This window comes from Vulpes vulpes, chromosome 6 (genome assembly GCF_048418805.1).
Source record: "Vulpes vulpes isolate BD-2025 chromosome 6, VulVul3, whole genome shotgun sequence".
Classification (NCBI taxonomy): Eukaryota; Metazoa; Chordata; class Mammalia; order Carnivora; family Canidae; genus Vulpes; species Vulpes vulpes.
The window spans coordinates 87,623,072-87,866,864 of NC_132785.1; the positions used below are offsets into that span (position 1 = coordinate 87,623,072).

The following is a 243,793-nucleotide window of genomic DNA, read 5'->3' on the forward strand; positions in this document are numbered from 1 at the left end:
CCAACCCACTGAACTACCAGGTGCCCCAAGATTTTTCAGATTTCTTTGAAAAGTTGAGAAAAGTAAACTTATGTGAATATTTTAATTTCTTCTGTATCCGTGACAATTTTCCCTATGTTTCATTTATTTTGTATATTCAATATTTCTTTTCTCCCCCTTGATTTATTAGATAAGATTTTATGCCTTTTTGGTTTTTAAAGCTTCAGCTCTTGGGATTTATTTCTATTTTTTCTCTGGTTTTTAATTAATTAATGTCTACTTTTATCTTTATTACTTTATTTTTTTCCTTACAAAAGAAACAAACCAAGATAAACCTAACATACTGAGTTGTCAGAGCATAAAGTTTTCATTTTTTATTTTCTTCTTAGGGAAACATAACTATTATCCAAGACTATGAGACTCTGTGGGGCCACTGTTTTAGTTGTATCCCTACAATCTAATTTGGAGTGTTTCATTGCTGTAATAATTCAGATATTTTTTGATTCAAGAATTATCTTTTAAGGATGGTTGATACAGGGCACCTGGTTGGCTCAGTCAGAGGAGTATGCACTCTCTCGATCTTGTTAGGGTCCTGAGATTGAGCCTTGTGCTGGGAATAGAGATTACTTAAATAAACTTTTTAACAGAGTTTTTTTTTTTTTAAGATTTTATTTATTCATGGGAGACACACAGAGAGAGGCAGAGACACAGGCAGAGGGAGAAGCAGGCTCCATGCAGGGAGCCTGATACCAAACTTGATCCCAGGACCGTGGGATCAGGCCCTGAACCTAAGGTAGACACTCAACCGCTGAGCTAACCAAGTGTCCCTTTAAAAAATATTTTATTTATTTATTTGAGATGTAGAGAGTGAACGTGTACACAAGTAGGAAGGAGGAGGGGCACAGGGAGAGGGAGAAGTAGGCTCTCCACTGATCAGGGAACGCTATATGGGGCTCCATCCCAGGCCCCTGAGGTCATGACCAGAGCCAAAGGCAGATGTTTAACTAACTGAGCCACTCAGGTGCCCCTTAAATAAACTTTAAAAAAGGATCGTTGGTATTATTCCGAATCCTCTATTTTCTTTAGCTGATGTTTATGGTCTACTAGGAACAATGATGAGATTTTTTGTTTCCTCTTTATCTCTCTTCCTTTTCTTTTACCACATAATTTTAGCTATATTATCTATTATCCATCGTCATGTTATTATAAAAAAGATTGTGTTAATTATGCCTATATTCTCATTAATTAATTTCTCAGTTTACAGAAAACTTTTGGCCACAGGTATAAAAAAATAGAGAAATTAGTATTCTTTAACTTCCTACCTTTTCACCATTCCCCTCTCAGCTTCCTTATGCAAATTGTTTTCACTTTGTCAGAGTTCACAGCATTTGCATTTGGTTCTGTAATCGTAACTCCCATTTTTGTTTTAGTTTAAGTCCAACAATTAAATAGATTCAGTGCTCACAGGCAGCTCTCTGCTGTAGGTTTTCCATTTGTCTTGGTTGACTGAAATTTGTCCTCTGATAGTCTCCTCAGAAAGAGCTCTGGGAACACTATTCCCTGAGTGTTTGCACGTTCAAAATCGTTGATTGCCTTTAGAAGTGAATGACAGTTTGGGGTACGTATTTTCTTTCTGGGAGACATTGCTATCCTCTCTAACAGTGAATGTCATTGTGGAGAAATCTGAAGCTAATCTGGTTTTTCACCTTCATAAATGACTCGATTCCTCCCCCCTCCCCCCTTCCCCCTTGTCTACCCAAAGCATCTTTATTTTATTTTATTTTTTATTTTTTTTATTTTTAACATCTTTATTTTAAAGTAATCTTTTATCCTCAATGTCCAGTAAACTCTCTATGACTATAGTGAGTTGAGATTTTTGAGGGATAGGGTATGCCATTTCAATCTGTAGTTTCAAGTCTCCCTATATATCCAAGAGAGGTTTTTTGAGGTATATCTTTAAACGTTCTCTTCCTTTATTCATGCTGTCTTCTTTAGGTCCTCTTATTTTTTTGTGCGCTGAATTGCCTACTCCTGCTTTTATATTTATAAATTTCTCCCTGGGTACCTTTGCTTGTACTTAAATTTTGTTTTGTACCTTTTTTCTCACTTCTGAGCCCTAATATTCCATAGTATGTATTTTTTTTTTTATTTTATTTTTCAGCAATCTCTACACTCATTGTGGGGCTTGAACTCCCATCCCCGAGATCAAGAGTCACACTCTCAATGGACTGAGCCAGCCAGGAGCCCCCCATACTGTATTTTTACCCTTGCCCTGCTGTCAGTTTTGCATACATCTCTCAATGGTTTTCTTTTTTCTTTTTCTTTCACTTCTTTCCTCTGTCAGCTTATATTTTATCTCCCTTAGTCATATCACCCCCACTTCTCTGAGTTGTTGTTTCTTTGTTTTGTCTTTTCTCTGGGAACAATGGCTTTGTTATATTAAAATTTTTTTTTTAAGATTTTATTTATTCATGAGAGACACTGCGAGAGAGGCAGAGACACAGACAGAGGGAGAAGCAGGCTCCCTGTGGGGAGCTTGATGTGGGACTTGATCCCAGGACCCCAGGATCACACCTTGAGCCGAAGGCAGATGCTCAACCACTAAGCCACCCAGGTGCCCACACTTTTAAAAATTTTAAGACAAAATGTATGTTCAACATTTTCATCTGCTCTGAGGTAACATTTTCATGGTGACTTTTCATCTGCATTTGTTTTTCATTTTTGTCTTTATGCCTTTGTTGGTTCCCTTTTTTATTGCTCATCTCTGAATAAGGAGAGTTTTTCCTAGATTCACTATTTACAGGACGTTTGTTAGTCCCACTGCCTCTGCTACTAATAACCAAACCTGGTCCAGGGAAACTCATGCTACCAGCTTACACATTTGTATTACATAGCTAGGGCTGACATAACAAAGTACCACTGACTAGGTGGCTTCAAACAAATATTTTCTCTCACAGTTCTGGAGGCTAGAAGTTCAAAGGCAAAGTGTTGGCAGGTTGGTTCCTTCTAAAAACTCTGAGTGAGAATCTGTTCCATGCCTCCATCCTAGCTCCTCGTGGCTGCTGACAACCTTGGAGTTTCTTGTCTGGTAAATGTATTACTCCAACCTCTGTCTCCATCTTCATATGGTCTTTTCCTCTCTGTATCTTCCATGTGCAGATTTCTGTCTTTTTTATGAAGACACGAGTCATTCCATTCGGCCCCACACTAATCCAGTATGACCTCATTTTATCTTGATTCCATCTGCATACTCTATTTCCAAATGAGGTCAGAGGTACCAGGGGTTAGGACTTCAACACATCCTTTCAGGGGACACAATTCAACTGATAATACCACCGGACACAATTCAACTGATAATACCACCTCATTCTCATTGTTGTACAAACAGAACTATTGATTTTTCATCTCAGTATATGCATCTCCTGAGATATGTAGCCTTGGGTGCCCTCTCTCAGCAACCATCCATGTCTTTGCTCAAACTCCACTGCTTTTGGTATTCCTTCTACCTGTTCTATGGTTAAGAGCCTCACTTGTTCTAAACTTTTTGTTGAAGATGAGGTTTTTATTCCTGTCCCTGTTTCCTTTGTTTTTTGTTAGGTGGTTTCTGAGAGATGACGGAAATGCCAATTTTATGTGACATCTTCAAACTGGAAATGCCTTGGGTGTCCCTCATTCTTTAGGGGTCAGCGACACATTGAGTTGAACAAGAAAAGAATGTACGCTATTTTTAGTACTCGTTTAATCAAAATAACCTTTTAGTCTCAGTCTAGCATGCCAATTCTACCAACATTGCCTCATAGATAGGAATTAATAATATTTACTTATGTCAAGACTTACAAGTATTTCATAAGGATCATATGGAGCAGATATACAATTGTAATTATTTTTTACTTTTATGTAACAGTGTTACACACTTCTTTAATTATATGATAGCCAGTTAGGAAGTTAATATTTATTTTTCTCAGTGTATAAAAACTCTGTGTTGTATCTTTAGAACTATATAGTGTTGAAAGGTTTTTTTTTTAAAGTTTAGATTATTTTTACTCTAGTTGAACCTTTCTAAAAATAAACATTTTAAGAAATCTAAAACTATTCTGTCAACTTAAGGGATTCATTTCCAGGAATAGCCACTTACTTATATATAGAATACTTTAAAGATTCTAAGCTCCAAAATATTGCTGGAATCTGCTGATTTATTGAGATTTATTCTTGTAATACTTTCTACTAAGTCTACTAAATATTTGATTCCATTAAATGCTAATAACAGGCCTGACTTTTCAAGTCTCTCCAAGCTTGTCAATTTTGAATTATTACTACTTCAGCTTCGTGTGATTCTTCTGAATGGCGATGTCAGCAGTTACATTCTGCTAGGTAATGGAGGCACTCAACATACAGAACTGCTCAGAATTACAGAACACAAAGCAGCTCATTTTAACCATTTGTCTGCTCACGACTAGGAGAGGTATAATGTAGTTACACAAGTGATTTTTACCAGAGTTGGCATTTGGTGAAAACGTTTGCTTTTTGACTAACAACACTCTTGGCCTACCATTAACCTAATCATGTGAGAGCTAAATTTAGCACAGTATTTAAGGATGTAGACTTGGAGCCCCACTAGCAGGGTTCAGATATTGGCCCTCAAAGCTGTGTTAACTTGGGCAAGTTTCTTAACCTCTCTGTGCCTCAGTTTCTTTGCCTGTAAAATGAGGACTGGTGTTGCATTAAATGGATTAACATATGGTTATGTATAACATATATACATACATACATACATGTATATATATACATATGTGTATATATATGTATAACATATATATATATGTATAACATAATATATATATTACAGCACTTTGAACTGTGCCTGGCCCACCTTGGGCGCTGTATGTTAGCTATCGAGACAAACATTAGTTACTGTCTTCATTTTCTCCCCGGAGCTGCAGCCAAACCAGGAGTGTAACAGCTACTGACGAACTACACTGACAATCATTAGCCTAGTTATTAGTAGGTGTTCAGAAACCATAGTTGAAACAAGTCGCTGACTGGAGGAGTTGTGTGTGAAAGAGGGATAACAAGCTTGAACTCTCACCTCAGTATCTGCCAAACAGGGAGTTGCATTCAAGAAGTAAAGTGCCTCAAATCCCCAAGAACAGTGTGTGGTACCTGGGTGCTCTGTAGCTGTCAGGGGATCTGAAGAGTTAATGATTCTATTTCAAACTGGGAATGTTTAAGCCCCTCATTCCAACTACAGGGAAGGAAGGGTAAGGTGCTGAACACCCAGGAATGGATAATTTCTAGAGGAAAGAAAGAAACTCGTGACTCTGCAAGCATAGAAAAATTGTTAGTCCAGGAAATAAGCAACCAGATAAGATGAAAGATTAGGTAATAAGATTAAATTGCCCTATCTGCTCTGTTCTGTATTTTAACTCTTGTGGGTAAAACTTTTTCCTTTTAATTCTACAAACTTAAGACTTTTTAGCAATTAAAGTTCTGGGCAAGGTGTTTGGCTTCCATTTCCATCTGTGTAGAGAAAGCTAACATATGGCAGTTGTGACTGTCTATCTCCTCTATATCCCCAATCCCTCCCACAGACCTCACCTCATTGCTCCTTGTGAGATATTTCAGTTTTCTTGGGAGAGGACAAAGATCTGTAAAGCTTTGTTGGTACAAGTAATAGGAGGTCTGGGGATCAGATGGAAAATAAAAGCCCAGGTCTTATAGGTCCTTTAATAGGTCAGGTGGTATTATAAGAACAAAGGTTTTGGAGTTATAGATTGAGCTTCCAATCCAGGCTCCAGGATTTACAAACTGGTGATTTCAGGCAAGTTATTTAACCCTTTTTAAAAAGAAATTAATTAGTTAATTACTTTTATTTATTTATTTATTTATTTATTTATTTATTTATTTATTTTAAGTAAGCTCTACACCCAATGTGGGGCTTGAACTCATAACTCTGAGATGAAGAATCACATGCTCTACTGACTGATCCAGCCAGGCACCCCTCAAGTTGCTCCATCCTTTTGAACCACATTTTTCCTATCTGAAAAATGGGGTTAGTATTATCTTCTGAGGCTGTGTTAAGGATGAAAGATAATCTCTGTAAAATGGTAGGTACAAAATAGGCCCTCAGCTAATAGTAGTTTTCTCATTATTAACTGAAGACAGAAGCATCTGACCTGATCATATTTAAGCCAGCTTGGTATTTTCTGTCTCCTGCAGTGAGGTGAAAACTAGAAATAAGTTTTTTTAATATACATATTCTATCCACGATCTCTATGCATTATAGAATGATGGAGGAGCTATATTTTTAGAATATTATTCATTATAGCAAAGGATTAGCAATATTAGCATCCACAGTTGCTCACAATGAAACAAATGAGTTTTGATGTTAGCTTCTTAGTGGTATGAAGTAAGATTTAGGTTCTGTGGGCGGAAACTATCTTCTTCAGGATTCCCGGAAACAGCTGCTCTCGTGTGGGGTACACAGGAAGTGCTGAAAAATGCTTGTTAAGTATTTTATTAAAGTGTACTTTATACATATTTATACACACATACATTTTTATAACTCATTTCTGTACCTTTGAGAATGAATCTTAAAAGAAAAAATGTCAAGCAAAGCTTTTGCACAGATTGCCAAGACTAGGCTTGAACATCAATTCATCCTTTCTCATTGTCAAGAATTCCTAGTGCTTACAAAACAAGCTAGCCTGGGTAGCAAAAAGATGGGAAGGAGGTAAACAATGTGAACTGCCTGGACTTCAAGTAAGTTTTTTTTACCTATGTTTTGATTTTAATAAACATATTACTTTTACAGTTTTAAAACTCTGATTTTTCTCCTCCAATCATGGACATATAAACACGGGTGTGTTCCTACCTCTCCAAAATACATACTCTCTTTTTACAGCTACATTCTTGGCTAGGCTGAAGCTAAACTAAACTAAACTAAACATTAAATATAGAACTAAGGACTAAATGCAAGGGTCCTTGTTCTCTTGAGATTTAAGTACTGATGTGCTAGGGCTAAAGCAATTTGGTTCTTATATATACAATTTGGTTCTTGTATATCCTTTATATGTGTTACACACATCTTATATAAAGGATGGATTTAGAACCTGTCCTTTCGTCCATAATCTTAAATTTTTATGTTGGTTGAGGAGTCCAGAAAATATCATCTTTCAATAGATTAGGATTTTTAAAATCAAAGTTGTATGAGTATATAGTATAGTGTGAAATCATTTTTGATGCCATTATCTATGGCTGCATAACAAATTACCCTAAAATTCAATGGCTTAAAACCATGATAAACATGTATTATCTCACTATCTGTGGGCCAAGAATTTGAGACAAGCTTATTTCTGGCAGTTCTGGGGTCTTTCAGGATCCTTCATGAGGTTGTAGTCAAGGTATTGACCATGGCCACAGACATCTGAAAGCTTGTCTGAAGCAGGAGGATCTACTTCCAAAGTGGCTCATTCTCATGGTTGGCAAGTTGGTGCTGGATATTGGCAGGAAGTCTCAGTTACTCCCCTGTGGACTTCTCCATAGGGCTGCTGGTGTATCTTCACACATGATGATTGGCCTCTCTCAGATCAACTGAGCAGGGCGGAAGCTGCAATGTCCATTATGACTGAGCCTCAGAAGTCACATTTCACACAATGTTCTAATGATTACACAAGTCAGGCCTATTCATTGTGGAAGGGGATGACACCAGACAAGAATTTTCAGGATCACCTTGGAGGCTGGCTACCAGAGTTCTACAAAGTTTGATACATGCCCATACAAATCTCTCACATCTGTGGAGTGGAGGTGGGGTTGAGGGAGTGTGTGTTGGGGGAGGGCAGATTTCTTCCTCTCCTGAGATAATTTTTTAAAAAACACTTTATTCATTTTTATTTGAGAGATTGAGAGAGAGAGAAAATGAGTGAGTAGGGGGAGAGGTAGAGAGAGAGAGGGAAAGAAAGCTAAGCAGATTCCACGCTGCATTTGGAGCCCACTTTGGGGCTCAATCCCATGACCCTGAGATCACAACCTGAGCCGAAACCAAGAGTTGGATGCTCAACCAACAGAGCCACCCAGGCGCCCTTGAGATAATAATTTTTTATTTTTAGCTGATTTTTTTGGTATGCTTACTTTTGGTATAGATTTTTCTCTCCAATTTTTTCACCACCCCACTCTATGTATCTATTTCTAAGATGCTCTCTCAACTCTTCTCATTCATATTCTAATCTACTTGGATTTGCAAGCAAATAAAAGGTATGGGGTGCTGATAAAGGGACTGAGGTGCTCTTCTCTGAGTGAAACATTTAAATTTCAGGGAAAGATTTCTCTGCAATGATATTTAAAACAAAACACAAATTGGACTGGTGCTTAAAATGAGGATGTACAACTCGTTCACCACAGAAAGAAGTAAAATTCATTCTCTGTATAATAAAGACGTTTGGTATCAAAGACATCATGAAGTTAGATTTATTAGTTGTGATTCCTGGCCTCCACACCACTGACTACGGAAGAGCCAAGAGGAATTTAGATATTTGTGAAGACAGTTTGATGATTGCATATTCATTAAAAGTATGTATCTACTTAGTTCCCATGTAAGCTTTTTGGTAGATTTACATTTGCCAACTCTACGGGGCCATGTGCCATCTCTAGTGCCCTGGAAGACCCACTTCATGTGAAGATATCATCCTGCAGAGTTCACAGAAGGAGAGCTCCTTACTCTGAGGGATGTCTGTGAATCGGTCAGTGAAGAGCCAAGGGAAGGGTGGACTCTGGACACCTAGGGAGTTCCCATGTCTTCCATTAACTGTTTCCAGGCTCCTTCTAACTCTACCAATTATCTCTCACCACTTCCTGGGGTCAGCTTTCACCTCACAGTTGCTTCCAAGTTTTTATTCCTTCAGAATTACTGTGGACCAGGAAGCAAAATAAGCAGTATTTGATTTGAGTCTAAAAATTAGTATTAATACAATTAATAAAAGGAGACATTTAATGCTGCTCAGTCAGGGACCACCCGGGATCCAGCTGTAGGTTGGAGGGAATCCAGTGCTGGGTAGGTCAGAGTAGCCAAACTGTGAGCTAAACCAGGGAAAATTCTGACCTCCTAGTTTGGGTTACTGGTGCAGAGCAGCTGCAAAGGCAGCCTCACTGGGGCATTTCCAAGAGGGCAAATGTCTGGTCCCTAGTGTGTGGGTGGGGGAAGGGGTAATAAGAAGGGCCTTTGAACCTAGTCAGTGCAGTTGCTTCAGCTTACTAGCTGTGTGACCTTGAGCAGATGATTGATTGTACCTCTTGAAGTCTTAACATCATTTCTTAAAAATGGGAGATAAAAAGTACCTAGCATATAAGGATATTGTCAGAATCAATGAAAAATGTGTAAGGTGCTTAACACACAGCCTGTCATATGATTAGCATTCAAATATTAGCGTTTGTTAAAAAACGCATATATGCACCTTGGATCCTCACTGTATTTTCCCCTTGGGAGCCCGTTTTTAATAGGTAGGACATTTTAAAATGAGGATCCTCTTTTTTTTTTCAACATTTGAAACTTTTTGGTTATGGGGCGCTTGGGTGGTTCAGTTGGTTAAACATCTGCCTTCAGCTCAGGTCATGATCCCGGGTTCCTGGGATGGAGTCCCGTATTGGGCTCCCTGCTCAATGGGGAGTCTGCTTTCCTCTCTCCCCTCTGCTCATGCTCTCCCTCTTGCTCTCTCTCTCAAATAAATAAAATCTTTTAAAAAAATACTTCTTGGTTAAAGAGCAATGTTAGAGCAAAAATAGGTCTTATGGAATAGCACTTGGGTTGTGATTATGGGATGGAAGGCATCCACATATGCATACATTGAAGATGCTAGGTCTTTGGAAGGCATGGGTTACTATAGGAAGGGTCTCTTTAAGAGTTAGATTTTGACCTGAGTTTAAAGGGCTGGTGGGGAGAGTATGGAAAATTTTATACGAAGACCAAAAAAGGGCAGCCCAGGTGGCCAGTGGTTTAGCGCTGCCTTCAGCCCAGGGTGTGATCCTGGAGACCCAGGATCGAGTCCCACGTCGGGCTCCCTGCATGGAGCCTGCTTCTCCCTCTGCCTGTGTCTCTGCCTCTCTCTCTCTCTCTCTGTCTCTCATGAATAAATAAATAAAAATCTTAAAAAAAAAAAAGACCACCAAAAAGAAGGAAGATAATCATCTAAGTAAGTTAAGCAGAAGCTGAGAAGGGGATGAGGTTAGGTGTTCATTAGTAGGGAAGCTTTCAGGGAAAGAACCACATCCTATGTAGCTTAAGCCCAAGCAGGACTTGATTAGATTAGCTCACGGAAGTGAAATCCAGGTTAATCTTGCTTGGCTCCAGCCAGGGCTGGATCCAGGGCTCAAATGGTGTGGCATGGGAGGGCCCCTACGTCTACCTGTTGGACAGATTCTCTGTAAGTGGTGAGCAAGACTCATATTCTTTAAACTCAGTGACTCAGGAGAAAGTCTTTTCTGAGAACCCAGATTTCAAAGAGGTCTCTGGCTCGACATGGGTCGCTGATCCAACTCTCTCCGAGTGGCTGTGGTTACAGAGCAATTGGGGTACAGTGGGGAGGGTCAGCTGACTGAACCACATGGATGGGTTCACCACCACCAGAAGAGTTTTGCTCCCAGAAGACAGGGCAAAGGATGCTGGGTAGGCAAGAGGAACACAGCCAGCCACAGCAGGTAGTGCCATGCCTAGCCTCCCACACCATCTGCCCTTGCCTCATGGGCATACATACTTTCTGTTTCAGCTTGACACCAGCCCCCTGAGCCAATAGGACCCCCTGAGATGATTGTGGAGTCATGTGATCACATGGGTTCCTGGAAATCCCATCTTATAGCCATTAGTTGTCAAGAGGACTGGGTGTAGAAGGTTCTTTTGTTCCAAGGGATTTGGAGCTATGACAGGATTCACTGCATACAAAGTCAGCAGAGTGAAGAGTGCACTGACACTATTTCTCAGGAGGTTTTAAGTGAATGCAGCCACCAGGACATTTGGGATCTGGCTGTAGGTTGGATGGAGTCTAATGCTGAGAGGGTCATAGTGGAAGAGTTGTGACTTAACCCAGGTAACCTGTGACCTACTAGTATTGAGTTACTTTGTACAGCTTCATTTCCAGTGTCCTTTCAATGTGCCATATGTGATTTTAAGTTCAGTAGAATATTATTCTTTCTCCCTAGTAGAGAAATCTCATGAACAGTTTTAGAGAATTGTTTATTTACAGTAGGAATCAGCGCACATCCTGTGCTTGATATGCATGCTTCAAAGACTTTTGGGTGAGGAGGTACATGGGGCCAGGGCATACATCAATGGCAAGAACAAGCACAGATTACTAGAATGCTTTAGAAAGCCTTTTCTGCTTCAGATAAGTGGCTAATTAAATTTGGGGTTGGCTATTGGAAAAGTGCCAATTATGGAAACGAGCATCTGTTGATCACACTTTGCCTCAAACGTTTGGCTCCTTACTAGAGCACTGTTGGAGAGAGAGCAGGGAACCGCTGCTAGCACCACGAGAGGAAAACATGGTAGGAGGAGTGATTCATCATATTTACTTTCAGGCATTCGTCTTGTAACAAGATTAATTCAGTAGAATTCAACTTCCAGAGAAAAATGGACCGTTTATTGTTTTAGATTCAGGCTTAGGCATAGCAGGTGGATTTTCCAAATTGCCTCATCTGACATTTCCTAGAAATATAAGCTAACATTATTCCATTTTTTGGCAACTGTAAAGTTATATTTGAACATGCTACAAGTCAGTTGGCAGGACTGGGAATTTCGAGCACTTAACTATCACTCTTGAGCTTGAGCTTGATTTTTGTCAAGTGATTTTCAACCGTGAGACAGGCCTTTTTTAAATCTGGAAATCATCTCAGAAAATTCAAGTCATTTGCCAAAGGTCACTGAATAATACACAGATTAGAGCTGGGAACTGATGAATATTGATTGTAATCCAGTTCTCTTATGTCTCAGAGTCACTTGCAGCAAGTGACTGTAACTCATGATGTGTATAATTTTGTTTGCCATATGGAATCAGTGAAGATTTCTGACATCCATCTTCTTCTGGCTTTTCCCCCTGGTACTTTGAGGGCTTGCTTATTGTGATGTCTGCTCTTATCACAAGTGAGAATGGAAAGCTGTATATCATGTTTATTCTTCTTCTGGAAGCAAACTTTCCTGCTGTGTTGGGCAGACCCAACAGGCAAATCCACTTTGCTAGCAGTGATACCATAGTCCAGGTAATGATGTCTTTTGATCTCTTTAATTGCAAATGGCAGGCCTAAGCAAATTGAATCCAAGCAAGTATGATCAGTTAATGAATTCTTAATTGTTAGACATGTCTGATCTTCGTCAGTTGTCTCATCACTTTAATTCACTATTTTAATATATTCTTCTACTCCTTTGGTGTTTCTCTATTCAATAATCCTTTAGGTTATTCTTCATCATTTTTGCTTGTTTGTTTTATGGGTGTCACAGATTCCACCCATATTAATCTGCATTTTTGTGGTTATTTACGATAACTGTAGTCTTTTCTTGCTTATAGATTTCCGATATTTGAAAATAACTCTTAGCTTAATAAGATGCAGGCGTTTGCCAGAGGTGGGGTTTGGGGTATAAGATGGAGTTGATGAGTTTGGATTTAGAAGTGTTGATATAGGTGCTTCCAGTACACCGGGCCAGATGTTGCCACTATGCTCTTATAAATGGTTTGGAATTCAGAAGAGAGCTCAGGGCTAAAGATCTTTGGAATAATGGGTTTATAAGTAACATGCGAAGCTGTGAGAACAGATGTAAATATCCAGAGGGAAAAAAGCTAGTGTTAAGAGCAGCCAGGTGAGGTGTGAATGGTGAAGAGAGAGAGGCCAGGGGAGTGTTCAGTACGGGGAGTGTTGTCAGTGTTTCTTAGAGAGAAGAGGAATAGGGAGAGCTTATGGCAAGGGAGAAACTGAAGAACGAAGAGAATAGGGCCTGTTGACGACTTGAGGTTTCAGGATGGTAGGGTCAGGATCAGGAAGACCGTGGTGGGCCTTGCAGAGGGGCACGTGTTCCTGTAGCTGAAAGGCTGGAGGTGAGTGAGACTCTAAGTTAGGAAGTTGCAAGTAGAGAAGTTGAAAGAGTGATTAGTCCTGGTGCCCTTCCCCTTCTCAACAAGGTGGGAGGGGAGTCTGCTGAGTGCGAAAGAAGCATTGGTGGAGTTTGGGAGCATCTTTATAAATAAAAATATGATATGCCTAGATTTGGCAAAACTCATAGATTACATTTCCATATTGGAATCTGAGTCATTTTTCACTTCTTCTGAGAGCTAAAACATCATGATCAGAAGTCAATAACATACCAAAAGCCATGGAAGTATGAGGGTCTCCATCATGGCTTGTAAAACTCATCCTGGGAATTTCTGACCAGCCCAAGGCTTGCCTTCAGATGCAGCCTGGTGTAATATGGCAAGTCTGTGCAGAGCTATGCAGATCTGAGATGTAGAGATGGATGGCTGAGTAATTTACTCCTTAACTAACTCGATAAATTGACTTACTCTTTGAGAATGTTATATCTTCTTTGCAGATAGAGTAAAAACTCCTGGGGGTAGGGAGGTTCTCTGAGAAATGTTAGTGTTCCTGAAGTAATAATAGGCTGGAAGGCCTTTTATTATGGATGAGTGTGACAGCTAAGAAACGGAAAGAAATAAATGTGAGTCATAGAAAAGCCTTATTTTGTGACCTTCAACCCTTGTCAATCATATTTAGGAAGATATTGTAAAGAATATTAATATTTTATATTTTACCTAATACTTATAAATGCTGTATACTTAAGCTTCACCTCTGATGAAGAATGAGACAATTATGTAGTTTTACTTTCTTCCTCTGTTTTAACATTCTTGCTGCAGTGTGAGGTAGAAGCTTCTTTTTTTTTTTTAGGTAGAAGCTTCTTTAGAAGACTGATCAACCATGAGGAAAGGAACCCGGAGGAGACGGAGGCTCTTGCGGCTTATTGGAGCCCTTAGAATTTTAAAATTTGCTTATTTCTCTTTGGGACTTCTTACTTTGGCCTCAGGTTTCTCATTTCGGAGCCTAAGCTGGAGTATACCCAGAGCAGGCTCACCCCACACATCCACAGAACTCAGTAGCAGCATGCCTGTTCTTGTCCAGGCTTTACACAGTACCTCAGGGCTGAGTACAAAGTAGCTTTCAAAACCTCCTCAGGTACAGCCGCCAGAACCTGTTTATTCTTGGCCAGTGGCCAATGTTGAGGCCACTGGTGCTGTGTCTCTCAAGGTCCTGCTAACTGGCACAGTCAGTTACACACTGGCTGGGGACAGGGCAGGGAGGCCCAGCCTAGGGGGGCTTTGTTCTTCCTTTGGCCAAGCTAACAGCACGAGACCCTTGAATATAGAGTGAACAAAGTGACAAAGTTAAGGAAAATTAATACAAGAAGCATTGGAAAGATTTTATCTTTAATTAAAATTTCCAAACTTTTTCTTTCTTCTTTATTTTTTTAATATTATTTATTTATTTGTTTATTTGACAGAGAGAGAGAGAGAGAGAGAGCGAGAGCAAAAGAGCATAAGTGGGGGAGCAGGGGGGATGGGGATTGGAGGGGTAGAGAGAGAATCTCAAGTAGGCTCCATGCTGGGCATGGAACCCAATGTAGGGCTTGATCTCACAACCCTGATATCATGACCTGAGCCAAAACCAAGTCAGGTGCTTAACTGACTGAGCCACCCAGATGCCCCCAAACTTCCTCTTTTTTAAAGAAAATTAGTTAATAAGCATTGATTGTACACTGATCATTTATGGCTTGTAAATACTTTCTAAGACTTTGTAACACTCAAAACTTACTAAGACTTTGTAAACTACAGCACAGCTGTAAGCTTTAATGTGCCCTTAGACCTCATCTATTTTTTCCCTTTCAGAACATTTGTCTCCTCTGTCCTGTCCTAGATCCTGATGAACCTCTAGGTAAAAAGCAGGTTCTTTTGTGAGACACAGATGCTGAGGCTTTTCCTTCACTGCTGTCAGATATAAGAGAGGACTCCTTTCTTGTCTCCACCTATAGCGCCGGCTCTGTCCACTCCCTGTGTCCATTGCCCAAAGCTGGAGAAGCAGCAAGGAGCCATCACAGATATCAGAATGATATCTTGGCCATTGTCATGATACCTTGAATATCTTCCTCCTGGGCCCATGAATAGATTTGGAAACAGTTTGTGAAACATCATTTGTCTTGTTTTTATAAAGAGTTATTAGCAGTCCGGGTGGCTCAGCGGTTTAGCACCGCCTTCAGCCCAGGGCGTGATCCTGGAGACCTGGGATTGAGTCCCCCATCAGGCTCTGTGCATGGAGCCTGCCTCTCTGTGTGTGTGTCTCTCATGAATAAATAAATAAAATCTTAAAAAAAAAAAAAAAGAGATCCCTGTTTTCTTCTGACTCTTCAAACACATCTTGTGTCTTACTTTGATGTATCAAGGATATCGTTTTCCTGCTTCTGAAGAGCTTAAAAAACAGACCATATTTCTATTTTTCTGAGAATTTACTTCTTCTAAATGTAAGGAGATGAAAATACTTCCTAGGTCTATAGTCCTTCAGTTTATCTTCCCTCCTCAGCTTTCCCAGGAAGCCAACAAGACTCATGTGCCTCAGGGTGGAGGTAAGAGGTGAAAGGTAAAGTGAAAAGATTATTCTGAACTTAGGTGTCTGCCAAGCATTTCGGTCCCTGAGCCTGGAGGATTGCTACAGTAATCTAAAATCAACAGAAGAAGGAATCCAGGGCCAATGAGCAAGGCCAAGTGCATGGCAGGAATCAGGGTCATGAGTGACAAATTGATCTAGGAGTGAAATTATGAGCCTGCATAAAGCTTTTACAGGGCTTGATTCCAGGAAATAAAGGGAATACATTTCTAAGGTAGTTAACTTAAGGCTGGAGCTTTCAGAACTCTAACATCCTTTCGTTTTCCCTGTTTGGGAATGTGGTGGGCACTCATCCATATTATTTTCTGCTCTGGAGGGAGGTCCCCATTGCATGTAGTATTGGAGAGGTGCAATGCTCTACACTGTATTAAGGGTGATCCCCCTCTCCCTAGCTCAGACATCCAGGGTAATGGCACAGGATCTAGGCTCAGCCAGTCAGACCCTCCTCTCTGGAATTTTGAATATCAAGGGAATGAAGCAAAGATTCAAAGATTCAAGAATAGTTCAGAAGCCACTTGTGACAGTGTCATCCTGTGGACAGGAGTGGGCGTGCACACTGTCCTGTGGCATGACCTTGGCTGTGGTCCTTACTGCTCATTCTCTCTTGACTTCCAGCCCATTTCCTGAACCTTGTTCTCCAGCCCTCCTATCCATCCTGTGAACTATTCAACATCCTTCCACTACGTTCCAGCTTAGATAAATTTCACTAGGGTTTGCTTCTGTTGCCTGCAACCAAGAGTTAGATTGGGCCATCTGCTGTTCTTGCCTTCAAATCCAAAGGATGCTTCCTCTGTTCCTAGTTGGTCTCTGTTTGGAATGGTCTGGAAGTAAGCCTGCTATCCCCCTTTACATAAGAGTAGCTGTATGTAGAGATTTTAAGACAAACCTAGAGTCAAGGGTTTGGGGTATGTTCCCAGAGTGGATACAGGTAACTTAGTGTAGAGAGAAATTTTGTCAAGAATGGACACTAAAAAAAAAAAAAGAAAGAAAAGAGAAAAAAAAAAACCAGAATGGGCTCTAAATACTCAGTGTTTGCAGGTGTGAATCCCAGGTCACAAATCTAGGAGGCAAGAGATACTGAGTGTTTTTCATATATTTAAATCAACTTCATTTCAACTTCACATTTTCCTAAGCAGCAAGAAGGAAATGTACTCCCAGGCACAGTTGACTTTCTCTAGCACCCCTTCACTCCAAGGGTGGTTTAGAAGCCCAGCGTCTCAGATAGACAAGATATGGGGGGAGGCCTTCTGGCAATCAGTCATTGACCTCTATGGGTGACTGCTGAGACACCCATTGTCTTGGCCAGTGCAGTCCCTTCGATCGTGCTGTTTCTGTTTTCTCCCTGAGACACTTGAAGCATGGGGATCTTTGGCATGGCTGCTATCTAGGGTCCTGTCTCCTCAGGTGTGCCACAAAGGTAATCCATTGAATATTTGGTCACCTCCTTGGGGCACTGGTATGGAGATGGCTCTGGTCCCTGATGCTTGAGGAATGCATAGAACTCTGTCCCTCTCCCTTACCTTCCAGAATGTTTTAGTGTGATGAACATTCCATTCTCTTCATGTTTCCCTTATAGGACCCCCCAACCCCAATACCCGAATCAAAGGCTTCAACTTTTGAAAACAAAAGGCAAGAAGGGAACCATCTGACCAAAAACTTATGCTTTCTGCCCTGCCACAAACCTCCTCTGAGATAAGGAAGTACGGAACCTGTTCTTTGCTCAAATAAGAGAAGGGACAGGGGTCACCACATGGTATGGGAGGAGAATAAAAACCAAATTCATAGATTAAGAAAAAGTCTTGTCAATAACATTTAAAATTAATAAGGGGAAAAATAAAATAGAAGAGCTATAATGCTATCTGCTGCCAAAGAGAAGGGTTAATTGTATTTGTGCTTGGTGTCACTATCTTCTATGATTTCTTAAAGTTTCATAGAAGATGCTATCTCATCTCTGAGCTATTCTGGTATGAATAATATCACTCCTTCCTTTCCCATTCCAATTTTTTAGAGTCAGGAATGAGGAGTGTTTCTTGTCTATATTCTGTAAACCACATCAGCAATTCCAGCTCTAATTAATATGGGACTTCCACTCCAGCTGGAAGCAAATATTTGTGTTACAAGTGAAGCAGTGTGTAATCCATAACCAAGTTTCTTACCAAGTCCCATGTCCCTGCTTCTTTGAATAGAATCCACTTACTATAGGCTTTCCAACCTTGGATAATAAAGTGGCATAGGTGAAGTATTTCTGGTGGTATGTGAACCTAGCAATTCACCAATATATTTAAAATAAGCATATGCTAAATATTAATAAAAGAAATATCATATGATCTAATAATTCTACTACTGGATATTTACCCAAAGAAAATGAAAATGCTAATTTGAAAAGATATGTGCATCCTTGTGTTTATTGCAGCATTATTTATAACAGCCAAGATATGGAAGCAACCCAAGTGTCCATCCATAGATGAATGGATAAAGAAAATGTAGATGTGATGAAATTTACACAGCCATTAAAAAGATGAGATCTTGCCATTTGGGACAACATGGTTGGACCTAGAGGGTATTATGCTACGTGAAATAAGTCAGATTGAGACAGATACCATATGATTTCATTCATATGTGGAATCCTAAAAAACAAAACAAAATGGATAAATAAACAAAAAGCAGAATCAAACCTATAAGCACAGAGAACAAACTGATGGCTTCCAGAGGGGAGGCAGGTGGGAGGATGGGCAAAATGGCTAAAAGGGAGATACAGGCTTCCAGCTATAGAATGAATAAGTCATAGAAAAGTGCACAAAAAAAAAAAAAAAGAAAAGAAAAGAAATAAAGAAAGAAACTAAGTGCACAGCATGGGGAATATGGTCAATGATAATGCAATAGCATCGTATGGTGACAGACCGTGGCTACGCTTGTGGTGATAGCATAGCATATAGACAAGCTGAATCACCCTGTGGTACATCTAAAGATAATGTAACATCGTGTATTGACTATACCCCCAAAATCATAAAAAATAAAATAGTGTATGTTAATTAAAAAATTCATTATACATGCTGATTCCAAGAAGCAAAGAATCCACATTTGGGGGAATTTGCAGGTCTAGTTCGCTCTCTACATATGAAGGCTGGATTCTGGTAAAATTGGTAAATCACTGGAAAAGGGAAGGTCAGATCTTCATAAGCCCATCACCACTTCCTGATTATCATTTATCCAATAAAACAATATGTCTTCAGTGCCTGCTCTGGGCCTGAGCTGCTATAGTCCAGGCTGTAGAGTGGTGAACAAGCAGCCGAGTCCTAGCTCCCAGGGAGCCTGCGTTCCTGTGAGAGTGCTGTATCAGATAGGAGGGAGGAGTCCTCTCAGCTGGAGCTGATTGCCTGTGTCTGCTCTTCTAGAACTTACATTGCCTACATAATGAAGATACAGCATTTGCTACAGGCAGAGCATTGTTCTACATGCTTAACACATAATAACTCATTTACTCTTCACAACACCTCTCTGTGAGGTTAGGAAACTTACCAGGGGTTACAAAGCTAGTAAGTGATGAGTCTGCTTCCTTGAAAGCCAGGAAAGTAAAATTTTTAACACATTCTGTTTGGGACAAACATAAAATATTTAAACTTAAAATAATGTGAGTTCTATTACATCTATTTTTCAATGTTCAATATTTTCTCAACTACATTAATGTCCTGGGGAAAAATTGACCTTTAAAAAATACGCTGAAACATGTATATGGGGATGCACATTTTTTTCTTTTGCCTCAGGCTCCAATATGACTTGGCATAGCATTTTTGGAGTCTGTCTGTATTTAAACTTCTGCTATTTTGTGCATCATGAATTTTTAAAATATTGCATTTAAATACTATTTATCTTGATTACAGAGGGGATTATTTTTGGGCATCCTTTTAAATTCTGTGCCCCAGGTGAGTGCTTCACTCTAATCCTGGCCTGAGTGGCAGAGCTGGGATTCCAACCAAGGCAATCTGGCTTCAGGATTGTATTCTTGACCATTACAGTACTCAAGTCCTAGAATTATTGATTTTTTTTTTCTTTTAGAGAAGTGGGGTGGAGGACCAGAGGGAGAGGGAGACAGAGAATCTTAAGCAGGCTTCACATCCATCACGGAAGCTGACATCAGGCTTCATCTCACCATCCTGAGATCCTGACCTGAACTGAAATCAAGAGTTGGATGCTTAACTGACTGAGCCACCCAGGCACCCTGGAATTGTTGATATTTATATCTACATCTATACATCATTGCTTTTTCTAATTAAACTAAAATATCCCTTGAGGGCACAGACCATTTATTATGCTGCCTTCTTGTATCCACAAAGTATCCAGCATGGTGTCTGTTTGGCCCATTAGGGTGCTTGGCTAAAAGAAATCAAAAGAGACTTTTCTAGTGTGCTGAAATTTACCATCATCACCAGCTACTTTTACCACAATTTATAGTTTTGCTTTAATTTCCCTCTTATATGTTGCATTTTAATTTTATGAAAATCATTAACTGAATAACTCATCTCACATAAAAATGATGAATGAACACATATAAATAAAAACATTATGAAAACAAAATGCTTTCTTCAACCCAGTGCTCTCTTTTTAAGTGAAACTCTACATTTTTTTGGAAATCTGTGGCCTCTGGGGAGAAATCCTAGAAGTTTTAGTTTTGTAAGTGAACAGACCAGTGTAATAAAAAGAAGGTGGCATGTACATTGACATAATTATCAACTCTTTGGTTATAGCCTGGGAGTTTCTGAAGTACAACAGTTATGTGACTTAGGCTTCCCTTCAAGCTGGGAGCTCTGCTCCTCACTCCCACACCCGGCTGTGAAATCCTCCTCACCTGTGGGTGCACCCATCTCAGTTTAGTAATGTCATGCCTGGTTGGTTCTATTTTCTCCTAGCACTACTTCTGAGAATGACAGGAGGGGGTGAGCATTTTCTCTCCTGCCACTGAACTACTAGAAATGTGGCTTTTTTTAGGAGATAGGATCAATGCGGAATGCCAAGATTGCTTCAAGATGCATTATACAAAACCCTTTGAGAGCTCTTCTCAGGGTGGGAGTCTTGAAGACAAAATAAAGGAAATGAGTAGCACTAGGGAACATTTATAGCAGGTGACTTCTCGAGGGCTCCTCCTGCAGAGCAATGTCATTGTCAAAGTTTCCTAAGGAGCCTGCGTGGCTCAGTTGGTTAAGCATCTGACTCATGATTTAGGCTCAGGTCATGATCTCTGGGGTTGTGAGATCAAGCCCCAGCCTCAGGCTTTGCACTGGGCATGGAGCTTCCTTAAGATTCTCTCTCTCCCTCTCCTTCTGCCCCTCCCCCCACTCTAAAAAAAAAAAAAAAAGGTTTTCTAAGTCAAAGATTCCTACGCCCTTCTTGCCAATCCAGTCCTGGGCTGGGTTGAAAAATATACAAATCACTTTGATTCGTTTGTCTGCATGTTAAAATCCTCTGAGCAGGTTTTTGCTCCTCTTGAGTTTTATTTTTAAGTATTCTATACTTACTAGTTTATTTACTCATTTTACAAATGAGAATAGAGCCAGGCAAACTGTCACTTGCTTGAAATTTGGGAATCATATGGATGCTCCCTTATGCTCTTAGGTTCTGCAGGGAACAAAATACCACACTCAGTCTAATTCCAAAATCATATTATTATAGGATATAGTGTGAAGCACTGTGTACAGGTTATAGTGTGAAGCATTGTGTAAGCATGCAAACTGCAGCTATTAAAACTTGTGTAAGGTGTGTTTCGCTATGAAGACATGGGGTGTAAGGGACACTGGTTAGAATTGTTAGTTTGCTCAAAAGATAGCTTTCTGAACATCACCCCATCAGATTTGTACCCTGAAAGCCCTGCTCCAACCCTGATGCAAACACAACTTCATGTATTTGGGGGGAAGAAGAAATGCTCCTGGAGAGCATATTATTTTCTTGGTGCTGTCATTAGCTACTGTGGGGACACCTCTGTATTCATCACCTGGACCACTGTAGATTGTCATGGGGTGGCAAAAAGCTTAAGCTTAACCAAGATTCCACTCCACTGTAATTTCTGTTTTAATAATCTGAGAAGAGAAAATGGTCAATTAGGTCCATCCAAGTGAGGGTAAACTGGTGAGACTCTCCAAATACATGAAGGAGAGTAACAAAAAAAAGTTGATACAAAGTGAGGAAAAAAGTTGCAAAGGGTGAACAGTGGCAGGGCCCAGGGCCAAGTGTTGGTACTGCCTGTCACCTCTCTGAGTTCTCAGGGAAGGCAAGAACAGTTTGAAAATAAGGCAGCCAGAACTCCATCTGTGGTAAGCCACACATAGACAGGGACACAGCAGAAGTCAATAAGCATCTACTCATCTACCAGAGTCAAGGCTGGTTCTAAGCACAGTAGCAGAGTGCTTGACATTTAAAGACACGGGTCTTAAAAAAAAAAAAAAAAATATATATATATATATATATATAAAGACACAGGTCTTAAAGGTGATAGCTAATTTTATATTTAGATGTCAAAAGATGAAGAAAATCACAAATGGGAACGTCTGGAAGGCTGTGATTCAAGGAGTGTGAGTTGAGAGCCAGTCCTGGGACCAGGGCTGGAGACACAGACTCTTAGTTAGACATAATGCTGCCCTTACAGAGCTATGCTGTATCCAGAGTCATGTGTCTCATACTCCAGCCCACAACAGGTTTCTGAGATTGAATGGTGTTAGATAAATTGCAAGTACGCTTTCAGAATCATATACTAATACGTATGGAAATTATTAGTAGAAAGATCTGCAATGATAGGATTCCCTTCGCTTCCCTCACTTTAGTGGTATTGCCCACACTTCCAAATATTTTTGTATTAAAGATCTCCCATGCAGTGTTTCTCCAATACCTGCCTTAACTTTTCTCCTGCTGAGTTCTGCTCTACCATACATTTGCCTCCCCAGAGAGTTAATTATAAGCCTGTATTTTACTTACAACAAAAGCTTGTGTCAAAAAGCAGCACATACCTATATAGAAATTTCAAAAAGTGTAATTCCAGAACAGTGATGAAGCAATGCTCTTGAATATGTTTGCCATCCAAGTGGTGGTTCAAAGAAGTTGAAATAGGTCTGGTCAGGTCTGTGCTGGCCACGTGGCTGCCTAATAAGTATTTATTGAGAATAACCATCGTGATGATGCAATGACCCGTTACAAGCCTGTTTGGGACATTTTCTATTTATATGAAGAGGGAGAGAATCTCTGCATTCATCAAGAACAGAGCTTGGGTTGTAGCAGCCTTGTAGGTAAGTTCACACCTTTACACCAGCCCTTCTCTATCTTAAGAAGTATTGTTTCTGATATAGCCGTGGCTTAGAATATTTGAACGTTGGGCATTACAATTTGGATTTTTAATCATAGCCTTTCTTGCTAATGTTACGATATCTTTTAGGTCTTCTGAGCCAATTCTGATTTTCTGGGATGCTATTCTCACTACCTCTTCTCCATTTCACAGGGTAGAAGGTGGAAGGGGTGGGGTGAGTAGACATAGGAACAGTATAAGTGTTTATTTACCTACATCTTGGATTTTGAAGAGGAAACTCAGACCTTCTAAAGTGTCTTTTATCATCTATTCCTGGTCTAGATTTCTGAAGAGATGCGCCTCCCCTTAATTCAAAACAAACAAAATCTCTTTTTGGAGCTTGCATGCACTTTCACATTTATAGATGGAAATATTCGTAGAACTAAAAATCTTCAAAATATCTGCCTTATTGCAGATCCTTAGTTTCTGTGGGATTATGTAAAACCTTGTGACGCTAAAAACCCTCCTTCTGTCTTCCTTCCATCTTGAAGCAGTGTTGAGCAGTTTATGAAATTGACAGCAGAGGAATGTTTTACCTGCTTGACTTGTTCTTCCAATCTTATTCGAGTTTCAGTCAAATGTTTCTACGCTGTGCTGGGCGTGGGAGGCCATGACTCACCAGGAGAGGACACGGTTTTCGAGCACGTCCAGGGTGCTGCAGAATGATTGAGGGACTTTGCATTTGGGCTTCATGCCATTCTGTTCCTTCCCTTGTTCTCTCTTGGATATTTGCTTGCTACTTGTTCCCAAGGAGAACCAGTCAGTTGAGTATTCAAATATTAAATTAATTCCTCTTTCTGCACAAGTGGCCAAGCAAGTTTTTACTGGAAATGAATACCAGTGCCTGAGGAAAAACGGGGGTCGGGAGGGGAGAGATTGAGTATAAAAGGCAAAGGGACCTACAGAAAATTGCTTTTCTGTCTAATTACAAGTTTTATGACGCTTTTCCATTGTCTGTGATTTTTGTGCACGAGTAGACAAAAAAAAAAAAAATGTTTCAGTGAGAGCAACCTTACATTAATCAGCTTGTGTCAAGAGGCTTCCTCTTTCCTGTTGGCACCATCTGCTTCGCACATTAGAGCTCCAAGAGGGACCTGACCCCTGGCCATTTGATCCCATGAGTCACATTTTGTACATAATGCCTCCTCCTTTCACCCTTTTTCAGACTAAGGACTTGCCCGGAATTCTAGTGGCTACATACTTGGTGCCACTGTGGGGAGTAGCTGGCTGAGTTGAAGCAGCCTCAGTCAGGGAAGGCTAGAAGCTGCACATCAGGGTACCCTGGTTCCTCCCCAGGCTGTGATGGAGAACCAGGAACCCTGGTTCCTCCCCAGGCTTGCTCACCCTGAGTCCCATTTCCCTACCTCTCTCCCATTTCCAAAGTGGGCACTTCTGGTGCTAGGTAGCATTGTCATGTTTCTTGGTTATGTTTCTCCTTTTGAAAGCCTCATGTTGCTAGTTTGTCAAGAGTTAATATCCAAAAGGTATTCCAATTAGGTATTTTGGGTTACTAGTTCCAAACACAACTGTATATCATAGGAAGCAGGGAGAGGGGAGAGAAGCTGCCTTAGAAACACACAATTCTAGGGCCAGATGGCTTTCGTGGTGCATTCTACCAAAAATTTAAAGAATAATTAACAAGAATTCTTCTCAAGTTCTTCCCAAAAATTCAAGAGGAGAGGACATTTCCTAATTAATTCTATAGGCCAACTTTACTCTAAAACCAAAGCCATAAAAAGACGCCACAAGGAAAGACAACTACTGAACAGGGTCTGTTATGAATACAAATTCAAAATCCTCAACAAAATATTGGCAAATCAAAATATTGGCAAATCAAACTCAGCAGCATATTAAAAGGATTATATACAATTACCAAAGGGATTTATTCCCAGAATGCAAAGGTGGATCAACATATGAAAATCAATCAATGAGGGATGCCTGGGTGGTTCAGGGGTTGAGTGTCTGCCTTTGGCTCAGGTTGTGATCCCAGGGTCTTGGGATTGGGTCCTGCAGTGGGCTGCCCACAGGGAACCTGCGTCTCCCTCTGCCTATATCTCTGCCTCTCTCTGTGTCTCTCATGAATAAATAAATGAAATCTTAAAAGAAACCAATGTAATACATCACATAATAGAATGAAAGGGGAAGAAAAACCCCACAAGATCATCTCAACTAATGCAGAAAAAGCATTTGATAAAATTCAACACTCAGTGAACTTGTTCAGGTTGAAGGAAATTCCCTCAACCTAATAAAGGGCATATAAAAAACCCTCACAGCTAAAAGTTGTGAAGGTCTGAAAGCTTTTCTCTCTCTCTCTTTTTTTAAATTTTTATTTATTTATGATAGTCACACACAGAGAGAGGCAGAGACATAGGCAGAGGGAGAAGCAGGCTCCATGCACCAGGAGCCTGACGTGGGATTTGATCCCAGGTCTCCAGGATCACGCCCTGGGCCAAAGGCAGGCGCTAAACCGCTGCACCACCCAGGGTTCCCTGAAAGCTTTTCTCTTGGGCAGTCCCGATGGCACAGCGGTTTAGCGCCTGCCTTCAGCCCCGGGGTGTGATCCTGGAGACAAGTCCCACGTCAGGCTCCCTGCATGGAGCCTGCTTCCCCTCTGCCTGTGTCTCTGCCTCTCTCTCTCTCTCTCTCTCTCTCTCTCTCTCTCTGTCTCTCATGAATAAATAAAATCTTAAAAAAAAATGAAAGCTTTTCTCTTAAGATCAGGAATAAGATGAGGATGTCCACTTCTATTAAACCTAACATTGGAAGTTCCAGCCAGCACAGCGAAGCAATAGAAAGAAATAAAAGGCATTCAAATTGGAAAAGAAGGAATAAAATGATCTCTGGTCACAGATGATGTGATCTTATATGTAGAAAATCCTAAGGATTACACACAGAGAGACACAAAAACAGCTCAAGGTAATAAACAAATACAAAGGTTGCAGGATACAAGATGGCACACCCAAATCAGTTGCATCTCTATACAGTAGCAATGAAAACTCTGCAGTGGGGGCTCCTGGTTGGCTCAGTCGGTAGATCAGGGATGAGACTCTTCGTCTTGGGGTTGGCGGTTTGTGCCCTAGTTTGGGTGTAGAGGCTATTTTTAAAAATAAATTTTTTAAAAAATAAAATCTTTAAAAAAAGGAAAGAAAAGAAAACTCTGAAGAGGAAATTAAGAAAATAATTCCATTTACTATGATATCAAAAAGAATAAAATACTTAGGAATAAATTTTTAACCCAGGAGGCTAAAGACTCATACACTGAAAATTATAAATCATTGCTGAAATGAATTAAAGAAGATATAAATAAATGAAAAGCGATCCTGTGCTCATGTATTGGAGGACCTAACATTGTTAAGATGAAAATACTACCCAGATTGCTCTACATAGTCAATGCAAACTCTATCAGAATCCCACTTTTTTGTAGAATAGAAAAACTCATTCTAAAATTCATATGGAATCTCAAAGGATTCTCAATAGTTAAAACAATCTTGGGGCAGCCCCGGTGGCCTAGCGGTTTAGCCTTCTGCCCGGGGTGTGATCCTTGGGACCTGGGATCGAGTCCCGTGTCCGGCTCCCTGCATGGAGCCTGCTTCTCCCTCTGCCTGTGTCTCTGCCTCTTTCTCACTCTCTCTGTCTGTCATGAATAAATAACTAAATAATCTAAAAAAAAAAAATCTTGTAAAAAAACAAAATTGGAGGTCTCATACTTCCTGATTCCAAAGCTTACTATGAAACTACAGTAATCAAAGCAGCGCGGTACTGGCATGAAGACAGACAATATAGACTGATGGAATAGAGTAGAGAGCCTAGAAGCAAATCCTTGCATATAGGGTCAAATGATTTTTGACAAAGTTGCCAAGAGCATTCAATGGGGGAAAGGACAATCTTTCTGACAAATGATGTTAGAAAACCTGGACATCCACATGCAAAGGAATGAAATTGGGCCCTTACCTTATAACTTTATATAAAAATTAACTCAAAATGGACCGAAGGGCTAAACTTAGGAGTTAAACTATAAAACTCAAAGAAGAAAACACAGAAAATCTTTATGACATTGGATTCGATAATTTCTTATACATGACACCAGAAGTACAAGAAAGAAAAAAATAAAACAACTGGGTCAACAAAATTAAAAACTTTAGGGAACTGAAAGATACTACCAAGAGAGTGAGAAGGCAACCCACAGAGTAGAAGAAAATATTTGCGAATCATATATCTGGTAAGGGATAAATATCTAGAATACATTAAAAACTTTTATATCTCAACAACCAAAACCCAAAACAACCTAATTAAAGAGTGGACAGAAGAGGGACACCTGGGTTGAGCGTCTGTCTTTGGCTCAGGTTGTGATTCTGGGGTTCTGGGATTGAGTCCCACATCAGGCTCCCTGCATGGAGCCTGCTTCTCCCTCTGCCTATGTCTCTGCCTCTCTTGCTGTGTCTCATGAATAAATAAATAAATAAATAAATAAATAAATAAATAAATAAATAAATACAATCTTTTTAAAAAAGTGGACAAAGGACTTGGATAGACATTTCTCCAAAGAAGATATACATTTGCCAATAAGCAACATGAATAGATGCTCAAGATTGTTGATTGTTAGGGAAATACAATTCAAAACCACAATGAGATATCTCTTCACACTCCTTAGGATGACTATTCCAAAAACCAAAATCCACCCAAACAACCCCCCAACCCTGTTGGTTTGCCAACCCTGTGCCAAACAGAAAATGACAAATATTCGTGGAGAGATTGGAACTCTTGTGAATTGCTGGTGGAAAAGTAAAATGGTATAGCTGTTGTGAAACAGTTTGGTGTTCCCTCAAAAGATTAAATATAGAATTACTATTTGATCCAGTAATTTTGCCCCAAAGAATTGAAAGCAGGTACTGAAACTGGTATTTGTACACCAGTGTTCATAGCAGCCTATTCACAAAAAACAAAGGTAGAAACAACCCAACTGTCCACCAATAGATGAATGGATAAACAAATTGTGATACATACATACAATGGAATATTACTCAGCTATAAGAGGAATAAAATCCATTACATTTTATGACATATATGAACCTTAAAAACTTATGCTAAGTGAAATAAGCCAAACACAAAAGGGCAAATACTGGTCATTCTATTTTATGAGGTACTTAGAAAGTAGCACAGAGGTTACTAGGAGCTTTGGGGAAGGAAGGTGGGGAATTATTTAATGGGTACAGAACTCCTATTTGGGATGATGAAAAAGTTCTAGAAATGGATAGGGATGATGATGGCTCCTCATTGTGAATGTACTTAATGCTACCAGATTGTAGACTTCAAAACGGTTGAAATCACAAATTTTATACTGTGTATATTTTACCACAGCAAGAAAAAATATGCTTAATACACACCTCGGGTCCTATTAATGAGGCCAAGAGGCTTATATAGTAAATACGAGTTGGGAACCTGGAATCTGAATTTTTTTTTAAAGATTTTATTTATATATTCATCAGAGAGAGAGAGAGAGAGGCAGAGACACAGGCAGAGGGAGAAGCAGGCTCCATGCAGGGAGCCCGATGTGGGACTCGATCCCAGGTCTCCAGGATCACATCCTGGGCTGAAGGCGGCACTAAACCGCTGAGCCACCAGGGCTGCCCTGGAATCTGAATTTTTAAAAAAGATTTTATTTATTTATTTGAGAGTGAGTGAGTGAGCAGAGGGAGAGGAAGAGAGAATCTGAGGCAGACTCCCCACTGAGTGCAAGACTGATATGGGCCTCGATCCCACAACCAGGAGATCATGACCTGAGCCAAAACCAAAGTCTGTCGCCCAACCAACTGAGCCACCCAGGCTCCTCTAGATTCTTTTTTTTAATGCCTTCCTGTCTTTGACAGGCATAGCCAGGCTTAGAAATTTATGATTTAGTATCTGCCTGTTCTTTCCTAGGGGACTGGTGCCAGTCTCTGAGGAAATGTTCACCAGTCCATGTGAAATATGTGTGTATTATTTGTAAATCTGAGTGTATTAAATTTAAAGTGCTGTTTTGGAATCTGAGATCACCATAACCACATTGTTTTGGTGTTCAGACGTCTACTCATTTATGAAGTGATGGTGATAATCGTTCAGGTTGTTTTTTAAATGCTTATACTTGGCAAAGTATAAAGATGAATAATCCAGGGGTGCCTGGCTGGCTCAGTCAGTAGAGCATGAGACTCTTGAGCTCAGGGTCCTGAGTTCAAGCCCCAGGGTTGGCTCTGGAGCCTACTTAAAAAAAAAAAAAAAGGAATCCTGTGTTAGTCGTCTCAAAATTTTTGAAATTTTAAGGGCTTGTTAAAATTCCAAAGTCTGGGAACCTTTGTAACCACTTGAAAATAGTGTAGCAGAGACTGTTCCTGATATTAACTCATTTGTACAATAAGAAATGGAAAGGATCTATGCATTTTCCTATTGTTCATAGGATCCTTGGACAAAAGATGGCAGAATTGAAATTGACAGTATTAAGATGTTATTTCTCCTGCTGCCTGTTGCACGGTTCTTCCTCAGAAGAGGGAGGAGGCTGGTCGAGGTGAGGCCAGGACAGTAAAGAATGGTAGAACTCTTCTGGAGAACATACTGTCCAGAGGAAGTTGTTGGCCTGTCCTAGGTGGTGCGTTGAAGGCCCTCCCCACCTTGCAGAGTTTGGGGGCTGAGGTAGGACAGGGGCTGAGGAACACCCATTTCTAGAGGATGCCTTTGCATTCCAGAGGAGGGCAGCTGGCAGCAGGGAGTGCCCAGTCTGTGGGAGCAACGACTGCCCCGCCCTTTAGGCGGATTAGTTAGTTATTGAAAAGTGCTTTGGAAGCACAAAGGTCTGGAGAGACTCCATGTGCTGTTGCTCAGGCCTGTGTGGGAGCTGGCATTTCTGAGATGCTGAGGCTCTTCTAGAAGGCTGTGGGACAAGAAATGGTTCTTTCCTGTTGTGGTGCAGTCCTCAGGATGCAGAGACAGTTCTAGAAACTTCTTATGCAGTGCATTCTGTCTCAAGAGAGAAGTTCACTTTGTGGTGGGATTTGTAAGACATTTAGATAAATGAACCACATCAGATTTCAATTCTGTTTTCATGTTTAAATCTTTTTGTTTATATTCAGTCATTTATATATATAAACAAGATCATTTAACATGTTATATTCTGTGACATACTTTTTTTTTTTTTTTTTGCTTAACGATATTCCCTGGAGATCTTTCTGTGATAGTGCATTTAGGCTTCCCCATTTTCTTTTCTTTTCTTTCTTTTTTTTTTCAATTTTATTTATTTATTCATGAGAGACACAGAAAGAGACAAAGACATAGGCAGAGGGAGAAGCAGGCTCCCTCTGGGGACCCTGATGCGGGATTTGATCCTAGGACTCCTGGATCATGACCTGAGCCAAAGGTAGTCGCTCAACCACTGAGCTATCCAGGGGCCCAGCCCCCCGCCATTTTTTAAAATGGGTATATTGCTTCCAAAGTGTATGGCCCATATTATAGTTTCTTTACCTGCTGTAGGACACGTAGGTGGTCTGCTGTTCTTCCCCATTACAAACAGTACTACAGCAAACATTCTTGTACAAAAATTTGTGTGCTTATGTATAAATATTTTTGAAAGATGTATTTCTAGAAGTGGAATTTCTGGACCAAAGGGTATGCAAATTTCAGTTTTTGGTAAATAATACAGAGGTTGTCTCTGAAAATTCTGGTCTGATTTATGTAGCTACTGTGATGATCATCAACACTGGACATAATAAATTTTTTAAATGATTGTCAGCATCATGTGTGGAAAAAGTAGTGCCATTTAAAATTGCATTTCTCTGGTTTACAAGTTAGGTTATGTATCTTTTCACCTAGTGACCATTTGGGGTTTTTTGAACTTTTCTCTTGAAGTACAAAATTACAAAAAAGGTACACAAGTCATAAGTGCACTGCCGAATGAATTAACACAAGGTGAACTCCTCTTATATCCACCCCCCATGTCAAGAAATGGAATGTTATCAGACCTTTTCCCAACACCTCAAAATTAATCACTATCCTGATGTCTAACCCCTATAGATTAGTTGTGCCTGTTTTTGGATTTCATACAAATGGAATCATAAAATATGCACTTTTACATCTAACTTCCTTCAGTCAGCATTATGTTTCTGAGTCATTCATGTACTTGCTTGTAGCTATAATATACTCATTTACATTACTTATTATATTTCATTATATGAATACACAATTTGTTTATCAATGGACATTTGGGTTATTTTTAACTTTTAGCCATTTGCAAATAATGATGCTGTGAACACTGCTTATGCATGTCTTTTAGAATACATGTGCATACATTTTTGTTGGGTATATATCTAGGGATGAAATTTTGGGGTCACAAGCCATGTTCTATAGCTTCACCAATTATATTTGTGAATTTCCTATGAATATTCTTTGCCCATTAATTATTGCATGGTTTGTGTTTTATTATTGATTTGTATGTGTTCTATTTATCCTGGATGTTTATTCTGTGTTATTCTATTAGAAATATTTTCTCTTGGTTTTTATTTATATTGCTTTTTATTTCACAAAGTTTAAAATTCTTACACAGTTGAATCTGTAAATCTTTTTACAGCGTTTTGTTTTTTAAAAATATGTATTTTATTTATTTATTCATGAGAGACGCACACACAGAGAGGCAGAGACACAGGCAGAGGGAGAAACAGGTTCCATGCGGGGAGCCTGATGTGGGACCCGATCCCGGGTCTCCAGGACCATGTCCTGGGCTGAAAGCAAGCACCAAACCACTGAACCACCCAGGCGTCCCATCTTTCGGGTATTTTATCTTGCTTAGAAAGTCCTCCCCTATCTCAAGATTATAAATATTCTCTTATGTTTCCTTCTAAAACTCATTTTGATTTTTACACAGGCTTTATAATTGGTCTGAAACTTAATTTATTTAATTTATTTTTATTTTTTTAAGTAGTCTCCCCACCCAGCATGGAGCCCAAGGCGCAGCTTGAACTCATGACTCTGAGATCAAGACCAGAGCTGAGATCAAGAGTCAGACGCTCAACCAACTAAGCCTCCCAGGTGCCCCAATCAGTCTGAAATTTTAATCAGTCTGAACTCACCCTTTGTAAGGGCAAGAGACAGAGGCTAATTCATTATCTAACACTTAGGGAGATGAATAAAGTTATACCATTTGCTGCCTTGATTTTTTAAAAAATATTTTATTTATTCATTCATAAGAGACATAGAGAGAGAGGCAGAGACACAAACAGAGGGAGAAACAGACTCCCTGCGGGGAGCCCCATGTGGAACTGGATCCCAGGACCCTGGGATCACGCCCTGAGCTGAAAGCAGATGCTCAACTGCTGAGCCACCCAGGCATCCCTGTTGCCTTGATTTTTTAATATTTATTTTCAAAATAGGCAATAACATTAAAGAACTAAGAAAAGGTCAAAAAGAAATGTATTTATTTTACTTTGGAATAGTCTCCTTTAAGTTAAGCCTGAGTTAGATTCTAAATGGAGCTAATGTTCTAAGTCTATGGTTGCCATCCCAAATGCCAGGCATATAAATGGTCAATGACTATTTATTCATTTCCTGTGTATTTATGGGATTTTAAAGTGGTATTCTTATGGACTTATGGTCCAATGAGGAGGAAGAAAGACCCCATTCTGACATCCTCAAGATAGCCTGACTGCACACTGGATACAGAATCTTGGGTCAGGAAATCCATGGCAGCTTTTTTCCTTTAAAGGCCTCCCTCCGAATCTCTGTAGATGCCCCACAGTGGATTATGTGCTCTGAGCCCATCCCCAGTATAAACAGAGGCCCAGCTCCAACTTTATTGCAACTCTCCAAGGTCAGCTTCTGCTTACAGACATGACTTCCCCAGTCAAGCTGGCCACTTGATGAAAACCACTTTCTTGACTGGCCAGGTGATTGGTATAGGATCACATAATAGGAGAAGGGGGTTTGAACCTGTGGGACTAGCAGTGTTCAGTGCTCAGCATGGAATTTTTTGGTTGTGGGCTGCCTCTCTGGTTGCTCAGTGAGAAGTAGTTTTATTCTGCTTGTTCCTCTTCTTTCCTTCTTCCTCACACATTGTTGGGAAGGCCAATAACTTGTGATTTAGTTAACATGTTATAGGACTGGAGCTTGAGCAAGGGTAAAGAGAAGCAACATCCCCCTTAGCTTGACAGGGAGCTTGGTTTTAGGCTGGTGAGCTGAGCATGCAGCTGTGAACTGTCTGAGCTGGTTTGCTTGGAAATTGCTCTGCTGGCCAAGCTCCAGAAATGCAATCAAAAGTGGCCTAAAATCACAAGGGGTTTTTTTTGCTTGCATTCTGGGTTTCACAATTTAGGGAGTTGGCAGGTGCCTGTCCTAAAAGCATGGAATTTTCTACCATTTGTAACAGATGATTTGTGTGTGCATGTGTGTGTGTATGCATGTGCAGTGAACATGGGCTTGTCTGCACAAGGCATGTTTTACAGCTAAACTGTTTATACCTACAGGCAGGGAGTGATTAAAGAACACAATGTATGGCAGATTTTCTTTGATTTCAAGCATCAAATATCTGGATTGCAGGCTAGTGTCTTTGAAGAAATGCCATGGAGAATCTTGTGTATAAGTACAACTGATACATTAGGTACAGGACCTTACCTCAGAAATACCCGAGGATAATTTACTTAGGAGAATTCAGTGTGCCATTTTTGGAGGAACAGGTGTATTTGGCCACACATGGGGGGAAGTGAAGACCTGAGCTTTGAGGAAGTCAAGTTTGAGGCCATCGGAGGCTGTTATTTATATCAGAGTGATGTGTATTGAAAGCCGAAGACTTTCATTCCACCACTGTCACGGAACTAGTTTAGAGAAGAGGAAGGGCATGCATTTTTGCCTTGTTAAATATCTACTACACTAAGAGCTTCTGGTGTGGTTCAGAGTTTTGGTAACTTGTACTCAGGCTCTGCTATGGACAAAAGGTGCTTACACTCTCTTCCTCCAGTCTACTTTGTGGATAAAATGGCTCATTTATGATTGGTTGATAGATGTGTGACTTGATTCCTGCCCCCTTTCCCAAGATGCGAGGAGCCTGGTTTGTGTGTTTTGGGGGAGTGGAGGAACCTTGCATCTCTAAGCTCAGGATGAAGACATCGGACTCTAATAACCAATGAAAACAGTACATTAGGGACTTTTGTGTTTGCTATTATAATACGTGAAGTCTCACATAACTCGCTTCTATTTTTAGATCTTTTGAGTTCTAAAGACTCCCCCCACTCCTCAGCACACCACAAGGCTCTTTGGTTATGGGAAATGAGTGTGTTTTGGGACAAACATGTCAGAATTATGAGGCAGAAACTTGGCAGTGGAGCAAACCATGTGATATGCTTGACAAGAATTGAGAAACAATACATCTCAGATTTTCTCTGTCTGTCTTTAATTTTTGGTTCAGAAATATGACCAAAAAACCACAGAAAGGGAAGCCCCATTGCAGCCCCATTAAAGCAGTTAGTTTTTCCTAAGGAGCCAACAGAGGGTATTTCTTCACAGAAAGATCAGGCATCTATCTGTAGGAGAACTTAGTCCAAGGGTAGGTGGAAATTGAAAAGAAAAAAAAAAGACTTACAGGCTCTTGCTCTAAATAAAATCGGGAGATATATTTCCAAAAAGCAGAATATCCAGAGTGGCCCCAATAAGGAAGTGGTAGGTAGTGGGAAACAAGAGCACATTTTCATAATGGTTGAGATTTTTCTGGGCTTGCCTAATCCCAGTCCTTTGGAGTTGGCCTTTTACGAGGGTAAACATGGTTTAATAGTAAGCAAATATTAGTTCACATAATTAAAACCTGTTGAGTGGAACAGGAAACATTCAAGGGGAATCTGCAGGTGCCTGCAAGCAAGGGTGACACTAGAAAGATCTTGGTATGTCAGCTCCTTCTCCCCCAAGGGGAGTGGCCCTGGAATGAAGCCACCAACGACAGGAGAGGAAACATACGGCTTGCAAAAAATAGGAGCAGCGTGGCAAGATTCTGAACTTATTAATAATCTGCTAGCCCCGGGGAGAGTGTAAAAGGCATCTGGGGTATTTGCATTTTTGTTTATTGAAGGCGGAGAGGCACTTCACAACTCTCTCTCTCTAATTTATCCAGGAAGGAAATTTCTGAGTTGACTGCCATCTTAGGGTTGAGTTGTTTTGAGCTCATTCCGGGTTCCAGTGTGACTTAAAAAAGAAAAGCCAGCCTGACTCTCACAATCCGGTTTTTGCATCGTGGATATGTTTTCCTCCTTTCCTGCCATGTGATCTCTCCCCTTCTCACCATCCTGCATTCTTTTCATTCTGAGGCCTGGTCACATCAGGACAGAAGCCCTCATCCTCAAGCTCTCGGTGGTGAATGGGAGGCGTGTCCCACTCTGGCTCTGCCTTAAGAGTGGAGACAAACGAGTGTGTAACTCAACATAATCTGTGGCAAGATATGAGCCCGACCACGAGAGAAGAGTAAACAATGTGCTGATGGAAAATGAATCTTATTAGGGGAGATTTATTTGTGGTGACATCTGAAATGAGCCTGGAAAACTAGTAGGATTTTGATAGGTGGTAAAGAAGGTCACTAGTATTATTATGGCATTCATGTCCAATAATAGCTCCAATAATAGCTCAATGATAGCTGAATGAATCTGTGTCTGTTTAGGACATTTGGAGCTTTTGTGAGCCCTGGCCTCTGCACAGTGTTCTGCTGGCAGGAATACCCCAGCTATCCTTTGGAGGATCACCTTTCTCTCCCTCTCAACCTAAGTGATTGAATGGGGCTGACCCCACCCCCTGGGTCCCTTAGGCATGTGACCCAGACTAGCTAACATGAAAACCATATTCCCTTTACCACAGTGATGGGTTCCAGGGTGGGTGTGTGACCCAAGTTGGACCAGTTCTGGAGCTTTTTCTGGAACCACAGCCTAAGAAGCATTTTCTTTCTGCTGGTAGGTAGTAATTTAGGAGCTGCAAGGGTCCTGTTTTGTTACTGCAGAGAAGAACTGGAGAGACAAAGAGATTCCTGAGCACCTAGATCCAGCCATTCCTGAAACTCTACTGTTGGAGCTTTTAGTCAGTCAAGCCAATAAATTCACTTTTTTTGCATTTATTGAATTTAAAGCCATTTTGTGCTTTTCTCTTGCAAACAAAAGAAGTCCTAACTGATCCAGAAGTTTTAAGTAATCGCTTAAGCAAACACAACCCATGGGGGTAGGAGGTTTGCAGATTCACAGAAAAGTTTCTAGCAAAAAGAAATCTTTCTGTTTCTAACACTTTCCAGGTCAGCTCTCTAGATTCTGGTAACTAAGACATTGGAAACTTTATTCTTAAACCTCCTGGTCTGAGGCTTCTCACCAATCTAGCTGACTCCTGTGTGCTGGATATTTTTCCATGAATCAGAAGTGAAATATGCAGTGCTGTTGCCACAAAGGAATGAAAACAGTTCATTTGCCTTTTGTATCTCTCCAAGCTTTGTTTTTTCTGGTCACACGTTGTAAGTGAAGAGTCATAATGATAATGCTGTTTGGATTTATGAACAGTTGAACAGACTATTGAGAAAAGACTCGTTAATCAGCAGAAGCAAATTCCCTGTGGAAAAATTGCAGACAGTGGGACAACTACCTTGAGCCAACTAATTTTCTGCTCCTTTAGGGAAAACTGTTGGATGTTTAAGTGCCACATCTGCAAATCTGAGAAAGAGAATTATTTTTATTGTGTTCTTACTATGTCCTTGGTACTAAGAACAGTATTTTGCCTACATTTCTCTCTTAATTTCATCAAGGTGAGGTTGTTCCCTGTTTTGGGACATGAGGGAATTAGGCAGACCCTACCAGTTGCTACCCAACATCCATCCTTTCCATGTCTCCTATGGGACAACTCTAAGCAGTTACTGTTTCTTGTTCAAAGTTCAGACTCTCTGGGCAATTACTGCAGATATTTATCATTTTGCAAACATTTTTTCATTTCTGCCCTGCAGCCATGGATAGCCATGTGATAGTGTTCTGGCCAGTGAGTTTTGAATAGATGTCTTCTGAGGATTTCTGTAAAAGTGTTGCTCTCCTGATTTGGGCATTGCCACTTCCTCCTTGTTCATTCATTCATTCTTTCTTTCTTAAATATTTTATTTATTTATTCATGAGAGATACACAGAGAGAGAGGCAGAGACACAGGCAGAGGGAGAAGCAGGCTCCCTGGGAGCCTGATGTGGGACTCAATCCCAGGACCCCGGGATCATGACCTGGGCCAAAGGCAGATGCTCAACCACTCAGCCACCCAGGTGTCCCCTGTTGTTCTTTCGTTCTCCCTGCTTGGAATGTGGGTGCAAGGCAGGTGGTAAAGTAGCCATATTGTGACCTCAAGGCAACCATGGGGAGGACAGCCATATTCTGAGGGTAATAGAGCAAGAAGATAAAAGGAAACTAAAATATCCTGGTGTTGCAAAACCAATGTTTCTGTCCTGGAAGTCCTACTTTCAGATTTGTTATATGAAAAAAGACAAAAAGCAAAAAACCACAACCATTATATAGTTAACTCAGTGATGTTGTCTTTCTATTACAACTGAATGTACTCCCTAAATGACACAGGGAAACTGAACTAAAGGAGTTTAAGGACTTACTTGCATTTCCATATAAAGTGATGCCTCAAAGCTGAATAAGACAGAATCACCCTTAAATAGTTTAAGCCTAGTTTGGGAGGCAGAGCATAAAGAAACAGTTACCATGTAATGTTGTTAACTCAATGATAGTGATTTGTCTAAAGTATCATCGTGCTTAGGAAAAAAAGAAAATGAGACAAAAGTGGAACAAAAGTTAGCCAGGCAGAGGAGATAGGTGGGAAAAGAGATTATGGCTTGAATAAAGGCATGGAAGTGAGACACAGCATAGTAGGTGCAGAAAGCCACAGGCTGGTCTGACTTGTTCAGCATAAAGTATAAGGCAGGTGGTGGTGAGCCATGCAGCAGGAGAGGTGTTTCATTTAGCTTGTGCTGCAACGGCCAGCCCCAAAACTTAGTGGGTAAAAACTATAATATTTTATCCCTTCTCATAACTGTACAATATGAGTTTAGCTGGGTGATTCTTCTGTTCATAGAGTATCTGTTGGGGTTGAAATATCCAAGAAAACTTCCTAACTCCTATGTTTGGTGCTTGAGCTAGGATAAATTGAACAGCTGGAGCTGGCTGGGCATTTCTCTCTCTCTCTCTTTTTCTTCACCCTCCCTCTCTCTTCTTTTCTTTCCATTCGAGTAGCTAGGATTTCCTTGTAGTGTGATAATCTCAGAGTAGTTGGACCCTCTTACATAGTTGATGGTTTCTAATTAAGAAGAAGAGGAAGCTGCCAGCGCCTTTAAGATGTAGGCTCAAAAGTACCTGAACATCATCACTTCTACTGCACTTGGTTGATCAAAGCAAGTCACAAGGCCCATCCTGAGTCAGGGAGACAAAGTAGCTTCTACCTCTTGATGGGAGAAGCAGTATGCACATACAGGAAGAGATGAATTAATAGTGATAATCTTTGGAGACTGCCTACCACAAAGATAAGAAGGGTGCAGATGAAGGACAAACTTGTCTGCTTGTCAGGTAGGTTGATGTGAACACCTGGGGGATATGCCCTGCTTCATATCTGGGATTGGAAAAGAGAATGCCTCTCAGACTGACCTGACCCATCTCAGTAAAACAGACCAAGAAGACTGATTAGGCAGAGAAAGGGCTGGCATTTGGCTTCTCTGAACCTTCTTCTGTTTCCATTTGGCATGGACAGGACTCAGAGGTTCCCATAGGTCATGGGAGATTGTTGAGTTGAGAGTCAGAGGGTTTACTCTGGAATCTGCAATGGTGAAGGACCAGGTGAGCCCATAGCAAAGGCTGGGTGGACCACTTAGGCCACATGCTGGAGGGGAGACAGGCAGAGAGCCCCTGGGGTTAGAATGGTAGAGGAAGCTGAGTAGGGTGACTGAGCCCTGGCTAGGCCGAGAGACCAGAGGAGGAGTTCCCAGCCACCTTGTAGCAGAAACCAGTGAGGATCTGGAAGACATGTTATGGTTTTGAACGCCTTGTCTTCTACCCTCTCAGCCTCTAGTCATAAGGTTGTAAAGGACAGCACCTCTCCCACCCAGTGAATTACCCGGACACCATGTTAGAGAGCAACAAGGGGGAAGAAGAGACAACAAGGAATGTGCCCAAAGAGACTCCGTATTTCAATGAGATCATCACAGTGTTTCCTGGACTGTACCAAAACCAAAATTTACCCAGCAGAAGACATTCACAAGGAAGAATAAGTTATAAAGAAATAAAGAAGCCATGTTAAATAAAATTACAAAGAAATAATAGGAATAATGACAATGCAGGATAGCAGTCACTCCTGTGGGAGAGGAGGGGCATGTGGGAGTCACCCGAAGCTTTGGCTGTTCTAGTAAGGTTTTGTCTCTAAAGTGAGGGGATGGGTACATGTGTGTTGCTATATTCCTTCTTCCTTTTTGTGGGCTTTAAACAGTTTGTAATATAACTTTGTAAAAAGTTGCACTTCTGAATAGAATTGTGAGCTCCCAACACCAGGTTTAGGTCTTGAACGTGTTATATGGGGATGGGGGGATAGAGAAAGAGGCTTAAAATAAGTCAGATTTATGTGTTAGGAAAATTACCTTGGCTGGATTTGAGGAAGACAAAAGTAGAGAAAGGGAGGAGGCTGCCATACTAATCCCATGAGAGGTGATAGTAACCTGGCAGTGGTTGGTGTTGCTTAGGAGTTAAGTTGGCAGGACTTGGTAATTGGCAAAATGGGGTTGGGAGGGTGGGCAAGGTCACCCATTTGAGTGAGCTGGTGCATGTGAACCCCTCCATTGACTGAGATGAGAGAACTCAAATGGAGGGTGTATTTCATTATATATTTATTTATTTTTAATTATTTTTTTAGATTTTTAAAAAATTTATTCATGAGAGACAGAGGCAGAGACACAGGCTGAGTGAAAAGCAGACTCCCTGTGAGGAGCCTGATGCAGGACTTGATCCCAGGACCCCAGGATCATGCCCTGAGCCAAAGGCAGATTCTCAACCACTGAACCACAAAATGGGGAGTGTATTTAGTTGGAATGGCAAAGGGTTCAGTTAGGACAGGTTGGGTTTGAAGGGCCTGTAGGATGTCCTTGTGGGGATGACTGGCTAGAGGGTGTGAGTCTGAGCCCCAGAGAAGAGATCTGGGAAACCTCAACATTGATGCAAATTGGAGCTGTAGAAGTAGGTGAGATGCCCTGAGGAAAACTGAGTAGGAGAGGAAAAAAGGGGACCCAGGACAGACCAGATGCAGCATCCCCTCAGCCACAGAAAGGGAAGCTCTAGCTGTCCCTGGCTCTGTAGACACCCACTTGCCATCTCTTCTGGTAAGTGGAAAGAAACACCATCCACCACTCACTACCACACTCACCACCACCCCTGCCATGAGTGCCCTCCTCTGGCCTCTCCTGTGGTGGTCCTTCCCTGCCCCTGCCAAAGTACTGTCTGGGTTTGCCTGCCTTCCTGGGGGGCCTGCTTTCCTTTCTCTCCAGAATTATTAAAAGACACAGAGAGGAAGGCTTCCCTCCACAACCCCATGAGGTCCTTACCCAGGAAACAGAAGACCCAACAACCCCACAGAGTCCAGTGAGACCCCAGATATGGGAGGCTTCTCTGAAGTATGGTCCTTAGTCTCCCAGATTAGATGGCAGTTTTCTCCTGGAGGGTCTGTTCTGTAGAAAATGACAGAAAATGAGAGGATGAGGGCTGCTGAGTCCAGCTTGGAGACCCTTGGGTGCCTTGGTTTCTGTCAGCTTCCTTGGCCACTGGGAGTGCCCACTGTTCTGTGTGTGCCAGGAATTTCCAAGCTGATGGCCTCTCCAACTCCTTCATCTCCAGACAGGCCTTTAGGGATTCCTCTTGCACTGCCACAGTGCCTTCAATTTAAACTAACTAACTTTCTTTCTTTCTTTCTTTCTTTCTTTCTTTCTTTCTTTCTTTCTTTCTTCTTTCTTTCTTTCTTTCTTTCTTTCTTTTTTCTTTCTTTCTTTCTTTCTTTCTTTCTTTCTTTCTTTCTTTCTTTCTTTCTTTCTTCTTTCTTTCTCTCTTTCTCTCTTTTCTTTCTTCTTTCGATTTTATTTATTTATTCATGACAGAGAGAGAGAGAGAGAGAGGCATAGGCACAGGCAGAGGGAGAAGCAGGCTCCCTGGGGGGAGCCCGATGTGGAACTCGATCCCAGGACTCCAGGATCACACCCAGAACCAAAGGCAGATGCTCAACCATTGAGCCACCCTTCAAATCAAGGGTGATTTGAGTTTCTGAATGCAGGTCTCTGTGGAAATCTCATAGGCCCAAGTAGCCAACACTTGGTGGGATTTTCTCCTCTTGACCCCTTCCTCTTTCTAAGAAGAGATAGAACATTTCCTTTATGATGGATTCATTGGCAGTAATAGAACATGCGGAAGTTGGTCAGAGCAGTTTTGGTTGATGGAAGTGGATATAACAAAGACTTACAGCCTGGCCAGGCCCTTCCCATCAGCCTCCCATCCCTCTTTAGTTTTTGTTATCCTAAATGCAAGACAGTGTGTGTCAGCCTTTGTTTGTCCTTGTTGACAACCTGGGTGTCTTCTTTTCCAGCCTATCCTTGCAAATCTCTTTGCTTTTTAAAATTTGGGGTCTGATGTGAAGTTTACATTCTGGGTTAGATAGGGAACTGCTCTAAGCTCTAGAGAAAAAGTGCTTCTGCCCCAAATTAGATGAAGAAAATTTGGAAAAAGCCAAAACAACAAAGTTGACTTCAGAAATACCAATCTCTCAAAGCATTTATCTAAATGTCTATTTCAATGTATTTGTAGGAAAGTTAGAGGGTTTTGGGTTCCTAAAACCAACACTATAGGCAATATAGCTACGGAATAAGATAGTTGAGAAAGGAAAGCTTTCATATAGAAAACATGTTAATGCATCATTCCAAACCCTTGTGGTGCGTCTACTCTTAGAATGGCTTTCAGAGTGATTTGTGTGCCAGCACTTTAGAACTTACCTGTACAAACTGTAAACTTCTGGTATAAAACATATGCCAAGAAGAAGAGGCATGTGCAAATAAGCAATATCCATTCTCAAGATCTTCATTTTCACCCTACCATTGGACTTTGATTGAACTATGTAGGATAGCCAAAGAAAGGTCCTTGGGTTCGTTCCTCTGCCTTGGACTGACTCTAAGCCACTTCACATAGCAGGCAGCCACTCCCTTTCAACGACTCCTCTGGAAACCTACCCACTGCTTGGGATTTTGTTTTCCTTATCTTGAGCATCTGGTGATTTTTGACAAGCGTTCTAGCTCTCAGGACACTCATTGGCACCACTCTTATTCTGGGCTTGCCCTTCTGGGATGGTAGCCCTGCCCCAGACCTTCCATCTGTCCTTATTCTGGACCAGACATTAACAGCAAGCTGATTGGAACATGCTAGTGGGTTCAGTGTGGTACTTTTCCCAGGTAATATATTTGTATTTTAATAGGAATCCCCTGGATAGGGGGGTAAGTTGGGTGGAGTGTGTTAATTTAAAGAGATTTAATTTAATTTAAAGAGATTTCCAGGCTTTGGAACCAACTGGGGCCTATGTGTGTGTATGTGTGTGTATTATGAGAGGAAGAGACAAGAGAAGGAGGAAGTGGAGGAGGAGGAGAAAGACAGTGGCTGCCATTTATCAATGTAGCAAAAACAACACAGAGAACCTTCTTTGTCCCTCCCATCCAGAGATGACTACTGCTAATATCTTGGTATATATCCTCTCAAGCACCTAGTGTTGTAAACGTGAATGAACATCCTTATCTCTAGCAGTCAAATTGAGACACTTTTCAGAAACTCCAAAGTTGCACACATGGTTTCTATGTATACCTTTTAATAATACTCCCACTTCTAGGAATACCATTTCTAGGAATTTATCCTAAAGAAAAATCTAGAATAAAAAGACTAGCATTAGCTATCGTGTATTGAATTTTAATTGTGTACCAAGAGTTTTACATTAATTGGTTCATTTAAGTCTTGTGCTGAGCCTGGAAAGCAGATGATACCATCCCTTACCTGAGGCTGGAGAAGTGAAGGACCTTGTCCAGGGCTCTGTGCTAGCCAGCTGGTTTGGACCTGGGGCTCAGTGTCAGGGAGGGTACTCCAGGAAAAGGCATCATTCCACCTGGATACTCTCAGAGGTGAGGGTTTCCTCTTGTCCCAGAGTCTCCCATCCTCCCCAAATGTTCCAAAGGCCCTGGGTGGGAGGAATGTGGTCCAATATCTTGCCCTCACCTTCACGGGTGGGTGGCAGCAGGTAACAATGCCTGCTGTGCCTCCCACCTGTCTCGTTTCAGCTCTTCTTTGAAAGCTCCTCTTCTGTTAAAGCTTTCCCTTGCCTTCTCTGACCAATTCTGTCTCTCCTTTCTCTGTCCTACGTCAAAATAGCCTGGAAGATATTCTACTGCCTTCCAGCTCATCACAGTGTTTCTCAAGATGTGCTCCTAAGATCCCTATCAGAATCATCTGGGGAGCTGTGAAAAGTGCAGACCAATTAAATCAGGGTCTCTAGTGGGGGATTGGGGATGGGGGGGGTGGGGGGCGTGGGGGTCCAGGAATCTGCATTTCACAAGCATTTAGTGGCGCTGGTATCACGCTGGAGCAGGAGAGAAATTGCGCTGGCATTTATGTCTTTTCAGAGCTGGGACTGACGCATCGCTCTTATGTTTTCTGTGGCTTTAGCACAGTGATGTACAGCACATGTAAGTGGTGGATTCCATGCAGAGGTGCATTTCTTAGTAAGTAAACAAGAGTAGAGGAAGTGGAAAAGGTGGGATAATGGGTGCAGAATAAACGAAGAGGGTGTAACATGAAAGCTTTTACAGAAGAGTCAATGAGATAGGAAAACTCAGGGCTGATTTGGGAGGCCCACTCTTGGGGTCCTTTGAGGACTACCAACAGATACGCAGTCAACATCTTTTCCCCTCCTTTTTTTTTTTTCTTTTTAATTCTCACAGATGCGTACTTTAGTCTCAGGAATTTTTTTGAAACCTGAACTTTCAATGCCAGCATGAGTAACTGTATAAAGTGGGTCACAAGGAAGTGATAACTAATGCACAGACTATTTTAACTGCTGAATCAGAAATCTCTATGCTATATTATGAAATATGCAGGAAGGAAAATAAGCAGATGATAGGAGTGGAAGGAATCCTAAAATAATATTTTCACAAACAAATTCTGGCCTACCATACGCCCCGGGGTGGTGGTGGTGGTGGAGCGGAGCTCTGATGATACACACTCCTGAGAGTTAAAGAATTGGAATAAAATCGCAGAGCTGGAAATCTTTCCAAATGACATAGGACCTCTTGAGGCACATGACCACACAAACACACAGCTTGAAAGGCTTTGGCAATGTTGTGAGGGCATCTTACCCTGCTTCATAGCATAGGCAGGTGGGGCTTAGAGAAAGCAAAGACAAACAAAACAAAACCCACAAAATTGTAAAATCTGTTCTATTTGCTTTTCCTAAAACACACAAACAAAACCCACCATTTCTGATTTAATCTGTTTCATCAATTTTTTTTTCATTTGGTAAAATATACACAATAAAAATTACCATTATAACCATGTTTAAAGGTACAATTCAGTGGCATTAATTGCAATCACAATGTTGTGCAACCATCACCACTATCTATTTCCAGAACTTTTTCATCATCCCCAACAGAAACTCTGTCCACAGTAAACAGTAACTTCCCATTCCCCCATCCCCCCATCCATGGTAACCATCATTCTACTTCCTGTCTCTATGAATTTGCCTGTTCTAGATACCTCGTATGAATGCAATATTTATTTTTTTACACAAAAATATTGCAATATTTGCTGTATTTTACTTAGCACAATGTTTTCAAAGTTCATCCATATTGTGGCATGTATCCGAATTTCCCTCCTCTATGGCTGAATAATATTCTATCTTAAGTACAACATTTTGCTTATCCCTTCATATACTGATTGACAGTTGGGTTGTTTCCACCTTTGGCTACTGTGAATAACGCTGCCATGTACAGGCATCTGGTTGAGTCCTTATTTTCAATTTTTGAGTACCTGCCTGGGAGTGGAATTGCTGAATCCTATGGTAATTCTGTGTCTATCTTCTGAGGATCCACAGGCTGCTTTACACAGTGGCTGCACCATTTAACTGTCCCATTAGCAGCGTACGGCAATTCTAGTTTCTTTCCATCCTCAACACTTGCTATTCTCCTTAAAAAAAAAAAAAAAAAAAAAAAGATCCTATTGGACATAAGATGGTATCTCATTGTAGTTTTGATAGATTTTTATTTTATTTATTTATTTATTGGATAGATTTTTAAATGACACATAATATAGTTAATTTCACATAGTTTAGGTTTTAAAAGCAAACTGGAGTCATAAAAACTACAGAAAATAATACTAAAGAATTACAGGGTTTTTTTGTTTTTTAAACAAGTTTTTTCTAAGATTTTATTAATTAATTTATTTATTTGAAAAAGAACGAGAGGGGGGGGGTGGGGTGGGGGCAGAGAGAGAAGCAGACTCCCGGCTGAGCAGGGAGCCCAGTGCAGGACTTAATCCCAAGACTCCAGGATCATGTCCTAAGCCAAAGGCAGACACTTGACTGACTGAGCCACTCAAGTATCCCAAGAATTACTGTTTTTAATTCATCTTGTTGTACATCGTATCTTTGTGTTTGTCCTATTTTGGTAAATTTCTAAATTGCCCTCCTATATTCTCATCTTGTATATTTTTCTCTTGATAAAAATTTCACATTTTGTCTAATCTTCCAAACATAATTTTTATAGATGACATTAAAGATATTTTAATCTCTGGTGACAATCGTTATTACTTCTGGTATCATATTGAACCAGCCTTTGAGCTCGAGCTGATTCTTTTAATTCCATTGTTATGTTATGCAGCATTTTGTAGTAATTAGGGACAAAGATAAGAAATTGTTTCTTTGAAGATGAGCTGTGATCTTTTCTCAAAACACTTACTGTAGTCAAATGATTGATCCAGTGTGTTGAAATACTTGTTAAATCTTAATTTTGGGGGGGTCAACACATTTGAAACACACTTGACAAAGAGAAAGAATTTGTGAACACTTGGTCAATAGATACTCAAGGCCAGGTACTTGAGGGCCTACTATGAGCCAGCTCCAGTGCTGGGTGGGGTACACACAAGTGACAAGAGACCTTCTGGCATGTGGTAGAAGTTTGAAGAAAGAGTCCTATTGCTTTTATTGCCTTCTTGACTAATAACTGAAGGGATAACTTGTAGAAGTTCAGGAATAAATCTGGCCCAGGACTAAATTGTATTTATTGGATTGATTTTACATGTCTTTCCCAAAAGGATTTGAGTTAGCTTATTAGATAATGTTAATACACAGAGAGGTAGAATCAAGACCAAGAAAAAAGAAAGGTAGTAACATATTAGAGCCCTAGGATGCTCATGTTTGACACAATTGCCATCATGTAATTATTATGTTACTATGTTTGATGCAAGCTCTAGGCAAGTGTTTGCTTGCGGGGGGGGGGGCGGGGGAGAGGGAATTTAACATCAACTTGAACAAGTAGAGCTCATTTACCTTATATATCAAAAAGCCTGAAATTTTGCAACCCAGGGCTAGCACAGTAACTATCTATCAGGCACCCAGTTTCTTCATCTTTCTGTTCTGCCATCTTTAGATGTACACCTTTGTCTTCATGCATCCTGACTATATGATCCCCAAATGGTTGCTGTATCTCAAGGCAAGAAGAAAGGAGAAGGGAAGGGGCAATAGCTTTTTCCCCATTTTCCTCTGACAATCCAGATGGACCCCAGAAATGCTTGTATACCCCGTGAGTTGCCTTACAGAAGAGGATCCCGGCACTTAGGGACCCCAAACCTTATATAATAGGCAGTAGGCAGGCCCTCTTTGCTCTGGGGTGAAACATTGCTCTGTCTTCCCAGGTTCCAAGCAAGCCTTCCCTTTGCTCTGGAGAGACAGTTTGTCTGTTTTCCAAGGTTATATGCCTTTAAAACATGCTTGAGAAGATAATCTGAAACAAAAGATGGTCAGTGCCTCCAATCACAAGATATACAGAAATGTGAGACCACAGAAAACTGCTTCCCAACAATACCCTCCTCGGGGACTTTTGCTGTATGTCACTGGCTGGAACTGTATCATATGGCCACCTCTACCTGTAAGGGAGGCTATGAACTTGAGTATTTGGGGTTGGGCACATTGTTGCTCTAAATAAAATTGTGGTTCTGTTAGTAAGAAAAGGCCAGAAGGGATGGAGCTTCACAAGAGCGAGGAAAAAACTGTGCCCAGCTATTTTTGTGTGGCCAATGTCTTTTCCCCATTGCTTAACAAATTTTATGACACCGTATTTTTTGATCCTGCCAGAAATAATTTGTATGACTGAGACAAAAAAAAATTCTCAGTCAACCACCATTTTACAAATCTCAATACTATTGGTAGTTTAGTGCAGAATTTTAATGTCACAATTGTGTAATATCCAAGTGAACAAGCCCATAATTCTTAGAATTCTTCCCATTTAAGAAAAAAAATCTGTATTAGTTGTTTTGACAAGCCATTTTTGGGGGGGTAAGAGTTAAAATTCCTTTAAGAAAATGTCGAGGTCATGACACTTCTCCCAATCTTTGAATATCTATTGCTTAAAGAACACATTCTACTTTGTGAACAGATAGGTGTTTGGTAAGAGGTTTATAAATATACCTTTTCTGGTTTCATTTATTTTAAGAGGATTTTTTCACCTCATGACAGTCATTTGGGGCTGACAATGTTACCATGGTAACCATGTTCCAAAATGCTGGTTGCCAGTGAATATTGATCCTTAGCACCTCAGCACCTTTCACTACAGTGCTCACTCCCTTACGCAAAGGAAGCTTTGCTCAGAGCACATTTAGGCCAAGGAGTCTGCACTCGGTGATATTTAGGTACTGTCACAGGAATCTACTGGATTTTTCTTCCAGGAACCAATCTAAGGATTCTAGTGAGAATCCAGGCCCACCCCACATCATTTTGGTTTGTGTTTTTACTGCAACAGGTAGAGATGGAGGTAGAGGCAAAACTTCTTTGTTTCCCCAGTTAGTTTAGAAGCTCAGTCAATACAACACAGGAGGCCTTGGGGGGAAATTTTGCACGCGAATGGACACGCCTTCCCCAGAGGCAAAGAAGTTTGGAAACTACTTTTCAAAGCCCATACTATGTGATTTTGAAATAAAAAAATGCGTCTCCTGAAAGAGAGGGCGATATTTTAATCTGGGCAGTGTACTAGGGACTTAAAGGTTGAGCCAAATTGGAGTCCAAGAGTGTCATGGAGGTGACGGTTCTCAGGGCTGTGGCAGGAAAATTGCAGATGGACTTTGCCTTCTTCCCCATAAATGGGGGACAGCAAGTTTTCAGCAAGGTTTCGTGCCTGAGAAAGGGGAGGCTTGTTAGAAAGAGCAGCTTTGAAACTTCGTTCTCTTTGCCAAGAACTAATGGACTGTCTTCAACGTGCATGAAAATATGTTCAGCACGGTGACCAGAGAAGCCAAAATGAGGCCTCCGCAGACCTAATTTGGCATCAATTTATCTCCACGTGAGAAGATCTGGATGCACTTATTTTACTCTCTGCTGTAACTAAGAAAAAAACAAACAAACTCTGCAAAGATTCACTGAGACAGCAGTCAGTCACTAAAAAGGAATTTGAACCAAGATAACGCGAGTTACATTTTATCCACATGTTCCTGAAGCCCCAGCACTACCAGTTGAACAAACATGATTTAGCCTTAAAACTTTACCAAATCAGCATAGACTTTGTGTAATTCTAAGAATCTCCATACACAAACACATGTGCACACGCGGACATCTTTTAATACCTCAAGGATTCTGACACCAAAGACAAGGTGAGGTGTTTCACTTTCTTACCATCCATCTTTGTCCTGTGTTTGGAGAGGCCAAAGTGTGTTTTCTTGAAGTGGAAATCCAGGGAGAAAAGGTAATGGAAGAAATTGCTCACCTATTTCTCGAAGCGAAAGCAAACCTTAATGGAGCTCTGACTATGAGGCCGAGCTTGCTCTTTGAGAGGATTTCGTTGTCTGCTCATCAACAGTCCCCTCAGGTAAATGTGACTGTAATAACCATTTCACAGTCATGGCGGCTGAGGCACGGAGAACTGCCGCGATTTACTCAACATCACACAACTCGCGCAGGACCCATACATCTTGCCTCAGATTATAGACACTCACCCTGGCCTCCCCCCAGCTTCATGGCTCAGGGTCCTCTAAGCAAAATGCTCCAGCAGGAAGGGGAGAGGAGATCAGGCTGTGCTATATGGGGAGGGGATGGGATGGGGTGGACAAAGAGCAGCTCGTAAAGTCAAGGCCAGCACAGCGTCTCCAAGGACAGTGCAATTTCTCCTCCGTGAAGTAGCGGTCAAGTTCCCCAGCCTCAGAGGCCTGTCCAGGGTTTCTCTGCTGCCAGGGTCACATTGCTCAACCGCCTGTAGGGGTTCTACAGCCCTGGAAAGAAGCCCAGGCTGTAGGGCTGCCAGGCCCTGCTGGTCTTCCACTCAAAGACACAGGAGAATGTCATTCCTGGGTAAATTCTCCTTCAAATGACCTTTCTGAAATACTTCTTGTCTGCTTCAGTGTCTGCCCTCCTTAGCGTATCTCCTCCAACTCCAAAATGACATCCTCTGATACCCAACCACTTCCCCTGATGTGCTTGGGTACTGGTTGACCATGCGCTCCTGGGAGTTGGGGGTAGGGAGTTGGGGGTGGTAGAGTCCTTCCCACTCTTGTTTTTCTGCAGTGATCCTGTCCTACTGATAGTGCTGTGACGCCTGGTACCAACTGGCTTATCAGCAAAATGTACCTTTTCTTAATTTATGCTGCTGGTTTTCCCTGAAGAATAAAGCTCCATCTCATCCAAACAATATATGGGGATTGTTTGTAACTGTGATGTCACTGTCTGTTGTTGGAAATTAAAAAGCAGAGAGGACATATGCCAACACCTTCCCCTGAGATTTCTTTACCTGTCTCTCAATATAGCAGCAAAGCCTCTTAGATCTCAGACCATTCACCACTTACCATTGGTCATTAAAAAGATGAACACTCTAGCCCTAAAACATGCACTATCACAATCATTTGGTTTAAAAATATAGTTTCAATAAAAGGGATGATTAAATTAATAACTTTTTTTTTTAATACTTATCTGAGTGAGAGAGTGAAGGTGTGTGAGCATGGGGAGGAATAAAGAGGAGGGGGACTCCCTGCTGAGTGCAGAGCCTGATGCAGGGATCAACCCCAGAGTGGGGGGGCTCAACTAGGGGGAGCTCAACACCATGACCCTGAGACGGTGAGATCATGACCAGAGCAGAAATCAAGAGTTGGACCCTGAACTGACTGAGCCACCCAGGTGCTCCAATCAACAAACTTTCTGAATCCAAAGTCAAGCCTTCTTGGTTAAACCTATAATATAATAGACTTATAAGGTCTCTTAGGTTTGCTTGTTTTTGTTTTCAACAGAAAGATTCCTTCATAAGGGTGAATCTGGAAACACAGAGTGCTGGAGTACAGCCTCAGTCACGGTCCCACAGGAGGCAAGAAGGGAGCAGTGAGAAGAACCAGCACATTCCAGGGCTCATGTCACACTGACAGCCAAGCTAGGGATGACTGCCACGTACTTCCCTGAAGCTCCGCCCACCTGCTACTGCAGTCAAGAACTGCATTGCTTTTAATTTGTCATTTTTGCTCATGGAAGATAAAATATACCATGATGACAGGATTTGAGCCCAACAGTCTCTTTCCAGTCATGCTAGATATAGACATCCAGCTCTTGGTGAGAAACAAAAGTTCAGTTGAGTTCTCTTGCAAGGACCAGTGAGAGAGAATTTTTTCTAAATGATCTGTCGAAATATTTGTATATACTTGGAAAAAACACAAACCCACCAAGACAACTAACAGTCCACCCTGTGCTCTCTATCCCCAGAAAAACTAAGAATTAACACACTTCAAAATATGCAATAAAAATTGTAGTGTAATACTCAGAAGCAGATGGTGGACTTGCCAGGGTGGGCAGGGGGAGAGAAGCAGATGCTCTGCTTAGGAGCAGGGGGTGGCCTTTGGGAAAACTGAGTGGACACACAGACAGAAGCATCAACAAGAGGACACACTGCCAGGGAAGGCCTGTTCCCTTCCTGTGCTCTCTCCTCCAGGTAGGAGGCATCTCATCACCTGCATGTTGACTTCTCAGGACTGAGGAGCCTATCCCTCCCTCTCCATCCACTCTAGTGATCTGCACAGTAAATTTTGTGGCCTCTGACTAAAACAGGCTTAGGCCAAGAACTGAGGTCTAACTCTGGAGGACCCAAGTAGGCTTCCTTCAGGTTTTCCCAAGCAGGAAGTGCATGGGAGGCTCACTTCCCCAGGCATCTGTGAGGCATGAAGGGAGAAGGCAAAGAAAGAAGAGGGCTGATGGCAGAAGTGACTAGAACCACAGTGACTCTGGACCTGGCTCAGTTTTGTGGGTAAGACCTGCTGCCCCTGCCACCTTATCCTTGTGCTGAGGACAGACTGTGATAAGTCTTCACAGCTAGAAGTGACCTAAACTATAGTCCATGCTGCTTCCATATGTGTATACCAATATACATATTATTTTTACCTGGAATAAATGCAACAGATTCAGGTTCTTTGCTGTAAATGTCGGCTTTCCTGCCCTGAGGACTCTGCCCTCAGGCCCATCACCAGGCGCATGCTAGCTTGTCATCTGCCCTGCCCACCCTCCCACCCACCATGAGAAAGTGGCCCCATGATGGGCAGAGAGGATGACACACAGCACAAGAGGTGACTGGAAGGAAGGGCAACCTCACGAGACCCCTAACTCTGAGAACCCAAGGAATTGTGAAGGACTCAAAGAGGGAGCTGAGAATCAAGGTCACTGGGTTTTAACTGCAATTGAATCACTCAGACAGGATGACCTTAGTCTCCAGAAGGGACAACCTAGAAATCAAGAGAGCACTCATCACAGGAGCCCTGTCTGCAGGTCTAGTGGCGGTGCCTCAAAAGCTTGCCCCTGAACTCCTTCGGGCCACTGTGGCAGTGTAAGATCTCATAATCAGTTCCTAGCCATGCCAGGCTGGCTGCATCCTCCAACCAAACCTAGTAGTACATCAGTGGCTGTCACCATGGCTCCCATGGTATTCCATTCTGCACACCCTCGCCCATCTTCCAAGAATCCTGCCATCACTGTCCACCTCTGTCCCAGTAGCATCTAACTGGTTTCGTAGCAGTCATCCCACACCCACTTGGGCAGTGACTGGGTCTTGGATGAACCACTGTCACAGAAGCCTCCCTATGGGCCCGGCAGTGGTGCTTGGTGTCATTATCTTTAAAGAATGTAGCTCACTCATTGCAGCTCTAGCAGGCAGGGGTGATCTGGTCCATCAGCCAGAAATCACAGCACTGATGGGCCCGTGGCTGAGCTCAGACACCAACAGAGCCACAAAGTTCAACCCATCCAAGAGGCGCCAAGCAACACAGCGGTTGTCTTTCAGAAACCCATCCATTGCAGGCCCCACAGGCACAGTCTCGGTCTGCACTCAAGTATCCACAGGATCTTGGTTTCCAAACTACTATTTGGCAATGACAGACCACATCACACTTCGGACATTCGAACGCATACCCAGACCAGGCACAATTTTTGAGACCCATCCAGGGGAAGCTGGTGGAAGCAGATGTCCTGGGCACTATGCTGGCTTCCTTGCCGTTCTCACAGCAGGCCTTGTGGGTATAAACTCAGTTGGGAGTACCTGCAGTGGCCCCTGACTTCATGAAGTACTCCTTTCCTATGATTCCTGTGGTCCTTACATCCAGCCCCACAGCTGAGGCCCCAGGAGGAGCAGGAGGAGTACTCATCTGGAAAGTAGGAGTTGTGTGCCATCTGGGCATGGGTCTCACTGCTGAAGCGATTGGTCGCTCAGTGCCTTCGGGGCTTTGAAGATGGTTCCAGGGTGCCAGGGAGAATGAGTAGCGGTGCAAAGCCTGCTGAAGCCCAGAGAAGTCTGTGAGAGGCTTGTAAGTCCGTTCCCTTCTAGTGAATGGAATGGAAGGCTTCAGAGAAGCAACTCAGCTTCCAGAACTGGTCTTGGCAAGCTTCTCTGGCACCTCGAAGGCTGATCAGAGCCCAGCAGATGAGTATGCTCAGTGTCATGGAAAGTGACAATAGCAGTGCCCGAGGAGGACAAGGGGACATCCAGGACACAGCAGGCAGGAGTAGCCATGAACTCCTGGGTGAAGGGCTTCCAATAAGCTTCAGAGGTGTCCCCAAGGCACCCGAAGAGGTCATTATGCATCCCATCTGCCTGAGTTCGAAGGATGGTGAGGTCTGGGGTGGCCAGGACCCTCGGCAGCAGCTGTGTTGCTTGGTGGGCTGCACCGGAGCCCCAAGGAGCCTGTTCCCTCCTGCTTTGTGGCCTGTGTCCGCACTGCCCATACTCGCACGGTGCAGGGGTCCCAGGCAGGGGAGGTTTTTAGGGCTTCACGGCCATGAAAGAAAGTATGGTTGAGGTGTGAGACTTTCCATCACCAGTATTTCAGAAAATGGAAACCACCTTCCAGTACTGACCAGGTGTGCAGTCCAATTTCCTAGTTGTCCTCTTCACCAGTGACTGGAATGTGTCTTCTTCTTTTTCCACTTGGAGGAAACTCACAACTTTCCCAGTCGTCTTTTCCTCCTTGTCTCATTCTGCTCTTCTTCCTTCAGGAATCCCTGGACCTTGGTGACATGGTACACAGTAAGGGGGTGTCTCCCTTTGGTACCCCTCACCCCACCATGGTGAGTCCTCTCTTGCGCCCTGAGGCTCAAGGTGATCTTACAGGTCTGGCACCTCCCTGCACCCTCTGCTTCACTCCTGGCCCTGGTGAATGCCCCTTGGGGCCCTTGCTGGGGTCACTAAGGGGTGTGGCCTGCTTCGAGTCCTATCAGCTCAGGGTTCCTCAGGTGCTCCCGCCAATGGTGCTCCTTTTCATACAGGAGACACTGCTGCCACTGTACTCACCACACCAAAGCCAGCTTGGTCAGCCCTGCCACAGGCCTAACTTTCCTGCTACATCAGCTGGGAGTTCAGGCGTTCTCTGCTGGAGGAGTCTGAGCACTCAGACTCAGATCAGTAAGGAAACCATTCACCGTACAACCATCCCTGGGCTTTCCCCATGAGTGAAGACAATGGCTTTGAGTCTGAAGCCTGCATGGAATTTCCACAGGGTTCTGAACACCTTAAAACAAAACAAAACAAAACAAAACAGAACAAAACCCTTTGTTATTCTATTAGAATACTCACAAATGTTCAAATTTAAAATTTTCTGCTTCCAAAATTCTTGTATCAGCAGCAACATTGATTTGGTTTGATCCTCTGTAAGGTGTAGGCAAATAGGTGGTCACAATGAACTTGAAAGGGTCTTTTATGTTTTGGGGAGATCTGATGGGTACACTAAGGTGGGCTTATCAGTTGGGTCTCAGCCACAAGGTTTTGGTAATGAAAGAAAGGCATCAGGAGCTTTTCAATATAATCCAATCTCAAGCCAACATTTTGAGGGGACCCAGAGCACCTGGGCAAGGGCCAGGTGGGGTTCGGCAACAGTGGGGCACTGGTGGGGGCAGGGGCTGTTCCTGGGGGCACCGGTGGACCCATCCTCATCCCCATCTCTGTCTCCCTCCTCCTTCACTGCCTCCTGGGTTCCTCCTCCCTTGTTGTCAGTTGGAATCTGCTCATAGGTTTAGTTTTAAACCAGTGATTCAAAGCACAATTTAGCTGTTCCTCTGCAGACTTTAACTTAAAAAAAAAAAAATCCACTGGGGGATAATTGTTCACATCCGCCTAATGATGTTTCTATGTGAAAAGACATAATAGAATGTACAATTTTGAGTTACAATGGCTTTCAGTTTATAATTAAAATCAAAAGGGTAAAATTCAAGAATGAAAGAACTAGATACTTCAGAAAGGTATTCTTCATATGAGGACTCAAGGCAACATGTTTTGTTAGCAGTATCAGACTTTGATTTTTTTTTTCCTGATTTTTTTCTACTTTTGTGCAGGTAAGGTATGGTATGAAGGAGTAGATGTTTTGTGTCCAGCAGGACAATAATTCACTTCCTTATGACTATTTGGCTTCCCCTTGTTTGTGCTGTTCATTGCTAACAGAGGCCCATGATGCTGTCAGTGGGGCCTGAATATATGATTTGGAGCCAGAAAGCCTTGGGAGAACTGCCAAAGAAATCATTGCCCTGGGCTCACTCAGGCACCTGTCATCCATGAGGATTCAGAGAAACTCAGCTTTGACTGAACTGCTGTTACTGGCCACAGCCCTTGTTGCCCTGGACCCACAAGGATCTCAGCCATAGGACTGAGAATGCTAATGCCAAGCAGACACCAATGACTGAAGGTCAGGCTTGTGTTGGAAAGAACATAGCTCTAGGGCAAGGCTGGTGAAGGGTAGGGGTGGATAGGCTCTGACTGGGGCATGATGGAGAAGTCCAAATGTGCTGACTCCAGTGAAAGACTAACATGGTCTAATCATAGACAGTAGGTGCTCAATGAATGCTTCTTAACTGGATAAATCGGAAGACGTTGGTCAGATGGTCCTGGGTGGGGTGGGCTAGGGAACCATCTGGGGTTGTTAAGGGTCTTTGCAAAGATATATTGCAGCTTGAACCAGGGGGCTTCCTTGGAGGAGCAGGCACCAAGCTACAGTGGTTTTTTTAATACAAAAGCTGGGCTTGTTTAAGTAAGGTTGGGGTAGAAACTCCTAGTTGCCAACCCAGCATCTACTCTCACCTTTTTCCTTAATAACACAACCCATATTTTAATTCAGGTGGCAATGTGCCCAGTTGAACGATACATTCATCTGCCACATTTACAACTGGGATGGCCATTGAGGTTTAAGCTTAAGCTGTTGGGTGGGTCTTCTGTGAAGATTCTCTAAGAGATGCTAGTCTACTGACATATTCATTTTTTCCTCTTCCCCCTTCCTCTTGTGCCTTCCTGGAATAGGAAGGTCAGTGTGATGGCTGGTGCTCTAGCTGCCACATTGGACCATGAATTGAATGTGAATATGGAAGCTATATGCCAAGAATGGTGAAACAAAAAAATAGAGAGAAACTGGAACCCTGATGACACTATAGTTCCCATACCAGCCAGACTCTAGCCTTCTTTTATGTGAGAGAGAACTAATTTTCTCTCTTGTTGAAACATGTGTTGTTCTTCATTCACCTGGGACATCACAAGCCTAGCAATCCTGAGAAGACTTTTAAGAGGGAAGAATTAGGGTTTTTATTCATTTGGGAGGTTTTTTGTTTTTTGTGTTTTTTTTTTTTTTTTGGTGTATTTACTTATGTTTAGTAAGCTGTAAGATAAAGGTGATTTAAAATGACAAAATACAGTCTGCTTCTCTAAGCTCAGTCACAAAAAGTAACCAAGGGGTTGTGTATTATCGTGTTACATAATTTTTTGGCTTAAATAAAAATAGGTTTTCTTCTCTCATGTAATTGAGATGTCCAGAGGTCAGGTAGACTTGGGATGAGGTCCAATACTGTAGCTGGACAAAGGAATGAAGTCTCAGTATCTTTGCATGTCAGTGAAGACATTAGTCTCACCTGACCACAAAATCCCTGAAGCTTTTGGCAAAGTCTTCTTGTATCCAGACTGGGTCCCCAAGCCAATCACTGGGGCTAGGATGGCTAGGACAATGGAGCCCACTAGATGGTCCACTCAGGGGATTGTAACAAGGTTTTTCCTCCTAACAGAATGGTTGGGGAAGTTTGGGACCTTGCTGGGAGGAAGGCAAAAAAGGGAATGTGGGTGAGGAGGCCACCATGTGTCCTCTACTTCTTCCGGCCATCCTCACCAGCCAGTATTATTTAAAGGAGGTCCAGTTTTTAAAAAGACAAAGGTCTTTTGCTCTCAAATGTGTTTTTGCTAGCCTGGAAGCCAGCAATAGGCTTATTGGTTTGAGGTAAGCATAGATTTTCCAGACTACCTTTGCTACTCTTACTTTCATTCATTGATTCAATAGTAAATATTTCTTGGGTGCTAGTTATATGTCGTACACAGCTGGCAGGTTGTGCCCAAGAGGATAGGCACATATTAAGCCATTAGGATTGATGGCACTAGCAGACGTGGATGCTCAGACTCCTTAGGAATGTCAGAAAGCAGGCATGAGGGCATGGGAAATAGGACAGGTAAGTCTTTCTAGTGATAAGGGGAAAGGACTAGCAGTTAGGCATAGGGCGGTGCCCAGAAGGAGCGCACCTGGGCAGCCTGAGTGGCTCAGTGGCTTAGCGCAGCCTTCAGCCCAGCACCTGATCCTGGAGACCTGAGATCGAGTCCCACGTCAGGCACCCTGCATGGAGCCTGCTTCTCCTTCTGCCTGTGTCTCTGCCTCTCTCTCTCTCTCTCTCTCTCTCTGTGTGTGATAAATAAATAAAGCTTAAAAAAAAAAAAGAGCTCACCTATATAGAGCCATCAGCAAGTTCCCTGGGTAGGTTGAGTTTCGTGAACCTGAGAAAGGGAAGGTTGGGGGGGTTGTGCATATGGAGACTTCAATCTATGCTTGTTTTGCAGTCTGATCAGGGCTGGCTTGGTGATTAGGGTTCTGGATCTCCCTGGTTTGAAAATCTCTGGGGGGAGAATGGGTCGATAGTGGTTGGGCTTTGGAGGTAAAATGTTAGAAAGTTAGAGTAAATCCCTGGCACTCCCAGGAAGCATTTTTCCCAATCTAGCTAATTTGCTGCTCTTCTGACCCTGGAACATCTTGGGGGTTTTCAGTTTATCATGACACAATTCTTTTTTCCTGCAAGAGTCAGAGAATAGGGCTTCGTAACCCAAATAGTTCGCAGTATGGTATTTGTCTCTATTTAAAATCATCTCCCATGGGGTTCAATTAACAATGTACATGTCAAATTATGTCACACCTATTACTTGCTCTAATTTGGTCAGGCTGGGTCAGGCAGTCCCTGAACTGACGAGAGCTGCTGGGCTCCCAGCAGACAGCTGGAGCGGCAGTGTCCGAGCTGTCCTTGGCCCAAGCTGTGTCAGGGTGTAACATCCCACTAGGAACTGCCAGGCAGCACTACATGAAAGGTCAAGCTCATGACAACAGTGCTCGGTGATAAAGCCCCCTTTATCAGAGCTTTGTCCCTGGAGACTGTCGTATGTGGGTCTGAATCCTGGCTCCATCATTCAGTATGTGATCCTGGGCAAGTTCTTTAACCTTTCTGAATCTCATTTGCCACACCTGTAAAGTGGGAATACTCAGAACACCTCATTTATAGGGCTGCAGCTGAGGATTAAATGAGATAATGCATGTAAAATGTTTGGCAGAATGCCTGGCACTTAGTATAAGAACTCCGTGCTAGCTACCAGTAGTAGTAGTTAATTTTTTATCTTCTTCAGTCCCTCAAAACTGGGGCTCCTCCCAAGATGACCCACAGGAAATATTTCATCAGCCCTCCAGAAACTAAGAGTAGACAGGCAGTCCTTTCTCGAGGTTGTGCAGGGTAGCCAGAGAAGCCACAATGGTATTTTGACATCAGAATTATTAAAAATGTGGCAAGAGCAGCCTTGACCTCTGTGCGGGTACAGAAAGCTTTTATCTCTGTCATGTGTGGCTATTCGACTGTTCTGCAGAGTTCCAAAGAAGCAGACGTAAGGGGGCCAAGTCAGTCATTCTCTCCATTTTAAATAGAGGTAAACTGAGTCAGGGAGCAGTTCACATACCCAAGTACAGTTCTTTGCCCCACTTCTCAAAGGACAAGTGAAACTGTGGTAATTATAGAGCTAGAAACAGAAGCTCCTGCTCAAATGACTTGGGACTGAGGCATCTGGGTCATCTACCACAAAGGAAGCCAATGTAGGGGAAATTATCTGGGGTTACATACACAAAAGCTATGCTTCTTACTCTCTTCCACATTCCAAATCTCTAGAGTAGTGTGGTGGCCTCTTTGTGCGTATATCCAGGAGGTGGGAGACCGCAGAAAAAGCCCTGGATTATATTCAAGAGACCTGTACTCTGACCCGAGTCCTGCCAAACCAGCTGTACGACCTTGGAAAGATTATTTTACCTCAGATTCTCCATCAGAAATGGAAGTGAAGGGTTTGGATGGCATCAGTGTTTCCCAAGCCTGAAAGCTCATGACTGTGCACTGTGTGTGTCCGGGGAAGGGTGGTGGTTGGAGATCTGAAGCCTGGAAATCTGTATTTTGCAAGTGTTCTAGGTGATTCTAAAGAGCAGTCGCCATTGGGAACTCTGGACCGATGCTATCTGAAGTGCCCCCAGCTCCAATATTTTCTGACTCCAAACCCCTATTAGCACATTCCACACAATTCCACACAGTTCAGGCCACAGGTGGCCGCTCTCATAGTGAAATTCCATGAGAAAGTCAGTGTGTAAGCCCGGGGAACGGCCAACTCGGCCGAGCATCTGGCTAGGATGGTGTACGGACAAGGTGGCCGCATGTGCTGGGACTTAAGATCTCTGCCTGTTTCTTGGCCTGTTGAGTGTTGGAGGCTTCAACCTGGGCTTGCCAGGGGCCAGCAGTCCTTTGACCCTGACTGTGACCATTCATTGCCCTACTCCAAGGGCCTGGGGCCTTCCCACCATGAGGATGTGGTCTGGAACCCCAAATACACCTGTCCTGAGACTGAAAAATACATCAAGAATCCCAACAAGCCGGCCTTGCATCCTTGAGGCTGGCATCCTTCACATAAGCTTTTGAAATCAGTCATGTGTCTCCAGCTGTCCCAGAGTTACAAAAAGTCCCTGTTTTAATGAGGAGCTGTGGAATGCTAAGGCTAAAGCTGCCTTTAGTTCTTTCAAAAGTTTCAATTATGGGTTAATCCTGACATTCTTTGGCTTTACTAAATGGGCAGGAGGCTTTCGTTGGCGGGTAGTGGTGGGAGGAGGGGAGGGCACATCACTGCCATGCAACAATGAGAGCCTGGCGTTGCAGACGCTTCTGATTCTTGAAAAAAATTCAGAAATCTCGATTTTACCTGAATTCTACTAATTTTAAAATGCCGAAACATTTAGTCTAGAAAATTCTTCAGACCAAGTGAATCATACCATTAGCCACAGACTGAGACTCTGAGTGGAGAGCCTGGCCTCAGGAACTGATCTAGGTGTTGCTCTAACATTCAGCTTCCAAATAAGCAGAACCCTCAAAGGAGATTCTCAAGTCTTAAGACCTAAATCCACCTCCTACTTGGCAATTTCTATTGTTGGCGGGAAAGAAGGGCCTAGCTATCTGAAGTTCTAGATATTCCCTTTCTCTGCTGCAGTGTAACACCCTACTGCAGTGCCATGGATCTATAGCCTGTACCTTCCCTCTCCCTCTGTCTGCCCTTCCTCCCAGAAACCCCCCAGTAACAGAGAACCCACTCCCTGGACCACGTCAGGTGGGTGGGACACCCAGTATACAGGCTATATCACTGTCTCCATTCCCATGCCAGGAAAAATTCAAACCCAATGAACAGAGGAGTACCTTATGGACAACCTTGAGCTATGAACTTATTTTTTAGAGGCAAAGCGCCTGTGTACTTTGGTACTCTATCAGAAACAACTTACTCATGACACATGTTATAGAGGATGAGTAGTGGCTCTAGAATTTCTATAGAGGAAAGTCTTGAAGGTAGCTTTTGTTTGGAAGCAAGGAATAGCCCAAAGGACTTTTCCTAAAACTACATTCTATATTAAACTCTCTTTGTACTTAAATTGCACATTTATTTAAAGAAACAAAGAAAACCTCTCCAGAAGCCCTGTCACCGTCATTGGTCAGGACACACACAAAGGTGACAAGATAGGGAGAGACATATCCCTGCTTCTACATGGGGAGGGGAATGGGCAGGACGAGGTCCCAGAACAATCCAGGTACAACATAAGCCCCACAGCTCAAGAAAATATACAAATTGGAGGTTGAACATTTGAGCCTAGTTCCTGAAAATGTCCTGGATGAAAAGGATGCATTCTTACCAACAGGCTGAGCCATTCTGGACGAAACCAAACTTGCTCCTTGGCAAAGGTCAGTGGTAATGCCAGAATGTCCCAGACACCTGCTCCAATGGGCTTCTTCCGCCAGGCAGCCAGATGGCTCATTATGACCAACATGCAGCCCTCCAGGCCTGGTGCCCTGGCTTGTTGGCAACAGATGGCCTGGGGGACAGGGACTTAACCCCATCGCTCAGACTGTATCCCAGGGGATCCTGTCCACGGTCCCCTTCTTAGGATCAGCCAACTCAAGGACACCAGGGAAAATTTTCTTAGCATTTACTTCAGAATAACTTCCAAACTCTAGAAAAGTAACATAAAATGTAATACTCCTGACTTGCCAGGAAGTGGTCAAATTCTCTCTGTCACCATAATGCCACTATTTGATATTATTTCAAGTAAGTGATCCATGTATAACGCAGAGGGTTTCAATATTTAAAAATAAACAGGCCATTGACTCTTCACTAAATTGGTGGCTGTCATCACACTTAATGACTGCCTCAGGAGCACATCATTCCCTTCTGGAAAATCAGTCATCAGTGACTGGCAAGAAATCACACTGTTCTTGTTTAAAATTTATCTATTAATGGAAGGATTGACTTTACTTTTTTCCTTCGACTTTTTAAACAGTAGTAATTCAACACGGAAAGAAATGTGATGTTTGTAGCTTATGTTTCTCCCCGGGGAATGAAGAGATCTCATAGGACATACACACGGGTGTGACCTGCCTTCACAGTTATGCACTATTAGTATTTTTCAGTTGGAGCATGTCTGGGGGATCAGGGGTCAAGAAAGCCATTTCAGCAGGGTGGTCCCCAACTGCGGCTTCCTCTGTCCTCAGCCATCGCCTTGCAGTCACCCGTGGGTGTGTTGCTGCCATCTGCCTCACTCAGCTCCCCACAGCACTTCCTCTACCACCACCGCCGCCCCCACCCTCAGGGCAGGGAGGCCAGGAAACCCGGCCCCAGCAGAGGCTCCCAGTTGAGCATCCTCAAGGCCCCTGAGCAGGGCAGAGGCAGCCAGTGACATCAAGGACAGGAGGAGGGCTCTGGGAGGGGCTTGTGGCCACTTGGCTGGACGATCATCTATCTTTTAACTTTTCATCTTGGTTTAGAACGCTGTTGGATTTCTTGGTCTCAAGGGCCTTCATCAGTCTGCAGGTCTCCTGGTTTGCTCTGTGTGAGTCTGCTAAACACAGATGAGAAGATGACAGATGAGACATGAGTTTTGGTAACATCAGTTCCTGGTGATACGAGACGTAGATGATATGTGGGTACTCTTTCGACATGCATTTAGCCTGTTTAAGAATCAAAACTCACCTAAGTAAATTTCAAGATCTAATTGGCTTTATTCAACAATTTGTGAATCAGGCAGTGTCCCATCTAACAAATAGGAGGGTGCTCTGAGGAGCTGTACGAAATGGAAGGTTTTTATAGGCAGGAAAGGGACAGGACAAAGAAGTTATTAGTGAAAGAGAAGAAAGGATTGATTCAGACAAGGTCATCTTCCCTTAGGGGTAAGGGCAGGGGTCTTGGCAGATGCCCTCACTAGTGCTGATCAGGAAAAAACAGGCTGATTGGTTTAAAATCCACTCCTGGGAAAAAAGACTGAAACTGTAATAAGGTTAGGTGCTAAGTCTAGAGTTGGACTTAACATAAGTGACTCCATTTTGGATCTGTAGTTTCTTTTTTTTTTTTTTTTTTTTTTAAGATTTACTTATTTATTTTAGAGAGAGTGAGAGAGCATGGGGAGGAGCAGAGAGAAAGAGAGAATCTTAAGCAGACAGACTCCCTGCTCAGCTTGGAGCCCGCCAGCGAGGGGCTCGATCTCATGACCCTGAGATCGTGATCTGAGCCAAAATCAAGAGTCAGGCACTTAACCAACTGAGCCACCCAGGCACCCCTCTGTCGTTTCTTTTTCTTTTTCCCTTTGTTTCTTTTTTTAACAAGCCTAAACACTTGTACAAACAGCATATTGAGAGCAGAAACTGACTTGAATTTCTTCTCTTAGGTAATGATGATAGTAAGTGTTCTCAGGCAATTTGTGTTTTTTGCATTCCTATTTTCCAGCCACTACTGCAAGACCATGAAATTCAATATCAGAAAGGGACCTGAACTGAATGTGAAAGACATTCTGGCAAGCAAGTACAAACCAAATTAGTCTTCTTCTCATGGGTAGGGTCCCTATAAGCAGGGGAAAGAAACAGCCTCCCAAGGCAGGGCAAGCAGCATGGAGCCATGGGCTACACATGGTCTATATTTTCTTGGAATCAAAGGTCCTTCAAAAACCGGCTGGGAACATTAAGATGTTTTTAATTAAAATAACCACAAACCCCTACTGTGGAATAGCATGCAAAAATCAGAGGGCCCACCCCACCCCCCACTTGGAATCCCTCCTCCACCTGTGTCTCCTAGTGGAAAGGGGGCTGCTGCTCCGGACCAGGGATGGGGTGGGGGGGATACAGTGGTGGGGAGGCAGGAGGGAGCAGGGACAGTCCTAGCTGCAGGTGGGAGGAAGGGCAGAGGCACTAGAGAAGCTAAGCCCCTGTCAGGCAGAGGTATTACTGTGGAGGTCTGGAGGGCCCTAGGTTAGAGGGGGAAGCACAGAAATACTTTGGGGAACACTGAACTTCAGCAGGGCTTCACGTTTCAGTAGTGGGGGAGAGGCAATTGCTTGGAACTGCAGATTTGGAGAAGACCTGTCTTTGAAGCAAACCCAGGGTCCTCTCAGTGGGGGCTTGTCTGCTGTGAAGTTCTCCTCCCCTCTCCTAGGGAAGTGGGGAGGCTTGCAAGTGACTGAAGCAGAGAAGTTGCGTAGAAGAGAAAGAGCCCAAGGAGGTACCTTCTGTCCCCCAGTACGTCACCGCCAGCCGCCCAGCAGGAAGCTCTGCTGAGTAACTTTGGTTTTAGTTGGAAATCTTTGGTCATGTTCCCGTTCACTCAACAGTGTGGGGGAGTGTGGTTAGATTTCCTCCTTCCTTGGGGCCGGACAGGGACGGTGGGGTGGGGGCATGAAGCAATGGGTAAGTGGTGTTTGCCTGCAGAACATGACACTGGAGATTTTAGAGAAGGGATCCACCCAGTCCTCCTGACTTGTGGCTTTAATTATCCAGTTAGTCATTGGTTTACTGTCATCCAAGTTTAATAAGCTTGACTGTGATGTGTGAGCAAAAAAGGTTGGACAGGTGTGTGTGTGTGGGGGGGGGGGCTAGAAAAGCCATTCTGGGCTGTCCTGAACGAAGGCTGAGGCTGGATTCACAGAGCCCACCAGCCCTGGGGGAGTGGGACTGCCTTCCTTTTCTTTTCTTTCTTTGCAGCAGTGATCTCGAACATGGGGTCCCAGGCACCAACCAGGCCAGCTAAACAGGAAAAATTTAAGAACCAACAGTTTCTAACTAATTGCTCAGAGGGAAGTTTCACGGGTACAGAGCACCTTAGGAAAGCAGAACCTGATTTACAGGCCAGGGAGGGTGTGGGTGAGGTGCTGGGATCCTGACTGCTCACCTAGTTTTTCACAGGAAGCAGCAGATCCCCTTGGCCCTGGCCCCTTGCCCGGGGCCCTGGAGGAGAGTGTGTTTGAGTGGCATCCTCCTGGAGGGGGATAAATAGGGTTTTGTCCCCCTGACCTTGGAGCAAGGCCTGAAGTTCAGAATGCACAGGGCCTGCTTCCATTTTGAGAAACCTGATCCTTTCGACCTGAATACACTGCTCTTTGTGTTTTGCACAACAGGACAGTCCTGCTCCTAGTTCAGCTCAGCCAATGTTCTGGCTTCCAACTTCCCTCTTGAGCACCTGGTGGCTGTCGGTTTACTGTGCCTCACTGCCGTGGTATCTGCCTAGGCTTCCATTTCCAGCATCTCACCAGAGCTTTCTACACAGAAGCTGCCAGGCCAGCAGGAGAGGAGACCTCCAATCCATCTGTCAGCATTTGAATAATTTCATCCACACATACTTCTCTTCCAACCACCGGGACTATTTTAGTTTCCCTGAACCATGCAAGCCAAAGGCGCCTGTCAGCCTGCTCCCTCTCAGAAGCAGGACACATCCCCTGTGAGCGCTCCAGGAGCCCCACCACACTGGTTTCTTTGTGAGGTCATCTTTGCAGTGGTTTCCGGCTACTCTGGCCTCCTTCCTGGTAGCTTCACACATTCTGGTTTGCCAGAGTTCAATTCAGTAAGAACATAAAGGCCTTCAGAGGGCTCAACCCTCTGCTGCACATGGTGGAAGATATAAAAGTCACCACAGGGCCTTTTGGGGGATATAGTGTAGTCAAGAGTCATCCAAGGTGTGTCCCAAAGAGAAAGAATTCCATTGTCAGATTGGGGAATTTTGATAATTCAAAACACACACTTATATATTAAAGGTTCTAAGAAGTCCTGTCATAAAGAAATCTTGTTCCCCAGTTTTAATCTGCCATTTCTCCAACCCTGCATAATATTGACCATGAAACTCTTCGTATCACAACTGCTACATTTCAAGGAACTAATTCATGTTTTTTGTAATATATTTTAGGAAATGATCGAGCAATAGTTTGCAACCTAAGGAGGCACCTCAATCTCAAGAGTATATGATACAGGTGGGGGCATTTTGGGCTGTCACAAAGATGGGGAGGTGCTCTGGGCATTTACTGCACTGGGGCTAGCAAGGCCAAACCCCTCGCGGGGCAGCCCAGCCTGTCCTCAGTAGGCCTGGGAGATTGTCCTGCCCCAAATACCACAGCACTCCTCTCCCCCACTGAGAAGCAGTGGTTGGACAAATGCTCAGCATCTTCTTTAAAAGCCTCTCCGCAGGTCCAAACACCTCCTTGCTATCTTCCTGGCCTCCAGATTCCTAGGTTCCTTGGTTGCCTGCGTGGCTCACTCCTGGTCTTCGGTGAGTCTGGTCTGAGTTGGCGTCCACAGAGGCTCCCAGAGGGCAGGGCTCCCTGGTTAGGGATGTGCTCAGGTGGCCCTTGGGCGGGTAGGAGAAGGTGCGCCCACCTGCAAGTCCTCTCTCCTCACCCGGCAGAGAAAAGGGTGCCTCGGGGCTGCAGCCTAAGTGAACACACCTGGCGCTCAGCCCAGGTCAGGGGACCTGAGAGAGACCCAGAGAATGGCCCCACGGCACCCCCCACCCACATCCCGCCCCATCCTTCTGGAGTGAAGCAGCGAGGAGACGCGGACGTCCACCGCCTGCAGCTCCAAATCCAGGGATTGGTGGTGCCCCCGCTTCTGTCAAAACAGAAAACGCCCATGGCAACCGGCAAGTGTGGCCTGAAACTGCAGAGTGTGTGTTTACCAAAACAGGGGTGGCTCATTGACAGAGTCGCCCAGCGGGAGCTGGCCCGGCGCCCGCGAGGGGGGGGGGGCACAGGGGGAAGGGAGCAGGGGGGGCAGGGGAGGTAGAAGGGGGGGAGAACGGGGGGAGGGAGCAGGGGGGAGCAGGGAAGGGGGGCGCGGTGGGGTGGGGGTGGGGGTGGGGGAGAACAGGGGGGAGGGAGCGGGGGGCAGGGGAGGGGGTAGAAGGGGGCGCGGTGGGGTGGGGGTGGGGGAGAACAGGGGGGAGGGAGCAGGGAGGGCAGGGGAGGTAGAGGGGCGGGCGGGGGTGGGGGGAGAACGGGGGAGGGAGCGGGGGGGAGCAGGGAAGGGGGTAGAAGGGGGCGCGGTGGGGTGGGGGTGGGGGAGAGCAGGGGGAGGGAGCAGGGAGGTAGAAGGGGCCGGGGGTGGGGGTGGGGTGGGGGGAGGAGCCCGCGCGGGCCGCGCCCAGAGCCGCGCCCCTGGGGCCGGGCGGGACCCGCGGCCCTTGGAGCAGAGGTGCGATGGCCTCGGGTCAGCCGCGTGTCCCTCCGTCGCCGCAACCAAGCCGTTTCCGTCCTCACCGCCCGCCGACCCGCGACGTTGGGCGGGGTTTTCGGGAGCAGTTCAAACGGTCCTCTCCCGGGTCGGAAGGTTTGCACGGGAGCCGCTTCTGTGCTGTTTCCCCTTCCTCTTTCTCTCTCAGGATTAGTGTGGTGAAGGGGGTCGGCGCAGTTTTTTATTTTGAAAGTGACTTGGGGCGACCGTCGTGCCAAGAGTGCAGTCGAATAGCCCCATTTTATAGATGAGGACACTGAGGTCGGGGAGATCAGATTTGAAGTCAGGCTGCTGGTGAGCGGCCACCCCAGGTGGAGAACCCTGGTGCCCGGGCTCCCTGGGCGTTGGCCCCCCACATTCACTATTGGTTTCCCTTCTTTAACACCCACTGAAGCAAAATGTCGTTGATTTTTCTCTCTTAAGAAATATTTTCAAAACTTGGCAGAGGGTGGGAGGGTGAGCAAAAAGTCCTTTCAATATTAGAGCAATGTCTTAAGCTCACCTGGGAGCCTTCTGGCTCTCTAAGGGGAGGTAACTTTGACTTCATAGTTACTGTTAATTGGAGTCCAGGCATGCATAGCTCTGTAAAATTAGATGACACTGTGTAGAAACTGTTAAAATGTAAATGACTTCTCTGTTCAGTAGAGATGCAAATGATTTCTATCTGGTAGAAAAAAATAACCCTGAAGGTTATAGTTTTGTTGTCCTGTAGGACTTTGACCAGTTTTGTATGGGACTTTGCAGCCTTTAACATTCCTTCTTGTGCTTTGAGTACACAAAATCTTTGTTCTCATATCCTATTTTAAACCGGTGTTAAAACCCTGCAGGTTTTCTCATTAATGGAGTAATTAAATCACTGGCACATATTCATCATCTCTTGCCAAGGGCTCACGTTCCCCTTCCTCCCCACTTCCTAGGCCCTCCAACCCACTATCAGCTGGAATACACACTGAACACCCACTGCTGATTTTCTGGCCCAAGTGGAACATACACATGACATCAGGGGGACCTGGGATATGCGCTCATCAACTCTGCAGAGTAAAAGAAATCTCTACATTGTCAAACACACTAGGACTGCCAGAAGTGTACAAACTCAACATATTATTTCAAATAATCTGTTCCCCTCCTCCTGTCTCATCTTTTTAATCATGGCATGTCTATGACTAGGGGCTGCGGGCTCTGGCCTGCAAGACACCTGCTCTGGTCTCAGTCCCACAAAAAAAAATCTCTGCCCACACACAGAGCTATACCTATGACCTCACCACACTGGGCTGGGCACCTGGTCCAAGCAGCAGCCCACTTACTGATTGGTTGGCCAGTGAAGGCTCAGCCTAACTATGCTAATGAGATCTCTCTTGGCAAACTTGACAAGGACATCCTTGAGTGAACACTTGGTGGTAAAGGAACCAGAGAAGGCAGGCATTTGGGGTCCTGAAGCAGCTGCATAAATAAGCAGCAAGAAGAGCATTGGCAGAGCATGAAGGCCAAGGATGGATGGAACCTGCTGCTGGGCTGGCCAGGAGCTGGAGTGTCTGTGCTTTAAAGCTGTTTGATCTTGAAAGACCTCTTGGTTCCTGACCTACATCTAGGACTCTGTCAGGCTCCATACAGGTTCTGTTGCTCCTGTTCCTCCCAATAAGTGAGCTGTGTGGCTTGTCCTGGGTTGCCATTAGGTCTGTCATTTGGTCTGTGGCCTTTGCCTTCTTATTTGTGGGTGGCCTTAAAAATAAACCCCACAACACTGGAGGGAAGCTAGGCGGTCTCTGCTCCTTCTAATCAACAGACCTTGATTCATCCTCTTACCTTTTCTAATAACTTAATAAATAATAGCACACGAGTCTTTATTACCTTTTGTTCAGCCAACTCTGCCCAAGGACATCAAGAATTTTCTAGGAAAGACAAAGGTTTTCTTGGGTAGAGCTGTCCTTCCCCTTCTGCCTCCCTCCACTGATGTTTGATCATTCATTCATTCTCTCCACAAGCACATCATTGATTCTAAAATAAATGAGGCAACATTCATGCTTTGAAAATGGATGCAACAATCTTGTAAGGACAGGGTTAAGGGACTGGGGTCAGTGCAGGAGTGAAGTGAGAGGATGGGTGCTACATGCACCCCCAAGGTGGGGGTGGGGAGGGACACCCCCTGCATTAGCAGCTTTTCCTCTTGGCTCTCCCACAAACTCTGGCTTTTATGCCTCTGGCCTGGAACCACATGTAACCAAAGCCATATGTTCAACTTGGATTAATTAAATGGAGGCTTCAGCAAATTTCTGGTGCTGCTTCTGGTGCTTTTGCACTATAATATTTTTGACATTTGTTACTATATGTTGTTTGTTATGTTTAACCCTGCGGCCCAGATTCTATTAGTCTGTAAAGTTTAAATGGTGAGAGACTTCTGGTCTTGAATTTTAAAAATTAGGAGTACTTTTTGTTTATTCCATGAGAACATGTTGTGTCTACTCCGGGTTTGACAGGAGAAATTCACAGTCCTCATTTTTCTGGGAGATGACTGTAATCTTCGTGGATTTTAGGAAATGCTGTAAGAAAAAGCTGTGCTATAAACTTAAAGTCCTGATCCTCAATTCTTAGCCCCAAAGTGCAGAAAAAATTCCCAATCTAGTTTCTAACCATGGGTGTCCAAGCACCCAAGATGTCAGGCAGAAAGGAAAAGGAGGTGCTTTTTCTGGGAATAGGCATCTGAGGCTTGCCTCAGCCCTGGGCAGGCAGCGGAGGCCGGCAGTACTTGCTCCCTGGCCTGCAGATCTTTGCAGAGGCAATGGTGCTGCTTTCTCTGGCCATTTCCCACTCTCCTACAAGGACCAATACCAGTGCTGGTGATGTGATGGCAGATTTGGTCATTTTTTATTTGGGGAAGAGTTGTCACAGTGATGAAGAGTCCCTTTGCCTTGTGCAAGTCCCTGAAACTGCAGGTCAAAGTCTCAGCTTCCTCTTCTGCAGTATGAGCAAGAACGCCTGCTCTATCAGGTGACAGTGACAGGGAATGGGGGGCGTGCAAAGAGCCCATGGTGCTCACTAGTAGTATCTTTGGGAATAACTATGTGGATAAGGGGCGTTTCTGATCCTCATATCTGTAAATGTGACCTGGGGCAACTTTCAGACACAGACAGGGCACTCTTGGGTGTGAGGCCTGGTATCTTCCTTGAGATGGGACATCTAGGCATTTCCCTGAGGCTTCTTGTCCTTTTTTTTGGCTGGGGGTGGGGTGAAGGAGGGGGTTGACAGCCCTGCTTCCCACTTTGCTGTGTGCGCCATGGGATCTAACTGCGAGTCTTACTGGGCTGGATCTACAGGAGCTGGGGTTCCCCTTGGGCCTACCCACAGCAGGCTCCTCATCCCCTCCCCCAGCTCTTCACATCCAGCTCTTGTGTCCAGGGAGTTTCAGCAGCGATTTCAAATAAGCAATTGCGATTTCAGAAGACATACTTAGGTGTAGTTAGCACCCAGGCCCCTGCTCCACAGTACTAGTGGCTACTCCCTTAGCATCTCTCTTGATTAACCCTTTGCAGCTCTCAGCTTGGAAAACAAGGAATTCTTATCTGTATGGGCTCCATCTTTCCCTCCTTCTTCTGTTTCCCTTCTGTGTGTCTACCGAAGAACACTGAAATTAGTAAGTCAGGTCTGTCTCCTGGGCAGGATTTATGAAAGCCAGGTGCCCCTGGATGTAACAGACTTAAGCGCTTTGGTTTGGCTGCTCTGCACTGTCCTGATTTTTCTTGGACAGGAGGGACTGGTGACAGGTCCCCGCCCAGGCTCAGGGCTGACACATGACCTCATCCTGGCTGGTCAATATCCATCCATGTGCCCATCAGCAGTGCATTCAGACACAGGCCCCGGCTTCAGTCAGTCACCGAAGAGGCAGTTTCAGGATTTTTGCTAAGAACTGAGAAGGAGGTCCTGGCTTTGTGCGGGGCTTGCTGAGCCCAAAGAAGATGATCCTAAGGCCCCTAGTGGCTGTCTTGCCACTGCTTGGGTGGGGAGAGCTGAGAGATAACCCAGTGGCCCTGTGTAAGCCCCTGAACCCTGCTAAATGTGAAGCTCCTGGACTTCCCAGCTATATGAACTGATAAATTATTTTGCCTTAAGTCTGTTGATTTGGAATTTATATCGCTTTCAATTTAAAAAGACTTGACTGCTAGCTGGCCAAAGTATAAGCTGATTTCTAGCAATCAAAGATGTGATTCCCAGGTAAAGGAGAGAAAAGAGAGGCAGAAAGAATAACAGAGAAATCTCAATGGAGAGGCTTGAGTCTGGAAAATTCTGCCTTCTGTTTTCTCATTACATACTAAACCCCGCCCCGCCCCCCCCCCCCCCCCCCCATAACCATGTAATCTGTCTCTGCTGTGCTTCTTGGAACATATCCTTGAAAAGGAGGCTGAGAGACTTGCTCTGGTCCTGCAGAATTTATAGACCATAGTGAGGTTTTCTCCCCAAGGATTCTTTCTTCGAGAATCCCCTCTGGAGACTATTCTGAACTCCCACGCTCACCCCAAGCAGATCTGCATCAGCCCTTTGACTTGGATCCCCCTGCAAGGACTTGGAAACCAATTCTTGGAGTAAAGTGTTCCACTTATAGAAGTCTTCAAACCACCGGTGGAACAGCAGCCCCATGCCCTAGCCAGGTGCCAGAGAATGAGATTCAGTTTTTTTTTGTTTTTTTTTTTGTTTGTTTTTTTTTGAGATTCAGTTTTTGACAACCCCACTATCCACCCCTAACTGGCTTAAACAAGACAAAATCTGTTTTTTTCTCATGTGAATGAAATCTAGATGTAGGCTTCATGAAGTTGTCCGAACCCAGTATCTCCCTATCCTACTTTCTCACCGTCCCCAGCAGTGGGCATCTGCTTTCCACCACTCCCTACCCCCTCCAACTGCCTCTCCTACCCCCCATACCACTTTCACTTTCATCATTGGGCAGGTGTAGAGATGCAACCAGCCAGGAAGACTGGAAAGGCACCCTTTACTCTGTATGCAGCTAAATATTGGAGGGGTCCACTCCTAAGGAAGAAAGGTAAAATGAAAACTGAAGGACACTAGGAGTCTCTACCATATGGGTTACCCCATGACGTGCCACAGTGAAACCCCTAACAGAAACAGCGCCACTGCTGGTGGTGCCCATGAGGGCCATGGGGGGAAAATCATTAATTCCAGATACATCAGTACGGATACCTTCCTGTTCTAAATGCTAAGAGAATGGCCTGGGACCACCTGGGGAAACCTTCCCTATCATTATCTGTCTTTGACATTCAGGGGTCACCCTGCCTTAGGGAAGAAGGTTTCCAATCCCATCTCAACTCCTCAAGGACGGCTGGACTAGCAATGGCGTTAGAGCCCCAGAGACATCTTAGGAAACTTCCAGGGAGCCAGAGAGCAGACAGAGGAGCCCTGTCCCTACGTGACCCCATCTCAGCTGAGATTAGACAGTAGCAGCTTTCTTAGGGAAAAAATAAAGTGGGGTGTGCTTCTTGATATATCCTACCATTTGATGTGAAGGGTCCGGTTTTGAATAAGGGAACTGTGGGATTCTGTACAAGGATGTTTGATCCCAGGGCTCCTTTTGCAGCTCAGGAGAACTGGAGCCACATTGGCAGGTCACCCACAACCATGTGACGAACTATCTTTAGGGAAGGATCCCAACCTCCCCCACTCACTGCTTAACATTTGCAAAGCTCTGAGAATGCTGGTTGGTACTTGGTAGGAGCTCAGTAAATATTAGTGGAATACGGGTCTGAGTGTTCTGGGTGAGGAAAGCACTTATTAGTTTATGGGGTATTTATGACATGCCTACTATAGATGAGGGATTGGTCAAAGTGCCATGGTGGGTCACAGCAATGAAAAAGACACCATCCTTGCCCACAAGGAGTTGACCGTTCTAACAAAAGTTGTTTCTTTTTTTTTTTTTTTTTCCTAGTTGTTTCAAAAGGCTGTTTATTTCATGTCAATTATCAAGACAAAGCAAAAAATAATCCACTGAAGCTGGGGGTCCCATTTCCTGCATTTGTCATTGTGTCTTTGAAGAGAGGGGTTTCTAAATCCCCATGTCTGCTCTTGGAAGAAATGATAAGGAGTTAGTGTCATTCACAGAGACAGGGGTTTGAGGAGTCGAAGACAGAATACTGGCCTTGGAAACAGCCACCTTTTGTTTATTTCTGTCACCTCCCACGTCCTAGCTGAGCCTCTGTCTCAGTTGACCCCTCTCCAAGGTGAGAGCAGCCACATTTGTTTCTTCCCAGCTCCCCCATTCCCTTGCACTCTGAGCTGATGGAAGCAGTGATGTTTGTGAATCACATGGATCCCAAGAACAGGTTTTACATTAAATCTTTCTTGGGAGTGGGGGTGGGGGTGAAAGAGCTGTCTTTTCAGACTGGCTGGTTTGTTTTGAATTCATCTTTACACGAGCTCCTCCCAGGAGATGACAGAGTGGGGGACAGAGGAAAGGATTAAATACCCAGGGGAGAGTAAAACAAGATAGCAGAAGACCTGGGAGAAGGTCAGCCCGACATGGGATTCGATCCCGGGTCTCCAGGATCGCGCGCTGGGCCAAAGGCAGGCGCCAAACCGCTGCGCCACCCAGGGATCCCTAATGGGGGCTTCAAAATCATCCATGTTCATGTTACATTCACTTGGTGACTCCTTTATTCATTCTATCTCCTCATTCAATGTATATTGCGCACGGGTCGGTGCCATCTGGAAATATTACCCCCATTTGCTATCAGGAAGGGTATGTATTTGCATCAACCTTCTACACAATTAGTTTCATTTCCCAAGAGTGGTTTTGGACTTGAAAGTAGATGTTGCTCAGAACCTTTTCTGAAAGTTGGGTCTCGAGTTCTCCGAGAGGGGCCCACTTCTCCAAAGGAGCCTTCCACATCCTTGGCCCCGGGGGAGCACCCATCTTCCTGCACATCCTCACAGGGATTCAATCCCCGGAGCCTCTCTGCGAAGTCCTGACAGAGCTGTAACCAACAAAGACTCTTTGTGCAAATGGGGCAGTGTCACCTGACAGGTTTGAAATGTGACTTCCTCCTCTGAGCCAGGGGAACTGAATCTGAAAGACTAGAAGGATGGGTCAAAATGAAGATAAAATTTAAAGCACCAGAAGGAGAGTTTTGTGCTTTGTGATGAAAAGAAATATCTAAAGCAAGAAGAAGGAATCCCGTCTAGTCGGAGTTGTATGTGAAATTGACGTAGAGATTTCGGTTGGCTGCAAGCTCCGTGTGAATCAAGGCTGAACTGGCAGCTGGAAACCCAAACAACCTTTGCCTGTGTTGGCAGAGTCACAGGTGTCTAGAGAGGGAGGCGGGAGCCCCCCGGGCTTGTCACAGGGCAGGCTATATCTGAAATGTTTAGGCTTAGCTCTGGGTGCACGTTTTAACACTTGAATATCCTGGCAGGATCCCCTTGGAGGATGGTATTTCATGCAGAAACCACACCACATGAGAAACCAGTGATGCTCAGTCTATATAAACAATGTATGGTCAGAATAACTTTCTTCAAATACTTCATTGGTTAGATGGAAGAGGGAGCCTGGAGAGCTGAAGGGTTGAGAAGGGCTATGTCATTCTCAGATGATTGTAGACACCTGGTGCGGACCTCCACAGCTTTGAGCCCCTTCACCTCCAGATGTGATTTGCATCTTCATCCATCCTTTCATTTCCTCCTGCCCCAGAAGAAGAATAGTCCCTCCTCCCTTAGGAGGTTCCCCTCATCCTCTCCTATCTCCCATCTCTAGGACACACCCTGCCAATTACCAGCCTTCCAAAATCTTTAATTTTCCCTTCTCCACTGGCTTCTTCCCACAAGCCTGCAACTATGAAGAAGATAATGACTTGGGTGCTTATTATGTGCCAGGTGCAAAGAGATTTATGTGCTTTGACTAATCCTCACACCAATCCAATGAAACAGGTGAGGTCTTCTCCATTTAGAGATGGGGGAACGGAGACTTCGAGTTGTTAAGTGACATTCCCAAGCTCACAGGGGCTAGGTACATCTCTCTCTAATACTCTGAACTGCACTTGCATCCAGGTTGTTATGCAGTCCCCTCCCTCTCCAGTGGAATTCCCTTGCAGGAGTCTCTTCTTGTGTCTACTGCTTCATCTCCCACCTGTCCCTCTGCTGATGGCTGTTCTCTGCCTTTTCTCTCTGCAGAGGCAGCTCCCCCAATGGTCATCAGTGACCTGATGGTTAATCCAATAGCTTTTCCTCAGTGGTCACTCTACCGGGCATTGCTGGCCACACTCCCCTTTCTCCCCACCTCCTCCCACATGTAGCTGAGCTTACTCACTCCCACTACTTCACTTCTCATCTTTTCATCCCCATCCAGGTCCCTCCTTCCAAGTGTCACTAGTCATCTTAAAGGATCTGAGGACTCAGAGGAAGTTGGAAACCAGGGACCTGTGAGTGAAGTTTCCCTGGTATGTGTAAGGGTATGAGATGGGGTGCATGGAACTGAGCACTCTGGAGGGCACAGTTCCAATGACCTCACTCACATTGGGTGGAGTTATAGGGGAGAAACAAAGGGACCAGGAATCAGCATTGGTATAATCTCAAAAAGCAGAGAAAGCTGGGAGAGCAGAAGGCAGTGCTTAGGGAATAAGATGGAGAAGTTCAAGGAGAAAGCAAGCTGAGACCTTGGGGAGGGATGACTGTCAAGATTCCAGATTGTTGGTTGGCTCATCAAACACCCTAAAATCATGGCAGGAGATGGGTTTAACTTTCTCGACTTGGGCCTGCGTCCCATGTGAAGCTGTGTCCTCAGCAACAACAAGATTTTGTATCCCTCGGACTTGTCTTCAGTTTTCTAGTTTGCCAGCATTTGGCATTCCCGTTCTGGTTAAACAGGGCCACGAATCCAGTGCTGTGCTGAGTGGCATAACTCCAGGAGGGCCCTCTACAAGAAAACCACTCCAATAGCACAGTGCCTGGGCACTGAAGCACTTATTAAATGAACAGAGGTTGAATAAATTCATTTCCAATTCAGTTCAGCAACATTCTTTGAGCACCCACTGATGTCAGGCTCTCTACGAGGGCCCGAGACCAATCAGGATGGGAAAAGTGAACAGGGACACAGCCTGCTGCCCAAGTGCTACTAGACTCACTGATTCTAAATTAGCGTGAAACCTTAGAGGCTTCCAGACAAAGCCTTAAGCTCCCTCTCCTGGGCTCAGCATTTGCAAATTTCCTTTAGAACCCCAGAAACTCTTTAGCTTGATAAAAAAAAAAAGTCCAAGAATAGTTGGCCTGTCTCAGGGAAATAGAATCAGAATGTGTGTGCCTGGGACAGAGCTGCTGCTGGATTCTTAAGGGAAGACCCTTCAGGCTCTACCCAGGAAAGCCCCTCTGGGTTCCCTCTTCCTGGTCCCCAAACTGGGAGGGGGGGCATTTACTGCTGATCCCCTCTGCTTCATCTCTTACTCATTTTATTCAGAAAGGAGTCCGAAGATTTCTTTTCATTTTCACATAGAAACAACCCCTGTTTCCCAAACTCCTGCAGTGTTTCTTAGAGACCTATCTAGGGGCTGGGAACAAGACCTATCTCTTGTTTCTAACAAGAGCTAGTGCATACAAGAGTCTTCTCCTTCTGTTTCCCAGAAGGAGAGTTCAGGAAAAGAGCCTTCCAAGGAGACCCCCTAGATCCCTTCTTGCTGCTCCCACGTTCAAGTAGCTGGTTCCCCTTGCTCTGTGAAGCAGTAAGGCTTCAGTAGAGCAGGGCTGGGGATTTAGCTAGACTAGGACAGCTGCCAGCACGGTTCTGCCCTTGGAGACTTCCAAAAAAGCTTCCCACTCTGTTATTTGCCTGGGTGGTCATTAATGTTCCTGCTGCAGGCCCTGGGTGCCCAGGCTCTAGTCACATGAGCTATAAAATCCCAAGTGAAACTGGAGCATGCAACTTCTGTATGTTCAGTTTGGGCTCCAGGCCTCCTTTGTCAGCACTCCACCCCTCCCTGCCTCAAACAGAAAGACAAATACAGCCTGCAGGGAAGAAGCGAGAGAAATACAGGCACTTAGGACACTCGTGAGGAGGGGCCTGGTCTACAAGACATTGGGGAATCCCTCTACACTGAGGCCAACTTTGATATGGAGATGGAGCAAAGGAATCCAGAAACCCTCTGTCTGAGTCCCAGGACTCTGGTTCCATTTAGACTTCTAGGGTTGTCCACTCCAGAGGGAAACCCTGGAACTGGACCAGCTAGGGTAATAACTGGCAACCCTCGGGACACATTCATCTACAGATTCATCACACAGTATCATCAGAAATTTGATCCAATCTGTAATCTATAGATTGGAAGAGTTATAGATTTATGACTTCTTTTGCAGGAAAAAAACAATCAGAAGATACTGCTCACCTGGACTCTCATGGCAAAACGTGCTATTTAGAGTGCACGTCTGACAGCTCTCTGCACCCCCCTACTCTCCGTGACAGCCCTCACACGGGGACAGGGGCTGTTGACTTTGCACTTGCAATGCCATATTTCTTTAGTAGAACAGATTTCTCTATACATCCTTAGCCATCAAAAGTGATTTTTCTGCACTTGACCTAGTGATTCCTATTGGCATTTGAATTTGCAAACCCTGATGCCAGGCACCTAGAATAGCCAAGAGTGTTGCAATTGGACAGAAAATTAATCCAAATAACTTAAACAAAAACGAAAAGAGGGGTTGGCTGTCTTGTGCAGCTGGAAGAGTATCTGGGCAGCGACAGAAGTGATGAAGGGACTGTGGCAATCAGAGAGAAGGGCCATGCACCCCTGCCAGGATTCTCTTTCTAGCTCTTCCATCTGCTGGTCCCTGCTTGTCTTTGCATGTTGCCCTCATTCTCTTTCAGCAGAGGTGCCTTGGTCATGTGGTGAGGATCATGGCCATTAGAAGCCCCAATTTAGAAATTCCTGTAGAAAAAAGAGCTTCCTTTCTCCACTTCTGAAAAATCAATCCCAGGAAAGGATGCCAGCCTCACTTGGGTCATACACCTTAGAGCGGCAGGATGTTTTCTTTTTAAATCCAATATGTAAGTAGCTTGTCACTGTTCTCAGTAGGTCACAAATATTAACTTACTTAATCCCTGCTTTTTTAAAAAAAGTTTATGAGTTAGTCCAATTACTATCTCTATTGCAAATGAAGAAACTGAGACACAGATAAGTGGCCTTCCCAAGGCCACAGAGCTATTACTTGGTAGAACTGGGATTTGAACCCTGGTGCTCTGGCTCCAGAGTCTATATTTGTATCTTATGGTTGTATGGTTGTCCCCCTGCACTATAGTTGTGCAGATTTGCATGGCATAACTCTAGGGGAACAAACCCTGGACCAAAACAGAGCATGACCTCATAGGCAACATGGAGGACAGGGGCAATCACTGGTTGTCAGGGTTAGTGGGAGACCAATGGTGGCTCATATCTGGTGGGTGTGGGGGGTGGGTGCTGTGACAGCCCCATTGGTCCACATTTACTAGGGGCAGAGGAGTTCCCCAGTGAAAGAAGCCCAGGCAGACAGTGATAACATATGACCATCTCATGAGCATCCAGGGTCAGTCATGACTATAGCATCTGCCTATCTTCCTGCTCCGTAAAGACGTCTAGGTAGCAAATAGCTTCTGGGAAGGACATTCTGGCCCATGGTCTCTTCTTTAAGGAAAAAAAAAAATAGAAGAAAATATTTAATCAACCAAACAATAAAAGGCAAACAGAAATAGTTCAATGTCAACAACACAAAAAAGGCTTAAAACTCTCATAATCACCGTTCACATGCTGAGCCTTTTATAACTCCACTTTTTAATTGACAGACACCCCCCCCCCCAAAAAAAATTACCTAACCTTTCTGAATCTCAATTTTTTCTTTCCTTTTTTTTTTTTTAAAAAAAAAAAGATTTTATTTATTTGAGAGAGAAAGAAAGAGAGAGCCCAAGTCGGGGTGGGGTGGGGAGAGGGCAGAGGGACAAGCAGACTCCCCACTGAGCAGGAAGCCCAGTGCAGGGCCCAATCCCAGGACCCCAGGATCATGACCTGAGCTGAAGGCAGACACTTAACAGACTGAACCAGGTACCCCTGAATCTCAATTTTTTTCATCTGTAAAGTGTGAGATAAAGCCTATCCAGGTTGTTAGGATTTGGTGAGATAAGCCGTCACAGCTCATGGCACATAGAAAGCTCTAGAAAATGGTAGCCATTAAAGAACCAATTTTCACCTTGGCTCTCATGGGCAAGTGTCATTCAGAACCCTCTCACTTACAATCATATCTAGGGTATCCCTCTGATAATTGCACAGACTGCCACCTCTCCTAGTTTAGCCTCAGTTTCTCAGGATGAAACACAAGATATCCCCTAAGGAGCCTTGCAAAGGGCAGTGAGAGAGTCATGTGCTGGAGATGGAGTGGGAGGGAGGTGTCAGGAGAGGGTCAGGGGGGACTTGGTACAAGAGACTGAAGGAATACCAAGAGCTCTCATGATGAAATGTCGTGGCCATAAATAAGGTGATACAAGAAGGAAAGGGAACAGGAAAGGGGTGGGGGATGCAACTTTGAAATAGATAATTGTGATTACTGCATTTTAGGATTAAAGGAAACTTAGGATCCAGTTGAGTGGTTAGTCTTTTTTAAAAAAATAAAATCTTGCACAGAATCAAAATCTGCAAAATAGATAAAGGCGAGCCGCCCTGGATAAAATGAGAGCTCGGGGAGCAGTTGGTTTGGTTTCCATGCAGGGCTGCTAGGAACAAAGTTTGAAAACCAGATCTGGGTCAATGCAGGAATCCAACAACACCACAAATATCCACTCAGCTTGCACTTCCCAAATGAATTACCTCTTGCATTGTCCACCCCAAACTTAGTGTCTTAAAACAATGATTTTATTTGCTCCTGAGTCAGTTGGGCTGAGCACAGCAGGGAGTCTCTGGGGGTTACCTCTGCAGCTGCATCATCTGGAGGCAAAAAGGGGGCTGGATGGGCTAAGATGGACTTACTCACACATCTGGTAGTTGGCGCTGGCTCCCTGCTGGGCTTCTCTTCCAGGAGAACCACTCTGAGACTGTACATAGCACTGAGTTCTAAGGGGACAGGCTTAGAAGCTGAAAGTTCTTTAGAGATATGAGGTAGGAAGTCCCATAATATCACTTTTGCCACATCCTACTGGTCAAAGCAAGTCACAAGAGCAGATCAGATTCAAATTGAAGGTATAGAGAAATAGACTCTTGAGGGGAGGAATGTCAGAGTCACACTGAAAAGAGTTGCTTGCACAGGAATAGGAGGAATTTGGGGCTATTTTTTTTTTTTTTTTTTTTGCAAAATACCACATCTCATTTTCTGCAACCTTTTTTTCAATAAGCTTGGCATATATCTGGTATATGAAGATGATAACTTGTAGTATACGTGGGTGAATGTGGCAAACCCTGCTATTATATAAACCCTCTCATTATTCGTTCTCCATTTTTTTCTTATTTACTGAACCTCAGTTCTTTTTTTTCCAGACTGGCCATGTGCCCAGTTACAAATATTCACCCTCCCAGATTTCCTAATAGCTGGAGTCAACACATGACCCAATTCTGGCCAATGAATGTAATCAGTAGTCTCCTGGGTAGGGTCTCCAGAAGAGCTGTTGTTTTCTTGATCAAAGGGAGCAAGCTCTCTGGCACTTGCCTTTTGCATTTTTCCCTTCTCCCTTCCTGTCCCCCTCCTGCCTGGAACCCATGTGGAACATTTACAGGTGGAGCAGCCATTTTGAAACCATGAGACTAGATGAATAGAAACACAGAAGAAGCCTGATCTCCAATGGCATCATGGGACATCTTCTCTAGTCACGGACTCCCTATTTCTGAGCTTCTCATTCTCTGAAAAAAATAAACCCTACTTAGTTAAGTCTGTTAGAGCTGTGGTTTCTCCTATTGAAACAGGGAGTGACAGTGAGATGAGACTGGGAAGGAGAGCAGAAGGCTGACTGACCATCAAGGCCCATGACTGGAAGACACCATCATTGCTATGCACACTGAAATGAATTTCTGCCTTTTGCTGTGCTCATGTGTGTTTGTGTGTATTTGGAGGTGCCCGAGTCTAGAGATAGATGGTTTCAGTATAGGGATGATCATTTGTATATAAGGAAATGCTGCTGTTTTTGCAAAATTTAAAATCAAATTGGAGTCCAGAGTTTGCAAGGCTGAAATAAATTGAAAGTGAAAAAATAAGTTCAGTAGTAATGACTATAAATGCTTGTACTTAGATTTTTAAAAAAGATGTCAGCATGGGAGAGCTTAGTTTCACAGCCTGAGGGTTGGAGTTGACTGCAAAGGCTTAGAATGAGCTCACAGAATGAGCTGTGAGTGCCAAAAGCTCTGGCTCACCCTCTATGATGATTATCTAGGCTCCAGAATGCAGAGAGCAGACGTCCCCCTCAGCCTCTACATGGTCAGAGCATTGGGGGTGAGCATATGTCCATCCTAGGACTGACAAATGGAGCCCAGCCAGAGAAAGACCAGGATGCCATCCAGGACCTGGGAAAGTTTAGCTTTGACAAGAGAAGACATGGAGGAGCCTGAAATGAAAATAGCTGTAATAAGTCATCTATCACTGTATACAAACCATACCTAAAACTAAGTGGCTTAAACCAACAACAACCATTCATTTGCTCAGGATTCTGCAGTCTGGGCTGGAGAGATTTTTTTCTCTGCCCCATGTAGTGTAATGGGAGTTGGGCTCACTGACACACTTGCAGCCAGCTGGCAGGTTGACTGGTGCTGGAGGAGCCATGATTGCTTCACTGGCATGTCTGTCACCTCGGCTGGGATGACTGGACTGGCTGCACCCCTCTGCTTCTTGGGCCCTTTCAAACCAGTTCTCCACATGGCTGTCATCTGCAAGGAGGCAAGCCCAGGCTTCATGGCTTCTCAGAACAGTAAGAGTGAAAGTGGATGCTACAAGGTTCTTGATGCCCAAGACTAGAATTTTTGTAACATTATATTGGACCAAGCAAGTCATAAGACCAGTCCAGATACAATTTGGAAAGGGACCACACAAAAGTGTGAATTTAGGAGTGTGATTCACTGGGGGCTATTTTTTTAGCAGTCTTTCAAAATAACTAATATTCAGTTTTTCTAGAGTCTGTATAATTCACAAAGGACATTTTCTTGTCCTATTTGATCATTGCAACTTCATTGAGATTATGGTAAGGGTATGGTGGTAAAAAAAAATAATAAATTAATAAAAGCTCTGACTTATGGCATTTGTCACTCACTTTCCTTGGTGTAAATACTCCCACCATGGCTCATTTTAAATGACCAACACAAGATCACTGAAAGCAGAAGTGAGAGGAGGGCCACTTGGCAGCTGGCTCTCACACACCACTGTATACAGTGGGGATTAGCTCTACTTGCAGATGAGGTGATGAGACTTTCTCAAAATCACACACAACCAGTAGTAGCAGATCTGGAACCCAACCCAGATCCAAACTGTATGCTTTGGTTATAACATCACCCTATCTCATAGCAATTTTCTTAAACATCTGAAGGGCTGCTATAGAGAAGGAGTAGCAATAGTCTAGGTTGCCTCAGAAGGCAAAATAAGTGTCAATGTGAGTAAATTTCAAAGAGACAGATTTCAGTGTAAGAAAGTCAGTATGAAAATGGATTCTGTAATCATTAGCCATTCAAAGAGAATGAATTACTTTGTGCCGTAGCGTTGTCCCTATCTTAAAGGGTCTGTCAGAAGCCGGATCTTTGAAGATTTCTGAATCAGAGGAGGGTTGAAGGTTGGACTAGAGAGCTTCTAAGACCCCATAAGTCTTAGATTCTGATTGTAAGAATGTTCTTAATTCCCAAATCTAGAACAGCTCAATATCCTATTGAGACCAAAGAGTGTGAGAGAAGGGGAGAGAAGAGAAGGTGAGTGTTAAATCCTGGGAGGAGCTTGGCCAGAAGAAACATAGCAGTCCTGAGGATATAGGTCTCCTGAATACGTTCAGGTGGGAAAATGGGTCTTAGGAGGGTAGCTCTGGTCCAAGTGACAGAACCATAGGACTCATAACACAGAAGCACAACTTTTATTTTAAAGTCAACTCAAACGACAGCCCCCAGAACTTGAGTCTGAAATGTCAGGATGTTCTCAGGGTAGCAGAATGCAGCTATTGATATCGCCTAGCTCTGTGGATAAGGCTGGCTTTCTAACTGGGCTTCTTTAATTTTTGCTGAGGATTTGACATTTAGTCTCCTGCTCAGCCAGAACCTGCTGCTCCTGCCTGGCTGTGCTGCCCCACTTTTGCTTGGGGGTCTGGCAGTCATGGGCACTTCCCCCTCAGCCCTGGGGGCTTCCTGAAGCAGTTAAAGATTCTAGTTTTATAATGAGAACCACAAAACTGGAAGCTTTCCCAAAGGAACAACTCAAAACTTGAGGAATAAATCTCAGCCATTTGAGAATACACACCTGGGATGCTTTCTGGGATGACTCAGGCATCACTGGCCATGCCAAGAAATTACTCAGGTAATCATAAATCCCAGGAGCTTCCAGGGAATTCCCAAGACCGTTACTGAAGTAGATAACTCATCTCTAAGAGCAAGTCCTTTGACTCAAAAACGTACAAGTCCATGCATCTCTGATTTTGAAGAGCTGCTATTTTCCTGTGCTAAACCCAGAGGAAGGAAGGCAAGTTGACCAAGCCAAGCCTGGTCTTGCTCCTTCAGCTGGCAGCTCCCCCAAGTGAGACTAGCCCCATCAGAGACTTTCAAAGATGCTTTCACATCAAGGTTCCCAGATTTACTGAGTGACATGCTCTCCGAAGTCCAATACATCCATCACTCATGTGTAGAAGGGTCTGGAACGGCTAGGCAGGATGTGAAATAAGAAGAAACAATGGGGGACTAGTGGTAGGGAAAGCAATGATGGTCTCCAAAGCCACTTCCCTGGAGACACTCTCCTTTAGACCGTAGGAACCATCATCAAAGTACACACAAACCACTGCCAGCTCTAAAAACCAGGGGAACCCTCTCCCCAGGCTCAGAGTGCCTTCAGTTATCTTTGGTTTGCTCCTGCACAGAAATAGGTCTGAAAATGTCAGCAAAACAGGGTATCAGCAATTAAATTAGAGCTTCCTGGGATGCCTGGGTGGCTCAGTGGTTGATCCTGGGGTCCTGAATCAAGTCCCAAATCAGGTCCTGGCAGGGAGTTTTTCCCTCTGTCTATGTCTCTGCCTCTCTCTGTGTCTCTCTCATGAATAAATAAATAAATACAATCTTAAAAAAAAAAAAGAGCTTTCCATTTCCTCACTCAGCAAATGGCTGGATTTGGGCATCCATCCCCATCATGGAACTGTGGGACGCCTGGGCCTGGGGCTGAAGCCAGCTAAGGGCTCTGGTGTTGGGGCTGCTTCATGAGATCCAAGTTCCTTTCTGGGTCTACTTCTTCTATTTTCCACTCTTCCCCTCACCAACCTCAATCACAGACCACAGTAAACTTAAAGATCATGCTAGTTTGAGTACCTAACTTTACAGAAAAGAAAGTCCTAGGGAGGAGGAGCAGAGATGCTGACTTTTGAAGGACACTCAACTAGTTAATAAAAAAGTCTGTAATCAGATGGTTCATACCACTAAACTTTTCAGTGCATGACCCTCTGCCCCACTTCTCTCTTTCCCAAATGAGGCATGGGTGCCAGCCTTCCACATGGCAGTCACACCCTCACGTAGCTCTTCTCTCATGAGAGTGGTCTGTTTAACCAATAGAACATAGCAGATGGGATGGGATGTCACTCTGAGATTAGGTTATAAAACTATGGCTTTTGCCTTGGGCTCTCTCTTTTTCTTAGATCACTTACTCTGGGGAAAGCCAAGTGCCACAGGCAGGCAGGCTATGACAGGCTCACAGGGTGAGGGAATGAAGTCTCTGGCACAACCAGTGAGGAGCTAAGGCCTGCTGACAATCACGTGGCTAAGCTCCCAAGCAGACCCTACCCCAGCTGAGCCTTCAGATGGCTGCAGCCCTGGCCAACAGCTTCACCACAACCTCATGAGAAACCATGAGTCGAAAACACCATCTGAGCCTCTCCTGGATTCCTAATTCACAGAAACTGTGAGATGATCAATGTCTATGGTTTTAAGCTGCTAAGTTTAGGAGTAATTGGTTATATGGAGTAGATTAAAAACACTGGGGTTTTTTTCTTGGCTGTTTTTTCCCCCTTGGAAAGAGAGAGAGAGAATGAGAGAGAGCTATGAAGGCAAATCCCAGTTTACCAGTCAACAAGACCCTGCACTACACTATTTTAAGAGATGAAACTGTGGCAAATCAGGAAAATAAAAAGGAAGCTTCCCTGGAGGCTTGGGGCAAGAACCTCATTAGTGCAGGATTAAGTGTCTTCCCAGGCCTCAGTGACAGAGGCTGGGCTGCTAGAATGCACCAGCTCCCTTTATAGAAGTTGTGAGCCTGTGGCACATGCAAGTGCTAACTACATTAGATGCATAATGTATAAACCTTACAGAGCTTTTGAGACGGAGTTACTCTTTGGTGGCTATTTTGTGACTTAAGGGTGCTCCCTTAAGTTAAAGATGATTTCCTGTGATTCTGGTTTCCCATCTGGGGGATGGGGTTGGGATGGAGTTTCTGTGTGGTTTTCAGAGGCTTCAATGAAGGCAGAGCCGGCACTCGTCCTCCTCACCCTATTCATTCCCAAGTGGACCAGTCCAGCCCTGTCTGCCCAATAGACACATCCAAGAGAAGCTCTTTGAAAGGTGCCTCAGCAAAAAGCATCCTACAAATGCATACATTCCACAGAATGTTGTCTCAGGGGTGCTTTCTGACAGACTTTCTTGTTGGAAACTCCAAAATCTAGGGTCCTTATGCAATAGTCTCTATCCTACACTCTACCCTATATGCTCAAAAGTGAGCTCCGTCTTGTTTTCTATCCAGAAAACCTATAGCTGGAAGCATAACGGGCTTTCCTGTGCCCAGAATGTGTTTCCTAAAATATAGCTAAACTAGGTTAATGCCTTTTTTCTTTTCTCTCTTTTTTTCCTTCTCCCCCCTCCCCCCTTGAAGTGTAGATTTAGAGCCCCTGGGAAATTTCCTAGCTTTTTATTTTAAAGATACAACAAGAACATAGCTGTACCTTCACTTACCGGAGGAATATCAAGCAGACAGGCCAGAAAGGTGGGCCCTGACCAGCTCTCCCAGGTCAGCCATAAAGAGTAAAAGCTGGCCAGGACCCACCCCCCAAAGCCATGGGGTCTCACTATATGCAGTGATACCTAATTCATTTGGTGCAGGCGGGGGGCGGGGGTGTTCTGGAGGCACTTCCAGAGCTATTGTTTGCAAGCCAACAACCTTGTCTCTCCAGCTGTTCCTTAGTCTCTTCAAGAGACCAGGAAGTAGAAGAAAATGAAGAACTTGGAGCCAGAAGTCAGTGCCAACAGGAACAATGGGTGCAATTGTGCTTTTCACAAAGCAGCAACTGCTCTCAAGGAGGATGAAATGAAAGCATGTGTGTGCTATTGCAATCATGAGGATCTCAGCATGGGGACTTCCGGATGGACAATTCCAGAATCTTAGGGTGCTGGGAAGATTATCCTTCCAGAGAGATTCTATAGCAAAAGTCAGAGAGTGGCTAGTTGTTGGGTGAGCTCTCCAAGCAAGAGAAAATGCAAGCATGTGCTTTCTTCAAAACCAAGGTAGGGGAATGATGCTGCTGGACGGTCTTCATTTTAGTTCCTCCTCTTTCTTCTGTCTGTCTGGTCTTGCTTTCTCTCTTCAACATGGTGTTTGTGTTCTGTTTCTCACAACCTGCTATATTTACAGATCAAAAGACAAATTTCTAAAAACTCACTGACCCAACTCTCTCACCTCTGCTGATGACTCTCAAGAGTCTGTTTCTAGCCCTGACCCCATTCCCAAGTGCCTGATGAAAATCTCTAGCTAGATGTCCACCCTAAGTTCCATTTTTTTTAAAAGGCCATCCTTCTCTCAAAATGGTTCCAACTTCCAACTATGATAAGCTAGTAAATAAGGAATATGTTTTTTATTTTTAAAAAATATTTTTTTTACTCTTCACTTTCTTTCATTCCCCATTCCAACCTGATCCCAAAACCTGGTACATCTTCCTTTAAAATGATTCTTGAAGTTCTCTCATTCCTTTCCAGGTCTTCTCTTGCGATCCTGCTTCAAGTCTTCCTTCTCAGACATTTGGTTCCTATCCCTACTTCTCATTACCTCTTTACCTCCACCACTCTCTCTCCCATTTATTTGAACACAATGTGATCTTCCTATCAGTCAGACAAGTCTAGACTATGCTGTGATAACAAATCACTCCATGGGCAGCTCCGGTGGCTCAGCAGTTTAGCACCGCCTTCAGCCCAGGGCCTGATCCTGGAGACCTGGGATCGAGGCCCACGTCGGGCTCCCTGCACGGAGCCTGCTTCTCCCTCTGCCTGTGTCTCTGCCTCTCTCTGTCTCTCATAAATGAATATCTTAAATTAAAAAAAAGTTTAAAAAAAAACCAAAAAAACAAATGACTCCAAAATCTCAAGCTTAACACAATAAAGGCTAACTTCTTATTTGCATTATATATTCATCATGTACTTGCTGTAGCTCTGCTCCAAGTTGTCATTCTGGGACCTAAATGAATGGGACCTTCCCTGTTTGGGACCATGTCGTTCTCAGTGCAAAAGGAAAAGAGAACATGTGAACCATGCTACAATCATCAACACTTTTGCCTAGAAATGGCACATATCCCTTTTACCTTTCATGGACAAAAGTGTCACATGCACAAGTCTGATGTTATCTAGGCAGAGATGTGTAAGCCTTTCATAGGAAAAGGAAATAAATGATTGTCACTATAGTTGGCCCCAGTACTTGTTCCTACATTTCAGTTTTCCTCTTTTCCCTAGGACTTAAATGCCATGTGTTGAAACCCCAGCCATCTCACGTCCTGTTTATTCTCTTTGGCTCAGAGTGATTTCTCTTTTCCATGACTTTATAATCAGTAGTCCCCTTACTGGATTTGTTTTAGGTGCCTACCTGCCCATGGCCCTTCAGGTGGTCTTGTGATCTGCTACTCCTGGCCACAGCTCACTGGATCTTCAGGTATGACAAGTGACCCAAGGATAGCCAAAACACAGGCTCATTGAAGCCAGTGATGATGATGGCTAGGCTTCAATGATGAAGCCATCATCATTGAAGCCTAGGGCCTGGGCCAATCAAATATAGAAAGAACTACCAAACAATTACCCAAACAGAAGGAATGCAATACCACTTGGAGTGGTTGTTAAGGCTGAAAGGATGCTTAGAGGTAGAGTCAGAGCAGGTGGGAGATCTGATTCAGTAAGCTGAGGTTAGGAGAGAACAGCAGTTACAGGAACAGAGGATGTGGCATTAAAGGGAGGAGCAGAGACACCACGAGAGGGTGCAGGGCCTTCTGTGAGAGTGGCAGGGGTACTCGCCAGTCCTCCATCCTTCTCCCTTCCAGTGCCAAGCACATGGGCACTTACAATAAATCCTTTTTGAGACAATTTGAGGGGGTCTCTATTTTTATTAACAGCAAATAAAACCACCTTGCATTTAAAGAAACATTATCAATTTGTTTCATTTGAGTTTAGTTTGACCTGCCCATTTAGACTTCAGGCCCTCAAAGCAAGGTGCACGTTTGTGTCCTCTGTGAGCCTGCTCTAGTGTGGCATAGGCTTCCACACACATTCTATGAGTGGCTTGCCATCCATGTCCACAGATCTTTGCCTCATTGTCATCATCATCATCTTCTTCTTTGTAGCCAACTCTAGAAAATCAACCCAAAGCATTACTGCTGAATAAATAGGAAAGGAAATACACATTTCCTTACCCAGGAAACTGTCTCTAGGTCCACTGAGCACAAATTTCTGGGACCTTCATAGTTGACGTGCTGTGGACAGTGGGCCCAGAGTGGACACTTCAGAGCTGCTGTAGCCGCGTCTCCAAGCCTCTTTCAGCGCCACGCCCCCCTTGGTAAGTTGCCGGATCTCAAATTAAGCCTCTTAAAAATGGGGTTACATCTGGTTATGGTGAGAGGAAAATATTAAAAGTGAACTATTAGCTGAACAAGAAATGACACAGACGCTCTCTGCTCCTCACTCTGCTTAATAAAATGCCCTGTGTGCTCAAATCAGCCTGATAAAGTGAGTGGAGCTGGGAGCCAGCTCCTGGCCACTTGGACCACCCATCTGCTTCCATGGAGCCTTTGGATAGCTTTTGTTCCTCTTCCCCTATCATTTCTGCCTTCCAAGCTCCCAAGTGGAAGGCAAAGTTGGGGGAACAGGGGCAGGAGAGTCCACATACAGCTTTTTCATGTGTATGTTCATGCACACACAAGAATTATTCAATCTAGAAAGCCTTTAGTTAGAGTCTGAAAAGACCATGCACCACTTTCCCCTTCCCCTAAACATTGATTTGGGGTGAAAAGGAAAAAAAAAATAGATGATAGAGATAAGTAGATGACTGATGATAGAGGGATAGATCGATCCACAACCAGCCCTCTCCAGTTAACATCAGCCCTTCACTCCTGGGAAGTGTACTTGTATGATTCCCAGGAGGTGAGCAGAAGAGGCCCTCCTGAAGGATTTGGCCCCACTCAATAAGCGGCTGGTTGTCTGCAAGTGGAGAGAGGACCACTTGGGTTTCTCTGTTAAATGGAATGATGAAGAGAGACTCCAGTTGATCTCACGGTCTTCAGAGCCTATGTGAGGCAGCAGGGAAATCAGCTGAGACCAGTGGCTGTCCCCAAGCTCCTCTGTTAGTTGACACTTAAGGGACCTTGTACTAGTTTGCTTGGGCTGTCCTAACAATGACCCACAGACTGGGTTAATTGATTGTTAAACAGCAGAAATTTATTGTCTCATGGTTCTGGAAGCTACAGGTCAGATAAAGGGTTGTCAATAGGGTTGGTTCCTTCTGAGGGCTGTGAGGCATAATCTCTCCCTAGCTTCTGGTGGTTTGCTGATATCTTTGGCATCCTTGGCTTGTAGAAACATCACCCTGTCTCTACCTTCACGTTCACTTGGTGTTCTCCCTGTGTGCTTGTCTGTTTCCAAATTTCCCCTTTTTATAAGGACACAAAACATGTTGGATTAGGATTTACCTTAATGACTTCATTTTAACTTGATTCCCTCTGTAAAGACCCTATCTCCAAATAAGGCCATATTCTGAGAGTGGGGGTTAGGACTTCAATGTGTGTGTGTGTCTGTGGGTCTGTGATGGGTTCACCATTTAACTCATACCTCATCTGACCCAGTATGTGAGGTCTGCATTCCTCTCCCCCCACCCGCCCCCCAGCGGCCCTAGTTTTATAATCAGACACACTGGCCTTCTCCCTTTGAGTCTTGACCTCTTGGACTCAATTAGCCAGAGGCTGCGGAAACAGGCTGATGAAGGCTGACACTGCTTAAACAGCTCAGTGCAGGGAGGTTCCATTAAAGCACTTCCAATAATTTTTGCGGGTTTTTCAAATTGGTGCATGTGATCAACTTTGCCTGCTTTTTCTAAATCTTTAAGCTTCTTTGGAAAGGATGAGAGGGAGCCTGGAAGGCTGACTACCTCCCTGAATTTTGTGTGACTCTGTAGCAGGACTCTCATCAGGTAGCCACTGAGGGAAGATAGCAAGAGCTCAAGAATCTTTGGGCTGAGAACTTGTCATTCATGGAGGTGGAAACACTGAGGTCAGGCCTAGCTCTGGTGTGGGAGTTAGGAAAGAGAGGAGGTACAGAGGCGAGGGGAGGACAGGTGACCAGGGTGGGGGTGCAGGGGGTCAGGAAAAGAGATTTGTTATTTTTACAGGCTTTTCTATAAACTAGGTAATTGTGGGTTGTGCCCTCAAAAGAGATAAACGTTCTCTTCATTGGGCTGAAGGGAAGTTGAGTGTAGTCGCTGGGATTATATTTGGCTTTGTGTAATAGAAAATCTGAAAATAATAGAGGCTTTATAAAGATTAACCTTTATTTTTTTTACATGAAAGAAGCCTGGAGATAGGCAATCCAGGGCCAGTATGCCAGTCTTATGATCTTCAGGGAACAAAGCTCCACTTAATATACTGTTCCCCCAACCTTAGCATGTCTCCTCATGATCCCTGATGGCTGCTCAGCCACCAGCCATCACATCCAGATACCAGGTAGCAGCAAAAGGGCTTCTCAGAGACTCCACACAGTTCTGCCTACATCTCATTGGCCAGGTGGTCATGTAATCTTTTCTCTGGGTAGCAATGTACCTAGCAAAATCTGGGGATTTGTTATTAGGAACAGAAGAAAGAATGTTGAGGGGCAAACAGTGGTTTCCACCACCACACTACATATGAAGAGGACCCAGTTACTACCTAAATTTCCAAGTTCATCCCCCCAAAAAGGGTGTTTCTGAAGCACAAATTCTTTGTCCTGGAGAATCTCATATCCCACTGAATGTGAATGATCCCTCGGGCCTCAGCGTCAGACTCAGTTTCACCAGGAATCTTCTGGGTCCCTGAGCCTACATTAGCCTCTTTGTCATATGCTCTCACCACACCTCGTGGTGCCCATGTCATTATTGAATTATTGCAAGTTATCTGTGTGAGGACCGCTTTCCTTGTATACTGGACAGTAAGCCTGGGAGGGCAGGCGCTCTTGCTTGCTCACCATTATCTCCATAGTTGATGTAGGAGAGGAAACACTTGCCTCTCCCCTTCTAGGTTCTGTAGCTGGACCTAAGAATTAAACTGACATAGTAAGGCAGATTAACAGGAGAAAAAACACACATGTATAGTTTATGTTTTTACATGTACCCAGGAGTTTTCAGAAGGAATATGAGGAGCTGAAAAAGCTGTTAGGCCCAAATATACTGTGGGGAGAAGATAAAGAGGTTTGGACTAGAGGTAGTAAATTGTGGGCCAGTGACTAAGAAATGTATGGGGGAAACCAATAAAAGATACTGATATTAGTATTGTTTGTACAGGACCTTTTTGGCATCTTCTTCCAGTCTCTGGTGAGAGACACCTGTCTCTTCTCAGGGGAAATTTTATGATCTGCTTTTAGGTAAAAAAAAAAAAAAAAGAGGGGGGGCAGGTCAGAGAACCCTTCCTGGTTCTACTGTTTCTCAAATGACTTCAGGTCAACATAATCATTAACAGTGGCATATTTTGGGGTAGCATGTTCTGAACCCCTACATAGACCTTCAATAAATATTCATTAGCTGACTGACTTTGAGTGATTAGAACAATAAAGAAGCCTCAGGTTCAAGGCCATTTCCCATGAGACTTTTCTTTAACAGATTTGCCAAGCTGAGACCGGGGCAAACCTGGATTCTCCTGTGCTGCACACCTGTCAGGTTTCGGGCAGCTTCAGCACCCACACCGATGTCTGGGAGGGATGTGGGCTGAGGCTGTCAGACGAGCCTTTTTGAGGACTCCCATGGTAAATCTCACTTTACAAAACCAGCTCCTGGGGCACCTGGGTGGCTCAGTGATTGAGGTCTGCCTTTGGCCCAGGTCGTGATCCTGGGGTTCTGGGGTCGAGTCCCGCATCGGGCTCCCAGCAGGGAGCCTGCTTCTCCCTCTGCCTATGTCTCTGCCTCTCTCTGTGTGTCTCTCATGAATAAATAAATTAAAAATCTTAGAAACAAAACAAACCTCAAAACAAGCTCTAGCCAGAAGCATGCCCAGGAGGGCAGCAGAACAGAGACTATAGTGGTGTGGGTGAGTTTTAGATCAGAAAATGCAACTGGCTGCTCAATGTTTTGGGAAGAAAAGTAGGTCACCTTCCTATACTCAGCTCAATGGCAACCCCAGGCCCTAAAGGGGAAGGAAGAGTTGCGTGATCTCTGATGTCACAGGAGGCAGACAAATTTGGTCATGCTCAGCTTTATGAGAACTACCTGCCCCACCCCCTGGCCATTCTCAAGACTCCCTAAAAATCAAGAAAAAAATCTGTCCAGGCTTTTAGGTCTTGGATACAGAATCTTTCCGGGGCCAAGTTTTTAAAGAAAGAGTTCATTTCAGCACCACCCAAACCAAAAGGCAGAACCCAGAATCCAGAATGGCTCCCAAGCCCTCCATTTTAAGCTTGTCCAATTAAAGAAGGAGCATTCTGCATTCTGGCTTAGGATCATGGGGTTTTAAAGGAGAGAGCAAGTTTGTGGGAGCCCTGGCAGGGAGCCTGAAGAGGCCTCAGGGTGAAGCGCTGCCATGAGGCAGGCAGAGGAGAGGCTCTGTGGACAGGCCCCCCTCCCGTCCCCCAGCCCATGGAGAGAGGAGAGTGAGATTGAAAAATGAAGACTGGGCTCCAGTTTGGCCAACAAAACCCCCTGCGTCCTGTCCTTCCACATGCAGCGCTGTGATATGAGTCATAATGATCCGGTCATACTTCAACCACTTCTCCTTCTGACGGAGAAGCTGAAAGTGATGTTCCCCCTCAGTGTGATTTGGGGATCCTCTGGGGCAGGACGGATGAGGGGGTGCTGGCATCATCACCCTGCGGTTTGCAAGAGCCAATTACAAAATGATCAGACCTTTTTGAGCCTCTTGTGAAACCACTGGTAACCTGAAATCTGCCACGGTGGGAGTGTTTACACTGGGGAAATTGGCAGATACCACAAATTAGGCTTTTTTATTCCCCTTTTTTTCTCCAGAGAGCAGCTTTAGCGGCACACACTGCATTAGTCATGAGGCAGGAGGCGCCCTGAGTGGGCCTGAGGAGACGGCGGGATAGGACCGGAGTGAGCAGTGCTGAGCTCCCCTGACATCCTGGTGACACCATCCCTCTCCATTCCATGTGCATTTCCTTGGGGTCAGTGTTTTCTCCGTGGAAACACCAAGGGCTTCCACTCCTGCTTTATCAGGGTACGGGAAGAAGTTTACTCTCACTGGCCCCTCTGCTCAAGGGCTCCAAGAGGATCATTTTCTTGCAGAAGGAGGAGAGAAGGAAAAGCTAGAGAGATGCCTCTACTGACAACAAGTCAACAGAAAAGCAGATATGGGCAGCATGACAGTCAAAGGTGGGCTTCCTTCATTCACATCCTCTGACAAAATCGGCAAGCCAAGGGTGCCATGAAGGCCACAGGTGACATTTCTTGTATGTGAGGATCCCTCTGCTTCAGACTCTGTTTTCAGAAGTCACAAAAGGTTGAAAAGGAAACAAATTATTTTCCTGAAAAGGATAATAAATGCGAACAGGAGGGGTATAGAAAAGGATTGTTAAATTTTATTGCACTGGCCAGCCTGGGGTAGAGGGGGGTGCTTGTGGAAAAAGATTTCCAGGACTTTTCTCTGAGAAGTTTAGACTCTAGAGATCTAGAGAGGAGACCAGAAATCAGCTTTTTGTTAAGATTTATTTATTTATTTATTTATTTATTTATTTATTTATTTGGGGGGAGAGAGAGAGAGTATGCACAAGCCAGGGGAGGGGCAGAGGGAGAGAATCTCAGGCAGGCTCTCCACTGAAGGCGATCCCAGAACCCTGAGATCATGACCTGAGACAAAATAAAAAGTCAAATGCTTAACTGACTGAGCCACCCCAGTGCCCCTGAAAATCACCTTTGTTTTAGAGCCCTACTCCTCCTCTTTGGTCAGCTGCTGGCGGCCTCAGGACTGCACTCTGAGAAGCTGGTTAGAGATGGTCCCCAGGGGGATATATCAATGGTAGACTGATCGCTGGGCAGGACCCTCCCCAGTGCCCAGGCTCTGCATTGCCTCACATCTTCAAGAGTCATCCACTGATACGTGGGCCCAGCAGCGTGCTGGGAATTACTGGAACAGCATAAAAACATAAAAACACGACAGGCTCTTCTCACCACTGTGAGTGGGGAATGGGGTAGAGCCTGGGAAAAGTAGTCCTTAGGCTCTGAGAGGAACATCTGGGTTGCCGTGGTGGAACCAGTGACCTGTAAGAGAAGTAGGGACTTCTAAGAGGAATTTAATCATCCTGATTAATTAATTAATTAATTAAATCATCCTGAAGGATTATTCTGCTGAAACTCTGAGTAGTAAGGACAAAGCACTGGTCAAAGTCAATGTGCCAGGCCTCAGTCTCTAAGCCCTGCCATTAGCTGCTCTCCAGCCCAGGAAGAGGCAGAGAGGGGAGTGTAGGGAAGCTCTGGGCTGTGCCCTTCACCTATAGGAGGTCAGCCCTCCAAACTCCTCTCCACCCATATTGACCACCCTGCCTGCAGCCACAATGCCCCAGGGCCATGCAGAGTGTGGGACAGCACCCCCCCCCCCCATGCAGCCCCCTTCCCCCCAGTGATCTAGGGATGACAGTGAATTTTCATATCTCAGCATAAGTGCAAGGAAGTCCTTCCCCCATGGGCTCAGGCAACCTTCTGGGAACTATTAAAAGCTGCCAGAAATCAGTTTTTCTTTTGGAAGCACCTCTTTATAAATGTAAATGAGAGTTTACATTTATAAAGCTTGGCAAAACTCATTCTAAGAACCAATTCATTTGCTAAGATGAGGTGAAAAGGGGCCATGGCTTCTCACAGATGGGCTCACTCTGAAGAGAAGCTCCTGATCCACAGTGGTCCCCCCCTCTGCTGTTCCCCCAGGAAGACACCCCACTCCCCATTCACATGGCCCAGTCCAGCCAGAGGATGTCACTGAAACAAAGAAAGAAAGAAAGACACCAATCTTCACCTTTGCCTATTGTACACCACACCACCTGAGAACTCTACTGCAGCCCTTCCTTGACTGTGCGCTTTATATTTATTTGTAAACCACTTCCTGTTTCCATTTCTAGGTCAGAAACCAAGCCTACAGATGCACTCAGCCAGGTGGCCCAGCTATTATCACCTGTCAGAGACCATGGCAGTCTCTCAGGGACAGATCAGAGGATACAACTTGGAAGGACAAGATATTGGTTGATTCTTAGGAACACATATGAACATTCCTAGGCTTTTTGGAATGCTTCATGCCTAGGACCAGAAGGTTGGCATGCCTGGAAAATCTGTGACTTGCTTGGTTTGCATCTCTCTTCTGTGCCAATGTGCAACTCCTCAGCCCCCTGGAGGTACTAAACAAAGGCACTTTGGGAAGGCTTTTTGTAAAGACCTGGCTGGAAACCTTGTTCTCCAAGGGGCCAGGCCTGCCAGACCATCATCAGGCAATAGCTGGTAGTCCCTGAGGAAGACATGAACAAGAAGTCGTTTGAAAGCATTATCTTCTAGAAAATAAATTTCAAAACAAGGAAGAAACCACAGCTCAGACAGACGTGAGCGGATGTTCAGTAACCTGGGTTCATGGGAAGACCATCAAGAAGAGGTTTTGCACAATTCTTGCACCTTCCCTTCATGATTGCTGAGTTTACTCAACCTGATTTCACCCGGATTATTCTGATGCGACACTGAGTGCGAAGGACAAGGCACTAGATGGATTGGTTAAAGTCAATATGCCAAGTCAGTATGAGTCGCTATTTTGGCTTCTCAATTCCACTCTCTGAACCTTTTTTCTGTGGAAATGTATTGTAAGCTGGAACCCACCTGAGATGACCCAGAAAACGCTGAGCGCCAATCTTCTCCCTATGCCTCTGAATGAATCAGGCATTCAGGGCTGTGTGGGGCCAGGGCCTTGGGGCAGAGTCCCTGTAAAGGTTGCACATGTTGCAGACTCCTGCATTACATTTTCTTCCACAGCAGGGAAGAGGGAAGAACAGGCCCAGAAAGGCCCAGAAGCTCAGGCCAGCCTAGGAGATAGGTATGAGGGCTGCTATCCTGAAAGCAGTCAGGAATGCAGAGACTGGCTCTCCAGAGAGTACCGTCCTGAGTTCAGGGAGGTAGCTCCCAAGAGAGAAACATATATTCTGAGTCTAGTCATGCAGAAAAGCAACAATGCCATATGCAGCTCTACAGAAAACAGAACACAAAAAATGTCTTCCTTTTAATTACTGAGGGTGTAGGGAAATAGGAACTCACATACTCTGCTGGTGGGAATACAAACTTGGAAAAATTTGGTTGGTTGGCAACTTAGTAATGTATGTTGGAGGCAGAGACAATGCTTTGCATTCACCAAACTCTGTGTTTTCTTCCTGGACACATAGGAAAACTGCATTTCCCACCCACGGTTGCAGTTAGGAGCAGTCATGTGATCGAGTTCCAGACAACTGGAAACTGGGCAGAAGAAATGTTATGAGTCAATTTCAAGTCTAGCCCTAAAACCACCCGTGCAGTTCTCCATTCTCTCTTTTCCTTCTCCTTCTCTCTCTCTCTCCTGCCCTCTCTCCTGCTCCCTTCATTTTCTCCTTCCCCTTTCACCTATCAGCTGAAATCAGAGGATCCATTGAAGAACTCTAAATCTCTGGAAAATGGAAAGCCATCATATGAACAAATCCTGGATCCAGCAAACTGTATAGAGCTCCTTCTACCCCACAAACAGATGACCTACACTGAACTGTAAAATAAGAGAGAAATACATTTCTTTATTGTGCTAAGCCAATGAGATGTGGAAGGGGGGCGGTGTTACAACATTTAGCATATCTTGACTGATGTGATATCAAAATCCTTTAAAATGTCCAGAAGCTTTGACCTGGCAGTTACATGCTTTGGAACATAGCCAAAGGAAATAATTAAGAATAGTCACTATAGTATTGATCTAAAAAAAAGAAAAGAAAAAAAAGTTGTAAATAACATTAATTTCCAACAATGAGAGTCATTAAAGAATAATACAACTCTGCAAAGAAATTTTATGCACTGAATATGATTGAAATGCATTTGTTGACATGAAAAATTTTCATGATATGTACATGAGAAAGAACAAGTAACAAAAACATGGCAAGCATGAACCTATAACCATTTATACACAGATATGCACAGGAAAATGTCTGGAAATATACCACAATAACAGTGATTATTTCTGGTAATAGGATTACAGATGGCTTTAAAAAAAGATTTTATTTATTTACTTGAGAGAGAGAATGAGAGTGAGAACAAGAGCGAGAGAGAATAAAGGAGAGAGAGAAAGAGAGAGCATGAGTGGGGTGGGGAGGGGCAGGAGGAGAGAGAGAAGTAGGTTGCTCTTCCAGCAGGGAGCCTGATGTAGAGCTCAATCCCAGGACCCTGGGATCATGACCTGAGCCAAAGGCAGACACTTAACCAACTGAGCCACCCAGGCACCCACACTTAACCAACTGAGCCACCCAGGCACCCCTATAGATGGCTTTAAAAAAAGATTGCCTCTTTTTTTTTTTTTTTTTGCAGTTTTATGCTTTCGACAATGAGCATATATTTCTTGAGTTAAAAAAATTTTTTTTTAAAGTAGCCTGCTGGAAATGGATAGATCTCCTTCAAGCTTGAAACCTGGCCTTGCTCTGAGTATAAGTGTACTGTGTGCAAGGGGAATCCAGGTTCCTTGATGCAAGACTGGTCAGGGACTAAAGCCCCACCATTTATGGGGTTAAACATCCATTTCATCTCCATCCATGGGAGCAACTCTCAGGCCCTTTGCCCAACCCTAGGGTCAGTCCAACTGACAAACTGCCCTGACTTTACGGAAGGAAACCTTTTTCCATCACAAGGTTTTCCAAAATTTCCTCAGAGAGTTGATAGGGCTCCAAACTCTCTTCTTTTTGGATCTGAGTTTGGATGATTTGGGAAAACTGTGGCCACAGATTTCCCGCCCCCACAGTGAGCTGGGTGACGCAGCCTGTGCCCCTGCTGTGGGGGCCAGGGCAGGAAATTACACTCTAACTATAGGTCTTTATTCAGAAACCCAGCAGCTTCACCACAAAATCAATTTGAGAGCCCTGAAGCCTTGACGCCCTGACCTACAAGATCAAAGAGTCTCATGCAATCTCTCCAAGTGAACTTTGAACAAAAAGCAATGTGGCAGGGTTTTGTTTTGACCTTCCCACCACCTGATCATGCCAGAATGAAGTTGTGACTGCAACTTTTTTTCTCCTGCCGAATTATCCCCTGTCCTTTTCAGCAGACCCTCAGACAGAAAGAATAAGCCACTGAGGTTTCCTGTTGAGGAAGGTTCATTGTGTTCTGTGAGGGGACCAGACATTAACACAACCCATGCATAAGTTTTTGGTGTAGGAAGAGCTATTTTAGTTGAACTTAATGACTTTTTGACAAACCGCATGTCCCCAAAATGAAGACATATGAGGAAGAGAAGACTTATTTCTGACATGAGATCTTGACGCATTGCATCAGGAAAGGGGCTTCCCCTAGAGCCAATGAAGAGTGAAGCCTGAGGGCCTGAGAACACCTACAAGAAAGCCTTAGCAATTATTTTCCATCCCTCTCCATGACTCAGATTCCACCTGCCCGTTGAGGCCCAGCTGAAGAGACGGCTCGCAAAGGCCTCTGAAGGCAAGTTAGGCCCCACCACTCACGCTGCCTTTCCTGTCTCCAATCCCTTTCCAGCGCAAAGGTTGTCCCAAGCCTGAGTGCCATGGGCTCCACGTGAACACTTTCTGGCCCAGCACAGTCTGATTCACCTCAGTGTCCAGTTTAGGATCACTCAGGATTCCTACCCACTCCGGGTCTCAGTCCCTTGAAGATTCCTCTTTTCCTTGGGTGTTGGGAACCCACAGTGATAGCTAAGCACGTAGGCGTTAGAGCTGGAGTGCTGTGTGAGCTTGAGCAAGTCACTAGCTTTCTCTGAATTTTTGTTTCCCCTGGCTCTCTGTGAAATGCTTTAATAGTTGTGAAAATTAAATGAGAGAATTCATGTACATCACACTCAAAGAAACATAGTGTTTGTTTTTAAAAGCGGCCCCCAAATTCTCTGACACACCTCCTTGAATCTGGTCTCTGAAACTGCCTGACCAGTAGAATATAGGGAAGAGATGCCACACCAGTGTCTGGCCTCAAGCTTCAGAAACTGGCAGCCTCCGTGTCCTGCCTCCCTCTTGGTACCCAGATGCCACTGTGAGGAGTCTGGCCACACCGAGAGGCATGTTCTGGCAGGAAGTCCCAGCTGAGGTATAAACCAACAGCCAGCATAAAAGTGAAGAAGCTTTTAAGATGACTCCAGCTGCAGCCACCATCTGACTGTAACCATGGAAATTGAAGAGCACAAGCCCTGAGCAAGAACCGCCTCGCTAATCCCAATCAACCCCCAGAAGCACGAGCCATGAGAATAAAATGACTGTTGTTGTTTTAAGTTCCACTGATTTTATACTCAGCCACAGATCTCAGAAGACTCACATTGGTCCAAGCCATCCTGGCCCTCGCTGGCCGTCCTCCTTGGCAGCTGGATGCCAGTCATGCTGTTTCTTCCTCTCCAGCTTTGCCCTTCCCTGCCGACACAATTGCAGGTATCTGAAGCCAACTGTGGACCGATTCAAGTTTTCTCCCCAGAGGAAATGTCTTAGCTCCTATATAAATCAGTGCATTCAAAGAATTGCTTGGAAGAAAGGGTACTGCCCAACTCTGTGACAAATCAGCCTCCTAAAATCATGTGCTGCCTTGGTCTGTTCACTGTATTTTCCATGGATATTAGGTCTCATTTTTCCAAAAAGAATGTTAGTTTCTTTTTAAAAAAAAAAAAAGATTTTATTTATTTATTCATGAGAGACAGAGAGAGAGAGAGAGAGACAGGCAGAGGGAGAAGCAGGCTCCCTGTGGGGTGTCTGATGTGGGGCTCTATCCCAGGACCCTGGGATCAAGACCTAAGCCAAAGGCGGACAGACGCTCAACCACTGAGCCACCCAGGTGTCCAAGAATGTAAGTTTCTTAAGGGCAGGGACCCTGTTTAAATTTTATTTTTTTAGCAAATTGTAATTTTTGAGAAAACAGTGGTCACAGCAAATTGGAACCAGTTGAATCTATGAAAAAAAGCCTAAGTCCATGATGATGCTCAAAGGGGACAAATGGTCAAAAGTGGGCTACAGAAAAGTCACACTGCCAATATGAGTCTACTGGTGCCCAAACTCAATAAAAGAAAAAAAATGGGGATAAATTACTCTTTCATTAAGACAGGATGAAGATGGTTCATATAAATGAAAAGTCCAGGGATTGGAGAGTTTCAATTGTTTCAGACTGTTTCAATAATGTCCCCTTACTAGGTCATTCAAGTGGTTATTGTAGCCTGTCCAAGATGTTAGAACTATTTTACCTGCTGAGGTGATAATTGCAAAAACCTTGACACTTAGGTCTGGGGCTGGATTGCATGAATAGTCAGGCCTGAATGATATTCAGTGGCCACGCTGGAGGCTTGGGGGATGAAGGTGCTGCTGGGGAGTGTCATGTACTCCACATGATGGCTTATGTACAAGCCACTATCTGGAAGGATCTGACATGATGTCTCTTGCTCTGTTGGAACCATCTCTGTATCTTCCCCTATCGACTGCCAACCAAGAAGCTTAACCTGCTCTGTCCCTATTCACTTCCACTGGTCAATCAATGCCTCTCCCAATGGGACAACGCTGCACTGTACCCACCTCCAGGCTGGGTGGCGGCAGCTTTTCTCTGACCCAATGGCTTTCCCTCCTTAATTTTATCCCAATCATTACTCTGCTGTGCTGTGTCTGCATGTATACCTCTCTCTCCAACAGACTACGAGCTACTTGACGGTCCTGACAGTCTGTTTTCTCTTTTGGTTCCCAGGAAGTAGCAGGACCATTCCCTGACACTAAATAAAGTTTTTTTTCCCCACGATTTATTTATTTAAGAAGGAGGTGGGAGGGGTGGGAGAGGGAAAGGCAAAGGGAGCAGGAGAAGAGAGAGACTCCCAAGCCGACCCTCACTGAGGGGGGGGGGGGAGGGGGGGGCAATGTGGAACTCGATCCCACAACCCGAGATCATGACCTGGGCCAAAATCAAGAGTCAGACGCTTAACTGACTGAGCCACCCAGGCACCCCTAATAAAGTTTTAAATAACTAAGTGAATGAATTAAGTTCCCATTATTTCCTTAAAATGTCAACCAACACAGGCTACCTGCTTTTTTCCTCATGTGCTCTGTTTCCTTATCTCTGAGAGAACTGTGTTTTCTGTTTCGTGAAGCTTTCCCAGCAGTACACACAACAGGGTAGCAGCAAGATCAGCTGCAAAATTTGTCAGATCCAGTGAAAAACGAAAATGCCTAGTCACAGTGTCTGTGGGAATCCTACTTCAAAAACTATTAAGAATTTCAAACATGTGACAGCAGAGCACTAAATCAAGCACAGTGTCCTAAGTACTGGGTTCCCTGTGGCTGCGGAGGTCGCATATCCATAGATGTGAGGAAACCACCTTTCCCTTTCCATGTGTCTTAGACGGGACTGATGCCAACACTGCGACCCCAGGGGCGGGTGATCCTGGTCTGGTGAACAAGGGCATCACACCACCCAGGTCACGATTGGTTCAGGGATGGGCATGTGACTCCAGTTGAACCAATGAGAGCCATACCTCAGAATTTTGCTGCCCGAAGAAAGGTACTTTTTGCTGGTGAAACCAAGTTGGCAGGAAGTAAGCCTAGAGCCCCCTGGGAGTCACCCACTGGGGAAATTCTGCCTGAGATGAAGCTAATCCTGAAAATCAGAGCTGAGAAGATGGAGCAGGTAGGGGAGAGATTCTTGCCAGCATCATTTAAGCCCACTCTCTGGATTTTTCATTTTTAAAAAATCTGTATAAACCAATACATTTCCTTAGCTTAAGCTACCTGGCCTTGCATTTTAGTCACTTGTAATCAAAACAGACCTCCAACCAAAGGGTTGGAGCTTAATAAATACCTTTCAGTTTGAATAGACCAGCAGGGCTTGAAGGAATTCATTGTTTCCTTCTAACGCTTGTCCTTTGCTTGGTTCCATTTGACTTGAGAATCAGGACAAGACACAGAATAGTCCAGAGAGACTTTAACTGTGTTATTACAATGAGAATTTAATAATATGTTAAGGACTTATCTCTTATTCGTGCTCATTGTTTTGTGTGTAGTGGGGGACAGGGTTAGGAGCACGGATTTGAAGGCTTTTTTTGCTTTGAAAACATTACATGCTTTACTTTTACAGTATGGAAGAATGTAGTTTATTATTTAAAGGATTTGAGAAGATGTAATTCAAGCCAGTTTACCTTTCCACAGCCTGGAAGGGCACCAGTCCCGTACAGGTCATGCTGACTAGACATGCTAACCTTTCATCTAAAGCCAAGTTTGTGGAGCACGAGTCCAGGCAAGCTCTGCTCTCCCTCACCCCCAGGACTCAACCCACTACTTCTTCCACTTTCTGCTCAGAAGGGCTGTGCCAGGCCAGCAGGCCTGCTGGATATGTACCAGCTTGGGCCTAACCATGCCCCACCTGCATCCTTTCACATTTCTTTTGGAATCCTGAGCAAAGGTCTCAGATTGCTGACCCTACTGCCAACAGCAAACATGATCTATCCTTTGGATATTTTGGCAGGAAAATAAAATTTTTTATTTTCAGGCTGGCCAAAATCTGAAGGCCAGTCACCTTCCCTCATGATTTCATCCAAGCCATCCTTCTCTTCTGCCCAGAGTGAGAGCCTCATCTGTGCTCTGCTTGATTCTCAGAAAGCCCAGCATTGCTCTCTGATGCCCCTACACTTGTCTTTCCTGCTGCAGCCTATTGGACAACTGCTTCCTTTGGGTCACCCTACCTTCTCCGTTCCACCGCCAACCATCTCTCCATCCTACCCCTGCAGACTCCTCACTGAATCCTTTTTGCCTTGGTTGAAACTAGATTTTTACAAGGACATCACCTTCCCCCATGGGCCCCTCATAATTCTCAGGTGGAAACTTCCAGTGCCTCTTCCCAGTGCTGGTCCTGTCATCATCCTGGGAAAGTTTAATTTTCCTATGGGTGTCTCAGCCAGTATCCTACCTCAAGTTTGTTTACTTTCTCAATTTCAGTGATCTTTGTCCTCTACCCACCTCAGCCACATCCATATCCCGCATGTTCTCCAACTCAGAACTGAAGTGTTAAACTCCGACATCCCTAAACTTGTTAAGACAAACAACAAACAAATAAAAACCTCTGATATCCCACTTTCTCACTTCTGTTCCTTGGTAACCTGCATTCACAATGTCAAACATCGCCTTCATTGCTTTATTGAGATTTCTGGTCAATGGTCAACTCCATCATCCCCAAATTCTTATACCCAGCAAGTATCTACTGGGTCTATGGGTACTGCCAGGCAAAGCTCAAGAAGCTTCACTCTAGTGGGAGGGGGTTTCAATTACCTCGTGCTGCCTAACATCCAAGACTTAGTGACTTCCAGCAATAAAATTTATTATGTCTCACAATTCTCTGGCCAGGAGTTGGGTCAGGGTTTGGTTAGACAATTCCTGCTGCTCTGAGTGTCAGCAAGGCTCACTAACTCATCTACATTCAGGCATCACGACCTGTGTGTCACTGCAGTGCTCCTCCACATGGAAGCTTAAGCTTCCTTGAGGCATGGTGGTCTCAGGGTACTCAAACTCATTACATGGCAGCTGGCTTCCAAGAGTAGAAGTGGAAGCAGACAGGGCACCTGGATGGCTCAGTGGTTGAGCATCTGCCTTTGGTTCAGGTCGTGATCCCGGGGTCCTGAGATTGAGTCCCACATGGGGCTCCTCTCAGGGAGCCGGAGTCTCCCTCTATGTCTCTCTCTCTCTGTGTGTGTGTCTCTCATGAATAAATACATAAAATCTTAAAAAAAAAAAAAGCGGAAGCAGACAACTCTCCTGAAAGTTAAGCCCAGAATTGAGACTGCATTCTTTCTGCCACATTCTGTCAGTCAAAGCAAGTAATAAGAAATCAAAAGGCCAGATTCAATAGACAAAGAATTGGTGAGTGGAGTAACGTGCATACAATGAGGGAAGGAATTGGTAGCCACTGTTTTTTGAGACTATGGACTACAGAGGAGGAATAAAACAGATATATATGCAAATAAACAGGAAAACACCACATAGTAATAAGAGCTGCTAAGAGATTTGAAACAGGGTGTTTGTTAGAGAACCACTGCGTAGCTCCTGTATATTGAGGGGATCGTCAGGGAAAGTCTGAGAAAATGGTGTTTCAATTATGGCTTGAAAGGCAACAATTGCCAGCTGTGTGAGGACCCAGGCAGGAGGAAGAGCCAGCACAAAAGGACCATGTGTTAGGAGTATAGACAAGGATAGAGAGTGCAAGTGGAAATGAGGTCAGGTAAGTGGGAATGGCTGGATCAGGTGCACCTGGGAGAGGAGATTGGCTTGTATTCCAAGAGCAGTCAGTGGAAAGCCACTGAAGGGCTTTAGCAGAGAGGGGACATAATACAAGTTACATTATTAAAAGGTCCTCTGGCTGCCCTGTGGGGAACAGGCTGTGAAGTACAAACAGGAATCAGCAAGACCAGTGAGGGGCTCCTGTGGGAGTCCACAGCAGGGTAAATAGTAGCTTGTTTGGCAGCTGACTGTGGGGAGAAGAATGATGTCATGGTGTGATACTTTGTCTGTGGTTCCTAGTCACAGAAGACAGAGAATAAGCTAAGTTAGAGTAAGACAAGATGGAGTCACAGGGGCCAAAGTGAACTCCCATATTAGTTGCTTGTTAACGACCAATGTAGGACTTCGAGTGTGCCCCTATAGATAAGCTGTGTGAGGGATAGTTAAATAACATTTGTTTGGAAACATCTGTGGAAAGACAAGTAGGACCAAGACCATGCTGATATATGGCAAAGACCATTAGGCATAACCATTGGACCCAACTAAGCAGACCCTTAAAAGAAGCAGTGGCTTCGAGGCCAGTGCACCACCTGGACTGAACCTGTTCTGAGTTGCCTGCACAGAAGGTGACCTGAACGCAGCCCAGGCCAATGCGTGTCACCAGTCCCTCAGACCAGACCAGGCCCTTGCTGTTTGCCTCCTCCACAGGTCCTCTTTGGGGTGGCTCATTAATCCTTCTAACTTTCTTGTGTGATAAAGTTGTGCAATAAACCAAGTGATTCTTGAATGGGATGTTGGTGCTAGGTGGTTCCTTGAGACGTGCCTCAGTCCCAGAACCTTACCTGGTCTGGCCATTCTTCAGGCTTCAGGAGACGTGCTAGAGGGTTGGGCCATGCAAAGTGCTTGGGGCTGGAGCCTGTTCCCTCTTGGTTCAAGTCCCCTTCATGCCTGCGTCATCCCTGGAAAAGCCTCCTGCCTGGTCCTCACCAATGCACCCTGCACCCAGCCATCGCAGTCCACGCCTCCTTCACCAGGCTCCTTAGAGTTTTCCAGAGTGTTTTAAAATTCCTTCTCTTTGCCTCCAGTGTGATTCTTCTTGATAGGCTCTGCTCCCCTCCCCACGCGGGCTCCTTTCCAGTCCCTGTCTGCTGTCTGTTGGTTTGATCTGATTTCCAATCCACTTGTTTATGACAAAAATGAAATGAAATTGTCTTTTACGAGGAAAGTTGTTTTGATTAAGAGTGAAGTCAGCTGTGACAGGATGTCATCCTCTCCTCTCAGTAGCATCGCAGCCCAGCCCCCCACCCCCACCCCCCGCCCCAGCCTCTCAATACACACGCACTGAAGCCGCTTCTGGGGCGGGGGGCACTGGGCTATAAATACCCAGAGCTCGCGAGCGCGACCTGAGAGCGTTCAGCCTGGCCGTGGAGACTTTGCTCATTTAAATAGCTCTCTGAAGGCCTTGGGGCAATTAGCTCCTGCCGGTAAAAGTGGTTCTTTTACCGTCACGGGTAAAAACCGGTGCAGCAACTCCCGAAAAGCAGATCCTCTCTGAACCGTGCCCGCGTTGCCTAGCAACGTGCCCTGGCAACGGGGGACTCTTACTGCTGCGCGGGCCGCCGGGGGCCGCGGGGGGTTGGCCCGAGCTTCTGGTCGCCCGAGCTGCAACCGCGTGCGAGGTACGCACCTCCGCGAAACGTGGACCTTCTTCCTGTCGTCTCCCTTGCTTGGCCCAGCAGCGTGCTTAGGCTACCACTGGTTGGGAGTGTGTTATTGTTTTATTGGCCCATTAAGAGACACTATCCCGTCTGCTATTGGCCTGTGGAATTCTCCCAGGGAACCTGTGTTAAAGACCAGCTGGGTCTCCGGGCATTAATTTACCTCCCGGAACAAAACACTGTTCCGCAGGTGCCCTGTGCTCCAGCCCAATTATTCAGTGTTCCCCGACAGCCTCCTGGTTTGTGAACCTGTGCCTGGCACGTACTGTGTCTTCCTAGGATGTTCCTCCTCCACCTCCATTCATCATCACCCACCAACTTCTAGTCCTCCTCCTAGATGGAACAGGTGGATCATCTCTTCCACAGAGTCCTTCCCGGAACCCCAGTTTTATTTACATGCACCCAACAGCACCACAGATGTCCAACTGCTTGCCTGTCTCCTCCAACTGACTGTGGGTTCCTTGAGGACTAGGACCTAGCGCCGGGCTTTGTAAGCGGAGAAAGCGAGAAATTTAAGATGCTATCATGTTTACTGATTTACCCTTTGAGCCTGAAAACAGGGTCCAGTCACCACAGAACGAGGATTTGCTAGATCCCTTCATCAAGTTCCTCCCGCCTCCCAGACTGATTCTGAGCAGCAAAATTCATTACTTAAAAGACCATAAGGCCTCCAAGGCATAGAACTTTCTTTCCTTTCTGCTCAAGATTCTCCAGGAAGGGTCTCTGCGCAAAGTATCAACATCATTGCTAATCAGCATACTGGAGAATTAGTACCCAAATGCCTTTTCCGCCTGCAAGACGGGGTCTTTGGGAAAATCTGAAAAGCCTAATACTTGCCAATATGAAATTCATGGTGACTTTTAATGGTTAATACATCATAAGCTGCTGAGTTTCAAATCTATACTTAGGTCTGGTCCTTGCAGTGAGCTTCAGACTCTCAAATCTGGTTGCCCGCTGGACTTCCCTATCCAATGTCCCTCAAACTTGGGAGACTTAAAATCAAACTCCTCGTTTCTCTTGCTGGGAGTCTACCAGAAACTCACCAGTGAGTCATCAATGAATATTTCTTGAGTTCTCTCTCTTCATTTCTATTGCCAGGATCCTGACCCAAGTGCTCAGCTTCTCTGGCCTGCACAACCACATCAGCCCCTTCCTCGGGGGGCCCAGCTCCTAGCTTGGCCTTCCCAGTTCCCAGGGAATCTATGTGAAATGCAAATCTGATCTTGTCTCTCCCTTGTGTGAAACCCACAAATTGCCCAACACAGGTTGTCAAACCAGTTTGTGTCTGAATCACCCTGAGAGCTTCTTAACTTTGCAGATTCCCTAGCCCTTTTCCAGAACCAATTAATCTAGGATATGCTGGGTGGGGCCTGAAGGATTCTGATAGAGCTGAGACGGGTCCAACCTGAGAAACACTGAAAGCCATGGACGGAATATAAGCTGTCATTCATTTACCAGACCTTTCTCAGGTGTCCCTTGCCCTCTTAGGAGAGGTCCTCCTCGCCTCTCCACCCTCATCCACCTCACCCCACACACCCTGATCTCCATGGTACTTTTCATCTTTGACCTTTGCTTGCTACTGCCAAGAATATCCTCTCTGAAAACCTCTTTCAACGGGGATAATTCTTATTCCTCTTTCGTAACTTTGCTACTCAAAGCATCTGCATCACCTGGGAGCAGAATCTGGGCACCTGGGTGGCTCAGTGGTTGAATGTCTGCTTTTGGCTCAGGTCATGATCCCGGGGTCCTGGGATGGAGCCTGCTTCTCCCTTTGCCTAGGTCTCTCATGAATAGATTTTTTAAAAATCTTTTAAAAAAGAAAGAAAGACGGGATGCCTGGGTGGCTCAGTGGTTTAGCGCCTGCCTTCAGTCCAGGGCCTGATCCTGGAGTCCCAGAATCAAGTCCCACGTCGGACTCCCTGCACGGAGCCTGCTCCTCCCTCTGCCTGTGTCTCTGCCTCTCTCTCTCTGTCTCTGAAGAATAAATAAAATCTTTTGAAAGAAAGAAGAAAGAAAGAAAGAAAGAAAGAAAGAAAGAAAGAAAGAAAGAAAGAAAGAAAAAGCAAAGCAGAATCACAGGCATCACTCCAGCTCTACAGAATCAGAACCCAGGGGATTCCTATACATGTCAGAGAATAGGAAGCACAACTTTATAATTCAGCTCAAAAACCACATCTTCCAGGAAATCTGACACATACCCACCAAGTGTTCTTCCAAACTAATACTGGGCAGCACGACTACTTCACTTATAACCTTTCACAATTTAGGGCTCCTGAACCCAGCCCTGGGCTGCAGCAGAAATGCCTCTTTCTATTCTTGCCCCCACCTCCCCAAGTCCTCAAACAGCAAGTGTCCAGTTCACTGCTTAATATCCAATGTGTCCTTCACAAGGTAGGAAGAGCAATGGCCTGGGAGCCAGAGGCTAGTTCTCACAAGTGGCTGTGCCACTAACTGCTAATGTCAACTTGGGCTGTGCTAATGTCACCTTTTGCCTCTTTGAACCTTGAATTCTTGGCCTATAAAGAACGAATAGTAAAACTTGCCTAGTCTACTTCACTCCTTCCATAAGGTATTTCTACTGAGTCACAACTATGCCTGGGTGTGATGTGCACATGCACAAACACACATGTGCTCACACACACACATTCACATTCACAGCCACTTGCTCTCTGTGCTGTTCATCAGACCAAATAAAACCTAGCAAAGCCCCTGTCTTTCCATGCCACCCTAATGGTGCTCATGCACATCCAAGCAGATGCTCTCAAGGGCACCAAAACCAACCAAAAGAAAGGCAAACACTAGGTTCTTTTTAGGTCATGTTTCATAGTCATGGTCCAGTTTCTAACCATGGTGATGAAGCATGATTACATTGGTGAATTTGAAATCCTTGTTGGTAACAGCTGGGAAAATATTTGTGAGCCTCACAGGAGGTGAAGCAGTGTGGAGCTCCAGTTGTGATGTGCAACTCAAAGATCTAGAAGGATGGTAGGACAATCTGCTCCTGTCCCTTCAGTTTGGTTTTATTATACTGATGATCTCAGCTGGCATTATGGATTAAAACACACAGAAGGAAAAATCCTGGGATTATTTTTCTAGGGGTGTAATACATACAAATAAAAGGTCTCAGTGGACAAGAGAGATTGAGAGAGAGCGAGAGCTAGAGAGAGCGCAAAGCCCTTGGTCAGCTGTCTGCCAGCTGCTGCTGAGTCCCAGCCAGAACGCTGGGTGAGGAGGAACTCAATCCCTTGGCATCCACAAGAGTGTCTAGACTGGAGATTGTCCTGGGGCAGGCCAGGCCTCCGGTACATGTGGAATTCTCACTGAGGAGCATCCTGGAGCCATTATCATACACAGAGAGACACTGGCCATCCAGGGAGCCCAACCCAGCAGAACCCCAGGCTTGCTTCAGCAGAAGAGAAAGGGACTATGGGCCCTTGATTCAGGGTGCTCACATAGGACATCTCTGGTGTCTTTATCTCTTACCAGCCGAGTGGAGAGCTAGAGGATGCTATAAACTGATACAGAGCCAGAGAACACAGGTTTTACTTTTGGAATGGTTAGAATTCTAAGGCAGTGGGGCGCCTGGGTAGCACAGTTGGTTAAGTGACTCTTGATTTTGGTATAGGTCATGATCGTGAAGTAGAGAGATTAAGGCCCCTCCCCTCTGTGCTCAGCCATGGCATCTGCTTGAGATTCTCTCCCTCTGCCTCTTTCCCTCCCTCTACTCCAACTCTCTCAAAATGAAGAAATAAAATCTTTAAAAAAAAAAAAAAAAAAGAACACTTAGGCAGAGATGAGATTTGAAACTGGTCTATTCTCTCCTCTCCCCCCCCAGGCCCCCATTTTGTTAGCAACAATGATTTATAACACATCTACTATGTGCCATGCATAGCATCAGGCATTTATGTTATTTTAGTTTACACACTCTTCTAACAAAGTTAGAAATGAGGCCCAGGAGCGCACGTGAGTTTTAGAACCTAAAACAGAACTTGGAGTTTCCAATTTCCAACTCCATATCACTCACGCCTTGGCTTTTCCCAAAGAGTTCTCAGTAGGATGCCAGTCAGGAAGGAGCTTCTGCAGTCAAGTGAATTTGGGACTGTTTGCATTTTGTGTCCCTTTCGGTTTCAAGATGCTTTAGCTGAACAACACAGAACAGCCCCTGGCCTCAACAATGAAGAAAGAGACTCAAGGGTTAATCCCACAGTTTAACAGCATCAGGGATTGAGACCAGCTTCTCTGAGGTGTTCTCAGCTTTTCACGCATCCAATATGACTGCAGCAGTTCCAAGCTCCTGTCTGTACACAATGGTGTCCAAAGACAGGAAGAGGCAAGTGCCCGTATTGTCTTTGTTTTAAAAGTGAGGAAAACCTTCCTAGAAATTCCCAAGTCTGATTTGCCTTACATCCCATGGGCAGGGCTGCATCTCATGCCCACACCTAGAGTGATCACTGTCAAGGGTGGTGGGTCAGATTAACTACCATGCCTCCCAGCACAGGGAGGAGCCCGTGAAACACAGGTATGTAATCAAATAAAATCCAAGTTATCAGGCAGCCCGGGTGGCTCAGAGGTTTAGCGCCACCTTCAGCCCTGGAGACCCAGGATAGAGTCCCATGTTGGGCTCCCTGCGTGGAGCCTGCTTCTCCCTCTGCCTGTGTCTCTGCGTGTCTCTCTCTCTCTCTGTGTGTGTGTGTGTCTCATGAATAAATAAAATCTTAAAAAAATATATCCAGGTTATCTGAGCAAAAAAGTGGAGCAGAGAATGGTATTGAGGAGGAAACCCACAGGGTTTTCTGCACGCCTCTTAAAGATCGACATTGTTCATTAGTACGCTGAAGGCTCTGCATAGTAAAGAGACCCATTTTACTTCTTTGAACGCCATTGTTTCCCAAAGTATGTTTTCCTTCGAGTTCTTATTAACTTCCTGCAGACACACTGAGAAAAACTAGATCCCCCCAGGCTGCTTGTCCCCAAGACAGGACTGTCCTGAGAGCTTTTGAGCACAGCCCGGGAGCTGCACAGAGCTCTATACAAACACAGAACAATGAGAATAGCTCAGTAATTTGAAGGAGAGTTTTCTTTGGCTCAATTAACAGGAAATAAAAGGAGTTTTCTTTTTTTTCTGCAGACTCATTTTCTTTTTGGCCATTCGAAATTAATAGGTCTGAGACATTACTTTTAGTTGAATTTCTTTCCACTAACCTTGCCACCAGGGAGGGAGAAAATGATGGCTTTTAATAACGATGACGAGAGAGGGCTTGATGGTTAGGTCAAACCAGGACTGCGTTTCCTCCGGTTCTGCATGTGCATCAGCATTAGCAAAGCCTGCAAGAATGCTCTCCTGACTCACGGCTTCCCGTGGCTGCTTCTCCAAAGCCGAGGGCTGACCAGAAGCCTGGATGGCAGGCAAGCTGCTCTCACATCACCCTCAGCTCGGCAAACCCCTCCCTTTCCCTCCTCCTGCCTAATCCTCCTGCCTTCCCCTCCTCCTTTGTGCTCCTTCCCTTGTTGGATGTTTCTTACTGGTTTACAAAAAGGAAACCATGAGGTCTCTTTGACATTGGTATTTGAATGAAAATAGAATCCCAGCTGTAGTCCTTTGCTTAGGAGGACAGCCAGGCAGGAAGGTCACTCTTTGCATTCAAGATAACTAAGGTTCAGGTTGATTTCACAGGTAAAACCATTGTTCTTTCTCCTCTTCATCCCTGGGTCCTCCTATGCTCTGGCCTGAGTTCCCATTCTCATATGTGTGTTTTGAGAGGCCAAACCATGCAGGCGGGCATGGCAGGGAAGGACAGGCACCGTCAGCCTTCCTAAGCAGTCCTGCAAGGTGACAAGCGGAGCCCTCTAGGCTAGCATCTGGAGGAGAGACTGGGCAGGTAAGGTACAACTCCCTAGGATGTGGAGAGGAGCTCGGCTCACTCAACCTGGCTTATCCAGACACAGATCCATGCAATCAGATGCCATTTGCAAAGCTGAGGTTCCCAGACCTTGGGCTATAGGCGAGTCTGTGATGGACCCTGCATGGGCTTTTGCTCTTCATCTTGTGGTCTTCCTCTCCACTCTGCTGTACACATCTTCCTACTCTCTGACTTCAACCTCTGCCCAGTTGAACCTTCCCACTCCCTGGGCTCTTCCTTCCTTGATCTCTTTATCAACCATTTCTTTTACCCTATGCTCCTAAAACGTCTCTCATCCATCTGCTTCTCTCCCAGGACCTCTACTAGACTTGAAGTCACTATCACCTCCCACTGGCACTGGTCAGCCACATTTTCACTCCTTCACAGCCCAATCTACTCTCCACGCTGTAGCCAGTGAGACCTAAAATGTTACTCATCTGCTTGAAACCCTTTGGTAGTCTCTGACTGGATGAAGAATAAAATGCAAAGAATAAAATCTTTGCAGGGACGCACAGATCATCTGGCATTATCTGGCCCGTGCCCCTCCTCTGCTTCCCACCACTCACTGTGATCAGTCATGAGGCTGGCCTCCTCTCAGTTCTGAACAGGGTCAGCTTCATAGGCCTGAGACCAGTGCAGCCCCTTTGGGCCTTACACTCAGAAGTGGAGGAAGGAGGGTAATAGTTGGATTTTAATACCCTATGGTCACCATCTTGAATTTTTTTTTTTAAAGATCTTATTTATTTGAGAAAGAGAGAGAGCGAGCACCAGCCAGGGTTGGGGGGGGGGCACAGAGGGAGAGGGAGAAACAGGGAGCCTGACGTGAGGCTCAATCCCAGTATCCTGAGATCATGACCTGAGCCAAAGGCAGACGCTTAACCAACTGAGCCAACCAGGCTGCCATCTTGAATTTCTTAATAATTATCTTTGAATTTTTGTTTTGCAAGTGAAGCCTGATGGGTCAATGGAGCAGGCCATTTGCATTAGGCTTAGAGTCTCAACTCATCTGTCATTGTGTTTCCTGCCACCTTCTGCTGCCTGGGGCCCCAGGTCCTCCTGGCCTACCTTTACCTTTTCTCTCCATGTCCTCCCTATGACCACTGCCACCCTCTGCCAGACACATTGCCAGGGGGAGGCCCACATTCTGCTGTCATCCTTTAGCCCTGGCAACAGGCTGGGCAGGGTCGTAGGGAGGGTCAGAGTCGGTACCTGATGTGACACCTTAGGACAGGGCACAGCAGCAACCATCTCCACTGGGGCTGACAGTCCCATGGCACATCTAATCTCTCACCTAATCTAGATCCAGGCAGGTATCATGCATGTCCTAGGACAGAGGCTGCAATCCTTTGAGGATCCCCCCATCTGCTGTAGGTTGAAGCATTAAGCCCCTGGGAGGGGGATATTGACTTTCCCACCACTGGCTGGAGGCCTGCATTTTCCTTTGTACTGGCTGAAGCTAATTATACAGTCATCCCTGATTCTGAGATTCTCTGGGCCTCTGCCCAGTTTGTTCTTCCCATGGTTGGTTCTTTCTCATCCTTCAGGTGTCAGCTCACAGCTCACCTCCTCAGATCCCTCAGCCCTGCTCCTCCTACTCGAGGTAGGTCACACCTGTTATCCCTGCTTTTCCTTCATGTCACTCATTATGATCCATAATAACGTATTTGCTCTACTGCTTGTTTTCTGTTGACCCAGGAAGTTAAACTCCATGAGGGCAGATTGCTTGTCTGTCTTGTTCACAATGACACCAATATCACCTAGCACCATCTTTAGTACAACGTCTGGCAAATAGTATATGCTCAACATATATTTATCTAGATGCAGCATGGTGAACATGGTTCTTATTTAAAGCAAATGTGGCCAAAAAAAAAAAAAAAAAAAAAACTACATGGTGGGTCTATAAGTAAACGTTTGTTATTTTATTCTCCAAACTGTCCCGCATGTTTAAGATGATAACATTTTCAGGAAGTTTTAAAAGAAAAACTAAAGTATTTGGGGGTGTTTATATACAAATCCTATAGGTATTATTTTCAACTCATGAATTTCCTCTCAATAAGTCTATGGAGGTCTTTCCATATCAGTTCACATAGACCCATTCATCATTTTTAAATTGTTAAATACTTTCCCAATGTGCTTAGCAGTGGCGCTCCTTATTTAGCTATTTCCTTGTGCCTAGACAACAAGACTATTTAAATTGGCTTTCTGCTGTTGTGAGCAATGCATCCCTGCATGTGTATGAACATTTCTCTAAGCTAGAGAGCAGAAAGGGGACCTGCTTGGTTCCGAGGGCTTGCACATGCTTTAATGTATTAGATCCATGCCTTTAAACCACTTGTCTCCTTGGCATGGAGGGACATCGTGGAAGACAAGGTAAGTGAGAAGATGTGTGTGGCTCTGAGCCCGTTGGCTGGTGACCTTCGGTTCCCTTTCCAGACTCACACTTGCTGTTGCCTTTCCCTCTCTAATTCCTTATGGTCAATATGGGGCAGGTCCTGGTAGTAACTTATCTCTAGAAAAAAGAATGACTCTCCCTCACTCCCCCAGTCTTTGTTTCTGCTCAGAGTCATTTCCTCTTCTCTGTGGGGTAGGATGGGAACAGGAAAGACTTGAGAAAAGTCCTTTGTTTAAAAATAGTAGAGAATTGGGGTGCCTGGGTGGCTCAGGGTGTGATTCTGGGATGCTGATCGAGTCCCACATCGGGCTCCTTGCAGGAAGCCTGCCTGTGTCTCTGCCTCTCTCTGTGTGTCTCTCATGAATAAATAAATAAAAATCCTAAAAAAAAAAAACAATAGTAGAGAATTGCTGCTTGGCATTTTTCCTGATTTTTATATACTGAAAAATCTGACTCTAGCTCCACTTGAGTTCAAGATTGATGGTGGAAAGGTGTGGAGCCATGCCAGAATCCAGTATGCATTTATCCAAAAAGTCTGCACTGAGCACCTCAGGGGCACAGAATGGGCAATTAGGAGGTCACTGGCCCTAATGCAGAAGTGGGATTCCAGAAGCCCCTCTACTGTATGAATCAATGCCAGGATGGTTAGTGTTATGGATTGAACATTTGTGTTCCCCACCCCCCCCCCCCCCGCCCCAATTCATATGTTGAAGCTCTAATCCCCAGTGTGATGGTATTAGGGATGGGGGTCTCTGGGAGGTAAGTAGGGTTAGATGAGGTGATGGGGTTGAGACCTTGGTCCAATGAGATTAGTGCCCTTAGAAGAAGGGACACCAGAGAGTTATCTCTTTCTCTCTCCCTTTCTCTGTGAATGTGTGTGTGTGTGTGTGTGTGTGTGTGTGTGTGTGTGTGTTTGTACACAAGAAGGCAGCCATCTGCATTCCAGGAAGAGAGGCTTTGCCAGGAATCTCTCCAGGAATTGAATTGGCCAGCCCCTTGATATTAGAATACGAGCTTCCAGAGCTGTGAGAAAATACAGTTCTGGGGTATCTGAGGGTTCAGCCAGTTAAGCACCTGCCTTCGGCTCAGGCTCAGGTCATGATCTCAGGGTCCTGGGATCAAGCCCTGTGTCAGGCTCCCTGCTCAGTGGGGAGTCTGCGTCTCCTCCTGCCTCTGCCCCTCCTCCCACTTGTTCTCTTTCTCTCTCTCAAGTAAATAAAATATTTTTAAAAAGAGAAAAGTATCATGATATCAATGATTTATTTTCAAGTGGTTCAGGAAAAGAATGTGTACATGCATACAGAGAGAGCACCAATGTAGCTAACTTGCTAACAGTTGGTAAACTGGAATTTATATATGGATGAATGTATGGGTGCTCATTGAATAATTCTGTAAACTTCCCTGTAGTTTGATTTTTTTTTTTTTCAAGACAACAGGTTAGAAACAACAGTAGAGAATCCTGGTGACCCTGCAGAGGGTGAGTTGGAGAGAGGCCACAGCTTGGACTTGGGGAGGCTGAATAAGGAACTCCATCTGTTCAGGAGTTCTCTTGCCATCATTCATCAGCATGGTCTCCCATCCTGCTGTGGATGGACTTTTTCCAGGCAGCAGAGCACATGACCACAGGCCTCCCAGCTGGTAACCAGAAAGGAAAGGGGATGGGGTGGTCCAACTCCCTGCTGCCACTTGAAAAATCCTGGGAAAGGGCTTTGATGGGCTTGGCTTGGGTCAAGCACACACCCTGGTCAGAAAAGGGCAGGGTGGCCAGGACCCAGTACCTGCTTGTACTCCAGGTGGTGGGGGAAACTGGGGCCCTCATGAAGGCCGTGAGGATCAGTTACACAGGGAAAGCGGGAGGAGGAGTGGAGCCAAGGAAATAAAGATGATTCAGCATTTGCTAACTACAGTGACTAGGTGAAAGTGAGGCCATTAACTGAAAGGGAGAATACAGGAAGAAAAGTCTGGAGTGTTCTATTATGAACTTGAAATCAGAAGACTTGGGAGCATCTAAGAGGAAAAATTTCATAGATTATTGGAAATATAGTTCTGGAGCTCGGAACAGTGTTGGCAGTCCCAGCCACCTGATGAAGTCATGGGCATGCCAGCTCCATACCAGAAAGGTGGAAGGTGCCACCTTGTCTGGCAGCTTAGAAGCAGAGGCCTCTCCTTGTAAGGAGGCCCCTTGGTGAGGGAGACATTGGCTCATTACAAGGAAGGAGAGGTTGGAAGTCATTAGAGGCGTGCTATCACGTTTCTGTTTAATGCCTCAGCATCCAGTGACTCAGCAGGGCCACTCCTGCCACTTATTCCAAAGCACTGGGAGTTGTTGGGCAAATATTTGAATAGCATTTAGGTCCTAAACCTGCAATGCCCTGACTTCTCCCCCACCCTCTCTGTTGCAGAACCTCCTACCTCTGTGTAGACACCCTCTCAGATTCTTTAAACCCAGCTACAGCAGGGGCCATTGAACCACTCAAAACTCAAGTCTGGTTTTCCACAAACAGCCCCCTACCAAGGAAGATGTCACTGAGGGAAAGAAGGAAAAAGCAGTATCACCAGAGGGTCAGGGTACTGGCACCCTTCTCCCATCCTTGTCTCCTGAAAACAGGGGCTCTCCTTTACTATCATCCCTATCATCCTTCTGCCTTCTTATTCTATGCTTAGGAGAGGCTGGGTCTGCGGTTCAGCCTTGAGATCCAGGATTAGTCAGATGTGGGTTTGGATTCCAGTTTCTTTATCTACCAAATAGGAATAATGACACACCTTCCTCCGGGGAGTAAGTGAGAGTCAGTGAGACAAGGCAGACGAGGAGCTCTGCGGGCTGGGCGCGGGGAGCGTGAGGCCAGTGTTCGCTCCTCTCTCCCACGGTGGCGTCTGAACAAGGTCCGAGGTGGACACCTCCATCCCCTGTGCTTCTCAGCCCTCCCCCGAGATGCGCCTGCAATCAAGCCCCTGAGGAGGCTGTAGGGAGGGAGGCTGGGACTTCACTTGTGTGAACTGCACACCCAAAATAAGGCCAGGCAGCAGACTCTGGGAATTTCCTATACTCTTCGCTACGAATGTCCTATTTATAAAGCTGAGTCACTGCAAGCCGCCGTTGTTCCGCAGCCGCTCGGGTGTGGAGATGGGCTGCAACAGGAAACGAGGAGCACACCCCAGGACGGCCTCACCCGGGCTTTCGGGGATGCCCTGGGTCCAGCCAGGCCTGGCTCTTCAGTGCATCGAAGCATCTTCACAGGCTCAGGCATTTGTCACTCCACCAGGCTTCTATCCACCCCTCTTTCCATTGACACTCTCTCTGGCTTCTTTGCTCCAGAATAGCTTCCTCTGTTTTGAGGTGATATGTCGACAAAGCAAGCCTGCCTTCTTTATGACTTGCTTCCAAGCAGAGCCAGGCCTGTCTCCCCACCGAGACCCTAAGGGGTCTGGCATCTGAGTGGGATTTGAAGGCATCTGTCTGCTTCCCGCATGAACAGACCTGCCAGGATGGCTCTGCTCCTCCCAATCTGTTAAAAGAAGCAGATTCTCTGAGGGGAGTATTCACACACTCAGGGCTTCGGGTACCAGGGGTCGGAATTCGTGAAAGTAAAGGGGCAAAAGGGGGAGCACAGGTGGGCAGAGAAGAGCTGCATTTAATGCACTCATTAGTCAGTCCTGGGCGAGCCCTTGAAGGAGGGACAGGGAGGGAATGGCCTCCTCACTTCCTGCTTTAAAGTCACTCAGCCGGTGACTAAAATCAAGGTCACCAATCACAGCTGTTAACCAAGGCCTCTCCACTCTGCCTCCAGCAGCCCCATCAGATACTGCGCAGGGCAGGAGGCAGCCCCATTGCACTGTCTCTCAAGCGTGCAGAGATGTTTCCAAATCAAAGAAACCTTAACATTCGGTATGGTTACTCGTTAAACAAGGCAGACAAGCTGCCCGGTTAGAACATTCTCGACTCCTGGACTTTCCTCAGTCAACTTCTCTTCAGGATCCATTATAGGGTCCTCAACTTGGCTGCGCCTTATAGATCCAGCTCTGACTTGTGGGAGCTGTGGGGATGTAGGGAGATGAGACTTGGGAAAATCCCAGGCCCTCTGGCTTGGGGCTGTCGGGCCCTGTGGCTTGGCTGCAAGGGGGCAGCAATCATGGGGCAGGGCCTCTATCTGTGGGTCAGCATGGCTGGAGGTAGGCGGGTGGTGATTGGAGGTACTTCCTCACCCCTACATTAGGTGACCAACACCTCCCACGGCTTTTTGGTGAAACTGTGGGATGGTGGGTCTCTGGTCCAGCTACTCTTCTGGAACCAGAGATTCTTTTACCATTTACTGATTCTGCTATTTCCCAGGCCCCAGACAGATCACCGATCCTGTCAAAATGCCCCTCAAAAGAGTCCCTTTCCTTTGGCTTCTCCCTTCTTTCTAAATCCCTCCCTCTCTCTTTTGGGTGACATTCCCTCCTCTTTCCTGTTATCAGAGAACTTTTAGTAATCTTTTCTCCCACCACAGTAGTGGAGGGTAAGACTCCGAAGCTGTCAGAGTCACAGAGGACCCAGCCCTCCTATAGTGGGGGAAGAAGGAAACATTTTCCACTCCTCCCCAGTGAGTCATCCCCTTCGAAAATTATCACCACTACCTGCCACAGAAATTAAAGGCGGGGGTGGGGTGGGGTGGTGGTGCATGTGTGTTTCTTCCTGTAGCAAAGCAGAGTGTCACCTTAGAAAAAAACAAAGATGCAAACAAATCAGAACTAGTAAGGTTCAGTTAAGTCTCCCAGATATAAAATCAACCTGCACAAAGCAGCGGCATCTCTCCTTGCTCACAATAGCTACTAGAAAATATTACTAAAAAGATACCATTCACAATAGCAACAAGAACTACAAAACATCTAGGTATTAGCCAAGAATACACAAAACTTCCATACAGATTTTAGAAATTCTAATAAAGGAAACAGAAAATGATCTGAATAAATAGAGCACATTCCATGCTTTTGGACTGGATGACCTAATATAGGATGACCTATCTTGGACGACTCTATAAAGACCTAATTAAATCAATGATTAAGTTAAAAATTCAGTGCAATCTCACTCAAAATGCCAGCTGGATTTCTTTTTTGAGGAACTCAATAAATAAATAATTAAGTTAGTTTTTTTAAACAGGAAGAATAAAGAAGGAAGACTTGCTCAATCCAATACACTACAAACCATGGTAGTATCAGCGTGGTGCTGGCTCACGAACAGCCAGCTAGACCAGCATAATGGAACAGAAAGTTCTGTGACACACCCATGTGCTATATGTGTACAGAAACTGTACATAAAAACATACCTTCTCTATGGGTTAGGCTACAAGTTAAGGTTTTGCTGAGACATTCTGGTATACCAATATAATTGTAACAAGCATACCTGAGGAATAATGAACTATGTTTGTTGAGGTCCCTGTGTGGCTCAAGATGAGCTACCTAAAACTGTATGTGGTGGGAACAGCACTCAATGCTCTACAGGCCTAACTTTCTGGAGCTCTCTCCTGAAGTTGTAGTCAGCAGTGCATCCCTGCGGCATGAGATATAAGAAGCCAAGGCACAGAAGGCTGATGGAGGTTGGTGCACAAAGCATGGGGCACTCGGCTCCCTACCTGAAAACTGATGTGTGGCAAGGGACAGGATGAGCTCCAATGGCCAGAAGGGTGGGGGCGTGGTGGGGTGAGTCCAAGAAGGTGGATCTAGGTTGAGAAAAAAGACAAGGATTCCACAAAGCAGTTCCATTCTGAGTGCTCAGCAACTTCTATATCTGCTAATTCATACAGATGTTCAGCTCTCCTGAATTCCTAAAAAGCATAAAAAACTTTAAGAAAAATATGACAGGAAAACCAAATCTCCTGAATTTCATTTCCATGCACTTCACGTATCTGTCACTCCATGGCTTAATACAATTTGCTCATACTACGTGTCCACCCTGTGTCAGCCAGGTTTATATTGCCATTTTGTCCTCATGGAGAGACACAGGCTTGTGAGAGCTTCCACTACCTGGAACATTGCTGGTTATGTGGGATGGCAGGGGGAAGAACCACAGGGGAGCCTTGTGATGGCTTATAAGGCTTTTGCCTGGAAGTAAAACATACTGTGCCGTTCATCTTTCATTGACAAAGCAAGTCACACAGCCATGCTCAACTTCAGTGGCTCAGAAAAATATAACCTACTATGTGGTCAGTAGAAGGAGAACAGAAATATTTGGTGACAAGCACTAATGATTTCCACAGCCCCCAAAAGGATATGCATTTGGAAATTAATTAAAGGCAGAAAGGTTTTCTGATATACACCCTAGTTTGTCCTAGTGGATTTTACCCCCAAACAAAAAATGCTCAGCTTTCTCACCTGTGATAAAACACTCAAAATTATACCAAGATTGGGAGTTCCACAATGACAGGGACAGTTTACCTGCCTTTACATTTCCAATACAGAGCACCCGGTCGTGTCTGTACCAGGTGCAAAATCAAGATTTGCTGACCTGGGGGCTCCTGGGTGGCTCAGTCGGTTAAGTGTCCGACTCTTGGGCTCAGGTAATGGTCTTGCAGTGTGAGATCGAGCCCTGCATCAGGCTCTGTGCTCAGCATGGACTCTGCTCGAGATTCTCCCTCCCCCTCCTGCTCACTCTTTCTCTCAAATAAAAAAAAATTCTTAAAACAAAGAAGATTTACTGAACTGAAGAGGCATTGGAGGCAAGCCGGGTGAATTAGCAGGCATTCTCCTACAGAACTCATTGCTTAGCTTTGTTCTTCCTTCTGCCAAATTCTGTCTTATGACATTTCCGGGCAGTGCAGGGGAATGGGCCAACGCTTTCCTAGCACCCTGGGTTATTACGGCTGTCCTAGGTGCCTAGTCTTCCTTAGCTGAGAGCTTGAGTTTGAACTTGCCCATGTCAGAAGCTCCAGAAGGGAGCCTCGGGATCATCCAATCCTGAAACATGCATCTTACAGGTGAGTAAACTGAACCTGAGAGAGAGAGCAATGACTTCTATTTGCTTGAAGAGTCTGCCTTGGCCTTAGCATTCTCCAAAATGCTTGTGGCTGAACGGACTTTGCAGTCTCTCATCCCGGCCCCCAGGGAGTGTTCCGTCTGCCATATTGTACTGAGCCATGCTACACGTGTGTTCGGCAAAACTAAAGAGGGAGAGAGGGAGAAAGAGAGAGAGAGAGAGAGAGGAGGTTGGGGGCTGGGGGAAGAGAGCACTATTTAAATAATACAGGTAATTCTGCCTACATTTCCACGCAGTGAATGGATATGAATCTGCTGTTCCCAGGGGGTCTTGGTTTCTGCCTTCTTCTCATTGTGTAAGAACTAGCCAGGCCTGGTGTAGCACAGCCCCGGACACAGGCCAATCCTTCACTGGGGGCTCCACTGAAAAGACCATATTCTGTTCCAACACTGGAGGGATAGCTGGACCCACTGGACTTACCGGGAAATGGTTTCATGATCTCCAACATGGCAACTTCTGAGCAGATTTCCAAAGGTCATTTGGACCATCCTAACTGCCTTTAGAACCTAAGCCTGAGTAAGATGAGCCTCTGCTAGAAAGAGCAGATGATAAGCCTCTGCTAGGGTGACTGCCAGTGCAGGGGACAGGCTGCCAAGAAAGGACCCAGTCAGAACAGGGCCGTGTGTTCAATAAGCCTTTGGTGAGCTCTTGCTGGAGCATCTTGTGGGCAAGGGAGCAGGAGGAAGGTGCAAACTTGAACAAACCTACACAGCGTTGGACTATAAAAATCATTAAAATATTAAAGAATTTAAAGGTTTAATGACCCAGCAAAGCTGGAAAGTACTTTCAAATGCAGATCTGAGTCATTAAAAATGCATTTACATGCCACATTTACCTCCTGTGAAAACAGGGGCAAAACACATTTCAAGCAAGATCGCTGCAGCTCCCCAAGAGGGTGGGCTAGAAAAGCTGAGAGTGACAGTGCTCAGGGAATGCCGAATAAGGTGCAAGTTCTCAGGTGCCCAGCCTGTCTCTCTGTAGGGGCTGGCGCCTCTGCCACCAATGAAAGCCACAGACAATTCACCACTCCAGAGACTTCCGAATTGTGCAAGATGCAGAAAGCATCTTTCTGAGTGAGATCCCGTCATAGAGAAAGATGCCAAAAAGAGTCTGGCTTGGCAGAAGCTTCGAGAGGTAAGGTGGTAGGACAAACGTGTAGGGCAAAAATCACTGAGGGAAGCAACTCATCACAGAGACCGAATAAGTCTCCTACCAATGCATGGTTTTGTTTTTGTTTTTTCTTACCAGACCTTAGTTTCTATATTAATTTGCTAGGGCCACTGTAACAAAGTGCCAGAGAGTGGGTGGCTCAGACAACAGAAATACACTTCCTCACAGTTTTGGGAGCTGGAAGTCTGAGATGAAGGTGCTGGCAGGCTTGGTTTCAAGGCCTCTGTCCTTGGCTTACAGGGGGCCACCTTCTCTGTGTCATCACATCACCCCCCACCCCTCTCTGGCCTGTCTGTATCCAAATTTCCTCTCCCCCCCCACCTTTTTTTTTTTTCAAATTTCCTCTTCCTATGAGACACCTATCATAATGGATTAGAGCCCACCCTAATGACTTCATTTTAACTTAATGACCCTTTAAAGACCCTCTCTCCAAATTGGTCACACTGAGGTGCTGAGGGATTAGGATTTCAACATATGGATTTGAGGGGGGACATAACAGTTACTAACTTATAATACACCCAAATGAGACTGTGAGAGTTTTTGTTTTGTTTTAGAAAATGAAAAGTTCTTGTTGTATGGAGTGGCTTCTCAGATGTTTGACTTAATGAAACTCCAACTCACAAGCACCCCTACTGGCATGGAACTGAGGGGGCAAATGCCAAGGCTGTTAGCCACAAACCAGTTATGGGATCCTGATCGTGATTGTAGGCACTTATGGACCTCGCACATACCTAGCCCTCCCAGCCTCAATCTCCTCATTTGTAAAACAAAGGAATTGAGCTGGAGAGTGTGACAAGCACTCCAATGGCCTTGTGGAGCTTTTCAGTGTGGCAGAGACAGGAAACCCAAAAACTACACTTCCCAGATTTCTTTACAGCTAGAGTTCTGTTGATGAGTTAGGTCACTCCAATAAGATGCACAGGTATGAAAGTGGGGAGACAGAAATGAAGTAGAGACTGCCTTTCTGTTGTTTCTCCTGTCAAGGCCTGCCCCATCACAAGAAAAGGAAGCAGGTGGTGGAGTTAGCATTCCAGTGTCTGTAACCAGGCCTAGGGCAGCAACAGGAGAGCGCCTAGGAATCTTCCCCAAGATACACTGGCAAAACATGAAAACCAGGCATTAGCATGTCTATCACTGCACTGCTATAGTATGGAACTGGCAACAACCCCAACACCCATCAGTGGAGAACTGGTTAAATCAGCTATGGTACATCCACACACACAATAGAATGTTCTGTGACTCTATAAAGGAATAAAAAGAATATTTCCATAGGCTGCTATGGAGTAATCTTCAAGATATATAGACAAATGAAAAAAGCAAAGTGGAGAAAAAGACATAAAGTATGCTACCATTTAGAAAGGGGCGATAGGTATGCATATTTAGATGAAATCTCAGAAGAATAAACAAACAAAAAAAGAGGTAGCCCTAAAGATTTCTTTTTAATAGTAAAAAGGAAAAGGCAAAAGTAAAAATAGTGTGACTAAGATTCCAAACTTTGGTAGTGAAACCAGAAACAAAGGGACAAGCGTGCAGGCTCCTGTTTTCCCCACTGGTTCAGACTAGAGAATGAGGAGGGAACAGATGGCCGAGGAGGCCGGGAAGGGAAATGAACATTTACTCAGTGTCTGCCCTCTCCAGCACCTGGGCCAGGTGCTTCAAATACATCTTTTCCTTTAATCTTCTCCACGTTTAGTTGCAGGTAGGTAATTTTACTGTCCCCATTTTGTAAATAAGGAGGACAAAGAGAAGTTGAACAACTTGATCAAATTCATAAAGCAAGTAGTGTTACCAAATAGGGCTTTGCGCCCAAGCCTTTGGGATCAGCGATAGCATCACTCTCTTGCTGGGTCCCCAGATGGAGTCTTTAGGCTGTAGCCACAGGGAGAGGACACCCCATTAGGACTCCGGTTTCTGTCTCCTTCCTTTACACACCCCTAGAGTGGGGCGCCAGGCCTAGCCAGGGCATCTCTCAGCTTCCCAAGCCGTCCCCATCTGGCTCAGGGACAAGAGAGTGCCTCTAAGCCAATCTGATTGCATATTAAAATCACTGAGGAGCTTTCAAAAATACTCATGCTCAGGTCCTATCCCCAGAGATTCTGATTTAGTTGATATTGGGTTGCAGCCTAGACATGGGGTTTAAGGGAGCTTCCCAGGTAATCATAATGTGTGGCAAAGTTCGAGAACCACTTGCCATTGGCACATGCAGTTGGGTTCAAGACCACTGGCATCATCTGGGAGTATGTTAGAAATGAGAAACCTGGGACACCTGGGTGGCTCAGTGGTTGAGCATCTACCTTCCGCTCAGGTCATTATCCTGGAGTCCTAGGACTGAGTCTCGCATTGGGCTCCCTGCAGGGAGCCTGCTTCTCCCTCTGCCTATGTTTCTGCCTCTCTCTCTCTCTCTCTCTCTCTCTCTCTCCCGGTGTCTCATGAATAAGTAAATAAAACTCTTTAAAAGTTTTGAATGAATAAATAAAATAAAAAGAAAAAAAAAAAGAAATGAGAAATATTGGGCCCCACCCCAGACCTACTAAATCAGAAACTTGTGGGGAGAAAGAAGCTAAGGGAAGGAGGCAACGATCTCTATTTTCTTTTCTTTTCTTTTTTTTTTTTAAAGATTCTATTTATTTGTTCATGAGAGGGAGAGAGAGAGAGAGAGAGAGAGAGAGAGAGAGAGAGAGGCACAGGCACATGCAGAGGGAGAAGCAGGCTCCACGTTGGGAGCCCAACGTGGGACTCGGTCCCGGGTCCCCAGGATCACTCCCTGGGCCGAAGGCGTCGCCAAACCGCTGAGCCACTCGGACTGCCCAACGATCTCTATTTTCACTAGCGTTTCACGTGATTCTAACACACCCTAAGGTTGAGGACCACTGCTCTAAGCAACAAGGTAGCGACAGACCATCAGGCGCTGTGGTTTATCAACTACCACACAACTGCTAGGCTTATTTCAAAGTACGATAAATTTGATGGCCCCAGGCAATAAGATTGTCCAGGCCATTCCCCCAAGAGCAAAACTTTGAGACATGTAAGAATGTGTCTAAACGTCACTTGGAATCATCCGGAACTCACTGTAGCTTCTGAGAAGGGGAGCGGCAATATCAAAATATAATCTACCAAAAGCTGCCAAAGGGAGCGTTGACAGCCAAGGAAGAATAGTCCTCAAGGACAGATGGATCAAGGAGAGCAGCCGAGGTGAACCAGGAGATTGGCAATCTGTCGTACCAAGGCTTCCCAATTTGCGTGGTGTATTAATCTCTCACGGCTACTATAACAAATTACCACAAACTTAATGACCTAAAACAATAGGAATCTATTCTTTTGTCTGGAAGACAAAAAAACAAAAAAAGAGAATGTGTTCTATGTTTCTCTCCTGGCTTCTAGCAGCTGCTAACGACACTTAGAGTTCCTTAGAGTGCAGACACATTGCTCCAGATCTCTGCAGGGCTTCCCCTCTGTCTCAAATTTCTCTTTTTTCATAGGACCATCATTGGATATAGGGCCTACCATAAATCTAGGGTAGATTATCTCAAGATCCTTCGCTTAATCACATCTGCAAAGATTCTATTTCTAAATAAGGCCACATTCACAGGTGTGAGGCAGGGCAGGTGGTGGTCATGGTGGTGTTAGGACTTGGACGTTACCTTTTTGAGGGCCACAATTCATCCACTACATGGAAGTGGATGAAGCAAATTTCACTTTAAGATTTTACTTATTTATTCATGAGAGACACAGAAAGAGGGAGGCAGAGACACAGGCAGAGGGAGAAGCAGGCTCCATGCAGGGAGCCCAATATGGGACTCCATCCCAGGATCACGCCCTGAGCCAAAGGCAGACGCTCAACTGCTGAGCCACCCAGGCATCCCCAAATTTCACTTTCTTACAGCTATCCTCCCTGATGCTGATTCTGAGCAGAGGAGTTTCCTGAGGTAACTCAAGACAAACACGATGGGCCTGCCATACAGCACTAATTATTGTCTTCACAGAGTTCTACATTATACAAAGTGCTTTCATGTGTGCTCACTTAAGGCTTACTGCAAAGCTGGGATGTTTTTGTGTGATTGCATAGGAGGAAACTGAGGCATAGGGAGATTGGGGGACTTACCCAAGCTCCCAGAACTGACAAACTGTAGTTCTCCCACTCTGAATGCGCTGCCCCTTCTGTTGTGACCAGCAACTGTCAGAATCATGATTTGACCCCACTGTCTTCAAGAAAGTAGGGGGCATGGAGATCTCTTACCCAAGGCAGTGGTCTAATGAGACTCAGAATTGCACCAGCCAGTTTATCACCAGTGGTTCAGGGGGGCTGGTCTGCTCAATTGCTCCTCAGTTTCCCCTGACTTTTTTCAACTCCAGTTCTACAAACAGAAAGAGCCTTGTTCATGCCAGGCTCTTGGCCTTTTGGGAGAAACTCAGCAATTGTGGATAGAATGATTTTGTTTGTTTCTGGCCCTAGCTCAGCAGGAACCTGTTTGGTTGAATATGCACCTCCTCCCAGGGGTTTATCTAGGGGACCTCAGACACTCTGTCGTGTAATGATAGCAGAAGCAATAGGTTCTGACATCAGTCTCCTTACTCTTGTCAACTCAGAAATAGATGAAAGCCCGTAACCAAGTAGCCAGGACACTAGTGTGGGAGCCTAGTTCGTGTGGTTTGGTCAGTCATGTGATGTCGGCTTCATCATTAGGGTCTTTATGCCTGAGCCCCAAGCCTCAAGTGAGCTTGCTCACCTCCACCATGGCTGCTGTTTCTCTCCCTTCTAGGAGTCCAGAGACCCATGTGGCTTGAATAACCCTGGCCTCCCTGTTGGTGCCAGCTCTCAGCCCTTGGGTTTCCAGCCACCAGTAGGACTAGCCCACGATCATTTCAAACTATCAAAAATCAACCCTATCTTGCCCTTCTGAACTTTTTCAATCTGCTTAATGGCACCTGCTTTAATGTCTGGAAAACAGACATCATTGTCCAGCCCTCTCCTCCCCTCTCTTTTAAAGCAATCTGCCCAGGAGATGGGAGGCTGGGCACAGAGATCAGTAGATAAGGAAGGGAGCCAACATTTTTGAGCACCTCCCACTATGAGCCAGACCGTGCACCCTATGCTAACTCACTGAGCTCAGTAATCCAGCCAGCTGGGGACAGTACTTCGGACAGAAGTTTACAGGTGAAAAAAGGCTCAGAACGATTCAGGGTCTCGAGGCCATGCCACTGTAAGGCAGAGACAGAATCCAGCCTGTGCTCTCTGGCTCTACTGCGATATTCGTCCTGACTTATTCCTCCTTTGCAGACTTCCGAGTGTGCTGCTTCTCCGCCTGTGCTAGTGCTACCCTAGTCCAGCCTCTACCCACTCCTTCCTGACTTGCTGGACCAGTGCCCAGCTCTTCTCTTCTCTGCACTGATACTTTTCTGCTCTGATTGCCTGCTTTATACTTTTTTCTTTCTCCCCCCCCCCTTTTTTTTAGAGCGAGATGGGGTGAGGTGGGGCAGAGGGAGATGCAGAGAGAGAATCTGAAGCAGCTTCCATGCCCAGCGATTAGCCTGACTCAGGATTCCAACTCACTACCCTGAGATCATGACCCGAGCTGAAATTAAGAGTCACTTAACCGACTGAGCCTCCCAGGCACCCCCTATATTTCTTTTGTATCTCCCATATTGCCTGGCCACAGACTGGACATGGGTAGACACTCAGCACATTTTGTTACAAGAATATGGGTGTGGCACAGCAGGAAATTTATTTTCTACTAAGTATGATTGTAGATTAGGTTAGCTGTCACCTGTAAGTATCTTGAGAGGATCACACCAGATCCGGACTAGGTTAGTAATGTGGTTGACTTATTACCATCCTTGGTCATGAAGGATGAGGGTGGAATTTACGCGGAAGTTCACAGCCAATCTACAAGGCTTACCCTGGCCGATAGCTTTCATCTCCTCCTCTGACAAGTCTGTAGCCAGCCTTGTTTCTCTACTGCTGTACAGCTTCAAGTGAGGACAGAAAGTCCCAGGGCATCATGACCAACACACAGAATTCTCCGACTAGGTGGGAGTTTGTGGAAGCCACACATCAAAGGAACTGCTGGATTCTTGGGAGACTTGAATGAACCTGACCTAGGAATGCACACTAAGATGTACATTTCAGAGGGAAAGGTGGATTTTATGGAGCTTTCATGTGCTTATCTGATGTAATCAGTAAGTGTACAAGCTTGAATCACGGATATTTCCTTTACCAACCCAGGTGAAGTCCAGAAGAGTTACGGAGTTGGTAGGTCCCAGTGAGATACGGCAAATATTCCATACAAGTCACCAGCTGCCAGACCTGAAAACCACATCCAATTTTTCTCCTTTGCCATGAAATTGTCACCGCTAGAGGTCGATCAGACTCCCACCCTCCCACTCACGAACTCAAAATATCTTGACAAAAGCACCTATTCCATTCCATATATTCATCATCGGACTTACCTGTTATACCACACAGCAAAGCTGCATTTCCTATGAGAATTGAGTCAGATAACAAGGGTGTTAAACTTAGCGTTGAAAATTTCTTCTCACTGAGAGTAAGCTGGTGCATGCAGCCTCTTGCGGGACGATTTGGAAATACTAGAATTTAAAATACAAATATCCTCTGACCTAACAGTTCTACTTCCAGGAATTTTTTTTTCCCACAATAACAAAACCAAGGCAAAACAAAAACACATACAAGCGTGGAAATAATAATTTCAGCATTATTTGTAAGAGGATGAGGATAGACAGTTATGTCCTTTAATACGGATGATGGTTAAATAAATTTGGATATATCCAAACAAGGAAACTCTATGAAGTCTTGAGAAAGGAGGTGGTAAATTTTTATGTGATGATATTGCATATAGAATGTGCTACAGGATATGTTAAATGAAAAAATAAAGGAGCAGAGGAGTGGGCACAGTGTGTGCAGCACGTTATTGCGGTGTGCTCCCTCGCACATAAAAAGGGTATCAGAGGCACACCTGGGCGGCACAGGTGGTTAAGCATCTGAGTCTTGGTTTTGGCTCAGGTCGTGATGTCCGGTTCATTGGATCAAGTCCTGCGTTGGGCTCTGCTTAAGACTCTTTCTCCCTCTTCTCCTGCCTCTCTCCCCTGTTCTCTCAAATAAATAGATAAATAGATAGATAGATACATACATACATACATACATACATAAATGTATCAGAGCATTTATTTATTGATTTAAACTAAAATACAGCATGGGCCTCTTCTCCATGTATTACTTGGAGATTTATTGTAGATTTCTGACAACTCATATAATTTAATTTGTCCTAAGAGCAATGATATCATCTCTGAATCAGACAGAAAGGGAAAAATGGCCTCTTTATAACCTTAGGGGGAAAATGGGGTAGATTTGCTGCTACTGCACCCTTTCCTTGTTCTCACTGAAACACCCTGCTCCCTTTCAGCTGATATTGGTGGGTTCTTGGAGGCAGGTTGATGTTTAAAAAGTTCATCTTTAAAAAAAATCCAATACTGAATCCTGATACTGGCTCCTTATACCCTTTGTGGATGGAAGATCAGAGCTGGGTACTGATTTTCATCCAGCAGCATCCAGGGGTGAATACTGGAGATTATAAAAGACTCATCTATGTTTCTGGGGAATTTCCAGACCAACAGTATGGTAGGGGATGCTAGACTAAGGCATTGGGGACCATGAGATCCAGTTCCATACTCTTAACCTTGGAATAGTAATACAATGAAAAGTATATTTTAATAAGGAATGTCACAATAGTTCTAGTCTTTTACATTTGGAACCTGGGCTCTCTCAAGGTGCCAGAGCATAGTGGGTAAGAGCAAGACCCTGTAGCCAGATTCCAAGATTCAGTCCTGGTGATGCCATTTATTAGTTATTTGATTGTGAATGTTACTCTCTGGTTTTAGTTTTCTCATTTGTAAAATGGGTAATTCTGACACCTATCTCCTAAGACTATCATGAAAATTAAACTTGTAAATATAAAACACATGCCAAGTACTCAATCCTTAGGAGCTAATCTGTTTCAGAAAAAGTTGTATTTCTGCACTGTGAGCATTAAAAACTTCAAACCCCTTACTGCCTCTCCCCTCTCCAAGCTCCCGGAGGCCAGGAATTAAAATAACAGACACGATCTTCGTCTCCTAAGTTCAACAGAGCAGTTTTTCCTAAGCCACACTGTCTAGTGCAATATAAATTAGTGTAGACTATTTGTTTTATCTCAAAATCATGTCAAACTCAGACTTGCCTTTGTGCTTAATTATTAGTTCTTCTCTCAGGAGTTGAGAATGTAGCACTTTCATTCACTTACAAGAAGTTTAAGTGCCCACGGTGGTGGTGCTGGTGTGTGAAAGGACCCAGAGGAGCTCTGCTATTGGTGTGTGAGCAACCACCTCGGTGGTTTCTAGGCTACGAGGCTGGCAGTTTTGTCACTGTGTAGGCAGGATATGGGATTCCAGAGGAGATAGCTGTGAGATCCTGAGGAAGCCCTCACCTGTCTGCATCCGAGTCTCATCATCTCTAAAACAGAAGGACTGCATTAAACAGGCTAGTGGTTCTGTGGTTCTTTCCAGTCCAAAAGACTCTAAGTAGATAGGAACCCTGTCTCAGCTATCTTTTTTTTTTTTAAACTACACCAAAACACTCCCTGCTGACCCCAACATTGCCACCACGTACCTAAACACACTCTCACACACAGTGAAATAATAACAGCTTCTCTTTTCTGAGTGCTAAACGCCAAGTACTTCACATACATCACTGCGCTTAATGCTCACGATAGGCCTCTGGGGCAGCTGGTTCATTTTTCAGAAGCCCAGAGAATCCAAGGTAAAGGCCAAAGTAGGAGCTGGGAGTCTGGCCCCTCCAGCCCTATCCTATTCTCTGTATATAGATCCAAGGGACTCCCAGGCCTTCCAAGGCAGCCACTGTGTGGTAAGGGTATTAGAACTGAGCAATGGGATTCCCCTGACGTTTCAGGTATGAAGTGGCAGCATCATCCTTGGATTTCTACTTCCCCAATTTATTCTGTTTCAAGCTATACAGGTGTTAGGAAGCAAGGCCCAAGGGGTTCTCCTCCAGCCCTCCAGAACCCCCACGGTGGACAGGGATTCTGCACATTTGATCCCAAATCTCCTCCCTGCACTGTTGCACTCAGGAGCAAGATGCAGCTGGGTTCCCCTCCTGTGGGCTCTCTGCCTGCATCAGACCTTGGGGCAGGGTGGGGCCCGAGCACCGGGAGGAGACCTCACTTTTTGTGTCTGGTTCAATGCACCTATTCCAGTCTGACTCTCCTGCAGCTGCACACTTTCAGAGCTTTTGTCTTCCATTCCTGCCTTAAGCACTTCAGTCTGCCAGCCAATCTCTCTCTCACATGCCTTGTCTCTCTCTCTCTCTCTCACACACACACACACACACACACACACTCACATTCTCATTCATCCTCTCTTTGAAGACATTTCATAGCTGAAAATAAACATATCAAAATGAAGACTGTGTCCTGTGACAAGAAAGCATATACAAAAGAATTAAAAGCCAGAGTTCTTAAAGCCTCAGTCATTAAGGAATGTCTCTGGAACCATCCTTCTCTTTTACAGGGTGGAGAGCCGCAATAAATAGAACTCATCAGAGACTTAGACATACTCAGAATAAGAAATGCACACATTTATTATGAGCAGCTGCATTCAGCTGAGTTCCTGGAGGGGATGTGGGAGAAGCCTGGCACATTCATTCACTGCTCTGGAAAAGGCTGATGACAACAGCACCCAAAGGAGCAAGTTCCTGGCACTGTGGGTGGCACCCACTGGACAGCAGTGTCCACACAGGTGGGGTCAGCCTCATGATGGGGCTGGGCGCATTCAGCCTCCCCGCCCCCACCCCTAGACCACCAAGGGGCAAGCCACTAACCCTTACCCTCTTCTCAGGCCTCCAGTTCCTCAGGGGTGGGGTGGGCTGTGAGGGAGAGTTTCCTGAGCAGCTTCCCTAAACCCTCCGATGACACAGTCCATCGACCCTCAGACTGTGGCCTGCCTGTGGAGTGGGAGAGAGGCAGGACCCAGCTGGGCAGCCTGCAGGCCTCTCATCAGCCCCTCAGAGATGAGAATCCTGCTATTTGTCAAAGGAAGGCACCACCTTGCTTCCCATTGTGCCTTCACTTGCGGTGGGGCCTTACCTCTGGATAAGCATCAAGCCTCAGAAATACAGAATACCCAAATTTGAATTTCAGATAACAAATAATGTTTCAGTATAAATATGTCCCAAATACTGCACGGGGCAAACTTATGCTAAAACATCTTTTGTTATTTATCTGAAATTCAAATAAAACTGCGTGTCCTGTGTTTTAGCTGGCAGCTATACCTCTGTTGCAGTCTTCCCTCCCTCTAGGCCTTCCCAGGGAGTATTTATTCTAGAGATGGGCTTTTAAGCAAAAATTCATTCAGTTCTGATTCTCCTGGGTTTGCTGATGAAAAGGAAAGACTTCAGGGCACATCTACTGAATAAAATCTCTGTGGGTGGGTCCCAGAAATGCACATTTTATCAAGTTGTTATTTAGGTGATTCTGATGCACATGTTTATTAGTTATCTTTGCTTCTGGGCAAATTATCCTCAAACACAGAGGCTGAAAATAAGCGACATTTATTAGCTCAGAGTTTGTATGAGTCAAAAATAGGAATGGATTTAGCTTTGTGATTTGGGTTTAGGGTCTCTTATGATGCTATGGTCATGTGTTGGTTCAGGCTGCGATCATCTCAAGACTCCCCTGGTGTTGGAGAATTTCTCCCAGGCTCACTTGCATGGCCTCCAATAGGTTTCGGGTCTTTGCTATTGGCTGGAAACATCAATTCCTTATCACCTAGGTCTCTCACTTCCCCCAGAGTTAGGGATCTGGGAGGTGGGGAGCGGGACTTCCTCAAGACAAATCTCAATCTAGACTACACACAGCAAGAGACTTTCAGAAGAGCATGAATATCAGGGGGCAGGAATCACTGAGGGCTAGCTACCCCTCCACAATATCCAAGTTTGAGAATCACTGATACAGATCAGTCCTCAACATACTGCAACCAAGGCCACCTTTTAAAAATGGGACCTAAATAAATAATTAAATTAAAATGGGGACCAATCCTGTTTCTATCCTTCCTCCACATCCACCCCTTGGGGATTTGAGACAACAATGGAGAAGAAATGAGGGAGAAAAAATGGTCAGAATGACAATCTTAGAATAGCAAAATGTTAAATTTTAAAATGCTTGCCAATATTGTTTGAGGAGAAGTAAATTATATGCAAATCCCATGCATATGTAACTGTCATCCTAAAAATTTTACCGCTCAATGTGGCTCCTGAGGAATCTCCTATGAAGATTTCTGGTAATATAATAAGTAGGGTGACTAGTTGTCTACTTCCCCCAGGAGTCTCCCATGTCCTGGAAAATCCTTCAGTCCCATGCAAAATGGTCTCTTTCTTTTCTATTCTCTTTTCTCTTCTTTTAAAGATTTTATCCATTTATTTGAGAGAGAGAGAGAAAGCATGAGCAGAGGGTGAGAGGGAGAAGGAGAAGTATGACGTGAGGCTCCATCCCAGGACCCTGGCCAGAGCTAAAGGCAGATACGTAACCAACTGAGCCAGCCAGGCATCCCCGTTGGTCTCCTCCTTAACAAGGAGCCAATAAGAAATATATCTGTCACTCTGCCCCTCTCCACAGACTGTGGGTCCATCTACCTTGTGCTGAAGTAGAGAGAGCACAGGCTTTGAATAAGAATGTGTGCCCTTTGCTGTGGCCTTAAACTAAGATGGGCAGCATAAATCAGCATTAGTGAGGCTTAAATATAATGATGCACATGGGGTTGCCTCGTAAACTGAGAGGTGCTGTACAGACGATGCTCTTTAGTGCTATTCTGTAAAGAGCCACTCCTAGCATGAAAAGTGGGGCCAAAAAAATGACCCCTTCACAATGTGGCAAAGCAATCAAGTCTGACATTTTCTCTTTCAACTAGGCTTGCTTTGCTGACCTCCCTAAAAGGGAAGCGTAGCCCACAAAGGCCACATTACACAACTTAATTTTTATTTTATTTTATTTATTTTTAAGATTTAATTTTTATTTATTCATGAGAAAGAGAGAGAGAGAGGGAGGGAGAGAGAGAAAGGGAGGGAGAGAGAGAGAGAGAGAGGCAGAGACACAGGCAGACGGAGAAGCAGCCTCCATGCAGGGAGCACGATGTGGGACATGATCCTGGGTCTCCAGGATCAGGCTCTGGGCTGAAGGTGGCGCTAAACCGCTGAGCCAACAGGGCTACCCTTAAATTTTATTTTAATTTGCAATTTTGTCCCCAGATTGATTTACTCTGTTTCCTCCAGAAAACCCTAAGCTACCAAAAAGGACAGTCCTCTCTATTGGATCCTCAATGACAGGTTTCCCAGAAAATCTGTGCGAAGCCTTGATAGAAAAGACATGATTCATTTTCACAGCTCTGCTGGTGTGACTCCCTCCTCTCAGAGAGAAAACCTGTCACCAGTGCCGCTCTTTCCTTCACCCCTCCTCCACTTCCACTCTTCAAGGATTGGGAGATTTTTTTTTTTTGGTGAGAAAAGCAGTAATCTGTAAATTGTGTTAAAGTGCTCATCTTTTCTTTTTTTCTTCTGCCTTTATCAGTCCCGTACATGGGTATGATGGGAAGTCACTAAGTCAAAATAGACAATATGATTTTTCAACAGATTCGATTTTCCATTGGGCCAATGAGCAACAATGGCCCTCGTTTACTTTTTGTCTTTCGTTCTCCTCTACTCACCCCTGTACCCTTAGACGGAATTGTGTGTCCCAGGCCCCCCAACAATAGTTTGGAATGTAAAAGAAAGATCATGTGGGTCTCGTGTTCCCTGCTGCCCTATAGCCCTATAACCTGGAACTTCTCTTACTGTCAATAAGAAGAATGATACCTGGCCTTCCTGTGGTATGGGGCAATGAAGTATAAGGGTTTAGTTTTTCTGGAGTCCTTCCTTTGGCATGCTTTAGATGTCTGGCCCACTGAGTATTCCTCTAGGAATATTGTTTGCATTGTTTACTAGAGGAGAATTTCTACTTACCAACCTTAGCAAGCTTACCTAATAATTGTAATCACCTTAACACTGCCACACAGCTATTGCCTTATGATTTCTGTGTTATAGTTTTAACACTTAAAAGGCTGATTTTTGCCCAAGAACTTTAGGCCAGTCTCCAAGATGTGTCCTTCCCCTGATGTCCAAATGGTGAGATTTCAGTCTACGCAGAATTTAGCTTCAAGTTTCAACAACGATATAGAGTGTTATAAAAATCTATTTGAAAAAAAAAAAAATCTATTTGTGAAGTCAGCAATTCTACCTCAATAAAATGGATTTTTAAAAAATGAACAATGCTTAAGTAAATCTTAATACAAGTACCATAATTAAGAAGATTATTAACACATTTTCCCTCTGGTTCATTAAGTTGAATGCAAGTTTATAGTTAATATATAATGAAAACATTACAACCATATCAGAAGAAATGATGAAAAAAAATTGCTCACCTCTAACCCTCCAGTCTGATACAATAAAGTAAATTGTGTCATTCCAGCATTTTTCTTCTGAAGGAGGAAAGATGGCCCGAGCAGGGCTCAAGACTCAGCCTTCTCCCATAGCCCTGCCTCCCTTTCCTAGGACATCTGAGGCCTAGGGGTGAAGTCCAGTGGCACACATAAGCTCTCAGAAAATTCTTGATGGAACTGGGTAAAGATATTGTGATGGTGAGTCTTTTATTTGTCAACTTGGCTGGGCCACAGTGCCCAGATATTTGATCAAACCCCATTCTGAATGTTTCTGTGAGGGTGTTTTTAGAGGAGATTAAGATTTAAATTGGTGGACTTTGAGTAGAGCAGATTGCCCTCAAGGTGGTAGGCTTCACCAATCAGAACAAAAGACTGGAGGGCCCAACTGAGTCCCTCACCTCTCAGCCTTGATTTCCTCATCTCAAGAGCGGAAAGCACTTTGGAAACACTGCTATATAATGTCTGATGTTATACTTACTTATCATATTTTCTAAATTGATAGCAACAGCTAACATGGGAGGACTTTGTACAGGCCAGACTCTGCCAAGCACATATATTATTTTATTTAATCCATCCAACAACCCCATCTGGTGAATAGTTGTACTGTTCCCATTTTATAAATGAAGAAACTGAGGTATAGAGAAGTTAATCCACTTGTCTTAGGTCACACAGCTGGGACACAGCAGAGCTGCAACATAATTTATCTAGATCTATCAGGACTAGGGAATGTTCTCCCCAGTGATTAGCTCTGCGACCATGGGGAAGTATTTAACCGCTTTAAGTTTTGATATTCTTCTAAGTACCATGGGATACCTGTCTATCTCCTCAGTCTATTTATTGTGAGAATTCAGGGAACAACATTTGGGAAGGTATCTAGCATAGTGTCTGGTGTGTGCTCAAGGAGTGCAACGAGAATTTCCATATAGACACCCCACGTCCCACACTGACAGCCCCTCTGCACCGAGGACAGCCTAATTACATGTAGAATAGGGAAAGCAGCCCAATTTGCTGCAAACCAAGGACCAATCTGCTACATTCAAACATTTAAAACAAAATCTTGTTTTAAGAAATATTCTTCCTGAAAAGAATCAATGAATTTGAACAGATTTATGTTAAGGCTTTTAAAATGTTAAATGAATATTTTCTTCTTGAATATATTTGAGGAGACTAAACTGCTCTAAAACTCAAACATTTAATACAAATCAACCATTCCTTAAAAAATATTAATGAAATATATATTACATTTTAAAATATAGTCATAACATTATCGTATTAGTGTGTTAGGGCCACTCATAACATATTACCACAGACTGGGTAGCTCAAGCAACAGAAATGTATATTCTCACAGTTCTGGAGGCTAGAAGACCAAGATAATGGTGTTGGCTTGGTTTCTTCTGAGGCCTCTGTCCTTGGCTTGTAGATGACCATCTTCTCCCTGTGTCTTCACATCGTCTTCCTTCTGTACCTGTCTGTGTCCTAATCTTCTCTTCTTATAAAGACAACAGTCATACGGGGTTAGATCTATTTGATGACCTCATTTTAACTTAATTATATTTTTTAAAAACCCTATTTCCAAACAGTCACATTCTGAGATAATGGGGGGTTAGGACTTCAACATATGAATTTTGGAAGGGCACAATCCAGCTTATAACAAATTCATATTAACTATATCCACAAGAAAAATATATTCTTCTTTGTTGGACATCTTCAGAATCATTGACTATGCATGAAGAATATATTTATACTCACTGACTATATTTGAGAAAAATATATGCATGAATATATCCAAAGAGTACTCCTTGAAACAAGCTTTGGGAAACTGGTTATTTTGGTAAATTTGACAAGTTGGCCATATGGCAAATTGACACTTTGCTGAACTGCCTCTCTGAGAATTAACAATTTGGTATACTGATCCAGAGCTGATGTAAAGTCTATATGAACCAAAATCTACTGGGACCTCCCCACCCTTTAAAACTATCACAATTATCTGAGAGAGAAAAGTACCCAGAACCATGCACACCTACTGAAACAAGAGCAACACTTAGTTGATAGGTAGCTGGCAAAGGGCATTCTGAGGGAAGAGGGGAGGTGGGGCCACGTTAGTGGGGTCTCTGAGGGCTTCAGGATCCTGGTACGTGGAAGGGGGAATGTGGAGAGGAGAGAAAGATGATCCTCGGGATAACTCTGCTTCCCAACTTTGCTTCTGCTTCCCTTTTTCTGCATCTCCCCCAATCAGGCCACATGGGCATTTCTGTGTCACAGATGGCACTTCTAAGTCACCCACCACGGATCCTTAGCAGCATAAGCTCCTTAATCTCAGGACCTAAATCTCCTTTTTGATTCATTTAACAGTGAAAACCCAAGGACATTGGTGGTGAACCCCCTTCCCTTCAACATCCGTGTCCAAATGCAGCTCCATCTCTTTCCTTCTCTCCATTAGTCTACTGAAGTGGTGACCCTCTTCTTTCCAGAATCAATCCATTTGCCTTTGTTCTGGATTGCATTCCTTCTATCTGGGATCCTCTAAATCTCATTTCATAAATTACGTAGTGTCCCATCCCCAGTAACCCCACTTTGTCTTCAGCCACAATCTCTCTCCCTTCACCCTCTCCTGCCTGCTTTCTCTCAATCCTAAGGCTCTCACTCCTACCAAACTCTATGAAATAAGTTACTACTCTTTCTCTACTCTTACCTTGCTTTTCATCCACAACTGCTTATATCTGTATTCCAAGGACCTAGTCACACATCATAGGTGCCTCAAGAAAAGAAAGTTGGATTAATTACTAAGCTGGATAATGGAATATTCCTCCAGCAATAAGTGCAAGAATCATACAGAATGCAAGATGCTTGTTTTTAAGGAGGGGGCCATGGAGTTAGCATGATACATGAAACAAGAAACATGAAAAAATGTCATCAAAGCCACAATGTGAACAAACAGAACAGAATATTTAAAATGAAGGCATCTGGAGAGGCCTCTGGGCTAGATGAACACCTTCCTGTTTCCACCCAGCACTGACATAAATGCAAATCAACAAAGTCAGAATAAAGTTCAAGGACCAAAGGGGATCCTCGGCCACTGTGCCACAACTAGGGGTTTACATAAAATGAATATAATGAGTATTTTGGATTTTCATACCAAAAGGAGGAAGGCGCCAGGGGATAAATGAGCTCTGAGCAGTGGTCAATTCAGAGCATATATCAGCATACATGGCACTTCTTCAGCGTCTAGAGGCCTAAAGCTGGAACCAGAAGCCAGCTGTTCCTGGCTCTCCCTGGTGGTATACCCCTCACTGTAACAGGTGGGGTGATGCTTTGAAGATGGGAGTATGCAAAGCAATCTCAGGATTCTCTGCCCTCTGCACATCCTCCACCACCTTCAGGACCCACCCATCCAGGCAGCCACAGAACTTCCTTTTCTCTGAGCAAAGCTGGCAGCTGAGAGCAAACCCCAGTGGGTTCCTGCAGCTGAGCCCTCCTGTGACCTTCAGCCCCGAGGAGAGAGCCCTGTCTGATGAACAAGGACCCGAGGGGCCTCGGAACCCCTGCAAGTCCAGTGTCTAATGCTCTGGTCTCCAATGGGCTGGAAGTTCCCACAAGACAAAGCACTGTTTATGGCCTGCCCTGGAAGTCCTTTAACCCTAAGGCTCCCAGGAACAATGAAATAAGCCACAGTGTTGACTTGAGGAGTTTTTTCATTTGATATGTTGGAGAAGCCAAAGGAAACATATTTGCAAAACCAGGCCAATCCTCTATGCTCCTATAGTAATAAGTATTTATAAAATGAGTGGCATGTATTGGGCTCTGTCCCATAGCACTTAACTCCTCTCAGGAACTAGCTCCTTTTCATGCCAGCCAGCAGCTCACAACTTGCTGGTATTCCCTGGCACCTACCACAAGGCCTGGCCCACTGAACACAAATGAGGAGAGATGGCGACTCTGCCTCTCCATATCTCCTGTGAAGAGAAAAAGTGAGGGCAAAGATTGATAAGGTCTGCCGGAAATCACCTAGAGTCTGAGGGAAGAAAGCCTGAGGGACCAAGGGGAACTGATCCACAATCTAACCCCACGCCCTTCTGCAGACCCTCAGATAGGCACACCTGCTCGTTCAGAGATGAAGCAGATCCTCAGGCAGCAACTGTGAAATAAAAAGCTAGTGGTCCTGGTGAAATGATTGTTTATTTTCAAATGTGGAGAGGGCCTGACTGAGTGGGCTGAAGAAGGAATCACAGCTTTTGTCAAAGGTGAGCCAAACACAGTAACTCACACTTCCATTCACCTTTCTTTCTTTTTTAAAGATTTTATTTATTTATTTATTTATTTATTTATTTATTTATTTATTTATGATTTTATCTATTAATTCATGAGAGAGAGAGAGAGAGAGAGAGAGAGAGAAAGAGGCAGAGACACAGGCAGAGGGAGAAGCAGGCTCCATGCAGGGAGCCTGATGCGGGACTTGATCCCGGGGCCCCACGATCAGGCCCTGGGCTGAAGGTGGTGCTAAACCGCTGAGCCACCGAGGCTGCCCAGATTTTATTTATATATTCATGAGAGACACACACAGAGAGAGGCAGAGACACAGGCAGAGGGAGAAGCAGGCTCCATGCAGGGAGCCCGATGTGGGGCTCAATCCCAGGACTGCGGGATCACGACCTGAGCTGAAGGCAGATGCTCAACTGCTGAGCTACCCAGGCGTCCCCATTCAGCTTTCCAACTGACATTTGGCTCTCATATCCATTTTACTGTTTGAGCCCCTAAAGAACTCTGTGGGTGGATAGAACAAACGTCACCACCATCATCATCCCCATCTTACAGATGAAGAAACAAACTCAGATCGAGGGACTTGCCCAAGGACTCATGGCTTATCAACAGCAGGGGTAGGAGGTCAGCCTTCGCCTTCTGGCCTTCATCTAGCCTGGAATGTTCCCACCAAGAGGTGCTGAGGCAACAGGGGCTGGGTGGTTCAGTTGGTTAAGCATCTGCCTTCGGCTCAGGTCAAGATCCTGGGGTCCTAGTATTGAGCCTTATATCAAGCTCCCTACTCAGCAGGGGGTCTGCTTCTCCCTCTCTGTATTCTCTCATCAATCAATCTGTTTTTAACAAGTGCTGAGGCAAGTCTTTAGTCAGGAGAGGGACAGGCCCATCTGAGGGGGCTCTGAGTGGCTACTCTGAATCACAATCAATGCCTGGTAGCAAAACGCTCTGGGACCTCATGGGTCACCCAGAGAATTGCTTGAACTCTCCTGTGGTTAAAGAAATATTTCTGAGGAGATTCATAAGCTGGAGCCATTTCGTGCTTGATGAGCAGGTCCTTGGTTCTTTCTTTACAGAAGTCTACTCTCCTTGCCAGGTCCTCATGGAAGGACAGCAAACAATGCCATTTTTTTTTGCTCCAGAATAACAGTCACATTTTTCAAGGCTATCTGGCAAGGTGTGCCTGTGCTTTAGAGACACTGGTAAGAAAAATAAAGCTCTAGAATTCTTCCAGCTCTTTATCAATTAATTATAAACCTACTTACAGCCTTCACCCTCATACACACTCACCATCATTCTCTCTGCTCACATTACACAGGTCTGGGCAGAGATCTTCATCTAAATGCAAAACTCTGAATTGCTAAGTGGCAATATTAGCTTGGGTCTTATGTTAGCCCTGATCACATTAAGCACGATCACATAAAGTAGCACTTCTATCAATTTTGACAGTCTTGAGCCCATCCAGATGCAACCCAACATTTAATCTGGTTTCCTACTGGTTGCTAATTTAATTTTCCTTTAACTGCATCCAATCATCTGTCCATCATCAAAGCTGTATTTAAAATCAACTTGGGCTCTATGGTGGGAACAGTAAGTGAATGGTTGTCCAAGGTCTTTCATATACTAGCCCTTGTGAGACTCAGGGATCATTCTAGAAGCTTTTGAAATGGATGCTTTTATTTTAGATTTCTTTTTTAAAATCTCAATTTGGTTTTAGGATGCTGTATAGTCCTAACAGAAAAACATTAGAGATCCCATAAAAGAAATCACAATCTTTAAAACTACCTTACCAACTTATTTGGAGTAACATGATATAACCATGAATTGTATTGATAGTCTTGAATCTAGTAATATAAAAAAAGATTAGGCTCCTTGCAATCTTTTCAATGCTTTGCTCTGGACTAGTCCATCTAAAGTCCGGGAGAATGTGTACTGCATCTGTAACATCTGTACCCCCAAGGGTCAACTCTACCTCTGTTCCAGGGCTCCCCACTGGCATATACTGGGAAAGGGGAGATTTTTATCCTGCATCTCTCTGAGTGGCCAACCCAGTGTCGGTGCTTTCCTTGGTTCTTCCAGCTCCACCCTGCCCGTCCAGACCTGTCTCCATGCAGAGGATGCTACTCCTTTCCCATATCCCCAGAGGATAATGTAGGCACGTGTGTTTCTTACACTGGCCTCTTCACTTTCTGCTACCACAGGTAGGCTATACCCAGGTGTCACATTCCTGAAAGCTATGTAACTAAAGAGAATCACAATAAAAGAGAGATTAAAACTCCACACTAAATGTGGGCTTTTCCCATAATCCAGGCAAAAAGCAGCAAGGAAGTTTAACCTTTCTTAGATGACACTTTCCATTCCTCACTTTGCTCTCTGGACCTCAGACCTCACCACCGAAGGACCTCTCCTAATGCATGTTGTAACCTTTCCTCCACTTTTTAGGTACCCCCTAACCTTGGGGGTTAGTGGAGCCCCAGCATCTATCCTCTATCCTAAGCAATTCATCTTCCTCACGCCTGAGTTATTCCCTTGAAATAATAATTCCAGGATGGGGACAGAAAAGTGGAGGCTTGAACATTTTCTAGGTGCAAAGGCAGTGGATTTGCTCTTCTATAACATTAAATCAAACTTCCCACAAGTTTTTGTTTCCTCACTTTTACTTTCTGACTAGTTTTATGATGTTCCCTTTTGTAGTTTGGTAGGTTAAGCTTCCCATAGTAGGATCAGCAACCAACACTATACTAGAAAGCTTGTAAGTCAACTGCTAAGGTGATTGGGTTCGTATTATGGACAAAATGAAGACTGAAAAAGCAGATCACTTCCTGAGAAAAGTACTGGTTGTAAAGGATCTTAAGATAGGAGTACGATTTGAAGAGCAGGAGAGCTTGAACACTCCACCAGTTAGGACCTGCTCCACTCTGGGGAAGAGGAACCCAATCCCAAACCAAAGTTAACATGGTTATGTAACTGGGGAGTTCAGGAAGTACAGCTGGCTTTAGGCATGGCTGGTTGCAAAGGCTCAAAGTGAATCCCAGTTTCTCTCTTTGCTTCTAGACTCTGCTTTCCTCTGGATTGACTTTTATTCTTGGAAACTTAAGGCTTATTTCATCATTAGCATTAGCTATCCTAAAAAAGAAGTGCCTCTTATCCAGAGGGCTCTGTGGGGTTAACTTGAGTCACATGACACTAACCCCTAAATTGCAGCTGAGGATATGAAGCAATTTGGGCTGTGTTTGGCTACAGGGAGGGCAGAGGGGTCAGTGCAGTGGGTTTTTGGAAATTTGGTCTTTATCAGACAGTTGGGAGAAGGTCTGATGGGGGACTGAAGCTATTGCTATGATTGCCCACTACATGAAAAGATCATGAGTAAAGACAGGAGCAGTAAAACACACTGTATATCCAGAAACATCTGCTTTGGCAAGAGAAAAAGAGGCAAGTAGAAGGAGATGTACTGGAAAGGGTACTGAACACCCAGCAGGCTCTGGGGATGTTTCTGACGGGATGATGAACATTTGGAACTCCAAGTTAGGAAAGTCCTCTGCCACCACTGTTTGCACAGATGTGTGTAGAGACACACTGGAAGTGGGGGACTATGACACGAGCATAAATTAGAGGTAATGAGGCCTGAACCTGAGGTGGTAGCAGTAAAAACAGAAAGGGAAGAAGGACTGTGAGTCCCTCTGATGGGGGATTCTATACATGCTGGTTTTACGAAGGGGCAGAAAGAATTAAAGATGGTGAGAGAATGGTACCATTAGTAAAACTAGCAAGCAAGGCAGAAGAGTCTAAATGGCAGAAATTGTGCTCAAAATGGACACATTGCTGCTTGAGCAAGCCGAGGAAGACAGCAGGCAGGCAGCTAAGAGGCAAGGCCAGAGCTTCAGAGGGGTCAGAGCCAGAGGTCGAGAGAGAGAAAGAATTTACAGTAAACTTGTAGTTGGAATCATGAGAATCGTACCAGCTACGAAGGAGAGTACGTAGAGCTGAGCTGTCAAAGGACAGAAGTCTGGGGAATCGTGAGGCAGGCAACAGAGAAAGGAACAGGATGATGACTGACAAGGAACAGCCAGACTCTGGGCTGAAGGAGAAAGTCTGAACCTCTTGAAGTCAGATAGGAAGGAAGTTCTGTTCCCAAAGAGAAAATGAATCAGACCCTCGTGTTCAACATTAAGACTTCCAGTGTTGGTTTTGTACTCTTTATTTCATATTCTTCTTGTTCTTTTCTCTTCTTTTTAAAGATTTATTTATTTATTTATTTATTTATTTATTTATGACAGAGAGAGAGAGAGAGAGAGAGAGAGAGAGAGGCAGAGACACAGGAGGAGGGAGAAGCAGGCTCCATGCCGGGAGCCCGACGTGGGACTCGATCCCGGGACTCCAGGATCACACCCTGGGCCAAAGGAAGGCGCCAAACCACTGAGCCACCCAGGGATCCCCTTTCTTGCTCTTTTCACCAGTGAACTCACAAACTAAGTCCAACAAGGAGGCAGGGAGGCTAAGATTTCCAGCTTTCTGAGAACCAGTATTTCCACCCTCGTCTAGGCTACATTAAATGAGCTTCCTATCATTCCTTTTTTGGGTCTTCTCTCATTTTTACAGAATATGAACCACATATTAAAATCATTATCCAAGCACCACTACGCTGCCCACAACAAAACTGTTGACCGGCAGGCAGCATTACTGTGTGGATTTGGGGACAGAGGTACAAAATCTAAACCTGGCCCATGAAAGGTAGGCTGGAAATCTTGGTGTCTGAAGTACACACATAGGAGTTATATGACCATCAACATATTTGAACAGAGAACTGTTTGTCCCTAAAGCCAAAGGAGAAGACATTTCCAAGATTTCTCTTTTGTTAGTTCCCTTGTTTCCAATTATTCCTTGGATTCTGATATTTCCCAGGATCTTATCTTGGATTTTTTTTTTTCAATCTATACATTTGGAGTTATCTATAAGACCTTACCCTTCACTATTCACCCTCTTTTCTACCCTAAACCTATATATTTAGCTATTACATTATATCTCATGAGGGCTGCAGTGTGTGGTTGTTCAGGCTGTGTACTGCAAAAAAGTGCCATTGAAAGGGGACACCATTCACATGGTAGATATTATTGTTTTAAAGTTAAAGGAAAAAAATTTAATTATAATTTGATTCCAAACTTGTACAATTTGTATACATGATGAGTTTCTGGTAGATGGCAGTAAAGTCTCTAGTTCTGATAAAATTAATACCACACTTTTCCATAGGAAGTATTTTTTAAAAAAAGAATCCTATCTGATGTGCACACTATGTGGGCTGTGGAGGCCCTGACTCTACCAGGATGCTCCTTGGGCACCTACATCATTTCTTATTCAGTGTAGGCCCACAATGGCTCTCAAATCCATCCCTTGTTGTCCATTCTCACAAATACTTCTTAATTTCAGATCCTTTATCCCCATCCCAACGTCTCTTGGCTGGGCCATTTGTTAATACTTCCTTCTTGATCTCTTGGCCTTATATTTTGTCCCAGGACTGTCAGATGATCCTTCTAAAATGATTTGGCTCAAGTGATTTCTGTTTAATATGTCTCATTGCCCAACTTATACTCCTGAATATGGCATATAAGACTCTCCATGTTCTTCCCCTGCCCTTATGCTCCAAGGACACCAGATTACCACATTTGATACAGTTGCAGAGTTAACCACACCCTCCTTTGTACAGCCACTGTAGCTAATTCATACCATTATTATTATACTTCTCCCAGAGTTGCAATTCATTTTGCATGTCTATCACATTATGGATAAGTGAGCAGCTTAAAGCTATAAGATTGCATTTTATTGATTTATCTGCCCCTAGTACCTAAGAGAGTACTAATGTGTATACTGGACACGTAGAGATACCTGTTTGCTGACTGAGTTAATAAATGTGTCAAATATTTCCACGAAGTCATGGAGGGTGGATATGATGATAGGAGAAGGGAAAATAACTTAAATGTCTTGAGGATCTTTTACATCAGTTGTTATTCTAGACACTTTAAATATGAGACCTCAGCTTCAGGTTAAATGTGGAAAAACTAGGGGCCCCTGAGTGGGTCAGTGGTTGAGCATCTGCCTTTGGCTCAGGTCATCATCCTAGGGTCCTGGGATCAAGTCCAGCATCAGGCTCCCCAGCCTGCTTCTCCCTCTGCCTACATCTCTGCCTCTCTCATGAATAAATTAACAAAATCTTTTTAAAAATTGTGGAAAAACTAACAGCAACAAGGCATATTTCATTTGCTGTCCCCTTTACAGTATTTTGAGAAGACTCCAGTAACCTCTCTGCTAAATTATGCTCTTGCCCTCTTCAGCAAGATCTTCGTGGTTTCAAGGGGGCTATTTCTGTTTTGTTTTGGTATTACATTCTACTGGGAAGTACCAAACCAGTAATACCTAATATCTTATTAATGCCTTAACACAGTTTTTTTGGGTAAGAGCAACCTCTGGAGTCTTCTCCCCATGATTTCTTCCTCCCTTCCTGTGATGAAGGTGGACCCTAAAGAGGAGGTGAAAAAGTCAGAGTGGGACATAAAAATAATTGACAGGCATGCTGCAAAAACGGAATCCCTCCTTTTTTGACAGTTGAGGCTTTTGTTTGTTTTCCCCTGGACCACATTATGTATTGTTTACTTAGGATGACTTCTTTCACACTTCTCCAGTCTGTAAGAGTTGACCAGTCTCAATTCTCAGAGCTAACAGTTGAGGCTCATGCTGGGAAATGCCTTCCTCTCTGCTCTTGTTCCATTTATTATCTGGTTTAGCACACAGTGCTAGCCAGTGTGCAGCATGCTCATTTCACAGAAAGGAACGTTAACATTCAGAGAGATCAAGTTGCTCAAGGACAAACAGCTAGATTAGGTAGTAATCAAGTGAATGATCTTCTCAAGAGAAAAACATAATGTTCAAGTTTGGGTGCATAATGGAAAGGTGACCAGACATAGAGTAGAACTGGGGCTGTCTCCCAGGGCTAATGGGGAACTCTGTTCCTACTGGCCACTAAGCCACTACTGTGCTCTCCACTTCCTAGGATCTCCAGTTAACAACAGACACTTCAGACAGAGAGCAACAGACTGAGTGTGGGTGTCATATATATGCTTGAGATGCAAAGAGTTTTGGAACAACGGGATTTAAAAAAAAAAAAAATCTTTGTGACAAGATTTAGAAAGAAGATACCTATTTTAAAAGCACATTTTTGGTGGCGCCTTGGTGGTGCCCAGTCAGTTAAGCATCCTACTCTTGATTCCAGCTCAGGTCACAATCTAGAAGTCATGAGGTCAAGCCCTGCATCAGACTGTGCACCGGGCATGAAGCCTGCTTAAGATTCTCTCTCTCTCTCTGTCCCTCCCCTCTTGCCCCCCCTCTAATCAATCAATCAATCAATCAATCAAGCAGTCAAACAAAAAAATAAAGGCACATTTTTGTACCTACATTCACAGAAATCTGAAGACACTCGCTGATTAAACATTTATTATCTGTGAGAGTGTAAGACTTATATTTCCTGTTTTTAAGTTTTGGGAAACCAGGCATATGTTTGATGTAAATTATATGCCATGAGATTCTTTAGATTCATTCTGAATGCAACAGTAAAGCTTCTCATCTAAGTTTTGAATAAAATATGCTATTTATTTATATTTAGAGCACCCCAATACACAATTGTATTGTGCATGCAGTACAAGCAGGTTTTTTTTTTTTGAAAATGTATTTATTTTAGAGAGAGTGCAAGTGGGGTGGGAGGAGCAAAGGGAGAGGAGAGAGAATTTCAAGCAGACTCCCCACTGAATGCAGGGTCCCATACAGGGGCTTGATCTCATGATCCTGAGATCACGACTTGAGCTGAAATCAAGAGTCAGATGCTTAACCAACTAAACCACCCAGGTGCCCCACACGTGGGTTTTCAGGACACATTCCTAAAACAAAGTCAGGTATTGCATGTAGATACATGGATGTTTGTATTGTATACTCTTAACTCCAGCAATGATTTACCAAAGTAATGATGAGCCAACATGTGGATCTGGAACTCACACTGCTAATGCCTGGATTTTAGTAAATTAATAGATTGCAATAAAAGCTAACTTTAAAAAAAGAAATCACCCAAGAGTGTTTAAGCACTGATCCACCAGGAGCCTAAGGGACTGCTACTACTTCATTAGACCTAATAACATGAAGGAAATCTGCTAACTATTCAAACATTTAAGCCTATAAAAATCTACATCTTGAATAGCTCTTTTCCAAAACCTTATTTTTGCTTTGCAAGGGAGAAACAGCAGTTTTCAACCTTGTGAATATTAAAAAGTGCAAACTTATTTTTCCCCAAAATAAGCTAGTGTATTATAGGCAAGTAATAAATTTTTCTAAAAATTAAAACCAGCTATTTAGTGTTCATGACAATCTTTTCCATCCATTGAAAATAAAAAAGGTCTTGAAAATTTAATAAATGCAGGTAAGCCCATGTGCCTCTTTATATTGGCTGATGAAGAAACAGGTCCAATTCAAGGTTCTCTCGCTCTTATCTGTTGGCAGACACAGCCTGGTAGCCCAAGGCATTAGCTAAGCTAAGCTCCTGCAACCCATCACTATACTCATTACATGGTAAAAGACTGTTTATCTGGGAGGTTAACTGCTAACGTAAGTATTTTACAGTCACCTTGCTCTTTCAGGGTTGATATATCCAAACTTTGAAAAGAATTATATAGATACATCAAGTCTCACTTCAGAAAAATGACCTGCTGCTATACTTCAATACCTGCCACCTAAGTGGTCTCAGTTTTACAGAGATAAGAACCACAGAAGCAAGATCCGGCTCAAGGTCCAGGGAGGTGGAATGTTAATCCTGGAGCACCAGCCAGCAAACTCAGGCTCCTGTATTTAGAAATGAGTCTCCTGTTTCAATTGGCTTTTAAATGGCCATGGCACTTACTTAAAACCATAAAAAAGAGGGGCAAACATTTTTGTCACCCCATTTTCTTCCACTTTCTAAAATTGCTTACTTGTTCAAATAACAGGGGTGTAGAACAGCGTTCTCATCCTTCTTCTACTCCAGGTGCCATTCCCATCATGATGGGGGAGTGATATTTACATGGGTCCTATACTCTCAAAAAGATGCCCAGATTTTGCACTGCAATATAGATAAAAATTGATTTATATTACACACATTTTCCTAGTCCCTATGTGTAAAGTAATTACACCTCTACTATAATTACATTTACTGAACACTTAATATGTGCCAGGTACCTAAGCGTATTACATGTATTAAATGGATTTAATTCCTGTGGCAAATTACTATGTAGATATTATTATGACCCTCACCTTACATATGAGAAAACAGACACAAACAGTTTAAATAACTTTCTCAAGGTCACACAGCTAGTAAATGGCAGAACTGGAATTCAAGCCCAGATAATTTGGTCTTTATGCTCTGACACGTTTTTCAGAATGCACATGAGAAAAACATTATCATGGAGATAATTTGCTCTAATACATTTTAAAGTATATTATTTGAAAATTATCTTGTTATTAACAGGGAAATTACATAAAATCTATCTCACAATTGATGACTCACTAGATCTTTACAAAACGCCAACCAATACTTAAGAACCTAAGACAGTATCTTAAATGACCCCACATATGTAACAGTTTTAACCCAACAAGTATACATGGTTTGAGAATTCACTGCTTTCTTACTCAAAATTATGTAAAGTGAAAACTTTGCTTCTCCATTACTTGACTAATTTTCAGTAAAATTTTGTTGCCACAGTTTTTTTCTGTATTAGCTTGAAAGTCTCTATAGTCTGAAAACTGACTATTCTTTTAAGATGCTTATTATCAATGAATCAAAAGCTCTTTCAAATCCTGATGTTCCTTGAGGAAAAAGACAAAAAGTCAAATAGATAGCCCAAGCCTACAGGACTGTGGAAAAGGCAAAGACAGAGCTTCAGTTTTTTCACGTAAAAGCTACTTATCACTCTGTAAGGAAGGTACACTGGTTTGAAAAACTACTTAAGTTAGAAATTTCGAGCGTCTCAAACATAAAACCATACATTATATAAAAGGTACTTTCATTTTCAGAACCTGACCAACTAATTTAGCCTCTTAAATGTCTCTCTCAGAAGACATCAATAGCAGAGAAATGGTTTACGAATTGCAATTTCTGTAGCTTTATGAATAATCAGAAATTCAAAAGGCATATCAGAATGCAATGGACATAAAGATAAACCAAATACAATTTTATAAGAAAAAACTTCAGCTTTACCTATACTATTGTTATGATCTGAATGCTTGTGTGTCCACTCCCTGCCACTACCCTGCCAAAAATCTCATGCTAAATCTATTCCCCCAGTGTGACAGTATTTGGAGGTGGGCATTTGAGAGATAAGTAGGTCATGGGAGTGAAACTCTCATAATTAGGATCAGTGCCCTATGAAAGAGACCCCACGGCAATCCTTTGCTCCTCTACAGTGAGAAGACAGCTACCTATGAGAAAGTTGGAGCCTAGATTTTGCTGGAACTTCCCAGCCTCCAGAACTCTGAGAAATAGAATTCTGTGGTTTATAAGCCACCAAGTTTATACTTTATTCTAGCAGCACAAACACACTAAGATGACGTTATACTCAAAAGCAGCTCATAAGTAGTTTGATTCTTTAAAATCTAATGCAAGTGTGATTCCATTTCAAAATACTCTATTTTAACAACTTCCTTTTTATCAAATGTCTAAAGACAAAGTCAAGCAATGCCATCTACAGGGAAACTTTAGAACAACAGTCCTATTTCTATAACCCACACTTCTTTAAATTAATACAGTATTTACAGTCTGAATTAATATTGCATTTGGCATCATTTAACAAGGAAACTTTCAAGAAAAAGGTAGGCTTGTAAAAATCCCACTAACAATCTGGATTAATACTTCTTTTTTTTTTAAGATTTTATTTATTTATTCATGAGAGACACAGAGAGGCAGAGACACAGGCAGAGGGAGAAGTAGGCTCCATGCAGGTAGCTTGATGTGGGACTTGATCCCGGGACTCCAAGATCACACCCTGGGCCAAAGGCTGCGCTAAACTGCTGAGCCACCCAGGGATTCCCTGGATTAATACTTTAAATGAGCAAAAATAACCTAACTTCACTCTCAAGTTCATGAAACATAAGATTCACAGACCCTTGGTTATGAACTGAGATTCCAAGTAATGCAATCTCAAAGATCTTTAGTTGTAACTGGTATACAGGGGAGACTCAAGTCATTGGAGACTAACCTGTAATAATTTCATTTTTCCAACTACTGGACTCCGCTTTCCTCTTGAGTTGCATCACCTTTAACTTTTTGGCCAGGTTCTCTAAATTTTCAGGTAAACAATTTCTCAACCTCAGTCTTATTTTAAAACCTGTTTCATGGGATTCCACATTGGATTCAAAGCTCTTTCCTTCCTTACGCAGTACAGGCCCACTCTAATCATGGATGGTTATTATCATAACCTCCCTTTGCTCTCTTCTGCTTGGGAAGTAGGTGCTAGAAGAGGTTTCCTTAACAAAGCAGTTCTCAATTTAGGCTAAACAGTCAAACCACCTGGATCCCTTTAACAAAAATTCTGTGCCTCTTAATTGAATTGGGACCTGAACATGGCTTTTGTTTGCTTTTAATTTTCCAGGTGATTCCATGTGCAGCCTAGTTTGAGAAACACTGCCTTACAATGGGGGCTCCCTAATCAGCTATAACAGCATTTTGGTAACTGGTCTATTGGTTTTGTGGTGCACAGTGGCAACCCCCACCTCACCTAGAGGCCTAGAAGTTCATTCCTGAGCTGTCCCCCAACCTGCCCCAAGCCCTGGCAATCCCTTGAGATTGGAGCTGGCTGTTTTTTGGTTGATCCGGTCTGTGGCATCACACCTCCCTCATTTACTGCACCTGCCTTTGAATTTCCCCATATTGCTGCCCGAGTCCTCTGACCTTCAACTCCTGTGTCAATACTCTGGCTGGCAGGACCCATCTTTCTCTCTCTGGGTGACAGTCCCCACCTCTCCCAATTTCATTCCCATGCTCTGAAATAAAAACACAGATATGCTATTCTGCTGGGTACATCCAACTAGGTGGAGGGATACCTGGGTGGCTCAGTGGTTGAGTATCTGCCTTCAGCTCAGGTCATGATCCCAGGACACCCTGGGATTGAGTGCTGCATCAGGCTCCCCGCAGGGAGCCTGCTTCTCCCTCTGCCTATACCTCTCTTTCTGTCTCTCATGAATAAATAAAATTTTCAAAAAAAAAAAAATCCAACTAGGTGGAGGAAATATTGGGTTCCCCTTCTTAGAAGAATCCTAAATCTTGAATTGTTCTTTCACACCTCCCTTCTGTTTCTGAGTGCAGATGCCCCCTGTTCTCTCCCTCATAAGAGAGCCCAAAGGACTACCTACCTCCCATTCCTCAGCACTGTACTCCTCCAAAGAGACCTCTCCAAGGCCTCTTTGGCTGTCTGTGAAATGGTGGTTAATGATAGGGCATGTTGCTTCAACTGGCAGCCTTCAGTAAGCCCCACAGTGCTCACTGATCCTAACTATAAGTGCTTCCCTGATCTCACAATGTGGAGTCTTGGTAGCTTTTTCTAATTTGAGACTTGGTACTTTTTAATCTCTGCTTTGGCCTTATTCCAGAATAGGAAAAAAAAAAAAAAATCCCATGATTTAATGCTACAAATTACTTAAATCTAGTCAGTAGCTTAGGTCATTTCTCCAGAACAGATGGTGATGAATGTATGCAAGTGACGTATTAAGGAGGTGATAAATCAAGTAAGAGAGTGGGAATAGACAGGGAAGGGATGGAAGCACACACAAGTATAGGGTAATTCTGGCAAAGCTCTAGAGACTGATCTCAACCCCACTCCTCCAGAGGATTTTGGAGTGTAAGGCGCACCTATGTAAGAAAAAGGAGCTGGGCTTTCATATGGGAATGTCATGGGGCACTTCAGGCGGAAGACCCAGAGGTACTGAATATTAGAAGTACAGTAAAAAGAGGAGGAGGGTGAACAGGGATCTGAGCATTTGGGTGGATTACTTAGCTGGTCAATGTCAGACTTATTTTTTTAAGTTACACAGCGTTATGGAACAGGCTAGAAAGTAGTCATTTGTGCCAAGACTTCACTAGTAATTAACTGATGCTATCTGTAACTAACAAAGAATAGTATATTTAGTTTATACTGTTTGGAAAACAGCTTAATGAAATGCTAAGGGCAGCATGAACAACGTACTTTCAAAAAGAACAGCAAAACAAACTTTAAAGACTGAAGAAAGCCTGAAGGAAAGAATGGTTCTTCTGACTTTGATCTTCAATTTCTCTAAATAGGGCTGCTTTTGCTTTTTCTGGAAAGCCTGCTTTAGATGTTCATTTTCTTCAAAGCTATTTCTGAAACATTCACAAAATCACAGGATCTCAGAAACAATGTTTATTTTAATACATAAAATGTGCCACCTAGCACCAATGCCACAAGTACCAGAATTCTATTCAGTTAGTATTACTCTTCATAATTGGTATGACTGAAGTCCTTGATAGACCAGTCTGCGAGCAACTGATTATCATGACAAAAAACAGAAAATACAGAGTCAATTATCACTTGGTAAACGTATACAGCAATACATTTGTAGTTATTTTAAAATCTTTGTTTCATGTGAACAATGCCAGTGATTTCAGCCATTTTCCTGGAAGATATACAGGAAGAAAAGTGCAAGAGCCATATAAGTGCACAAGCCTAAAACTGGACTTTTTATTATTGTTCCATTCTCCAATGAAAAAGTTTATAAAGATATCTCTTCCTCCCTCCTGATTTCTTACTTTCATTCCTACAACTCATCACAATATAATTTACTATCTAACTCACATAGACGAGTATGGTGGAGGAAAAGAATAAAACTTTGGCTAATGTAAGTATACAAAACAGTACATTCAGGTTTTCTTTTTTTAAAGTAAAAGAACATTTAAATACAAAAGCTATCTTAATAATAGCAATAGAGTGGAAGATACATATGACAAAAACCACTGCATAATTAAAATAAAAACCAACCTTTAGATTTATCGATCTTATAGACAACTAAATTTTACTAGTTGCAACTTAAACAGAATTACATTACATTATTACTCTTTAGAAATTGGACCAATTTATCTCTAGTTTTCTGAAAATAACGCCAAGTCAACCATGCCACTTCACTGTTTATTTTTGGCAGGCTTTTGGCAAACCTCAACACTTATTTTCATTTGAGGAGTGACTGATAAACAATGTTCTTTTAAGTGGAACTTGATGCTGAGCTAAAAGTAAACTAAGTTGGATTTCAAGCCCACTGGCAGGCAGGCAGTCAGTAATCATTTTTCAAATTGCAGGCAGCCCATGGTGGTTGTCAGTTATATATTGAATCTCTATGGACATGCTGGAAAAATCTGTGAACACAATCTTCCCATGCTGTATTCACATGCTCCATTCACATCTTTAGCTTACCCAGGTTGTTAGAGGCTTGGGTAAGATGGCTAAAGATTTCACGATGGAGATTTCTAGAAGAAAAAAAAAAAAATGGAACCTTTAAAGATTGACTTCTTAGGAAAAAATTAAGAATTTACTGGGTACTTGCTACTAAGTAATATGCCTAATAATGGCTAAATGCAATACAAATGAGTAACTGTACATAACTTTTAGAGATGGTTTTTTTGCTGATACCTAAAGCAAAGCAACCAAAGACAAATCAGATACACTAGACATCATCAAAATTAAAAAGCTTTGTGCTTCAAAGGACATACTATCAAGAGAAAAAAAGAAAAAAAGACAAACCACAGAATGGGACAAAGTATTTGGAAGTTACGTATCTGGTAAGGGTCTAGTATCCAGAATATATAAAGAATTGTTACAACTCAACAGAGTTGAGTAAGAAGACAACCCGATTTAAAAACAGGCACGGTAAAAAAAAATTTTAAAAAACAACAAAAAAACCAGGCAAAGTATTTCTATAAAGATACACAAATCGCCAATAAATACATGAAAAGATATTGAACATTAATCACTTGAGAAATGAAAATAAAAACCATAATGAAATACTACTTCACACCTACTGAGATGGCTATAATCAAAAAGACAGATAATGACAAGCGTTGTGAAGCTGTGAAGAAATTAGAACCTTCAGCTGTTGCTGGTGGGAATGTAAAAATGGTACAGCAGCTATGAATTAAGAGTTTGGCAAATTCCCTGAAGTTAAACCAAGTTTCCATATGACCTAGTATTTCTACTCTAGGTATATAACCAAGAGATCTGAAAATACAAGTCACACAAAAATTCATAGCAGTATTATTCATTATCGCCAAAAAGTGAAAAACCACTGAAATGTCCATTGACTGATGAATGGATGGATAAGGTGTAGTATATCAAAAAAAATATTAAAACTGTATTTTACTTAAAAAACTATAAAAAGGAGTTAAGTGCTTATGATGTGTGCTACAACATGGATAAACCTTAAAAACACAGTGCTGACTGTAAGAAGCCAGATACAGGAAGCCACATAATGTGTGATTCCACTTCTAAGAAATGTTCAGAACAGGCAACTTCACAAAGAACGGATGGGTGGCTGCCACAGGCTATGGGGAGGCAGGACCAGGAAGTGACTGCTAATGGGTATGGGGTTTCTTTTTGGGGTGATAAAAAAATGTTTAGAATTAAAAAGTGGTGACGGTTGTGCAACTCTGTGAATATACTAAAACCACTGAATTGTACATTTTAAAAGTGTTTATCAATTTTTAAAAAAGAAGTGATTCTTTGAAAAAGAAAAAAGCCTTTACATTTTAGGAGACACAAAATCTTTATGCCTCATGAAAAATTCTACTTTTAAAACTACCCAGCAGTTTGAGCTAAAACCAGATTCCTTAAGGCATAAAACATTTTTAAAATTTATCTTTGTATGTCTAGCACCATGCTAAATGAAAGTTAGTAGATCTGAATTGCTAATCTCACCACCTCACTTTCCTCATAGTTTTAACATCTAGCCTTGATCCCTCAAATTATAAGTAATTTGCTTTTGGCTAGAACTCACATAATCAAAAAACGTCATCACGAATAAATTCAATCAAAACAAAGATAATAGTAACAAATGTGACTTACTAAATTTAGCATCCTTGATTCATAAATTAGATCATGTCCTTGTCTTATACTAGTCACATTTAAAAAAGGTGTTACATAATGGATGAGATATAATTCTTCCTTTCTACAGGTGCAAACTCAAGGCATACAGAGGCAACTTATATAGAATATAATTATTTTAACAGGTAATAAAGCAAGCAACAAAAAAGCGGGACATACATAAGCTCTGTGTAACTGAGTGCATTTTTATTTACTGGACAGATCTACCTTATTATACTTTATTTTAAAAAATTGAATGGTTGGACAAAGTTCACAAAAGTCAGAACTGGCATTTTTAAATCTCGGAGAGATTATCAGAAATGTAAAATACCTAAGTTATTTGCCCAAGGTAATGCCCATCATAAAGCTCCATTATTTGCAGATGGGAAGGGGATCTTTATTAAAGAAGCCTGTTTTATTTTAGAGGAAGAATACAAGACCAGATAGATTAAGTGATCCAACGCTCAGAGTACCTGACTGGTGAGTCATCAAATGTTTCCCTACATAAAAATCAACACAATACTCCACACATTAGCCCAGAGACAATGCCCAGCTAATGAAATCTGAGGATAAAGAGCTGGGAATGTATTTACCGATTTTTTCTTTCTGATGTATAAAATATGAATATCCTCGCTTCGATATTCTTCATCGTGTTTCTCCAAAGGAATTTTTTCAAAGTCAAAGTCTAGCTGTAGGAGCTGTAAATTTAAAAGAGATATACTTCAAATTCAAGAATAGGAAGTTTCCTGTGGTGACAGAAGTCAGAACAACAGTCAACTTTGGAGGAGTACTGACTGGAAAAGGGCACATGGGAGCCTTCTGCCGTCCTGAAAAATGTTCTATTTATGGAGGGTGGTTACTTGGGTGTATACATAAGAAGAACTGAGTCAAGCACTTGATATATATGCATTTTACATGTGTTCTGACTCAATGTAAACTGTTTAACAATAGAGAATTTTCAATTATAGTCTCAAAGGTTCATTAACATTCTTTTAAGAAAAACATGAAAATTAAAAACCATTTTAGCACATATCTGAGGCAGAGTCAGGTATTTGCATTCTTATTCAAGCAAAGTAGTCTTTTCAGTGGATAAATTGCAGAGCTGTATAGATATACCCTCAAGAGGAATCACTCGTATTATGATGGATTTTTGCCATCAAAAGGGTTTTAGATGACCAATGGGGGAAGATGGATGAAAAAAACATGGGGCTCTATATACTAATTTGCAACTTCCTGTGAGTCTTTATTTAAAAAAAAAAACAAAAACAAAAAGCTCAAAAACACCCCATCCCAAAACCAGAAAGTAAAAACATAATCACATATGTTTCTATGATGTACTTTCCAAAAGTAATACACACGTCATTAGTAAGTTCCCAAAAGCCAGCATCACGTTTAATAAAGAAACACTGAAGGATGCCTGGGTGGCTCAGTGGTTGAGTATTTGCCTTTGGCTCAGGTCATGACCCTGGGGTCCTGGCATTGAGTCTGAGTCTCGAATCAGGCTCCCGATAGGGAGCCTGCTTCTCCCTCTGCCTATGTCTCTGCCTCTCTCTCTCTGTGTCTCTCATGAATAAATAAAATCTTTAAAAAAGAAAAAATAACCCACTGAACACTTTCCCAGAAAGGACAAGGGTGTCACCATTATCATTTTAAATTGTTCTGTAGATACTATATCAACTAATTAGAAAAGAAAAAAGAAAGGATCAGAAAAGATGAAAAAAGTTGGTCGGGGGGCAGGATGGAGGAGCTTAATAGAATGCTGGGCAATAAAGGATTCTCTCCTTGGATTTAAGCAAGCAGAATGTGTTCTCCACTCAAAATTACCATAATATACTTGAGCACATAGTCATATAAAGCCTCGCTGAAGGGTTAGCACTACAAAACAGATCTAGTACTTACCTCAAAATATTTTTTCTCAATTTCTGGATTTTTTCCCATTGTTCGTTGTTCATAACAACATATAATACAAGTCTCAAATCCACTAAGATCTTTTAGAGTTTTCAACAACGGCTCCAAAGACTGTTCAAAAAGGAATATCACTTTTACTTATGATTTTTAGAAATTTATATTTTTACTATAAAAAGGGGGTAGGGGAAATGGAGGGTAGCTATAACTCCCCTCCATTTTATCTATTTTTGAATCAATCAACAAAGTACATGTGCTTAAAGCTCTGTAACTAATGATTGGTAAAGTACTCTTAACTAATTAACCATTGTATCGATTTGTTTCCAGGTGACTACATTTTGGTATCCCCAGGGGAAAACAAATAGAATTATCTTCACTCTTAAAAAATTAACTTTATTTAATCTATTTTAACTTAGGATTTTACCGTACTTTACCATACAAAAGTGAATCTAGCCCTAACTTGAACATGTTAGTTCAATGTTCTATTATTTTAAAAATGAGTGATGCCCACAATATATACAAACGGATATTTTAAAAAGTACCATTCTGAATCAATCTTGCCATAGAGCAATGAATTCTTTACAACGAAATTTAATTCTCAATGTCATGGTTAACACCTTCACCAGGAAGAGCTTAAAAAAACCTCAGCTTTTCATAACAGATCCAAATGACAAAACCTTTAAAAGAAGATTTTTACAGAAGCCTTTAGTAAAATGCAGGCAACACTTCTGTCAACATGTTTCACAGGTCTGTATGTTTAACCTGAGTGTATGTAGTTGTTCCTGGTAAACTTTATGTTCCTTACTGTGTCATCAACTATAGGAAAACTATCCTGCATTCAGTGATGTTAAAGTGGGAAGAAATGTGCACTATGGAATCCACGAATTATAATACAACTTGTAAAGATAGACACTTCACTCAATGACTACTTACCTCTTCGTAGTATATGCAGTCGGCCATCAGTATGTAGTCTGGCGGAGAAGGAAAGTCTTCTATTGCTTCCCCCCTTAAAATTCCAACAAATATTTTAACTGGTGCTTTAATAATTTATTGTTTTATAAAAAAAGTTCTGGAAAGTCCCCTTTGTATTAACTATGCTTTTAGCGAAACGCAATTTAAAGCAAACCACAAATCGTTATCTTAAAACAAGCTGAAAGGCCATACAAACCATTTCAGTACCTTGGCTTGAACAGAACCAGTGACAAGATGCTTGTTCATACTAATATTCATCTTCAGCAAGTCTTGCAATTCCTCCAGATCTGTGACCACCACATCGGCCCTATAAAATAACGTCGACTGAAGTGTAGGCACAAGCGTGGTAAAGCAGGAATCCTGGTTTCCCAAACAAAGCGGCACCCCCTCCCGCCAGCTCTTACCCGAGAGTAGCAGCCATGAGCCCCACGGCCCCGGTGCCGGAGCCCAGCTCCAGCACCGACCGCCGGCTCAGAGCGTGGGGCCCATCGCCGGAAAACCCGGGCGTTTCCAGGTACTTAGAAAGGACGATGGCAGCGTCCCAAACAACGCAGCCCACGCCGCCGGAGCCATATTGCTGCAGTCGTAACACCGTGCCATCTCGCTTTTCCAAAACTCGAATAAAGTTCCGCAGCGGGTCCTCCACGGAGGACTCCACGGTAGCCGCCATCGCTGCCCGGCAACAAGATGCAGCGTGCGCAGTGACGTCACATCCACACGCACCTCCCCACGGCGGGCCCGCACAGGGCCCGGCGCCTCCTAGTGGCGAAGTTGGCGCCATGACGCGTGCGCAAAGGCACAAAGCTGGGTAGGCAGCATTACCTGGGCGTGGTCGAGGGCCTAGCCGCCCGCTTCCCCAGAGTGTAGGTCCGCCTCACGCCTCTAAATTACAAGTGTGGCCTAACAAGCAGGCAGCTTAAATCACTTTTCCAGACAAAGCTGATATTGTAATCTGCTCTTTAAAAGCCAAAGGCAAACTCAATAGTGTGTTTACCTGGAGACTAATATACGGTAGTTATTGGGCCTTAAATCCAGGCAGTTTCCAAGATCCTACCGAGAAGGCAACAATCCTCTCTTATCAAGAGTTTCCTAGCATGCTCCTGATTTTCATCTGAATGCATAAAAATGGTTGCTGGCAGTTTGCTGATCGCGTTTTAACAGGACAAAGTTATCCTTCTAAAATTTACATCATTTAAATTCTTTGGGATTATGTAATTTAAATTGCCCAAAATAATGACAATAATGTGGACATGTGTATGTATTTCCACAGAACTCAACAAGCTCTCCCCTTGTTACTTATAATGAAAACACGTATTTTAAAAATTAAGACTGGGGTGATTTATTAATCTTGTTAAGAACTCTGATACAAAGCACAGTTAAAAGGCCACAGACCAGTAAATAAACAACAACGTGGCTTTTGGCTATTTTACAACTGCTGCTACAGCACTATCAGCAAAACACGCTTTTTCATCACTTTGAACTCAGGAGTCCAAATGGCAAATAAAATTTTTACTCACTTCTCTGAATAAAAAGTTTAATAAAGCTTTAAGTATGTTTGCTGGTTTAAATGTTACCAATCTAAAAAAAAAATATTTCAAAAAAATTGTAGTTAACATGAGATTTATAGAGAAGGTTACTAGGTTTTGAGGGCAAGGCAGTTGGTTCCTATGCCATAAGAAATTTTCCTCTGAATTTCTGAATTAGTAAAGTAGCAGATTGTATTATAGGCCTCGAGTCACTTAAATTTATATAGTAAGTTATTAGCATTCTTTAAATATACAATATAAACAAAACTGTACATACTTGGCATATTAATTAACTTTGTTTTCCAAAACAATAGGCAACTCATTAGCTAAAGACACCATAGTCTCCAAAAACAAAAGGCACATCTGAATGAGATACATGCCCTTTTTCCCTCCATGATTGGGTTAGGTAGTATACATTTTGACAAAATAATAAACAGTGCATCTATTATTTTCATTCTATTTTCATTTTTGTCTTCAGCAGCAAATTCTGGCATTTAAGACATGGCATTAAAGTTTAAGAACAGTGGGTGTTTTTCACAATTCCCCTAACTGTAAAAACTAGAAGATGGTCAAAGAGTTTTAAAAATCAGTAATACTGTACACCCCCTATATTTGTGTAAATTCACTGCCTTAAAAAGGCATCTATTACTCAAATTTGAAAAATTCCACAAATGCACTATCCCCTTTCAGTGCAATCAATGTTACTTTAAACCATATTTTAGCAGTGTCTACAGTGCAAATATAAATTCTTTATACTGGCCTTTTGGCAGCACTGAGGATCCAAGACAAGGCAATGCTACTGATCACCTGAGGATAATGATAAAGGACTTCTGTATTTTTATTTATCCAATTTTTAAAAGCTTATTTGATCAGTAGCATTTTTGTAAGAGCATTATTCGTAAAAAGTACTAAAATACTATGCCTTTTTTGAATAAATTAAAAAAAAAAAAAAACCTTTACAAATACCATTCCAGTGTCAATGACTACATATGGCTAAGGTCATTGAGGAGTTTCTGCATTTTCTAGTAAAGGCAGTCTGTATGACGGGGGGTGCGAAAGCTCCCGTTTATAAGTCTTTGGTGGCAGTTTTGGTAGGTGCGGGCTTGAGTTCTGCCTTGGTGGCACAGGGGGAGCTTGAGGATGAGCAAGGTTGTTGTGACTAGAACTGAGCAGGTAGCATCGACGTGGTACTCTTGGAGAGGGTGTGCTGGGAGGAGTATTTGGCGAATTTGGGCAGGTACTAACGTCTCTGAACCAGTCTGGATCTCTGTGCAGATGTCCTAGTGGAGGTGGCTGAAGATTAAATGGACAGTTTATAAAGTGTTCTGGAGGACGAAGGGGAACTGGCGGAGGGGTATCAGGAAGAGGATCTCTTGGTGGCGGTGGAGGTGGACTATGCAGAGGCCCATCAAATGCACCAGTAGGAGCAGGAACTCTAGGTTTTACCTTTGGAGGAGGAGGTTGTCTTGGTGGAATAGCAGGGGGGTCATCATCAGATTTCGTATTTCCCTCAAAAAAAAAAAAATTAAATTATACTTCCATTCTCCTGAAAAATCTGTTAAGTTTTAAAACAATGAAAAATTCTTTTTTTTTTTTAAGAATGAAAAATTCTTATGTGTTCAGTTAAATCCAGAAGCTCCAAATAGGTTAATCTGATTTAAGCCAGATTTCTGAGTAAAACGCTTCCAGTTTAATTTGGGGCCCAGTTTAATATTTTTATATATGAGATGTTTTACTTGAAATTTTAGAACAAAAAGCTTCAGGATATCTTGATTTATACACCTTTCAAAAATTTATGCATTTTAATTATAACAGGCAAGTGAGTGAAAAGAATACATAACTTTGTACAGACATTAAAGTACACGATGTCAAGGGGACTCAATGTCCAGCTTCTGCTTTCTGGTCTTCTACTTTTACTTTCCCCAGGTAGGCTTACTGGGATGATTCTCAAAGTGTGATCCAGTAACTAGCAGCATCAGTACCAGTAGGGAACTTGTTACAAAATGCGAATTCCTGGGTCCCACCCTAGACCTACTGAATCTGAAACTTGGCAATAGGGTTTTAACAAGCCTCCCAGGTGATTCTGTTTGAGAAGTGCTGGTTTAAAGTTTGAAGAATGCTTTGACTATTAAAGTTTTTTCCATTTCTACCAGAAAGAAAACATACTTCTGAGGATCTGTGAAAGTCTGCCCAACCTTTGTTGAAAAAAAAAAAAAAATTAACGAGAATTAAGTGATTATTTCAAGTATTTTTTCAAATAAAACAACTGAAGTGTTTAAAAACCCTAAAGGGTAGCCAATTATAATTGACAGACTTTTTATAAGAACAAGAACTATTTTGAAGATTCACAGCTTTAAGTTGAATAAGTTAAGGCAAACCTAAGTCTTATTGACTACCTTGGAATTTGAAGCATCATGATCAAACTTTTTTCGAGGAGGAAGTGGAGGAGGAATCAGTGGCTCTTCACTTAGTTTATGTAAACTACCACATGAACTGAAGAAAGACTCTGGGGGTAAAAAAGATTAGTTTAACCACAATTCATAGTGCAATCATGAGACAAGACTTAATTTCAATCTGTGATCACTTCTGCTATAGCAAATGTCAGACTGTATTACAGTTAACTGTTGGTTTACCTATACTCTTCATTAAACTGTAAGCTTTTTGAGGGCAATGTGTATTTATTTTTGTATCCCTAAGCACTAGTACAGTGGTAGTCCTTGGCATATGGCACATACATAGCTATATGAAAACATGCAACTTAAGTAAGATTAATAATGAGATTCTGCTCTCTGAAAAACCTTTTAAAGTCTAAAACAGACAAAACATATTTGTATAAACTGTAATAACTTCCAGAGAAAGATCATACATAATCAGAGACCTTGGGTTTTTGAGGCAGCTAGTATCAGATACATTTCTACACAGGTAATAAAACTTTTAAATAGGAGACCAAAAGGTAGGGCTGTATCAAATAACCCTTTCTCTTTGCAAGTTTCGCAATGATAAAGGACATGTTATATAACCAAGTTACAGAGAATTTACAAAATAATATAGTATTCAGGGGTAAATTCTCTGCCAAACAGACATAGAATAAGAATTATTTTCATTTATTTTTGTTTCATATGATAAAAAAAAAAATACCTGTAGTTAATGGACCAACTTTATTTGTTGACCAACACTTGTAACCATGTAACTTGTAACAACAGTAACCATGTCTTGTTTATCATTATAATAAGACTGGGTTCAAAGGAACTAGTTGGGAAAGTTGATGAGTTTAATTCTAAACACACTGAGTATGAACGCCTTATGTGATATCCAAGTAAAGCAGCCAATCTCATTCCTCCATGTAAAAAACTGCTGTCCTGTTCATGTCACTCTGCAGTCACCATATGGGTCCTGTTAGCTCAGGGTATCAAAAGTAGAAAAAGGATTCCTATGGGGTGTTGGCAGATGGTGTGGGAGGTAAAGCAGAGAACTATCTGTTGTAGATATAGTCCTTTTGTCTGACCAGCATCTTTTGCCCTGTCTTTGGAAGCAAACCACTCCTGGTGATAGTGAATCTATCCCATGTGGTTTAGTTGGCCAATTTGGCCCAGTGCACCCAACTTCAATCAGAGAAATAGCAAGCGCTGGTGAGGATGGTAGAGAATAGAGAACCCTCATGCACTGCTGGTGGAAATGTAAACTGGTGCACCCACTGTGGAAAACAATATGGAGACTCCTCAAAAAAATAAAAAAGAGAAATACCATGTGATCTAGTAATTCCACTACTCCTTACCCAAAGAAAACTAAAACATTAATTGAAAAGATGTATGTACTCCTATGTTCACTACATGATTTACAATAGCCAAGAGATGTAAGCAACCCAAATGTCCACCAACAGATGAATGGATAAAGAAGATATTATGGTGTGTGTGTGCGTACACACACACACACACACACACACACACACTGGATTATTCACCACACACACAAAAAAATGACACTTTGCCACTTGCAACAATATGGATGGGTATTAGGCTGAGTGATATAAATCAGACAGAAAAATACAAATACCATCTGATTTCACTTACATGTGAATGCTGAAAAACAAAATAAAACAAAAGAAACAGACTCATAAATACAGATAACAAACTGGTGGCAGAGCAGAGGAGGATAAAGGGATGGGCAAATAGGTAATAGGAAATTAAGAGGCACAAACTTCCAGTTATAAAATAAGTAATTAGAGAAATAAAAAGTACAGCATAGGGAATATAGTCAATAATATTGTAATAATATATGGTGACATGGTGACTATGCTTATGGTAAACATTGAATAATGCAGAGAACTGTCAAATCACAATGTTGTACATCTAAAACTAATATAATATTGTATGTCAACTATACTTCAATATAAGTATTTTTTTTTAATTTATTTATTGGGGACACCTGGGTGGCTCAGTGGTTAAGCATCTGACTTTGGCTCAGGGTGTGATCCTGGGGTCCCTGGATCAAGCCCTGTGTGGGGCTCCCCACAGGAAGCCTGCTTCTCCCTCTGCCTTTGTCTCTGCCTCTCTCTGTGTCACTCATGAATAAATAAATTAAAATCTCAAAAAAATATATTTATTTATTTTTTTAAAGTAAGCTCTATGCCCAACATGGGGCTTGAACTCATGACCCTAAGATCAAGAGATGCATGCTCTAACCACCAAGTCAGCCAGCTGCCCTAATAATAAATGCTTTTTATAAAGCAAAAAAGAAAAAAAAAGAAATGGGCATTGGCTTCACTCTTCACCTTAACATGATCAGATTTTTATATACCTTCCTTTTCATGTATACAGCCCTGTGCTTCGAGAAAGCTGACCTTATCTCATAGCTCCAGAGATGGGGCCTAATTAGACCAAGTCAATCAAAGTAATCCATTCCTTTAGCCCAGAGTGACTGATTTAGCTGTAGGCATGTGACCTAGTTCAGACTAGTGAAATGTGAAAGATTTGCTAGCAGCTACTAAAAAAAAGTCCACTGTCCTTCTGGAAAAGCATTCCACCAGACTGTCTCTATGCTTCTCTCTTTACTTCTTACCTGACTGAACAAAGAAGCACATGACCATTATTGTTCCTGCCACTACTTATAAGACCTTGACGGAAAACAGCCTTACGTACAGTTGATAATTTGGACAAAATAACGAGTCGAAAAGAGACCTGGTCTCTGATAACATCGTTGAGCCACTGACTCAACAAGTCTTTATTTACTTTTTAATTTTTTAGATATTTTATTTATTTATTCAGGAGAGACACACAGAGAAAGGCAGAGACATAGGCAGAAGGAGAAGCAGGCTTCCTGCAGAGAGCCTAATGCGGAATTTGATCCCAGGATCATGACCTGAGCCAAAGGCCAATGCTCAACCACTGAGCCACCCAGGTGCCCCTGACTCAACAAGTCTTAAAGCAGCCTTCCTCTAGACTTCCAATTATATGAGTTAGAATGCTTTCTTACTGTTTAAGTCAGACTTAGAAGGGTCTTCTCTTCCCTTACAGAAATACACACTCATGGAAGCAGAAAATATCTAAATGATGATGGAAAAGCTGTAAGAGTTTTTGATTATGGGTCTAACTCTACAGTCAGACCACTTGACCGCTATGTTATACCTCTCCATAGCAGGCACTCAATAACCCTTGATAAAGTGTTCACACAATTTTATTTTCTATCAAGAGCACTTATCTACAAGATGAATTTTTGTGTGCACTTTAAATAGCTTCAGTGTTCCAAACTAATAAATGTAGAATAATTTATTAAGTGATTTCTGTAATATTAGTTAGCTATGTAAGTTACTTCTAATTTTTTTGACATCCGTCCATCCATTTATTCAACAAATACTTACTGCATACTTGCCACAGTGTCAGGTGCTATTCTAAACACTATAGCAATATAGTAGTTAAAAACAACAGCCAAAAATTCATGTCCTTATGGAGCTTATATTCTAGGTTGGGGAGAGAGAATGGATTTGATAATTAAGTAAAAGTATTATGGCTATAAATTAGAAGAAATATTAGGTAGGGAAGGTGGATAGGAATAGATAGGAGATTTTAAATAAGGTGACTAGGAGAGACCTCCCTTAGGTGATACTAGGCAAGGGAGACTACAATGAGGCCAAATAGGTGAAAAACATTCCAAGCAGAAGGAATGACAGAAGCAGAAGTTTTGATGTGGGAATGTGTCTACTGTGTGTAGGAGGCAGAGTAGCTGGAGCAGAATAAGTAATGGGAGAGAACAGTAGATGATAAAGTCTGACATCAAAAGAGGCTAAAATACACAGAACCTTCTGGGCCCTTTATTTATTTATTTTTTTGTTTTTATTTTTTTAAAAGATTATTTATTTATTTATTCATGAGAGAGAGACACACACACACACACACACACAGAGAGAGAGAGAGAGAGAGGCAGAGACACAGGCAGAGAGAGAAGCAGGCTCCATGCAGGGAGCCCGACGTGGGACTCAATCCCGGGTCTCCAGGATTACGCCCTGGGCCGAAGGCAGGCGCTAAACCGCTATATGGAAAACAGACTGTGGGGAAAGTGGGAAGTTAGGATGCTACTATAATAAACCACTTAAGAGATTATGGTGGTTTGGATCTCAAGGTGATAGCAGTGGAGATGGTGAAAAATAGATTCTGAATGTATTTTGAGGGTCAACAAGATTTGTTGATGAATCACATATGGAGTATGAGAAAAAGAGAGAAATAAAATATAACTCTAATATTTTTAGCCTAAGCAATTAGATACAGTTTAGAACTGGGATCAGGAGGCAGTAGGAAGAACAACTTTGGAGGGAATGAAAACAAGTTCAGTTTTGGAGAGGTTAAGTTTGAGATTCTTATTAGGTATCTAAATGGAGATGTTGAATAGGTCACTGAGTATACAGGTCAAAGGTGAAGAGAGAGGTTCTATGTAGAGAAAAAAATTGGGGAATTATTATATAGATGATATAAGACTGAATGGGCCAACTGAGTGAATGAGAAGGGGTTCAGGGACTGAATCTTGCAGCCTTCCAATCTTTATAGATTGGGATATAAAGAGAAATAGGCAAGAGAGATTAGGGAGCTGAAAGTACACTTAAGAAAACCAAGAGTGTGGGATGAACAATGTGATTTTCATGTATATGACTTCTTCCCCAAATTGGTATTTTGTATAAATGAAAGCAGAAACTTGGTCTTTTTTGTTTGCCACCGAATCTATAGTACCTAGGAAGGTAGCTGGTACAATGTAAGTATTCAATTTCTTACTGAATAAATCCAAAGGGTATGAATATTTTTATGGTTTGACACGTTTACAGATTTCTTTCCAAAAGGGTCATACTAATATACTAATTTACAAGGGATAAGTAATGTATGAGAATAACTTTTAACATAGGCTTGCTCATACTTTGATGTGAACTGTCTATCAATGTCCATTGTTAATGGAGTCTTGGTGTTTTTCCCATTGTATGTGAGCAGTTTTCATACATACTATGTTCTTTCTTTCAGGATTTAGGAAAGTCAGAATTTTATGCAGTTACTCTCAACATTTTCCATTACATTTCAAAATGAACTTTTCTTTATCATATGGAAAACATATTTTACTACCATCTTAAATAATGTCTAGAACTCCTGGGTCTAAAATTGCTTGGTGTTATCGCTGTGTCCCCCCAAAAGATATTCTGAAGGGCTAACCCCCAGGGACTGTGAATGTGACCCTTATTTAGAAATAGGGTCTTTATAGATATGTAATCAAGTTAGGATAAAAGTGGACCATAGTCCAGTATGATTGATGTCTTTAGAAGGAGAGGAGAAGGGACAAAGAAACACAGGGAAAAGACGGCCATCTGACAACAGAGGTAGAGACTGAAATACGTACCTAAAGGATATTGAGGACTGTCAGCAATGGCCAGAAGCTAGAAGAGGCAAAGAAAGATTCTCTCTTACATGCTTCAAGAGGGAGCAAGGCCCTGCCAATACTTTGATTTTAGGACTTATGGTCTCTAGAACTGTGCTATTTTAAGCCGCTCAGTCTGTGGTACTTTGTTAGAGCAGCACTAGATGAAACATAGTAAAATCATTTCCATTTTTTACTATTGCCATAGTAAAACAACAACAACAAAAAAAAACAGAACAAGGAAAATAAGAAACATACAAACTTCAGTGAAGCCAGGAAAGATCTGAATCCTGAAGCTTCAATACATAAAGGTAGACTACAATGTATATGAAGGAGACAAATGGAGAAGGATGAAACCCAAATGTCTATATAGTGATATTGACAAACAGCACTTAATGTGTCCCCATAGAATGAAGTGGGGATTAGGAGTTATAGCATTTGGTATAATGGAAGACATGAGCATGAAAACAGAAGACTTGATTAAATCTATATAATGAGCAATTAAAACTCTGTTAGAGACTGGGGGAGGGGGTTATTTTCTGGTAAATCTAAACATCAGACTGGGGACACTAGACTGTGCTGAAAACACAGATTTTCACACTAAATGTTCAGACCACCTAGGCAGAAGATTCAACAGATCTTTCCTTGGAAAAATTAAACAGTCCTAGAAAAGAGGCCTCACAGATTTTGATATTTGGAGATTTCCCAAGTAAAAAACTTCTCATCACTCTATTACTCTACAGTGAAACCTACAAGTCAACAAGCTCTGCCCACAGATATATATATATACCATTTCCCATCAGTTTATACTGCCTCCCTCTAAAATGTGGAAAGGTAAGGATACCACACAAGAAAGGAAAGCCTCCGATATGAAAGACAAGAGACTAAACTAATAGATGAAACTCAGAAAGGAAATAATACCAGAAATAAATCTTTTTCAAAACATCATAATATCCTATGGAAGATAAGACAGTGAATCCATGAAACCAGAATAACAGGATAATATAAAAAATGGCATGAACAGAGGTAACTAGAAAGAATTTCCTGGAAATTCAAAATCATGGTAGATTAAAAAAAAAAAAAAAACCAGAACAGTTGGAAGATGAAGTGAGCAAATCTTGCAGAAAACAGAACAAGAAAACAAAGAGATGGACAAGAGGAGATAAAAGACATGAAAATTGGAGGTTCAATCTAGGATGTACAATATAAAAAAGGAGCTCCAAAAATGGAATCAGAGAACATGTCTGGGGGGAAATTATACACAAAACAATTTAAGGATCACTTTCTAGAAATCAAAGACATGAATCTCTAAATTTAAAGGGCTTAATAAGTAGACAGCAGAATGAAAGAAAAAAAAATGACCCATATTAAAGCAGATCACTGTCAATGTACAGATCATCAAGAATAGAGAGAAGATTCTAAAAGTTTCTTGGATATATTGTGGCAGAAACTTCTATCTCCCAGTGTACCTTTCCTTTTCTTCCTTTTAGTAACAGGATCCCATGTATGTTAGCAAGACAAAAGGCTGCCTAGCTCAGACAACATCTCTTAGTATCCTCTGTAGTTAAGTTTTGACCAATGGAATGAGAGCAGGAGTAATGTGAAGGAATTTCTAGGATGACAACAAAAGAAAGTTCTAGGATGGAAGCTGGGTGAGAGGCCAAGAAAGTAACCAGTCCAAACTGGAGCAGAACAAAAGGGCACCAGGGAGGAGGTTTCCAAGTTAAACGGCAAAACAAAAATCCTGACAACTGTTCTTGGTGGTCTGCCTTATGGAAAACTGTGCTGAGAAAGGGTATGAGAAGACTGAGCGATAGATGTTTAAAAAACCAATCAACAAACAAAAAAAACCCCAAGCATTAATGAATTTATCATTAACTTTGTGAAACAGGGCTATACAAGAAAGGAAGCATAATTGTAGTATTCACTTCCTGATTTAATAGTAAATAGTATTTTTCCCCAAATGTGACAAGTATATTAGCCAGAATAAAGGGCAAAATTCTATCTATTGTAATAGGAAATCATGACAAAATATCTAAAACTAATGATTCAAAAAAGAAAAATATGAAAACACCATTTAATAATGTGAAAGTGTCGTTGGAGAACAAGAAAAGAAGTGGGGTGCCACAGGGTAGTGAACTACCTATTAATTTCATTCAATGTTTAGCACTATTTGCCTTTTAAACTGTATACATATATCATTTTGATAAAAATTTAAAAATTAAAATGTAGAATTATAAACATTTAAAAGACTAACCTTACTTTTCTCATAAGAAAGGGACCCTCTTGCTACTAAATTATATACATTTTAGTATGATAGAAGCAGAAGTCCTCCAGATCGGGAGAACTATCGGGAGAATTATTAGTCCTCCTTGGGTTGTTTTAAACAAATGACCATGGAAAGAAAGGTGATAGCATTTATGTCATAAATTATGAAATAACTGAGAATGGCAGAATAGTGTTTTACTTAAAGTAACTGCCTTAATTAAATAGGATCATATGAAAAAAACAAGTGATTAAAGGCTTGTCTGGGAATCTCATAAACACTTAAGTATATTATCCACCTGGGAAAATGAGTTGGGATGGGAAAGAAGAGAGGCAACTGGTATGAAGTCACTGTTCATTCTGTGCCAAGTAATATGCTAGGGGCTCTACATCGTTATGTCATTTGATCCTTAACTGAGTTGGAGGTGCTAAATAATTTGTTAAGGTCACACAACTCCTAGACCATAGGTAGGTTGTAAAATGATGAAAACTATTGTAAAGTTTAAATAGTACCCAATTGTAAGCAAATAACTTATCTATAAGAATTTCATTCATTTAAAAAATATTTTAATGTTGCTAAAACCCAAATACTCATGTCCAAATTTAAACAACTTGTTTGGTTTCATTAGAATCAATTCAAATCCTTACTTACTTGAATGCGGCAAGAGGACTGGAGCAAAGATGCTATTGCTACCTATTGGAATGAGAAAAATTAATTTGAAAAGAAAGGTAATATGTATGGTTTTATTTTAAAAATATTTTTGCAAAAAAAAATTTTTTTTGCATAAAATAAATATAATAACATAAAGAGTACAGAATTTTATCCTCTATTGACATGTTAGTCTTAAAAGAAATGAACCTGGAATGTTGCCTTTGTAACTGGAATGTTTTTCCTTTCTTAGCATTAGTAGTTCCCTATCACAGTTTTTTTTAAGTTTCCTTCATAAAACTTATCTGTGTGTTCTCTTATTCTCTATCGCTCCCTATGGAGCTGTAGTGGGGCCCGAAAGGTACTAAATATATCTTTGTTTAATGAATTAGAAAATAATATGCATAAACAATGCATGAATGATGCTTTAGTCCCCTGTGTTAATTATTATTTTCACATTTAAATGCCACTTTCCACACTAGCATAGTGTGCAAAGGATTCTATGGTTCCCTAATCAAAATGATGAGAAGAATTATCTGAAACATAACATTCCTCTTTTTATGGTTTACATCGTAAATGATTTACATCAAATACATACCACAGGAACTGTTGAGATCCACGTCTAAAAACACACTAAGGTCTGAAGAAGCAGATACGGGTGGAGTAGATGGTGTATTTGGAGAGGTTGGCGCTGACACAGTTGATTCAAGATCAGTTTCAGCAATCCGACTAAAGCTTATTTTATATGGTTCTCTTTCTAACGGCATTGGATGACCTCGTAAAGTGCCTGAGGTAGAGCCATGTCGGCCTGTATTCGGCCGTATTCCAGGAGATTTTAAAGAGAAAGTTGATTTCCTAGGCTAGGAAAAGCAAACATAACTACCATTACTAATGTGCACATACTTTATTTTTGTGGCTTAACTCTACCTTATTAATTCTTAGCATATTGTTAAAAGAGTACAATAAAAAATCCCAATCTGCAAAACAGCCTGTAATATTCTAGTAGAATACTTGGGGATTTGATTGGCTTAATTTTAAGAGGGACTTGAATACAAGTAAACCTCTTTTCATTCTGCAGAAATAAAATTCTTGAAACTCTGTATGAAAACTTGTTCCTCCCCAAACACTTGAACCTAAATTTCTTCAAATCATTGATATCAATTTTACATGTATTTACTGTAGACATAATACATGCAATATATGTTAGGTGCATCAGGAAAAAAAAAAAAAAAGACCATTTTTTTCTTTCTAACAGTAAATGACCAACCTCCATTAACAGCACTTTCAAGTTTTTGGAGAAAATGGTCTCTCACCCTCCACCCCCCTTTTTAAACTCTCACAGTAGTAACCTAATGAAAAAACATGGACTCAGATTTAGATAACTTGAGTTAAAATCTCAAGTGTGCTGATATCTAGCTTCGCAGCCTTAAAAAATTTATTTAATAACTTCGAGCATCACTTTCTATGTTTGTAAAATGAGAATAAGATCTATATCATACAACTCTTGTGGAGATAACATGAAACTATCCAGCTTACTGCTTGGCCCAATGTAGGTATGTTGTAAGTATTTTTAAAGGTTTTATTTTTTTTATTATTTATTTGAGAGACAGAGTGTGAGAGATCATGAGCAGAGGGGAAGGGCAAAGGGAGAAGCAGACTCCCTCCTCAGCAGGGAGCCTGATGCAGAGCTCAATCCCAGGACCCTGGGATCATGACTCTCATGAGCTGAGGCAGACACTTAACCACCTGAGCCACCCAGGCATCTTTATAAGTGTTTTTCATTCCTCCCACATCTTGCTTTCTGTTCAATTACTTAGAATTGGTCTTCTACTACTTCTGTTGCCACTGGAAACCCAAGAATAACTAGGACCTGTAGCAGCAAATTTTAGTGTGAAGTTCATTCTAGTGGCAACCACAGACTATGGCGCTGTAATGATAGGAGTCATAGTCAGGCCAGAAGAACCATGATACATACACTTGCTTACTTCTTTTCCTGGTCTTTTCATTTCCTATTCCATTCCCTGGTGATTTACAGCTCTTTCTGAGAACATTCCCCCTTATACCAGGAAGGCTTAAAAGCTGACAGATAAATAAATCCTACTAAGATAAAGGATAATCCAGATTTTATCAAAAAGCTAACATTGCTTCCTATAGTATCTACCACTTTAGAAATAGTATAGTACTGCAAAACAAAGGACTGAAAAAGTTATTTGAATAAATCAGAATTTTAATGGTAAAACGTTATTAAACAATGAAGATAATATTGTTTTAACACACAATTTTTCCAAAATTGTACTGAACTTACAAATCGAGGTGGCTGTTTGCAGTTTCGGGGCTCAATTTCTAGTGACTTGTTGAACAAATAATCTGTAAACTCCTTTTCAGAAGCATTTCCCATGGGGTTAAGGTTTTCAAAGAATCTCTGGAATTAAACAAATTTTCCTAAGTATATGTTTTAGATCTTACTGGAATATGTATTTCAGCAGTTTAAAACAAAAAAAAATATTAACAAGTTAAAGGACTGTAATATCTGAGAGTTCATAAGAATTGATTCTAATCTCTATACTTTCAAATAAAAATGTACAATTTCTATGGGAGTTGTATATTCTAGTCTTCATTTCCTATTAAAAAGATGGACAGATTTTCATTTGTTACCACCTTAATGGTTCAATATCCCTCAATATTATCCCTAGTCATTATAGCAAGATGATTATCACCAGTAAACTTATCAAAAGTGTTGATAGTTTAACAGAATTATGGTTATAATTCACAATGAGACTTTTTTTAAAAAAAGATTTTATTTTTTAAGTAATTTTTACACCCAACGTGGGGCTCGAACTTACAACCCTGAGATCAAGAGTCACATGTTCCATCAACTGAGACAGCCAAGTGTCCACAATGACACTTTTTTTTGACACTTTTGATAATCAGAAAAAAAATAGAGATAAGCTGGATTAAGTTCTATTCAGAAGTAATTTCGAGAACAATTATAAATCTATCTGTGATAGCCTCTAGTAAAATAACCCTTCTGTTTCAAGAAAAAAAAATTTTCTAACCTTGTATTTAAGTTTTTAGATTGAAAATTTAGATGATTTAGCAAAGGATAAAAAGTAATATAAATAGTAATCTCACCAACCAGAGATCTGTTACCATTTTACTCTTTACAGAATATCATTCCAATGTTTCTACTGTGTGTGAATATATGTATATATACAATATTCGTTTTCTTTTTTTTTATTTTGCAAAATTGGGCCCACACCAGTTATTTTTTAACCTTTTTTTAGTTTATGTTCAATATTTTCCCATGTGGTTTACTTATTTTACAAATATAAACTTTAGCTCTACAGTCTTTAATCATATGGATTTTCCAGAATTTATTTCACCAATCTCCACAGCGGTGCTTTCTAATTCTTTGTATTACAATAATAATTATATTTATTAACTTCTAGTGCATAAATTTTTCTGAACATTTTGATGATTTCCTCAGAAAAATTCTTTAGAAGCAAATTATTGGATTTAACTTTATTTAATTTTGAAGAGATTCAGAAGTATATATAAAAATAAGTACTGGGTTTTCACTTTAATGGTGGGCAAAATGAGCTATAGATTTTCTGATAAAAAATTCTCCCACTTTTCAGGCATTCTGCCAATGTCAAGAAAATTGTATTAGCCCTTTAACAATATTGAAACAGCTTGTTCTTATATTCAAGTTAGCTGTTCATATTAAATCATATGAGCCAAGAGTAATTTAAAGACTTACAAAGTTCTAATAGCAGTGTTCTTGATTTTCTCATCCTTTACTTTTTAATACAATTCATTAGCTTGATTAACTATGGCCTGATAAGTGAATGTCCCCATACCTCCATTAAGAATGCTTTAAATGATGGCGGAAGTCTAGACCAGATCATAAAAACCTAATGGAGTTACTGAGATATGAATGTTAAAAGTACTATTTCAAAAATAAATAAATAAATAAAAGTACTATTTCAAATATACCCATCTATAATTTAACATGATTTTTCTGGGAAAATATATTATAAACTCTGCATCACAGAGGGTTGGCCCCATGATGAGGGAAGAGAATGAAATATAGGACGACCAGCAGCTTGTCACCATTTTCTTTAGAGTAGGTAACTGTCTACATTTTCATCATGGTACACTTTAGGTCATTCTTTCTTAGGGCTTTAGAGTATTTTGTTTTAAACTGGGAACAAAGAATAGTTACCATCTTACAATTTAGGAGAGTGAGAGTCAGAGTGGCCATTTTCACTTACTATGCCTGACCTGCAGACTAAGTCTGAAAGTTGAGCACAATTTTTAATGTGACAGGTGATCTGATAAGTTATATGTTCTGAATTTCAAATAAGTATAACACAATTCACTTGACATACATAGTATCATAATTAACTATGATTTTGAAGGTATCCGACATTTTACAGTACCACAGAATCAATGTTATAAACTATTGGTCAAAATAGAATATCAGGTAAAGTGTTTAAAAAGAAATCATTTTTTGCTCTATCAAACTGACCTCTTCCTCTATTTAAACCCAGTTTTCTTATGAAGAAATTAATCATTTAATATTAGATTGGCACATGTAAAATATCTAAAATGGGTATCAACCAATGACAGTACTAGCAGTGGATTTTCTTTTTACTACATGGACAGAGAGTTTCATTCCATTTCATCATTCATTTTTTGAATCATCATTCAGTTTTATTATTGAAAGTATTACTTGAACCAGATGCATGAAGAAGCAATACTCTCAAGAAAAAGTACCTAATAATATGTATTTTTTAAGATTTTATTTTTAAGTAATCTCTACACCCAACATGGGGCTCAAACTTACAACCCTGAGATCAAGAGTTATCTGCTCTACTGAATGAGCCAGCCAGGTACCCCAGCACCTAGAAATATTCATAACTGCAGATTATTAGCACAGAATACCTAATATTTACCACTTCTATCTAATGATTAATTATTAACTTACTATATTATTTTTATAGTAAAATAAGTCGCATAATGTGTGGTTATGATATTTCTTACAGAGGATTTTAAGATAAGCAAAGAAAATATTTACCCTCATTTCTGGTTCTATCCGTAAACAGTAAGGTTGATTCTGATACTGCTGAATTTCTCCAGTAATTTCAGCTACTTTCCTCCTCTTACTGAAATTGATTAAATCTTTCCCTTTCTTTTTTAAAAAATCATTATTCCCTTCTTCAGTTTTCAGAATATTTGTTAAATATATTCCTAGTAAAAAAGAGTATTTGAAGAAAAGTTATAAAATTTGTTACTTAATCAATCATTTGAAAAAACAATTGATCTACTGAAGTTGAAAGACATCCTATAATCCAGCAATTCTACCCCTATAATGTTGGTAAGACTCTGATAGGCTTATTAATTAATTTTACATTAGGAATTTTTTAACATGTAAAGAATTTAAAATAAAAAGAAAATTAGGGTTTAGGAAAGGCTTAATTTATTCCTTAGACTAACAGCTTAATATAACAGGGAGGATTCATTCACAAAATCAGTGTTAAATCTGTTCTAACCATTTTAATATTTGATTATAAATATTTAATTCCAATGAACTTAAATAATGATCAATAAATTAATTTTAAACCAATTCTGTTGATAAGATTATAGATCTATAAACTAATTCTGTTTTTCCAAAGCCCATAATTTAGATAGAAAAAGAATTATTCCTCACTCTGGGACAGTAAGAAAGTTTTTAGCTCCTTTCTCATACATAATTATGGATTCATTTAAATCAATGGCTCTCAACTGGGGGCAATTTTGTCCCCTAAGGACTATTTGTGATTGTCTGGAGACATTTTTTATTAACACAGCCAGTGCTGCTCTTTGTGTGCGTGCCTGTGTGTGTGTGTGTGTGTATACACAGGCATGCATGTTTGAACGTTCAAAATTCCTATGTTGAAATCCTAATGCCCAATGTGGTATTAAGAGATGGGACCTTTGGGAGGTGCTTGAATCCTGAGAGTAGAGCCCTCATGAATGGGATTAGTACTCTTCTAGAAAGACCTCACAGAGCTCCTTACAACAACACTTTAATTATCATAACCTCTATTTTAAAGATAAGGAAATAGAGACCTTAAAGTTTTACTTTAAACAGCTAATAAAAGTAGTTATGTTCAGATATAAAAATCACGACAATTTGCTTTTAAAGGCTGGTATCTTTTGGCTACAACAAACTATCTCAAAATATAAATATAAATCCATATTCAGTAACTTACCAAAAAAAGGCACACAAGGTGGATTGATTGACTTAAGTTTTACTAGGTATTTTTTAAAGTGATCTTGACTTAATTCCACAGCTTCATCCAAAATTCTCCTTTTTCTTTCCTGCAATGCCTTTAAAATATATAAATTGAGTGTAATTTGTTTTTTACAATTCAATCATATTTTATGAACACAAAGCTTGGAATTTTATAAAATTTTGCACGTAACCAAAACAATTTTTAAAATTAAAGATGAGAAGTATTTCTTCTAGCACCTGCCTGAAATAATTTCTCATATCTATAAATATAAAACTAAAAACTTAGTTTTTTCTAATATAAATTAGAAGATTAAGCAATAAAAAATTCTTCCTTAGGACCTTATTAGTTATAAATCTGATTAGCCAGCATTTCAAATTACAGTTTATAGGAGAGGATATAATCCTGAAGCATTCAAATATTTTTCTACTGAGAGGCCTTTTGGGGATAAGGGTAAGGTTTTGGTGAGGAAGAGATGGCTGGGGGAGGGAGAGAAAATTGAACAAAAGTTTAGTAAACCAAGTAAGCAAAGATATTTCTTTTATATTTCACTGTTACATTTTTTTTGTTACAAATTAATTATTTTTAACCTGGTAAGTACACACACACACACACACACACACACACACAGGCATGCACAAATCCACAGCAAGCATTACACTTAATGGAAAACTGTCCACTGTATTTCCTTTAACTTAGGAAAAAGCAAAAGTGATTACATCCTAACTTCTATTCAGTATTCTACATCAGTCCTAACACGGCATGAATGAGAAAAATAAAGAAAATGAAAGAAAAATTGTCAGTATTCACAGAGGATATAATAGTCTGTGAAAAAAAAATCTACATATGGAGTGCTAATGAAAGAATTTAGCACTGTTGCTGGATATAAACCGACCAACAGGCAAAAAATCAACTGTATTTCTAGGTATCATCATCAACAAAGATAAAACAAGATCTTAAAAAATATTCTAATATAAATCTAACCAAAAGAGGTAGAAGATCATCAAGAAAACCATAACACTTTATTAAATGAATAAACAAATGGAAAGATATACATGTTCATGGTTTGGAAGACTCATTGTAAAATTGTCAGTTGTTCACCAGCTGAACCAATACAATTTATAGAACCAAAGCAATTTCTATCAAACTTTCAATAAATATATGGAAGCAACTGGCTAACCATATGGAACAAAATATGAAATTAGACTCCAACCTCACCCCATGCTCAAAACTTATTTCAGTTGAAGACTGAATGTGAAAGACAAAACATTAAGATAATAGAGGAAAACTGGTTAAACAAGGCACCAAAAAGCACAATATATAAGATAAATAAATTTGACTACTTTAAGAACTCTTGGTTCATCAAAAGACAGAAAAAAAGGTGAAAAGGGAAGTTTCAATCTGGGAAGAGGTATTTACAACACACATAACTGAAAAAGGATTGAAATCCAGTATGTAGGAGAACTCATACAGATTCAAAAGAAAAACTCAACAATCAAAAAGTCAAAAAATTTCCACAAGAAGAAATACAAAGAGCCAATAAACATTTAAAAAGAGGTTCAAACTCAGTGGAAATCAGGGGTTTATGTATCAAAACCACAAGATAGGAAAACGAAAAGAACTGACAAGATCAAGTCCTGGTGAGAATGTAAAATAACTAGAAGTCATACTTTTCTGGTGGAAGTATAAACTGGTAAAATTATTTGGGGAAACAATCTGGCATTATCTAGCCATAACCTATTACGTAGTAATTCTACTTCTAGGTAAATAATTTAGAGGATTTTGTGCACTAGGATACACCTAGAAATGTTCGTGGTACTATTACTGATAATAGCCCCATACTGGAAATAATCCAAATGGCCATTAACAAACAAACAAACAAACAAATAAATAAAATTTTAGTAAATTTATTCCTATAATATGATACAGCTATAAAAAAGAATGAACTATAGCAGTAAGAAACAACCTGGATGAATTTTAGTAAGATAATGTTGAGTGAAAAAAGTCTTTGAAGAATTATATTTATATATAATTAAGAAACATGCAAAATGAAAGAGTACATTGTTTAGAGATATAAATAAGTAAAACTATAGAAAAAAATCACAAAATTCAGAAAGGTAACTGAAGGAGTGAGGATGGAGATGGAATTGGGAGGAGTTCTTAAACTGGATACCAGGTATACACAGGTGTTCTTTGTATTTTTATCCTTTCTGCCTTATGTATATTTTATAAATATTGTTCTGTACCCAATATTTTATGAAACTAAAACTTAACTTCTCAAAATGGAGATGCCTGGGTGGCTCAGTGGTTGAGCATCTGCCTTTGGCTCAGGGCGTGATCCTGGTGTCCAGGATTGAGTCCCACATTGAGCTCCCTGTGAGGAGCCTACTTCTCCCTCTGCCTATGTCTCTGCCTCTCTCTCTCTCTGTCTCTCATGAATAAATAACCTCTCAAAATAAATACACTACTTTAGAATTTTCAAAATCAGAATTAAAATTATTAATCAGTTAAATAGATTAGTGTTTGGCAATATTCAACTATTAATATTCTTCATATATAAAAAGTTCATACAAATCAATAGAAAAATACATATATAAAAACAGTTTGCCCTCCACTCCCTTCTGATCATAATCCATCAAAAGAACTAATGTTAAGAAAAGAGTATCTTCCCAAACTCTTCTCAATGCTCATGCAATTCCACTAGCATGCTTAGGGTTTGTTCTGTTTTTATGTTATATAAAAACAAAATCATATTATATTCATTATTCTAAAGGTTTTTTATGGCTTTCTCCCTAAAATATCACAAATATTATTTTAAACAATACACACAGATGCTATTCATTTTTTTTTTTAGCTGAACAATATTCTACACTATAGATGTAGAACAACATATTCAGTCATTCTATTCAAGGACATACAGGTTGTTTCTAGTTTTCTACTACTACAATTAAAACTGTAGAAACTACATCTTTGTACATTAACTTTACAGTCTGGCACTTTTATTTCTGGGCCCAGGAGTATGTGTATTTTGACCTTAACATATACGTTCTGTATCTTCTAAATTTTCTATAACAAATGCTAAACATATACTGTTTTGTAATTTAATTTTTTTTTTTTTTTTTTTTTTTTTTTTATTTATGACAGTCACAGAGAGAGAGAGAGTCAGAGACACAGGCAGAGGGAGAAGCAGGCTCCATGCACCGGGAGCCTGATGTGGGATTCGATCCCGGGTCTCCAGGATCGCGCCCTGGGCCAAAGGCAGGCGCCAAACCGCTGCGCCACCCAGGGATCCCCTGTTTTGTAATTTAAAAAATTTCTTTTTTAATTTTAGAAAGATTTCTCTCCATTTACTCTTTGACTTTACACTAAAAGGTGATTAAGTTCTATATTTATATCTAAAATGTTTGTCATTTATCTGAAATAATCAGTGTGCCATTGGAAAAATCCATTTGGAACTTTATAACATTTAGGTAAACATACTAAATAGAGTCACAAGCCCCATATTCTTTGATGAATTCTAGGCACACTATTGTATACTAAGGTATTTAAGGGAATAAGATGATTTGTAAAGGATTTAGTCAAAAGATTAATGGTAGAAGCAATTTCTTTTACCATCAATTGTATCTCCCCCAAAAAAGATGAAATATTTAAGCCTAAAACTTACCTCAAAAGTATGGTCTAGTCTGTACACTGATACTGAATTTACTGCACTGACTATCTCCAATACACCATTGAAATTATTCAAATCTTGAAAAACTTGCAGAATTTCTATAATTCTGCTTAGTATTGCCACCCGTTCTTCAAAATTTTCTGCTTCCACAATGCACCTAACCAAAGAAAAAAAAATTTCATGGCTTAAAAAGCAATTTCTTCACCTCACATAAAAAAGAAACATATTTTTAGCCAGAATTTAAGCTTATAGATGACTGAGAATTATGATTATTAAGAAGTAGTAAGACACAATAAGTAAATACTTACTTTTCAAACCAAAGGGTGAGATTTGTGGTATGGCGAATCATTTTTAATAAATTTGGAGAATTTATTTCTTTATCTTCTTTGGTCCATACACTCCCTACAAGTTCAGAAGGTTGGACTTTCCTGTGGAATAAAAAAAAAAATCATGCAACTTAACCTACAAAGGATTAGCATGAAAATTATTTAAAGATCTCTTAACACTGAGTAAGACAAAGATAGCCTAAAAGATAAATGGACAAACACATGAACAGGTTTAAATCACAGAGGACTGGACTCATATAGTCACATAAACATGAAATAATAGTTTCTCTCTTATTCAGGGACGAGAACATTAAACCACAATAAAATCCCATTTTATTCCTGTCAGACTAACGAAAGTCTAATAGTACCAAATGGGTAAAGATGGACATCCAATACTGATGTACAAGTAAAGACTGATACAGCCATTCTGTAAGGCAATGTAGCAATATCTCATAATATTGAAGATATACATATTAGATCACCCCACCCTTCTATCTAGACACATACTCTGGAGACACCAGGTTACAAGAAAACATTTATAAGTATATTCAGTTAAGCAGTCATTATTTCTAACAGTGAAAAAATCACAACCTAGAAGCTCCTCATCACGAGACTGGATAGAATATGGAGCATTTATATAATAGAATACCACACAGTAATTAAAATAAGCAAACCATACCTATATTCATCAACTTGAACAAATGCCAGAAACAATTTTATGGCAAAACACGTTGCTGACTGATACATAAGTATCAACTGTTTTAAAATCTCCAAAACGGTGTTATATATTATTTACCAATGTATGTATGTGTATAAATGATAAAGACATACATAGGAATAATAAACACCAAACACAGTGTAGTGGTTATTGGAAGAAAGTAGAATAAAATTTGGAAGAATTAGTCAGGATTTCAATTGTATTTGTAAGGCTTTTGCTGTTCATGGGCCCTCATTATATAATTTTCTACATTTAAAAAAAAATACCTGCATTACTCAATAAAAAATTGAGAATAGATTAAATTACTGTATATAATGAGCTAGGATGCTTAATTTAAAAAATCGACCAGTGGCATACTATAGACTTTGGCTATTAAAAAAATGTTTTTAATCAGTAGATTCAAATACAGTTTTGCTAACAGTTTTTAAAATAAGTTTTCTTAGGTGATTCTATGGTTTCACCAGAAATTTAGTTTATAAACCAATGTCAATGTTTTACATGTTACTCTTCTTCCATAATACATATATCACTTAACAAAGGTATATTCAAGATTCTTGAAAATAGAGCAGCAAATGAACATTAACGGTCTACCTGTAGAGATCAGATTCCAAAAGTGTCAGCTGACGTGCAATTTCTATTGGATGCAGTGTCATGAGATCAAATGTTTCAAACTGTCCTGGTCTGCTGATATGCCATTCAATTGGTGGAGGTGGACTTTCAAAGGTAATATTATGGCTTATTCCATTTGCCTGAGCTTGTTTCTTCCTCTTGATGATCTTAGCAATTGACTCTACCCATTTCTTCATAGCTTTTCCTAGATAAGAACACAAACAAAAATACCTTTTAGTTGACAGACACAATGGCAAAACTTTGTATTAATATTTAACAATTATCAACTCATGACCAATTTTTGTCTCACCTAACATCTCTCATGTCCTCCTTCTACTCTCTAAATTATTTTGAAAGAAATATAAATTTGGCTCAGTTGGAAGAGCATTCAACTCTTGATCTTGGAGTTGTGAATTTAAGCCTCATGTTGGGTACATAGAATACTTAAAATAAATAGTTAAACTTGAAACAAATGTCCTATTATTTCATTCATATTTAAGCATGTATCTAAAAATTAAAGACTTTCTTAAAGACTTTTTAAAATGGCAATAACATTATCATACATATAAATGACAATAACTTCTTAATATCATCAAACATATAATTAGTGCTTAGATTTCCCTGACTCCTTCATAAATGTTTTCTAACAGTTGGTCTGTTTGAAATAGGGTCTAAAGAAGATCTACAAATTGCAATCAATGTCTCAAGTCTTTTTTAATCTATAGGTTCTCCTTTTCTCTCTCATTTTTGCTCGCAATTTACTTGTTAAAATGGAATCATTTGCCTTCTGTTATTTCTCAAGTCTGAATTTTTCCAATTCTGTCCCTGTGGTATCATTTGCATTGCTTCTTGGTCTCCTATTTTTTCTCTAAATCAGACACACACAGACATATTCTGATTCAGGATCAATTTTTTGACATGAATACCTATAAGAATATAGGTATTCAACAGCAGGCATATAATGTCCAGTTGCTTCTTTGTAATAGTACTAGGGAGTTGAAAAATATTGATATTCTAATTCCATCATTCCTTCATTTATTAGTTAAAATACATTTATAAAAAGAAACATCCCTCAGGGTGCCTAAGCAGCTCAGTTGGTTAAGCAGCCAACTCTTGATTTCCGCACAAGTCATGATCTTAGGGTCCTGAGATTGAGCCCCACAGGGCTCTGCACTCAGTGAGGAGTCCACTTCAGGATTCTCTTTCTCCCTCTGCCCCCCACCCCCTTTGCTCACTCTCTCTCTCTAAAATAAATAAAAAGGTTTTTTTTTTTTTCCCATTTTAAGATTATTTATTTATTTATTTATTTATTTATTTATTTATTCATGAGCGACACAAAGAGAGAGAGAGAGAGAGGCAGAGACATAGGCAGGGGGAGAAGCAGGCTCCCTGCAGGGAGCCGGATGCAGGACTTGATCCCAGGACCTCAGGATCACTACTTGAGCCAAAGGCAGATGCTCAACCACTGAGCCACCCAGGTGCCCTATAAATAAATAAGTCTTAAAGAAAAAAAAAAAAAAAAAGAAACTTTTCTTCACCAACTATTTAGTTATTGTGGAGGTATAACCTATTCAAGAAAGGCCTTTAGAAAAAAAAAAAAAGAAAAAAAAAGGCCTTTAGACATTAACATAACCATTTACTTGTGTTATCCTAATACATGTGTATTTTAGAAGTTTCTTAAATCATATATAGTCTAGCACCTTCATTAAGAACATAATGCAGGGATCCCTGGGTGGCGCAACGGTTTGGCGCCTGCCTTTGGCCCAGGGCGCGATCCTGGAGACCCAGGATCGAATCCCACGTCGGGCTCCCGGTGCATGGAGCCTGCTTCTCCCTCTGCCTGTGTCTCTGCCTCTCTCTCTCTCTCTGTGTGTGTGTGACTATCATAAATAAAAAAAAAAAAAAAAAAAAAGAACATAATGCAAAAAAAATAGTAAAAAAAAAATAGTACCATAAACAATTTTAAGGCAAACATGATAAAAATATATCTTAAACATCTCAAAGTTGAAGCAAAGAGATCACATTCTCTATTTTAAGCAAAATTCCCCCTAAGTAAGAAAAAGTAGGATGAGATAAGCTAGGCTTAAAGTATTCTTTTTTTTTTTTTTTTAATAGTAGGCTCCACACTGGGCTTAAAATATTCTTAATTAGTGTTTTATCCTGTCAGATAAATTTTCTTGATTCAATATACATTTGTTTAATGGTTCATGGTCTAGTTTCATTTCATTACTGTGCTCTAAAATTTTAGGTAGGAAACTCCTACTTTTTAGTGCTAAAAATATACTGAAAACTTTTATAAGAGAAGTAAATATTATTATTTTTTAAAGATTTTACTTATTGGGACACCTGGGGGCTCAGTGGTTGAGCATCTGCCTTTGGCTCAGGGTGTGATCCTACAATGCTGGGACTGAGTCCCGATATTGAGGCCCACATCGGGCTCCCTGCATGGAGCCTGCTTCTCCCTCTATGTTTCTGCCTCTCTCTCTCTGTCATGAATAAATAAATAAAATCTTAAAATAACTTTTTTTAGTGTATTAAGTTTATTAAAGAAGACTTATGACTCTCCTAAAAAACTTGAAAAGGCAATGTTCTAAGACTTCAGGTGGTTATAACACATATAAGCTCCTTAGAGTCTGTAAACTATACTGAATGTTATTATAGTTGTTTAAAAATAAAAAAGTTTATTAGCTTCTTAAAAGTCACAAAAATTTAAAAATACTCATTTGCAACATAAGGTTCAATCAAACCTTTAAATAATATACCTCTTACACTTGAAATGAAGGATTCTAGTCTTTCAAGCAACTCCAAATCCCTTTCAAAGTCATAAAAGTGGTGTTCAACCCAGTGCCGAAATACATTTAAGATCCTGAGAAAATGGAAAGAAACACTTTTCAGTGAAACCTAAGCATTCAGTTATACTTCTTTTGCTTCTCTAATACTATGGTGACAACTTTATATACAAGGGCGAATATAACACTCAGAGACTCTAGTCTGTATTTAATTAAAACCTAAGTGTTTCAATGATGTGAAACAGATCTTGACTAATTTATCATTTAAAAATTATATTTTAAAAATATTTATAAGCATAAAAATTGTGGTCTCTTTATTTAATTACCCCCTAATGTATAGGAAAAGTAACTTTTTTGTACATATATAAAAATTCATACTTTGTATACTACAAAAGCTATTTTTAAATTCTTAAATTGAAAAAGATTTTTTTTAAAGTTGAAAACAGAGCTACTCTGTGGCCCAGCAATTGCACTCCTGGGCATTTACCCAAAAAATATAAATGTAATGATCCAAAACAGCACCTGCACCCCAACGCTTATAGCAGCAATGTCCACAATAGCCAAACTATGGAAGGAGCCCAGATGTCTATTGACAGATGAACGGATAAAGAAGACACACACATACACACAAACACATACGCAATGGCATATTACTTAGCCATCAAAAAAAATTGGTATCTTGCCATTTGGAATGACACAGATGGAACTAGAGGATATTATGCTAAGTGAAATAAGTCAATCAGAGAAAGACAATTATCATATGATTTCACTCATGAATTTAAGAAACAAAACAGAGGATTATGGGGGAAGAGAGGAAAAAAATAAAGACAAAATCATAGAGGGAGCCAAACTATAAGAAACTCTTAATTATAGGAAACAAACTTAGGGTCACTGGAGGGGAGAGGGGTAAGGGGATGCGGTAACTGGGTGATGGACAATAAGGAGGGCATGTGATGTCATGAGCACTGGGTGTTATATAAGACTGATGAGTCCCTGACCTCTACCTCAGAAACCAATAATACATTATATGTTAATTAATTGAATTTAAACAACAAAAAAAGGAAAAAAGGAAAAAAAAAAAAGAAAAAAAAAAGAAAAAAAAATAAAGATCTATATTGAGGGCAGCCCGGGTGGCTCAGCGGTTTAGCACCACCTTCAACTCAGGGTGATACTAGAGACCCAGGATTGAGTCCCATGTCAGGCTCCCTGCATAGAGCCTGCTTCTCCCTCTGCCTGTGTCTCTGCCTCTCTCTCTCTCTTTCTGTGTCTCTCATGAATAAATAAAATCTTTAAAATATATGTATAAATTGATATATTTTTCACATAAAATGGAAAACAAAGATTAGTGTATTTGTTCCTAAATTCAAGTGCTATCATCAAATTTCTGTTATCTCCAGTTATATTCACATGCTCCTATTTTATTTCAAAAGACAAAAATAGTTCTCACAGAGCTATTTTATTCTGCAGTACCCTCAAGGTGATAACTTATAACCTTGCAAGTAGAGATTTAATCAATCTGTACAAATATAACATTCTACTATCCATCCCATTAAAGTAAATTAATTACATTATTTTTTTTTCATTATTTTAATAAATGACTATTTCTAGGTTAGCTTCCCCACCATCACTCCCAGTTGACATTAGCTTTTCTCCCAGGCTAAATACTGCAAGAATTTAAAATACTTTAAATTCCCAATCTCTGTCATGCTATCTATAATAAAACAGCCTTAAATCACTGTGTCCCTGGCACATTTGATGGCTTAGAAAATATTTCAAGATATCACAAAATTGTTAACTTCTAGTTTACACTTAGGCCAGTTCAAATAACTTTGGGGCCATTTTCTCTCCTTCCTAGTTTCTACAGTATCTAATGGAATTTAAAAATTACTGTTACGTAAAAGAAAAAAAAACCCCTCATAATCAGATTCCATCAAAATTAAATACTTCCATTTATCAAAAGACATTGTTAAGAAAATGTAAATAGACAAGCCACAGACTGGGAGAAAATATTTACAAAACTTTTTATCTGACAAAAGGCTGGCATCCAGTTCTATTCAACATACTCCTAACAACTCAATAATAAAAAGAAAAATAACTCAACAAAAAATAGGCTGAAGATTTTAACAAATTCTTCACAAAATAAGTATGAATAGCCAGTAAGAGACTATAAAAACTTCCTAACATCATTAGTCATAAAAAAAAATACAAATTACAACAACATAGAGATACCACTATAACCCCACCAGTTTAGCTAAAGTATAAAGACTGATATCACAACATGTTGGTGAGGATATGAAACAACTGGAACTCAACAACTGGAACTCTGATTCATTGGTGGTGAAAGTGTAATATAGTACAACTACTTTGGAAAAAGATTTGGCAGTTTCTTTTAAAACCAAAAATACAAATACTCAAAAAACTCAGTCATATGAAAAAGGCATATGAAAATATACATTCACAAAAGACTTGTAAAATAAAGCTCATAGCAGCTTTATTCATAGTAATAAAAAACTGAAAAGAACCCAGATGCCCTTCAGTGGGGAAAAAAAGGTGGTATATTCATATTGCTACCTTAGGAATAAAATAGAACAAACAACTGATATAAGCAAAAACATGCTCAGAAGCATGATGAGTGGGACGCCTACGTGGCTTAGTGGTTGAGCGTCTGCCTTTGACTCAGCTTGGGATCCCTAGGGTCCTGGAATTGAGTCCCACATCAGGCCTACTTCTTCCTCTGCCTCTCTGTCTCTCTCACGAATAAATAAAAAAATAAAATCTTAAAAGAAAAAAAAAAAAGCATGATGAGTGAAAAAAGTCAGACACAAAAGGGTATATGAAAGAATCCATTTACATTAAGTTCTAAAACAGGTAAAACTAATCTATGGAGGAAGATGAGTACTGCTTTGGGGAATGAGGACAAAAACTGATTAGAATGGGCATGAGGAAACTTTCTGAGGTGATAGTAACATTTTATATCCTGAAAGGAGTTTAAATTATAGAGATGTGTGCATTTGTTAAAATTCAAAGCACACAGTGTTTTACTCACTATGTACACATTTTAAGACAAAAGAATAAATACTGTGCTGTTAATGATATCCAAATTGAAGTATTTAAGGAGAAGTGCACTTTGAAATACATCCCTAAAATTAGACAATTAATGGACCAACAGAAAAATAATAAAAGAATATATATGTGATAAAATAAATATAGCTAAATGTTAACAGTCGATATAGGTGGTCTACTGTAAAATCCTCCCAAATTTGCTTTAGGTTAAAGATTTCATAATACAATGTTAGAAAATGTTAAAATCATTATAAAAATTACTATCATTGCTAAAAATCTTTCAATGCTTACAAGACTGTTTTAACAACTACAAGTCCATCTTCAATTCCACCTCATTCCATATAGTTAATCTCATCTATTACTTGCAACACAATGTCTTCATTTCTGTTGAGTCAATTTCCTTACCAAATTCCTCTGCACACTATTCTTATTTCTGCTTTCTTGCCTTTGCTCATACTATTTCTCATGATCTTGAATACGTATAGTCACTTTCTGCCCACCTAAGTCCTATATACCCTTTACGGACACTCGTATTTCACCTCTTCCAAGATGCTTTCTCTAATTATTATAGCTTAATCTTAGCTATTCCTGAAATTTTACAGGGATGTATTTTTTTAAGCCACTTAAACATTTAAGGTAGAATAATACACAACTGTTTCATGTATCCCTTTTCCACAAAATAATCATAAAATCATGGTGGTAAAGATGATATTTCATGTTATTTCTGTACTGAGAACACAACAAGTGCTTAGAAATAAATAAAGAACACAGATGACTGAGAGTTTAAATAAGATTATATTCTGCTCCATATAGCAACATATAAATTTGTGCCTTATGTCAAGAGGTAATGAATTTGTGGGGCACCTGGGTATCTCAGCTGGTTAAGTATTGCACTCTTGATTTCAGCTCAGGTCATGATCTCAGGGTTACTGAAATGAGCCCTGGATTGGGCTCCCCAGTCAGCATGGAGTCTGTTTATCTCCGCACCTTCCCCCTTGTGCATGTGCTCTCTAATAAATAAATAAATCTTTAAAAAAAAAAGTTTAATCTGGGTGTAGGGGAGTATAAATGCATTGTAGCTAGTACAAAAAAAAATTACTTCTGGGATTCCCTGGGTGGCTCAGTGGTTTAGCGCCTGCCTTTGGCCCAGATTGTGATCCTGGAGTCCTGGGATCAAGTCCCACATTGGGCTCCCTACATGGAGTCTCTCTGCCTCTCTCTCTCTGTGTCTCTCATGAATAAATAAATAAAATCTTTAAAAAAATTATTCCATTATTGCTGATGGGTAAATAAGTTTTTTTATTAAAAAATTTTTTTTAAAAATATCTTCTTATACAAAGAAAGACATGTTAAAAGTTTTGGCTGCGAAACATATCATTAATATGACAGAACTCTATCATTCCACTAAAAACTGCATTTATTTGTGGCAATTATCCCGGAAAATAAATAACATATTCAGTTCCAAAGCTGTAATTTATTAATCAAGGTACCTTCATATTTAGATGAAATATGAAAGAAAAAATATTAGATCATGTACAATTAGGGACTATAAAGAAGGCTAATCAAAGGAGCCTCCAATTTTCAATGCCCCGTGGTAAGAAAAAAAAACACTGACTTAGGAAGTCAGAAAGATTATGGGTTTGAATCCTGTTCTGCTGCTCACTCTTTGATGACCCATCTCAAATTACATTATCTTGCTAAGTTTCAATTTCCTCATATATAAAGTAGTAATTGTGCTGTCAGGATGAGATAAAAACACTAAAAGCACTTAGGCATTCCTAACAACTAGCAGCTGTTATTATCAAATACAATTTTAGGAATTACTGATTTTTTTAGATGAATTAATCATTTTTGTGGGAGAACAGTGGGGAAAGAGCTAAAAATGCCATAAATATTATAAACTAAAAAAGTCCAGGATTACTAGATGATCACAAAGGGGGGAGGGACAGGTTGACAGTAGGCACATGCATATGAAATTTACAATTTTTACTTAATAGGTATCCTGGTCAATAAACATATCACATGCCAGAGGTATCTGATGCAAATAACATGGTATATTTTATTTTATTTTACTTTTTTAAAGATTTTATTTATTTATTTGAGAGAGAGAGAGAGAGAGAGCGCGCGCGCAAAGCAGACACCTCACTGAGCAGGGAGCTCGATGCAGGGCTTGATCCCAGGACTCTGAGATCATGACCTGAGCTGAAGGAGACATTTAACCCACTGAACCAGCCAGGCGCCCCTAACACAGTATATTTTAATAATTAAATTTCTTCAGGAATTTAAGGGTAGCTTCACATAGAACTTTGGAAGTTAGGGGCACCTGGGTGGCTCAGTGGTTGAACGTTTGCATTTGGCTCAGGTCATGATCCCAGGGTCCTGGGATTGAGTCTCACATCAGGCTCCCTGTAGGAAGCCTGTTGTTCCCTCTGCATATGTCTCTGCCTCTCTCTCTCTGTGTCTCTCATGAATAAATAAAATCTTTAAAAAAAAAAAAGAACTTTGGAAGTTAACTATTATGAAGTATAACAATACCTATATCTGAATTAAGAGGTAATAACTTATATGAGTTAACTATATTTCAAAAACTGAATGGTCATAAAAAATATAACATTCAGGCCAAACCTAAGTTGTACTGGTTGGACATATTCCTTGCGAAACCTTTTAAGGTCTGCACTGATTGGCTGTTCGCCTTTCTCTACAGCCAATTTATCTGCTTCAGTAGGTTCCGGCTCTGGGATTTCAAATCTAAGAAGAAAAGAAGGAAAGTGAGAGAAACTTTGTGTTGTTCATACACAAATGAAAAGGATTTCAAATATAACAAAAAAAATATTAAGCAACCTTCTTTCCTACCACTTATGTGAAAGTACAATTACTGATAAACTTCCCTTTAAAGTGTTATTTATATAGGAAATTGCCTTCTATCTATACAGTAGGAAGATTCAATATTCTTACTTTTATGAAAAATTGTTTAATAACTAGCACTGAGCAATATAGAAAAGGTCAATGGAAAAGACCTATAGAAAAAAAATCTGTTTTCTATAAATCCCTAATATTTATTTTCTTAAAATGAAAATAAACTTCTTTAAATGAATATAAATGAATTTTAAACAATAAAGGACATAAAATGGATAAGTTAATAATCAAAGCTTAAGAAAAAAAGAAACCTTGCCCAATTATAGGAAAAATAGCTAAAATATAAGTCTAAGAAGTATGCTTCCCTTATTTTGGACATGGAAATATAACTAAGTAGATCTTCATAGCACATGACAGTAATTCAGTCTGGTGAACTTTAGTTCATAATACAACATAATGATACAGGTCAAGATAAAATCCTGGTATTAAGTTTTTAAATGTGAACCAAAAATTACTTTGGAGCCCAGATGCTATCTAAAAAAGAAAAATTCAAAACTTAATTTTTAAAAACTAATCATAATAAAAGGAACTGTTAATTTTTTTAGGTATAATAATGAGATTGTGATTATGTTTTTAATAAGAATACTTATCTTTTGGAAATACAAATGAAAATATTTACAGATGAAATATGTTGTCTAGGATTTACTTCAAAATAGTCCCAGGGTTAGGGTGTTGAAGACAGTGGGGAAACAGCTGAAACATGGATTGATAATTACTGAAGCTGGATGATGGTTTACTATACTCTTCTATATGTTTTGAAAGTTTCCTTAATAAAAAGTCTGTTAAGTGACAAGTAAAAAAGTCTCTTTTACAGAAATAGTTTTATTGAAGAGAACAGTAATACTATTAATTTAATGCCAAGTAAATTATGTTCAAAAACTAGTTGAGCACATACTAGTACCCACCACTTTGCAAGGAACAAAATAGTTAACTTTTTATGAAACGTTAATGTAAGTAAAATAAATATTTTTCTTACCGTTCAATCAGTAAGCTTAGCAATTCCTGTGGTTTACAAAATGAACGGTATGTAGTAAGAAAAGTACGAACAAAATTGGGATCTGAAAAGAGAGTATAAAACAGGTTGTATGTTCAATTTATTCAGTTTCTTTAATTCAAAGTAGCATATTTTGGAGGCCTTCCTTCCTTTTTCTCTTTATTCTGTTTTTTTTTTTTCAATTTATTTATTTATTTATTTATTATAGTCACAGAGAGAGAGAGGCAGAGACATAGGCAGAGGGAGAGAAGCAGGCTCCATGCACTAGGAGCCTGACATGGGATTCGATCCCGGTTCTCCAGGATCGCGCCCTGGGCCAAAGGCAGGCGCCAAAACGCTGCGCCACCCAGGGATCCCCTTTTTCTCTTTATTCTGGTTCCTCCCACCAAAGCCTTCCCGTCAATCATTGTATTACTTGATTAAAGCGGATTGTTTTCTTATTCAAGATTCATACAATTTTTAATGAATATTTACTAATTAATGAAGTCAACAATATTATAGTGACATTTAATTACTCATTTATTCCTTTTGATTATATAGAATTCTTTTTGTATTTCAGAGGCAATCCATTTTTTCTGTGCCTCAAGCATTTTTGAATAACCCTGAAAAGGTTTTTAGATTCTCAGCCCTAGGTAAGTAAGCACTTGGAATGAGTTTCACATACCTGCATACATATGATATGTTAATCTTTCAATTAATTTCACCACAGTTCCTCCTTTAATAATGGGAATTCCACTTCTACTTTGCAAGTTGTCTTCAAAAACAATGTTTTCCTCAGAGTCTTTTACCACAAAACGATATACTTCAGGACTTGGTAATCTCAATGGTTGTTCATTTTCTTCTTTCAATAACACTGAATCTAGCATTCGATCTAGTGTACTACGATAGTGAAGAGAAATAAGTGCGGCCATCCAATTATTTTTCTCTTCAGCCGATTTAGCAGCAAATATTATGCTGTTTTCATCTTTGGATATCAACTCAAAAGCGTGTTTGCACTCACAAGTATCTTCTTTATCACATATCTGTGTCTTCCTCATGATAAATTTTTCTTTTAATCTGTATTCTGCATTACTGTAACCTGGAAGGCGTGACTGGCTATGATTGGGCTTACAGCTAATCATTAAGCCATCAAAGAGAAAAATATGTCGTTCATGTTTAGCACCAATTCGTGTCAATGGACCTTCCATAATGAATTCATTACAACACTGTCCAATATCTTTGCCTTCCCACCCATCTATGTTTTTCTGAATTTCATTCATTTTTTTAATAGCTAGATGCTTGCTTCTTAATTGACGGTTATAAAAAGGGCAAACAGGATCCCTAAAAAAAAAAAAAAAAAAAAAAAGATAAATTTAGCTTTTTCAATGACTGAGCAACCCAAATTTCTTTAAGTGTAAACCACCTCAAATCAAGTGAGAAAATATTAAATAACCAAACACTAGATTTTGCATATAGCATTTACTATCTTCTACTAACTTTGCCACAACTGATACGTGTGTCAATTTCATTATTGTGAAAGAGAAGTACTAGAGAAACTCTGCGTTTCATTCCAAATGCCATACTAACTAAAATTACAAAGAATCCTAAATTTCTTATATAACATGTACAAAACTATTAGTTATATCTTTTAAAATTTTATTAAATATATCTTAACAATAAGACACTGGCAATTTTCTGCAACTAATAGACCAAAAGAAAAATGTAAAACAAAAGTATAACTCTGAAGAATGCAAGTATAACTACAAAAATAAATGAAGTATGCAGAAACATTCATATTTTCAACAGTTTGGAATTACCCAGGTCGGCGTCTAGGTGAATACTGCTTATAAATTCGGTCCATGCTACCCTGGAGATTCATAAGAGCGGTAATAGCTTGGTTCAAACATTCTCTGTCTTCCTGCTCTTCACTACATGCTTTCAATTGCTAAGAAAAACAAACAAAAATTAAACCTGTATTGTTCAATTCTTTTCCTTTTTTGTAGTGAGAGGAAACAGCAACTATTATAAACTCAAAATTTAAATATACTTAATAAAACCACCAATAATTTTATTTAATTATGTATATCTGATCTTTCAAAACCAACTCTCTTTTTACATACGTAAATATAATACAAATATAGAGCACTACTGCCAGAACAATAAAGAAAAAAAGCAACTGTGAAAACCATTTGGACATTTTCCAGATATATAGAAATAGTTTAAAATAGCAAAACATGAAGCTTACAAGTTGTTAGTAACTATAAGATAAACACAGAAATTATTTCATATCCTCTAATGATTAAGTTCTTAAGTTTCAGAAATGCCTAAAAGCCTCCATATCTGTTATACAATATAACCAAGTATGCTAACTTTAGCACCCCAATCCATTATAAACTTTTCTGCAAATAGCATCTGTGAAATTCAGCTGATATTTTTTACAACATAAAATTCAACCACTGTAGTAAATAACAAGAAACCATGAAAGTTAATGTTCTCTCATCAGCTCTTAGAAATAAGGCTTATAAATTACATTATTAATTCTAACAACTCTGGTTTTACTGGATTTATCCAAAGGTTTCTCTTGTATCTTACTCTCAACGTGAAAGAAAATTTACCTTATAATAAGTAATTTAGATTGGATGATGCTCCAATGTTTCAATTTGTTAGAAGTTAACAGTGGAGCATCACAGAGATATTACATACAGATTACATAGATACAATATAAATACATTTATGCAAGAATATGGAAAACTTACAACCACTTATTTCTGAAAATTTTCTACCTTCTGAAAATTGTTAAAAATTTAAATTTCATGATTTTAAACTACCTTACTAGAAATTTTGTGATAAAATTTTCTTATATTCCAAGAACAGTCTGAAAATCATTCAACAATGATTCCCTTTCCTCAGCAAGTAATTGAATAAATACTGTTTGAGTTCTAGCTCCATTACCCTTTTTTTTTTAAGATTTTATTTATTCATGAGGGGGGGCGGGGGAGGGGGGAGAAGGAGGGAGGGAGGGAGAGGGAGAGGGAGAGAGAGAGAGAGAGAGAGAGAGAGAGAGAGAGGCAGAGACATATGCAGAGGGAGAAGGAGACTCCATGCAGGAAGCCTGATGTGGGACTCGATCCCAGGACTCCAGGATCATGCCCTGGGCTGAAGGCAGGCGCTAAACTACTGAGCCACCCAGGGATCCCCCGCTCCATTACCTTTTTAAAAAAATTATTTTTTAGTAATCTCTACACACAACATGGAGCTCAATCCCACAACCCTGAGATCAAGAGTAGCATGTTTTTCCAACTGAACATAAGGTCTTATAGGTCCATTATCTTTCATTTATATGTCCTAGAAATTATTTTCTAGACTACAGAGCACCTGATATTTTTTGATATACATGCAGAAGTCTTGCTATCAAAAGATCAGCAATATAAACAATTAAGGTGACTCTCATTAGAAATAAAACCTTAATCTATAGATTAAGAAATAAAAGGATGAAAGGAAAAGAGGCAAAATACCAAAAGAAATTTGGAAAAGATTCAGTGGTCATTCTGCCTTCAAATTACTAGCAAAATCATTTCTTTTGCTAAAGATTTCTTATAAAAAGATTCTTCTCAGCTCTATTCTACAATATTCCTTACAAACATGGATACTGATATAAAATGCTTAATTATAGGTTTTTTCTTACTACTTTTGTTGATCCAAATTTCAAATTATCTCTAGTAAGATCCTCTCATCTACCAAAATGAGGACTTTTTTTTTTCTTTTCTTTTCGAGAGCGAGCGAGAGAGCATGCAGGGAGCCAGGGTGGGAGGGAGAGGGAGACAAAGAATCTTTTAAACAGGCTCCATGTCCAGCATGGAGCCTTACACGAAGCTTAATCTCACAACCCTGAGATCATGACCTGAGCTAATATCGAGAGTCGGATACTTAACCGACTGAGCCAACCAGGCTGCTCTCTGATAGGTGCTTTTTTATTTAGTTATATGAGGATACAAAATTTCTATGGTCTACTTGGTATTAAGGCTGCTCAAACTCTTACATATAAATGGCCATGTTATTCCCAAATATCCATGCAAAGGCTGTCAAGGAGTGGGGGGGGGGGGGGGGGGGGTGGGTGGTGGTGGAGGATATTTAAAGGATATTTCAGGATATTTAAAACAAGATTTCCTAGTAATAGAAGTATATAAAGCAGTGGTTCTGCCATAATCTTAGTCCACTAATTTGCTAAATGTTTCCTGAATTTTACTAAACACCAGATAAATAAATATTCAAGCTAATTGTCTACAGACACTTAAAATAATGTATTCAAAGCATCTTATATTAACATAGAAATTACCATACTGAACTACTTGCAAGTAAGTCATGCTCTTTCAAATCCCTATGGCTTTCTACATATCTGCCTCTGGTTCTCTTTCTTATCTACCCAATGAATTAGCCTCTATGATAACTCAAATGCATCCTCTCTATAAAAACTCTTCCCTTTTCTCTCCCTTCCCTTTTTCTTTTGAACTAATATCAAATTTATACAAAAGCTATGAAAATACAAATAATTCCTGCATACCACTAGTCACCAATTTTTAACATTTTGCTACATATGCTTCATTATTCTGTGAGTGTATGTGTACCATTTTTTCTCCTGAGCTATTTGAAAGTAAAGACTTTCAGTATTCTCTTTCAGTCTTTGCTGAGGAAGGATAACAACTGCTAAATAGTTTTGAGATTGTTTTTGGAATATGAGGAAAACTCAAGTGATATACAAATTACTCTCAAAGAGATAGTATAATTTCCCTTCACTCCTTTAGTACGTCAGTAGTGTGGTCTTAGAACAAAGATACTCTTTAATGGTATAGGGATCAACTTGAAGAGATTTAACATTTATGAAGTTCTATTGTCATCTAATTTTGTGTATATCCAATTTTGTCAAATGTCCCAATAATGTCCTTTAGAGTACTTTTCTCTCCAATATAGAATACAGACATGTTTTTATTGGCTCTCTTTTTTCCAGTTTTATTAAGATATAATTAACTGACATATAGCAGTACATAAATTTACAGTGCACAATATAATGATCTGATTTACATATGTTGTGATTTATTTTCTTTTAATCTACAATAGTTCCTCAGCATTTGTCTTTCATTGCTCCCAAACGTAAATAACATACACACATACACACCAGAATAGGATAAATCCCTATATACCCAATACCCATATTAATTTTTTTCTTACTTCCTTTGACAGAGTTACTCTTGCCTCAATGATTCCATTGTACTACTTCTTAGACACCCACTACACGTATTTGTTGTAATTACTTAATATGCATCTTCTCCTCTAAGCCATGAACTCTTTATAGTCTGGTATAGGTTTTATTCATTTTTAGTATAGTAAAATGTAAAACCTGCACATGGTAGGTACCTAAAGGTAATTAGAATGAATGATGGTTGTATAAATATTCACAACTTTGTTAAGTGTTTAAACAAGTAACAATAAACATTTATAGAGTTTTTACTCTGTGCATGTTCTTATATGCATTACCCTATTAAATCTTAGTTACAACTCTATAAAATAGGTACTATTATTAGATGAAAAAACCAAGGCACAGAGAGGTTAGGTAATTTACCCAAGATGAACAGCAGAATCTGTATTCAAACCCAGAAATTCTAACTCCACAGTCCATGTGTTTTGCCACACACTACACTGCCTCTCTACCATGACACCAGATAATTAAGCAAAATACTGGTCTATGCCTAAATCTGGTGACCATGAGTAGAAGGGGACCCCTTCAATGTTAAAATAAACTGGATAATTAAGCAGTTTAAGAAATAAAATGAAGTTGGTGTGCTTTAGGAAAGAGGTCAGAGAATAAATGCCCTTTCAACATACACCTATATAAGCAATAAAGTGGAAGTGATCTTGCAATAGGTGTAGTACCTTATGAACTTGACTGAAGAATATATTCCTTGCTTACCTGATAATCATTCTCCTTATCTGTCTATAAGTATATCCTGCCCAAGATTTTATACTTCGTGTAAGTTTTTTCTTAACTCTGCAAGACTTCTTGAAATACTTATCATGCTTCTCTTGAATTGCTATAAAATGCTGTATCTACTGTGGATGTCTGTGTGCCTAAAGGTAAATTATAATAAATTATAAATTTGTTTCTAATTCATTATTATGGGAGTAGAGTCTGGATGTGAAATAACACATGTGCTTAAATAAAGTTCTCTCTACATTTTCATAAAAATAGCATTTTAGTAATTTGGTGGCAAATTCAACTCATTAAAACCTATCACTTTTCTTTACGTGCCACTAAAAAAAATGCATTATTATTCCTCAGGACATCCTTGAATGATTGTCAGCCCTGAAAGAGTATTTATTATGTAACAAAATACTTCTTATAGTCTTTTTCAATAGCCAGAACATTAATTTCAATAGGGACTATGACAACCTTTTAAAAAAAGATTTATTTATTTGAGAGAGAGCAGGGGGAGGGGGAGAGACAGAATCCCAAGCAGACTCCCTGCTGAGCATGAAGTCTAATGCCAGCCTCAAGCCCACGGCCCATGAGATCATGACCTGAGCTTAACCTTAAGAATCAAGCTCTCAGGGATCCCTGGGTGGTGCAGCGGTTTGGCGCCTGCCTTTCGCCCAGGGTGTGATCCTGGAGACCCGGGATCGAATCCCACATCGGGCTCCCGGTGCATGGAGCCTGCTTCTCCCTCTGCCTATATCTCTGCCTCTCTCTCTCTCTCTCTGTGTGTGACTATCATAAATAATAAATTAAAAAAAAAAAAAAAGAATCAAGCTCTCAGGGCATAAGGTGCCTCATTGGTTGAGCGTCTGCCTTTGCCTTGGGTAGTGATCCCAGGGTTCTGGAACTGGGTCCTGCATTTGGCTCCCCAGAGAGAGCCTGCTTCTCCACGTATGTCTGTGCCTCTCTCTCTCACGAAAAAATAAATAAAATCTTTAAAAAAAAAAATCAAGCTCTTAACTTTTTCTTTTTTTTTTTTAAGCTCTTAACGTTATAATACACTCATAGGAACAAAACAGTGACAAAGCAAATGTTACATAATCTCAATTAGTGAATCCAGGTGTAGGCAGCACACTACTATTTTAATAACTTTTCTCTATGGTTCTCAAAGTAAAAGGTAAAAGTATTACATAAAGAAACTCAACTGTCTCATATTGAAATACTGGTTTATCCTTTCCAATGAACCTCTTTAGAATTATTATTAATAGGTTTTCCTGTTAGGCTTTAAATTAAGAAGGATTAGGTTCTTTTGAGAAGACAATTTTTATTCTATTCATGACTAAATTTCCAAGGAATGACCAGAGTTAAAGAATATTACTTGAGAAGTGCCTGGGTAGCTTTGACAGTTAAGCAACAGACTCTCAGTTTCAGCACAAGTCATGATCTCAGAGTCCTGGGGCTGAGCCTGTGTCGGACTCCACATTCAGTGGGCATTCTGCTTGAGATTCTTTCCCTCAGCACTTCCCACCCCACACTGTCTCAAATAAATAAATAAATCTTAAAAAAAAAAAGAGTTACTAGGCCTTGAATGTGTCAATTCTCAACTGAGAGACCAGATATATTCTTATCAACAGAAGGATAAATATAGAATATGGTGGAACTTAAATGTTATAAATGTTATATTAAATATAAATGTTATATTATAAAGTCACTTATGAATCATGAAATGAATTGGCTTTTTCTTGTTCCTCTTATATAAGGATTAAATATACATTAAGAAAAAATCTATAATTTATCTGAGGAAGAAACACAAAATGAAAGTACTTTATGATCAGCCTCAGAAGGATTAAATTTGAGGAATGCTTGGGTGGTACAGTCGATTGAGTACCCAACTCTTAGTCGTGATCTCACAGTAGTGGGATCAAGTCCCTTAGCTGGGCTCTGAGCACTTAGCATGGAGTCTGTTTGAGTTTCTCTTTCCCTCTGCCCCATCCCCCTTGTTCACTCTCATTCTCTCTCTAAACTAAACAAATCTTTTAAAAAGGGATAAATTTGAAAAAAACAAAAAATATATTACCCATAAGATGAACTTTAAAGTACTGCTATGAATAACAATAATTCAACAATGTACTATAAAATAATTTCAAGCAAACTGCATGTAATATGCTATAATTTTTCATTATGTAGTAATTTTTCTACCTTGTTTATCATAAATTCTGGTTCTGGGAAATAAAACTTGAATAATATTTAAATGCTGTGTCCACAAGTAAATCCTCCTTGGTATATGACTGAACAAATACTTCAGATTAAAATAGGCTTAAACCTGCTCCAGGATTGTACTTTCTATTCCCTAAGTAATGTGGCAGCCTTAAGTTACATTGGTCGAGCCTTATTTCTTACAGTTCTTATCCAAAGTAAGCTTAACATGAAATGAAATTTCTTTTGGGTAAGTACTTGAGCCAAAGAATATCACAAAAAGGCAATCTACAGAAATGGAAGAAAATATTTGCAACTGATATATATGACAATATATTAATACCCAGAATATATAAAATGATAAAACCTCACAAAAAACCCCCCAACATAGCAAAGGACTTAAATAGATATTTTCCCCAGGAACTTAACAAAATGATTAACAAGCACATGAAGAGAGGCTCACCATCACTAATCATTAGAAAAATACAAAACAAAACCACAATGAAATATAACTTTACATCCAGCAGGATGGCTACTCTCAAAAACCAAAAATACATAAAATAACAAGGGTTGTTGAGGATGTAGAGAAACTGGAATGCTTCTGCACTGTCGGTGGAGATGTCAAATGGTATAGTGCTATGGAAAAAAGTACAGTGTTTCCTCAAAAAATTAAAAATAGAATTACCATTTGATTCAGCAATTCCTGGGTACATATCCAAAAGAATTGAAAGCAAGTTCTCAAGGAGATATTTGTATACCCATATTCATAGCAGCATTATTTACAACAGTCAAAAAGTAGAAGCAACCCAAATTGTCTAGTCACATTGCATGCATAACAATATATTTAACACTACTGAACAGTATACTTAAAACAGTTAAGATGTTAAGTTTCATGTTATATATATTTTACAACTACAAATAAATTAATATTTTAAAAAACCAATAGTATCACAGTCAGAACTAATTTTTTTTTTTTTTAATGATAGTCACACACACACAGAGAGAGAGAGAGAGAGAGGCAGAGACACAGGCAGAGGGAGAAGCAGGCTCTATGCACCAGGAGCCCGACGTGGGATTCGATCCCGGGTCTCCAGGATCGCGCCCTGGGCCAAAGGCAGGCGCTAAACCGCTGCGCCACCCAGGGATCCCCAGTCAGAACTAATTTAAGAGTAAAAAGTAGTTTCTCTTCTTCCCATGTGATAATCCATTTAGCTTGTGTCTAGAATTAGTCCTTATTTCAGTGTTTTTCAAACTGCAATGATGTCATAATCCATTAGAGGATCACAATTACTTTTTAAAAGAAATAAATGGAATAGAATAAACAGTGGACATTGTATGAAATGGTAAGTAGCATTTCATGAAAGTTTTTATTCTGTGTATGTGCATATATACATATATGTATATATATACATATGTATATATGATGTTAAATGCATTTCTTACTGTGGGTTATTCCCACTGTATAACATAAAGACTGAGTCCCATAGGACAATAAATGCTAATAACTGGACCACATTTTAGAATATTGAGGCTCTTCTGATCCCACTAATTGAACTGCATGCTTACCGAGAACCAGTTGTATATGTTCCCAAATATGTTTATGCAAGTTGGGCTTATATTGTAATTATGTAATTTAATTACTCATTATAGAAGTCAAAGAAATAGGAGTACAAAAGAAGATATTTATAGGGGTGCCTAGGTGGCTCAACTGGTTAAGCGACTGACTCGATTTCAGCTCAGATTATGATCTCAGGGTCATGAAACTGAACCCTGCATGGGGGTCTACCCTTAGGTGTGGAGTCTGTTTGAGATTCTTTCTCCACCCTCCCTCTGCCTCGGTCCCTGCTCATGCTCTCTTCTTAAACAAGATTTCAAAAAAAAAAAAAAAAAAAAAGATATTTATATGAAAACTCAAGTAATTTTAAAGGCAAGCTCCATTAAAAAGGTATAAGGAAGATACTATAAAAGATTTGGAAAAATTATAAAAAACCTAGGTTTCTGCACTCAAATGGTTTTACAAACATCTTTACATTCATGTATCACCTAAAAAGAAATGGGAAACAGAAATCACAGAAGACAATTTTTGTGATGTAAGCAAGAAAGATTCATGTTCAAAGAAAAGATTTTACCCTAAGTCAACAGATTAGCATATAAATACATAAAAATGTCGATCTATAGGGGCTTTGTGTTTATTAAAATAAAGTGTATATATATTTTTTAATGATAATTTGTTAAGATTTATGTATTTTAGAGAGAACATGTGCATGTGAGGTGGGCAAGAGTCAGAAGGAAAAGGAGAGGGAATTCTTAAGCAGACTCTCCACTTAGTGCAGAGCCTGAAGTTCAATCCCATGACCCTGAAATCATGACGTGAGCCAAAATCAAGAGTGGTCCCTTAACCGACTGAGCCACCCAGTCACCTTGATTCTTTATTTTTTAAAAAGATTTTATTTATTTAAGAAAGAGAGACAGAGTGTGAGCATTAATCAGGGGGTAAGGCAGAGGCAGAGAGGGAGAGAGGGAGAGAGGGAGAGAGGGAGAGAGGGGGAGGGGGAGGGGGAGGGGGAGGGGGAGGGAGAGGGAGAGGGAGAGGGAGAGGGAGAGGGGGAGGGAGAGGGAGAGGGAGAGGGAGAGGGAGAGGGAGAGGGAGAGGGAGAGGGAGAAGCAGGCTTCCTGCTCAGTGCAGGGAGCTTGACAGGGAGCTCAATCCCAGGATGTTGGGATCACAACCAGAGCCAAAGGCAGAGGCTTAATCAACTGAGCCACCCAGGTGCCTCGTGATTCTTTAATTAGCTGACCAACTACTAGTCCCAATTATGATTAAGAGGATACAGAGTCCAGTATTTAATTGGTGGCGAAGTAGCTAAGGCCTCAGGATGAGTTAGGCTATCATAGTTAATGTCCTGATCTTAGATGCAGACATAGTAGTTTTAAGATCAACACTGAAGATTTTAAAACCAATCATCCAGACGGATAAAAATAAGCTTCAATTATAAAGTCAAACCAGGATTTTTAAATGTTGGCATAGATTTGAAGGCAATTATAAGACTAATAATAGGACTTACAATTAGACATCATCCTAAAAATTTTAGAAATCCTAACATACATCTGGGACAGCCAATGTATTATTCATATGAAGCCTACAATTATTTTTATGAGTTCTTTATGGATCCTTTAGTCTCCATAGATATTCAGAATCAAGTTGTTCACCTATTTGTGCTCAAAAGCTAGTGAGCTTCAGCGTCACACATTATGGGTAATAAGGCTTCAAAAAAATTATTGATAGCTATTCATTAGAAATCACCAAATGAATTCCTTACCTACGTGCCTACAATATACAGTTATCCTAACTTTAATATTATTACTAAAGAGTTAGATGAAAAAAGTCTGAACGAGTTGTCTAAAACCAACAACTTGGTATCCTAAAGGAGAGGTACAAAATACTCAGGTGGAAAGATGCCTAGCTTCTAAAAACCAATTTTAAAAGTTGTAGAACGTTTTACTGAGCAAGATATTTTGAAATTATGGGGCATCCAGATGCCTCAGTCAGTTAAGCATCCAATTCTTGATTTCTGCTCAGATCATGATTACAGAGTTGTGAGACCAAGCGCTAAGTCAAACTCCACACTCGGCATAGAATCTGCTTGTCCCTCTTCCTCTGCTCTTCCTCTTGCTTGCACTTGTGCTCTTTCTCTCAAAGAAAATCTTTACTAAATAAGTAAGTAAGTATAAAGGGTTCAAGTTTTACCATAATATTTTGTTACATGTTGCTTGGGTCCTTGCTAAGAGAGGAAGAATACTATACTGCGTTGTTTAAAAAAAAAAAAAAGTCAGACTTAAAAGTGCTTTTCTTAATAATTTAAAACAAGATGGAAATCTAGATCACTGCTATGCATAACAGTTATTAACTACTTACCTAAAGAGTTAAAATACTGTTGCCTTCAAAAATTAAAGAAAAAAGTAAACTCTATATTAATACTTTGAAATTCTACATTATGAAATGACAGATAAAGACATACTTTCCTCTACTACTCTGAAATAATATGAAGAAAATAACAGGCTTTTTTCCATGGAAAAGAAGATAGACATTTGAATTACTTTATATTTATGAATAAAAAGCATTAAAAATAATATGACCAGATCAAAAACTAGTTCTTAAGTCTCATAAATCCAAGTACTTTTGGCTCAGGAAGCCTTCACCTTACCTTTAATAATTCAAAATAGTGCCAACAATGATAAACAGGCACTAGCATAAGGCGTGGAAGGACATAACGAACTGCCTCTTTAAAACCATCAGCAATGGACTGCAAAGCAAAAAGATGTAACTGTATATCACTGGTATCAAGAATATATAATAACAACGCCTAACAGAAATAACTTAAAAATACACAATACAGACTTAACCAAAACTATAATGGAAAGCATGTTCTACATGAAAATTAAAGTGCCATAAAATGAAGGGCTTTTTCCTCCTTTAAGTTATTTGATAGGTATATACATTTCATTACTTCTTTTATACAGCCAAAATAACTTTCACAGTAGTCCTATACAACTTTTCCTCAAATGTTTTGGCTTCCCCATATCCTAAAAGAATTTTGAAAGCTATGTAACCTCTTGTATATTTTTACATCATCATTTGAAATGTTTTAAGTTTAAATAGTTATGAAGGATGTATTTTGGGGGATGCTGTATATTGTAGATGTAATTTAAATATGTTTCACCAAACAATGATTAAACTTCAGATCTAGCTTATTTATTTTATGAAAAATGCCTGTCGTAATTACATTGACAAAGCCAATTTTCACTGTCAAAATAGAGAGCTAGATCAGACAACTTCCACAGAAAGTCTAACTTCATTCTTAAACTCAAGTATACACATTAATGTCACAGCCTAAAGTATAGGAAGCATCTGGAAGAATCTATAACTGCTTCTAACATTGTACCCCCAGGTATGAGAACTTCACAAACCTACTCTCTCCTTCATTCCAATGTCCAATGAATGATGAGGTACTTTAAAAAAAAATATTCACTCTTCTAACAATGATCTCACTTAATCCTTTGTTTCTCAAGACATAGAGTTAGATATGATATGACATTTTAGCTACTAAGTTTTTATTTTTAACATAGTTACCCCACATCCTGCTTTTAAAAACTCTTTTGCTTTGCACTCAATGAACTCTCCTTCAAGAGCAAGTTTTTTGTTCCCCCTGGTTGGGACCCTATAGGTTTTTATACCTTGGATTAATGCATAATGGGAAATTCAATATGGCAAGGCATAATGTGTAAGAGAAGTTGGAAAAGAGAACGCAAAAACAAACACAAGGTAGAAAGCAGGCTAGAAACTGATTTCCTTAAAGAGCTGGAAAACCTTTGTGTGTATATCTAGGGGTAGGTATATCCCAGTGTTCAAAATTAATCATCTATAGAATAAATGATTTTCTAGAATGTGTAAGAGATTTAAAGGTCATTCATATTGATTTTAAATGTCATTAACACTGACTTATTTAAACTAGTATTTCTCATCAGATAAATAGACACAACAGTAATATATAAGGAAAGACTGTCATATGATATTTCTTAAAAGTGAGGATTCTTTTAAGAATGGCAAACACTCCCATAATCCTCATAAATTGTTAACTGAAGTTAAATTATAATTTGTTCAATGAGGGCACCTGGGTGACTCAGCTGGTTAAGTGTCTACCTTCAGCTCGGGTCATGATCCTGGAGTCCTGGGATTGAACCCCACATCAGCCTCTCTGCTCAGCAGGCTGTCTGCTTGTCCCTTTCCTGGTGCCCCTCCCCATCCCCACTCATGCTCTCTTTCTCTCTCAAATAAATAAATAAAATCTAAAAAAAAAGTTGTTCAATGGACTTGTTTCCATATGTCCAGTCAAATTATTTTCCTGAAGATTAATTTCTTTCATCATTTTATTAAAGATAGTGATGCGAATCCCTCTAGATATATTTTTATATATTTTACATATAATACTTTAACTGGAACCAAGATGAAACTTTAAAATTAAGTCTACAAAGATCATTTATATTGTTAATTGGCACTGAAATGGCTATTAAAGTGTATTCTAAAATGCTAATGCGATGTGTATTTACAGTGTAAGAACTATAAATAAAAGAAGTGAATGTTTGAGTATTTTAATATATGTTAAATGTGCTTAGCATATTCTCATTTGATATTCACAAAAACTATAATCATCATCATTTCACAAATGAGCAAACTAAGTCTCTAAGGTTAAGTGACTTGCTCTGAAAAACATAATTACTGATTGGCCCGAAGCCAGAAGTTCTCACTCCAAAGCTCATTCTCAAAGTGTGCTATGTATCTTCTTTTTTTTTTTTTTTTTTTTTTTTAAGTGTGCTATGTATCTTCTAAAGAAGTTTGTTTTATATATTTTTTTAATGAAGCATTATCTTCTTTACCTCACATTGAATGGATATTTTTAAAGTTAATACAGTACAAATGAGTTTGGCATGATTATGCGAAGATCTTATAGATACATTGTCCTATTTAATCAGGATTTACTTTATGGTTTATATGAATATATAAGATTTAGCTTAAGAAAATTATTCCTTCATTGACGTAAATTTTGAAAATTAGGTATAATTTTTATTCCAAGTTGACAAGTTATTGAGTAGAGTAGAAGACAATAATGGGAATTCACGGTAAAGAAGGCAGAAAGAAGACGGTAAGTTCAGCTTTGAACATGTTACACTTGAAATGCTTGTGGGATATTCAAGTGAATTTGTTCAAGGGGCAGCTAGTTATATGAAAGTATATATACACACACAGTGCTCATAAGAGAGTTAAGGCATGAAAATACAAATAGGAAGTCACCAGCATATATGCAATAGCTAAAGCAGAATGTACGGATAAAGTTATCCAAGGAGAGTACATAGGGGCAGAAAAGCAGGGGCTGATAATAGAAATTGGAGAAGACCTGTAATTAAGGAGACAAAGAAGAAACTAAAAAATAAATAAATAAATAAATAAATAAACAAAAACAAAACAAAGAAGAAACTAAAGAAGATGAAAATTAGGAGAAAGTACCATGAGAGCTAAAAGGACAAGCAGGGCATGAACAAATACCACAGGCATTAATATGAAATTGAAATATCCACTGGACTCGGCAGTTAAGTTTATTTGCAGGGGCAGTTTCTAATGTTATATCCTGATCAGAAAACAGAAGGTTGCAGTTTGATAAAGAATGGTAAAAAGCAATATGAAGATAACTGGCGAAAAATGGAAAAAATGAAAGGGGGAAACAGCTAGAGTAAAGAAAGGTTTTGTTTATTTATTTGCTTGTGTTAGGACAATCAAGACCATGTTCTTTTGCTATGGGAGAAAAGCCAGTAGAGATGCAGGAAGTTTCCACAGCAGTAAGTAGTTAAGGATAAATGCCAACATAACTTTTGGGTTTTGTCTCTCCACTTTCTTTCATTTCATTTAACTGTATTACTGAACCAACTAACCTGCATAGTCCCCATTAACATATTTATCTCTTTTAAATTCCAGGCCTGGTAGAGAAGTCAATATGGATAGTAAATGAGGATATTCTCCACTCTTTATGATTTCTGTTCTAGCTCCTGAAATAGCTCTGCATATTGATCTCTATATCCCAGATCTAGAATGTGCCAGATTCTTGTAGCCAATTAGTATGTGCAATAATATTCTATAAAAGATTTCTACATTAAGGAATGACTGAAAGAACTCAAAACAAAAAAACAGAAGATAATCTAATACAAGCTTACAATGAACAGATTTTGAAGGACTGGAGAATTATTTCATCATGTGCTTTATGAAAGAATTCTAGAATTTACAATTCTAGATAAGATGGTGAGATATTTTAGCTGCTTTATTAAAAAAAAGAACATTCAATTTGAGTTTACCTGAAAGTGTAGAGCCACTGCAGGTCTGGCCATCAGCTTACTGAAATGTTCATTAAATTTTGGAGAAAGAATGTCCTGTGATAATGTTTCATAAGGATCAAATGCTTGCTCCTATTTTTTTAAAAAAGGAGAATATGTTAGGTTTAAAAGAACATCTTTTCTACTAACATGGCAGATTACTTAATGGCAAATTTTTATTCAACTCCTCAACTAATTTCACAACTTTTTGTTCTCTACTTTCAGAAGGCAAACAATAAGTAGGAAATCTTTTAAAGTGTAAGTAATGACCTCCAGTGATAGATGACAAGGTCTTAAGGTCTTAAAATAGGTCACTGAATTTGTGGTCATAAGTTATCAAATTACTAAAATGCTTATGCACATTTACTCCCAGTAAATGAAGAGTATTTATTAGTAAAACAAGGCTGGGATTTGAAATTTCAACCTAGGTAAGCCTAGGTTGAAACGAGTTTACACTTAAGGTACTTTCAAAGGAAGCAAAATCTGGTACCACTGTTTTATCCACTCTACACTTTTCAAAATTAGAAAAAGCAAAGATTAATAAACATAAAATGATAATACAGAAATTTCCCATATTTCATAAATGTTTATATTTAAATAAATTCCTATTATTTGACAATAATCAATACCCCCAATGTTTAGTTACAACTAAGGGACCTGTTTCATTTTCATATTTTAAAAATACATTGTTTTTCAGAAAATAACAAGTATTGGTAAAGAAGTAGAGAAACTGAAATCCTCATCTACTGCCAGTGGGAATATAAAATGGTGTATATAGCCCTATGGAAAACAGTTTGGCAGCTAAACAAAATTTTGCCCCATGACCCAGCAATTCTACCACTGTATATATACCCCAAAGAATTGAAAACAGAGAGACTCAAGCAGATATTCGTATGCTAGTGTTCACTGCAGCATTATTCACAATAGCCATGTTTCCATCCACCAAATAAATGGATAAGCAAAATGTGATATAGATATATAGATATACAATGGAATATTATTCAGCCATGGAAATGGATGGAGTTCTGATACATACTATGATGTATGAACCCTGAAAACATGTTAAGTAAAATAAGCAAACACAAGAGAATACTGTTATGATTCCACTTATATCGAGTACCTAGAACCAGCAAATTCATATATAAAGAAAGTAGATTAGAAGTTACCAGGTGTTAGGGAGAGGGAAGAATAGGGAGTTAATGCTTAATGAGTGCAGAGTTTCTATTTGGGGTGATAAAAAAGTTTTGGAAAAAGATAGCAGTAATGGTCATATAACATTGTGAATTTAATTAATGCCATTGAATTATAAACTTAAAAATGGTTAAAATGGCAAATCTTACAAAATGTGTAATATATATTTTATCACAGTAAAAAACAAAATAAAAATTAGAAAACACATTGTGTTTGAACCATGATATCTTTAAAAGAACAGGAAACAACTAGGTTACAGATTAATACACTAAGATACAAAAACTTGCTAATAAGAATCAAGGCTGAATATTTTGCTTAGGTATCAGTAACTGAATACTTCTATACTATCATTTTCATTGTCTCTAAAATGGATGTAATAAAAGTGATCTATATTTTAAAAAAATATAAGCAAAGATTATAAAACTAGGAAATCTTTTACATGAAAACTGAAGAAAGTACTTTTAAAACTCTGTTTTCCAAAAGCAATAAAAAATGGCCAATGATTACAATACAAAGATGTTCAATATGATTAGTTTAAAAATAAAAGCTTTTTTTTCTCATTAGACTGGCAAAAATGAAGAGAATAACACCTAGAGTTAGTGAAAGGGTGGGGAAAAAGAGCAGCATATATTAGCGTTTATCTAGAAGTAAATCTGGCAAAATGTTTCAAAGTTCTAAAAATTTCCTCATCTTTAAGACTACAATGCCACTTCTAGGAATATATTCTAAAATAATTATTAGACTATGAAGACAGTAGAAATATATTTGTTGCAATATTATTTACAATAACGAAAAATGGAAACAACCTACATGTTTATTAACAGTAAGGAGTCAAAATATGTTATGATGTCTTTATATAACATGGACTAATTTAGACTTCAAAAACTGTTGAAGGAGGGGCAGAAGTGGATGAAGCAGGTGAAGGGATTAGAGGTACAAACTTGTAGTGAGTAAATTACATGAAAAGCACAACATAGGGAATATAATCAATAATACTGTAACAATGTCGTATGGTGACAGATGGTAACTACACATATGGCAGTGAACACTGAATTATTGGATTTCCATGTTACACACCTGAAACTAATATAACACTGTAGGTCAACTGAACTTCAATATATTAAAAAAATTGTGTGGAGGTCTATTTATTAACATGAAGAATTCTCATGATATGTTGAGAACAGGAGAAAATAGTCTGTTTTGGTAAACAAACAGGTTTATATCTATAAGTAGAAAAATATATTTAAGGATTAAATAATATATGTTGTAAGGATAAGTTATCTCTGGTTGTTGCAAAATTGAGTGATTTTCATTTTATTTATATTTGCCTCTATCTTTCTGAATATTTTTACAACGAGTTATATTACTTTTACAATCACTTAAAAGACAAAATAGGGACGGCTAGGTGGCTCAATGGTTTGGTGCCCGCCTTTGGCCCAGGGTGTGATCCCAGAGTCCCAGGATCGAGTCCCGCATCAGGTTCCCTGCATAGAGCCTGCTTCTTCCTCTGCCTGTGTCTTTGCCTCTCTCGCTCTCTGTGTCTATCATGAATAAATAAATAAAATCTTTAAAAAAAAATGACAAAATGATTTTCACTTTGTGGAGAAAAATTAAAATATAACCTTTTCAATTTTTGGAAATTAAGACAAAAATCTACAAAAGTTAAACAGTTAATGGTCAGTAAAATTTATTTTCTTTCATTTTAATGCGCGTGCATTAAAAAAAATCCTAAATGCTACTACTCAATCAACTTTCACTATAAATATTATCATAAATACACCATAAAGTAAGTGTCATTAAAAATATAGACAATGTAATTTTAGTTTGCTACTGGTTAAACCTTAAGTATTGTTTTATAGCAGTCAGCAATGTCCTCTAATTTTCACAAAGAGTATCTTACTAAATTTCTTAATACACCATTTAGGACTTTAAGGAGAATTACAAAGTAGTTTTGTAAACCTACCTCTGCCAAATCTTCAAAACAGCTGCCAGCTAAGGGATGAGGACTGCTTTCATCAGTCATTTCCACTGTGTCTTCAATCAAACCTAGAAGTTTCACAGTCAATTCGTGTATATCTGAAATGTTACTGAAAATTCTGTCAATATCCTGAAAAAAAAGAAAAGAAAGGTTAAGACGTGAAGTTGAAGTTTAAAAAATGCTAAATATATTTTTAAAAAGGCTAAATATAGGGACGCCTGGGTGGCTCAGTGGTTGAGCGTCTGCCTTTGGCTCAGGGCGTGATCGCAGAGTCCGGAGATCGAGTCCCATATCCGGCTTCGTGCATGGAGCCTGCTTCTCCCTCTGCCTATGTATCTCTCTCTCTCTCTCTCTCTCTCTCTCTGTCTCTTATGACTAAATTAAATAAAATCTTTTAAAAATGCTAAATATAAGTAATGTAAGTGTTAAGGGTATATTTTCATCCAATTACATACTATTACATTCCAAGACATATAATATATTCTACAACAAAGCAAAAGTCCATCATGAATACCGAAGTGAAATTTAAAAAACCTCTTGGATTACAAATAGTAAATTTACTCAGAAATAAGATTGTAGATAGTTTTGTTCAGTAATTCTAAAATCTCATATTGTGGATAAATCTAAGCAACTCCTTACAAAAAGAATCCTGGAAAAAAAAAAATTAAAAAAAAAAAAAAAAAAAGAATCCTGGCATTTGAGTATTTTAAAATTAGCTAAGAAGCTATAAATCTTGATCAAGGCCTTATAGAGTTGGTTAATAACAAAAGCTGGGTTCAAAATCTGACTCCTCCAGATACAATCCAGTTTCACAATTTGTGGCCTTTCTCCTGAATTTGAGGAGGAATTAAGACTTCATTCAAGCTTCCATGTGTGAATTAAATCTGGATTAAGAAATGTTAAATCCTCTGGACACAGATAGACCATATGACTGATGATGCTGGTTATGGCCAACTTTCATTCATTTTTCCATCTTCATAATAGAATCATCACAGGCTGTGGAACCTGGTAGATATAAGCATGTACCTTGGCCCCACACCTGTTAGATAAATGACTCTGGATTAAGTCACTTATTAGGTCTTAGACACTATTATAACGTAATTTCATAATAGCCTTATTATATAGGTACTGTCATCATCCTCATTTTTACAAATGAGGAAACTAGCTCAGAGCAGTTAAGTAATTTGCTCAAGGTCACACAGCTGGTACACCAATATCTACCTTCATAAGGTTCTTAGCAGGATTAAATGAGGTGACTTCTACGAACTGCTCCTGGCATATATGAGGCCCTCCACAAATGTGAGCTTTTTGAAGACAAAGGGGTAGATAGAGTCTAAAAGAATAAATGAAGATTAGTTTTAAATGACTCATTCCTAAAAAAAAAAAAAAATAAAAATAAAAAATAAAAAAAAAATAAATGACTCATTCCTTTATCAAATATTTGCTGACTACTATGCTCTGATCTTAGATGGTCTCTATCTCAAAATTCATAGTCTTTTGAGACTAAAAATACACTAAATATAGCGAATCCATATCTAAATGCTAAAAAAAAGTTTAAAAAGGTACAACAGAGGGGCAGCCCCGGTGGTGCAGCGGTTTGGCGCCACCTGCAGCCTGGGGTGTGATCCTGGGGACCCAGGATCAAGTCCCACGTCGGGCTTCCTGTAGGGAGCCTGCTTCTCCCTCTGCCTGTGTCTCTGCCTCTCTCTGTGTGTCTCTATGAATAAATAAACAAAATCTTAAAAAAAAAAAAAAAAGGTACAATAGATACAAAGAAAGAAAAAAAAAGGAATTCTTTCTCTTGACCATTAGTATCATAATAGAAATTTTCTATCAAATCAGCACTAATTCAATGAAAAGAGATCCCATAAAAATTAATTCCTGAGGAATGAAAACTAATGGGACAAAGAAAAGGCAAAGAAGACAAAATCAGCTACCAGCATCTGTTAGGTTTTTATTCTTAGAATTCTATTAGACTGTGGTATAAAAGAACTCAAGTTGAAGTTCAACCTCTATAACTAACTTACCAAGTCATAACCATTTTGTGTCAATTTCCTCACCAGTTAAGGTAGAGATGATAATATCTGCCTTACCTATCTCAGAGGAGTGTTATAAGGGTGACATAAAATAGGCAGTACTTTGAAAATGACAAAATGCTGATTACTTAAAGCAGTGTGTCTAGTGGGAGTTGCTATAAAACATTAAGCTAGCCATATATACAAAAAAAAAAAAAAAGGATAGAAGCCTACTAAAAAACCTTACATTATCACCGAAATTCATGCTTTTGGAAAAGAATCAAAGAGGCTAAATCACTTCCTAATCTTAAACACTCAGCCAGCTGTGTCTGCACATTCACTCATGTAATAGTTATTTGAGGGAGGAAGTCAGGAGGTAGAAAAATGGCTGAGTATTTAAAGTGAAGGGCAGACACAGAGACATCTAAGGAAAAATAAATCATGGGATAAAGAAGGAAAGAAAAACTTTTTAAAAGACAATATTTGTATAGCTGGACTCCTTAAGTTGACTTTAGAAGCTGCAGAGGTTAAGAAAAAGAAGGACAAGGCTCCCATCCTATTCCCACCACTCCTAAATCCATTTTCCAATAGAGCAGCTCCGCCTTTGTTTACATGGCACTCTGCATGAATTTTTTTCTCAAAAAGTTCCATGTTAAAACTTTAAACTAGTGCCTTAAAGCACTTACCAAAACAGCTTAAACTAGTGCCTTAAAGTACTTACCAAAAGTACTTAATGAGTGCATTAAGTCTTTATTTTCTAGACCATACATCTTTTTCTTTTTCACTATGTTCAAACGAATGACTATAAACCTCAGATCCTGCACAGCTGAAAAATTTCATTCCAGAGTAGGCCTCCTTTCTAATCACGGCAGCTGTGTGCAATTGTGTTTGACTTTCACCGTCACTACCCTTAACATAGTATAACAATTCACATATTTTAAAAATTATAAATATTACATAATAGAATATTTTGTTTTACATACTCTTAAAGCATAAAAAGTTACTATTTATGATTTTAAACTCCTATTTAACTTTTGGGGTACAGAATTTCAAACCAAAAAGGTACTTACAGAAGGTTTAAACAGATTTCTGTCCGAAAGAAAGGCTTCTCGAAACACTTTTATGATCATATTTAGTTCGCGTAGATACTGCCTTTCTTCTGCAATTTCAGTTCTAACAAGGTCATAGTAGTTTAATTCACCTGAAGAACTAGGTTCATCTTCACAAAGACAAACCAAACCTATGTCATCCTGATCAAACATGTCCATCAAAACCTGAGAAATATAAATCGATAATGTAGAAATTTATTTTCTGAACTTTTATAAAATGGTCTCAAGGTACTTAGAATTAAAACATTATTAAACAATGAGAGTTGTGTGCATTACAAGCTAATTTATATAATTGAAATAAGAGAAATATGAAAGGTTGGAGGAAAAAAATGTTCAAATAAAACTAGATATGCAAACATAAATAAATATGGAAATAAAATAAACCTAATAGTGAAATATATGTGTGTGTATACATATATATGTGTGTATATACATACACACACACATAAACACACATATATAATAGCAAAAAAGAGCATACCTTTGAAGGACAACAATCTGAGCCAAAATCCCGGTTCAACCATTACTCACCTGTGATTACAGACAAGTTATTTATTCTTTTGAAAGCAGATTCCTTCTATGTAAAATGTAACTGATGAAAAAATTCAATGAGGTAATGTACATAAAATGCATACTACTATGTCTGGCAAATAGTAGGCATTCAAAATGGTATTAGTCCCTTGTCCTAGTGTAAGGAAAGGTGTATGCACTTGGGAGAAAAATATAAGGACACTATTGTAAAAGCACATGATAGAGCATAGTGTGATGTTTTTCTACTGCATATTTACTATACCAGCAAGTGCTGTTAAGCCGTTAAAGAAGGCGCTTAGACCATTGCAGGAAGAGAGGACTGTTAGGAGATTGGCTACAGGGACGCCTGGGTGGCTCAGCAGGTAAGTGTCTGCTTTTGGCTCAGGTTGTGATCCCAGGGTCCTGGGATCGATTCCCACATCAGCCCCCCCGCAGGGAGCCTGCTTCTCCCTCTGCTAATATCTCTGCCTCTCTCTCTGTGTCTCTCATGAGTAAATAAATAAAATCTTAAAAAAAAAAAAGAGAGGTATCTTTAACCTAGCATATGATACCCATTTAAAAAAAAAAAAAGATTAGTTACATACAGAAGAACTGTTCAAATAAGAAAATATAGTAACAAAAATGGGAGCCAGATTTCTGTCAAACAAGGCAATTACAAATATGAAAAGGGGAGGCTAAAATGAACTCTGTGGTATTAGTTTTGGATTGGAGAGATCTGTGAATTCATATAAAGATCTATAATTTTTTTTTTTGGTAGACACAGGGTAGTCCTTGAGTTAGAAGCATAAGCCTGAGAGAACGGTAAAGCAACAGGTTTCACAAAATTGTTCTACTAAGTCAGAAATAGGTAAATAAAATACTATCTTCTAAGCAAACTGGATTACCATCTGCCTTATAGGTCCACCTCCACCTAAATGTAGGTTGGTGCTAACTTATCACCTATGTTGGAAAATAACTTGTGAAAGTACACACCTTTATTAGTTTTCTTGGGCTGCCATAACAAAAAGATAGATAAGAAATATAGATGTGTATATATACATATAACGTATAAACACACACACACACACACACCCACCCCAATTCTGGCCTCTAGAGACCAGAACATGTACACTCTAATAGCAGTGAGCTTATCTAGCATCCAGCTCTTGGTTTCTAAATACTATTCTCCACTAAAAGAAACCCAGAGTTTTTAGAAAATGACTAATCCCAGGCTTGAGCAGCATGTAAACAAAAGTTTAACCTAGAACATTTTCTGTCAAAAGAAAGTGTCCAAAGAATGATACAGACAGAGAAGCCAACTTAAAGAAGCTTCCATTGGCCAAATCTGGGACAATTTGAATATCAAAATAAGTAGTGAAATAATGGATGGCATATTAAATAAGAATCCATGAATCTATATTAAAATAAACAAATAAATTTCAAGTGCAATGAGAAACAAGATACTCACAATCCCAAAATATTCCACAAAATATTTATTAATTACATAGTACTTTAAGGCAGAGAAGCCTAGAAGACAACCCCTTAAACAAAGTGATTAAAAAGAACATCACCAGTAATGGGACATATCAAAATTGTGTGCCATGTGAGAAATACAATGAAAAGAATACAGCATTACTTCTATGATATTCCTGGCCAAAGATGCATAATGAAAAAGAAAATATCAGAAAAAACTAAAGTAATAGACATTTTTTTTAAGTTCAATGCAGGGCTTGAACTCATGACCCTGAGATCAAGACCTGAGCCAAAATCATGAGTCTTGAGTCAATTTAATCGACCGAGCCACCCAAGTGTCCCAGTAAGGGACATTTTAAATAATAACTAATGTAATCCTCAAAAGTATCAAGACCATAAAAGTTAAAGAAGAATGAAGAACAATTCCAGACTTAATGATACATGACTAATTCTACACTAGATCATTTTGCTATAAAGGACATCAACTGGGATGACTGGCAAAACTTGAATGGGGTCTGAAAGTTAGATAGTATAATGTATCAAAGTTAACTTTTTGGATTTTGATTGTCATATTGTGAGTATGCAGAAGAATGTTTCTGTTTGTAAACTATGTTGGCAAATTACTCTCAAGTGATTCAGGGCACAGGGGAGTACCTTTTATTGTATTTGCAACTTTTCTAAAAGTCTGAGATAGAAAAATTTTTAAAAGCATGCAATCATAATTTTAGAAGTCAAAATGGAAGTAACAAGGAATTTCTACTACGAAATTCAAGTGAAAAATCATATTTGAGACCACGGCAGAGTAGAGCAGATCTCAACCATAACTGCGTATCAGAATCACCTGGGATGCTTTCAAGATATACTGAGGCTTAGAGTTTTAACCCAGGTCAAGTATATCAGAACTTCTAGGAGTAAGATGCAAGCAAGCATCAGTATTCTTTCTGGTAATTCTGATTTACAGCTGAAGTGAAGAATCACTGGCATGTGGTTCTGGGGTCATTCACCCTTAGTTGTCTAGCTTAGGCAACCTCTCTATGAAGTGTTCCTGGCTTGTCCCATGCCAGAGGTAACTACTTTCTCCATTGCACCTTTGACTTATAATAGTTTTTAATCACACTGTGATGCAATTATTTTTTTTACAATATTTTTATTTCTAAGATAAATTCCTTCTAACAAAGGAATTTATTATTCTAATACTATCTTGTTTAATGTTGTATCATTAATGCTTAGGACAGTGACTGGCACATTGACAGATACCCAAAAATGTTGACTTGAAAAGGTAAAAAAAAAAAAAAAAAAAAAGTAGTAGAAAGGAAAGAAAAGGAAGAGAGAGGAAAAAAAGGAGAGACTCAGTTTCTTCCCCAGTGGCTTACAGCCAGGAAGCAAAGCAAAGTAATCAACAAAAAAAGTATCAGAAGGAAGAAACACTGGCAATGCAGTCTTTTGCTGTCTACCTCTGAAACCAATGTAAATTTTTCAAAATTACTTATACTTAAAAGTATTTGAATGCTCTGTATATATTTTCTTTATATTTTCTGTCTAAAAAGATAAAATTCAAATTATTTTTCTTAAATTGGTCTGAGGCTTTAGATGTTTCTCTTGTAGGTAAAAGATTCTTAATGGGGGGGGGAGATTCCTACCATGTCATATGCTAAAAATCCTGAAAATATCATGGTTTGTCTAATAAGTCAGTATTTTTCTGTCTTCCAATACCAGGAATTATAAAATTACTAATATAAATATGTATAAAAAAGAGGTAGAAGTGACACATAATCACTATTATTCAAGTTAAGTTTAAATACCTTTTAACACTTACCTTATCTGCACACATTGATACTTTAATGTCCTGCTGAGATATTTCATAATGTCGGATATTAAAAACATAATTACCAGCCAACTTCAAAATATCAGCTGAGATATACTCTAGTACAGCCACAATATACAGGGATACGTGATAGTCCACTTTGTACCCTAAAACTTCCTGTGGAAAAAATAAGAAATTCTAAAAAATGGCACTGTCAAGTATTGGTTAAACACTTAAAAAAAAGTTTATCCAACATTCTTGCTTACATAGAACTTTTTATAAGCCAAATGCCTAAACTTACAGGTATCACAGGATATAGAAAGAGCCATTGGTCCCACTATCAGGGGCTTGCTATTTATTTATTTATTTATTTATTTATTTATTTATTTATTTATTCAGGGGCTTTTTAATGAGACCTCTAACAAATCAGCCTTTAGTATCAAGAGTAAAATTATTGACTTTAACATAGACATCTTGGCCAGGACTTCACTGAAAACCTCTTAATTAATATATTACCCAAAACCCATTTGGCAATATCTACAAATAATGATTTATAACCAATATCCCCAAATGACAGTGGTTTTTTTTTTTTAATTTTTTTTAATTTTTATTTATTTATGATAGTCACAGAGAGAGAGAGAGAGAGAGGCAGAGACACAGGCAGAGGGAGAAGCAGGCTCCATGCACCGGGAGCCCGATGTGGGATTCGATCCCGGGTCTCCAGGATCGCGCCCTGGGCCAAAGGCAGGCGCCAAACCGCTGCGCCACCCAGGGATCCCAATGACAGTGGTTTTTGTCAAGGGGAGGATGTGTGCATATGAGGGGAAAGTCAGGGGATGTCATGAAATTGCTACCAAGGGGGCATTCAAATCTATGTACACCAAATATTTTCTATAGACAAAATAATATTCCCTAGCCTTTTTTCCCCCAATGTATATAAAGACATGTGTGATAAATACAAATTACTTTAAAAACTGTTCTGAACTCACCATAGCTTTTGACAATATATAGTATCTTAATGAGAGGGTGAGAATCAGTCAGGGGTAGTACTCAACAGAATATACCACAAAGATGTATTATTGCTTATCAATAACTTTTAATATTTTTTGAAAGGAAATCTGATTTTTTCAGAGTACATTTATTTTCATTTGTACATAAATATATATGTATATGTACACACATGTGCACATGCACATACTAACACACAGTGCTATATAAATACTATATAAATACACCAATACCTTATGAAGTGTTATTCATTATAAAGAACTTCCCCAATGTTTTATTTTTTTTTTTACTACCTTCAATGAAGGATGGATTTTGTCCACAGGCAGTAAGAGAGGATTTCTTCGTTTTCGTTTTTCTATGGCAGATTGTGCATCAGCAATAGCCCATTTATCAATTGGATGAGGAAAGGTCTTTTGAACACGTTCCTGTTCAGATCACAGCAGTACTACTGTTAATAGAAGTGTTTATAACTAAAAAATTCATACAAAACTAAACTTTATCATCTTTAATGCTAGCAGGTAATAGTGATGTAACATGTTCCAATTCCTGTAATTACTAATTTTTTTAATAGGACTCTCAATATTTTTCCACATAATTCCCATGCGTAAAGAAAAAGATGAACTTTAAACAGAAAGTTTTAAGCATAAGCATAATTAAGATGGAATTAGAACTAGGAAACAGTAGTAACATTAGGAGAGATTAAAACCAGCATGAAATACTCCCCAGTAATTTTACAGTAAGGTTCCTAGAGTTAAAATTATTTACATAGCAGAAATTGTTAACTCATTATTAATAATTATTATGCAGTCACTCTCCTTTTGCTAACCTTAGTTTCAAATATAGAAAATAATTTTTTTAAAAGAAGAGATGTTACGTACTTCTTAAAGGATCAAGTAGGTGACAAAGCTCAGAATGGCTTAAGGAAACACATCTCTTGGCAAAAACAATCTAAGCCTGGGACGCCTGGGTGGCTCAGTGGTGGAGTGTCTGCCTTTGGCTCGGGTCGTGATCCCAGACTCCTGGGATCAAGTCCCACATCAGGCTCCCTGCGAGGAGCCCGCTTCTCTTTCTTCCTATGTCTATGCCTCTCTCTGTCTCTCATGAATAAATAAATAAAATCTTAAAAAAAGAACCAACAATCTAGGCCTTTTAGATTACTATTATGGCTCATCTAATCTAAATTCCATCAGTGGTTGGCACGAATAATGAGAACTAAAGTGAATTAAACTCCAATTTTTAGTGGGACTTCCTGTTTTTTAAAATTACTCTTAGCATATTTAGCTACTGAGAAGTATGCCTTTTTTTGAAGATTTTATTTATTTATTCATGAGAGATATACAGAGAGGCAGAGACATAAGCAGAGGGAGAAGAAGAGTCCTTGTGGGATGCCTGATGGGGGACTCCCTCCCAGGACCTCAGGACCATTACCTGAGCCAAAAGTAGATGCTCAGCCACTGAGCCATCCAGGTGCCTCAGGAAGTATGCTTTTTTAATACTTAATGTCTTACAACTGAGAGCAGGGAAACAAATACTTTAATCCCAGGAGTCCCTGAAAATCTTAATAGCTCAATTACTCCAAATTAAGATTTTCCTTCATACTGGAAGTTGCTGCCTTATTATAGAAACAATTTTCAAAAGAAAGGTGATATAAACAGTATAGTACAAAAGTAATTTTTGAAAGCTGTACTAAGAGGTATTTCTAAAAATCTAAAAATACTCCCACATAACTGAGCCAAAACAAATATTTTAGCACCAATTCACACAACTTTTTAGAGCTGTGTCTGTGTGTGTATTAATCAAACAGTAGATATCCTTAAGATTTGTTGTCCTTTATTGAAGTAGTATTTATATGCAGTAAAATGCACAGATCTTAAGTATACAATTTAATGTTAAAAAATGCTTTACACTTGTGTAACCATCACCTTAATAAAGATACAGAACATTTCCATCATCTCACTTTCCACCCCTCACAGGCAGCCACCACTCTGATTTCTATCACCATTAATTTTAGCCGTTTCTGAACTTCATATAAATGTATCACACCAAATGTACTCTCTGAAGTCTGGCTTCTTTTGTTCTATATAATGTCTGTGAATTATAGCTATGTTATTGCACATAGCAATAGTTCATTCTCTCATTTTATTATTGAGTAGTATTCCATTTTATAAATTAACCACAATCTGTTTATTCACATTCTTGTTGATATAAATTTGAGTTGTTTCTAATTTTTGGCTATTATGAATAAAACTACTTGGATGTGCTAATAAGTCTCTTTGTGAACATATATTTCCATTTCGCTAAGGTTAAATACTTAGGAGTAAAACTGTTGGGTCATAGGCTAGATATGTTGGGTCATAGGCTAGATATACTGTATATTTAACTTTATAAGAAACTACTACCAAACAATTTTCCAAAATGGTTATAGTATTTTACACCCCCACTAGCAATGTGTAAGAGTTGTAGTTAAGCTACAACACATTTGGTGTTATTAGTCTTAATTTTCGTCCCTTAAAATGGGTGTGAAATGGTATCTCAATATACGTTTTAATTTCTATTTCCCTGTGACTTAAAAGCTTAAAGGGCACCTGGCTGGGTCAGTTAGTGGAGCGTGCAACTCTTGATCTCGAGGTTGTGAGTTTGAGCCCCATGATGGGTTCAGAGACTACTTAAAATAAAATGAAAAAAAAAAAAAAAAAAAAAAAAAAAGCTTGAGCACTTTTCATGTGCTTGTTGGTCAATGCCGTATCTTCTTTTTATGAAGTGTCTGTTCAAGACTTTTCGCCTGTTTGGGGGAAGAAGCTGTCATTTCATTACTGATTTGTAGGAGTTAACATTATGTATAGATACACGTTCTCCTGGTTTGTGACTTACACCTTTTTCACTTTCTCATTAATTTTACTCTTTAATACTTACTGTGTTTTGAGTCCTCTGTAAAAAAAAAAATATATTTGGTTAACCCCAGGTTAAGTAGATATTCTCCTGCATTCTCTCCTAAAACTTTATAGTTTTAGCTTTTATGCTTGAGACTATGATCTGTCTTGAATTAATTTTTATGTGTAATAAATTTCAAAGGTTTTTCTCCTATAAATTTATCCAATTATTCTAGCACTTTTTTTTTCTGAAAAACTTTACTTTCCCCATTGATTTGCCTTGTATCTTTGTTGAAAATTAACACATATCCCACACATGACTTCAATGGTTTTAGTTTCCATAATAATTTAGAATGATATAGATTTAGATTAAAATGTTAATTTGTACAATGATTCAGTGACTTTTTGAAATATCAAAATAGTTTTTACCTCCACATCTTGAACAGTCCTTGGTTGAGCCATGCATAATTTATTAAGCAGCTGAAAAATCAGCTCTTCAATATAATAGAGAGACTCTTCATTAGCTGAGAGATTGGGATGTACTTGCTCCTGAACCTTTAAAATAAAAAAAGTTCTCAGTTAAAGTATAGGCAAAAACATTTACGACAACGGTCAGTCTTATTTATAATTATTAATATTTTACTAGGCTGGTAATTCAAATACAGACATAAAACACAAAAACTGGGGAAAACCCACCTCTAATTGGTCTCTGTAAACTTTTTTTTTTTTTGTAAACTTTTCTTAACCCACAGAGCAGTGTTTCTTAAACTTTTTTGTATTCTATGAAAATCTATTGAAAGCTACTGGCCCCTTTCTCCTGCCTACCACCAAAAAAAACCGTATATACAAATAAAATATTCTGTACCATTTCAGAGGAATCATGAATACCATATCCTTAAGTTACTTAAAGGTCTACTACAAGTGTCTGAACACTAGGTCATGACCCTCAGCAATGGAGAGATCTCTGAAAAACCACACTACTGCTGCTCCCTGCAGGGAGCCCACTTCTCCTTCTGCCTATATCTCTGCCTCTCTCTGTCTCTCTCATGAATGAATAAATAAAATCTTTAATAAATATAAATTTATAAAATTTTTAAAATTATAAAATTATAAAATTTATAAATAAATAATAAATATAAATAAATTTAATAAATAAAATTGATAATATTGTAAAAACTTTGTATGTTAACAGATGGGAATTAACCTATTGTGGAGATCACTTCATAAAGTACATACACCTGAAACTAAGAAAATACTATATGTCAATTATACTTCGCTTCAAAAAAATCAAAAATTTGTACTCTGGTTTCTCTTCAGATCAAATAAATCTTTCGCCTTTTACTTTAAAAAAAAATCAAAAATTTAAAAAAGACATGCATACCCTATGACCTAGCAATTCCACTGCTGGAGACATACATGTATGTTTAGAGCTATGCAGTCCAACATAGCAGACACTAGTCACGTGTGGCAATAGAGCAGCTAAAATGTAGCTCCACTGAAATAAAATGGGCTTTACATGTAAAATACATGCCAGATATCAAAGATTTAGTATAAAAAAGAATGTCAAATAGCTCATTGTTTGATTATACACTAAAATGGTTAGATTAGGCTAAATTATTAAAATCAAATTCATGAGTTTCTTACTTTTTTAATGTGGCTTTAAGAAACTTTAAAATTATATATGTGACTTACATTATATTTCTATTGGACAGCACTATTCTAGAGAAATATGCATGGAGGTTTATTAGAAGACATGTATAAGGCGGCTCATAAGTAACATTATTATATCTCCAAACTAGAAACTCAAATATCTATCTAAAATGGAAAAAATTGTAGTGTATTCATACAATGGAATACAGGAAGAAAAATGAGTGACTATAGCTACATAAAATGTGGCTATATGTTGGAAATAATGTTGGCAGAAATATATTTCTATAATATATTAAGGAATATATACAATGAAATAAATCCATTTCAAGATCTGACAAAATTAAGCAGCAACGTTTTAGGGATGCCTGTTTAAATGGCAAAACTACAAAAGAAAAAGCAAAGCAGTGATTACCATAAAAGTGGTTTCCTTCTGGAGATTTCTGTTGAGAAAAATGCTGAATAAGTGTTTCTTAGGTTGTATGTTTATATTTTATGCATTTTTTATTGCTTATCACTTCACCATAAATAAGGTTTTTATTTTTTATTTTTTTTAATATTTTATTTATTTATTCATGAAATACATACAGAGAGAGATAGAGAGAGGCAGAGACAGAGGCAGAGGGAGAAGCAGGCTCCATGCAGGGAACCCGATGTGGGACTTGATCCTGGGTCTCCAGGATCATGCTCTGGGCTGAAGGCAGCGCTAAACCGCTGAGCCACCCAGGCTGCCCTAAATAAGGTTTTTAAAAGCTGGAGAATCATCCAGCAAACAGAAAATCAAAGGATAAAATTACAATAAAATAAGTCAAAAGGGCCCTCCTAGTCCCTAGCTAATAAATGAAATTAAAATGTCAGAACCCTAGAGACAAAAGAATATCCTACAAGCTTAGGGTGAAGTGAAGAAGTAGGTCAAAAATAAAGTGACATTAGATTAGTTCCAAACTTCAACTGTAACACTAGAAGCTAAAAGGCAGAGATTTCCAACCTAGAATCAGATCCTAACGAACTATCAATCAAATGTCATGGTAAAATGAAGTCATGTTTAAACATAACAGGTCAAAACTTTTAACTCCCATGCACCCTTTCTCATTAAGCTTTTATAGTTCATACCACAGTAAAATTGCGTAAATCAAGAGAAAAATATAGCATATAAGAAATGAAGGAAGCAATATAGAAAAAAGGCCGAAGGCGTACCCAGAATAAAGTGAAGGGGAATTATGAGAGCTGTACAATAGGCATAAGGTCACCAGTTCAGACTAGAGAAACTGTCTCAAGATGAAATTGAAGGGTGCCTGGCTGGCTCAGTTGAAGAGCATGCAACTTTTTTTTTTTTTTTTTTTTTTTTTTTTTTAAGATTTATGTATTTTAGGGCAGCCCAGGTGGCTCAGCGGTTTAGTGCCGCCTTCAGCTCAGGGCGTGATCCTGGAGACCTGGAATCAAGTCCCACGTCGGGCTCCCTGCATGAGCCTGCTTCTCCCTCTGCCTGTGTCTCTGCCTCTCTCTCTCCCCTCTCTGTGTTTCTCATGAATAAATAAATAAAATCTTAAAAAAAAAAAAGATTTATGTATTTTAGAGAGAGAGGGAGAGCATGAGCAGGAGGGGCATAAGGAGAAGGAATTCTAGAGCTGACTGTGCTGAGCATGGAGTCCCATGTGAGGCTTGATCTCACAAGCCTCAGATTACCACCGGAGCTGAAACCAACAATCAGATGCTGTTAAACCGACCATGCTACCCAGGCACCCTAGGCATGCAACTCTTGATCTTATCAGGGTCACAACTTCAAGCCCCACATTGAATGTACAGATTACTAAAATAAATTAATTAATTAATTTAAAAAAAGAGATGAAATTGATAGAATGGATCTAAAAATCTTAGGATATTTAGACAACTGGTAGAGAGAGCTTAAGCTTGAATTAGAAGGTACATAGAAAACTACACAAACAAGAAAACAAGACAATATTAACTCCAGTAAAAGGCTAGGTAGAAAAAAAAAGTGGTTTATCTCCAACAGCATTAACAGTCATAACAACGTAAACTTTGAATATTGATCCAAACAAAACTATGATATAACCATGGCTTGGGGTGTGAGCCAGGAAGTATGCATATATGATAAGTTGTGTTTGGCTGGAGGGAGGAAATGTATATTTATATTAAAGAATATTAGGGGCTCTTGGGTTGCTCAATCAGTTAAGCATTGACTGTTGATTTCAGCTCAGGTTATGTTGTCGGGGTTGTGAGATCTAGCTGTGCTTCAGCTCAGCATAGCATGGAGTCGGCTTGAGGTTCTTTCCCTCTCCCTCTGTCCCTCCCCCTACTTGTGCACACTCTTGCTTTAAAATAGATAAAATCTTAAAAAAAAAAAAAAAAAAAAAAAAGAATACTAAATCCTTATCTTCCATGGTAGGAAGTTAACAGATAATGGTCAAAACAAAAAAAAAGTAAAAATAGCAATTTTTTCCCTTAGAGATACAGAATACTGAAATGAATCACTTTGGAAGTTAAAAGGAATTGTCTCTGGAAAGCAGAAAATTTTGTGAATGGGAGAAGGTACTGCTATTTTTTTATAAGCCTTATAAAGTCACTTATATTTTTATTTGTGGGAATAATTTTGATAAAATACAAACTTACAAAGAAACATAATTTGAACTGGGGAAGTGGGGAAAAGAAGGATACATAAAACTAGAAATATCAAATACTACTTTTTAAAGAACTTTGGAAAAGAAGAGTTTAAAGGAAAGCAGTTAGAGATTTATAAAGGACCAATATCCAGAAAGCCAGGTTTTACATTTCTTTATAAACTCAAAATAGGTTGTAGGGAAACAAATATTTTCTCTTACATCCTGCACTTCTTTAACATGACAAGGAAACTTAATTACATCTTACCACAGATTTCTATTAGATTAATAGAATTAAGACTTTTTTAATTAAAAAAAAAAAGCATTTATGTTGGAAGTTTAGCAGCGGCATTCATAAGGCTGTTTCTTATAACAACCTTCCATAAAAACCAAGTGCGCCACTCAGTGAAACTACTGTGCATGAGAATTAAGATAATGTCTAACTGGGATGGTTTTTTTTTTTTCCTGTGATTATGATTTTAAGTAAATAGCCTACAAAGTAACTTTAACATTGAGCATCAAAATTTCTTAAACCAAACCTCTTGAAGTAATTGCAAATATGAAAAGTCATAAAAACAAATATATAATGTTAAAATTCCACACATAAACACTAATAGGACATCAAGTTGACAATGAAAGGTAACCAACCATACTTTACACTTGCACAGTATTTACTATCTTACGCCCTAAGAGACAGTAAACATAAAATTACCACATCAGAACAAACTCACCTATTTCTGAAAGACTAGTCAGAAAAAGAGCAATTAAAATAATTTTCAGTCTTTAACAGTAGATTAACAAGTCAGACCTGTATTTTAGTTACAACATATTTTCAAATTGCCAGAAGGTATTTCCTTATACACACTGTAAGAAGAATAGTCATACTATATGTAGATCCATGCATAAACACATATAAAAACATTAAACTTTATATTTTCTATCCAGATAAACACTAGATTTGACATGTTTCAGAAATGTTATTTCCTAATTTATATTTTTCAGTTCTCCATATTCACAATCAAATAAAACTCTTGCTAGTGCATTTGTTTAATCAATTAACATTTGAGCTTTTGGTACAATGTAGAAATAAATCTCTTTGGCTACACAGTATGACATTTATTTATGCCAAATTATTCATTCCATTGCCAAGATTTTTGCAAGGATACAAATATCTTAAACATCAATTAAGAATACTGGAAGTTTTTGTTGTCATAAAAGAATTAAAATTCCATTTAAAAAGAAAAAGCAACAAATTTCATTCTAAAAATATACACAAACAACTACAAAATATTGCTGACAGAAACTTCAGAAGACTTGAGTAGAGGCAGCCCGGGTGGCTCAGTGGCTTATCGCTGCCTTCAGCCCAGGGCCTGATCCTGGAGACCCAGGATCAAGTCCCAAGTCAGGCTCCTGCATGGAGCCTGCTTCTCCCTCTGCCTGTGTCTCTGCCTCTCTCTTTCTCTCTCTCCCTCTCTCTGCGTCTCTCATGAATAAATAAAGTCTTTTAAAAAAATAAATAAAAGACCTAAGTAAATAAAAAGATAAACTTTATGAGCTGAAGACTCATAATAATTATATAATACCATCAAGATGTCAATTCCTTTCAAATAATCTATAGATTCAACACAATCCCAATAAAAATTCCAGCAGGTTTTTGTGTAGTAATTGACATCCTGATCCAGCCACTCTTTGATTACCCAAGAAAAAAGGAAATATATATCCATACAAGGACTTGTACACAAATATTCACAGCATTTTTATTTGTAATAGTCAAGATCTGAAAACCAAATGTACATAAATAGGTGAAGAGATAAAAAGTGGTATATATCCGTACAATGGAATACTGCTGAGCAATTAAAAGGCATGAACTATTATGTGAAACAAAATAAATCTCAAAAATAATGCTGAGTGAAAGAAGTGAGACAAAAAAATAGTATATATTATATATATGTAAAGAGTATATATTGTATGATTCCATTACTACGAAACTCTAGAAAAAGCAGATCAGTAATTGCTTGGGTATAAGAAATGGGAAGGAATGAGAGGGAGAATTAAAGAGAGTCAAGAGGAAATTACAGGGCTGAAGGATAATTTCAATATTTTTATTGTGATGGCTTCACTGATACATTTATATACATAAAAACTTACCAAATTGTATAAATATTTTCAGTTTATTACATCAGTCATACTCCCAATAAAGTTTACAAAAATAATATAAAAATATAATATTGTAGGTAGCAATTTTTTGAGTAGGGTGAATAACAAAAAATTGAAACCACAGCTGTATAACTATCAACTCTTCAGAAATATTTCTTATGCTTTTGGCTTCCTCCTATTTCCCCACCCTTTTATTTCTAATATACAGGTAACCTAGTACCATGCTTTGCATAAAGAAAGCACTCAGCAAATACTTGTTAAATAAATATATTCATGGTAGCAAACAGATTTCTTGGCCTCATTTAAATTTGGGGACTGGGAAAAATCGAGACCTCCATAAAATTTGCTTTTATTTCACGACATGTACCGAGAGACTCAGTTTTCCCATGTAACATTAAACATGAGGGGATTCCCACTCTATGCTCCTCTATTCCCACTGTTTTTTATTATCCACTTTTTCACATAGATTCGGCACTCTTAATTAGGGGCTTTCTTGAGGGGTTTTCAATGTAAGTTTATTTAAAAAGGAGATAAGTATAGGCCAAGAATCTTACTCTATGTAGCTTAATAAGTATAGGCCAAGAATCTTACTCTATGTAGCTTAATATTAGGTGACAGTTTATCATAAAATAATCACAACAGGGGTGCCTGGACGGCTCAATTGGTTAAGTGTCTGCCTTGGGCTCAGGTCATGATCCCAGAGTCCTGGGATCAAAGCCCCACATCAGCAAACTCCCTGCTCAGCAGGGAGTCTGCTTCTCCCTCTCCCTCTGCTGTTCCCTCTGCTTGTGCTCTTTATCTCTGTCAAATAAATAAATAAAATATTTTTAAAAAGTAATCACAACTTGTAGACAAGATTATTAATGAAAGCTAAAATTTTTGTCATTAAAGTTTTCCTTGAATGAAATGAAATGGCACATGACCTGTAAGTACATTCTCATAGAGACAGGCCATTAACCTATAAAGCCAAGAAAGTGCAGGCTAGAGCAATGGTTCCTGACTAGTTCCTGTGGCAAAGCATTTGGAAGTCACAGAGCTCTTTGCAGAATATGAAAATATTACAATACATATATCATCATAGAGAGTACGAGTAATATTAGTAAAATGACTGTATAAAACTGAAAACTAAAAAAAAAACTAAAAACTAAAAAAACCAAAAAACAAAAAAACCCTGAAAACTATAGGCACTTGTTTGCAAGAAAAAACAAAAAGTATCATAAACTGTTTTTCCTATAAAACCTCTGTATCTCATTAGTTTTACAATCTTCCATTACTCACTAGCAAGTAAACAGCACCAGGGACCACACCACAGACAAGAAAAACTTATGAGTAAAAAAATAAAATTGAAATTGAAAAACATTAATATTGGCTTTTCCCCCCTGTGAACTAGGAAAAGATCACTATTCTAAATATACTTTATTCAAAGTTTAAGACTCCCTGGGCCAAATACCCACTTCCTTCATTATACCACCAAAACTACCATATCTACTTTCTCTTAAAGAAGATCTACCACAGGAGCACCTGGGTAGCTCAATTAAGTGTCTGACTCTTGATTATCAAGCTCAGGTCATGATCTCAGGGTCATGGGCCTGAGCCCCATGTCTAGCTCCCTACCTAGTGGGGAGTCTGCTTAAGATTCTTTCTCTCTCTCCCTCTGCCCTTCCCACCACCCCTGTTCTCTTTCTCAAATAAAGAAATGGTTTAAAGAAAAAGATAATCTGCCCGACAAGGTACCTGCACTCAAGGAGAAAACAGGCTCTTTCTCATCTCTTCTTCCCAACTGCCCTCCTCCTACCTTACTGAAGAAGGGCAGATCTATTACTTACTCTGATCTCACTAGGGTATGCTGCCCTGGGGTGCAATAAAAAATACGTAATAAATTCTAGGACACTGAACAAAGAGACAACTACAAATATTTTTCATTTAAGTACCTTGCTTCTTCAATCCCGTAGCCTATCAAACAACAAAACAACAACAACAACAACAACAACAACAACAACAACAAGAAAAAACCCACCACAGCCTTACTAAGGAGAAAAACTTATGGAAACAAAAGAAAGCATCTTTAAGAAATAGTAAAAAGTAACATTACCTTCTTTCACTCAAGAGAAAAAATTAAAATCAAGTTTTCACACCTTAACTATTTTTCTTTCTTACAATTAGAATTCAGAAGCGGGATGTTTGGCATGTAACATGTATTAACACATTCATTTGAACTGAAAAATTAAGTCAGACCTTGTCTCAAAGAAGATAAATGATGATGAGGGTGGCTGGCTTGACAACAAAACTTACCAATTTGGTTATGTGGTGGATACTTTACATTAAATGGATAAGCAGAGTAGGCAGAATCCTAAGTTGCCCCTAGGATTCCCACCCCTTGATATACATGCTCTGTGTACTCCTCTGGAGTGTGGACAGGATCTGTGAATATGATGGGATATCATTCCTATGATCAAGTTACCATAGAAGGTGAAAGTGACTAAGGTCCCTAATCGGTTGACTTTGAATTAATCAAGATTGTCACCCTAGTTAGGCCTGACCCAAATGAGTCCTTTAAAAGATGATCTAAAAGAATGAGCTAAGAAACAGCAGGAGATGCATTCCTCCTGGCCTTGAAGAAGCAAACTGACATGTTACAGCAGCCTCTAGGAGCTGAAGGCCTCAGACATACAATCGCAAGGAAATGAACTCTGCCAATAACTCCATGAGCTTGGAAGAGGACCCCATGCCTCAGAGAGGATGGCAGCACCAGCCAAAACTTTGATGGAGACCCCAACAGAGAACCTAGCTAAACTGTACCTAGACTTTTAACTTACAGAAACTGAGCCAAATTCGTGTTGTAATAAGCCGCTAAAGTTTGTAATAATTTGTTAAGCAGCAACAGAAAACAAATACAATGAACTAGAGATATGGCTCCAAGGATTCAATGAAAATATGTCTAAAGAACATGATAAGGTAAAATACATGTTATTAATAAATATCATCATAGTGAAGTGTACTAAAGCTAACACTATTTTCATTTTCCCAAACTTTCTTTGATATGTTGGACTAAACAACACATCTTTAAGCAAAAAAAAAGTAACAGTTATAATTACTAATCTTTGGGCATGTCCTGGAAAAGCTAGAAAATGAAAAAATGAATAGCTTTAAAGACAGGCAACAAATCATTCTGCAAGTCAGGTGGTTTCCAATTTTTTACCTTAAACAAAATTGCAGAAGAACCTAAATGAGCTACTGGCTTACATATCATTAAGACTAACTTTTTGATAGATAACAATATGATTTTGGGGGGATGCCTGGGTGGCTCAGTGATTGAGCATCTGTCTGCCTTTGGCTCAGCGCATGATCCCGGGGTCCGGGATTGAATCCCACCCACATCAGGCTCCCCTCAGGCAGCCTGCTTCTCCCTCTGCCTATGTCTTTGCCTCGCTCTGTGCCTCTCATGAAAAAAAGTCTTTAAATAAATATATATAGAGAGAGGCATATAATTTTAAAGAAGTTTTAAAAATGAGCTTGAGGGATGCCCAGTGGCTCAGCGACTGAGTGCCTGCCTTCTGCCCAGGGTGTGATCCTGGAGTCCCAGGATCAAGTCCCACATCAGGCTCCCTGCATCGAGCCTGCTTCTGTCTCTGCCTGTGTCTCTGCCTCTTTCCCTGTGTCTCTCATGAATAAATAAATAAAATTTTTAAAAATAAAAAAATTAAAAATAACCTTGAGTGCTTTAAATTTTTCTTCTATTTATGTTAACGAGAGTTCTCAGGGCTTATATCTACAGAAATGGGAAACAAGAATAGAATTGATGCTGAACTGTGATTCACTCCTGCAAGACCCTATCTCATTCTAGCAATAATAGTCACCCATGAAACATGAACTAATTTAAAACCAACGCAAACAACCACATAGATGTCATTGAACAATCCATATTCAATAAAGCTTTCTAAGTACTAATTTTCCAAAATCCATGACTTTGAATTAATCAAGATTGGCACCCTAGTTAGGCCTGACCCAAATGAGTCCTTTAAAAGATGATCTAAAAGAATGAGCTAAGAAACAGCAGCAGATGCATTCCTCCTGGCCTTGAAGAAGCAAGGTTTTTTGACCAACTATGTCCTAATAGCAATTCAGCCTAAAAGAAATATATATTTTTTAAGATTGTATTCATGAATTTGAGAGTGAGAAGAGAGAGAGCAGGAGTGGGGGTAGGGTAGGGTAAGAGTAGAGGGAGAGGGACAAGTGGGCTCCCTGCTCAGCAGGGGTTTGGTCTCAAGACCCTAGGATCACAGCCCAAGCAGAAGGCAGATGCTTAACCAATGGAGCCACCTAGGCACTGCAGTAGAAAAATTTCAATGCTTCATAGTCACTGAAGAGATTTTTAAAAATTCAAAAAGCAGACATTTTTGTTGTTGAGGAAAGTGTAAGTATAATGGAAGGATCAAAGACTCTTAAGTATAAACATACTGTATTAGAATTATGCAGAGGAAATAGAATGGAAAGTTCACAGAGAATAAAGTATAATGTAAAATTTCCAACTGTTTAAAAAAAAAGCACTTTGTCCCATTTGCAACGACGTGAAGGAAGCTAGCAAGTATAATGCAAAGTGAAACAAGTCAGAGAAAGACAAATATATGATTTCACTCACATGTGGAATTTAACATATAACAAATGAGCAGAGGGGGAAAATTTGGAGAGAGAGAAACACCAAGAAACACATAATTAAGAATAACAGAGGGGATCCCTGGGTGGTGCAGCGGTTTGGCGCCTGCCTTTGGCCCAGGGCGCGATCCTGGAGACTCGGGATCGAATCCCACATCAGGCTCCCGGTGCATGGAGCCTGCTTCTCCCTCTGCCTATGTCTCTGCCTCTCTCTCTCTCTCACTGTGTGCCTATCATAAATAAATAAAAATAAAATTAAAAAAAAAAAAAAAAAAGAATAACAGAGAACAAAGTGACGGTTACCAGAGGGGAGGAAGATGGAGGTTTGAGTAAAATAGATGAGGATTAAGGAGGGCACTTGTCATGAGCACCAGATGATGTATGGAATTGATGAATCACTATATTGAATACCTGACACTAATATAACACTGTATGTTAACTGGAATTAAAATTTAAAAAAATTTTTCAAAAGCACTTTGTCATGTATAAAGGATCAATGGTGGATATCAACATGTTATGGTACTTAGATTTCACTGGATATATTTAAAAGGCTGATGGAGGGGCACCTGGGTAGCTTAGCGGTTGAGCGTCTGTCTGACTGCCTTTAGCTCAGGGCGTGATCTCGGGGTCCTGGGATCCAGTCCCACATCCAGCTCCCCGCAGGGAGCCTGCTTCTCCCTCTGCCTATCTCTCTGCCTCTCTCTGTGTCTCTCATGATTAAATAAATAAATAAATAAATAAATTTTTATTTTAAAATAACAGTATTTAGAACACATATAAAATTATACTGCAACTATCTGAATTTGAAGATGAAAATTTTTAGATGTCAACATAAAAACGTGCAATTAAAAAATTCTTTGGGAGATACATAACAATAAACTAAAGAAAAAAAACTCTCTAATTTAGGAGAAAAAAATCAAGACTCAATGTTGATTAGATTTGAGCCTCATGTGAGATGGAAGACAGGATGATGACCAGATTTCTGGGTTCAAAACTGAGTATATCATTTATACTGGAGGTTTTAGAAAGTGATAATAAGCTTGGATTGGGTTTTATGGTAAACATCTATATAGGAATGTCCAGGAAGCAAGGGATGCAGTAGTTTTAAATAGGCTCCAAGAAGAGTCCTCTTTAAATGATGTTTGTCTTGGGGATCCCCGGGTGGCTCATCAGTTTAGCGCCTGCCTTTGGCCCAGGGCATGATCTGGGAGTCCTGGGATTGAGTCCCACATCAGGCTCCCTACATGGAGCCTGCTTCTCCCTCTGCTATGTCTCTGTCTCTCTCTGTGTCTCTTATAAATAATTAAAATCTTTAAAAAATAATAATAAATGATGTTTGTCTGAAAATGAAGGAGGTACAGGGACATAATCTCTGGGGTGGTTGTTCTAGGCAGAAGAAACAGCAAGTACAAAAATCCTGAGATTAGAATACATCTACACATTAAAATGTGTCTGCAGATACAAGGAAGCCACTGTGGGGAAGGAACACAACAAAAAAGGGACAGAAGTAAATGAAGTCAGAGACGGAAAAGTAAGGGGCAGCAGTGGAGTGCAGTAACCTATTGAGAGGACTTAGACTTGTATTCTGAGAAGCAATGAGAGTTGTGAACAAAGAAATGAAAAGATCTCACTTATTTCTGCTGTGTTGAGAAAAGACTGAATGGGGGCAAGGGCAGAAGAGCCAAGACCATGTACAGGTTATTTTAACACTCGAAGAGATTAATGATGGCTTGGTCCCAGGTGGTAAAAGTGGAAGAGTAAGAAACAATGGTTGAGTATACCTACAGTTTCTGAAGTAAAGCTAAACAGATTTAGACAGATTAGGAAGACAAGATTCAAGAATAGCTCCAGATTTTTATTTGGAGTAATGAGAAGGACAAAGTAGTTAGCCATTTACTGATACAGGAAACACTACATAAGGAGCAGGTTTTGTGGGGAAGAGAAGGAGCTCAGAATTGGTTGAGATTCCTATCACACACCTATGTGGAAGTCATCCAGAAAGAAGTTGGTTATCCAAACACAGGAAAGAGGACTGAGCCAAAAATAAAAATATGGAAATCATCAGATACAGATGACATGTGAAGCCATGAGGCTGGATGGGATCTATGAGTGACCGTAAGTAGAAATTAAAGTCCAAAAACCGCCCCTCTGGGGAAGTCAGGATGATGTAGTTTGGGTAGATGAGGAGGAGGACCTAAAAGGAATAGCCAGAGAGAGAAAGCCTGCAGAGGCTGGTATCCTGGAAGCCAAACAAGAAAAGGGTTTCAAGAAAGAAGAGTTCAACTGCCAAATGCTGCTAATGGGTTATTTTAAAAAGAATTATAAAGTGCTATAGAAGAGGTAATGTTTTAGTTTACAAACTGATTTAGTGAATAAAACAGGAAGAATGAAAACTTTACTTAGAAGAGAATACTAGAAAAAAAAAAGAGAATACTAGTATTTATATCTAGATCTAGATGTTATTTTCATTGTTTTGCTTCATCTCCACACATTAAAATGTGAAGTGTATAACACATTACATATTTCAAAGGCTTTCTACTATCATATGTTCTTATGTGAAAGAAGAAAAGAGTTTTAGGTTGTTAATTTTTAACGTGACTACATGAGATAATGCTAAATCCATTAGTTCCATTAAAATTCCTTCCTGATTCAAATATGCAGGCTAACAGAGGATATAATCAAACTACTGTTCCCTTGAAAGAGAGGCCATGGTTAATATAAAAGACATATACTTGATTTATGTCAAGTGGTAACACAGGTAATGCTTTGGGTAGTCAGCATAAAACACTTTAATGGAATATTATTGCTCCAAATATACATACCAAAATTAAACTGAAAATAGAGGGCGACTACTAAATCATGGCTGACAGGAAGCTAAATGCAGCAAGTTAAAATGCGTTCCTAATGCTCATCCAGTTCTGGCTGAACCCCTTGGGTCAGTTTGGGTCATTATTAGTTTGGAACAATTCCAAATGACTCGCTGGAGTTCTACTGTTATATTCAGTGGCTTTAGGAAATCCAGGACAGGCCTGACGTCACATACACAAAAATCATAGGATATCCTATTCATTTCTAGCTTTTGGTTGGAGTGATCTTTTAAAAAAGCAATTTTGATCAAGTTAATCTAATTATTTTGTTACATAAATAATACTACAAGGTTCTTATTCTCAGGTAGAAACCTTAACCTGGTCTACCAACTAGCCTCTTCTTTTCACTTTGTCTTAGTTTTTTAAAACCAATCAAAATTTCTCTCAGCCTCAAATCCTTTCTTACCTCCCCTTTGTCTTGTTAATTCCTATTGATCTTTCAGACAATAGTCCTTTATTGTCTGTCCTTCCCAGGCCTATCCCACAGAGACATTTAGAATGGAAGCTTTATGAGAGCAGGGGTCTCACTACAATCTCAGTATCAAGAGTAGTGCAGGACACCCAGGAGGCATTCAATAAATACTTAAACATATCCTCCAGAACTCGGCACAAGTGTTACTTCCCTAGAGAAGTCTTCCTTGAACCTCTGATGTCAGTGACACCAATTTTATTTTCTCAAAGCAACCTATCCTTTTCCTCTGGGTCCAGAAAGATCCAGAGTAGTCTTAAAATGGTTCCAAGACACCGTAGTACAAAGGCAGAAACACTAAAATCTTTCAGAGTTCACAAAAACATTTTTTTAAAGATTTTATTTATTCATTAGAGAGAGAGAGAGAGAGGTAGAGACACAGGCAGAGGGAGAAGCAGGCTCCACGCAGGGAGCCTTGATGTGGGACTTGATCCCGGGACTCCAGGATCAAGCCCTGGGCCGAAGGCAGGCGCTAAACCACTGAGCCACCCAGGGATCCCCACACAAAAACGTTTCTAAACCAAAATCTCCTATCCTCTTCTTCCTTGCCATAGACTGCTATTTAATTAACTCAGACATTGTCTCATACCTCTTACATTTTAGACAGATATGTAAAGGCAAACTGTAATGTTTGGGACTGGGAGTTCATATTTAACCTGAATTAGAGTCAGGAACAAAGTAATTCAATCAATCCTTTCTAAGTCTCATGACATTTGTAACTACAGATAGAAAAACAAAAGACATTTTCTTTTCCACAATTAGCCTGGTGAAGAACACCTGACAGAAAAGGCATCTACAAGGAAGTATCAGGAACTAAAAAAAACTTTAAGGCATGTTTCCCATATGTAGAACGCTTACACTGATTTTTTTCAGCATATAATCAATATACATACACAAAGTACCAAAGGCATTTCAAAGACACAGATAATAAGCTGCATTTACAAGTATATCCCCACGCTTTTTTTCCTCCCAAGTAATACAATAATTTCAATGTTCTTGGGGACTAGTGGTAAAGGCATTTATGTTTCTGGCTCTTTTAAGAAAGATACATAATTTAGCAGTAATGTTAACAATCCATGTATTATCTATTAGTAATGTCATTTCCCTCTGCTTTACCCTTTGTAGTTTATGTATTTAAATGCTCTACCTAAAGTTGTTTTAAAAGTTGAAAAAAAAAAAGTTAAATAAAAACAAAACAAAAAGTTAAGGAACACATTTCTATTTCCAAAATTATTTTTCCATAAATCTATTATGTTTGTGTTTCTATGTAGTGAAATAAATATTTAATGTTGGTTTAAAAAAATTCCCCGTATTTTCGGGGTCAACAGTGATTTCACCATATAACCTGATTTTCATAAAAATTAGCCAAAACTTGAAAATAAGCAAAGGAGATTACAGGTGTTTTTCAGTACAATGCTGTGCTCAAACCTCTGAATACACTCTACGGACTGGACTATTTTGCAAATCTGTAAGATTAACATTGAGATTTTTGTCTGGTACAGATACAAATAATTTCAAATCAGTGGAAAAGACAATCCAAAACTTACTGTTTATATTCCTACAGGATATTAACTAATTTTGTATCTAACCCAGCAATCCTATCTTAATATTACTTTATTAAATTGCCTATAAATACTTACCTCCTACAATTTTCATATAGTGCCCTTATTAAGTAATAAGTTGAATCAAAATCATGGACACACGTTCTTTTTTTTTTTTTTTTTTTTTTTTATGATAGTCACAGAGAGAGAGAGAGAGAGAGAGAGAGAGGCAGAGACACAGGCAGAGGGAGAAGCAGGCTCCATGCACTGGGAGCCTGACGTGGGATTCGATCCCGGGTCTCCAGGATCGCGCCCTGGGCCAAAGGCAGGCGCCAAACCGCTGCGCCACCCAGGGATCCCGGGGAACACACGTTCATTTATATTTGTGTGAGTCATGATTTTAGCTTTCAGAAAATTATACTTTAGGTTTTAGAGGTTTCACCAAGATGCCCAAGTAGAATCGGATAGAACCGATTAAACTATATTGCTCTTTTCACACACACATATATTCATTACGTAACTCTGAGCTCCTAATTGCTATCTATCTCATTTATAAAACCAAAACCAAAAAGTTTAAAATCTTCAGTATAGATGGTAAACACCTTTAGAGCAGGTCCCCTGCTTTTATGTATCTTTGTAATCTTAGTTCCAGCATGGTGCCTACTGCTTAAGATGTGTTCAATAAATGTTAATGTCAATTATACTTCAATTAAAAAATACAAGGATAAAAGTAAAGTTCAAGAAAAAAGAAAAAAAAAAGCTAAATGAAGTGTCCCACATGTTCAATGGAGGAAAGAGCCAACTGGAGGAGAAAAAACCCTAGTAGTCCAATAGAGTCCAATGCAGTCTACTCTACTACTACTAATCTCAGTAGTCTTTGAAATTGTTAGCTGGAAGAAGGAAGCAAGCCAAGTTCTACATGCTTTGAATGTAAAGACAGAGCCTTTCTACAAATGGCGGGATTTTTCATTGTACTAAGGTATGGCTGGCAGGTACATTCCAGAATGTAACACATCCTACAAAGGAAGAGTGAACCTTGAGCTCCTTATGAGCAATAACTCTTAGCAGGCACCATAAACCTACGTGTTGCAATACCACAAATACCCAAATGCTACAAAACTGGACATAATCCAAATTACTAACACCAAAAATTTTCCAAAAATATGAAAAATGTCTTCCATAGCAATATATCTCAATTCTATAACAGTAAATTAATGAATAGAAGTTGTTTTCTGAATTCATTTTACCACAAAAGACCAAATTTTCTTAGATGTATTCCATAAGCAAAGGATCTACGAGAACTGTGGTACAAGACAATACAGATCTGTAAGACACCTGAGCTCCAGATAAAGGAGCACAGCATAAAATGCAAATTAACAGTCTCAAAGCAATGGACTAGGATGTTTGTTCTGGCTTTGTTGTCAGCCTAATCTGAAGAAGTAAATCTGTCTCTGTTCATGGGGGGATTATTAGGGTCAAAGCTACCCAATGAATAAATTATGCAACACACATTCAAATACTATTTGCTACCAGAAAGTACCAATAGGTAGATACCTGCATCACACTGCCAACAATACATGCCTACCACCTTCTGCTGAGTGCAATTACTCACATCAGAGTCCATTACAGCACGCTTCCATTTCTTTCCCTCTCCTTGTAGAATCAGGCTGCCCATGGAAGTAAAGTCAATTAACTTCAACACCTAGTATGTCACTGAAATGAAAACTGCCCCTAGTTACCTCCACCAAGGTATGAAAAGGCACGACTTTGGGAGGCCCGGGTGGCCCAGCGGTTTAGCGCCACCTTTGGCCCAGGGCCTGATCCTGGAGACCCAGGATCGAGTCCCACCTCAGGCTCCCTGCATGGAGCCTGCTTCTCCCTCTGCCTTGTGTCTCTGCCTCTCTCTGTCTCTCATTAATAAGTAAATAAAATCTTTTAAAAAAAGAAAGAAAGAAAAGGTATGACTTGGTGTTTGGCCCAAGGGAGGCAGTATCTCCTTGCGAGAATTATGAAAACAATGGAAAATCTGAAACTCTGAATGAGGAAAATGTTCTTACCTTTAAAATATACTTCTTCCTTTCACTTATAGAAATTATACGAAGATTTATTTTCAAGTTCAGTCTTTTAAATTAATGTTTATTATTACTTTAAAATTCATTCTTGGATATTCTGCACAGAATGCAGACATACTAACCCCTTTGCATCAATGGCAATGGAAGCCCATGTTAAGCAGGATTGATATCTAACCCTTCAGTCTCTAAATTTGTCCTGACCTCATAATAAGGTTTATTATAAAAATAATAGTATGGTTATTATCTAAATTCACAAATGAAGACTCATCTCCAGGAGAGATGCACCCAGGGGATACACCGAAACTCGAAAGGTTGATTTTTTAAAATGGGGTGCGTTTTTGCCTCCTTAAGATATTTCAAGTTCTAAAGTGCACCCACTGAAGAAACACCAAATTTTTTAAATCTCTTGTAAACAAGTAGGACACCTTTCGCAGGAAGTGAGGAAGCACTTTAAATTTCCCTCAAGAATTGTAAAACGAGTGTGTGTATTAGGGCTCCCTGACATTTCACACGTGAAACACATGGAGCGTACGAAAAAGTACTGCCTCGTCAGTGGACGCTCTTGACAAGCCAAGTGCCTAAAGGAACACCCCCAAAGTGCCTGATTAAAAGTAATTACCGGGCCTGGACATGAACTTTTGTTTCAGAAACTGTGTAAACACCAGCGAGACTTTCTCTTGCCCTAATCCAGCCTGAGGACAACAAATTGGCCAACGGCGGAAGTTGCCTGACGAAACGACTGCAACATGAAATCCATTTTTACGATCATAACAAAACCTTCCTTCCGGGGCCAGGCAAAAACTTGGGAAAACGTCCTTTTGGATGCAACAGGCAATTCGGAGCCCCCCAGAGCCAGCCCCTGAGCAATGGCTCGGCCCGCGGGACCCGAGCACCGGGAGAACGCGCAGCTCCCCGTTAGAAGCCCGCGGGGGCCCGGGCCCGGGCCCGGGCCCGGCACCCCCACCCCCCACCCCCCGCCGCCGCCGCCGCCGCCCCCGCCCGCCTGCCGCCCGGCTCAGCCGACGCAGCCCCCGCGGCCGCCCGGACGCCAGCACTGACCTTCCGCAGGGCCGAGACCAGCAGTCCCCGCCATTTCGGACTGTTCTCTTCGCTGAAGAACTCGTACAGCTGCGGCGCCTGCTGCATGGCCCCGGCTGCAGCGCCTCCGCATCGGGGGCGGCCCGCGGACCGAGCTGCGCCGGGCGGGCGGCCTGACAGGCAGGGAGCGGGCCGCCTCGCCTCGCCTCGCCTCGCCTCGCCGGCCGCCGCCGCCTCCCGCCCGGGCCGCAGCTCCGGCCGAGGCGGCTCGGGGGCGGCGCCGGCGGGCGGGCGCTCCGGGGGCGGTTTCCTCGGCCCCGGCGGCCTCGCCTCGCGCGGCGTCCGCGGAGGAAGCGCGGCGGCCCGAGGGCCCGGGCGACCCCCAGCTGCGACCGAGACGGTGGCCTCCTTTCCCGGCGGCGCTGGCCCGCTCCTCGGGCGGCTCCTCCTCCTTTGTCTGGGTTCGCCACCCGGCGCGGGGCACTGCTGACCTCGCCCCCGCCCCGACTCCCGCTACGGCTGCGGCCGGCGGCGAGCGGCGGCGGCGGCGGCGGCGGCAGCTCGTCTCCTCATCGCCTCATCCCCGCCCTCCCCACAGGCAGCGCCGCCCGGCCCGCCCGAGTCACCTCCAGAGGGCCCTGGGGACCGAGCGGGCGTGCGCTTCGGGCGGGCGAGCCCCACTCCCGCGCACAGCGCTGGCGGCCGCCGTCGGCCCTGCGGCAGCCGCGCACAGCGCCCGGGGGCAGCCGCCGCGCTCCGGCTCCCGCAGTCGCCGCTCGGCCCGCCCCCTGGGCCCGGCACTCATTATCCCGGGTCGCCGGAGAAGCCCCGCACGGAGCATGCGCGCCGCGGAGCGGGCTGAGGCGCCGGCCGGTTGCGGGGTTGCGGGGTGGCGGGGGCTCCGAGGCCGGCAGCGGGGGGTCGGCCTGTGCCGGGGCCTGCCGGGGGCCTTTCTCCCAGACCACCCAACTCTCCTGCGTTTGACACACACGCTCCCCTCTCTCGACCTTCCCGAGACGGGCCTGATTCGATGCCACTCTGAGCCCCAGAATCGCAGGCACGGGAAGTTCAGGATGGAGAGAGAACGTTCGGGCTGTGTGCTCTCCATGGCCATTGTGTGTATAGGAGATGGTGAACTATTTCATCGGGTG

General features: G+C 40.9%; 2 protein-coding genes, 3 long non-coding RNA genes and 1 pseudogene across 7 annotated transcripts; 1 reads left to right on the top strand and 5 right to left on the bottom strand.

The window, feature by feature from the left end:
• Positions 1-51,822: 51,822 nt before the first annotated feature.
• On the bottom strand, positions 51,823-54,054 carry LOC112921311 (zinc finger FYVE domain-containing protein 1 pseudogene; annotated as a pseudogene).
• Positions 54,055-85,935: 31,881 nt separating this feature from the next.
• LOC112921454 (uncharacterized) lies at positions 85,936-101,323 on the top strand. The gene is made up of 4 exons (XR_003235236.2): positions 85,936-86,505; positions 87,843-87,916; positions 88,686-88,810; positions 95,551-101,323. It is a non-coding gene; the product is annotated as an uncharacterized lncRNA (long non-coding RNA).
• On the bottom strand, positions 94,129-106,606 carry LOC140599365 (uncharacterized). The gene is made up of 3 exons (XR_012002154.1): positions 105,714-106,606; positions 99,959-100,050; positions 94,129-94,699 (listed from the first exon to the last, which is right to left on the bottom strand). It is a non-coding gene; the product is annotated as an uncharacterized lncRNA (long non-coding RNA).
• A 7,789-nt stretch (positions 106,607-114,395) lies between these two features.
• LOC112921452 (uncharacterized) lies at positions 114,396-149,977 on the bottom strand. The gene is made up of 5 exons (XR_003235235.2): positions 149,850-149,977; positions 129,511-129,648; positions 121,850-122,017; positions 120,494-120,685; positions 114,396-118,387 (listed from the first exon to the last, which is right to left on the bottom strand). It is a non-coding gene; the product is annotated as an uncharacterized lncRNA (long non-coding RNA).
• A 4,294-nt stretch (positions 149,978-154,271) lies between these two features.
• VCPKMT (valosin containing protein lysine methyltransferase) lies at positions 154,272-160,709 on the bottom strand. 3 transcript variants are annotated; one of them, XM_026000739.2, is made up of 6 exons: positions 160,274-160,700; positions 160,066-160,176; positions 159,831-159,903; positions 158,892-159,011; positions 157,586-157,690; positions 154,272-155,383 (listed from the first exon to the last, which is right to left on the bottom strand). In XM_026000739.2, the coding sequence occupies exons 1-6, from the start codon at positions 160,648-160,650 to the stop codon at positions 155,369-155,371; spliced, it is 801 nt and encodes a 266-aa protein (XP_025856524.1). In that variant the 5' UTR covers positions 160,651-160,700; the 3' UTR covers positions 154,272-155,368. The 3 variants fall into 3 exon arrangements, with proteins under 3 accessions (XP_025856524.1, XP_072617603.1, XP_025856525.1); XM_072761502.1 differs by lacking the exon at positions 158,892-159,011 and having other exon boundaries at positions 160,274-160,709; XM_026000740.2 differs by lacking the exon at positions 159,831-159,903 and having other exon boundaries at positions 160,077-160,176.
• Positions 160,710-161,183: 474 nt separating this feature from the next.
• On the bottom strand, positions 161,184-242,957 carry SOS2 (SOS Ras/Rho guanine nucleotide exchange factor 2). The gene is made up of 23 exons (XM_072761498.1): positions 242,664-242,957; positions 224,010-224,135; positions 221,004-221,135; positions 219,715-219,879; positions 215,877-216,080; positions 212,777-212,920; positions 209,605-209,715; positions 205,908-206,006; positions 195,356-195,483; positions 194,224-194,879; positions 193,542-193,623; positions 192,275-192,397; positions 186,560-186,663; positions 183,780-184,002; positions 182,453-182,572; positions 182,139-182,301; positions 178,454-178,571; positions 177,277-177,449; positions 174,502-174,618; positions 172,795-173,056; positions 172,200-172,241; positions 163,792-163,901; positions 161,184-162,904 (listed from the first exon to the last, which is right to left on the bottom strand). Exons 1-23 carry the CDS (start codon positions 242,748-242,750, stop codon positions 162,395-162,397), a joined length of 3,999 nt encoding a protein of 1,332 aa, XP_072617599.1. The 5' UTR covers positions 242,751-242,957; the 3' UTR covers positions 161,184-162,394.
• Positions 242,958-243,793: the final 836 nt, after the last annotated feature.

Excerpts from the sequence above, each read along its gene's own strand:
- VCPKMT (XM_026000739.2), bottom strand. The coding sequence starts at position 160,650 with ATGGCGCCAACTTCGCCACTAGGAGGCGCCGGGCCCTGTGCGGGCCCG. Across the intron at positions 160,177-160,273 it reads CTCATGGCTGCTACTCTCGG|GGCCGATGTGGTGGTCACAG; the intron begins GTAAGAGCTGGC and ends GTTATTTTATAG. Across the intron at positions 159,012-159,830 it reads ACTGCATATACTACGAAGAG|TCTTTGGAGCCGTTGTTGAA; the intron begins GTAAGTAGTCAT and ends CTTTTTGAACAG.
- SOS2 (XM_072761498.1), bottom strand. The coding sequence starts at position 242,750 with ATGCAGCAGGCGCCGCAGCTGTACGAGTTCTTCAGCGAAGAGAACAGT. Across the intron at positions 216,081-219,714 it reads TATCAATGTGTGCAGATAAG|GTTTTGATGGACATGTTTGA; the intron begins GTAAGTGTTAAA and ends TATATTTCTCAG. Across the intron at positions 192,398-193,541 it reads CTAAGCTTACTGATTGAACG|ATTTGAAATCCCAGAGCCGG; the intron begins GTAAGAAAAATA and ends TTTTCTTCTTAG.